The sequence below is a fragment of the Pristis pectinata genome, chromosome 24 (genome assembly GCF_009764475.1).
Source record: "Pristis pectinata isolate sPriPec2 chromosome 24, sPriPec2.1.pri, whole genome shotgun sequence".
Lineage (NCBI taxonomy): Eukaryota > Metazoa > Chordata > Chondrichthyes > Rhinopristiformes > Pristidae > Pristis > Pristis pectinata.
In genome coordinates, this window is record NC_067428.1 from 28,243,123 (window position 1) to 28,494,938 (window position 251,816).

At 40.3% G+C, this 251,816-nt stretch overlaps 3 protein-coding genes across 3 annotated transcripts; all 3 read left to right on the top strand.

The window, feature by feature from the left end:
* The first annotated feature begins 259 nt into the window (after positions 1 to 259).
* On the top strand, positions 260 to 70,649 carry LOC127582679 (nuclear receptor ROR-beta-like). Its single transcript, XM_052038221.1, is given in 14 exon segments — positions 260 to 402; positions 46,040 to 46,125; position 46,204; positions 50,962 to 50,985; positions 50,988 to 51,035; positions 51,038 to 51,100; positions 54,310 to 54,327; positions 54,330 to 54,722; positions 56,160 to 56,281; positions 57,378 to 57,510; positions 59,929 to 60,036; positions 60,834 to 60,944; positions 65,327 to 65,439; positions 67,411 to 70,649. Coding segments are annotated over 14 exon segments (1,389 nt in total). The 5' UTR covers positions 260 to 395; the 3' UTR covers positions 67,573 to 70,649.
* A 20,492-nt stretch (positions 70,650 to 91,141) lies between these two features.
* scamp4 (secretory carrier membrane protein 4) lies at positions 91,142 to 127,545 on the top strand. The gene is made up of 7 exons (XM_052037878.1): positions 91,142 to 91,230; positions 107,711 to 107,759; positions 113,744 to 113,872; positions 116,427 to 116,583; positions 116,681 to 116,782; positions 117,900 to 118,017; positions 120,128 to 127,545. Exons 2-7 carry the CDS (start codon positions 107,753 to 107,755, stop codon positions 120,302 to 120,304), a joined length of 690 nt encoding a protein of 229 aa, XP_051893838.1. The 5' UTR covers positions 91,142 to 91,230; positions 107,711 to 107,752; the 3' UTR covers positions 120,305 to 127,545.
* Positions 127,546 to 135,473: 7,928 nt separating this feature from the next.
* On the top strand, positions 135,474 to 235,590 carry LOC127582734 (casein kinase I). Its single transcript, XM_052038296.1, has 16 exons — positions 135,474 to 135,609; positions 136,859 to 136,974; positions 176,675 to 177,099; positions 185,391 to 185,431; positions 189,809 to 189,878; positions 197,125 to 197,273; positions 199,975 to 200,209; positions 205,611 to 205,696; positions 208,948 to 209,032; positions 210,525 to 210,673; positions 214,910 to 214,991; positions 216,197 to 216,346; positions 221,089 to 221,222; positions 221,704 to 221,808; positions 227,812 to 227,918; positions 232,368 to 235,590. Exons 3-16 carry the CDS (start codon positions 176,916 to 176,918, stop codon positions 232,420 to 232,422), a joined length of 1,632 nt encoding a protein of 543 aa, XP_051894256.1. The 5' UTR covers positions 135,474 to 135,609; positions 136,859 to 136,974; positions 176,675 to 176,915; the 3' UTR covers positions 232,423 to 235,590.
* The last annotated feature ends 16,226 nt before the right edge of the window (positions 235,591 to 251,816 follow it).

Here is a 251,816-nt window from a genome sequence, read left to right on the forward strand (position 1 = left end):
GAGAGAGAGAGAGAGAGAGAGAGGCCTCGGCAACAACCGCTCTGAGCATGCGCGGGAGGGGAGCCGGCACCCGGGAGCGCTCTCGGGTGCCGGCTCCCCTGCCGCGCATGCTCAGGTCGGGGAGGAGAAGGGAAGAGGGGGGGGCGTGGCCCCGGCACCAAGGGCAGCCAAGCCGGGAGAAGGCGGGGCCAGCGCGGCGGGGGCGGGGCCAGCGCGGCGGGGGCGACGCGTCACGTGAGGGCGGCACATGCCGCGCGCCGCCGCTGAAATCTGGGCTCGGATTCCACTGGCCACCGAGGCGGCGGGTCTGCAGACACCGAGCAGCGGCTGGTACCGGCGGCTCTCCCCCCCCCACCACCACCACCTTACATGCCAGCACCTTGCAGCCAGCAACCATGCGAGGTAAGTCAGCGATCGCAATTGCTTTTACTTTAAAATGTGGGCGCTTTTCGCACCTGTTATTTCCTGCAGGTTATGCTCCCAAGTTACAAAGGGGGGGGACTGATTCTAATGCAATGCCTCTGATTTTTTTTTAACATATCCAGCCACACCAACTTTAGTATTCCTCTGCAGCTTGGAGTGTTTCCTTCCTACTAGTCCGGGGTTCGGTGCAAGCTGTAAACTCAAGCGTTTGCCTCTTGCACACTCGTTTGCCCGAATTCCGTTTCCCCTGACAGCCGCGATGTATTTAATGTTCCATGGGTGCATAATCCTCTTGTGTTGCGCATTGCACTGGCCTGGATTTGCGTGCGAAAAAAGAGGGGATGAGCGAACTGTTCTTGCTCTTCCATCCTGTGGATTTGGACAGCGCGGATTATTTCAGCCGAGGGGAGTGGGTTGCGCAAAGTTCGCGTTGAAAATCCGCCGTTTGTAACTTTGTTTTATCTGCAAGAGCGTTGCAGTTTGCTGCTTTGAACAGGAACTTTGTTTAAAATGATTATTTCGGTGTATGTACTGCATCAGGGCAGGCAGTTCGCTGATCAACTATCTGCCAGACTGCCGGAGCGTCCCACTGACCTAGATCTGTCAGAGTGAATCAATCCGGAGGAGGGGGATGCGGGATGCGGGGGTGGCTTGGTCGCTAAGTGCTCCTGTGCATCTCAGTCCCTGTGTGTACTGAACAATAGCGTGCAGAAGCAGGACAGGCAGAGAAAATCATACACCTATGCACTGTAGCTACTGTATCCACTGCAGGCTCAAAATTTGCCCAACTATTTATTATGAATAGCATTGATTGGCGCTGAATATGTAGTCCTGGAAGATGCATTGTACTTAGTAATTAAATTACTCAGAAACTCTGCAACAAAAATCACCACAATGTATTGGCAGTCTGACTTTGATCTTTGCCCTCATCCAGGAGAGAAAAGTATTCCACAAATCTAATTTATCTATGTGGTATATACTTTCTCAGGACGTCGCTTAAGGTTAGCAGGGTTTTGCTGATACAGTTGAATACAGCCCACTTCGTTTTTTGAATTAAAACTGGATTAAGACAACATGGAAATCTAAAGAAAATCAGAAAATGTGGAAATGTCATTCGCAGGTGGAATTGTTAACTGGTTTCTGCTCAGGTGCTTTCTATCGGTAGTATCTACAGACTTAATAACTTTCAGTAGGAAATGTGTATACATTTTGAAAAATACATATAGGAAATTTCTAACTTGTACAATCTAAGTATCTCTCATGGGTGCACAATTTTAAGCTTATGGATTTCGGATGTAAAATGGAGGGATAGAAGATGGAGGGGTACAAAACAGTGAGAGCTGATTATAGGGACTGGTCCATTGCTGAATACCCTTTGTTGTTACGAATGCTCCATTGCTGGGATGGTTCTGGTTATTTTCCGATTTACACCAGTAACACAGACAAATATTGGATGGTTGCTGGTTTAGTAGAATGGTTCTTTACATCCTTTGCTTGGGAGGCAGATGGAGCCTGTTGGCTGAGATTTCAATCTGACGTGCAGTAGGTGTGAATAAAATCTAAATGCTACAGAAGGGAAAACTGTAATTAGATTTCCGGGAGTGCAGGCATCAAAACTACCTTGAGATAATTGTGATGTTTAAATGCTAGTTTTACTCCATTTTATGTGTAATCAAAACAATAAGTATATGAAGGCTATTTTTTCTGATTAAACTGCATGTCCAAAACATCTTCTGTTTTTCCGGCAGATGCAAGATAAAGGAATCTGAATAATTGGCATCTGTTTGCATTTTCAAAATTCATAGAATCTGTAAATTCATATTTTAACTTTTGGTCTCGATTAGACTATTTTTATCACAGTCGATTTTTGTTCCCTTCATACAAGGTGTCAATCATTCAGGAGAGAGGTTGGACCGGTTAAATTTCTCCAACACACCATGAACTTAAACCTCTTCTTCCCCATGTGTAATGATTGCATCACTGAATGACCCTTCACGTCATGCCCTGAAAGACACCTGGCAAGAGAAAGCAAGGCATGTACCAGCTTAGGAGAAATCAGTATCATTACCATCGTTGATGTGCATTTTCTGTACTACGTATTTGGATTTTTCATTAATATTGAAAATTCCTTTACTGCCAGAACATTTGGAAATGTAAGAGCAACTCATTCAATTCACTTTATCGATTAATGTATCTTGAAAAGCTAAGTCCATTATCAGTGGTGTGTGATTAAATAATAGTGGGTACTTGTGTGAAATACATTAGATTTTAGAATGGAGAAGTTGCCTTTGAAGAAATGGGATTAATGCAGGATCAGTGTAAATGAGTGGGCAGCATGGACTCGATGGGCCAAATGGTCTCAATGTCTCTTTGACTCTAAAGGACTGGTCATGGGAGCCTTGTACATAAGGTTTTGGAGTGCATTACCTAATTAAAATACTGATTCATTCTCCATAAGCATATTATAAAAATCACAGTACCAGGCTCCAGTCAGTGTTTGCTGTTCAAGTTTGTTCTGTTGTGGAGCTGTTCAAATTTCAAAGTTGACTGGAATGAGTGCAGATGATTGATGGCTGGCAGAACCAACGGATTGGGGAAAATACTTCAATGCCTTCCATTGGAGTTGGCTAGTGCCGAACTAAGGTGGAGTCAGATTCAGCAGGAGCACCAAAATTCCACAGTTGGATAAGAGGAAGATGGAGTATTGCCATTCATTTGTTACATAACTATACTGTTAGAACCTAGCCAAGGCTAGTCTGTTACTGATAAATTTAGTGTGGAGATATTTAACATTACACAGATAGATTCCATTGTGATGATGTACTGTACTTTTCCATTTTTAGTATTTTTGGTTTATAGCAGCCTGAATATTTTTACTCAATTTCTACCATCGTATGATAGCTAATTTAGTGTTTGAATGCTGAATCTGACAGCATATAACTTAAAAATTGTTACTTTTCAATATGCAGCAAGTAACATATGCCAGTGCTCACACTTTGGGACTTTAGTGCTCCTTTTTCTTGATTGATTTACTTTTTAAGGGAATCCAATGTTAACTCCCTGAAGCATTTGAGCTTGCTGTTGACAATGGGGAATTAGGTTGATTGACCTTGAGCAGTGACGTAATTTTTCAAGACCTTCACTCAGAGAGAATTCTGTTCTCTCATTTGTTAGTTCCACTTTCTGTGTACGACTTGGAAAAGGAGCTCACTTCTGCCGCAGTCACTGATGGTAAAATAGAAGCTGGAGCCATAAAAATGGAGGTTGTGTTGGAAAGATGCTCCCAGCAGCTCTCGATGGCAAAAAACTGGACACGTGCAGAGCTCGACACATTGCCCTTTCTAGTATGAGAGCTAAAATGAGAGCTTTATCTGACTGGAACTAAGTTTGTTTTGATAAGTCTTTGAACCATTGCTAAATAATTTTTTTAAAAAACCGAGGCTTTGATTCTGAGAATGTGTGTTCTTTTACACAATGACAAAAATATAAAAGAATGTACGTCATTCCTAATAGACATTTGCGAAAGTATTACAACAAGCATGATGTTTGTTCTCGTGTGAAGCTTGTTAGAAATGATAGAACTGTCTATTTTTTCCATGCAAATCCACTTGTGTTCCAATTATGTGTAGGTTACAAGACACCTTGCATGGAACCAGGGTGATTAAAGATTCCAAGCTGATTTCCAGGAATCCTGCAAGCTTCTTTTCCTTGGAATTGTTAACCCTTTTTTGATAAACCTGAGATTCAGGAGCATCTTCCACTGAACAGAAATGTATAATGCCCAATGGGGAAGAGATTAACACCATCGAAAGAACTGAATCTGTAAGGATCAGTGCAACACAATAAAACCATAAGGAAAATCAGGCTTGAATCAGAATCCACAAAAGCAGTCCCAATTCTTTCAAAAAGTAGTTTCATCTCTTTCAGCATGGACCTATCACATCAGATAACATCCCACATCTGGCCAAATGGTAGGTCCTTCCTATAACACCATTCAGATTAAGGGACCAGTTGTTAATCTCTGGAGGTATTTTACCAAGAAAATATATTTTGACAAATCCGCTTTATCACGAAGGAATGTCATTAGCTTTCAAAGTATACTTGAAATCTTTCTGGAAGTGTGAACTCAATAAAAAAAAAAATTCTATTTCATTTAACCATTCAAAACATTGCAGTTTTAATGAAGCCTCATTGGTGGGTAAAATACAAGCAAAAATTGGAACAGTTGTGTCAGTGAATGCATTGTAATATTTCAATTGCTTTTCCTCAATAAGGTCACTAACGATGCTTTCAGTTCTTAATGTGTGATTCCTTATTTTTGTTTTTACATTTAAATTTGAATTTACATGTTTTAGCAGAAGACCAGTATGTTTTTTTCATTCCTGGAAGAGTTTCTTGACTATTATATTAGTAGACATTAATAAGAAATGTTTGTTTTGAAAAGTCTCTGAGGGATTTTATCATCTGATGGAATGTGGTTTTACAAAGCTAAACTAATTTAAATTCCACATGTGTTATCATTTTGTCTATAATCTGAGTTATATTACCAAAGATGCATTCAATTTAAGAAATATTTAGGTTTCTTGACTCTGTACCTATGTTTCTTAATACTTCTGTTTATTAGCAATTTTTTTATTGCTATCATAATATCAAATTTACATAATAGGCAGATAAAAGTATTTTGGAATGGAAACAATGTAAAATCAGTGCAAATGTTCTGATCTACAAAGTAAGTTGTTACTTCTCAATAGCATCATACCTCTGGAAATATTTCAAGTATACATTTAAAAACTAATGACATTCGTTTCTCATAAAACCAGTTTGTCAAAATATTATTTTTGGATAATAATGCCTCTGGAGATTGACAGTGCGTCTCAGTAAAATAATATATTTTTGCGCTCCACGTCAATTAATCAGCCTTTCTCCTCAGAACTTCGTTGCATTGAATTACAATGACTTATTATCTCATCCCACAATGGTCCGTTTGTAAACCATCAAATCAAATCCTGCCTAAATATTTATTCCAAACTTTGCTTTTTCCAAGTACTGCTTGTGAGAGGTGACTGTTAGAGGTGTACAAGATGATAAGAGGCATAGATCGAATGGACAGTCAGAGACTTTTCCCAGGGTGACAATGGCTAACTTGAGGGGACATAATTTTAAGGTGATGGAGGAAAGTATAAGGGGAATGTCAGGGGTAAGTTTTTTCTTTAACACAGAGAGCGGGTGGTGCATGGAACGCACTGCCAGCAGAGGTTGTGGGGCAGATACATCAGGGACATTTAAGAGACTCTTAGATAGACACATGAATGACAGAGAAATGGGGGACATGCTGGGAGGGAAGGGTTAGATAGATCTTAGAGCAGGATAAAATGTCATCACAACATTGTGAGCCGAAGGGCCTGTACTGTGCTGTAATGTTCTATGCTTGAATTTGTTTTGGGTGGTGAGGGTCATGATCATATTTGCAAGATATCCATTGAGGCATTTAACCTAATCAGCTGGCTGCTGCCTCATATTTTTGGTGTGTCACTCCACAGGAGGTACCCTGATGCAAGTTGTCCATCTCCAGATGACCATTTGCACAAACATCTTCAATTAAGTCATGCAAACCCTCTGAAGCAAATTCTTGCCCATAGCGAGCACTTCAGTAGTTGGTCTTGTGAACATGCCGAAGTATTGGGGCAGCTTGTCCATCCAGCCTGTACCACACCATCAAAGTGTATTCTGCATTCATCAGGAGGCAAATAATCTCCTGGGAAGTGGGAATAAGCGATTAAAAATCCAAACTTAATGGTGGTGGGCATCTGAGAAATTCTCTCCTCCATAACCACCCCAGGCAACCAAATCTGGACTGGTGAATCACCAGCAGATCACATTGGCCATGATGCACATAGTTGCCTCCGGTCTCTTGCTTGACATCGCCTCTGTCCTACCAAGAACAGTCTGAGTTCTCTTCTGAAGTTGTGCATCATCTTCAGCACTCACTGCATAAGCTGGCAACTTGATGTACACGTAAAAAAAAATATTGGGAAGAGTCAAAGATTTATTGCCATAAGACATCAATCTATCCTGGTTAACATCAGCATGGCCCCTTCCAACTTAATGCATTAATTTGCTAATGAGGAAACTATCGACCATTTTTTTTAGATATCGTCAAATCACAAAGCAGTTAATTTTGCTGTAATGTAAAAGGCCACGCTGATGCAATCTATGTTGCTAAGGTACTTAAAACTTGGAATCGTATTAAGGCCTCTTCAAAGCTATCTCCAAAGCCTTACAATCCTTAACCATGTGCAGCTACCGAAAAAATACGCAGTGGATTAGTATCATCATGGACAATAATGCAAACGGGTGATATTGCACTGGGCACCTGCCTGTATATTTTTATCAGCGGTCTATTTCTGCTAATAATTCAACTGAACATACAGTGCAATGTAACCTATTTTGCTCTACCTTCCAGGACAAATTTCCACCTCACTCTTTTTAAAAGGGTTTCGTTTTATATGAATAGTTCTGAGAATACAGACACAAGCTCTAATTTCTCTAGGTATAGCTCCATGACTGTGGTGTGAACCTTCAGAGTTATTCATCATGATGCCAAGATCTGTTTCCTTGTCCACAAGCTTTAGCCCTGTCCTCTGTGTTTAAATATAATGCTAGTTCTGCCCATGTGTATAACAGTGCATTGTCTATCAAAAATTAATTCTACCATTCATGGACCCATTCAAACCATACAGAGTACGGTTACAACTTTAAAAGGGCATTCGGATAGGTACATGGATAGGAAAGGTATAGAAGGATATGGGCCAAACACAGGCAAGTGCAATTGGTGTAGGTGGGCACCTTGGTTAGCATGGACGAGTTGGACCGAAGGGCCTGTTTCCATACGTATAACTCTGAGTCTATCTATGAATCTGTTGCGGTAGTACTCCCACGGTCCTAACTCTCAAAAGACACCAGTGATAGATTTTGCAACAAGATACTATTATTACTTACACACTTACACCCAAGAGAAGTGTAAGAGAATGCTGTTAATCAGAAAAGAAATAACGTGTGGATTCAGGAGTAAGAGGATTGGAAGGGAGTGGGCTTGTTTTGTGGTATTCATCTCTGACACTGCAGTGGTGGATAGCGAGCATTGCGGTAAACCGTTTTCAGAATCCCCCTGTACTCAAACCCTCCTCCAAAAATAATACAAATTGATTTGCAATTTCTAGAACTTTAGTGAAAAAGTTTTGAAGTGCTGCACATTTTACTGGAAAGACTTTCTCTGTTTTAATTCACTGGAAAATATGAATAATGATTGAAAACGGCAAGTAGAAGTGTGATGGCCAAGAAAAATCTCTCTAAATAAATTGGTCCACAAGAACACTTCCATTTGAAGGCTGATGTGATTTTACTGTTGTCAAGAAGATGTCCTTTCCAATGGTATCTGCTTTACTCACCTTGACAGTTACTGAAAGCGAGATGTGCCCATTCTGGAATATTGGCTTAATTACTCCGAATGTTGCCAGACATTTCCATAATTATGTCATTTATATTGAAGTTCAGTTAAACAGTGTGGTAAAACCTTGGAAAATATCAGTTAACAGAATTCCACTTATGATTCCCACAACTCGCCACCACTTCTGCGGAAGTGAAATTTTCAAACCACAGATCCATGGTGACAGACCACTTTAACTTGTCCAAGCCTGGCTAATATAACCACAGTTTAAAATTTGGATTGCACACAGAAACTCATTCCCAACTACTGAACCTTTGTACCTTTGCTGATTTGCTTATGATACTTAGTGCAAAAGGATAATTTGTATTTAACCATTTAAAGGCCAAAGCTTTTCTAGATATATTCAACTATTGTTCTGTGTTATTCTGTTATTGCATAATTATATTCTTTTGGCCTTGAGTTCTAATGGAAGGAAAATTGGGCAGTTAGAATGAGCAGTTGGGATCTTTTATCGGTCTATTAAAGGTCCAGTCTTCATCGATTACAAACTAAAACTTCCTAAACTAAAACTTGCATCTTTTTCTGCCTCCCATAAATGCATGATAAATTTTATCTTAATGTTGCTATTTTTTGATAAAATGTCACTTTATAATTGGGGCTAGCCCATTGCCTTTCCATCCTCCCCCACAGTGGCCCCTGAGTTTTCATTGGTGAAGGAAAGAGCATTTTGCGCTTGTAAGTGTTAGCAGCTTTCTCCTCAGGAAGAGGGTGAGGAGATGTGAGTACACATTGCATGTGCTATTGTTACGGCCGTTTTCCACATGACCAGAATTGGTATTTTCCTCACCACCTAGTGTGCAATACTTAAATTGCACCTCACAACATAATAGAACATAGAAAAAATACAGCACAATTCAGGCCCTTCGGCCCACAAAGCTGTGCCGAACATGTCCCCTACCCTAGAAATTACTCAGCTTACCCATAGCCTCTATTTTACTCAGCTCCATGTACCTATCTAACAGTCTCTTGAAAGACCCTATGACCAACATTATTTCTCTTCCTAAAATGTTTTCAGTGGATTGCGGGATAAATGTGTGCTTTCATACAAAACCTCTCTAAGTCATTTTTGAAACTATTAGTGATATATTCTTTATTTGTAGCTGTCAAGTAGCATCTTCTTGCCATGTTATGCCTGAACACCTAGCTTATTCTTCACACGAGGAGAAGAGAAAAATTGGTTTATTATTGTCATATGTACTGAGGTACAGTGAAAAATTTGTCTTGCATACTGTTCATACAGATCAATTCATTACAACAATGCAGTGAGGTAGTTCAAGGGAAAACAACAGAATGCAGAATAAAGTGTTAGTGTTACAGAGAAAGTGCAGTACAGGTGGACAATAAGGTGCAAGGCTACAATGAGGAAGATTATGAGGTCAAGAGTCCATCTTATCATACTAAAGGATCGTTCAACAGTCTTATAACAGTGGGATAGAAGCTGTCCTTGAGCCTGGTGGTACGTGCCCTCAGGCTTTTATATCTTATGCCTGATGGGAGGGGGAGAAGAAAGAATGTTCAGGGCGGGTGGAGTCTTTGATTATGTTGGCTGCTTTACCGAGGCGGCGAGAAGTGTAGACAGAGTCCACAGAGGGGAGGCTGGTTTTCATGATGTGCTGAGCTGTGTCCACAACTTTCTGCAGTTTCTTGCGGTCACGGGCAGAGCAGTTGCCATACCAAGCCATGATGCTTCCGGATAGAAAACAAATAATGAGGTGCACTTCCTCTGTTTTGAATCACTGAATAGCCAAATCTGAAATCCTGTAGTGAATGCCCTTCATAGACAGTCAAACTGACTTCCTGTCCAATGGCCTTCAGTGATATTACTTTCTCTTACCGTCACTTGTTATTGGAAGATACCATTGACTTCCCATCTTTGTGCTGTTATCGCTGCAGACATTTTGACTCTTTTTTTCGCCTTTGTGTAACCCCATATTCAGCTCTGGATCCACAACAATGCAAACAATATGTTGGTCTGCAGTGCCTCTTTGGATACAAGTTAATGATACATAGCATTATGGATCAGTTGGAAAATAACAGAATTGTTTGATGGTTCCACTGATGTGATTCTGCCAACAGAGGTGGTTTGTAACATTGTGCTACATTCCAAGAATAGGTTGCCAGATTCAACAAAAGCTGCCTTCAACCTGTTAGTGATGATCTCCACTCCACTTCTTGTATTCTAACACCTGAGGGACTCAGAACCATTAAACCCAAGCAATTCCTTTCACTCTGTGCTTATTTCCACTGATTTGTCCTGTTTAAATCTTGGAAAAGGACATTCTTAGCGTAAGCAAAAATGCTCAGGCTCTCCTGTTTAATCTGCCTACGGGGTGACCCAGTTGACGATTGGACTGTTTTTGTCATTGTTAAGCTGATTTTCTTTTTCTTTTAATTTTTTTGGAGGAAATTCTTTTGCCTCCCTCAATGGCCACCCTAGAGTGACAATTCACCAATTAGGGTATTGAAGAGGCAAACTCCCCTTCCCAATGCCTGTGACCCGTAGAAAATGAGTGTCTTTTGCTTTGAAGTGTCGAGCCACATTCACACTCGTTAAGTGAATGCATCTTGGTGTGTTTCTGTTGACGTCTGTGGAGCAGTTGAAATATCAATGCATAAATTGTTAAATTATTAAAGTATAGTGACTCTATACAATCTTTTAGTAAATCATAAAATAAATTACTGCTTTTGGCACTTAATAGTCTGTTACAATTGCATTGTAGTTCATGTAATTTTAAAACCATCTTTTACATTTGAGTGCATTCATATATTAGTTATAATGTAATACCAGTCTAACTGAGCTGCATCGCCGCTATCAGGTTGTCTTTGGTACGGAGTTCAGCTTTCAAGAAAAAGTACAAAGAACCAGAAGTAATTATCTGCTTGTAGCAAGTGATGTGCCTCATCGCAGTGAACTGCATGGCTGCAAGAATTGGTTTCTTCTTGTGGCCATATTCGAAGAAGCAAAACAGACGGCTTGACATTTTAAAGAGCTATTTACTTCCTTTGCCACTTAGCTTTGAAAAGGCTGTGTGTGGTTTCTGTGCACGCCAAGTAATTCACATCTCCCTCTATGCCAATCAGCTACTTATCTCTTTGGTTTGTGGGTGCTGTCTGTGACAGTTTCAGATTGCTGTTCTCAGCATTGACATGGAAAATTGTTAAACTCAAGGGTTTATAATTAAAATAGAACAAAGGTCTTCTTGAATTACTGATGGTAGATTCACTGATGGGGAAAACATTGAGGCAGCAAGGGAGGAACACCTAGACTTCAGCACCAAACTAATACTGCAATGTACCTACAAAACCAACAGCTGTATTAAATATACTGAGTTTTTTTTCACTTATTACAGCTATGTGATATGGAGAGCATGTATCGACCATTTATTGCATTGGGCCTGTTGCAAGTTTAGATATAGAGTTATACAGCATGGAAACAGGCCCTTTGGCCCAACATGTCCATGCCGACCCAGGTGTCCACATTTGGCCCATGTCCCTCTAAACCCCTCCTATTCATTTACTTATCCAGATATGCATGGCATTGTTTGTTTTGCACGCCAAGACAAAAGTTAATGGCGAAGTGATAGGATCATGCAGCTGCTACTTCCATAGCGCCAGTGATCCAGGTTCAATCCTGACCTCCGTCACTGTCCGTGTGGAGTTTGCGTGTTCTCCCTGTGACCGTGTGGGTTTCTTCCAGGTGCTCCAGTTTTCTCCCACGTCCCAAAATTGAGTAGGTTGGGAGGTTAATTGGCTGCTATAAATTGCTCCTAGTGTGTAGAACCTGAGGGGAATGTGGGGAGAATAAAATGGGTTGGTATAGGATTTGTTTAAAAATGGGTGCTTGATGGTCACCATGGACTCAGTGGGCCAAAGGGCCTGTTTCCATGCTCTATCTCTTTGATTTGTGACTCTATTGGCATCCAGCGACTGAGGAACCTGTGAGTGTAAGAGAGGGTCATTGTTTAAAAATAAGGGGTTGTCCAGTTATGACAGAGATGAGATGAAATTTTTTGTCTCATAGGGTTGAGAGTCTTTTGAACTCTCTTCCTCAGAGAACAGAGGAAGCAGGGTCTTTGAAAACGTTTACGGCAGAGGCAGTCAGGTCCTTGATTATCCAGGCGCTGAAAGGTTATCACATGTTGTCAGGAATGTGAAACTGAGGTTTAATTCAGAGATCAGCCATGATGTCATTGAATGATGCAGCAAACTCGATGGGCTGAATGGCCTGGCCCTGCTCCTATTGTGAGATGATGGGGGCGTAAACTTGCCACAATTGTTGTGTCTGACTAATCTTCCTGAAACTGAAGTTGACCAACATTATAAAGATTACACACTTCACATTTACAATCTTAAGCCTCTCTAAATTTAGGAAACCCCACTCCTGGAAGTACGATATAATGTTTAAAAAGTGAGGAATAACTACAGACTTTACAACTAAAAGTCGTACAGAAGACAACAGAACTAGCTTGAAACGCCTAAGGAAATGGCACCGTCGACAACATTATAGATTTAGTAATGGGACTTGTATTTGTGATATGTCACAAACTTTTAAGTTAACCTTCTGCACAAAGGAATGTGGTAATATATCATGTGCACCAACTATATTATGATTGCTCAGTTTTTCTGACACATTTGATCTAAGTTGTTTTGACTTCAAGCAGTACAATTGGATAAACACTCACATGATAGCTATCAGTTTAGAGATTCATCAACATGATCTATCAGTGTTTGTGACAATGCTGCAGGTAGATGCAGTTCATTTCAAACCTTACAGCAAAATAATGCTGTTCTAGCTTCCTCTATTAAGAAGATAAGATACAATAGGCTGTAAATATAGAATACCCCAGGCAGACATTGGTCCCGTTAAGAGGCTGCATATAATGCATGTATATTCTCAGGGAAATCAGTTCCTTGGGAGTCATTGTGTTTCATTGTTCAAGGTGGACTTAATCAATGTTAAGATATTTATTAGATATTTATTTATTAGTCACATGTACATCGAAACGCACAGTGAAATGCATCTTTTTTGCCTTACTGAGAATGTATTGGGGGCAGCCCGCAAGTGTCGCCACCCTTCCGGTGCCAACATAGCGTGCCCACAGCTCCTAACCCGTACGTGGGAGGAAACTGAAGCACCCGGAGGAAACCCACGCAGACATGGGGAGAACGTACAACCTCCTCACAGATAGCGGCGGGAATTGAACCCGGGTTGCTGGCGCCGTCATGGCGTTACACTAACCGCTACACTACCATGCTGCCCGCAAGGAATAATGGATGTCAATGAAAATTATTAGTTTGATCTATAAAAGTATTTGTTTTCTACATTTGAAGTACTGGTTATTATAATTACATGATTTGTATAACTTATAAGTAGCTTATTAAATAACTTATAATTTGAAACTTTTATCTGAAGCTAATTTTCCAAGATGATGTGATGTGTTGGCTCTTTTATCTAAAAGTTAATTTTCTGAATTTACTGTCAATTGTGCAGATACATTTGCCGATGGGTATTAATTGCTGAACAAAGGTGACATAACCAAAATACTGGAAGACCCATTCAATGGTTATCATTGCAGACTACTTGTGCTTAACACAATGCTGTTTAAGGTGCCCTGCAAAGATGGTTCAATTGATTTGAGAAGAGCAGTGGCCCATGCAACACTGATGAATCCATTAAAGATCACACACGTGCTTTTCTAATCATGTCCTGTACCATTGTCAACAAGGACATTTTAGGCTATTAGATTTTTAAAAAGTTGCTTTAAAATAATTAAACACCCACTCTGTGAAATAATATGAAGAAGGATTAAATGTATAATAAACAATTCTAGAACAATACAGCACAGGAATGGGCTCCTTGGCCCACGATGTCTGTACCGAGCACGATGCTGAATTAAAGTAAATCTCTTCTGCCTACACCTGATCCATATCCCTCCATTCACTGCACATTCACATGTCTATCTAACTGCCTCTTAAGCACCCCTATCACGTATGCTTCCATACCACCCCTGGAAGCCGTTCCAGACACCCACGACTCTGTGTAAAACAAAAAAACATGCCCTGCACATCCCCTTTAAACTCCGCCCCCCCCCCCCCCCCCCCCCCCCCCCCCCCCCCCCCCCCCCCCACCTTAAATGCATATCCTCTAGTATTTGATATTTCTACCCTGGGGAACAAGATTCTTACTGTCTACCCTATCTATGCCTCTCATAATATTGTAACATGTCAGGTCTCCCCTCAGCCTCCGACCACTCCAGAGAAATCAACCCAAGTTTCTCCAACCTCACTTTGTAGCTCATACCCTTTTAATCTAGGCAGCATCTTGGCAAACCACTTCTGCATCCTCTCCAAAGCCTCGACATCCTTCCTGTAATGGGGCGACCAGAATTGCACACAATACTCCAAGTGTGGCCTAACCAAAGTTTTATGTGACTGTATACTCAACACGCCGACCAATGAAGGCAAACATGCCACACACCGCCTTTACCACTCTATCAACCTGCCTGGCCACTTTCAGTGAGCTATGGACCTGGACTCCAAGATACCTCTGCACATCAGTGCTGTTCAGAGTCCTGCCATTAACTATACACTTTCCCCTGACATATAGCAAAAGGCTATGTTTATGACTTTATGAAGCCTTTATGTAGTGTTCGAGATGATTTATGAAAAGAAACTTTGACATTAACAACAACCCTGTCAATATGTGAATTAGACATCGGCTTTGCAATTTCATTATCAGTAGTAGTTGTTTTCCTATCATGATGCACTTTCACCTGAGAGAATAATATGGAATAGTGAAATGATTTTAAGGTTGATTAACAAGCAGGCAGGCCATGATCTAAACACTCTTTCCTGATGCCATAATCGTCTTAATGCCAGCCGAAGGGATGGTTAGTTGTACGTAGCACCACAACACCGGGTTTTCCAGCCCTGCCTCCCAGTGAACCAGGAGGAGAACTTGGGGAACTCACCTAACTCGGAATTTCAAATGTAGTCTCCATTTATTTAGGCTGTCTAGAGCAGGTTTCGAACTCTCGATATTATAACTTGACAACTGCTCATATTTGTATGTGACCATCAAGCCAAGGTGAACAGCCCACTCAAAGTTGTACCACTCCAGATGTCTTGGGATTTAAAAAAAAAAGTAGGATTGGAAACACTGGACAGAAATGTTGGTGGTGGGAGGGGTGGTTTGGGGGCTGGATTTATTAGGTAAGGGATGACATGCTGGTACTGTTAAACTGTGCAAGCATCAAGTAAATAACATCCACTGCCCAGTAGCCTTCCACCATGTGCTTCTATGTATGTGAGCAAAGCTATTTTGTTTTGTTGTCATTCACAAGAGGGAGTTAAACAAAAGGATCACAATATCTCTTAAAGTCACCTTCAGCATATCACAAGATGTACAGGGTGGGACTGTCTTGGGATGGTAAATCAGAAGGTGGATGTCAGTTGATGTGTGACAGGGATGCTCTCAATATTCAGGTTCCTTATGCATTTCCAGTTGTAGTCAAACAACCCTGATAAAGTCTTAAACACAAGAAAAATGTTTCAGTCTAAGATATACAAGTGAATTCTGAAAACCTACTTTTTTGGAATGTGAAGGTCAGACTGGGCATCCTCTTTGCTGCCAGAATGAGTTAACTGTCTGGTTCACCCACCCAAGGGTTTATCACCTAAATGTCAAAACAATACCCACAATCTTTGGGTAGGTTGCTGCCGAAACAAACCTGAAGATCCAAAATGGTGCATGCCTCCTTGATGTATCCCTTGCCATTATTGTTGACAGGCTACTGGTGTTGAGCCTGGCCCATGTTTTGGGTCAGAGTCATGGAGTCATACAGCACAGAAACAGCCCTTCAGCCCAACTTGTCCATGCCAACAAAGATGCCCATCTGAGCCAGTCCCATTTGCCCAGGTTTGGCCTCTTGTCCCTCTAAACCTTTTCCTATCCATGTACCCATCCAAATGTCTTTTAAATGTTGTTAGTCTCAAATTCCTTTTAGCTGCCTTGTGCAATTGAAATTTGTGCAAAAGAAATTTGTCTCCTTTTGATCCTCAACAATTTTTACGAGGCACCTTTAGAAAGCATCCTATCCAGATGCATCACGGCTTAGTACGGCAACTGCTCTGCCCGAGACCGCAAGAAACTGCATGGAGTTGTGGGACACAGATCAGCACGTCATGGAAACCAGCCTTCCCTCTATGGACTCTGTCTATACCTCTCACTGCCTCGGTAAAGCAGCCAGCATAATCAAAGACCCCACCCACCCTGGACATTCTTTCTTCTCCCCCTTCCCTTTGGGCAGAAGATACAAAAGCCTGAAAGCATGTACCACCAAGTTCAAGGACAGCTTCTATCCTGCTGTTATAAGACTATTGAACAGTCCCTCTAGTACAATAAGATGGACTCTTGACCTCACAATCTACCTTGTTATGACCTTGTTTCCTTATTGTCTGCCTACACTGCACTTCCCTGTAACTGTGACACTTTTATTCTGCATTCTGTTATTATTTTCCATTCTACAACCTCAATGCACTATTGTAATGAAATTATCTATGTGGATGCATGCAAAACAAAGTTTTTCACTGTACCTCAGTACATGTGACAATAATAAACCAATTCACCAAACCATTGGAGTTTTGACCAAGGTGTAAAATGTTTGGGCAAGCAGACCAAAATTATTGTTTTCCAGGAGCTGTGTGGTTGTGATTATGCTAGGTAAAGCAGTTGTTTTCTTGCTGTACATAGTTTCCGTTCCTTTGATTCCACAACATTGTTGGATTTATGTATTTGCTGGTGTTCTTGATGTCGACAAGTTCACTGGTCAGTAGTGGTAAGCATGTTGTCTTGTAGCAGGTGTGAATTCTACCCCTTGGATTTCTAAATGGCTGCCAGATGTGCACTGCCCACTGCTTCTGAAATGCAAGCTGTGGGCAGTGCACATCTGGCACCCATTTCATGCTACTGACCGGGCAAACTTCCAGCTGTTTTTCAGATCCCTGAAATGCAGGTGTTAATTTTTTTCAATGTGCATGAATTTTTTTAGCAGTGGAAGAGGTTCAGTATTGTTGCCAACTGCGAGCATGTCAGAAAGTCGCCTCTACATCACTGCTGAGTAGAATCTTGTTAAGTAGAATTAATGGTAAATTTTGCACCTTGACAACCATTGCCACAATGTCAGTCGGTGAAGAATGCATTTGCATATTGAGCACCACGTGGTTTTGAATTGAAGACTTGCTACACAGAGTTTCAATAAACAGTCCTGAATTTGAGACGTATTTCTTTACCCGTGCTTTCCAATGATTTAATTGAAAGAAAGTATGAAGCTGAACCACATCAAGTTTAAAAACGATCATGTTTACATCAGTTGTATACAGCTATAGATTTGGGATTGTGAGCTAATGAGTTTAGTTGAATGGTGTTCCACCACACACAAGTGGACTACTGTTGAGCTACGTTTAAGGAACTAGATTGACATGTTTTGGAGCAGATTTTTCCCCTCCTCTATTCTTCTTGTGAAGATTGTGCTGCATTTCAGAGCTTTTATTCTCTTCTCTCATTGAAACCTACCGGATACTGAAAGGCCTGGATAGAGTGGATGTGGAAGAGGATGTGTCCATTAGTAGAAGAGTCCAGGATCTGAGGGCACATCCTCAGAATAAAGGGACATCCCTTTAGAACTGAGATGAGGAGGAATTTCTTCAGCCAGAAGGTGGTGAAGCAAGGGCTGTGGATTTAGTCATTGGGTGTATTTAAAGCAGAGATTGATAGTTCTTACTTGGTGAGGGGGTTAAGTGTTACAGGGAGAAGGCAGGAGAATGGGGTTGAGAAAAAAAATCAGCCGTGATTGAATGGCTAAGAGCAGACTCAATGGGCTGAATGGCCCTAATTCTGCTCCAATATCTTGTGTTTTTCATGGCAAGCTTACCATTTTCCCAGGGTTAGGGAATCAAGAAGTAGAGGTCATAGGTTAAGATGAGAGGGAAGAGATTTAATAGGAACTTGAGGGCGTAACTCTTTCACTAGAGGGTGGTCCATATATGAATGAGCTGCCAGAGAAAGTGGTTGAGGCAGGTACAATAATATTTAAAAGGTACTTGGACAGTTTCATGGAGCGGAAAGGTTTAGGGGGATCTGGGCCAAACCAGGGCAAATTGGACTAACTTAGATGGACATCTTGGTCGCATGGAGCAGTGGGACTGAAGAGCCTGTTCTGTGCTGTATGACACTATAACTATCTATTACATATCCTTAATTAGGTGGTGTGGACCATGCCTTTTTGGACACTCCAGTCACCGTAGTCAAGGTACACCCTATTAACTAAGATTTGAACAATGACAATATCGGAACATCCATTGTATTTCTCGTTTAGCTTGGCACGTGACATGGAGGGGAGCTTGCTGCCCACATTCCTCAAGGAGGCGGAGGTTGCAGGTTTAGGTGATGTTAGTGGAGCACAGGCAATGCTCGAATAGGTGGTACCACATTCCAGTCATAGTGGTGGTCGATAGGATACCAGTCAAGCAGGTATCTTTGTCCTGGCTGGTGTCAAGATCGTTGAATGTTTATCTCAGTCTTCAAAGTAGGAGTTATTGTCATGTGCACAAGTAAATGTTTGCACAGGTGCAATGAAAAACTTGCAGCAGCATCACAGGCACACAGCATCATGATACACAATACGTACAAGAAAAACATAAATTATACAAGAAAGAACACAATTAGAACAAAAACAAAACTGTTGTAGTGCAAAGTGGTCATAATGTTGCTCTACTGAGGTAGTGATTAGGGTTGTGCCGGTTGGTTCAAGAACAGAATGGTTGAAGGGAAGTAGTGTTCTGAACCTCTGGTGGTGTGGGACTTCAGGCTTCTTTACCTCCTGCCCGATGGTAGCTGTGAGAAGATGGCATGGTGGGGATCTTTGGTGATAGATGTGCCTTCTGAGGTGCTTCACCTGTACCTTGTGGATAGGTGCAAAAGATTTAGATATTTATTTATTAGTCACATGTACGTCAAAAGACACGGTGAATGTGTCTTTTTGCATTACTGGGAATGTGCTGGGGGCAGCCGCAAGTGTCACACTCGTCGGCGCCAACATAGCATGCCACAGCTCCTAACCCGTATGTCTTTGGAATGTGTGAGGAAACCGGAGGCGCTGTAATAGCGTGACGCTAACTTCTCCTCTACCATGCCGCTTCAGGAATGAGGAAATGCAACACTCATTGCAGCATCTGACCTATGGCATTAATAACAGCATTTATGTAGCAGGACCAGCTGAGGTTCCGATCAGTGATGGCACCCTAGAATGGTGGTGGTGGTGAACTCGGTGACGTTGACACCATTGTAGGTGGTTAGATTTCATGTTGGAGATTGTTCATTACTTGGCACCTAGGTGGCGATTTTGTTACTGGCTGTTTATCAGTCTAGGCTGAATGTTGTCCAGATCTGCTGCACAGACAGCTGCATACGTTGGAGATTGTGCATTGGAATTGGAATCTGGTAGTGCTTGAACCCCACCCAGATTTTCAGACTGCGAGTGTAAACGATGTGTGTGGTGTATTGTATCACACATCCTCTCCCAGGTTTCTGACCCTATCTGGTGCTCATCAGCACTAGGTCATTAGACAGTAGTCCAAACTCAGACAACCTTTATGCATGGAATCGTGTATGTGCCTCCACTGAGGTTTGACTACTTATTATCATTACCAGAGTTTGCATTTTAATCACTGCCTTAATATAGAATACCACCCCTGAGTGCTTTTACAGGTATATTCTGAAGAAATAATATGGTGTTTTCAGATGAGCAAGAGGTTGAGGGGAGATTTGATGGAGGTGCACAAGGTTGTAGAGAAAGTAGACGAGAATCTGTTCCCGTAGGCTGATGATACATGGGGATGGGGGTGGATGATGAGAAGTTTTTACACAGTGATTAGAATGAGCTGGATCTTGCTGCCTGTTGAGAGTGGCAAAAGATGAAATAGTTAATCATCTCCTAAAGGAACTTCGAGAGGGAAATAAACTTGCAGGAGTACATGGGACAAAACAGAAAGGGAGGGGTTTGATCTACAGACAGCTGGCACAGACTCGATGGGCCAAACAGTCTCCACCTCTCCTCTTATGACTAAGTGTCAGCACAGATTTGAGATTGTACCCAGCAGCTTGATGTGATTTAGATTATATCTTTTACCACCAACTAATTGAGAACTTGGTGCATTTCTGGACTTTTTTTTTGAAAAACACCTGCATTTTTATAACAAATTTTTCATATTCTCTGTTCTAGATGGAGAGGGCACCGGTATTATTTGTCCTTGGCTTTCTGCATTGAACCAGCAGCCAGAATGTAGACAGGATCTTACCTTTCCTTGCTTCCATACTGGCTGCATTGGTGTCTCGGAGTGTGGCATCATGCCAACTGTGGGCAGTTACCAGGCAAACCATTTCTTACCATTCAGTAGCACCACACAAAGATGAATAACAAATCCTTGTATCACAGGACTGCTCTGAGCTGCTGAATCTCAATCTTACACAGGAACAGGCCCTTCAGCCCACAATGTCTGTGCCAGCCATGATGCCAGTTGAAACTGATCCTCTCTGCCTGCACGTGATCTCTATCCCTCCATTCCCTGCATATTCATGTGCCTGTCTAAATGCCTCTTAAACACCTCTATCATGTCTGCTTCCACCACCAGCCCTGGCAGCGCGTTCCAGGCACCTACATCTCTCTGTTTAGAAAAAACTTGCCCTGCACATCTCCTCCCTTAAACGTTCCCCCTCTCACCTTAGAGCCACGATCTCTAGATTAAACCTTGAACTCTAGTTTATACATTTCCTCACACAGGTCTGCATTTTTCACTCAAGAATGTTTAAAAGCATTTCATTTTACTGGCAACTGATTCGCAAACCTCACTGGGAGGCTCCATGGACTGGGTTAGCTGGTATCTTTTTTGTGTAGTTGTTGAAGATGTGGGAAGCCACAGGAAGCACAGCACTTATTATCCATCTCCTAATTGGCTGAGCCATCCATCCATTTTGGGACATAGTGCAAGAGTAAAGAGAGGTGCATGAACTTTATCTTCAGAAATATTTTCAAAAAATATTAATGGAAGTATTTTCTCTTTCTTCTTCCTTGCACATATAACTGACATCTATTCAATTATAAAATAGTTCACTGAAATAAGTTGGCTAATCACATGGAATTTTGAGTAATACAGGTTTTATGTAAATGAAACTCTGTTGGGAAGGAAGGTTCAATGACATAGAAGAGGAATAAACAGGTAAAATAATTACATATGGAAGAGTAAAAGTTGCAGGTAACATGTTGAATCATAAAGAAGGACTTCATTTATATAGCACCTTGTGTGATGATGTCTTTCTGAAATCTACTAACTGTTGTAATGTCTGCATGCAAGGCAGCCAATTTTGCAATCGGGCTACAATAGGATTAGACATTTTGGTTGAGGGGAGTAGCCTTTTTAACCTCTCATCAAGTGAGATCAAGTCAAATGCAGTGTGCCAGTTGAGGACTTCTGTGAAAAGCTCCTTCCAGAGGGTGCTGATCGTGTCTGAATCATTGCTAAGCTGTCCTCCCCTCTTGGTTGTCAGTGTGGTGACCTGCAGGTGGTCCTGACACCACTGAAGAATCCACGCATATTGTGTTCATCTGCTGGTTGCTTGCTCTTTCCATTCACCATCTGTTCTTTAGAACACAACTTCTTGGTTAGCCTCAAGGTTCCTGCAGATCTACTTTCTTTTCTCTTGAGTCTGCAGGCCGAGAACGCGTTGTGCTTGCGATTAATTAGCATCTGGATCTGCTAGTAGACTTGTACCTTCTCTCTGGTGGAGAATCCATGGAGACATACAGTAGGGAAATGGGCCCTTCAACCCACTGAGTCTGTGCTGACCATCAAGCACCCAGTTACGTTAATTCCATTTAATTCTCCCCAGATTCTATCTCTCACCTACACAGTCTATAGTGGCCAATTAGTGTACCAACCTTCAGAACCTGGGCTGTCCCAGGGGAGAACATGCAAACTCCACACAGATAGTATCTGGGGTAAGGATTGAACCCAGGTCACTGGAAATGTGAGACCTCAGCTCTACCATTGTGTCTGCACAGGTGGTAAAAATGGTGCACCCCATGGCACACCAGGCAGTGGGGGCACCCAGCAGCCCTGTTGGTTGGGAGTCACCAGGACTGAGACAAACTTCCTTTTGCAAGTCACTGGTTTCCTTGCGGTAGGGTTTCTGTTGTTACCATTTAGGGGCCAGGATAAAGGAAACAGTTGGGTGCTGGCTGGTGCACTAGTTTTCAGTACCTATCTTGGCACAGGAGATATGGACACCCCAGCAGTCTCTCATTCAGGTGATGACAAAGTCTGTCAGACCCCAACACATGGTTTGCCGTGTTGCCATGAGATCTCTTACTTGCCTCTTGGATGGCACGTAGTGTTGGTAGTGATAAGGACCTGTTACAAGCATCTCATCAGGAAGAGGACTTGGTTGTCCCTCCCTCCAAGTCGATCACATCTTTCCATCTTTTCTGGCATTGAAGTCATCCAATGAGATCAGTTTATCGCACTTTGGGATTTGGGTCAGGGGTTGCTCTAGGTCAGAGAAGAATGCCCCCTTGGTCTAACCTCAGGGGTTGGGGCACTTGTGCTGGTCACTGTGCTCTGTGTTAAGGTGAGATGGAGGGTCCTGGGATGTTTGCTTATCCCAGATGGGGACTCCCTGAGGTGCCAGACAAGCTCTGTGTTGAGACTAAAACCCACCCCATCAGGACACAGTTTCCGTTCTGCTCTACCCTTCCAGTGTACTAACTGCCTTCTCAACATAGAACAGTACAGCATAGAAACAGGCTCTTCGACCCACAATGTCTGTGCCCATCATGCCAATTTTGACTAATCCCATCTGCCTGCACATGGTCTATATCCCTCCATTCCGTGTGTGTCTGAATGCCTCTTAAACATCATATCTGCTTCCAGCACCTCAGCTGATGATGTTTTCCAGGCACCTACCACTCTGAAAAAACAAAACTTGCCTCAAATCTCCTTTTAAACCATCCCCTCTCAACTTGAATCTGTGCCCTCTAATATTTGACATTTCCACCCTGGGAAGAGATCTCTGACTGGCTACCATATCTACGCCTCTCATGATGTTGTATACTTCGATCAGGTCGCCCCTCAGCCTCTGGCGCTCCCAGAGTAAACAACCCAAGTTTGTCTGACCTCTCCTTGTAGCTTATACTCTCCAATCCAGGTGACGTCCTGGTGAACCTCTTCTGCACCCTCTCCAAATGCTCAACATCCTTCGTGTAACGGGGTGACCAGAACTGCACACAATATTCCAAATGTGGCCTAACCAAAGTTTTACACAGCTGCAATATGACTTGCTGACTTTAACACCCAGCGCCCTGTCTGATGAAGGCAAGTATGCCATATGCATTCTTTACCACCCTATTGACTTGTGTTGCCATTTTCAGGGAGCTGTGGACTTGCACCCCAAGATTCCTCTATGCATCAAAGCTCCTAAGTGTCCTGCCATTTATTGTATACTCTGTTCTTGCATTCGATGTGAAATACCTCTTGACTGGATTAAGCTCCATCTGCCATTTCTTTGTCGCCATCTCCAACTAGTCTGTATCCTGCTGTATCCTTTGACAACGTTCCTCACTATCCACAATTCCACCAATTTTTGTGTCATCTGCAAACTTGCTGCAAATCGACCCATCCTCATCATAGTCCAAATCATTTATGTACATTAGAGACAACAGATGTCCCAGCATGGATCCTTGCAGACACCACTGGTCACAGACCTTCAGTCAGAACAACATCCCTCCATCACTACCCTGTCTTCTATTGCCAAGCCAATTTTGAATCCAGTCTGCCAAATCTCCATGGATTTCATGTGCCTTAATCTTCTGGGCAGGTCTTCTCCTGCATTTTGGGTCTCACACAAAACATCTGAGTTCTGATGCTGTGAAAGTGGAGCAATGTTTTGGTCTGTAGCTACTTGGGCTGAGTATGAAGGCCCCAGTGTTCCAGGTCGTGAACTTCATATTGAGGTGCCTGTGTGTGCATTCATTTAAAATGGTGGGGGGGGAGGGGGTGGGGGCACTGAACTCCAGCCACCACATCGTCATGACAGAGCAAGGTCTTGGCACACTAGCAAGTAGATCCAAGATAATTGAAGACCAGGGTCATTTACAAACTGTTGCCAAGAACACTGGTGAGAACTCCTTAGCTCATTGAGTGGTATCAAAAAATCTTTAATGCACCACTGACAAAGCATGTTTAATGTCTATTGAAAAGAAAACGCCCCAGACAATGCACAATTCCTTAAACTGCTCTGAGAAGTCCAGCTAAAATTATACCCGTATTTCTGAAGTGCATAATCTGCCAACTTGGAAATATGAGCACAGCCACTGAGCCAACCAGTAGACCATCCAGATATGAAACGGTCGAAGGAATGTCCTCCTAGCCACAAGAAATCCAGTAAATAACTTAGCTTGAACATTTAGTGAACCATTCTGTTTTCAGAAAGAGTTTCAGGAACCTTATCAGTTCAGTGGAACATATTTGGTTTCATTCCCTTAGGGAACGAAAACAAATTTAGAACGATGTTATGATGACATAAGGCATCGAGATCTTACATTTGTGTAACACCTTTTAATGTAAAATATTCCAAAACATTTTACCAGCAAGAGACAAATGGGCACCAAAGAAGAGAAGGGGCTGTTTCAGAACAGGGGATTTAACTGCAGATACTGATTAAAGCGGTATGAATTTCAGAGCACTGCGTCATGGAATGTACTACAATTATTGAGCGGGATACAGAGCAACTGGGCTGGAATTGTAAGTTTGAGCTAGATGGGATGACTGTGGGATTTCCCTTTGATCCTTGCTAGAAAATAAAGCCAAGATTGGTTGTACAGTATCTAATCCTCATAAAGGACTGAAGGTAATAATTTGAAAAATAGAAAGCTGCTAAATGGGTATAAATTGATGCAGAACGTTTCCCACATAATAATTGGAATAATTTATCCACTGTATTAAAACATAGCATGAATGATGTATAGAGATGGCTGAAAGGGGATTGAAACACAACATTCAGCACTTCAAAGACAAGACAAACCACCTCGCCTGCCTCCACATTCAGTGGATTATCTACCACTTTCAACGTGAGGTACCACCTGACATGCTTTCCTTCCCCCGTTCTTTCAGCATTCCAAAGCGATCGTTCCCTCTGCAACTCCCTGGTGCACTCTTCCTTCGTAGCTTCTTTCCTCGCAAAAGCAAGAGCTGCAACACCTGTAATTTACCCTCTTTCCACCAGCCAATGACGCAAACACTCCTTGTAGTTAAAACGCCAATTCACTTCTTCCACCTGAGATTACTGTATTCAGTGTTCACAGTGTTATCTCCTGTACATTGGGCACATGCAATTGCAGATGAGGTAACACTGTGCAGGATGCCAGTGTCCAGCCACTTCTCACTTTAAATCTCCAGTCTGGGGATGTGTAAGAACCCTACGTAAGCTGAAGGAATAGCGTCCCATCTTCCAGCTACACCCATCAGAGCCCTCAGGATTCAGCTTTGATTACAGCAATGTCGGAAAGCCAGCCTTTCCAGTTCTGATGACGGTTCACCAGGCTGTAACACGAACTATTTTGGTGTTTCTCTCAAGACTGGCTAGGTATTCCAACAGATCATTTTAATTCTGAGTTCCACCCACTGGGGTATTTTGTACCCCACAGTTCCAGCACTGTTTCTGTTTCTCCACTTCCCTCCTATCTACACCTGCAGATGGTTGGGATGTAATTGAGAACCCTTCACCAGCCTCCCTCAGCCACCACCACCAACCTTCTGTGTCTTTGTTTCCCTTCAGTCTCTTCTCCACAAGTGAAAGCTAACCCTGCGTGGGTCAGTTGAAAGGTCAGCTGCGTTAGACAATGTGGTTAACGTGAAGGATGAATTTAAAAGGGCATTCTTTCATTGTGATCTCCTGCAATAAACTTTACAGCATGTTGGACAATAGCAGGGCTAACTCACTGCAATGTACATTTTAAAAGTGAAAATGTTCGAAGTTGGAAAAACACTGCTTTTCTAACCATAGCTGCCTGACCTGTAGAGTGGTTCCAGCATTTTCTGTTTCACTTTTAACATTTCCTGGCCCGTTTACATGTCATTAATTCTGTGAGTGGACAGTGGAGTCATGAACTGTCACAGCATTTAAGAAGTCTCCAGACAAGCACGTGAATCATCAAGGCAGCTGTGCACCAAGTGCAGGTAAACGGGATTAGAATAGATGGGTTCTTAATGATCAGGATGGATGTGGTGGGCTGAAGGGCCTGTTTCTACACTGTATGACTCAATAGAAAAGGATTGGGAGAAGACCTTAGAACTGTTTTGTGATTTGCGACCAAAGCCTAATTGGCTCAGCTCAACTCCCCTCAAGTCAAATGCTGTGGGTTAAAGACCCACTCCATAAACTCAGCGCAGAACTGAGGGATTGAATCCCATTTCCTATATTGTGAACATTGGTGGCCTGTTGAACACATGAGGAACAGGAGTAGGCCACTCATCCCTGCAAGTCTGGCCCATCATTCAGTGCGATCATGGCTGATCTGCTCTTCCTCTGGGCCAGTTCCCAATAACCCTCCATTCCATGATCTTTCAAAAACTTATCCACCCTTTTAAATACCTCCAATGATCTAGCCTCTCCGACCCTCTGGGATAGAAAATTCCAGAGGTTCACCATTTGCAGAGAGTTGTGGACACATCCCAGCGCATCGCGAACACCAGCCTCCCCTCCTTGGACTCTGTCTTTACCTCTCGCTGCCTTGGCAAAGCAGCCAGCATAATCAAAGACCCCATCCACCTGGGTCATTCTCTCTTCTCTCCTCTTCCATCAGGTAGAAGATACAGGAGCCTGAGGGCACGTACCACCAAACTTAAGGACAGCTTCTACCCCACTGTGATAAGACTATTGAATGGTTTCCTTATACGATGAGCTGGACCATGACCTCAAAATCTACCTTGTTGTGACCTTGCACCTTATTGCACTGCACTTTCTCTGTAGCTGTGAGACTTTACTCTGTACTGTTATTGTTTTTACCTGTACTACATCAATGCACTCTGTACTAACTCAATGTAACTACACTGTGTAATGAATTGACCTGTACAATTGGTATGCAAGACAAGTTTTTCACTGTACCTCGGTACAAGTGACAATAATATACCAGTACCTCTGTGCGTAGTTCCTACAGACCCCAATTTCAAGTGATCACCTCCTTACCTTGGATCTGTGTCCCTTTATTCAAGACTATCCCACTAGTGGAAACATCCCCATATCTACCCTGCCATGTCCCCTCAGGATCTTGCATGTTTCAATAAGATCACCCATTAATGTTCTAAAGTCCAAAGAATACAGATCCAACTTCTCATGATGAGTCAGCCCTCTCATCCAGGAATTAGTTTCATGAAAAGGTTTGGCAAAAGTGAACTAAAGTTGCTGTTTGTGGTCACTGGACCCAAGCTTGAGGCTTTCCTTGGGCTCATTTCTCAAAAGCAATTTATAACCAACAGAGAAATTGTTATCACCTCATCTGTTGAGTTGCATTAAACCCAGAGGTGTGTACACACAGTGTGCAAGCCCACTATCTACCCTGCTCAATGCCATAATAGTTTGTGGCCAGATGGCTTCAGATCGTTGAGTAAGAAAAACGATACACCACATAACTGTGGTTCATCCATCTGGTCTGTAAACAAATGTTTGCTACTTATTGTTAAGTTGAAGGAAGTGCTTGCCACAGTATGCTTTTTGTATTTGCACTGTGGTTCTACACATCAAGGAAGGTGATAAAATTAAATGCATTGGAAGCACTTACTTTATTATAGCAGTTGTCCTCATGTAAGTTTATGATTTTTAGAAACAATTAATTTGCTTAACCCAACTTTGTTCCCTTATTAATATTTGTTTAGCTGTGTTTTCAAAGCATTGAAAACAGTGGAAACCAAGGACAGCAACTGCTGGATCTTCAGATCAAAGAGAGCTATAAAACCCAAAAATTGTATAGTTTAATCTTATGCCATAATGTGATATGTTAATCTCTCATAAGCGTTAGTGTTAGTGTAGTTAACATAAAGGATGAATTTGAAGAGCATTCTTGCTTCCATGTAACACTTTCATTTCCTACAATAAATTTCACAACATGCCGGTCACTGGCAGAGGTAATTTGCTGAACTATACATTTTAAAGAGTGAAAATGCTCTGAGTTGCATGATTTCTGAACATTAGTACTTTTGGTTGGGTCCATTTGTTCATGAAGCCGAAAGCAATGTTTGTGGTTTGTTCTCTTAGCAGCCAGCTTGGATTCTGCTACTGCTCAGTGCAGCCAGAGATGTGTAGCAAATGTTAGTTAGTCCGGTATTTCTCGGCTGATTTTGTTTTCATCAATTCGATTGCAATCCCTTCCCTTTTACAGAAAGCACAAAATAATGTTACTGAATAAAGTTAGAACTGTTGAAGGGGGATGTGAAGAAACTGGTAGTTTATTGAATATGCAAGACACTTTAGCTTGCACCAGTGTGAAAAAACTTGTGATAACCACAATTCTGACCTTTTTAATGTAATCATCATTTTTCTTCCTAAACTGCCGTTTTTCTTTTTCCAAAAGCTAAGGTTAGTTGAATTTTTTGTATGGGACCTCACCCAAGTTCTTACTTATTGTTTGTCAACCTGGGCAATCAGATTATTCAACAGTGGGGGCTATAGTGGAGGAACAAAGCCACGTTCCCACTTGATAACTTCAGACATAGCAATTGGATAACCACAAGCTCCATTGCAGAATTTTTTTCCACTTTAGCTTGGGAACACTGAAACCAAATAGAGCAACACATTGCCTCTTGTTTCAGAGCTGGTAGAACTAAACACAAACAGACATGAAGCCAGCACAGTCCTGTTCTGTACATCAGTGACCACCATATGACGCATTACCCACTAAACATCAGGGAAATCCAAAGGCTTTCATTTGAAATGGAGTATGTGTTGTGGCACTGTTTGTTCACACCGCATTGCTTGCTTAATTTGGCTTATCATGGGGTTCTGCTCACAGAAGGCCATCTGTTGTATTTTGTTTGTGTGTGTGTGTGTAGCTTTGTGATGGTGAACATTCTGCTGATAATGCTGCAATAGGCACAGTAACAGGAGGTGAACAACATTTCTCTTGGATGGAAAAAGCCTACGTGTGGGCTTCCCTTGCCTATTTTGTCTCGTTTGTAAAGCAGTCGATACACCATAAATGCTTCATCTTACGACTAGCATACTCTTCACTAAATTCTTAATTCTCCCTTTGAAAATTCGATCTCCGTAAACAAATAGACTGGCTTAATCATGGCACAGCCAAGGGTGTATTGTTTTTTATATTGTTCCGATAAAATAGGTTCATTGTACCAATTTTGTGTCTGAATTTTTTTTAGCTCAAAGGTTTGGGAGTTCTTGCAGCCAAGAATGTGAGCAACATCAGTGCTTAAAAACAGCCATCTTGATTCTGCCTGAAGCCGCAGTTAACTTCGAACTTTGAGGAGTTTTGTGCTCTGGGTGCGCAGTTTCTGCCTCAATTAGAGTCATTTAATGTGGAGCCCATTCAGTTGCCAGTGAGCAGCCCTTTCATCTCATCAGTCTGGGCTGAATTTGAGCCTGCAACTCAGTGGTAAAATGGCTCTGCAAGCTAGTTGCATGATCTTGCCATCATTTTGTGCTCAGTTTATGTTTTGTGACTTAGTGCCATGTACAAATTGGATTCCAAGTATTATACAGTTGGCAATTGGACTTAAAAATATTGGTGAAGCAGCCAGCATAATCAAAGACCCCACCCACCCGGGACATTCTCTCTTCTCTCCTCTTCCATCGGGTAGAAGATTCAGGAGCCTGAGGGCACGTACCACCAGACTTAAGGACAGCTTCTACCCCACTGTGATAAGACTATTGAATGGTTCCCTTATACGATGAGATGGACTATGACCTCACGATCTACCTTGTTGTGACCTTGCACCTTATTGCACTGCACTTTCTCTGTAACTGTGACACTTTACTCTGTACTGTTATTGTTTTTACCTGTACTACATCAATGCACTTTGTACTAACTCAATGTAACTGCACTGTGTAATGAATTGACCTCTACAACCGGTTTGTAAGAAAAGCTTTTCACTGTACCTGGGTACAAGTGACAATAATAAACCAATAGCAATACCTGTAGCCTTCATCAGATTATTGCCCCCTGTCTGATAATTGTTTATAAACTGGAAGAAAGTTATAAAGATGCATAAGATGTTTCTCATTTTTTTCACAGCATAGAAGGAGGCCATTTGCCATTGAATCTGTGCTATGTCAGAACAATCCCATCAATCCTATTCCCTCATTTACTTTCCTGTAACCCATTGTCTCTCAGGTGCCCATCAACTCTCCTCTGTTTCACCTACCACCCCCATACACTAGGGGTAGTTTCCAGCAGCCAATAAACCTACCAACCATGTGTGCATTGTAAAGTTTGACATTTGTTTTCTGAAACAATCTAGTGCATACATTTCTTCCTATTTTGTGAGGTACCTGTACATTGATTGCAATATGTATGTGGGAGAATACACTTGGTTTGTCAAAAATTATGAAAGCTGCAAAAAAAATTGAGGTGATGTTTAGTGGTGACCTCAAGTGTTCAGGGGGACTTGTTAATGAGTCTAACCAAATCCTTTTGGCTGGAATCAGCTTCGTTACCTGGGTTGGATTGTTGGCTGTACCTCAACAGACACAAGGTCAAAGGGTCTGACTGTATTATTGAGTTTGCAAATCTATAGTTTGGAGCCATAATCTCTTGTAAGATCCAGATACAGTAAATGAAAATAACTTCATCAACTAACTCACCAAAATAACTTCAAGGAAATTTGCAAATGCATCCGTTGGTGCAGACACCAGCATTTGGAACAGGATAATGAAATGACAGCAACACCAAACCTATTTTGCTGACACCATTAGCATTGAAGCTACACCACAAAGTTTCTTCAACACCCTTTTGAAAGCTATGATTTCGTTCTGACTGATTGACTGTTTATTAGCTGAAAATATTTCACAAATGCTTGCCTGAAAATGCAATTACATAACACTTCTTTTTCAATGTAATGTAATTGAAGATTGCGAAACACCGCAGAAGAAACATCAATATATCAGACGAGCACAGCTGATGTCATTACCTGTGCAGTGCTTGGTTGTTTTTGGAGCAGTGTAAGGGAGCACTTGTCATTGGACTGGTGTGGGGGGAGGGGGGAATGGTGGGGGGCAACCTGATCTTTACAATGCAGGTCTAGAATAGGACTGCATCGGGTAAATCAGTTATCAAGTTCAAGATTATTGTTAGGGGGATACATACCCAGAGAAAAAATGCCATGAAAATTAGTTTTTTGCTGCAGCAGCACAGTACATTACAGACATAAATTACATAAACTTAAATTATACATAACTTGTACACCACAATAAACAAAAAAGTAACATAACGACATTAGGGCAAGTTGTGGGAAATATAGCCGAGGTAGAATTGGGGTTTTTCAGGTCAGTTCAAGAACTTGATAGCAGTGGGGAAGAAGCTGTTGTTGAACCTTGAGGTGTGGGTCTTCAGGCTCCTGTACCTCCCTGCCTGATGGCAGCATCGAGAAGAGGGCATGGCCCGGATGGTGGGGGTCCCCAATGATGGATGTCGCCTTCCTGAGACATCACCTCTTGTAGATGCCCTCGATGGTGGGGAGAGCTGTATCCATGATGGAACTGGCTGAGTCCCCCACTCTCTGTAGCCTCTTGCATTCCTGTGCGCTGGAGTTCCCATACCAGGCCGTGATGCAACCGGTCAGAATGCTTCCCACTATACGTCTATAGAAGTTTGCCAGAGTCTTCAATGACATGCTGAATCTCCTTAAACTTCTAAGAAAGTAGAAATGCTAGCGCGCCTTCTTCATGGTTACATTTACGTGTTATACTCCTTTGGTTGTATTTAGACCCTGGGACTTTTGAAAGTTCCAGGTTAGGGTACACAAGAATTGGTATGCAGCGGTTTCTCTTGCTTTCAAAGGATCTGATTGAAGGCGGCCATATAGATCGCGCATAGACACTTCTCCACAGTACTTTGTTGCTCTGAGAGTTGTTACAAATTTAGTAGGTGGCTTTCTTTGATTCACAGATCAGAAAAATCTTCAGCTGTTTCAGCAAAGTTTAGTGGCAGTCTGCTGGAGTAGCTCAGAACCAAACTAAAACTTGGATATGAAAATCAAGAAAACTGCAGATGATAGACATGTGAAATGCACACAGAAAATGCAGGGAACGCTAAGCATCTGTGGAGAGAGATACAGTTAACATTTTGGGTTTGGGACCCTTCATCAGAAAGAGAGAAAGCAAGTTAGTTTTCAGTTGCAGAGGAGATGGGGGATGGTTAGGAAAAGGGAAATATCTCTGATAGAGTGAGACCAAATGTTGGATCCTGCGACTCCAGCACTATTGAACTTTGGAGGTCTATTGTGCTTCTTTGTGTTGGATTTTGCTGAAAGCAAGGTTGTGGGGCATGTCCAAACGGACAGCCTGTACAAGGAGAAAGAGGAAAAACTGATGACCATCAGAAATGGTCAGTTCTGATATAGAAAGAAAAAGTGAGCTACTTAAAGTTAGAGAATTTGATATTGGGCCCAAATATTGACTCTCCCTACCAGAGAGATTCCCGATTCCTTCCCCATCTTCTCTGCTATTAATGTGTTTTCTTTCTTTCCCAGTCCCAATGAAGGGACTAGGACCTGAAACACTAACTGCTTCCCTATCCACAAATGCTGCCTGACCTGCTGAGTGTTTCCAGCCCTGTTTTATTTTAAAACTTGGATATACTTGGTCTTGAGTTTATGTCCGGGTTTCTGGAATGTCTTTGTGAGAATGGAACTTCTGCCAGTTTGTCAGAAGGCAATTATCACAACAAGTGTGACCAGAAGTGGAGACAACAGTGTTTAAATTCATTTGTTTCCCCCCCCCCCCCTTTGTCCTTGAGGAACTCAGTAGAATCACTACAAGGACACCAAGTTGGGTGACATAGTGGTGCAGCAGTTAGTGCTGCTGCCTCACAGCTCCAAAGACCCAGGTTTGTCCCTGACCTTGTGTGTAGCCTGTGTGAAGTTCACCTGCAGTGGGATTGCTCCTCTGAAAGCCAGCAGGGACCTGATAGGCCAAATGGCCTCCTTCTGGATCATTATAAGAGGAGCCTCTCTGAGGACACATTTAGATGGTTTGAGGAAAGTGCCTGGTGCCTCTCTGAGGATGTTTTTCAATGGTTTGAGGAAGGTTCCTCAGAGGGAATGGTGAGTTCCCCAAATAAGCTGAGAGCACTTGCTTCATAGAATCTCCCATGTCATGTCACAGCACGAGACAGGCAGGTCGGTGTGGCATACAGCTCCATACATACACATAACGTACCGCCCTGAACATTACACACCAGGTTTTTTTGTAAGGACTCCAAAGAATACAGTAATTTGTCCAGTTGGACGATTGTATTTTTTTTTCATGCTTATAGTTCAGTTTCACTGGTAATTTTATTTGAATCTTAAAAATTCTTACTTATTCGGAGCTCAGTAGGAGCACATACAGTTGACAAAATAAAGAGATTTCAGACATTGCTCCCAATGATGGCTTTCTGCAAAGTAAAAGATGTTTTAACAAAATGGAAGTTCAATGACTGACAAGTTATTTTATCACCATCCACTGTAAATTGGCATGACAGATTTACTATTGCTCTGTCTGAAAGGAACATGTACCATCAGGCTCAAGAACAGCTTCTATCCCGCTGTTATAAGACTCTTGAATGGGCCTCTTGTATAATAAAGAACTCCTGAAATCTCTGTCTACCTCATCATGGCCCTTGCACCTTATTTGACTTACCTGCACTGCACTTTCTCTGTAACTGTACACTACATTCTGTATCGTTTGTCATTTTGTACCACCTCAATGTATGGAAACAAATGACATGCAAACAAAATGTTTTCACTGTCTCTTGACACGTTTCCGTTAGTTGGAGAGTCTAGGATCCGAGGGCACAGCCTCACAGTAAAGGGACATCCCTTTAGAACTGAGATGAGGAGGAATTTCTTCAGCCAGAGGGTGGTGAATATATGGAATTAGTTGCGACAGAGGGCTGTGGAGGTCAAGTCATTGGGTGTATTTAAGGCAGAGATTGATGGGTTCTTGTTTGGTAAGTTGGGGGGGGGAGGCGGTTAAAGGTTACAGGGAGAAGGCAGGAGAATGGGGTTGAAAAAAAATCAGCCATGATCGAATGGCGGAGCAGACTCGGTGGGCTGAATGGCCTAACTCTGCTCCTATGTCTTATGTGACAATGATAAACCAATTACCAATCGCTATAAAGAGAAACCGCAATACAAATATTAGTTAAGGAAAATCTAGGAACAATCTAGGTGGAGTACATTTAAAGAACTCAGTTGGGTATTTTCAAACAAAAAGGTCTTTTTCCACTCCGAGCCTCAGTGCCAGGTTAAGTGAGTCAGCTTTCAGGAACTGTTTCATTGTTGCTCATTTTTCAATGAGTGAGCAATCGGATCAGAAGGGGAAAATTATCATCAGAATCGCGTAGCAGACCAAGTGAGCAAGTAAGATAAAAGTAGGTGATTACAGGTGTACTTTGTGTTGTGGCTCCAGAGTCTGAAAGCTTCCAAACAAAACCCTGCTGTTGGGTTAGGGGATGATGATTAGATACATTTGTGGAACTGAAAACTGAGTAACGCAGTTTGAAGGAAGATTGATGGAACTTTCCATGTTAAATCCTATTAGTATGAGCACTGCTGTGCTCTTTACGGTGGGAAATAGAGGGTAGCAGGTAGTGGGTGCAAATTTGAAGAAAGGAATAGTTTAAAAAGAATATTGAGTGCAGTTTTGAAATGAAGACTCCTTCCCATTGTAAATCAGAACTTAGTCAAGTTACCAAAATGGGACACTTAAAACTTCATACTCAGTTTTTTCAGGGTTTTTTTTTCCAAGATACCAGCTGGACTTTTTAAAACGTACTCCACCCATGCGGTTTCTGGATTTTCCTTAGCTAATCTGTGTGTCACAATCTCTCTCTATGGTGCATTCAGACAGAGCGTTGGTAAATCTGACATGCCGATTAATTTGCAGTCCTTGACGTGCATTCCTGCAGAAAACAGGCAGAAAGTTCAATCACTTTGTGTTGAATATCTTCATCAAAGGTAGTTACAAATAGGGGGAAAATGAAGCTGGAAGAGCTTGTTGTATGACATGTAGAAAATGACAATATATTTGAAATTTTGATTAGATGCCAATTTTATATTTGTTAAAAGGCTGAAAAAATTATAGATGTAAATAAATGTTATTTTTAAATCTGTTGCATTTCCATCCTGATAACTGCAGGCACTCTGAGAAATGATTCTGGAGAATATGATTACTCCAAACTTTTTTTTTTGGGGTGAAATTCATCTTTGGTCATTAGTGCCGAGAGCTGCAAAGGTCTTGGCTGCTGAGTGCACTTGCTTACATAGAAGTCAGTGTTGAGTATTACTAGAGGCTGACATCCTTGCAGTGACAACTGAAAGTTTCACCTTCACAATTTTTCAACAGCGTTAAAAATATGGTAAGTGCTATCGATATGAAATAAAAAACAGATTTCCCTCCATGGATGCTGTCTGTTCTGCAAGGTATTATTAGCATTTTCCAGCATCTACAGCATTTTGATTTGGCCTTGCTGCATTGAGATTTTAAATGCGACTGCTTGTTTGTTGTCCCGCAAAATATTAATGCCTTGCAAACCTCACAGAAGGGCCTCTGTAATCCCAGCCAAGCAAGCTTAGCACTTTCCAGTAATACCATCAAATCTGTCTTGATCCCACAGTAAAATGTTCCAAATAGCAAAATGATTTTCAAGCTTGACTCTATAGATTTTATGCAGTGCCAGTAAATTCGATGACTTACACTGGTGTCTTGTTCACTGGTACCCATTAGCCAATTGTACACCACTATCTGTGATCCAGAAACTACTGATGTGCCTTCTCAGTATAGTGGCTGAAACTCTCACTGCGTACTACTTTAAATAACAAAAAAAAGCCCTTGTGCTATAGTTTCATTTTACTTAAACTGGCGTCAGCATGTACACATATTCTTTATCAATAAAGTGTAGACTGTTCCACTTCAAGAAACCTTTGCCATTTATAAAATTTGCTGTGTTCCTGTAAAATTGCAACTGCAGGGGAGCGATTCCAACTCTAAGTAATATAAAAGATTTGTGAAGCTTCATTCAGAAAAATCACAAGAAGTTCTTTATGTTGTAGGTAACTGACTGAAAGTTCTTACAGGAATTCATTCCTTCTGCTTTTTCAGCAGAATATAACCTGTGAAGTTTTTTTTTGAAAAACATGACCTAACTCCGAACAGGAAATGTTTTTGTTTCCTTTGAAGCTTCCTGTTATTTTTATTTACCCACTCACCTTGTTGAGAGTTAATTTTTCTTAGCAATTTTGTTTTGTGTTATCAAGAAGTCATTCTGTATGACATAACTTTTAAGACTTTATAACTGCAATCATAGAGAAACATGCAAAATTCTGGAGATAAGAGATGCTGTCAGTGAGTAAATAAAAACCATAAAGAGTGACTTGGGTGGATTTAAAGCAATGGACTTCTAAAGCAATGTCCTTTCTCAATAAAACTAAGTGGGAACTGTGGTGAGGTCACCAATGACCAGATACTCAACTAGACCAGATAGATAAATAATATGGCTGCACGATTAGGTCAGAGTTGGGATATCCTGTGGTGAATGACTTGCCTTCTGACCTCCTAAGGCCTTTCCACCATCTACAAAGGACAGATCAGGAACATGATGGACTACAACCTCGACACTAGTCAGGACAAAGTCGCCCCCTTGCTTGATTGATACCTCATCCACCATCCTCCACATTACTTTCCTCCACCACTAATATTATCACTGTGTACCACCTACAAAATATATTCCACTTACTCGCTGAGGTACATCTCCTCTACCTGTGATCTTTCACTGCCAAGAAGGGGAAGTGTTCAAGGCACATGGGACACCACCTACATTTTACACTTCAAGTTGCCCATCATTGGGAAATATATCGCCTTTGTTTTTTTTTATCATCGTTGGATCTAAATCCTGAAACTCCCTCCCCTACAGCCCTGTGGGAACATCAAGCACCTTGGAACATTTTACCATGTTAAAGGTGCCATGTAAATGCAAGTTGGTCTTATAAAATGAACCTGCTCTCTTCCTTTTCTTGACTCAAAAAGTCTCGAGTTTATGTTTCACAATAGGAACTAATTTGAAGCCTGAAGTGAAGAGTGGATATTTGTGGAGGGAATCTGACTATATTGAATAGTGGAGCTGGCAGAATATTCCAAGTTTTGTTTCATTTGCTTTTGGTAATTATCAACTGTTTAAATAAAACATGACTTCCAGAAAATCATTCAGTGGAGGTAAGAGTGTGTGAATGGATGGCACACTCTGCAGAAGGAGAAGGCTTGATGATTTCACACTAACTTATGTAATATTCTCTGGGTATTACAGTGCTAAATATAAGTCTTAATATGGAGGATTGAGCCAAAAGAAAACTTCATTAATATCAGCCTATTTTAGCTACAAGCTATGAATAAATGGTATTTATATAATAAATTAGGGAATAAAAACTTCCAACCTGTACACTTCCCAGTCTGATTTACAGATGGAGCTTATTACTGTTTGGACAGCAGCGTTGAACTTTCACTTTCTGGTTTGTGAGTATATTTTCTATTAATTTCACTGAAATGAAAATGTACCATTGCAGATATCGAGTTTGCAGCCTTTCCATTCATGACAGCCTAGAGGAAAATGTATTCTTTTGCATTCTAATCAATCCTCTAGAATTTATTCTTTTCCTCCTCATCTGTTCCGTCCCAAGATGAATTCAAATAAATCTTTACCAACTTAACAATTTCTGCTGAACAATAAACTTTTGAAGAGGTCTTTAAACAAGAAATATTTTGTTGAACTTAACTACTAAAGCTATATCCCACATGACTCCTGTCCAATCAGGATGCAGATAGGTGTGTAGATAACAGCTTGTTCACACTTAAGCATCCCCCACTTTTTTGAAAAAGAAAGCTAGTTTTGTGTATATCCCCACCTCACTTTCAGTAGAGAGTCAGAAGTAACTTGAATATATTTAATAAGTAATAAACATAAATCTAGTCTCACACTTTCCTTGCATCCCTATCGGTTTTAGTTTTATATCACCTTTTGGACTGTGTTTCTGGGTTTGAGCTCGGAGGAGCTGTTTGTCTTCTTGTTTTGATTTTGTTCTTTTCTTCGTGAAGTCTGCAGTGAATCCAACTCGGATACAACTTCATGACTGAGTGGTTCACCATCCAGAGCCAGTTCATCTCTATCAGAGGTCATTTGATCTACATGAACACCTCCGATTCTGTCACCAATTTTAACTAAATGTCTCTTGGTTCTTGGGACCTCCACTATGACTTCTATCTTGCACTTATAAGGGCTTCACTTGCTGGATGGGCTAACAAGACAAACAATTTAGCTTTGCTTAGAATTACATTCTTTCTGATAACAGGCAGTCCCCATGTTATGGCAGGGTTCTGTTCCTGAGAACTCTTCAGAAGTCGGAAATGAAGAAGAAACGTGTGGGGGAGGATCACAGAAACAGCTGTGATGGGAGACCGAGAAGGTGTGGGAAGAATGGCTGCCAGCTGGCCTCGCTGACTCAGTGAACGAGTGAGTCTGCTCGGCTCCACTCATCGTTGTGGCTCGGGTGGGGGGGGGGGGGGGGGGGGGGGGGTGTTGGAAGAAAAGGCAAGCAGAAAGCACACAGTAATGCCCCACTCCATTCCCATCTGGCAGAAGATGCCTGCGGCCCTGGCAAATCCATCCCACTGGTCTCCCAGACGCCCGTTCATATGTACGGGGTGACCATAAATCAGGTGTCCATATCCTGGGGAGGATGCGTAGTGTCACAGCGACATTTTTGCCACAACTGCTTCTTTTCTAGAAGCTGCATTCAGTGGAACAAGGCTCAAGCGTGTCTTGATCATCTCTTTGTGTGGAGTTATCCTGAATTTCAGCAAGTAGTTGCCCAAATGACGTTTCGTGCTGAAGGTTGAATGTTCCCGCAACACTTTGTTTCTCGAGAGTGGCTGAACTCTTGCCAGCTTCACTTCGTCAGATAATTTGAAGGAATAAGTTCACGTTTGATACTACTTCTTTTCATAAAGTCTGCAAGCAGAGTAAGTTGAAAGTGAGCTCCACTGTCAGAAATAAACTCTTCAGGTAAACAATGACATACAGACCTCACGACGTGCCCCTCACCCACACACTCCTCCCTCTGGTTCCCCCACCTTCCCTTTTTATTCCATCATCCACTGTCCTCTCCTATCAGATTCCATCTTCTTTCAGCCCTTTTGCCTCTTCCACCTATCACCTCCCAGGTTCTTGCATCATTCCCCCCCCCCTCCCACCTGGGGTCCCCTATCACCTGGCAGCCCTGTGTCCTCCCCCTCCCCCCCCCCCCCCACCCTTTTTATTCTGGTTTCTGTCCTCTTCCTTTCCAGTCCTGATGAAGGGTCTCGGCTCGAATGTTGACTGTTTATTTCCCTCCTTAGATGCAGCCTGACCCGCTGAGTTCCTCTGGCATTTTTTGTGTGTTGCTCCAGATTTTCAGCATCTGCAGTTTTCCTTTGTCAACAGACCTCAACTCTTCCGTAGCACATTCATACATATGCAATGTTGTTGTTCAAGTACGGCCTGACTATCTTGTCATTGAATTGTGAGTAGACATGGGTGAGGTCCCATTCTGTGAATATCTTTGATCCGGCTAACTCTGTGTGGTGGATAACTATATGTTCATCTTCTACAACTTGGTTTAGTAATTTAGTGTGACTTTGGTCTCCCGCACAGCCCCTCCATTTTGTTTACTTCGGCATAATGACTGTTGCCATGGACTTTCCACTCAATTCACAAGCACACCATTTTGTTCTCTCCAGGTTCATTCTTGACTTTGTACAGTGCATGGGACATCTGGAGTTGCATTGGTCCAGTTTACAAATGTGTGCACTGTCCCCTGTCATACAGTGTGGGTGTCTTCAAACATATCATAATAACTTTCTGACAATATGTCTAAGTGCAACAAAAGCAGAAAATGCTGGAAACATTCAGCAGGTCAGGCAGCCTCTGTGGAGGGGAAACCAAGTTAACATTTCATGTCCTTAGACCCTGTGTCAGAACTTTACTAATTCTGACAAACAGTCTTTTATCTGAAATATTAACTGTTTCCCTTTCCACAGATGCTGCCTGACTTGCTGAGTGTTTCAGTATTTTCTGTTTTTGGTTCAGAATTGCAGCAGCTGCAGTTTTTTAATGTTCATGCAAAGATCCAACCTGGTAGCAAAGTTGCAACTTCGATTCAGCCTTTTTGCAAGAAAGCTGGTCTGTTTTCATAGTTTGCTGTGATGATAATTGTATTCACTGTTCAGTAAGTTGCACTGAGCACTGCATTTCACTCTATGAAACCTCAGCAGAGTGGCTTTTCAATTTGGTAATGCTTTCTGTTTAACAGTCTCCCACACAATGTCAAATGGTTTGCAGCAGTATCAATTTGCACATCAGTTCCTTAGTTCTTACTCAGCGCAGTTACTCGGAAGCATGTCTGTTTGCTGCTGTTACTGTATGTGGCGAGATATTGCATAATCTGTTCATCATTGTATGAATGAAGTCCAAACTAAGTTTCCTTTCTGTTGTATTTTGAATTGTTATTGAATTTGTTTTCAGCTTCTTGTCTTGGCATCGGATCTGCAGTCTGTTTAAAATGTGATGTTTAGGTAATGAAAAACACTTTGCTCTATTAAACCGACAAGACTGAGGTGAGTGAGGGCCACTGCGCAGCACCTGACTGAATCGGTCTAAACTGTACTGCTTCGACACTTTGCTTTGTGGTGGTGAATTTGGTATGGCAACTGTACCGTTCGCTCATGGTGAACAGAAATTCTCGACTTCTTTGATGCCAGTTTCCATTGACACAGCCATTTTTGTTTTTGCAAGGTCAAATTTCCATGTCAGCTGATTTAGAGTCAGTCTTGTACAGCATGGAAACAGGCCCTTCAGCCCAACTGGTCCACGCTGACCAAGATGCCCATTTGGCCCCATATCCTTATAAACCTTTCCTATCCGTGTACCTGTCTAAGTGTCTTTAAATATCGTTAATGTACCCTGCCTCAACCACTTCCTCTGGCAGCTTGTTCCATATATTGACCACCCTCTGGCTGAAAGAGTTGCCCCTCAGGTTCCTATTAAATCTCTCCCTCTCGCTTTTAAACCTGTGCCCTCTAGTTCTCGATCCCCAACCCTGGGGGGGGGGGGGGGGGGAGGAATCTGTGTGCATTCATCCTATCTACACCCCTCATGGTTTTTGTATATCTTGCCTGTAAACAGGGTGACCAAAACTGAACACAGTATTCCAAAGTGGCCTCACCGACGTTTTGTACAACTGCAACATAACATCCCAATTTCTATAGTCAGTGCCCTGACTGATGAAGGCCAGTGTGCCAAAAGCCTTCCTTCCACCACGCTGTCTACCTGTGACTCTACTTTCAGGGAACCATCTACTTGTGCTCCTAGGTTCTTCTTTACAGAGCCAGCGACCCGGGTTCAACTCCCGCCGCTGGTCTGTAAGGAGTTTGTACGTTCTCCCCGTGTCTGCGTGGGTTTCCTCCAGGTGCTCCGGTTTCCTCCCACCTTCCAAAGACGTACGGGTTAGGAAGTTGTGGGCATGCTATGTTGGCGCCGGGAGCGTGGCGACACTTGCGGGCTGCCCCCAAGAAACTACACAAAAAAATACATTTCACTGTGTGTTTTGATGTACATGTGACTAATAAAGATCTTATCTTCTGTTCTACAACACTCCTCAGGGTCCTACCATTCCAACCTAACACATTCATTTAACAACCTACACACAAGGCTATTGCCTAAAAAGGCACCGTAAATTGCAGTGCAGGGATTAGCTATTTAATGAATGTATTCCCTAACAGTCTCATCCTAGTTCCTTTGTCCTAAATTTACAGATTTCAGCTAATCCTAAAGGTTTTGGATTAAGTAATCGTCCATCCTCAGCATGTCTTTAAATGAGAAGATTATCAACTTGCTAGTATACTGTGACCCATTTGCCATCATTTGTATTGTTATATTATGCATGATATTATGTTGCTTTGGCTCTCACAATACCAGCTTTTTTCTTCAATATTCACAGTACAGTTTGTTTTAAAGAACTTGTCGCTTTGTTTCACTATAAGAGCGCACTAGTTCCTGGGCTTGATCATACATACCACGGCACCCAATGTAGCTGGTCAAGGGAGCAATATAATTCCCATCTTATTCAACAGTGCCAAAGATAAACTTGGTACATACAATACATTCTCTCTTCTCCCCTCTCCCATTGGGCAGAAGATACAAAAGCCTGAAAGCACATACCATCAGGCTCAAGGACTGCTTCTGTTAAACGGTCCCCGAGTACAATAAGATGGACTCTTGACCTCATGTCTGCCTGCACTGCACTTTCTCTGTAACTGTAACACTATATCTGCATTCTGCTATTGCTTTCCCTTGTACTAGCTCAATGCACTGTTGTAAATGAAATGATCTGTATGGATGGCATGCAAAACCAATCTTTTGCTGTACTTTTGGTACATGTGACAATAATAAACCAATTTATTTCAATGTCACTAACATGCTGTGCTATAAACTCTCATCAACACAGTGTAAAGCCTTGTACAGTTACGATAATGAGGGGCATAGGTACTGCAAATGCAGTCAGTCTTTTTTCCCAGGGTTGGGGAATCGAGAACTAGAGAGCATAGGTTTAAGCTGAGAGGAGAAAGATTTAATGGGAACTTGGGCAATTTTTTTTTTAATACAGAGGGTAGTATGTATATGGAATGAACCGCCAGAGGAAGTGGTTAAGGCAGGTACCATAACAACTTTTAAAAGACAGTTGGAGAGATACATGGGTAGGAAAGCTTTAGAAGGACATGGGCCAAATGCGGGCAGATGGGATGCACTTGGATGGGAATCTTGGTCAGCGTGGACCAGTTGGGCTGAAGGGCCTGTTTCCATGCTGTAAGACTCCATGTGAAAGCTTCATCTGAATCTTTGTATACGGAGGATCATATGTGAATCTATTCACATTTTTATTTAATATTCACTAGTGCAGATCCAGTGAATCAGTTAAGTGGTAGAATTTTTTTAAGGAAGGACTTGTAACGTGATCAATTTTCCATAAAGGCTTCCAAATGCGTTCCCAGTTTTGTTTGTTTTTACTTCTAGATTTCTAATATCTTCAGCATTTAATTTGTGCTGTTAAACTCTCTTGACTACTATTTACTGATGACCTTAAGTTTGTTACATGCCAACAAAATCCATCAGGAAGTCTTGTTTACTACTAGAAAATGTATTTCATATTTGTGATCGTGTGGTCAGTTGCAAAATCACTGACGTACTTCAGAAGATAAACTTTTGGAATTACAGTAAATGGAGTGTGCAAAAGAAATAAAAAGAAGCATGTCAGGGGTAAACAAAGCAAAAAACATATGATCTGATGTCATGCATTGCTTCGCTAATTCACAAGGGATATTTGTATTCTCAGAACAAAACTTCCTCAGTTGAAAGTATATTTACTGTTGAAAAGTTGACTATTTTCTCACAAGCAACTACAGTAGTGATAAATTTACCTAAATCTGTAACATCTGAATGTAAGTAACCATGTTTGATATCTTTTGAGGCTCACAGTCTTCAGAAATGTTAAAAGAATTATCAGTGAGGTGCTTGTGTTGTGTCATGTTGTGTCTGGTTAAAGGGAGCATTTGTATATTTCAACCATTTTTACTTTCTACTTTCATAAAGCAAGTCATGTTTGCGCGACCTTTGAACATGAGCCACTCAGAACTCTGAAACCACTGAGCAAAACATGAGGTTTCTCTGAACAGGGAACAAGTGTTGGGCCCCTCTTCTTTCCATGGGTTACCGTGATCCAGACAGGCAGCATCAAGTGGTACCTTGGTTTGAGTTCCATTTGTAGACGGACTGTTAGGTGTAATCCTGTGGGAGGTATCATTTGTTCCCTACTCTTCCTCTCATTTAGGTCACTGGACATATTCCGGCAGTTAGAAGGAGTTAGTTCCCCCACTCTAGATTTTCACCTCTTGGGGAAAAGCATTGCTATCATCTTCGGATGTCACCTGATTTTATCTGAGTGCTTTGGAATATCAGCTATATGCCAACTTTGAAAAGCAAGAGACTCCCAGGATGGGTCCCTCTTAGATTCAGTGTTTCTATCCAGCTGCCCTGGGATGGTAAAGGTGTGGCAAAGCACCTCTGTGCGATTGCATTAATCTACAAGTATCCTCACTTTCTACATGTGAGCAGAGGGATACGGGTGCAAATAATGGGTCAGAATGCACTAATGGCTAACCAGTGGAGAAAACAAAGCGCATGTGCCGGTGCATTCATGACTTCGGCACCCATGCATTGCAGCGCAGAAGCATTGGAATGCTTTGGAGGTCAGCTGGCTGCCTGTCTTACCTACTGAAGCACAATCCAAGCACCAGTTCTGTGTGATATTGAGCAGCGTGTCCAGATACACATCGCATCTAGATCCTCAGCTTTCTGCCAGCGAGAGGTGGCACATCCACCACAGGTATTTGAGTGGGGCACCTCACTCTCTCAAATGGTAAATGAAAGAATGTCTTTATTTACTTAATAATTTTAATTTATTTGTTTCAGTATTTTCAATGATTTTTGTAATTTTATTTCAAATATTTCTAAATGTCTTTGATCCTGGACATGTAGAAATAAGGGGGAAAGCTTTGTGATGGCACAGTCTGCCAGAAGGTGAGACGAGTTGGTATTGGTTTATTATTGTCACTTGTACCGAGGTACAGTGAAAAACCTGTCTTGCATACCGATCATACAGGTCAATTCATTACACGGTGCAGTTACATTGAGTTAGTACAGAGTACATTGAGGTAGTACAGGTAAAAACAATAAAGTGTCACAGGTACAGAGAAAGTGCAGTGCAATAAGGTGCAAGGTCATACAAGGTAAATTGTGAAGTCATGGTCCATCTCATTGTGTAAGGGAACCATTCAATAGTCTTATCACAGTGGGATAGAAGCTGTCTTTAAGTCTGGTGGTATGTGCCCTCAGGCTCCTGTATCTTCAACCCGATGGAAGACAACTGGTCTATTGGCTGGGGTCTTCACTTCCACCTGATGCTCCCTGCACCCCACCACCTCACAGAGCTGTTGCAGCAGCAAAGCAGGCTGCACATCAGGAGTCATGCAGCTCCAATGGCTAAGTGTGGCTGCAGACACCCCAGGTGAGGCACAGACTGGGTCCAGTACAATCCAGCCCATTAGATTCATATCATTACAAGGTCTGTAGTCAAAGGAGCATCCACTCCAAAATTGGTTTCATAGCACACACATCTTTTAATACATGGTTCATTAATGTTCTTCAGGGAAGGAAGTCTACCATTCATACCTTAGTCTGGTCTACAAGTGATTCCAGACCCATCATGTGAGTGACTGTTAACTGCCTATTAAGGTAATTGGGGATGGACAATAAATGCTGGCATTGCCAGAAATGTCCACACACTGAACGAGCAAATTTAAAAAGGCATCCTTGTATACAATGGGATGTGCAGAGTAAGCTGATTTATTCAAGTGCAGGGTGATATTTTTTCCTAACCCATGGCAGCCTATGGAATATACCTACAACAGGTGAACTATAGCTGAGAATTGTTAACTAGGTAAGTTTTGGCTTGTTTTTTTTTGAATATGGGGAACATGAAGATAATATTAGTCTGTGGTTTGGTATGGTTCTACCAGGAATATCCGGAGACTAGGAGAAAAAAACCTGTGGAAAGGAATAAATTTTTTCTAGGTTTGGAACTCAATTGAACGTGACTGTGAAATCATTGTTTAATCTCTTTTTTTGTTTCCCTCCCCCCATATTACAGCCCAAATCGAAGTGATACCATGCAAAATCTGTGGAGATAAATCTTCAGGGATCCATTATGGAGTCATCACTTGTGAAGGATGTAAAGTAAGTGAGACCACAGAAACTACTTAATTCCTATTTTATCATCTCCCCTTCCCTCTGACTTCATTGTTCCTCCAGGAGGGTGGAGCCAACCTACTTAAAGTCTTAAAATAGGATCACAGAAGGCAATCATTGGACCTATACCAATTCTACTGAGCAGTTTTTAATTAAGGTCATTGCCCACATCCTTCTGAATGTGTCTTTCTCAAATTATTGTCATCTTCCCATTTACCAGCTACTATGGTTTCTCTTATGTGCAAATAAAATTCTCTTAACCTTGTGCTTTTTGTGATGATCTTCAATTTATGTTCTCAAGTTACAAATGACTAGAAAGTTATTTCTGATTTTTACCTTAACACTTCAAAATTAAAAGACATTCTGTTATTAGATTTTTTTTTCTTAATATTCCCTATTCTAATGTAAAGGTCCCCATTCATTTTCTCTCATCACTAATGCTTCTCATTCCTAATTTTACCATAGCGAATTCCTTTTGGACTCAAGGTTTTGATATCCTTCCTAAAATAGGTTGCTCAATGGAGCACAGTATTGGAATGGTGACCTAGATAAAGCCTTCTATCAAGTTAGCATTTGTATTCTATACCCATGTAATAAAGCTGGGTCCCCATCAGAATCAGGTTTATTATCACTGACATATCGTGAAATTTGTTGTTTTGCGGCAGCAGTGTAGGGCAAGACATAAAAATGACTATGTTACAAAAATAAATAGTGCAAAAGAGGAATAATGAGGTAGTGTTCATGGGATCATGATGAATCATCACGATCATGATGGAATCGTCCTGAGATTTGGCCAACAGCAATGGTGTCATCAGTGAATTTCATAGGTTATCCACTGTCTTTCACAATGAAACCTTTTTCTTCATCTGAATCCTGAGTCTCTCTGGATAAACCTCTTATGCTACGAGTTGACTAACATGCTGTTCATGCATACCACTGGGGAAAAAATAGAGATTACGGTACATCCTGAATGGAGACAGGGAAGTGGAAGGAGGATAGTGGGCCATCAACTGTGACATGGAACCAGAAGAATCACTTTGGCAGGTTGATCTTCTTAGAGATGTAAGCACCATCTTTTTCTGTTTATTGAGCGATCCAATACCAGAGGGCATGCATTTAAGGTGAGGGGGGGTAGGTTCAGAAGAGACGTGAGGGGTAAGTTTTTTTTACTGAGAGAGTGGTGGATGCCTGGAAAGTGTTGCCTGATAGGATGGTGGAGGCAAATTCATTGGGGGCTTTTAAGCGGGGCTTGGATGGGCACATGAATGAGAGGAAAATGAAGGGATATGGGCATCCTGTAGGTAGGAGGGATTAGCTATGTCGGCACAACGTTGTGGGCCGAAGGGCCTGTTCTGTGCTGTACCGTTCTATGTTCTATCCTTGCACAGTTTGGATAGTTAATGTTAAATTATTAGCAGTTTATGATAAGAAGTTAATTCTACCTGGGAATATGTTGCAGTTGTCTTAATGCATGGCCCCATCTTATCCTCAATAAAATACAAAGGAGATGTACATTATTATTATGACACAGAGTGAGGCCATTCAACCCATCTGGTCCATGCCAGCTCCCCCACTGAGCAACTTCATCAATCCTATTACCCTTTCTTTTCCCTGTACCCCTCAACTTATTCTCCTACCAGTCCACGCTCGTTTGATCCTCTGACCATTCCCTTACACTGAGGGATAATTTAGAGTGGCCTGGCGGAAACCCACTTGGTCACAGAGGGAATATGTAAACTCCATGCTTAAAGTGTGTGCAATTTGCACCTCCTCTCACTCCCAGTGACTGCGTGAGTCTCTTCAGTTGCTCTGGTTTCCTCCCACATTGCTAAGAGGTGCAGGTTGGTAGGTTAATTGGCAACTGTAAATTGCCCCTAGTGGGTAAGTGAGTGATAGGATCAAGGGGAATTGATGGGAATGTGGGGTGAATAAAATAGATTAGGGTTGGCTTAGCGGAAAATCGGGTGCTTGATGGTCGTCACAGACTCAGTGGGCCAAAGGGCCTGTTTCCATGGTATTTCTAATATTAAAATGTTTACTTTTCTGTGAGTTCTTAGCTATTACCTAGTCACCAAATGGGGCAAAATGGTGCAATAAAAATAGATCTACATTAACTGGAGTGTGATATGAAGCTTCTTGCCAAAGCTTGGTTCTGTGCAAGGTTTCAGATAAAGAAAGAAAGTGAGAGAGTGTCCTACAGAAGACAATAGCATGGGCAGTGGTCAACGGGACAGTCATCTTTCTCAGCTTCTCACTGTATCTAAAAGATTTCCACTAAATTGATATCGCAATGCTCTTCAGTATGTCGCCAGAGTAGCACTGGGAGTAACTGAGCAGGGCATGTCCCACAGCAATGCTATTAACTACACACAACATAGACAAAGAACATAATCTGCTTCTAACTACTACATTAACCCATTTGGTCACACCCTAGCAGAGATATTCCCTTTGTTCTATCCATCCCTCCCCAACCTTCTCTGCTAATGAAAACTAACCTGTTGTCTCTCTTTCCAAGTCCTGACAAAAGGTTTTCCAACCTGAAACCTTAACTTACTCTTTCCGCGGATGCTGCCTGATCTGCTTGGCCTTTATTTCAGATTTTCAGCATCTGCAGCTTTTTTTTAATTTTCATGACCAGTAACTCTGATAGCAGAGCTGGCACACATCATTAGCATTGAATAAGCTGAGACCATGACTTGAATTTAAGAAAAAAATATTTATTTTTAGCTGACATTTTTCATGCATGTAGTCATAGTTACAAAATTCCTCAATGGTTATGTAAGCTTTTGTTATTTTAAGCAGGCCAAAATAACAACCACCTTTCATAGTTGTCATTAACTATTCCAAGTGACCCATTTAGTATGCTATTCACCTCAGGCCCTCTGTAAACTTGGGTTCATTCAAAACTCTGCTGCCTTTACCTTAATGGGTCCCTTGTCCTGTTCACCAATAATCCTGGTACTCACTGAGTTATATTGGCACCAACTCTGGCAACATGTCACTTTCTCTTTGATCCAATCATAAATCACTTCCAGGACTTTGCAATTCCTCCTGCAACACTCTGAGGTTGCAGGTTAGGAGTGGCACTCTGGACTCCTGGACCAAGCTGTCCTGTTCTGTTAACTGCCAAACAATGCACAACACAAGCATTTCTGAGGAAGTGGAACAAGAGAAACGTACCTTTAAAAGTCCTTCCCAAAAAACATCAGAAATATAAAATGCTTTTTAGGTTTAAGAGAAATACCTGCATTTATATGGAAAAGCAAAATATAGCAGATTGCCAGAAATCTGGAATAAAAACCAAAAGTACTAAAGATACTCAACAGGTCATTCAGAAGCAATCAGGCTTGTTGAGTATTTCCAGCATATTGTTTGTTTCCATTTCTGCAATTTTTCTGTACTCATCAAGATGTCCCAAAGTGATCTTCAGCCTTATAGCAAAAGCAAAATCCGCATAAAGGGATTCATCTGAAAATGGATCGTTTATTGGTCCAAATAACTTAGCACAAATACCAACAGCATTCCTGAAATTACAGGCTAAGATTTCCAATGCACCAGGCTTTTTCCCCCAACTATAAGACACTGAATATGTCATTCAGGACGAAGGTGGTAGTGACTTCCATGGAAAGGGGAGCATTTTTTTAATCCAGCGCCAAGCAATGTAATTCAAAAATAATGTAATTCTGGATTTAAGTGCTTTTAGGGCTTATCGTAGGGAATGGTGGCTTCTCTATACCAGTAGTTGCTAAGCAAAGAATCCTCATTTTAAAAAATTTACTGAAATTGAAATATCTCTTTGTAAATTAGAACACCTGGAAAAATTCAGCAAGTCCATCAGGGAACATGATATGCAGGGTTCACTCTAGATTAGTAGATTATTATTTTTAGTAGTAGTGGTAGTAGATTATTATCACTCTAGATTATTATACAGGCAATTAGTCATTAGGTAGATATTGAACGCAGGAACATCACATTGTTATGAATCTGTTAACAGCTACAGGTTGAAACTCTCTAATTCGGCACCCTTGGGCCCCCAACAAGTGCTAGACCACAGGAAGTCCAGACTGCAGAAATTGCCCCCGATCATCTTCATCTGAGGAGGAGAACTGTCCTTGTTAAGAGGAGACATAGGAGACTGCAGATGCTGGAATCTGGAGCAGGAACAAAGCACTGGAGGAACACAGCGGGTCAGGCGGCATCTATGGAGGGAAGTGGACAGTTGATGTTTCAGGTTGAGACCCTTCATCAGAACTAAAAGCATAGAGGGGAGATAGCCAGTATATTATAGTGCTATATTATAGTATATTGGCTATCTCCCCTCTACTCTTGCAGTCCAGATGAAGGGTCTCGACCTAAAATAGATGCTGCCTGACCCTCCAAGTTCCTCCAGCACTTTGTTTTTTGCTTTTTTTTAAGTATAGACTTGCTAGATCATGCAAGGGTTCTAAGAAACTGTCCATACCTGAAGTTTCCATAAGTCAGAAAGCTATCGGCTGAGATTGCAAAAATTACACTGATAGGTTAATTAGCTGCAGCTTGGTACAGATTTTAGTTAATGTTAGATCTTGGTTAATGTTAGATCTTAGTTAGAATTAGTTACTAAGGAGAGAACTGTACTACAGATTCGAAACATGCCAGACCACGGGAGTTGTCCGACCACAGAATGTCAGACTGGAGAGTTTCAACCTGTGCTTCAAGCAGTGCCATTACTTGGCAATATCTAGGTCTTAAGCCAGAAGACAATGGAAGTGCTGTGTGCAATCCCAAATTGACACTCCAACTAACTGGCTTGTAAACTTTGTTAAATCCCATTATCTGAACCAGGGTTTTTTCAGAGGAGCCAACAAAATATGCCGCGTACTCCTGCCCGCGTCAGAGGAATTGTCTAATTGATCGAACCATCGGAATCGCTGCCAGCACTGTCGCTTGCAGAAGTGTCTTACTCTTGGAATGTCACGTGATGGTAAGGGAGAAAACTGGAACTCATTTAACAATCTGAATTTTTTGTCTTCGATCACCTAATGCTAAACAATTTTTCTGCTGACCTTGTGTGTGTGTGTGTGTGTGTGTGGTGCGCAGCGCACGCACGAGAAAGAGAGATGTGGCTGTGATGCAGTTCTGAGAACTAGCCGCGATTAGTTGTAAGTTGGCCTGACTTCAGATAGTCCTGCTGATTTCAAACCCAGAACTGACTCAAGGTCCAACAATGGATTCCCATTGTCAAAAAATACTGCAGCACTTAAGTGAAAATCTGGCTGATTTCTGGCACGTAGACTGGTTCGGGTTTAATTCATCTTGGGGGTGCCCTTGTCTCACTTTCAGTTCAGTATGTTAGACCTATATACAGATTCTTGGCCAAACTGTAAATTTTATTGGAGCATTTCATCCCAAAAAATGATGGCAAGTACCTCCTACTCTGGTTTCTGCACCTTGGTACAGACATGATGCATTTCCAATTATCTTTCCTTTAAGTACTCGCCACTTGAAGCCTCTTCTATCATCCAGCAGACTTCACTGCAGGTAGCAGGGACAATTAGAAGTTTGACCAGTCTGGCTTCCCAGTACTTTTGTTCAGATTCACTCAGTGGATTAGTGTGAGACTGAATGCAAAGCAGTCCAGAGATTTTCCAAATTGTTATTTTTATCTGCAGCTCACAGAAACTCTGCACATTATCCTGCTACAAGCCCTAATTCCTTGCCAAGAGGCAATGACATATTTATGAGGGTTTGACTAATGGAGCGTTTGTGATGGAACTAAAAAATAGGATATACATTAAGGGAAATTCTCAGTAATTTCTATGTTAAAATGTAATTTGATAAAACTTGGTTTTTAAAGTCTCAGCTTTTTATTCCAATGCTTTGCAGTTCAATTTCTTGCCTTAAATATCTGCAATGGAAGAAAGTTGAAGTTGTATATCTTTTGTGCTGCTTTTATAAACATAAGAGCAATTACTGTCATATTTTGATATGTTTTTAATCATTATCTGCAGAAGAGATGTGAGTATTTGAGAGAATAACTCTTTTTCTCTGACTCCTTTGCCTTGTGCATGGAATGAACGAGAATCAATGTGCTGCCAAGTGGAGCTGTTGCCTCACAGCTCTGCAACCTGGTTTCAATCTTGACTCTCTGTGTGGAGTTTACACGTTCTCCATGTGACTGCATGGTTTCCTCCAGGTGCCCTGGTTTCCTCCCACAACCCAAAGACGTACGTGTTGGTAGTTTAATTGGCTGCTGTAAATTGCCCCTAGTGTGTAGGTGGGTGGTGGATTCTGGGGGGAGTTGATGGGAATGTGGGGAGAATAAATTTTTCAAAAATAAAATTAATGTAAACAGGTGCTTGATGGTCCATGTGACTCGGACTGAAGGGCCTGTTTCCGTGCTGGTAAGGTTCTTTAAAAGTCCTTTTTAAGATTGGGCTTTTTCAAAAGAACAGCATATAAATGAAAAATGGTGATGTGCATACTATCTCCAAAAGAGGTACATAACTTTTTATTGTCTATTCTGGGTAACTGTCAAACATCTTTTCACTACTTTTACTGGGCTTGGGCTAACTGCTCTCTCTAACCGCATTGGTTCTTTCTCAGGCATGAAGCTCAGATTATTTTGGGGGAGTGGAGAGAAAAGGGGTAACTTTGCCAATCACTCATCACCTGCACTATACCGCTGGAGAGTGCCAATGTGAAAGAGTTACTTTCACCAAGATGTTGGCAAAAGTAACTCTTTTTCTCACTTTTTACAACATCCTTTTTCAGTGGTGGATAAAAGTGACCAATTTTCAAATTTTTCAAAGTAATAAGCAGAAATGGGGAATTTAAAGTTGGTTGAGTTTAGAAGAAAGGCTTAACTTTGTAAACAAAGATGTGTCGTTTTATTTAAGTACCAAGATACCTAAAAGATTAATACACACCAAGTTATGGCTACAAAGCTTGATGGATTAACACAAAATGATGAGGGGCATAGATCGGGGAGATTGGAAGAAACTTATCTCCATGGAAGTGATGTTTAAAACTAGAGGGCATAGGTTTAAAGCATGTACCACCAGGCTCAAGGAGAGCTTCTGTCCTGCTCTTATAAGACTATTGAACGGTTCCCTAGTACAGTAAGTTGGACTCGACCTCACAATCTAACTAGTTATGACCTTGCACCTTATTGTCTACCTGCACTGCACTTTCTCTATAACCATAACACCTCATTCTTTATTCTGTTATTGTTTTACCCTGTACTACTTCAATGCACTCTGTAATAAATTGATCTGTATGAACGGTATGCCAGACAAGTTTTTCACTGTACTTGGAGTATTGTGTTCAGTTCTGGTCACCTCATTATAGGAAGGATGTGGAAGCTTTAGAGTGGGTGCAGAGGAGGTTTACCAGGATGCTGCCTGGATTGGAGAGGGTAGGTTGAGTGAGCTATGGGCTTTTCTCTTTGGAGAGAAGGAGAATGAGAGGTGACTTGATAGAGGTGTACAAGATGATAAGAGGCATAGATCGAGTGGACAGTCAGAGACTTTTTCCCAGGGCGACAATGGCTAACATGAGGGGGCATAATTTTAAGGTGATTGGAGGAAAATATAAGGGGGATATCAGGGGTAAGTTTTTACACAGAGAGTGGTGGGTGCGTGGAACGTACTGCCTGCAGAGGTTGTGGGGGCAGATACATTCGGGACATTTAAGAGACTTAGATATCCACATTAATGATAGAGAAATGGGGGGCTTTGTGGGAGGGAAGATTTGGATAGATCTTAGAGCAAGATAAAATGTCAGCACAACGTTGTGGGCCGAAGGGCCTGTACTGTGCTATTATATTCTATGTAGGTATCTCAGTACATGTGACAATAATAAACCAATTAACAAATTTAGGGTAAGGAGTAAGACATTTAAGGGGATGTGAGGGAATATTTGTTTTCACTGAGAGGGCGGTCGCAATCTGGAACACACTATCTGTGTGGGTGATGGGAGAAGATGCTCTCAGAATATGTAAGGAGCACCTGGACAAGTACTTGAATGCCAGGGCACGAAAGGCTGTTAAATAGGATTAGTATAGACAGGGACTCCATGACTAGCCTAGGCACGGTAGGCCGAAGGGCCTGTTTCTGTGCTCTACAGTTCTATGACTTTATAATAGAGGTAATCGAAAGGTTATCAATAAGGGCTTTTCCTTGTTCTCTACAGCTGTGAAGTTTGGTCGGATGTCAAAAAGCAACGTGACAGTCTCTATGCCGAAGTTCAGAAGCATCAGCAGCACCAAGAGCAGCTGGCAACGAAGGAAGATTCCGAGGGACTTGCACGAGGCTACCCAAATAGTGTCAGTAGTGGACTCGCAGATCTGGATGATATCGGCAGCACCTTCTCAGAAGGGCTCCTGTTTGACTTTCCACTGACCCCCGAAGGAGGAAGCAGTTTTTATAATTTTGATATTTCAGCCTCTGCTGAGCCATCTCCGGATCAATCTGCCATGGATGTAAATGAAATTAAACATATAAAACAGGAGTCCATATATGAAATAATGCTGGAGCCCAGTTTGTTCTCGTATCCCTCTCCAGAGAATAGTCAACTGGCCACTGAAATTTCAATGGCAGAGATAGGTATGTATAGCCACTACGTATTAAGTAAGTAGGTAGAAGTGTGGGGTATCATAACACTTGCAGTCCACAAAGTTATAAATAAGGAGGCCATTGGGCCCAGTTTAGTTCCTCCATCCAATGATATCCCAAACCTTTTCTATTCTATCCATTTTGTAAAATAAGCATTTACGCACTTAGTGAACATAGAATAAACTGCACAGGAACAGGCCCTTCGACCACAGTGCCTGTACCAAATGATGCCAAATTAAACTCATCCCTTCTGCCTGCACGTGGTCCGTATCCCTCCCTTCCCTGCATGTTCATGTACCTGTCTAAAGCCTCCTGAACGCCACTATCGTATCTGCTTCCACCACAACCCTTGGCAGTGCATTGCAGGCACCATCACTCTCTGTAAGAATCAAATAAATAAATAACAAGAACTTCCTGCACATCACCTTTAAACTTTCCCCCTCACACCTTAAAGCTCTGCCCTCTAACATTCAATATTTCTACCCTGGGAATAAGATTCTGGCTATCTACCCTATCTATGCCTCTCATAATTTTATAAGCTTCAACGATGTCTCCCCTCAGCCTCTGGCACTCCAGAGAAAACAATTCACGTTTATCCACCCTCTCCTTATAGCTAATACCCTCTAATCCAGGTAGCATTCCCGATAACCTCTTCTGCACCCTCTCCAAGCCTCCACATCCTTCCGTAATGGGGCGACCAGAACGGTACACAATACTCCAAGCACAGCGTAATCAAAGTTTTATACAGCTGCATCCATGACTTCCTGACTCTTATATTCTCTGCCCAGTGATGAAGGAAGCATGCCTTCTTTTCTTGTGAGGTTTTTTTTGTTTGAATACGTGCATCCCTCAAATAATTTAAAAGAGGGGGCAAACTTATTTGCAGGCTATGGAGGTGAAATTTCATAACAGTGTGTTTTGATGTCTTTGGTGACCCAAAAGCAAAATGACCAAAATGCCATATTTGTGAAGTCCACAGCACAGAGGTACAACTATTGCATTTAACCACACATACACATTTTTTTTTCTTCCTCTCCTTCTATCTAACCTTTCTTTCCCTCTCTTTATTTCACTTTCTCTACATAATTAAATATGTAATTCTAAATCCTTTCTAAATCATCTTGGTTATGAGCTAGCCTCTTGGTTGTCCTTTTGGTTCAGGTCCTTGAAGGCCTGTTCCTTAACTCACTACTGACTTGGTGAATGATTTTGTTTTGAACATGAGAATGCAGGGGACAAGTCCAACAATTGATGCAGAATATGATCTATTTTGCAAGAAATAGAAACAAGAGCCTAGAGATTATCTTTGCTGGGTTTTTTTTCGGCCAAGGCAACAAGCTATGTGGATGAAGTTCCATCAATTTGGCAGCCTTGAACCCAGACCTTTGTACTGCCCCTTTAAATCCTGCTTCCTCTTCTCTCATCCAGATCGAATATCACAGAATGTGGTAGAATCCCACCTCGAGACTTGCCAGTACACTGTTGAGGAGTTGAAGCAGCTTGCCTGGCAGTTGTATACACAGGAGGAGATAAGGAACTTTCAAAATAAGGTACAATTTAAACCCATTAAGGAGACCTGTCAAAAAAAAATAAACTGAAACCAACTGGTTTATGGACAAGCTCTCCACCCTGGTTATTTCAATTTATCTTTGTACTTTAAAAATGTAATTAAAAACAACAATCTCATTTACACCAAACTAAATAGTTCCACTAAAACTTATGCCAGGATGAGAATGTTTAGATAGACAGATAGGTATTTATTAGTCACATGTATATCGAAACACACAGTGAAATGGATCTTTCTGCGTTACTGAGAATGTTCTGGGGGCGGCCCACAAGTGTCACCACGCTTCCGGCGCCAACATAGCATGCCCACAACTTCCTAACCTGTACATCTTTGGAATGTGGGAGGAAGCCAGAGCACCTGGAGGAAACCCATGAACGAAAACTCATTGAGATTTTATTCCTCATTTTAATCCTTGATTGCCAACGATACCTTTTCTACTTTCTCAGTCAACTTAGGGAATGACTTTGCCTCAGTCACTGCATTACTATAGTAGGTGTGGTGCCCGATATGTTTACTCGATACTGAAACCCAGGAAATCTAGAACTGGCTTATGAACACCCAACTTGTGTACTGCCTGTACATACGAAGGAGCATTTGGGAGACGGCAGGACAGATTTGCCGGCTGCTGCGGGCTGCAGGCACCTTGGACTGGGTCAGACTCGGTTCGCGACTGCACTTGCAATTTGCGAACTGTCCGCGCTACAAACAGTTCACAAAAACAGAACCCTGTTGTGACCTGCACACAATTCACTGCGCTGTGGATTGACAGCAGTATTGCAAGGACCATTGATAGATCTGCGCATATTGAGGGATATGGGATTAGTGAGGGAAAGTCAGCCATGATCGTATGGATGGTAGCGCGGACACAAGGGGCTGGATTGCCTGCTGCTGCTTCTGTTCCTTATGTTATGATAGCTTCTGAAAAGTCATTATGTTCATGGCATTCAAAGTGGTGCCGACCACTGAGGCTGATCATCCAGACCCAGTGTTACGTGATAGGTTTGTGAACTGTATATGCAGAATACAATCTGGTGATGTCTTTTGTGCCGTGCATTCACTCTGGTCCTTTGTTTGAACAGTCTTGTGAGGCCATGTGGCAGCAGTGTGCAATCCAAGTTACAGACGCAATCCAGTACGTAGTGGAGTTTGCCAAGCGGATCAGTGGATTCATGGATCTGTGTCAGAATGATCAGATCATACTCCTTAAAGCAGGTAGATATCAAACCCACTCCGTTATTGTAACAGTAGCCAGGCACTGATAACATTGGTCAAAGAAAATAACACATAAGCACCCCGGCAGAAATATTTCAGTGCCATTATAAGTGACGGATACTGACAAAGGAAACAGCAGTATATCTGAGGCTCTTGGTGAGTCTGGACACTCTAATGGCTATATTTCAACAACCTGAAATAAAGGGAATTTCCATCAGCAACTAATATTCAGTGGCATAAGATGAACTACCTTCTGATTCTTTGTAGCTTTTATCTGCAGACTAATTCCTAGAAATTTGTTTTCAGTGGTGGGGCCAAACACATAACACAGGAACATCAGCAAGTTATAGTCTGCCTCTGAAGTTCATCAACGTCAGTTTCATGCCCAGAGTTCTGCGTGCTGACCCTGCTATCTACCAGTTGAGGATACCTTTCCAGGCAGTAGTCACCAGTATGAAAATATTATTCCCTGGACATTCTTTACTTGGCTTTGTCTGTGGCTGTGCTTTCCCAAAAGTTTTAGTTATCATTGTTTATAGAGCAGTGGATGCAGACAAGTGCAGGTTATGTATCCACCCGATGGACACAGACAAGGTGGGTAAGTGCAGGTTGTGTATCCACTCGAGTTAACTGACCCTCAGTTGGAGTAAGATAAAGCTGCAGTATGACCCTACACTGAATAACATTCACTTTCAGTGGCTTTGGGAAATAAAATCTTCCAAGGATCTTTATAGGGACTTGGGAAGCCCCAAGGAATAAGGAGGAGGAAAGTTAAAAGAGAAGACTGTTCAGACATTTTAAGGAAGCTCATCAGCTTTGGAAGAGAGAGAGACACAGAATTAAATTGTGGGGATATGGTAGCTGAAGTTTTACTCCTGATATTGAAGTAGAGAGAAGAGATGTTCTATGCATCAAAGTTGGACGAGTGGACAATTCTGGCTGAGATGTAGCCATTCCAAGTAATATATTTGCTTAAATTTTCTGAAATAGTCTAAATATGTTGTCAATAAGTAGGATGTATGTTGAGAAATACCAATGTAACTGTATGACTCCTTTTGAAAAAATTGCATAATAACATTTGATTTTGAAATAATTTTAGTAACAGTATGTTACAGATTGTGGTTGTGTATGTCTAATGACTATATTTGATTTTTCCCAACACCCACATCTACCATTTCTGCACTACTGTTCAGCCAGTACCTATTTTAATTACAAAATAAATGGCATATGTGAATAGTGAATTATAAAGGGTGATCAGGCTCAACTTATTGCCTGGTTTGAAAATAGGTGGGCATGCTTTTTAAAGTGGCTGAGAGGAGCAAGTCAAATAACAGCAGTTTACAATCCAGGAGCATTCAAGCATCACCGGTCTTCCTCTTAAAATTTTAAATGATGTATTGATCTAAGGATTACAGCAGCGACAAAGCCCAATGAAGCCGCTGTGATTGTGCTAATCCTCACTCAAACAGAGCTATCAGTTTAAACATCATTGTTTCCCATTCCCCTGACTATTTTGTGCATTGAATTCATTTTCAAACAAGTCCCTGCTTCAACAGCCACATGTGCTTAAGCCAATCAAACATCCAATATGTGTAAATATCTCCTTTAACTTACCCTTTTGCTTGTCTACTTTCGTCTAGGCCTTCTTGTTAATTTTAGTCCTCTTCAACTTCTTGAATTTTCACTTGCTATTTCTGTGGAATATTTTTTATTGGTAGCTGTTTTGCATCCCCGTCACTCAATCCTGCCCTCCCTTTCCTCAAGGAAACCAGAAACCCGATTGGTCACCTTATTGAACCAGGCCCTTTGGCCCACCAGTCCATGCTATCTTTTGAGTACCATCTATACTAATCCTATTTTCCTGCACTTGCCTATCGCCTTCAAAGCCTTGGTTTTAATACCTGTCAGCCAGAAGGTTCTTGGGATCGAGAGGAAGAACAGTCTTGCATTCCACCCAGTATCAAAGGGGGGCTGGGTGTGAAACCAGTGTTGCTGATGATCTTTTGTTTCCCAGTGGGACAGGTTGGATTACAACTGCCCCCCAGTACATTTAGTAACCTTGTCTCCTAGTCCCTTGATTCTCCAGTACAAATGACAGGGCTCCTTTAAGTAATCTTTCACCTTTGTTGTAATGCCAGGGCACGCAATAATAGAAAAGTTGTATGTTGAGCTTTCTTAGATAACCACAGTGTAATCTTTACTTGAGCAGTGTTTGTAAATGCTGTCTTGCCCTTTTCCTATTGAAGTAAAGTAACTTTTGTTACACGTTTGTTTCTCAGTTTAGAGGTTCTGTTTGGTATGTTGGTGTTAATGCAGATATGAAACTTACAAATACCAGCTGTACATCAAAGATTTTGTTCGGAGTTGATCTACGCTAATTTTATGACATAGAGAAAGAATTTTGTCTTCTCGTTTTAGGTTGCCTTGAGGTTTTGTTGGTTCGAATGTGCCGAGCGTATAACCCTATGAACAATACGTTGTTTTTCGAAGGAAAGTATGGAAGCACACAGATCTTCAAGTCATTGGGTAAGATTCTGTTACCATGAAAATCAAGTGTCAGGAGGAAATGCAACTGGCCAAGAAATTTTGATGGCAACTAAGCAAAGAATATGGTGGGCAAGAAGTACAGTCCCAGCTTACAGCTGGTTTATCATGATGATAAAGGGTATCTCTGCTGTTCGGAATCTAATTGGTTTATTATTGTCACATGTACTGAGATACAGTGAAAAGCTTTTGTTTGCATGCCATCCAGACAGATCATTTCATACATGTACATCAGGGTAGTACAAAAGGGAAACAAACAATGCAGAATATGTTGCTACAGTTACAGAGAAGGTGAAGTGCAGACAGACAAAGTGCAAGGGCCATGACGACATAGATTGAGAGATCAAGAGTTCATCTTTATTGTATAAGAAGTCTGTTCAAGAGTCTGATAACAGTGGGACAGAAGCTGTCCTTGAGCCTGGTGGTACGTGCTCTCAGACTTTTGAATCTTCTGCCTGACAGGAGAGGGAAAGAAGAGAGAATGACCGGGGTGGGAGGGGTCTTTGATTATGTTGACTGCTTTCCCGAGGCAGCGGGAAGTGTAGACAGAGTCCATGGAGGGGAGGCTGGTTTTCCTGATGGACTGGGCTGTGTCCATGACTCTCTGCAATTTTTTGCGGTCTTGGGCAGAGCAGTTGCCACACCAAGCCGTGACGCAGCGGATAGGATGATTTCCCTGGTGCATCTGTAAAAATTGGTGAGGGTCATCTATTTTCAGTTTAATCTCTTTTTGTGTGTTCCTGCAACTGGATTTACAATGTTTCTAATTTCTTCTTCAGGTTGTGATGACTTTATCAGTGTTGTTTTTGAATTTGCTAAAAGCTTATGCTGCCTGCATTTGACGGAGGAAGAAATTGCATTGTTCACCGCCGGCATCTTATTGTCACCAGGTGTGTACACTAAATAATTGAGCACCAGTCTAGGAACTTCAATGAGTGTTGGTCAGATCCAGTTTTTATACTGTGTTGTGTGAACCCGACGATACAGACCATTAATGCCAAGAATAGGTTCCTAAACAGTTGAACCAAAGTACTTTATGAATGGGAGTTGGGTATTACTGAGTAGGGAAAAAAGACGAGCAGATGCTACTCAGTCAAATTTTGGCACTTCCCCATGGCCGTTCTACTTGTGGTTGGATAGTTCAAGCAGCTGATCACTGGACTCTGTAGTAAAAGAAGGTTGCATTGTTTTAAATGGAGAACTGAGTGGAAGCTATTGGTGGAAGCGGATATGATGGTGGCATTTAAGAGGCTGTTAGATAGACACGTGAATATGCAGGGAATGGAGAGATGTGGATCATGTACAGGCAGGTTAATTCAGCATTAGGTTCGGCACAGACATTGTTGGCCGAAGGGCCTGTTCCTGTGCTGTACTGTTCTATGAGTGCCACATCTTAGGATTGCAAGAAGGAAACTTTCAAAAGGTATTTGGACGAGTACATAGATGGGAAAGGTTTAGAGGCATATGGGCTAAATGCACGTAAATGGAACTAGCTCAGGAAGAAACCTTGGTCGACGTGGACGAGTTGGGCCAAAGGGCCTGTTTCCGTGCTGTATAACTGTAGGACTCAAGTGTCTGAGAAATGCTTGCCATGTTGTTGAAAATTCTCTTGGTGGATTGACTATGGGCCACAATTCCTGAATCCAATGATATTTCACTCCAGTGAAGTCTAGCCTCCATAAGTAATGCATTCTCTCCTCCTTCACTCCATCACTGTGCTGTCATACAGTTGTACAGCACAGAAACGGGCCTTAGGCACACTGTGTCTAATCCAACTGTTTTGCCCATCTATACTAATTCCGGTCAATAGGCCTTCTATGCCTTGCCTACTCAACCGTCTGTCCAATGCCTCTTGAACATAATTCTATCTGATTCCACCACCTCTAGAGAGTGTTCTAGACATCAACTAGTCTCTGAGGAAAATTTGCTGCTCAGATCCTCTTTAAAACCCCTTCCTTTCACTGTAAACTTAAGCACTCTGGTTTTTGATGCCCCAGCCATGCACACAAACATGTTTTTCTGCACATTTTTTTTTCTTTCTTCCCTTATCTCACTCATCCCTCCCTTAACAAGAACAGACTGGCAGATAATTTATTAAGTCCTACTAATTGCAGATATAAGCCAGTTGAGACCATGTTTATCAAAGGAATTATTAACTCATTCAGTCCTACACATAATAAACTTGTGGGACAGAGTTCCTTGATCTTGTACATCCTGAGCAACAGAAAATCCTGGAAACACTCAGAAAGCATCTGCGGAAAAAAGAAAAGTTAACGTTTCAGGTTCATGACGGAGGGTCTCAGACCTGAAACATTAACAGTTCCTCGCTCCACAGATGCTGCCTGACCTGCTGAGTGTTTCCAGCATTTTCAGTTTTTATTTCAGATTCAACTTCTTTGGAGATTCAACTACAGAAAGGCTCCAGTTCAATTTTTATTCAATTTAGTTGAACAGGAGGAATGTAAAAGTGTGACACAAGAGGTGAAACATTCTTCTTTAAACTTGAAAAGAAAACAAAATGTTCTCTCTTCAAAATAACAATTTATTCACCAGAATCACAAGAAACTGCAACCTAAAAAGTCCAGTTTCTAGAGATTTAATTTGCTCAGCACTAATTACAGTGAAGAATGGGTGTTCTCTCCTTTGGAATAGTTTTAAGATTTGAACGTTAAGATGTATAAAACCAGTATGTCCCGTTTGTGATTAAATATTTAAATTGAAAATAGTGAAAAAATTTACATAATCTCTTTGCATCCATTTTCATTCTGAATTGAGTTGCTGTTTTCATGTAGCAATTAATTTCCATGCAGCAAGGTCCTGCAGACAACAACATGACCATGGCCAAATAATGTTCTTGTGATTTTGAATGAGGAGCAGGTATTGGCAAGAACCTCAATGCATCTTTTATCTGTAAAGTAAAACGACATCTTTTAGATCAACCTGGGAGCTGGTAGGCTTTAGTTTATCATCTTGTTCAAAAGCAGACACCAGCGCAGTACCCCCTCAGTATTGCTGGGCAGTTTATAGTTTATAGTTTCCTGTTCGTATCACAAACTGTATCACAAAAGTGGACCTTCTTCTGTAGAGAGGTAAGTTTGCTGCCAATTGTGACGTCGCTGATTTAACCTTTTGCAAGAATTGTTTGTGGACAGCTATTACCTCGCAACCCATTTCCAGATCCAACGTCTGTGGGTCTGGAAGAATAATTTATTCACAAGCCACGTTTCTTTCTGTCCAACTTTGCCCAGGGAATGTCTTGTACGTATTGGTTTATTATTGTCACTTGTTCTGAGGTACAGTGGAAAAGCTTGTCTTGCATACCGATCGTACAGGTCAATTCATTACACAGTGCAGTTACATTGAGTTAGTACAGAGTGCATTGATGTAGTACAGGTAAAAACAATAACAGTACAGAGGAAAGTGTCACAGCTGTAGAGAAAGTACAGTGCAATAAGGTGCAAGGTCATAACAAGGTAGATCATGAGGTTAGAGTCCATCTCATCGTATAAGGGAACCATTCAGTAGTCTTATCACAGTGGGGTAGAAGCTGTCCTTAAGTCTGGTGGTACGTGCTCTCAGGCTTCTATATTTTCTACCTGATGGAAGAGGAGAGAAGAGAGAATGACCTGGGTGGGTGGGGTCTTTGATTATGCTGGCTGCTTCACCAAGACAGTGAGAGGTAAAGACAGAGTCCAAGGAGGGGAGGCTGGTGTCCGTGACACACTGGACTGTGTCCACAACTCTCTGCCATTTCTTGCGTTCCTGGGCAGAGCAGTTGCTGTACCAAGGCGTGATGCATCCAGATAGGATGCTTTCTATGGTGCATTGATAACAATTTCTTTAGCCTCCTGAGGAAGTAGAGGCACTCGTGAGCTTTCTTGGCCGTGGCATTTATGTGATTTGACCAGGACAGGCTGTTGGTGATGTTCACTCCCAGGAACTTGACGCTCTCAACCCTCTTGACCTCAGCACCATTGATGTAGACAGGTGCATGTACACTGCCCCCTTTCCTGAAGTCAATGACCAGCTCTTTTGTTGCAGCTTCATCCCAACAGTTATAGTCACCAAGTTAAAAGATAGGTTGCATTGAACTTGTTTTTTAATCCCTGTAATTCGGTGAGAGTTTAAGAATTAATACTCTACTCTATTTCCCAATATAAAGGGATTGTAGCTCTTCCTAGCTATTGCCCAATAATCACCTAGCAACCATCTCAATAACTGAGCAAAACACCTGGATGTAGGCAGGATTGACTGAAGTTGTAGGTCGGAGCCTGAAGCACACCTTACGGAGGTTGAGGGATGAGCCTTAGTTTATCACATTCTCTGGCTGTTTCTATATCCTTTGGAATTTTGAGATGCAGTCACAATTACATAAGCAAACATGGCTTATGTAACAAGAAATCTGTCTGCAAATAACAAGCTAGTTAACCTTTCCTAGTTATGCTGGTTCAGGGCTTGATTTAGCTAGGTAATTGGGAGATGTGTGTTATGGGGGAGTACAACCATTGGCTACTGGCACCAAATACACAAAGTTACCTTTAGTTGTACTCCCTTAATGTATTCAAACCTTTGGGCATGAGTACAACGAGCAGCTGATATCCGAGTATAGGATTAGGTCACGCATTCAGAACCACAACTGAATCCCGCCCCACCCTGTCCTCTGTACCAGAGGATAATTGCCAAAGGATTTGTTTAATGTCAAATCTAAAAAGGAAATACTTCTACAACGGAGTTATGAACTACAAAAATTGCTTATGTGGAATAGTGTTTAGTGTTTCTTAATAAAATGTGTAGATCTGTGTATTTAATTAGACATTGGATGAGTGACCATCAGAGATTACTAGAGGTAGGGCAACACCGTGGTACAGCCAGTAGAGCTGCTGCCTCGCAGCTCCAGTGACCCAGGTTGAGTACGGATCTCCAGTGCTGCCTTTGTTCTCCCTATGACTGTGTGGGTTTCCCCTGGGTGCTCGGGTTTCCCCCCACATCCTGATGATGCATGAGTTGGTACGTTAATCGGTTGCTGTAAATTGCCCCTAGTGGATAGGTGAGTGGTAGACTCTGGGGGGGAATTGATGGGAATGTGGGGAGAATAAAAAGGGGTCAGAGTAGGATTAATGGAAGCTTGATGTTCGGAGTGGACTCAGTAGGCTGAAGGGTCTGTTATTATTCTCTATGATACTTTAAGACGCTTCACTACCAGCCAATCTATCACTTTTCCAAGCACTATTTGTTTTATGGGTGTGGAATAACTTAAAACCTGTCTCTTCAGATCGACCATGGCTCACAGAAGCTAGAAAAGTTAAGAAGCTGCAGGACAAGATTTATGAGGCGTTGCAACATGTCATTCAAAAAAATCACCTGGATGATGACAAGTTATCGAAGGTAAACAATGAAGCGCCGGCTTGGGTGTAAAATCAAATGTTCCGCTTCAGGAATAGAAATGTAAACACAGAAATTGGTAGCACTGAGTGCAATCAACTGCAGGTAACCACATCGCACATGACAGTTGCAAAATGTTCCAAGGGGGAGCATGGACATCAACCCAAAAACCATCAGGGGAGCTGATGAGAGGCTTGAGCTGAGAACAGGACAAAAGGGAGCAAGAAGAGGCAGTTCGGACTAATTTCATCATTCAGTAAGATCAAGGCTGATCTTTTACCTCAATGCCACATTCCTGCACTGAGACCATATCCCTTGATTCCCTTATCGGTCTCTGTCTTGATTTACTCAGTGACTGAGCCTCAAGTGCCCTCTTGTGTAGAGAATTCCAAAGACACTCCACCCTTGAGGTGAAAGAATGGCCAAGCTCCGATTTGAAGAGCGTGATCTCTGGTCCCAGACATTCCAGCAGGGAAGTATTATCCTTGCATCTTCCCTGTCAAGCTCCATAAGGATTTTGAATGTTACATTGAGGGCACCTCTCATTTTGTAAACTCAAGGGAGTAAACTCCTGCTCTTGTTAACCTCTCCTCGTATGACAAACCCACCTTTCAAGGTGAACCTTCAGTGCGCTCCCTCTGTCACAAGCATATCCACCCTTGGGTAGAGAGCAGATGGGGACATATTATCTTAGATGCAGAGTCACCAGGGCCCCGTATAATGGAACAAGACATTTGTACCCTTGTGCTTAAATCTCCTTGCAGTAAAGGCCAAAATATGATTTGCATACCAAGTTGCTCGCTGTACCTTCATGTTAACTTTCAGTCTGTTGTGTACAAGGGCACCCAGGTCCCTCTTTACCAACACTTCAGCCATTTAGAAAATACCCTACACTTCTATTTCCACCAAAGTGGATGACCTCGTGTTTTTTTTTAACTCTTTTTATCTGCCTTGTCTTTGTCCCTTCACTTAACCTGTCTATATCCTCCTGAAACATTTTAACTGTTTCTCTTTCCACAGATGCTGCCTGACTTGCTGAGTCTTTCCAGCATTTACTGTTTTTATTTCAGATCTCCCGTATCTGAAACTTCTTTTTGCAATCCTTGAGACTTAATATTAAATTTAACAACTTCTGGAGGCCGCCCTTTTTCTTCTGACTCTCCACAGGTGTGGTTGTGCCTTCCTGCTTCATTGGTGCTTTGTTCTTCCACGTCCGACTGCGGAAGTTTGAAGTGACTGTTACCTTGACAATTTTGTTGTGCACTCAACCACAGCAATTCCCCTATCTCTGTCCACCCCTGCCTTTAACTCAAGTCACCTCAGTATTCTTGCTTCCAGTTCTGTTGAAGAATCATTGACTGTTTCTCTCCCCACAGATGCTGCCTGAGTGCTGTAGTATTTTTGGGGTTTTTAATGCTCATTGCAGCTTTGGGACCACAATTTGCCTTTTGATTCTTCCTACCCATCGCCACCTGACTCATCAGTCTTGCTCCCGATTGCCCCTTGCCTCCCACCCCAACTCTGTGATTGCTCCAAGTTTTTGACTCCCTCCCTTGCCTGAGACCCTTCCAATTCACCGATATTTCTCAGCTCCATCTCCGCACATCCCTCCCTGTCGTCCTCTACCTGCTCCTCATCCTTGCTGCAAGGACTTCCTCACTGAACACCACCCAGTGTTACAGGCCCCACCCAAGCACAGCACAAGTTCCAGCCAGGCCTGTGACCCCCTTTTCTACCCCCCCCCACCCCCAAAAACCCATCCTTGGTTGTGGGTGACGCATCTTCCTATCTTGTTCCTATGCCTTGGGTTTCATGTACAACTAATACTCCCAACAGACGCAGTGCTGTAATGCAAGTACTCTCGCTTGGATAATTTTTAGCTGTTATTATTCTGAAGTGATTCAGGGAAAAGGATTTTGGGGAAACTCTGTTGTCCCTCAACTCAGTGCCATCTTTTCTCTTCCTCCACAACAGCTGATCTCCAAGTTATCCATGCTGAAGTCTGTATGCAACCTTCATGTGGACAAGCTGCAGCTATTCAAGCTGCTACACCCACAAACCGTGCACAACTTTCCTCCACTCTACAAGGAAGTATTCAGCACAGAAATGCAGTATCCAGACTCCTCCAACAGCTAAACACGGCATTCCCAAAGTGAGAAATGAATGGGTTTAAATCCTCTATCACCAATTGCAATAGCACTAGAATGAATGTACTGCACTTCATGTTGTTTCACCGTCACAGTCAAAGAATGTAAATAATTGGATACTGAGTAGTGGAAAAACCCTTGTGCATGGCAATTAAAAGCAGCTCCATTGTAATCATGGACCAGAATCAAAACTGCAAGACTCTCCTTCCAAGGCTCTTTATATAAAACCTGTTTTTGTCAGTAAAAAGAACAGTGAATTAAGGGAGTATAGATAGTATTTTATCTGTAATGCAAACCTATATATTTTATTAAGGTTGTTTCTTTTTACACTGAATACTCAGTGATTTCAGAGTTGTTCTTGTGGTCCATCGTTTGAGGTTAGGTTTTCTTTTTCCTGAACGTTTCCTCAGCATTACTGCATCAAGAAGAGTGGGGCAAAATCCCTTGCAATGAATATTCAACAGTGCTGAAGACAGCGATTTTAAAAACTCTGAAATCCTATACAAGTAAATGTCTGTGTGTTTATATTATTACTATATATCTTTAGGCTATGGTCAATAAGATGCCTGCATGTAATAATAGCTAAAAGTTATGGTACCCATTAGCACTATAACTGTGTTAGTGGACAGTAGTCGTAGCTTGGCAATGCATTTAAATTTATCCTTAAGACAAAAATCTGGTGTTTAGCACAAAATGGCTCGATAGTCAGACAGGTGCAGAAGCACATGAGACATTTAAGGATTGCATTTTCTATATTTTACTACTAACAAGCCTGTTTTTTTCTAGGTTATGTGAACCTGGAGAGCCCAGAATAAAATGGGGAAACTAGACAGATGCAGTTGCTGAAAAACTTTTTCAGCACCTTATTGCAAAATGACTGCAATCAGCGGAAAATGACATCAGTTAACCAACGTATAATATTGAAGTGATATTTGCCCACAGACACTCAGAAAACTAATTTGTATAGCTAACTACTGGTTAAAGAGAAGAAACGTTAATAGTTGATTCACAGTCCACAGACGTCCCTAAAACTAGTAATGCACTTTTTCCCACCGGAGGTCCATATAATCCATTCCTACCAATAATATCCACATCCAGAAAAAGTTTCTGAAGGTCATTTACTCATTGTTTATTATGTTTCATGGAACTTTTCATCCCCTTCCGAATTTGCTTCTGACAAGTAACAGTAACTAGCATATTACAAATCAACACACTTCCACAAAAGTTGTGAGACCTCCACTCCTTGTACCCTGGAGTAGAAGCAGTTAAACATCCTTGCCATGTTTCAAAGAACAAGCTTTTACAAGTATAATATTTAATTTTGTGTAGTGAGTAATCTAATTTCTCCATTACTGGTGTCCTATAAGGGAATAATATATAACATACAAAAAAAATTATTTATTAACTTAATTGCGGTATGGAACTTTACACACAGTGGTGTCTTTTCATTTTAAATGTAATTTGAAAGTTTGACTGGGGAAGAATAATAAAAAAAACAATTCTAACGGAAAAGAAGTTGCAAACATGTTATGTAAGTGCAGTTTGAACATTGTGGTGGAGGTGCATAGAAAGTTATTTGTGTACTGGAAGTTAGATGAAATGGGAGGTATACTGTAAATCCCTAAACCTGATTGCTACACTAAGGCCCACCTCTCAGACAGTGAAGAAAGCACTCTGTGTAATTCACGTGGGGAACATTAGTGACTTATGATACGCTCTCTCAGTGGCTCTGTAAGTGAACACAGCAAATGAACAGTGTGTGACTGAGCCCAGACAGACTAGGGTTTGATTGTCTGTGGGCCCATGTCAGCCAGAGCAGAAGTAAGACTCACGACAATTGAAATCGATCCCCTGGGCCTTCAGGTGAATCACCAACAAGTTGACTGCTGTTTAATGAATGCCTTGGCATGTGGACAGTTTTAAAGCCCACTAGGACTTGGGGTCCAGGTTCAGACACAAAGAGTGCTCATTTTGGCAAAGTACTAGAGAACTTTTGGAGCCCCTGGAACTTTAGTCTGACAACAGAGCAAGCAATAAAGAGTAGTATAAGAGTTGAGAACAAAAGTGAAAAACTTGAGAAACTACAGAACAGTGAAGGAACATTTTATTGATTGCGATTCCTGAGATAGTAAGTGGTATTTTGTTAGGATTTCTGACCCTTTCTCTTATTCAGTGCAAGAACTAATTGGAAAATTAGAACATATTGGCAGATTATAGACATGGACACCCTGAGGCTGCTTTTGCCTTTAAAGTGGGTGCATTTTTTAAAAAAAAACTTCTGTACCAATGAAGTACAAAGTATTATTTTTCACAAAGTTGAGATGTTTGGACATGGGTAAGTGAAGGATCCGTTTGTTGAATTCCAGATTTTAAGCACTTTCTTCTTTGTTTTATATAAAAAAAAGAGATTTCTTTATGAAATATTCATTAGATATAGCTGTGCTTTAGATCTTCTGGCTCATTGATGTTTCTTATATATTCGTTTCAACAACTTCACCTGCAGCGCAGGATACAGCTTCTGCTTGGAAACAGAAGAATAATTAGCTTGTATTTTGCATATCTGCTTAGCAAAAAGTGTATTCAAAGATATTCTGCTGGGATTCAAAAGGCTGATCCGTTCCTTATAGGATATGTTTCAGCTCCTACAATAAAGTAGCATCTCACACCACTTAAAAATAAATTTAAACTTACACTGTGTGTATTATTCTTGTGAATGTTGTGGAAGATATGAAATGAAGGAACACCCAGCTTTGTTTCTCTTTCAATATGGTGAAATATGCTTTCTCTGGCACATTTATTGACAAAACAATATTTGTTATATAGTTTAGAAAGTCATTTTGATGTTTTTTTTGGTCTGTATCGTTAAACTGTAATTCTATTTTTTTTAAAAAAAAGAATGAAATACTTATATAAATGTAAGATGAGAAGAATAGAAAGATTTTTTAAAAAGCCTTATCTGGATTTCAATGACAAACAAATTCTTATTTTAATATATTGTGAATTTAACAATGATTGGGATAGCAATTAGTGACTCGATATAGATGCATAATGTAAAGGATGTGTATATGAACCACATTAAAATTATATATTATATGAATATGGGTAATTATTAGATGTTTTGTTCAGCTTTATCATCTAAGATGACAAGTATTACAATGTGGGTGATGTTGAGGGGTATAAATTGGCCACGGCGCCCAGAAGAATATCTTTTCACAAGTCAGTATAACTTCAATAATCTGACATCCCCAGGATTTGTGGATTTGCAGATTTTCCAGACTATTGGATGTTATTCATTATACACTAACACATTAATTTACTTTTTTTAAATGTTACACATTATTTTAATGAATTTTCCAGTGAACCCAGTAAGTTTAAAGGGAGCGAGGGAAATGGGATTGTGGACAGTTTCAAGAGAGCCTGGGAAATGGGACCCCAGTGAGTTATAGAGTCATACAGCAGGGAAACAGGCCCTTCGGCCCAACTGGTCCATACTGACTGAGGCGCCCATCTAAGCTGGTCCTATTTGGCCCATCTCCTTCTAAACCTTTCCCATCCATGTACCTGTCCCAAGTGTCTTTTTAAATGTTAATGTACCTGCCTCAACCACTTCCTCTGGCAGCTTGTTCCATAATACTGATCACACTCTGGGTGAAAAAGCTCCTTTCAGGTTCCCATTAAATCTCCCCCCTTAAACCTATGCCATCTGATTCCCCAAGCCAGGGAAATAGTGTGCATTCACCCTATCTGTGCCCCTCCTGACGTTATACACCTCTATAAGATTGCCCCTCATTTCTAATCCTACACTCAGTCCCAGCCTGCTCAACCTCTCTCCATCCCTCGTCCCTCCTCTGCACTCTTTCCAGCTTAATGGCATCTTTTCTATGGCAGGGTGACCAAAACTGAGCACAGTATTCCAAGTGGGAGTGAATTGGTGAGGCCGCAGTTGAATGGGAGTGGGGAACTGGTCCGCAGTGAGTGTAAGGGAGCACGGGAAATGAGGCCTTGGTGCGTGGATGGGACTGCGGAAGGAAGGGCTCCTGCAAGTCAGAGAGATCGTGGGAACCAGGGCCAAGGCAAGATGGAAGAGAGCATGGGAACCAGGGCTCCAGTAAGTTGGAAGGGAGCATGACAGACATTACCTGGTGAACCAGATGCCCAAACCATTGTGATTTTCGAATGGTCCGATAGCAGATTGTCAAGTAGTGCTGTGGGATCTTTAATGAGGGGATGGGGACGAGGTTTGACGTGCTATCCAAACTCAGCGCTTCTGGCAGTGTAGCACCCTCTCTGTATTATAATGAAATACCAGCTTGGGTTATGTGCACAACTCCTGGAACGGATGTTGAACACAGCCGTCTAGGTCAGTGAAAATCTAGCCTGTCCTCTGTAAATGCTACAGAAATAGGGCATTTACTAGGAGGAGATTCTTCTTGTGATCCACTGAACAACTTGTACTCAAGGGGTTTAAAAAATTTACCCATTCATAAAACATTTAAGGTAATAACAAGACACAAGAGACTGCAGATGCTGGAATCTGGAGCAACAAACAATCTACTGGAGGAACTCAGCAGGTCAGGCAGCATCTGTGGGGGGGGAAGGAATTATTGATGTTTCAGGTTGAAACCCTGCATCGTGAGTCCTGAAGCAGGGTTTTGACCCGAAACATTGCCAACTCCTTTCCTCCCACAGATGCTGCTCGACCTGCTGAGTTTCTCCAGCAGATTGTTGCTCAAGGTAACAAGTGAAGTCCATTGGGCAAGTGAATATGGTCAACGGTGACCTGCACTCTTGAAAAGCTAACAATGCAGACACATCCTAGTGCCTGAATACAGTGGATCAGAGTGCCTCTCTAATGCACTGTTTTCACAATGCAATGACCTTGACAGAGAGCAGTCCAGGCACGAGATGCATAAGACCATAAAATATAGAGCCAGAATTAGGCCATTCAGCCCATCGAGTCTTCACCATTCAATCATGGCTGTTTTTTGTTTTTCCCCTCCTCCCCAAAACCCTTAACCCCCTTACCAATCAAGAACCTATCAATCTCTGCCTTAAATACACCGAAAGACTTGACCGCCACAGCCCTTCATGGTAATCTACGGATTCACCACCCTCTGGCTGAAGAAAGTAAGATAATATTTCTTTATTAGTCACATGTACATCGAAACACACAGTGAAATGCATCTTTTGCGTAGAGTGTTCCGGGGGCAACCCGCAAGTGTCACCACGCTTCCGGCGCCAACGTGGCATGCCCACAACTTCCTAAACTGTAGGTCTTTGGAATGTGGGAGGAAACCGGAGTACCCAGAGGAAACCCAGGCAGACACAGGGAGAACATACAAACTCCTTACAGACAGCGGCTGGAATTGAACCCGGGTCGCTGGCGCTGTAATAGCATTACGCTAACTGCTACACTACCATGCCTCCTCATCTCAGTTTTAAAGAGCCATCCCTTTTATTCTGAGACTGTGCCCTCGGATCCTATACTCTCCTTTTGATGGAAACATCCTCTCCATGTCCATTCTATCCAGGTCTTTCAGTATTCGGTAGGTTTCAATGAGATCCCTTCCCCCACCACCCCACCCCCCCCCCCCCCATCCTTCTGAACTCCATTGAGTACAGCCCCAGAGACATGTAACGTTCCTACATGCAACTGTAGGTCCTCCTGCAGTAGGTCACACCTCAGTGACAACAGCAGTGTCTGCAAATAAGGTAAGGTCTTCTCTATTTTATCTCTGATATAATAGATTCTTCATCAGAGAGGTCCAGGTAATTTATCGTATCTCTAAAGATGCTGTGGGAGTAGTCTCTTCACTGATGAGCCTGCCGTTGTCTCCTGCTCTATGGTCCTCACCTGTGTGTCCTTTCATGCCCATAACAGTGATGGAGAACTGCAAGTGGTGTCACTGAGGCAGCAAAGAACAGCTGAGCAAGTACTTCCTGGTGCTTTTAGCACCTCCCGTGGACTTTGAAAGAAGTTTAAAAATCCTGCAATATTTATAAAGGTTCCCAATCAGATCTTAGGTTCCTAAATCAGATTGAGCAAGCTAGGGCTTTTCTCTTTGGAGAGAAGGAGGATGAGAGGGGACTTGATAGAGGTGTACAAGATGATAAGAGGCATAGATCGAGTGGACAGTCAGAGACTTTTTCCCAGGGCGACAATGGCTAACGCGAGGGGACATAATTTTAAGGTGATTGGAGGAAGGTATAAGGGGGATGTCAGGGGTAAGTTTTTCAAACAGAGAGTGGTGGGTGCGTGGAACGCAGTGCTGGCAGAGGTTGTGGGGGCAGATACATTAGGGACATTTAAGAGACTCTTAGATAGACACATGAATGATAGAAAAATAGGGGGCTATGTGGGAGGGAAGGATTAGATCGATCTTAGAGCAGGATAAAATGTCGGCATAACATTGTGGGCCGAAGGGCCTGTACTGTGCTGTAGTGTCCTGTGTTCTATCTCTCAACAGCAGGAAAAGCAACGGGAGCGACACACCCCTGTTCAGCTGAGACTGAACCACAATAATTGTAAGTGTGGAACTTCCTGGTCCAATTTATACATCAATGCAGACGGAGATGTGTGTCACTTGGATAAAATAGTGTGTGACTGATGTGGAGGAAACGGTCTCAGTTGAACATGAGCTGCAGAGACTTAAGATAGAGTCTAGAGCACATGGCTTTAGGTGAGAGGGGAAGGTTTAAAGGACAAGTGCCAGTTAAGTGTCTTACACAGAGAGTAGTACATAGAACAATAGAGCACAATACAGGCCCTTCGGCCCACCATGTTGTGCCGAAGGTGCTTGGAATATAGTAGGTATATTATAGGTAAATATAGTAGGTGCTTGGAACACATTGCCGGGGGTGGTGCTAGAAGCAGATACGATAGTGGTGTTTGAGAGGCATTTAGACAGGCACATGAACTTGCAGGGGCTGGAGGGATAGGGACCATGTTCAGGCAGATAGGTTTGGTTTAGAACCCGTGCCTGCTGACAATGACAACATTTCAAAGTTTCTTGAGGGAATTAGTCAGGGCCCCTAAAACTAGTTAGCATGTTCACTCTAGTTTGACTTTCACAACTGCACCGATTTAACCCTTTCCTGCTCAAATCATCCTGCCTTATCAAGTGAGAGGAGTGGGGATGCTAAAATTCATTTTCAATGTGCCAAAGCTATGCAGACTGGGAATATCAATGAAAGGCATAGTTGTAGTTTATAATGAAGAACTCAGGGATGGATTTATTACCTCAGGTGTTGCCACCTCCCAAGCGAGTATTGGTGTATTGTTTGCTTAGTCTATAAGTTTAGTTAATTACTGCTCAGGCCATTAAATGGAATGCCTTCTAACGACAAATCACGCAACCTCAAACAACAGTTTTGCTAATGTTGTCTACATTCTGCTGACAACAAGCACACACCCTCTATTAGCTGATCACAGAGATCAGGATGGCATTCCACAGCACAGTTTAATTGAAAGCAGCCTGCTTCCCAACCAATGAGCTTTGGAGCCACCTTGTGGCTTCCAGGAAAATGGCAATGGAGAGGCCAAAATGAGGGAAACAATTTTTAAAGGAGGATCAGGTTGGCTAAACTATTCATTATTATTGTTTCACCTGAAGCCTTATAAAAATATAGTATTTCTGCTGAAAGCAAAACTTTGTTTCCAATTGTTTGCTGCTGAATAACAGGACACACCGATCGTAAGGTGTGGGAAGAAGCTGACCCACTATGCTCTGGAGATGCTGGGGGGGCTGAGTAGTCCACTCATGTTCCTGTGTTGAAAGCTCTTGGCTAGTCTTAATATCTGTGTCCCGTGTTTGGTTTTCAATTGTTTTCTGTGGGTTAAGCTGGAAAGGGTGCGGAAAAGATTTACAAGAATGTTACGGGGAATGGAGAGCTTGAGTTATAAGGAGAGACTGGAAATGTTGGGGCTGTTTCCCTTGGAGCGTAGGAGGCTGCAGGGTGACCTTGTAGAGGTATATAAAATCATGGGGGGGGCATAGATAAGGTGCATGGTCACGGTCTTTTCCCCAGGGTAGGGGAGTCTAAAACTAGAGGGTATAGGTTTAAGGTGAAAAGGGAGCGACTTAAAGGTGACTTGAGGGGTAAGCTTTTCACATAGAGGGTGGTGGATATAATGGAACGAGCTGTCAGAGGAAGTGGTAGAGGTGAGTATAATTACAATGGTTAAAAGACATTTGGACAGGAACATGGATAGGAACAGTTTAGATGGATATGGGCCAAACGCAGACAAATGGGACCAGCTCAGGTAGACATACTAGTCGGCATGGATGAGTTGGGCCAAAAGGCTCGTTTCTGTGCTGTATAGCTCTATGACCTTAATACAGGAAATATATACAGTGATAAGCACATCAAAACCTTTGTTCCAAAAGCATTGTAACCTTTCCATTGCTGCAAGTGATTTGGTCTCTGCAGGTGGTCAGTTCCAAGGGTGAGTACGTTAGCCTGCACATATTCTCACGAACATTAGCAAATAAAAATGTGCCGAAGATTGCATCGCTGGTTTGAGCATCGCGAACGCCAGCATCTGTTCTGAGATATCAGTCCAAGATTGGCTGGAGGAGACAGCAGAAAATGTAAAAGCAAATTAAATTTAACTTGTCAGAGGAAAAACTTGTGCAAGAAATAGAAATGGTTAGATTAGGTAGAAACAATATCTGATTGAAATGGGAGAATCAGCAGTGACAAAGAAAAAAATTATAGACCTAGAAATCACTTTATTACACATTAAGCTGTGTTCTGTTACCCTAACACTGTTTTAGATGTTCCATAATTATCACAATCTTCATTTACGAGGTTCCTGAGACAGTGTTACATGGTTACCCTGTAACATGTGCTGTGTCAGTTTCAGCACGCTTCTCTCTGTCGATTTATTGCAAGTTCTCACAGCTGCTAGCACTTGCCCTCACAGCTGCCACCATGGAAGCCAGCCTTTAAAGGTGACATACACACGGTACAACGTGACCATCATCCAGCTACTGGGGAGTGTTACTGGTTAAAGAATGGATGCAGCGATATGGGAAGGGTGGTTGGACACTGCTCCTTGAGTGACATGAGGCCTGGACAGCTGGTGCAGAAAAGTAATGTATTCATTGTTCAATAGAGCCACTAAATGCAAGATGTTGCACTTTGGGAAGTCAAACCAGGGTAGGACTTTCACAGTGAATGGTAGGGCCCTGGGGAATGTTGTAGAACAGAGCGATCTAGGAGGACAAGAACATGGTATTGGTATTGGTATTGGTTTATTATTGTTACTTGTATCAAGGTACAGTGAAAAGCTTGTCTTACAAACCAATCATACAGGTCAATTCATTACACAGTGAAGTTTCATTGAGTTAGTACAGAGTGCATTGATGTAATACAGGTAAAAACAATAACAGTACAAAGTGTCACAGCTACAGAGAAAGTGCAGTGCATAAGGTGCAAGATCACAGCAAGGTAGATCATGAGGTCATAGCCCATCTCATTGTATAAGGGAACTGTTCAGTAGTCTTATCACAGTGGCGTAGAAGCTGTCCTTAAGTTTGGTGGTACGTGCCCTCAGGCTCCTGTATCTCCTACCCAATGGAAGAGGAGAGAAGAGAGAATGTCCCGGGGGGGTGGGGTCTTTGATTATGACATGGTTCCTTGACAGTGGCATCAGAGGTAGACAGGGTGGTGAAGAAGGTGTTTGCACACTGACCTTCATCAGTTAGGGCATTGAGTATAGGAGATGGACATTATGTTGCAGTTGTTCAAGGAATTTGTGAGGCTGCACTTAGAATATTGTGTTCAGTTTGGGTCACCCTGTTATCGGAAAGAGCGTATTTAAGCTGGAAGGAGTGCAAAGGAGATTTATGAGAAATGTTGCCAGGATTTGAGGCCATGAATTACAGGGAGAAGTTGAGCAGGACTTTATACCTTTGAGCGTAGGAGATTGAGGGGTAACCTTATAGAGGTGATTAAAATCACAAGGGGCATAGTTAGGGCAAATGCACAGTCTTTTTCCCAGGGAAAGGGAATCAAAAGCTAAAGGACATAAGTTTAACGTGAGAGGGTAAAAATTTAAAAGGCACCTGACGGGCAACTTCTTCATGCAGAGGGTGGTACATATATGCAACGAGCTGCCAGAGGAATGGTTGAGGCAGGTACAATAACAACTTTTAAAAGACACTTGGACAGGTACATGGATAGGAAAGGTTTAGAGGGATATGGATCAAACACAAGCAAATGGGACTGGCTTAGACAGGCGTCTTGGTTGGCATGGACGAGTTGGGCCAAAGGCCTGATTCTGTGCTGTGTTACTCTGTGGCTCTATGACACAGGCACTGCTGATGGCAGTTTCCCAAGAGGTCTCTGTAAACAACAATACTACATGAGTGCAATCTATGAATGCCAGCACTTTAACTGCAACACAGGCAAATCCCTGTGCCCATTCTTCCTGCTCCTGTGGACTGAATTGGTAATTGTTTTATTACTGTCACACGTACCAAGATACAATGAAAAACCTTTTTTGCATACCATCCAGACAGATCATTTCAAAACATAAGTGCATTGATACAAACAGAACAAAGGGAAGAGCGACAACAGAATGGAGAATCTAGGGCAGGCACGGTAGTGCAGCGGTTAGCATAACACTATTACAGCGCCAGTGACCAGGGTTCAATTTCCCACTGCTGTCCGTAAGGAGTTTGTACGTTCTCCCTGTGTCTGCGTGGGTTTCCTCCGGGTGCTCCGGTTTCCTCCCACATTCCAAAAGACGTACAGGTTAGGAAGTTGTGGGCATGCTATGTTGGCGCCGGAAGCGTGGCGACACTTGCGGGCTGCCCCCAGAACACTCTACACAAAAGATTCATTTCACTGTGTGTTTCGATGTACCTGTGACTAATAAAGAAATCTTAATATAGTGTTGCACTTACACGGAAGGTGCAGTGCAAGTAGACAATAAGGTGCGAGGGCCATGACAAGGTAGATTGTGAAGTCAAGAGTTCACGTAGGTGAAACCTTCTCTCCTCAAGTATGAAGCATGGGTGACCTCTGTAGTGCAGCTGGGAATGGCAAACTGTGAGTTGTGGCAGAGATCAGCAGCTGTAGTCTGCAATGGCCCTGAGGCTAGGATACTGAGAGTGACCATGACCTTCACCTCTGTGGACAGAGCAGACCAGGCATGTGGGTTAAGCTGTATTTGAGGTGACAGGTGACCACAGAAGGTAAAAGAATGCATTTTGAGTATTAGTCCTTCGAACAGCATGGTTTGAGGGGAAACAGAGTTAGTCAAAGCTAGTTGCTTAGTGAGTAAATAAGAACAGTCATTTCTCAGAGCAGTGGGGTTGAAAACCATGCTGGAAATGTATCTTGAACATTGTATCATTGTTGAGATCATTTGGGGTGTTTTACACCAGAAAAAAATTGCGAGGAAGCTCTCTTTAGAAGGGAATACTTCGTGAGTGCAATCCATGAATTCAAACCCTTCGGGGAAGCCTGCAAAATGGAAAAATTCCAAGGTCTCCTGATAAAAATCCCACCAAAACAATCAGGAGTTGAATTCCCCGATTGGCTTGAAGAAACCCACAAATGGGCAACATTGCTGTACTCCATTTTACACCAATTTTCTGCTGCATGGTGTTGTTCGTTTTGAGTTGCACACAGAAATTACTAAGCCATTGTTTTAAAATTTAAGTTGCCTTGTGAATGTTTTAATTTAATGCACCATTTAGCAGCTGTAAGTTATAATTGGGAGTAGAGAAAGAAAGGTTTGTACTTGTAAAACATTTTTCAAAATCTCTTGACACCCCAAGCACTCTGTAGCAAAGGAAGTATTTCTGAAGTACCATCATTGCTGCAATATCACAAGACCAGAATTTCAGAGGTAAGGTGAGCATGAATGCGCTTGACATCAAAGCAGCAACCAATTGAATGTGAGTGCTGGTAAAATTGGAATCTGACCTCATATCTCTTGAATGAATTGAAAATGAAAAGCAAAAGCATTCAGTTAATGGCTCAGATGTACTGGGGGATGGCCATTCTGTGGATGCAAGTAACAGGGCAGATTCTCAATTTGCTACTTGGGTATAAAAGTGAAAATGGAGATTGGCCAGTCCTTATAGATACGATGACAGGTGCTTGGAGCATGGAGTACTTTGCTGTGGATGAATCCATTATAAAAATCAGGGTGTCAATTAATTGCAGCTATTACACAGGATTAATATATAAAGTGATTGTGAATAATCATTGTTACTTTAAGGCTACCGCCCCTTTAAGTATTTTGTCATGTAACTAACTGCTCTCTGGTTTGCAATAATGTTTGTCAGAAGAACCTGAGCCATTCAGTCTGTGAAGAGCCTTTAAATAAACTATACTAACTTTGCTTGAGCTCCTCATGAATTGAGTGGAAATGTCTGCAGATTCTGCAATGGGTTTCTTTGTAGGTTAAGAATCCACTGAGCACACATCCTTTACAAATAGGATTGCACATGAATGCATTAATCTTTTAATGAGTTAGTCAAAGAAAAGCAGTACAGTAATTTAACAATATAAGTTTTTGTGCAATCCCTCCCATGAACCAAATCTAGCCTGCCATATTTGCTTGGAATCCCAGCCACCAGGCCCACCCCTGTCACTGCACCTTCCTCCCCACCCCAGCCCCTCTTCCCTGCCACCCTCAGCCAACAACTTGTCATGGATTCACTTGTGCCATCACCCTCCAGTGACAAATTTGCCATGGGCATCCCAGCCCACTCCACGGTAACCATCTTGAACACCACACTGTCTCCAGCCTGAGTGAGGCAGAGGTAGATTGTTCAAAAAGAACATTTTACTAATGCCTCAAATAGGCCAAATCCAGGCTGCCATGGTTCCTCACAGCCCTGATCGTCAAACTGACTGGGCCATTGACTTGCCTGTGCCTGGACCCCTGTACGTGACGTCTCATGATTTATTTACCAGACTATTGAAGAAAGCCCAAGAGCTTTCCCATTTAATTTAAGTGGAGTATTAAAGGCAAAGGACAAACCATTGGGATTAATGAGTGATTTTTTTAAAATCATGAATTGTAATTAATTATTTCCAATCACATAACAGCCATAGTAAAAGTACTCAAAGCTCAACCTCAACCGCCAATCTATGAAGTCAACCCTAAAGGCCAGACCAGCCAAACAAGTGTGCCCATGGACCAAATTCCAAGTTCTCAGCTGAAATGGGACTGGTCAACACGAGAACAAAGCATTGTGATATTTGCACATATTCCTCTTCCAGTGTCATTGATTCCAGGTGTAGTTCAAGGCAATGACAGATGAATTTTTTTTCAACCTTTGATGGAAAATAAGAAAAAACGTGCTTGAAAAACAGTAAACCCCAGGGTAACTTCGTGCCCTGAAATCTACATGCAGAAAGAGAATGTTACTGACTTTCTCCTAGCTCATAGAATGGCTCAAAGTCAAGTCAAGTTGAGTTTATTGTCACATGCACAAGTCCATGTGTGCACAGGTGCAATGATAAACTTCCTTGCAGCAGCATCACAGGCACACAGCATCAGATAAGCAGCATTCACAAGAAAAGCATAAATTAAACATAAATTATGCACAATTTTTACAAGAAAGAACACAATTAGAACAAAAAAAGTCCATTTTAGTGCAAAATGATCAAGGTGATTATAGTATTGCTAAGCTGTAGTGGTTAGGGTCTTGACTGTAAAGGCTCTTAAGATAATGGAGCAATGGAGCTACTAACCAACTACCATTGTCCCATGGGATTACTTCCCGCATGGCAACTATTCAAGACTTAAAAACTAAACTGAATGCCACAGTTGATTCTTTTGGTTGGTCCACATTGGACACCAAAATTATCTTTTTCAAATATCTGACCTTTCCTCCTACCTCAAGATCCAAAGCTAACATTATAATGTCCATGGACCCATTTTAAATAATCAAACAGGCAAATGCATTACTACGCTGTATGAACGGGTTACTAACTGTGTATAAAATAAATATGAGCTTTGGACTTTCACCAAAGAAAGATTGTTGCAGTGCACATAACATGAATTATCAATGCAATGTTCTGATGTCTACTACTTAGAAAATAGAACACTACAGCACAGTACAGGCCCTTCGGCCCACAATGTGTGCCGACATTTTATCCTGCTCTAAAATCTATCTAACTCTTCCCTCCCACATAGCCCCCTATTTTTCTATCATTCATGTGTCTTCTACTTGTGGGTAATGATTTGTGTTAGAGATAGGCAAATGGAAAATTCAGGTGAATAAGTTCATTTTGGAGAATGAGGTAAAGATATATCACAGTATATATTAGTTCTTATATGTTAATTTGATTGACACTTATGAAGAAATATTTTTTTACAAACTGTTATATTTTTTGTCTGTTAATATGTGATTAAGGCTGCTGAGCAACACTTAAAAATGAATCACAATTAATTTCATGATTAAAGATTAATCATGAGTTTTAATCATGTTGTTGAACAATCGTGAGTAACAGCGTTTTTGAATGGACCAAAAGAAAACAATTTTCCTTAACAATCTCTAGTGTTATCATTTAAAACAGTCCATGGGTACAAATCCTTTGGAGACACAAGAGACTGCAGATGCTGGAATCTGGAGCAACAAACAATCTGCTGGGGCAGATCTTATCCTGATGCAGGGTTTCAATGCAAAACGTTGACAATTCCTTACCTCCTGCAGATGCTGCTTGACCCATTGAGTTCCTCCAGCAGATCATTGGTACGTCCTCTGAGGACTTCTCCCTTTCTCTGTAACCTATGCCTGTCCTATAGCTCCCAGATCTCAGCATTCCTCCAATTCTGGCTTCCTGTGCATCCCCAGTTTCATTCACCCCAACAATGATGATGGGTAGTCCATTACCAAGTGGTTTGGCTATACCCACTACTAAACAAACAGTAGTTTTCTTGAATGAGATACTGAAGGGGGAAAGGAGGGGAGATAAATAGAGAGAGAGGAGGGAGGGGGAGAGCAGGAGAAGCAAAAAGAAAGTGTGGAGAGTGGGGGGGGGGGGGTGAGGAAGCTCGTGGTGGAGCGAGCACATAGAGAGTGGGGAGAAATGGACACCAGATACCCTAAGCTGGGCCTTGGATAGTTGTTATGATAAGTTCTACTCAAAATAACTGTCACAGAACACAGGAAATCCAACAGTGATTACAAGGAGCGAGGAACTCAGTACATGTGGAGCTTGCGTTTTCTACATTCTCTGACAACACGACATAAATATATACAGATACACTACAACAGAGAGACAGTGAGAGTGGGAGGGGGAAAGAGGGAGTATGAGGCAGAGAGAAAGGGAGAAGATGATTGCAAGAAGGGGGGGGGGGGTGAGAGGAAAATAGTCTTTTTCCCAGGGCAGAGGAGTCTAAAACTAGAGGGCATAGGTTCAAGGTGAGAGGGAAAAGATTTAAAGGGATCTGAGGAGAACATTTTTCACGCAGATGGTTGTGTGTATATGGAACAAGCTGTCAGAGGAGGTGCCAGAGGTGGGTACAATTACAGCATTTAAAAGACATTTGGACAGGTACATGGATAAGAGAGGTTTAGAGGGATATGGGCCAAATGGGATTAGTATAGGTAGGCACCTTGGTTGGCATGGACGAGATTCCTGGCTGTATATCTCCAAGGATCTATGAAATCTATAAATTGGGCAAAGAAATAATGGAAGCCAGATTGGGAGGAACACAAAATGGGGGTGAGAGTCCATTTGTTGCTGTTTGTTCCTTTCATTCCATACTCTGCTGTGAAAAGACTATTACAGGTTCTCCCCAGGTTAGGGCAGGCTTCTGATCCTGTGAACTGTCCGAGACAAGAACAGTTCGCCAATCAGAAATGCGGCCACGAACCGAGTTCCCACATGACAGAAGATGCCTGCAGCTTCACAGCAGCCGGCAAATCCATCTGACTGGTTTCCCAAACACTCACTTGTAACTACGGGCTGTACACAAGTCGGGCATTCATAACCTGTATATACATTACAGCTAACTTTCTGAGGCAATTCTTAGTCTGCTATGGATTTTCCTTCAGTTACAAGGGTGTAGAAAACTGTCTACCTCACACTCCTGCTTTCCACTTGAACATTACTGAAGCACTTTACTATTGTAATGGACTATTTCTCGTGTTCTGACTAATGGGTCCAGCGAAAATCAGGTTTTCTGAAGGGGTCCTTAGTGCTTGCCTCCTTCAGCTTGCAAAGTGACTGGACAAATTACTTACGAGGGAAAATGGCCTTTATGTGGAGCAGCCTTCAGTTGAAAACTGCCCACACAATTGAAAGTGTGCTCTGTGAGGTATGTGATGTTGTGACATTTGATTAGTCCTGTAAGCGGTGAATATCCGGACTTATATCTGCAAGCAACTCTTCTCAGTAAATTTTAGTATTAAAATAAAGACATTCACAGAGCCAAATAACACGTTAAAATTAATGTTTCCTTTTACAGTACATTAGGTTTGTTTTTTTCCCCTTTTGGTTGGTTCCTATTCACATCCAATTCCCAGCCATCCTGCTGAAATTCCGCTCCCCAGAAATCCTTGACAGCCAAAAAGACAAACAGGAAAAGAACAGGAAAACATCCCAAAAGGTTTCCACCACAGCTCTTGAGTAAACAGTTTGGAGCTCAGTTTCTAATTTTGCTTCTTTCTCTGGACACAAGATAGGATCAGAATTTTTCAGCAAAAGAAAATTTATCCCTCCACAGCTACACTGGTTCTCTGATGGAGCTACCCTGCTTGAATCACTGTTGTTAGCCACACCCTTGTAAAAACAATTGAGAACTCTGCCTCCACTATTTTTATTGCCAAGGATTTCATGTTCTAGCAAACATCAATGCAATTTTCCCCCATCCTCTCAGAATATTCTTTTAGTAATAAACTTAAAATATGCCTCTGGTTGCCAATTTGTTAACATTCTCAATACCTTGACACATAGGATCGTAATTAGGCCATTTGTTGCTCCACATCTGTATCTAAGTCCTGCCTTGGCTTCGTATCCTTTGATAAGTTTATCTTAAAAAAATCTAATGACCTCAGATTTAAATTACCAAGTTGAATCGAGCTGAATTCCCTCTGCCACCGTGACGTGCGACATGAAATCCCTGCCCTCCCACATTCATCTGGTCCAGGGGTAATAAATCTGACCCCCTGAACATGGGAGGCATCACAGGACCTCGGTGCTGATTAGGCTAGAGGTGGCATCCTGCTGAAATTCCACCCCGCAGAAGTCCTTGACAGCTTTCGACGAGAGGTAAGACAGAGGCAAAACATTGTCTCCTGCCAAAGCTGTCAAACTTTCAGAGATAATTAAATACTCCTAACATTTATTGAAATAATTTAAAATAAATGATTTGGGGAAATTTTAAAAAAATGAAAATTGATTAAAATACATTTGAAATATTATTAAATCATATATAACATTAAAATTAAGCAAAAAATAAACTTTAAAAAAATTATCCTACTAATTTCCAGGGTGGTGTTCCCCAAGCCTGACTGATGTAGACTCACAGAGTCAGGTTTCCAGCTGTATGAAGTCCACTGAAGGAGCAGAGACTGGAATCTATTGATTGGAATCTACCCATTTGACTGGAATCTATCTCCCAACTTGTCCAGGATTTATGGTAGGTCTACATGAGTATGGTATGACTTTATCTAGGAGGGTGAATGTCAAAGGTTGTCTTTGGAACCTCCAGCCAAGTCTAGCACAATTCTGCTCATTAACTGAGTTATTATCAGCTGCTTACTATGAAAGATGACTCCACACTCCTACAACTTTTCATAATGGAGCATTCCCCACGTCTCTTCAATGGCCTGGCTCTGGTTTGAAGTTCACATCCCTTTTGTCCTAGACTCCCCCATCAGCAGAGAAAGTCATCTCTACCTACTTTATCAATTCCTTTCAAAATCCCAATAACCTCCATTAAGTGACATCTTAACTTTTTTAAATTCCAAAGAGTGAAAGCCTGCTTCATGTAATCTCTTCTCAAATGTTTGTATGATTTGTGTTATACTTCTTCCAAAACCAATTTATTTCCTCACAGAGTGTGGTGCACAGAATTATACAAAGTAAAACAGTTGTGATCTAACAACTTTAGAAAAACGTCCTTCCTGTTTTATTCTAACCTTCTTTATAGAAAGGCTAATAATCCATCTGTATTTTTAATAATCTTTTGTTCTTACTCATTACAGGTTACTAAGCAGCTTACCTAGATCCTGAATCCTTTTCGACCTAGCTAGTTCCCACCTTTCTACTTTTAAAATACACAGGTTTATACTTTTCTAACCATGTGACCCTCTTTCATCCTCAAATAATATCAAATACTTGTGAGCAAATCCTTTTATGTATATGAATTCATTGAGGGGTCAGCGATGGAAAGGGTGAGCAGCTTCAAGTTCCTGGACGTCAACATCTTGGAGGATCTATCTTGAGCCCAACACACTGATGCAATCACGAAGAAGGCATGCCAGTGGCTCTACTTTGTTAGGAGTTTGAGGAGATTTGGTAGGTCACCAAAGACTCTTACAAATTTCTACAGTAATACAGTGGAGAGCATTCCAACTTGTTGCATCAAAGCCTGGTATGGAGGCTCCAATGCACAGGATTATAAGAGGCTGCAGAGGGTTGTAGACTCAGCTCCATCACGGGCACAAGACTCCCCACCATCGAGGACATCCTCAGGAAGGCAGCATCCATCATTAAGGATCCTCACCATCTGGGACATGCCCTCTTCTCATTACTACCATCAGGGAGGAGGTACAGGAGCCTGAAGACCCACACTCAACGTTTCAGGAACAGCTTCTTCCCCTCCACCATCAGATTTCTGAACGATCCATGAACCCATGAACACTACCTTGCTATTCTTCTTATGCACTATTTATTTATTTTTGTAACTTACAGTAATTTTCATATTTTTATATCTTGCACTGTACTGCTGCCACAAAACAACAAATTTCATGACATATGTCAGTGATAATAAATCTGATTCTGATTTTGGAGTTTGTCATGGTTAATATCATTGTTAGCAAACGTTAAAGATGTGGTTAGTCTTCCTCGTAATGCACAATTACATCTTCATCATATACAGTACTATTAGTTCATCTCACACAGAGAACATTATTATAAAATGATAATCATCAAGCCAACAGCTTTGGCTGAGAAAGTCCCTATATCTTGCCAAAATTTTGCAGCAAGGCTAATCTCTCAGTAAAATCATTGCAGGTTTAGATGTGCAATATGGTAAATGTTTTCTGAGAAACGCACAGGATTAGTGCTAACAAGCAAATTGAGATAATTAATACCTGGTGTTATCTTAAACATTATTGTGGGCCTGAGGAAATCATTGAATTTGTACCTACATTTAAGCTAAAACTAATACCTTAATATGTTAACTCAGTTGGAACTTAGAACCATACACAGTATTTAACATAGTTTATTGCAAATGCTGAACTAAGGGTACTTCATATATTCTTACTGAATCACAAAAAATTTATTCAGTAATTTGTTGATGATACCTAGATGTGTTGATTCCCACTTTTAGCTTTCTGTCCAGGAACCAATTCTCAATCCATCTCTGTATATTAACTCAAATTCCATGTGCTCTAATCTTGTTGGCCAAACCTCCTGTATAGGATGTTATTGAAAGCCTTCCAAAAAGCCAAATACACCATGTCCATTGGTCTCCCCCTTAACTATTCTACTGGTTGCATCCACAAAGAACTTCAGCAGATTAGCCAAACATGATATTCCTTTTATAAATCCAAGTTGCTTCTGCTCAATCCTATTATCCTTTTCAAGGTTTTCCATTATTATATCCTTCATTATAGATTCCAGCATTTTCCCTACCACATTAGGCTAACAGGTTGGTAGTTGCCTGATTTTTTTCTCTGACTCTTGTCTTAAATTCTGGGGTCACATTTGCTCCCTGTAATCCACAGGAAGAATTTCAGAATCTCTAGAATTTGGGAAGATGAAAAGCAGAGCATCCATGATCTCTAAAGATACCTGCTTCAAGACTCTGGGGACACAGACCACCACTTCCTGAGGATTTATCAGCATTCAAGCTTATCAACTACACCAATATGTGAAATAGAAATCAAAAAAATTAAGAATGTAAAAACCTGGGGAAAAAAAATCCCAGAAAATTCTGGAAACGCACAGCAGGTCAGGCAGCATCTATAGAAGGAGAAACTGAGTTGATCTTTGGTTGGTTTTTCAGTATGAATTTTTTGCTGCTCACTGCTCACTGGTGCGGTCTGAGGTTCCCACCTGCTTCAAAAGGGCAGCAATTATACCAGTGCCAAAGAAGAGCAGGGTAAGCTGCCTCAATGACTATCACCCGGGTAGCACTCACATCTACCATAATGAAGTGCTTCGAGAGGTTGGTTATGGCCAGAATTAACTCCTGCCTAAGCAAGGACCTGGACCCGCTGCAATATGTTCACCGCCGCAACTGGTCTACAGCGGACGTAATCTCACTGGCTCTCCAATCGGCTTTGAAGCACCTAGACAACAGCAAAACATGCATCAGGTTGCTGTTTATCGATGACAGCTCGACGTTCAACATCATCACCCCCTCAGTATTAGTCACCAAGCTTCAAAACCTGGGCCTCATAACCTCCCTCTGTAACTGGATCCTCGACTTCCTTACTGGAGACCACAGTCAGTACAGATGCTTAGCCCATTGCTCTACTCTCTCTACACTCATGACTGTGTGGCTAAGCACAGCTCAAACACCATCTATAAATTCACAGATGACACCACTGTTGTTGGTAAAATCTCAGATGGTAACGAGGAGGTGCTCGGAGTGAGATAGATTGGCTGGTTGAGTGGTGTCATAACAACAATCTTATACTCGTCAGCAAGACCAAGGAATTGATTGTGGAGTTCCACAAGACCAAGGAAGGGGAAGTTGGAAGAACACACACTCATTGAGGGGTCAGCAGTGGAAAGGGTGAGCAGCTTCAAGTTCCTGGGGATCAACATCTTGGAGGATCTATCCTGGGCCAAACACATTGATGCAATCACAAAGAAGGCATGCCAGTGGCTCTATTTCATTAGGAGTTTGAGGAGATTTGGTATGTCATCAAAGACTCTTGCAAATTTCTACAGATGTACAGTGGAGAGCATTCTGACTGGTTGCATCACAGCCTGGTATGGAGGCTCCAATGCACAGGATTATAAGAGACTGCAGAGGGTTGTAGACTCAGCCAGCTCCATCATGGGCACAACCCTCCCCGCCATCGAGGACATCATCAACAGGCAGTTCCTCAAGAAGGTGGCATCCATCACTAAGGATCCTCACCATCCGGGACATGCCCTCTTATCGTTCCTACCATCAGGGAGGAGGTACAGGAGCCTGAAGACCCACACTCAACGATTTAATAACGGGTTCTTCCCCTCCACCATCAGATTTCTAAACGGTCATGAACCCATGAACACTACCTCGTTATTGCTTTATTTCGCACTATTTATTTATTTTGTAATTTATGGGAATTATATGCCTTTGCACTGTACTGCTGCCGCAAAACAACAAATTTCACATCATATAAGTCAGTGAAAATAAACCTGATTTTGATTCTAATACTTGGTTCCTTCGATTCCTCATTCTCGCTCCTTGAATCTATAATGTGTCCGGCAGGTTTCGTGTGTTATGTTCCATGACGACAGATGCAAAGTAATTGTTTAAATCCTCTGCCAATTCTTTATTCCCCATTATAAATTCTCCTGCTTCTGTCTTTATTGGGTCCATATTTTCCCTTACTAGTCCTTTCTACATATCTATAAAGGCTGTTACAACCTGTTTTTATATTTCTCACCACTCTACTCTCAATACTATCCAACCTTCTTTTATCCATTTCTTGGTCCTCCTTTGTTGAGTTGTAAAATACCCTCAATCCTCATGCCTACTAGAATTTCTGTCAAGCTTCTTCCTATGATTTAATGTTTTCTTTAATTTCTCAAAACAGCCACAGATAAATCACTTTTCCTTTTGTTTTTTTTGTGCCTTATAGGAATATATCTTTGAAATTTATACATTATTTATTTAAATGCAAACCAGTGCCTGTCTGCCATCATCCCTTTCAATGTATTCTTCCAATCAACCGCAGACAACTCTCCTCTCATACTTTCATAGTTAACTTTGTTTAGATTTAAGACCCTGGTTTTGTATTGAACTATAACACTTTCACACTCAAAGTCAAATTCTATCATATCACGCTACCTCTCTCCAAAGACATCTTAACATCTGGATGGCAAGATATCAATTGACCCTTTCTAATGGTGCAAAGCAGCATCCAAAGTAGCCTATTCCCTAGCTGGTTCCTGGACATTGATCTAGAATAGCATCTTATATATATTGCATAAATTCATTTTCCATCTTATTACAGCAAATTAGATTTGTCCAATTAAAGTCTCTCATTATTACAGTATTAATTATTACAGTTACCCTCAACTCTAACTTCCTGATTTACACCATTCTAATTCTACATCATGGTCAGTCAAGAATGTTTCTCACCACTGCACTGATCTCTTATTAAAAGCTCTGCACCATCACCTTTTCCTTTTTTGCCTGTCCTTCCTAGATGCTAAAAATCCTGGAATATTCACCTTACAGCCACACTTCTGTCCAAGTCTTCCCCAGGTTACAAATGCCTGACTTATGGACATCCCGTCCTTACAAACGAGTGTTTGGAAGACTGGTGGGATGGATCTGGATGGATTTGCTGGCTGCTGTGTGGCTGCAGGCATCTTCTGCCGGTGTGTGAATGGTGCATTTTCGCATGCCTTCCCTCCCCAGCCCCATCAAGCTGCAACAATTGGGAGCTGGGGAAACCCGAGCAAATTTGGGACCACTGAGCAGACTCACTCACTGAGACAGTGAGGCTGGCTGGCGACTACCTTTCCCATGCCTGCTCGCTCTCCTGTCACAGCTGTTTCTGTGATCCTCTCCCATACACTGTTTGGGTTACGAACAGTTCTTAAGAACGGAACCCTGTTAATAATCTGGGGACTCCCTGTAATGATAATGAGATCATACCCATTTGCTTCCATTTGTACCATTAATTCATTTGTATTGTTGCAAATGCTGTCTTCAGATACAGAGCCTTTAATTTTGTCATTTTAAACATTTTCCCTTACTCTTTGCTGCTTGAGTTTGATTTTGCCATCTATTTATTTTGCACACTACTGTTCCAATTTTCCTTTCCCACTGTGTTTCCCTCCTTTCTGTACACCCAAGCCAAGCTTGCTCAAACCATCCCCAATTGCAATGGCATTTCCTTTTCCCTTGTTCTGTTAATTTCCCTGCAATTTATCCGCATTTGAATACGTCAAAAATACCGATGAAAGAAAAATCACCACTAATTTGAGATGTTTGGCCTTCTCATTAACTTTAAACTGTCTTAATACAGTTTGGGTGAGAGCCTCCAAATCTTTTGCACTGGAGCAAATGGTCCCATGGCGCGGGGCCTTATGGGAGTTGTAGTTCAGGGCCGTTTCTCCCGACGAGGTTAGAGCCTGGAGTGAACGACATCTCCCGCCGTGCGCTGCGCCGCGCGCTTGCGCAGTCGGGCGGTCCCGTGAGTTTGCGCGGCTGCCGGAAGGAGGCTGCAGTCCGCTGTGCTAAACTTTGAGCGGCTAACGGTCTGAGGTGAGTGACCCGGTTAATAAATCTTACTGCTTGAGGTAAAGTGTGTGAGCAAACCCCCGGGGACCGACCCCCTCCGTTCAACTGCTTCGCGGCCGGCGGTATGAAGGGGTCCACTGACAGTCCTGGCTCCCGCCCAGCAGAACATGACACACCGAGGGGTTGCACAGGGACTGGCCGCGGGGCACAGTCTGAAGTAAAGAAAACCCTGCGTTTATATACCAACTTTACCAGGGCCCAGAGCAATTTGCAGCCAATAAAGTATTTTGAACGCTAGTCCGGTTGCAGTGAGAAGGCGGCAGCCGGTTTGTGCACAGCAAGCTCCCACAAATAGTATTGCACTCGTGACCTGGTGTTGTGATGAGGGATGTGGGCCACCCTGTGGATGTGGGCAGGGCAATGACTTCCCCACTCTTGAATAAAAATGTGCTGTGGGATTGTTAATATTTTCCCAAGAGGACAGATTGTATGTCTGTCACTGTGGATGCTGTCTGACTGGTTGAGTATTTTATGTATTTGGAAAAGATCTCTGTTTAAAGTCTCATCTGTAAGATTGCACTGCAGACAATGGTATGTTGGTGTTTTCACCAGAGTCTCAATGCAGATTTTTGTGCTCAAATTTCTGGGGTGGGGGCTTGAACCATTTAACTTGGGTGAGAAGTAATGCCAACTAAGGTGTAGTTATTTGCCTTTAAATGATTGGATTTCCATAGATAGAGTGGGAGTTGTTTGGCCCTCAATTCATCTCCATGGAAGTCCAATCAATCATAGGGGAACTAGGGGGTGATTCTTATTGTGAGAGTGCACAGTACATCTTTATTTATAAAAGCAGCGCATAACATTTTAATGTTTTCATGTTTGGGCAAGTTTAGGGCATGCCTTTTCTAATTACTTTAGTTATCCCATGCTGGCAAATGAAATAAAGGAGAAAGGGGATGTTTTTCAGTTAATAGTTTACTATGACAAATAATTTCATAATACACAGTATTTTTTGTCAACTAAACTCCATTTTCCACATCTAATGTGTGGAAAATCACATTTACCTAATGTTCAACTGCTAATTGGGCATTGTTGGCTTTTAATAGTTTTGCAGTGGTCTAATCGAGTTTGTATAAGGACAGTAGTTAACAATTTGCAGTTTGTACAGAATGCAATCAAATTATGTGTGGATCATAAAGCAATACAGGTCTGAGATATGATATGATATGGAATGGAACCAGATGTGAGTGATGTTATGTAGTAAAGGTGGTCCTTGTGTGACTTTTAAAACTCAGTTCAGGATCCAGTAGTACTACTGTTGGGTAGAGGTTAATATGGCAGGGAAAGATAATTCAACAGCTAAGTGCAGATTTTCCATCTTAGATTAAAATGCAGTTGTTTGGGCGTTGCTGAGAAACACCTAACACAGCTACAATTTAGAGCAATCAGACGATGTGGTAAAAGTTTTTGAGAATAAATTTGAATACCATTTACATAGGGGCTAATTGTTGGCTAAGAGAGCGGCAATTGCTTGCACGTGGAAATCCCCAAAACAGCAGTCTCTGGCTTTCAGCATAAAGCAGTCAGAAACAATAAATAATGTTGGGCAAGTCTGTATTAAAAAGAAAGTACTGCAGAAGCTGGAAATCAAAAATAAAAACAACTGTTAGAAATATTCAACAGGTTACACAGCAGTTGTGAAGAGAGAAACAGAGTTAATATCTCAGGTTGTGGACTTTATCCACCTGAACTACTGGAAGGTGTTGGAGATGAATTGTTTTTAAGATGTGGAAAAAGTGGGAGAGGTGGGGCAGTGAGCTGGAGGGTATTAAGGGTGGGGGGAGGGGTATGACAATGTGGAAAGCAGGAGAGATCAAATAATATGCAAGGCAAAAGAACAATAGAAAATGTAAACAAAAAGGGATGTGTCTCGAAAAAAAGTGTAAATAGGAGGGTCACAGCCTTAAGTTTTTGAGCTTGATACTAAGACTAGATATAACATGCATAGTGGAAAGATGAAGTGCTGTTCTTCAAGTTCATTGGGACAGCTTAGATATCTCAGGACAGAAATCGCAGTGAGATGCGGTTGGAAAATTAAAGTGACAAGCGAGCAGAGGTTCACTGTCATTCTTGTGAATGGAAAGAAAGTGTGGAAGGAAATTGTGAAACCAAAGTGGTCTACTGATATTTGACTTTCCCAGGTAGTATTGTGATAACTGGTTAGCTCTTGCAAAACTAATTCAATGAGCTGTAAAACTGAGGTTTTCCAGCTCCTCTTTGACCTAGGCATCACGTGTTGGTCCTGCAGTGCTTTTGGTTTATCTTGGCATATGTGGCTGCATACCCAGGTACTATGTATGGCTTGATGCAGCTACTCACAAAGACAGCCTTCACACATTGGATACAATTCCCTCCCTGCCGCAGAAAGACAATTAATTTGTATGCACAGTTCTGTAAACACAATCCATTATTTAATCTCAAGGTAAAATGGAGGACAGTTTGGCTGACAGCAGCAGGTCAGGAGTTCCTGATGATTTACCAAAACTCTCTGGATTCTGGACAGATCCTGGCGGATTGGAAGACAGTGAATGTCACACCACTGTTCTTAAAAAAAAAAGTGTTGTAGGCAAAAGACAGGTAACAGGGCAGGCACGGTAGTGTAGCGGTTAGTGTAACGCTTTACAGCGCCAGCGACTCGGGTTCAAATCCGGCCGCTGTCTGTAAGGAGTTTGTACGTTCTCCCCGTGTCTGCGTGGGTTTCCTCTGGGTGCTCCGGTTTCCTCCCATATTCCAAAGATCTACAGGTTAGGAAGTTGTGGGCATGCTGTGTTGGCGCCAGAAGCGTGGTGACACTTGCGGGCTGCCCCCAGAACACTATGCAGAGATGTATTTCACTGTGTGTTTCGATGTACGTGTGACTAATAAAGATAGCTTATAGATCAGTTAGCTTAATGTCTGTAGTTGAGAAAATGCTTGAAGCTATCATTAGGGAGGAAATAGCAAGACATCTGAATGGTGGTTCCATCAGGCAGACACAGCATGGATTCAGGGAACACAGGTACTGTTTGACAAACCTAGTGGCGTTCTTTGGGGATCTAACGAGCACAGTGGATAGAAGGGAGCAGGTGAATGGTGTATTCTTGGATTTCCAGAAAGTTTTCAATAAGATGCCTCATAAAAGACTTATCCATACGATAAGGATGCATGCAGTTGGGGGTAACGCATGAGCATGGATAGAGGATTGGTTAACCAATATGGAAATTTAAGGGTTAATAATGTACAGCTGTTATTGCTTCAACCATGGTGTAACTATAGTTGTGACTGCAAGATGTGCAAATGCTTGAGTGAAACAAAGAAGTGCTTAAGGCATATCTTGTTTTGCTAAAGTTTGCTGTAAGCAACTGCCCAAGTTTGTGCAACTCCGCACATAAGCATCTTTAGATTAAGTGTAAAAGGAGGGACACAAACATGTAAATCTCTCAGTGGGGATCAGTACAGTGCACGGGTTACACTGTTTACTCTTTCTCTGTATCCCTCACTCCTGCTAGCATTAAATAATAAAGCACTAATTGTACAATCCTTGGTTCTGCAGTTGTCTACCTTATTACAGCGCAGATTGATTTTCACAAATAGAAGGCAGAGAGTTGGGATAAATGGGTGTTTCTCTGGTTGGCAATCAGTGGTGAGTAAGATGCCGCAGGGGTCAGTGCTGGGCCTGCAACTGTTCACAATATACATTAACGATTTGGAAGAGGGGACTGAGCGTAGCGTGTCTAAGTTTGCTGATGACACTATACCGAGTGGCAAAGCAAATTGCGCAGAGGATGCAGAGAGACTGCAGAGAGAGATAGGTAGGTTAGGGGAATGGGCAGGGGTCTGGCAGATGGAGTACAATGTTGGTAAATGCGAGGTCATCCACTTTGGAAGGAAAAATAGAAGATCAGATTATTATTTAAATGGTGAAAGATTCCAGCATGTTGTTGTGCAGAGGGACTTGAGAGTGCTTGTGCATGAATTGCAAAAGGTTGGTTTGCAGGTGCAACAGCCTATCAAGAAGGCAAATGGAATGTTGGCCTTCGTGTATAGAGGGACTGAATTTAAGAGCAGGGAGGTAATGCTGCAACCGTACAGGGTACTGGTGAGGCTGCACTTGCAGTGCTGCGTGCAGTTCTGATCTCCTTATTGGAGAAAAGATATACTGGCTTTGGAGGCAGTGCAGAGGAGGTTCACCAGATTGATTCGGGAGATGAGGGGTTTAGCCTTTGAGGAGAAATTGAGTCACCTGGGTCTATACTCGCTGGAATTCAGAAGAATGAGAGGGGATCTTATTAGAAAGATATAAAATTATGAAAGGGATAGACAAGATATAGTCAGGAAGGTTGTTTCCACTGGTAGGTGAGACTAGTACTAGGGGACATAGCCTCAAGATTCAGTGGAGTAGATTTAGGATGGAGATGAGGAGGAACTGCTTTGCCTAGGGAGTAGTGAACCTGTGGAATTCTCTGCCCAAGGAAGCAATAGAGACTACCTCATTAAATATATTTAAGACACAGTTAGATAGATTTTTACATAATAGGGGAATTAAGGGTTAAGGGGAAATGGGAGGTAGGTGGAGCTGAGTCCATGGCCAGATCAGCCATGATCTTATTGAATGGTGGAGCAGGCTCGATGGGCCAGATGGCCTAGTGCTGCTTCTATTTCTTATGTTCTTATGTTGGGATTTGGCCCACAGCCACACCACATACAGCAACATCAAGAGTATCTGATGACCAGCTTCTTTCCCACAATGAAGATAGTGCACCACTCTCATTACCTAGTTTTTGCTTCACCCAGACTTTGCACTCTACCCTGTTCTTGGCGCGTACCTTGCCACCTTTGCATAATTGGACCTGATGTTGGATGGAATAAAATATCAGATGGACTAGTTGGCAAAGAACATAGCATCACTTTTGCCATGATTTACTATGATGAGTTTCCACCAGGACCTGTATTTTCTCTTTTAATTAAGCAGATCTATTTTAAGCAAATATAAAAGGTGTGGAGAGTATTCTTCTTGATCAGTTGATGCAGATTATTTTTGATTTTCAAGACTTCTGCAAACAGAGGTGTTTGATTGTTAAGGCATTTCAGCTATTGAATTTTGTTTACTTCCCCATTCTGATTGTTACAATCCAGAACCTACGAATAAAGGAACCATTTCCTTCAATACTATAATTCCAGGCAAACTCATCACCAAACTCTGAGACCAGGGACTCAACATCTTCCTTTGCAAATGGATCCTTGACTTCCTGACCAACAGACTGCAATCAGTGAGGATAGGAAGCAACACCTCCACCACAATTATTCTCAACACTGGTGCCCCACAAGGCTGCGTCCTTGGCCCCCTACTCTACTCCCTGTACACTCATGACTGCGTGGCCAGATTCTGCTCAAACTCCATCTACAAGTTTGTAGATGATACCACCGTAGTGGGCCATATCTCAAATAACAATGAGTCGGAGTACAGGGAGGAGATAGAGAGCTTAGTGACATGGTGTCATGACGACAACCTTTCCCTCAATATCAGCAAAACGAAAGAGCTGGTCGTTGACTTCAGGAAGAGGGGTGGTGCACATGCTCCTGTCTCCTGTCTACATCAATGGTGCTGAGGTCGAGAGGGTTGAAAGCTTCAGGTTCTTAGGAGTGAACAGGAGAATAGCCTGTCCTGGTCCAACCACGTAGACGCCATGGCCAAGAAAGCTCACCAGCACCTCTACTTCCTCAGGAGGCTAAAGAAATTTTGCATGTCCCCATCGATCCTCACTAATTTTATCAATGCACCATAGCAAGCATCCTAAATGGATGCATCATGGTTTGGTATGGCAACTGCTCTTCCCGTGACTGCAAGAAACTGCAAGAGTTGCGGACATGGCTCAGCACATCATGGAAACCAGCCTCCCTTGCATGGACTCTGTCTACACTTCTTGCTGCCTTGGTAAGGCAGCCAGCGTAATCAAAGACCCCACCCACCCCAGACGTTCTTTCTTCTCTCCTCTCCCATTGGGCAGAAGATACAAAATCTTGAAAGTGTGTACCACCAGGTTGAAGGACAGCTTCTATCCTGCTGTTATAAGACTTTTGAACGGTTCCCTTGTGTGATAAAATGGACTCTAGACCTCGTAATCTACCTCGTTATGACCTTGCACCTTATTGTCCACCTGCACTGCACTTTCTCTGTAGCTGTTACACTTTATTCTGCATTGTTATTGTTTTACCTTGTACTACCTCAGTGCACCGTGTGATGAATTGATCTGTATGAATGGTATGCAAGATAAATTTTTCACTGTACCTCGGTATATGTGACAATAATAAACCAATTCCAATGACAACAGCACAGTGGATGAGTTTTTGATTAAATAACCCCCTGCAATTTGTAGCCTATTTAATTCTGTTTTTTAAATTTGAAAGATTTTTCTTTCATTCTTGAATTTAGTTATATACAATAAATATGCTTCAGAAATATCCATGTTAAATCTTAAAATACTACAATCTTGAAATTTAGTCATATAATGCTGTTTTTTTTGTGCATTGTGTGATTTAAAATTGACTTTACTGTAAATCTGGATTGAGATCCGTAAGTGGTGAGTCCCTTACTTGCTTTTGATTTTTTTTTTGCCATCTCAATCCTTTCATTTATTTGCAAGGCTTTTGATTGCTTTTTATCTGCTGCCATTTCCAACTGTATTCCTCCCCTAAAGTCCTATGGATGGGACCCAAACCAATGACCCTCCAAAGGTTCTATTGGAGTTATTGATCCCTTTTAAAGAGCACCCTCCCACCTGTGAACTTTCTTGAAGATGACTCCTCTCTTCGTCATTTGCCTGTATCTGTGACCTGAATCCTGGCCCTCTTTTGTTTGCCCCCGACCAGTTCCATTTCATTCCTCCAACCCCCAACATCTCAGACTTCATTTCTAATGGCCCTTTTTCCATCAATGGAAGGAGTACTACTCTTTCAGTAACAGCTGATGCCTTAATGCTACTAAAATTTGTAGGAGGAGCCCAACACCCAAATGGCCAATATTGTTCATTTGCAAAGCCCATCTTATTACCTCGTATTTCCTTGCAATATAGAAGGAGGCATCTAGTGCACACATCTGAGTTCACTAAAAGTTGTCGACCTAAACCTGTCTTGCCATGCTATGCTTCTTTGATCCCCATGACTTGTCCATTTCTATGGCGTTGCCTTCAATGCTCTTATAGTTTCAGTTTGCTGCACATTACTTTCAGTGCTTCCATCTCCATTGTTCTGGTAGGTTCACTACATTTGGCAGTTTGCAAAGAAAAGAGAAATTACCTGTTTATTGTTAACTGTTTATTGATCAGTTATGTTTGCAGCAGTGATGCTGCCAAAAAGCAGGCCTTCCCAGTTCCCTCAATACACACTTGCTCTATAATGGCTGTGGATATAATTTTTAGACTTCCAAAACCCCAATAGAGTTGACATCTTGTCTTTAATTTCCTTGCAAGTTGAGAGTGTAGAACACTAGCTGCAGACACTAAATTGATCAATCATCACATTTGACTGTGGAATAACAAGACTTGCAGTTATAATAAACAGAAATTGCAGGAAATAGGCAGCATCTATAGAGAGGGAAGCAGAGTTTTATTTTTTTATGATTTCAAGTTGTTTCAAAATACTTTTCAGCCAAATAAATTATTTTGTGGTCTAGTTGCTATAGGAAATGCAACAGCCAGCTTCTGCAAACTGCAATGCACTGAAGGCCAGTTAATCTATCTTTGAAGTTGATTGAAGGATAAATATTGACTGGAACACTGGATTAACTACCCTACGTTATTTAACAAATACTGCCGTGAGATCTTTTCACGTACCTGAAAGAGTAGGCTGATACTTGGTTTAATGTTTCATTTGATAGTGCAGTAAAACTCCAATAATCCAACACTCCTGAAAGTGCCGGGCTTGCATATTTTTCTGGACTATTGGATGTTATTCTGATTAATACTCAACACACTTTTAATTTGCTTTTTTTTGAGTTGTTCAATTTTCCAGAGGACCTCATGAGTTTAAAAGGAGCCCAGGAATAGGGCCCTGGTGTTTAAAGATAGTGAGAAATGGGGCCCCAATGAGTTTTTAGGGAGCACAGGAAACAGCAACCAGTGAGTTAATGCTGAACCACTGGCATTTCTGAACAATGGGATAGCAGATTATTTGAGTTTTACTGCACAATGTTGCCTTGATACTGCAATGGACTGTCAGCCTCATCACTTGTGCTTAAAGTTTCTAGAATGCAACAGTGTCTAACTCAGAGGCGTGAGTGCCACTCACTGAGCTGTGGCTGACAGATGTGCAAAGGATATTTCAGAATCTGACTGTTCGTGTTGATGAGGACAGTTATCTATATTACCACACATTATCCTATAATCAGTGAGCAATGACTAGACCAGCAACATGATTAAATCTAATTCATTAAGTTTTGTGCCATTTGCAACTTATTTGTTAGGTTGTGGTGATGTCTCATCTATTATTTAATGCAGTTGATACAATAGTATAATACCATTGGCGATTTAATGTATCTGTTCTCCTTTTCGTATTCTTCCTGTAGTTTGACCCAGGGAGAACTATAAGGGACATTTGAAACAATTACCTAATGTAGGCTGCAAGTTTTACTGAGAGATGGCTGGTGCCATGGACTTTGTATGATATTCCTTTCTCATTGCATTACTGAGTTATTAAGAATGTTTGTAAATGTGTAATGTAACATTTAAATTTTTTTTCATTTTGTAGTGTAGCTTTGTACAATTAGTGCTTGCTGGGGTATATGTAATTATGGACGTGATTTTAAGTTTTTAATACAAAGGTATGAATTTTAGGGTTTGATATTAAGACCAAAGTACTACTTGATAACAAGATCTGTAGGTCTTTTTTTAAATGTCAACTTATCTTTTTAAAAAAAGGAATTGATCTGATAACCTGACAGACAAATGCTAGTTGGAAGCAATTTGCAAAAGTCTGAATATGTGGCTGCAATATGATGCTAGAGTGTAGATAATGTGTATTAGCTTTGGAACGTGTGCACAGATCCATTATCTGTCTAACCACAGAACAATATTTGATGGTCTTTGTCAATTTCAACATCTGTTTTGAAATCTGAACCTCCAAGATAGGTGGAAGCATCAGAAAACAGCATTTTTTCTATAGTGCTATTAGGTTAGAAAAACATCTCGAGGCATAGAACAAAGGCAAAATCAGACAAAATTTGATGGTGACCAAAGTCTTGGTCAAAGTAGTGTGCTTTTGAGGAAAGGATATAGACACAGAATTTAGAGAGGACTACATGAAGTTAAAGAAGTTGCATGGGACAAGCCATGAAGGGATTCAAGCATAGTAGAGTGCTCTGACTTGATGATACAAATGACAAATTGATAGATGGTTTTAAAACTGTATTTATTACTCCTTTGTAATGTAGGAAAAAAAGTCAGAGAGAAAAACCTTTCTATGTAATGCTTGAGTGGAAATAAATTTATCACTTGATCATTTGCTATCTAAAAAGAAATGCCTTCTCGGTTAATCAAAAGTTCATTAAGTTTCTTTTGTGTGTCATCCACTTGTATTTATTGATAACTTTACAACCTGTATCAATGAACCAGATGATTAGTCAGGATACTGCAGCTGCTGATTTCAAAGAAAAGTAGTTGGGTTCTGTAAAGGTCCTGATATTACTATCGAAGAACAGCATGAAATTGCCTTGCCAGGCTTATATCAGAACCTGTTTCTACCAAATAAGTGATTCCTTTAAATGTATTGATGTGCTAGGATCAATATTACAGACTGGAAAGGACAGAAGAGTCACATAGTTGCATAGTGTACAGACAGGCCCTTTGGTCCACTGCGTCAAATGTCGACCTTCACGTTATCTATACTAATCTTGATTGCCTGCATTAATTCCATATCCTTCTGTTTCTTGCTCATTGAAGTCCCTATCCAGATGCCTCTTAAATATTGCTAGTTCCTGCCTCCACTACCACCTCTGGCAGCTCATTCCAGATACCAACTGCTCTTTTGTGTGGAAAATAATTTTTCTCCTCAGATTCCCTTTAAACCTCCTCCCTCGCACCTTAAATCTATGCCCTCTAGTATTAGACATATAATTTCATCCCATGTCACCTCTCAGCCTCATTTGCACCAGGGAAAACAGACCCAGCCTATCTAATCTATTTTATAACTCAGCCACCATAATCAAAGACCCCACACACCCCAAACATTCTCTCTTCCCCCCCCCCCCCCCCCCCCCCGAACCGCCATCAGGCAGAAGATACAAAAGTCTGAAAGCACGCACCACCAGGCTCAAGGACAGCTTCTGTCCTGCTGTTGTAAGACTATTGAATGGTCCCCTAGTACAATAAGATGGACTCTTGACCTCACAATCTACTTCATTATGGCCTTACACCTTATTGTCTGAGTTTTTTTTTACTGTACCTCGATACATGTGACAATAATAAACCAATTTACCAACCAAAGCCCTTCAATCTAGGCAACATCTTTATGAATCTTTTCTGTACCCTCTCTAGCTTAATTCCATTGTTCCTGTAGTGTGATGACCAGAACTGTACACAGTACTCCAAGTGCAATCTAACTGACGTTTTGTCCAATTGTACTGTGACGTCCCAACTCTTGTACTCAATGCATCGGCTGATGAAGACAAGCATGCCATACACCACCTTCACCACCCTGTCTACCTGTGTTGCCACTTTCAGGGAACTGTGTTCTTGTATTCCTAGGTCTCTCTGTTCAACAACTCTGTGTCTCCTGCCCTCATTTACCTTTTCAAAGTGCATCATTTTGCACTTGGCTGAGTTAAATTCCATCTGCCTTTTCTTTGCCCAATTTCCCAATTGATCAATATCCAGTTGTAACCTTAGATAAGCTTCTTCACTGTCTATTATACCACCAATTTTGATGTCATCTGCAAATGTACTAATCATGCCACCTACATTCTCATCCAAATCATTAATATATATGACAAACAACAGAGGATCCAGCACCGATCCCTGTGGCATACCACAGGTCACGGGCCTCTAATCTGAAAAGCAATCCTCCACTCAAACCCTTTGCCTCCTACCACCAAGACAATTTTGTATCCAGTTGGCTAGCTCACCCTGGATCTACCAGACCAGCAGGACCTTGTCAATGGTCTTGCTAAAATCTACGTAGACAACATATACTGCTCTGCCCTCATCAATCCTCTTGGTTACCTTTTCAGAAAACTCAATCAAATTTGTGAGATGTGATTTGCCACGCATATGTTGTGGGAAATTTCCCACACAAAAATTCCCACATTCCCACACGTACATTTCCCACATTCCATGCTGACTATCCCTAATCAGTCTTTGCCTTTCCAACTGCAAATAAATCCTGTCCCTCCAAATCCCTTCCAATAACTTTCCCACCACTGATGTAAGGCTACCTGGCCTGCAGTTCACTGGCTAATCCTTGCTGCCTTTCTTAAACGAGGGTACAGCATTAGCCATCCTCCAGTCCAGTCTTCTAATACCTCACCTGTGGCTAATGAAGTGACAAAAATCTTTGCTAAGGATCCAGCAATCTCTTCTCCTCTTTGCTTCCCATAACATCATAGGATACACTTGATCAGGCCCTGGGGATTTATCCACCTTCATTCGTTTCAGAACCTCCAACATTTCCTCCTTCATAATGATGATGTGTTTCAAGATATCGCTGTTCCCTCCCCTGAAATGACTAGCTTCCATGCCCTTTCCATGATAAATACAGATGAGAAGTATTCATTTAACACCTTGTTTAGATTTTCCTTTATCTTAACTGCCAAGGATATGTCATGGTTTCTTTTTGCCCTTCTGATTTCCTCCAGTGCATTCTACAGTCCTTGTACTCACTTGATCCCAGCTGCCTGTACCTGCCTCATGCCTCCTTTTTCCTGACCAGAACTTCAATATCCCTCGTCAACCAAGACTCCCTAATCTTGCCAGCATTGCCCTTCACTCCAACAGGAACATGCTGGCTATAAACTCTTCTCTTGAAAGCCTCCTACTTGCCAGATGTCCCTTTACCTGCAAACAGCCTCTCCCAATCAACTTTTGAGAGCTCCTGTCTGATGTCATCAAAATTACCCTTCACCCAATTCAAGACTTTAACTTGAGGGCCAGTCCTACCTTTTTCCATGACTACCTTGAAACTAATAGAATTGTGGTCACTGGTCACAAAGTGTTCCCTCGACTAATACATCAACCACTTACACAGTCTCATTTCCTAAGAGGCGGCACGGTAGCGTAGCAGTTAGTGCGACACTATTACAGCGCCAGCGATCGGGGTTCAATTCCCGTCGCTGTCTGTAAGGAGTTTATACGTTCTCCTGTGTCTGCGTGGGTTTCCTCCAGGTGCTCCGGTTTCCTCCCACATTGCAAAGGTGTACGGGTAGGTTAATTGGGTTTAAAATGGGTGGCGCGGACTCGTTGGGCCAGAAGGGCCTGTTACCATGCTGTAAATAAAATTTTTAAAAAGAGTTTATACCCTTCTCTCCCCTCAATTTGAAGTGTTGCTGTGGAATCCTTGAAGAGTAATCCAAGGTGAACTCGGGATTGGGAATTTCCCATGTGGTTTTTTGATGTACAACAGTGTAAATGCTGACAGAGAGATGTTGAAAGAGGAGATTTTTTTTCTCTCCCCACTGGCTTTAGGTGGCACTTGTACTTGGTATGCAAAGTACTCAATTTTTCTTTGCTTCCCTCCAAGGTTTCTCTGGCCTTATTTTGGGATGTAAGTGTGGTAGTGCAGGTACTGGAGTGATCTGCTTTAAATTTTATTCCTTCATTACTTAAAAGTTATAATCTACATTAATGCAATTGGTATTATGTACACACTGCTGTTATGAATGAGCACAGTAGATGCAAATGGAAAGTGACAGACCAGGCCAGCTTGCAACGTACATTCTGAGGAGGAGCAGATAGCATAGTAGTTATATGAATTCCTCGTGTTTCAACTATTAATGAGGCACCAAAGTTTTATTCCAAAATTTTTAACATAGAAATGAAGACTGCAGTGCAGTTGTCCAGATCACTTTGATACACATGCTTTGTACTTTCAAAATTGATAACAACAAATACAAATAAATTGAATTGTTCTCTGTACTTGTTTTTTTGGTTGCCCTGGAAGTTCTCTCTACTACAGTTTAGTATTAGAACAGAATGGAGGGGAAATATTGGTTTTACTGTATTCAGAACATTACTATGTCTTTAAGAATTTCTTCCTTCACTATCTGGGTATTGTCATGAAGGAGAGCAAATTTTATTCCTGTGTTTAAAATTGATCCAGAATATTGCCGATATAAAATAAAAATGTAGTGCATGGAAGTATCCTAGTATGGAAGCTTGTAATGTTATTTAAAAGGCTTAATTTTAAATAGTGTGGATTAGAAGGCTTTGTGAATTGTGATCTTGTACATCCAAACTGAGGATATATATGACATGCAATGTTTTGCTTATTCGGTTTGAAATATAGCATGAAAGATGAACAGATGGTTTATCTGACTGATGAGCCACATTCTGCAGGCACCACTCTGATCACAGCAGATTGCAAGAGCACATATCTTAAAATTAGATTAATTTTGTGATTACTGGAAAAAATGTTGCTTAAGATAAAGAATAACGTCCTTTGAAGCCAATATATAGCGGTATCATTTGAATTATGCATCATCTGGGTTTGCTTGTATGAGAGCTGACCATACCTTTAATCGTGATTAATCTAGAAATTAGGGAAATTATCATGAAGTTATTTATTTGTGTGAATATTGCTTGTCCATTTATCTTTGAACTCTTCGCCTTCTGTGTTGTGGAACTGTGGAGAATTTTAGTTATAATAGAAGCATCTTGAGTCAAAATTTAAAAGTGAGACAACTTCCTTTTTAAGATTTGGAATGTTTTCAACATGTTGCAAATACCTTGAATATAAATAGAGAACCATTTGTTATGTATTATAAAAATTGGCAGTTTGTTATTAAACTTTTGTAGTCTTCAAACAAATGTTTCCATTAATTCATAGAATCATAGAACAGTACAGCACAATACAGGCCCTTCGGCCCATAATGTTGTGCTGACCTTTAAACCTCACCTAAGTCTATCTAACCCCTTCCTCCCACATATCCCTCTGTTTTGAACTCCTCCATATGCTTATTGAGCAACCTCTTGAATTTGATCAACGTATCTGCCTCCACCACCACCCCAAGCAGCACAGTCCATGCCCCAACCACTCTCTGGGTAAAAAAAACCTTCCTCTGATATCTCCCTTGAACTTCCCACCCATTACCTTAAAGCCATGCCCTCTTGTATTGAGCATTAGTGCCCTGGGAAAGAGGTGCTGGCTGTCCACTCTATCTATTCCTCTTAATATTTTGTATACCTCTATCATGTCTCCCCTCATCCTCCTCCTCTCCAATGAGTAAAGCCCTAGCTCCCTTAGTCTCTCTTCATAATGCATACCCTCCAAACGAGGCAGCATCCTGGTAAATCTCTTCTGCACCCTTTCCAACGCCTCCACATCCTTCCTATAATGAGGCGACCAGAACTGGACACAGTACTCTAAGTGTGGCCTAACCAGAGTTTTGTAGAGCTGCATCATTACCTTGCGGCTCCTAAACTCAATCCCACGACTTATGAAAGCTAACATCCCATAAGCTTTCTTAACTACCCTATCCACCTGTGAGGCAACTTTCAGTGATCTGTGGATATGAACCCTCAGATCCCTCTGCTCTTCCACACTACCCAGAATCCTACCATTAACCTTCTACTCTGCCTTGGAGTTTGTCCTTCCAAAATGTACCACCTCACACTTCTCCGGATTGAACTCCATCTGCCACTTCTCAGCCCAGCTCTGCATCCTATCAATGTCCCTCTGCAATCTTCAACAATCCTCCACACTATCCACAACACCACCAACCTTTGTGTCGTCTGCAAACTTGCCAATCCACCCTTCTACCCCCTCATCCAAGTGATTAATAAAAATCACGAAAAGCAGAGGTCCCAGAACCAATCCTTTTGGGACACCGCTAGTCACAGCCCTCCAATCTGAATGCACTCCTTCCACCACAACCCTCTGCTTTCTACAGGCAAGCCAATTCTGAATCCATACAGCCAAGCTTCCCTGGATCCCATGCCCCCTGACCTGAAGAAGTCTACCATGTTGAACCTTGTCAAATGCCTTACTAAAATCCATGTAGACCATGTCTACTGCACTACCCTTATCAATCTGCCTGGTCACCTCCTCAAAGAACCCTCATTTTAATTAGAAAATATCAGAAACTTCATACACTGGTAGGATTTCCTATGTGTAAATGTTTGACTTCATTGAAAGGGACTGGGAAGCTTAAAAATATAATCAACTGTGCTGCTCAGTTTTCCATCTTTTGCCCAGACCTGTACTAACTTTGATTGTTCTGGATCTCTACTTCTGTGAATTGGCTACTGAAAGGCTCACCATGATATTTTTCACAGAGGGCATATTAGTCTCTGCCTCTATTCCAGAAATGAAACTGAGATGAGAAACCTGGCTGTATTAAAGTCATTAATACAGGCTTTTCCATCATGTGATGATGCAAGTGGTACTGCAGCACAGGTGGTGATGAGTCAGCGTACAGATATACTGTTGAAAGTATCCTGACTGGTTGCATCATGATCTGATATCGCAATTCAAATATGCAGGAGCAGAAGAAGCTGTAGAATAGTGGACTCAGCCCAACACATCCCAGGCACATCCCTCTCCACCATCAGTAGTATCCACATGAGGCGCTGCCTCAAGAAGGCAATATCTTTCATTAAAGGTCCCCACCATCACGGCCATGCCATCTTGCAGCTACCATCAGGCAGGAGGTACAGAAGCCTGAAGTCCCACACCACCAGGTTCAAGAACCACTACTTCCCCTTAACCATTTGGTTCTTGAACCAATCAGCACAACCCTAATCACTACCTCAGTAGAGTAACACTATGACCACTTTGCACTAAGATGGAGTTTTTTTTTGTTCTAGTTGTGTTCTTGCTTGTAAAAATTGTGCAAAAATTTATGCTTAATTTATGTTTTTCTTGTGGGTGTAGCATATCTGATGCTATGTTCCTGTAATGCTGCTGCAAGTAAGTTTTTTTTCATTGCGCCCGTGCACACATGTACTTGTGCATATGACAATAAACTTGACTTTGACTTTAGTGCAAATGTGTTGCCTTGACCAGCTGTTGGAAGTAGCAGGAGAGTGGTGAAGGTTCACTGATTTTCTTTCTTTGATCTAAGATCAAGAATTCATTCTTTTCCTAAATCTTAAGCAAATTGTACTATTTAATTTCAGCATTAAGTCACAACCACCTTTGAAAATGTATATTTTAAATAATTTGTGTATTCAGATATTTTGATGGTAAAAATACTGTGGTGTTGTTTACCTTTGCTTTCCAAATGTTGTTTTCAATTTTTAATAGAGATATTGTTTTCCAGAATTGACAAAAAAAGTAACCAAGACTACATACATCCGAAGAGATGACTGGTAGGTTGCAGTCTGTCCAAAATGTTCTCCCTCTGATTATGTAAATTAGTCAACTGTACTAATGCCTAGTCATTTACAGAACATGGGCCAAAACAAAATAATTACTTTTCCAACCAGAAAATTTCTGTTTTAAGTTAGAGAGGCTTAACTTGTTAGTAGTTATAATGGTCTTTCTGTTAGATGGAAGGAAAAGTTGGGTTGCTCTATCATTCTTTGTGCACCTTACACTTTTGCTGAGAGCAGATTTACCTGACCTTTAACTCAATGGTTTAGAAAAGCAAAAGTATGGATGGAATTTTTTTAAATAAGTAATTTGGAGATGGAAGTAAATTTTAATTTAAAAGGATCTTCAAAAAACATCGATCAATCTTTAATTCTCTTTTGTTCTCACTCTTACTTTGTTCCTAGCCTTATCTTTACCCTTCTATGTTTTTCTTTCTCCTTTGCATTCAGTGTTCATCACTAGACCTCTGGATATAACTGACTGCTTTGCTAGGGCAAATTGGAGGTCATTTTAGGGTGAACTATGTTGATATGGAACGGGTAAAACCAGGTCAAGATACAGGTCAAACCAGGCAAAGACACTGGATTTCCTAAATGCCCACCAGAGAGTTAGTTGAGATTTTATGACACTTTGGTTACATATTCAATCATCTTTTAAATGGCTAGGCAGACAAGGGGAGAAAAAGTTGTGATTTGATAAACAATCGATATGTGGATTGATTGAGCCGTTTGCTTCAGCCACTCCATAATGCTCGGAGTCAAGCCCGGAGCAGGCAATTTGACTCGTTGATGGCACTTTCCAGCATACACATTTTATGTCCATATTATGAGACCCTGATGTTTCATGTGTTCAATAATGTACATGCTATGCGTATTGCTTAAAAATGTGATGTAATATTTGCACTGCAAGAACAAACCTGGAAGTTCTTTAGCCAATGCATCTGCAAAGTCTCAAGCTGTTGAATGGTGTAGATTAAGGAGGCATGCATACAATATTAAGGGAAATTGAGAATTATGACTACTGCCTTGCGGTAGATGAACACCAGTATTGTCTATTTTCATTTTTTAATGTCTATGTCATTTTTGTACAAATGAACAATAATTGCACAGGTTTCAAATGCCAGTCCATTAAACTTGATTAAAATCAACTAACACACACAAAATGCTGGAGGAACTCAGTAGGTCAGACAGCATCTATGGAGGGAAAACAGTCGATGTTTTGGGTCAAGACCCTTCATCAGGACTGGTAAGGAAGAGGGCAGAAGCCAGAATAAAAAGGTAGGGAGAGGGGAGGAGCACGTGCTAGCAGGTGATAAGTGAGTCTAGGTGAGAGGGGGAAGATGTAGGGGAAGGGGGGATGAAAGGGAACGATGTAAGAAGCTGAGGGGTAATAGATGGAAGAGGCAAAGGGCTGAAGAAGGAATCTGGTAGGAAAGGACAGTAGACCATGGAATAAAGGGAAAGAGGTGGGGAATAGGAGGGTGGTAGTGGGCATGTCATTAGGGAGGGGGAAGGAAAAGAAGGGGTGAGGGGGCTGCAGGAATGAGGGAAAACAAAGGGGGGAGAAAAGGGGGGAGAAACAGAGGGGAGGGATTACCGGAAGTTCTAGAAATCAATGTTGATGCCATCAGGTTGGAGACTACCAAGGCGGAATAAGAGGTGTTGCTTCTCTAACCTGCGTCTGGCCTCAACGTGGCAGTAGAGGGGGCCGTGGATAGACGTGTCAGTGTGGGAATGGGAAGTGGAATTGAAATGGCTGGCCACTGGGTGATCCTGGCTGTTGCGGTGGATGGAGTGAAGATACTCGATGAAGTGGTCACCCAGTCTGCGTCGAGTCTCACCGATGTAGAGGAGGCCACACCAGATGCAATAAATGATACCCTTGGATTCACAGGTGAAGCGGTGCCTCACCTGGAAGGACTGTCTAGGGCCCTGAATGGTGGTGAGGGGGGAGGGGAAGATGTGCCTGTTGGTGGGATCCCGGTGGAGGTCGCAGAAGTTGCGGAGAATGATGTGTTGGATGGGGAGGCTCGTGGGGTGGTGGGTGAGGACAAGGGGGACCCTGTCCCTGTTATGTCAGGATGGGGAGATGGGGTGAGGGCAGACATACGGGAAATGGAGGAGAGGCGGGTGAGGGCTGCATAGATATTGGTGGAAGGGAAACCCCAGTTACTGAAAGCAGAACAAATCTGATGTCCTGGAATGGAAAGCCTCATCATGGGAACAGATGAGGCAGAGGAACTGAGAGAAGGGGACAGCGTGCTACAAGTGACGGTGGGAAGAGGTGTAATCAAGGTAACTGTGGGAGTTGGTGGATTTCTAGAAGATGTCGGTGGATAATCTGTCTCTAGAGATGGAGACAGATCAAGAAAAGGGAGAGAGGTGTCGGAGATGGACCAAGTAAATTTGAGGGCAGGGTGAAAGTTGGAGACAAAGCTGATGAAATTGAGGAGCTCAGCATGAGTGCAGGAAGCAGCACCAATGCAGTCATCAATGTAGCAGAGAAAGAGTAGGGGAGCATTACTGGTGTAGGCTTGGAACATGGACTGTTCCAAGTGACTGACGAAAAGGCAGGCATAGCTGGGGCCTGTGGTTACACCTTTGGAGAAAGTGGGAGGAGCCAAAAGAGAAGTTGTTGGGTGTGAATACCAGTTCTGTCAGATGGAGGAGGGTGGCAGTGGAGGGGAACTGGTTGGGTCTGTTGTTGAGAAAGAAGCGGAGAGCCTTCAGGCCTTCCTGATGGGGGATGGAGGTGTACAGGACTCGACGACCATAGTGAAAATGAGGCTGTCGGGGCCGGGAAACTGAAAGTTGTTGAAGTGATGGAGAGCATGCAAAGTGTCATGGATGTAGATGAGGAGGGACTGGACCAAAGGGGACAAAATGGAGTTGAGACATGAGTTCAGTGGGCCAGGAGCAGGCAGAAGCAATGGGCCTACCAGGGCAGTTAAGTTTGTGGATCTTAGGTAAGAGGTAGAAACAGGCAGTATGGGATAGGGGAACTATAGGGTTGGAGGCTGTGGAGCGGAGATCTCAACTGGTTAGCCATTTCAATAACATTGTAACCTACCAAGTGAGCTTATTCATAAACCTATGCAGAAAGAGCATGTCTATAACTTCAGCCGAAATACAGCAGCTTTGAATACAGCAGCTAAGCTCTTCACTAACCTTGCATTGTTGTTTCAAGGTAACAAAATATCTTAAACTCCACAAATCTCTAAGATCAAGCATTTTAGTTTGAAGCTGTCTCTGTGATGCAAAGCTGAAATCAGAAACTGATATGTATTTGCAATATTCCTAGTTTGGCAGCTGCCTGGCAGAAAGGAAATTACCTCTGGGCCTGGACAATCTTTATGTTGAAATGCAAATGCATCACAGGGATCTTTTATAATTAAATTGTCAATTGAAATTAGAATTCAAAGACAAGGAAATGACCTTGTATTTGTGCCCTCCAACAAAACGGGAAATTCTGAAACAAAACTGATTACTTCTCATTGAGCTGTGTTGCTAAATGAGGGTTGATGTAATAACTTTTCAACGTTGACTCGTTCCCTCTTTGAAGTGGTGGCTGTGCATGAGTCAAGGTATATTTTAAATTTATCACCAATCTGCAAATCTGGTAATAAAATTAAAAATTAGAGTTTGAAATTAAATTGCTAAATATAATCTACCAAGATCGCCATTGTTTTAGAACTATCTCTTTAGAGTGGAAAATTTTGCCTGCCTGCCTTGTTGTTAAAGAAAGATGAGAGAGGGAACCAGACAGTTATAATTTGTCAGCTTAACATCTATTGTTGGGGTAATTATTGGAGATTATAATTAAGGACAAAATGGCTGAACAAGGTGAAAGAACAAGCATGGATTTACAATGAGTAGGTCAGACCTGACAAACTCGATTGAACATTTTCAAGAGACTACTGAAGTAATAGATGGGAATGTCTATGAATGTTATTTATACGGACTTCCAGATCACACTTTGAAGTCCCTCGAGATTGCTGCCTGAAGATGGAAGTTCAATGGAGTCAAAAGCAAATTTAAAAAAAACCTGCAGCTGCTGGAAATCTGAAATAAAAACAGAAAATGCAGGATATAGCAGGTCAGGCTGCATCTGTGGGAAGAGAAACAGAGTTGCATTTTGGGTAGAAGACTCTTATAAGCAAGTTATTGATTTGGCTAGGAAACTGGCTGAGAAGCTGAAGATGGACATTAGGCAGGTACTACAAGAAATTGACAGAATTTGACTTATGCTGCAGGAATCTGGCTGTAATTACTCACTGTAACTATAAATGATTTGGATGATTGGATAGAGAGCCATACAGTAACACTCTGATAACCCTGCACCCTTGACCCTTGGGCACCAAACTGGCAGATGTTCTGGACCATTTATCATTATTCCTATTAATACTGCAACTGACTTTTAATTCATTTGTTTTTTAAGTTGCTACACAGTAGTGTAATAAATTTTCCAGTGAAACCGGTGAGTTTAAAGGGAATGTGGGAAACAGGCCACAGTGAGTTTCAAGAGAGCACATGAAACAGGACCCTGGTGTGTTAAAGGGAGCGTGGGAAACGCTCCCAGTGAATTTCAAAGGGAGCATGGAAAATGCAGCCCAGTGAGCTAGGTGCCAAATCACTGCGATTTCCGAATAGTGGAATATCAAAGTATATCCATGTTTGCCAAAAAGAGGTGGTGTTGTTTAAAAAAAAGTAGATGTAATCATTAAATTACAAAATGCTATTTATGGATTAATTTAATGGACAGAATTATGGCAAATAGATTACAATGTAGGCAAATGTAAAATCATCTACTCTGAAGCTAAGAATGACACTATAGACGCTGGAAAGTTTAAAACCACTGGAGATCCAGAGAGCCATAGGGGTCCATGCTTTCCTTATATGATTGAGACATAAGGAGATAGAGGTTATTCTTAGCTGCACTCAGCAATGGTTAGACAGCACTGGGAGTGCTGTGAGCCTTTGTGGGAACCACATCTATGAAAGTTTGTATTGGCCTTGGAGAGAGTACATGGTGATATACTGGAGTGATACCTGAACCACAAGGGTAAATTATGAGGAGAGATTACATACACATGGAAGACGTTCCCTTGAATTTGCGTGATAGAGGGGTAGTTTGATGAGACTGGGGGAAGCTTTTAGGGTAGAGGGAGGCTATTTCTACTGGTTAGGCATACAAGATGGGAGTCCCAGTATAAAACTTACAAGCAGGCCTTTCAGGGATGAAATAAGGAAACCTATTTACATTGCAGAGAGTGTCTTTGCAGTTGGTAGTTATTCTAGGTCAATTGTTAATTTCACTTCTAGCTTTGATAGATGGCTAACCAAAATTATTAAGAGTTATGAGATAAAGGCAAGAATATGGAGTCGGATCACATAGAAGAAGGCCATTTTGGTCCACTGTCAATGCTGGCTCACAGAGCGATCCCATTCCTGCATTAATATTCTCTGTAACCTCATCCCCTGTTCCCATCAACTCCACCAGATTCTACAGGTCACTTACACATGCCAACCCACACATCTTTTGAATGTGGGAGAAAGCTGGAGCGTCTTGGGAAAACCCATATGGTCACAGGGAGAACATACAAACTCCTCACAGTCAGCACTGAAGGTTAGGATCAAATCCAGGGCACTGGAGCTGTGAGGTAGCAGCTCTACTGGCTGCGCCACTAGGCCACCCAGATCTCACTGGGAGATGAGGAGGTTGAATGTATTCCTGTGTTCAAACAGTAGGTAACCTGTCATAAACATGTTTTTGTTGGTTCTTTTTCTCTCTCCACATCACTACTGATCCTGCTGATTATTTGCGTTATTTCTGTTCTTATTTCGAATTTCCACTGTGCACAACATTTTTCTTCTTGCTGTTTTCCATAACACAATAAGATTTAATGCTAGACGGAAACTAAATTTGAAGAATGGTAAATACCCTTAGTACTATCAAATTACCAAGTCTTTTTTGTTTTCAGAAAGAGCAAACAATTTTCCACCACTACCAAAGTTTATTCATTTGAAGCCTTGCTTCTATCAAAACTTTGAAGAGGAAATCCCACCGGAGCACTGCCATCTTGTCAAGAGAATTTATCATTTATGGATCTGTGAGTTGAGCCATTTTGTTTCTAAACTGTATATTCGTGCTTCTGGGGTAATCTATAACCAATGCAATGAACACAAAATCTTACTAGCAGGGTTCTTTCAGCTCTATTTTTTGTATCTGGAATCAGTTTTAATAGAATTCATTAATTATTCTTACCTTTTGAGCTTGATTATTGTTTCCCATTGAAAAAGAGGGAAGGGATACAGGAATCAACTTCTAGGCACTTGTATGTGAATAAATCTATTTATTGCTATAGGTAGAATAAGCATGTATTTGTTAATGTATCTCTTGACTGATATACATGCCTATTGTGTATGACAATGAGATTCTTTAATCACCTTTACTGGTTTCTAATATGGGAGAGTAACTTGCTGCAGAGGAGTTAGAGTTGAGCATTCGCACATACTAATGAAAAAACAAACATGCAATGCTAAAGTTACTGTATAAATGTAAAATTACTTGATAGAAATGTTATGGAAACAAAATTGGACACCAAGTTATAGAGGACAGATGACCAAAAACTTGAACAAACTATTGCATTTTAAGAAGTTTTTTTTTAGGAGGAGAAAGAGGTGGAGAAGTCTAGAGAGTGATTACCAGAGTTTAGGAATAGGGTAGCTGGGAAAAAAACAGATGCTATTGGTGGAGCTATTAAAATAGAAAATATTTAGCAAGTCAGTATTGCAGGAGAAGTGAAATCTCAGAGACTTGTATGAATAGAGCAATTTACAAAGAGAGGCCACAGAGGGATTTGGAAAAGATGAGAATTTTTAATAATGAAACAAACTTGTTAATTTTGAGCCTTTCTAAATTTCAGCTAACCTCACTCATCAGGAAGCTGCTTTTACCAATGTCAGTTTTGGAGTACTTGATATCGTATTTAGATACTGATGAAGAGAGAGCAATGCTAAAGTCAGTGAAGCCTGCAAAGTAAACATTGTGGCAACCTGCACTTTTATTAATGCCTCAGTTTTTACCTGTGAGATGCGATAAAAGTCGGGATGAAGCTTAAATGTTTTGTCTGTGGTCATTCATTATCTTTTGGGTAGAAACCATATTGGCAAAAAAAAATCCTTTCCCTTTCTAAATTTTCTTTGTTGAAAATACTTGTGCCCATTCAGATGAAAGAAAGTAATACTTTAAGATTATGAAAGGCTTTGGAGAGTGTGTTTTCGGTTGTAAGGAATAGCAAAACTAAAGCCATCAAAATAAGAAAGCTGCCAAAAAAAATTTAAGTAGGCATTGATGAGAAACCTTTTACAATGAGAGAGCTGGAAGTGTGGCAGTCAGAGAGTGGGTTGAGGCAAATAATATCAGGGCACTTAAGGGGTAGCTAGATTAGAATATAAGAGGGTTGATGGCTATACTGATAGTGTTGGATAAGGAAAGTTGGGAGGAAGCCCAAATGGTCCGATATCAGCAGAATGGATGTTGGTTGGGTTGAACTGCCTGCTTGTTCTTTGTATGTTTTATTAGTCACATTTGAATTTCTTGTTTGATTAAAGACATTTATTTAGGCTCCTATGTAGAGAAGCTGGAGAAGAGATTCCACCCCTGCCTTAATGTTATTGACAGAAATCAACCCCACCACACCTGGCCAGAAGCAGTGTTGGGGAAATAGAACTCCATTTGTCACTCAACTTCACGTACTTCAATTACCTTGATTTTGCTGTTGGGAAGGATGTTGGGGTTTAACAGTTTTAGAGCGCTCTTAGCATTTTGATTTGCACTCCTGCTCCCCCTTCCATGTGGCATGGATGTGTTTGTATCTCCTTTGCTCATTGCCCTGCCCTGAGGAACACTAGAGTGGCTTGCTGGTAGTCCACTAAAATAAAAATTACTTTTGCTAACTTGTTCTTTTAAAAAAAAATGTAATAGTTTTGTTAGTTACTTGAACCTGAAAAATGTGTACACGTCGTACAAATTATTAAGTCTATAATTGTCTTTAGGCATTAAGTTTGCTCTTTGTAATACCAAATGAATTAGAACCAATTGCTGATAAATGCTATTATGATTATTATTTAATGTGTAGACTGGTCATATACTTCCAGACATTTTAGAACACTTATTATAACCAGCTCACAAACTGGTTAGATGAGCAGGTAGTTGGTGGGCACAATTCAAAACAAACAGAACCTGGATTGTATTTGACTGCAAGGATATTTGTTGTATAACCAAGTTCCTCATTGCTGAAGATCAGAGATGAACTGTCCCTGCCCAATTTGAACATGAAATATGGTGGGTTTATGATCTATAATTGAACACAATGTGGCTGACACAAAATATACAATTACACAGTTAAGAATCAACCAAGTTAGTGTGCAGTGAACAAGCATAAGTGGGAGCACAGTATTTTGCAATCAAGTAGCAGAGCACAAGAGAAAATGCATGTAATATGGTGCTGTTTTCTCCCTAGGCAGTAGCTACATGTTTAGCAAATAAGTCATTTGGATATTGACATCCTTTGTTTCCATTAAGTGAGTTTTGCTCTACAGAAAATCCATTGTACTTATTGATCACAGTACAGTCCTAACAAAACTTTTCTTTGTTTTTAGTTTACAGCATGACCCTGGCAGTGAATTTGGTGGGTTGCTTAGCTTGGTTGATAGCTGGAGGTGGTGCCATCAACTTTGGCCTGGCCATCCTCTGGCTTGTTCTTTTCAGTCCCAGTTCGTATGTCTGCTGGCTTCGTCCAGTTTATAAAGCATTTAGGTAAATACTTGAGTAAAGATAAAAATAATTTTAGTGGATTAACGTGGTTTCCCCTAATTTATATTTCAAGCTTGTAATTATCTTTTTCCACCAACAGATCTGATAGCTCCTTTAACTTCATGGCATTTTTCTTCATTTTTGCTGCTCATATTGTATTGGTAACTTTACAAGCGATTGGTTTCAAAGGATGGGGGGCCTGGTGAGTATAACAACAATGGAAGAGACAGCATTAGAAACCATTTTCCACTTGTATAACATTTTAGTTTATCCTTCTTTATCTTAATATGTTGGATTTATAGATCTGCACTTTGTTCATGTAATACTACCTACCTGTCACATGATGGCAAAATCGCATAACACAATGCTCTGATAGGGAAAACAAATCTTTGTTTATTCCGAACAGAAAGTAACTTGCATTTAAAACTTTCAGTCTGTTGTGAAGGATATTATTTGACTTGGTAACATTGTGGTTAAATGAGATGTTTTATGCTCGCTTCTCTGAAGAAAAAGACAACGGTACCAACGAGTGCAAACTGATTAGTAAAATATCCACCAGCAATCATCGAAGTTATTATGTTAAATTGACTAAATGAGATGTTGCAGCATATAATCTAAACCACTAAAAGAGAACTGTAATACAGTGTGTTAAAGTTCTGCATAGAGATAGTGAATGAGAAAGTGGTACTAATGTTTAGTCAAGAAAAGTAAAAGATAATTAAGTTGCACATTATTTAAACCAGTATCTGGCCAAATTCAGTCGTAACATTGAGTCAAAAGGTCTTGGTTTTAAGACACCTCCAGTAATATGACCACATAATTTAAGCTGATAACTAATGCTGCTGATGTTGTCTTCTGCATGAGAAAAGTGGCTGTCCTCTTTGGGATTAATAAGGTCCCAAGGCATGTATTAAAGCAAAGCAGGTGGATTATACTTTTTGTCATACTCAATACTTGTCCTTTAGCCAGAATCATCAAGATTGTTGATTTGACCATTATCTTGATGGAGATTAGCAAGTTTTCATTGGCTGCTGCCTTTGCCTACTTTCTAATGGTGTTAATGTTTCAAACATACTTAACTGTGAGGTAATTTGGGAATTCCAGGGGACATGAAGGATGTACACAAGGTTGTTTGTTGATTAAATTATTTAAAAGCAAGATCAGTTTAGACAAATTTTAGGTTCCTCTCCCCTTGATTTTTCTGTTTCTGGGTGACAGTAATAGAAAAAGCCAAAAAAAATCACATGTTTTTATGTCAGCATTAAGGGCTAATGATAAAGGTCATCAGTTATAATGAAACTATTGCTTTCTTATTTCAGTGGATGGATAGCTGCCATTGGGTTCTTCTCTGTTAATGTTGGTGCCGGAGTGGTCATGCTGTTTCCTGCAATTATGTTCACAGCAGTGGCAATTCTGAGTGTCCTTGTACTTCTCCGTGTAAGTATTTTCCCTCTCCACTTAACAGAAAATTTTCTTTACATGTTCTTCAGGAAAAAAATTGCAACCTTCAATAAGAACTTGACACCAGAATATTGCTTGAATTATGAACAAATTATTCTGCACTACTCAGTTTACAGATGAAACTGCACAGCATACTGCTTGTTGATGCTGAAAACATTCTGCAGAATACTCCCAGTTATAATGATGGATTTTAATTGGATTGTCAAGTTAACTACTTAAAAGAAGTGGTTGATTTTATTGCCGATTAGGAATTTGAATACCATTGAAAGTAGACGAGAGTTCATCCAAAGTGATAACTGAATTCCATTGTTCAGGCTCTTTTCCTTTCAAGAAAATTACTTGCAGAATTAAAGAATTTGCAGAAGTCAATTTCAGTAATATGGTGCTCTGATTTATTCTGTATGTGCTTGATATTCCTTCTATGCTATATATAAAAAAAACTTTCCCTTATCTAGGAGGCATTAAAAGTATTTGCAGGATCAAGGTTAATAGTGGTGCAATTTATAACTAAGTTATGATGCATCTTTTTTATACACTTTGAAACATTTTGTCCCATGTGTTGAAGGCCAGTTAAAATTTTTGTCCTATTCATTTTATACTTGTGAAGGTGTCAGTTTCAATCTGGGATCTTGCAAATGTCATGTATTGACAAATTGGTGCAGTGTGGCTTAATACAAAGTAAAGCCCTTTTTACTTTGCTCAGAAGGCCTGACTTCAGAGGAATGTGATTTACTTTTCACAGAGCAGCCAGAATTTATTGTCAGTTTCCATTGTTATGGAACGTTTTGTGTTTAGGGCTTGGGGCAAATAGGAAGTTGTTGGTGATTGCTCAGTGTAGTGGTAAAATTGACCTCTGCTCCAGAATAACATGGTGTTTCAATTTATGGTGTGCAGTTTTGAGTTTTTATCATCATGGAGAAGGTTAAATTAATGACCAGTTATCTTCTGCGTAGGGAATCACTTGAATTATTCTGGTTCAGTTTTATTAAGCTTGCTTTCTGATTTTAACTTAACCTCTCAATGAGGAATATAAGATGTACAAAGAAAATAGGAGAGATGAAAGTTGCAACATAAATCTTTTAAAAAAAAGACTCTTTATAAACTGCTTTGATTAGAAGTCTTGAAACTAACCAGTAAGAAACTTTCGTATCACGAGTCTCTGAGCTTTTAATCCTGATGTTTATAAATATTGTTCAGTTCACAGCTGTATTCACTCCTTCCTTTCTTGCTCCTTGCTTTCCCATTCTGCTGTCTTTTACCTTCCTCCCACATCATTCTGCCTTCCTTTGGTTCTTCCCACTTCTTTCCTCTTCACTATTCTTATAATTGTCTATCTGCCCTATGTGACAAAACACTCTAATGATTTGGTTGTCTCCTGAGGTGAATATATCAGTGCCCACCCAGCAGGCCATCTTCAAAGATTTGAAATCTACTCTAACCTCTGTCCTTGCATCTTTCTGTTTTAATTATCTGCTATGTGCACTCTGACCTATATAGGCTCCAATTCTCTCTGCATAAAACCTACCTCTTTGACAAAGCATTTGATCACCTCTTAATACTGCCTTTACTACAGTATCTTTTGTCTGATTGTACTCCATTGAGGTGCATTGAGATATTTTATAATGTTTATGTAAATGCAAACAGCTGTCATTGCTTTTCACCCCCTACTGAGTTTTTAAAAAATTCTTGTGTTTGTCCAGACTGATGGTGTTTTTGTTTGTAAATTAAATATTTTGCAGATTTTTGGTAAATACTAAGTGAAAGTAGTGAATTGGACAGTTGACAATATAAAATACTGGGCTGTAATACTGTGGATTGATTGGAAGGAGGTTTCAGGCCTTAATCTGCTACGTAATTACTGATGGAAGCGATTGGGAAATTTGAATTTTGTCAACTAGACAGGCAATAAGTAGAGAGGGTGTTAATTCGGTGAATATTTGACCCTGTTTTGAAGATGATAGTTGTTGCAGGAATACATGGAGAAATTCTAAAGTTTTTCATACATTGCAAAATAGGAAGAGGAGAGAAGGAATATCAAATAGATTTAAAATGTTTTTATATTTATCACTATAATTTACTCTGTTAGGTGCACAGAATCTACCGGGGTGGTGGTGGAAGCTTCCAAAAGGCCCAAGAAGAATGGAGTGCAGGCACATGGCAAAATCCCCCACCTAATCAATTAGCATTTCAAACGGTTACTGGTAATACCCTGCCACAGTACCCCACAGTGCCAAGATACCCTGGTGAAAATGACTGGTCCTAGGATGTGAACCTTCGGACACAAAGTTTACTTTATATTTTTATGATGTCATTTAACATTTAAATTGCAAATTAATGATCTTCATTGTAAATGCCTTATATAATGCTACATGTTGAAAATGTTAAGGCATCTCTCATTGGAACTTGTTGCATCACTAAGACTTCAAAATCATGAACATTAGCATCGGAAAGTCTTACTTGTGTATTATGTTTTTATTACATTTGTTTGCTTTCAGGACTGAGGTTTCTAATCAGCACTAACTGCCATTATCTCAGACTTCCAAAGTGTATCAAATTGAAATTAGTTCCAAAATTTAGTCTGTGACTTTTAAATGTTGATTCTCTTTTTAATCTGATCATGTCCAGAGTTAAAGTACTTCATCCATTCTCATCAGCAAAATCTGACCTAAATTCAGAACCTTGAAATGTTCCGCTAAATGGACCTATTTCCATACCTTTCTGTACTTGCTTTATCAAAGGAACCTTCATTATCTTTGGATCTCACTGTAACATCCATGATTGCAGCAACTCGACTGCTTTTTAAAAATAATATTGGGGATCCAGCAACTGCCATCTTCAATGACAAAGTTTGACTCCTTAAAAACTGACCAATCATCCTGCATTGCCTTGTTACACAGCAGGACAATGATTCAGTTACGCCTCTTAATGCATGATTACTTGACCACAGGATAGTGACTAGATGTGTGTCCCAAAGTCTTGTTACTCAGGCAAAAATGCCTGCAAGATCAGTTTTGCTGTAGCCAAACTACATTTAACAGGATAGATATTAGTTGTTAATAATAGATAAAGTTCAACTCAGAAAACACATCAAACCTCTTAATCCAACCATTGGAACCTGGATTGCCCTTGAAATAGGCCACACCAATACCTTGCATTGGGAGACTGGCCCATTGGAAGAACTCCTCCCTCCAAGTGATATTAACACCTATACTATTATTGTCAGCATCGTCCACAGGTACACTAAAGGTCCTACCCCTGTGATACTTAAGACATTTAAGTTCTCGGAATCTAAGTATAGTATCTTCCAAGTCAATCCCTGCAAATATGTCCCACACCCTCCTAAAACAGTAACTTTCTAATAATCGCAATGGGAATCTGGGTAGCCAATCTTGGAATACCTTATTAATATTGATTGGGAGATGTAGAATCTTTTTGATAAACTTTCTAATAACCTCATCCATACCTTACAACATATTTTGCAATACCTTGTTTAAAATTAAGGAATAGTAAAAATTAGATATTACAAAAATCTTAGCCAGTTCAAGTTTTTGAGTAGGCTTTAGTCTGGCCTTATTGACTTTATCCAACCAATTAGTTAATTTCAAAACTAAATCCTTGCCGAAGCTACCAATCCAAGGATCAGTCCTTGCCCTGAGATATTTCTCTAATGAGCCTGGATTGATAAAATGTAAGTCCATCTTGTTAATTGTTCATCGGCTGGCCTTATTATAAATAAAGCTTTTGTTTCTGGCAGACATATAGAATTCAGCAGGTTTACCAACATTTCTGAGGACCCATTTTTACACAGAAACCTTCCACAATCCTGAGGATGTGTCCTGTGCCTTTGAACGAATCGCTGATGACAGCAACGTGATCAGCTAAGGCAAATGCCATATAGGACATATCACAGTCAATCAGATTAAAACCACTTCCATCCCTTTCCAAGAACATAATAAAATGTCCATTATACAGTTAAATAAAGGGGAGAGCAGGAATGGGAGTGGTCTTCTCCTCCTTTCCCTCAATAGCCGTAAAAGATCTAAAACAAAATCATTAAAAACTCTACACACACCGAGTATATCCAGGGCCCTACTGATAACAGTATGTCCAACAGAATCAAAAGCTTTGGCCAAATCTATATTTAACAAAAACAACTACAATGTCCTTAACAACACACACAAAGTGCTGGAGGAACTCAGCAGGTCAGGCAGCATCAATCAGGCAGGACTCAGTCCTGATGAAGGGTCTCGACCCAAGACATCGACTGTTTATTTCCCTCCACAGATGCTGCCTGATTTGCTGATCCAGCATCTGCAAAATCTCTTGTGTTTTCGCAATGTACTTAAAATTTCTTTTGGCTCCCAGTAACAAATTAACAAGAGTTGAGACGATGGGTATTTCCCAGAAATCTATTTCAGGTTACCAACTGATAAACTTTGATTGCATCTTAATTATTTCTTCAACTTGTACAGTCTCCCACTTTAAATAGAACAAATTTATGGTCTATTTGATCAGTTTTACTGTGTGTCATCAAATCAAAACACACAATATGCCCTTACTAAATCAATCTTAAAGTTCTATAAAACAAAACTCTGAATGCTTGAAGAAGACAAAACCAATTAACCAAGTTTACATTAGTTAAACGAAAGTGTCTAATTATGCTTGTGCTTGAGTGGTCCAATGAGAGGCAATATGCATTTACCCAGAATGTTGGACCCTTTAAGTTGGTTTATGAATCGACTTAATGTCAGCAAGGGACATGATAATTGCAAGTACTGGGTTAACATAGTGGTGGAAGATACTAATATTTTTATATTGCATCCAACTTGTCAGATCAAAACGACAAGAAAATATTTCAGACATTAAAGATGCCAACAATTACTTGGAAAATTAAAATTTTGTATGTGGGGAGATGTATGCTGTTTGAAACATGGCTTCCTGAATATTGCATTACACTAAATAAGTTTTTTAGTACAGATCTCAACTGTTTGTACAAAATCTCAGATTTTTAAAGATGCTGCTTACTATGCCTTTATTTCTGTAAAATGTATCTACTAAATTGTTTTCCTCCTTCAATAGTGCATTTTGGCCTTAAAGTCAAAGTCGAGTTTATTGTCATATACACAAGTACATGTGTGCACAGGTGCAATGAAAACCTTACTTGCAGCAGCATCACAGGCACAGAGCATCATATAAGCAGCATTCACAAAATAAACATAAATTAAACAAATTTTACAAGAAAAAACACAATTAGAACAAAAGAAACAAACTCCATTTTACTGCAAAGTGGTCAAACTTGGTGAATGGCACCTGAATCTCTAAGTTACTGTCCATGCATTAATTTCAAAAAACAATTTTGTCTGTCCTTTGGAAAAACTTGGTTAATTATATATTTTCTTTACTAAATAATAGCCTAAATAACAGGTGACTAAATGCTGTATGATGAATACATGCATATCTGAAAATTTTGATGCATTACTCTAGTTATTGTCCCGTTTAAAGATGTAGTTATCTAAATCCATTCCAAATGCTCACACGCTACTGAAATTCAAGGCTGCTGTCTTCATTAAATAATAGAAATGAAGATTTTTCAAAATATCTAATTCAAACATAACACATATTCCAAACCTTTGAGTGTGTAATTTTTCTTTTCTGAAAACAATTTCAGAATATTGTTCAATTTTCTGATACTGACCTCTGAAGTGTGATTTGATGATTATTAATAAAAACAAATTGCCATAAGGCAATAACACACATTCCATATTCCAAATAACTGCATAATTGGAGGAGAATGTAATTTTTTTACATATAACAGTGAAAATCTTTTACATTTCAGATGACAAATAAAGTCTTAATAATTTTTCAGTAATTAGTTAGAATTTTGTGGACACTCCGTTTTATATTTGGCTTGTCACTTGTTGACCTTGAAATAAGTGCAGCTTTTTTCAGGATATCTAGTAGGTACTAAGAACAAACTATATTGTCAAATTGTCACCAGCTTCATGATGTTGACAGCAGTGAGTACAGCCAACTGATGCTTTTAATGGAGGAAGATTGTCCTTGCTAGTTAATCCAATCATTTGGGATGATCACCTTTCTACGATAATATATAGAAGTGAGGGAGAAAGAAACAAATGGACTAATATGAAAGCAGTATTGCTTCTAAGCTGTATCGCTTTTTTTATGATGCATACTTCCTTCTGACATTGTAAAGGAATGGGTTCATTTGCTTTCCTTGCAGATAGAAAACAATTAAGAGACCAACGAAATGCTCAGCAGCAACCAGTCATGTGCTTTGAACGTTTTATTTAAATACATTGTGCCCATTTTCCTAAGTGCACTTACCTATTCTGTCATTATTGTTATAGCTGCCAAAGCCTAATGGGTGGAAGTGCCTTCTAATGGTGTTTCTAGCTGAAACTGTGCTGTAGAATGAATACATTTTAACACTAGAAACAGTGTTGTAGTCAGAAAATGGCTGCTATTAAACAATTTCATCGCAGAAGTTTTACTGTATAAAAATAATGAAATTTCTGTATAATAAGCATGAGGTCGCTAACATTCTAATCCCAGTGAATCACTCAGAAAATTACGGAAACACTTGCCTTTGGATAGTTTTCCAAATGTATTTTTTTGTTGGGAGAAGGTTTAAAAATGAAATACTTATTTGCATTATATCAGAAAATAAACGTTCAAGAAATTAGATTTAAATACTTTGTCAACACAAATATATTTGTACTCCTTTGGTACATTAGTGTAAATTTGAAGAGAGAGTTATGAGCTTTATACTTATTAATGCTTTTGAACAGTTGGTTAATTGCAGGATTTGAGCTGAAATGTTATATGACATGAATAATTTAAGTGTTATACACCAAGGATGCATGGAGAATTCAGTAAACAGCATATGGAAGCTTAAGTTATCAAAAATTCTTTTTTAGATGTTAATTGCTATAGATGCATTACAGGATTCCTTTCTATATTAATGCGTTTGCTTGGGTGTCTGATATAGCTTGCGTGGAAATAACACGAACAATTATATAAGTATAGTTTGCTAATTGCTGTGTGAGCTTTGATACTATAATGGGGCATGGCTATACAATTACTGCATATGAATTTATATTTTGCTCATGTGGTCATGCAAAACTGCTCGGCAGTTGTCCCATTTTTCAGTATTTAGTGTTCAATCTTATAAGCAGAGATGCGGAACTGTTTGGAGATGAGATGAGGGGGAAAGGGCTTGAGAAAAAGCTGTGGATCATACACTGATTCCATGGAGAAGGGAGATATACACACACACATATATATATATATATATATACACACACACAAAATAGTACACTTTCCAAGCTGCTTGTGACCAGATTTTAAATCTTAAAACACAGCTGTCAGGGAGAATTCACAGCCTTTTTTTGTTTGAAGCATCGTGATTTTTATGGAGGATATTATTCAATTTAGGGTACTATAAGCAAACCTTCTCAGTAACATTGTTTTTTGGTGTGATTTTCAAATATAGTGAAAATTAGTAGAGAATGATGAAGAGAGTCCTCATATTACAAAACCATTCCTTCTCACGAAAACTTTCATTTACAGAAATGTAAATATATATTACTTTCACAAACCTACTTGTTAAAATTGAAGCCTGTGAGCAAACCTTTTGAAATCTATTGGGAATGTATAGAATAGCCATAACAGTTTTGGAATATTCAAATTATAATTGATTTGAAGTAGGTCATCAAATACGAGCAAGTGTGAGGAGGAGCTTTGAACTTGAATCAATTTCTGACTAACACTCTTTATTAGCAATGCCCTCAGTATAACTTCATATTAAAGGAAGGGTTTTTCTTTATTAAGTGTCATATGTCATTGGTTTCGTTTAGAAGCAACAGAGTTTTAGTTAGATACAAACTTGGAGTTTTGTTAATATTAATCTAATTTCATGCTCTTAAAATTAGACTTCTAACATTCCATATTAGAGTGCAACTTACATTAAACAGATGCTTTTGGTGATTATTCCATTTGTTATATCTTAAATTCCACTTTAATTGAGAGCACTTCTGCAGTTATGTATTATTTAATGTAGTTTCTTAAGGCTTCTATAACTTGGATGATTTGTATTTGGTAGTCAGAACAGAATGCACAAAAGAATATTTTAGTTTTTATGCTTCGTCTGAAAAAGCAAGATTGCAGTGTTCTGCTTCCAGGTTTTTGAACCTAAGGTGACACATTTCATGTGTTTGTGTAATTTTTTTTTGTCTATTGTAATAACTTTTTATATTCCTTTTGTGGATAAAAGTAGTTTCTTCAAACGTTTCTACACAAGGTATTTATAATGTATCTATAATTCCTTTAATTTAGTCTCCCTGTTCTGACTTGGGTGTTGATAGAAAATCCACAATGTATGGAAAAGCTAACTTAAGATTTTCTATGAACATTTGAAAGTTTACCATTTATTTTCATCAGTAAGGAACACTATTGATTCTTTCAAGATTCCCCATTGTTCCCCTTTAAGGCCATATCAGTCTTTTTTTTTCATTTTGAGTGACATTTTTAATCTCAATATTTTACACTGAATAATACTTCCTGCAAAATTAAGTGTTAGAATTCTGATTTCCTCTGTATTGCCATATTGACATTCTTGCAGTTACCATTGTTTATCTGATTATAGTTACAAAAATTGGGGTATGACATTTGTGTTGTTATAAATCAATTGAAGTACTGTTTGGATTTCACAATGTTTATAATTGCTGCTTGGCAGAAGATTTTTTTTTAAACTATTTCTTGTTTAGAATGCAGTAATGTGTCAATTACGAATAAAGAAAATATGCCAGTAAAGTGGTTGGCTGATCAGGTAACCTCCCATCTTCAGGCAGTATCTCTTTCTGATTGGTGGTGTGGACTGAGTAATATGATTCTGCCTACTTTCCATTTATGCTCTGTTTGACACTTTAACTGGGTGCAGACAGAAACTCATATGGCAAAAATTAATTGGCTAACTTCCAGAACACTTTGAATGGTCTGTAAAGTTTTGAAGCTAATGAATTAATTTACAAGGGGTTTTTGTGAATATTTTATTTCTAATGTACGTGGCGGACAATTTCATAGCAGATAATTGATTCATGTAAGTATACTAAAGTTAGTTGCTTGTCAAAATTAGAAGCAATGTGCCCTTTTTTTGTTAAACTTTGTTCTCTCATGAAATGTAATCATCTAATAATTGAAACTGAAAAGAAGTTGCTAAAACTTCCTTCTGGATGTGCTATTTTTCTGAACTGACAGCTTTACTCATTTGAATATATTTTAACATGCCTGTTATGTATTTTGCCTGTTTTGAAATTTGTTGTGTACGGAAAGTTAAATGTGAAATATATTGTTTCTTATTTAAGGGAAATGTATTGTTTTATTTAAAAAAAACCTGGTGATTGCAGGGCCAAGAACTTTGTGGGAAGAATACTTTATTGTAAAATTATAACCTTGCAGTACTAATAAACTGCCTGTGATAAGTGATATGGACCACTGAATTTACTTCATAACAATTTGCACTTCACTCGGTGGAAGCTGATGGAAAGCTCATACCGGTACAACAACAACAAAAAATGCTGGATGAACTCAGCAGGATAGTGCTGATGAAGGGACTTGACCTGAAAGGTCGACTATTTCCCTCCATAGATGCTGCCCGACCTGCTGAGTTCCTCCAGCATTTTGTGTGTGTGTTGCTCCAGGTTCCAGCATCTGCAGTCTGAGATTTTGCAGCAGTATGATACAAATCTGCTGCTGAACTAGACTTTGCATCCTTGGCTTCCTATTTTATCTTGTATTGAGTTGTGTCTGTCTGTCACAAACACTTCCTATGTCCTCTTTGTTGCAATGTTTGTCCACTTCTGCTCTATAACTATGCCCAACTTGTCCCCTGTCTCAGCTCATCTAAAACCTCATCCATACTTTTGCAACCTTTCTAATTTATCTATTCCAATAATTTCCTCGCTGATTCTCATCCCTACATAACCTAAAGCTCTTCCAAACAAAAATGGGAAAAATGTTATATTTTTGGACAAGCAAGAAAAAGTTGTCAGGTGATTTTTGCTTTGAGGGTTCTAGGAATTAACAAACAATAAAAGTTATTATCTCTCCATTATAGATAAGTGGCTAAATAGAGGATCCTTTAATGGGTCAAACGCCACCTAAAGTCAGCCAGATGCAGGAATGCAGAAAGAGAATGGTCACAAGGATATTAAAACAGTGAAAGTGGAGAAAGCCTGAGCAGGAAATGTCAGCACAACATTGTGGGCCGAAAGGCCTGTGCTGTACTGTTCTATGTTCTATTAATTGTTCAAAAAAATATTGGAAGAGAATGGAGTAATAAACAGAAATGGTGCACCACCAGCAAAGGCAAAGTGAGAGGAAAGTAATTAAACCAGAATCAGATTTATTATCACTGACCTAGGACGTGAAATTCGTTGTTTGCAGCAGCAGTACAGTGCAAAGACATAAAATTACCATAAATTACAAAAACAAATAGTGCAAAAAAAAGGAATAACAAGGTAATGTTCATGGACCATTCAGAAACCTGATGGCAGTGGGGAAGAAGCTGTTCCTAAATCATTGAGTGTCAGTCTTCAGGCTCCTGTACCTCCTCCCCAATGGTAATAATAAGAGGGCGTATCCTGGATGGTGAGGGTCCTTAGTGATGGATGCCGCCTTCTCGAGGCGCCGCCTTCTCGAGGCACCGCCTCTTGAAGATGTCCTCAATGGCGGGGAGGGTTGTGCCCATGATGGAGCTGGCTGAGTCTACAACCCTCTGTAGCCTCTTGTGATCCTGTCCATTGGAGCCTCCATACCAGGCTGTGATGCAACCAGTCAGAATGCCTTCCGCAGTACATCTATAGAAATTTGTAAGAGTGTTTGGTGACATGCCAAATCTCCTCAATATAAGAAATGTATAAACATACTGAGCATTAGGAACAAATTGAATGGATTGCATGCATACTTTTGAATTGGAGGGTCTGATGATAATAATAGCTTTTTGATGAGACGTGGCTGCAGGATGGTCAGAACTGGGAACTAAGTATGCCAGGTTATAAGATCTGCAGAAATGAAAAGAAAATTACGGATGAAATCATTTCAGTGATGAGAAAGGTTACAATGAGGCTCTGGAGGTGCTATGGGCAGATTTAAGGAATAGAAAAGGATTTAGTCCAAGTGGGATTGAGCATTGCTGACTGAGATAACATACATACAAAGAGGTAGAATGCACGGGGTTTAACTAAGCATGTAGCAAAAGCAGAATGGTTTTATCAAGGGGATTTCAAGTCTGAAATAGATTGTGGCATGCAGACTAACACATGCCAGAAAGAGGGAAGATCTTGAGTATATTCAGGATAATTTCAAGTAATGTGCTCCAAAGAACCAGAAAGAGGCAATTTAAGCAACAATGCCATTGACAACTAAAGCAAACAGGTATAAAACTAAATTAAAATGGCAAAAAGTAGCACTATTTTAGGAACAGAAACAAACAAACAAGCAACTTAATAATTATTTTTTTAAAAACGCACATGCCACTTGGTCCATTGAACCCCTTGTAGAACAATCCTGTCAGTCCCATTGTCACTATCTCTCCCCAAGGCACTGCAATTTATTTCCTCTCAAGTGCCTATCCAGTTCCCTTTTGAAGGCATTGATTGATTGTGTCCAGAGGCCTGAAATGCAGTGAATTCCAGATCATAGCTTTTTATACGCAGTAGTTTTATTTTTGCCACATTTTGTTTGTATATTTTTACTAGAATTTTAAATCTGTGCCCCCTAGACATTGAACCATTCAGACAGGAACGGTTTCGCTCTATCTAAAAAAGTCAAGAATATTTACAGATTTGTCATTTATGTCCATCTTCTTTGCTCCAAGGGGGAGAGGAACCTGCAAGGGATATCAAACTTAGTACAACTTACAATGTGGGAGAAGAGGTTGATCGGGAGTAACGTAGTAACATGGACCTCTTGAAAACTGATTACAGTGATAATGCATGTTGAAATATATCATTTTTTCATTCAAGAAAGGAATTAACAGGCTGTCCATCTCAAGGAAACTGGGAATGAATAAGGGAGAAGGACTTTTTTTAAAAAAAAATTAAAATAAGCAAAATATAACAGTCATGGAGAAAATATTCTCTTAGACTAGGTTTTCAAATCCAGTGTTTTAAACAAAGTAGAATGTTAGAGGTGCCATAACCATAATATTCTAAAGTTTTCTTGATTAGGGAAGTACTCCCTTGGAAAATTAAACATCCCACCCCTCTCAACTGTTTTTAAAAGGAGTAAGGAATCTATAAACCAGTTAACCTAAGTATCTGTTCATGTGAAAGTATCAATGTCTGAAATTAAGAGGGTAACTTAAAACTTTAAACCACTGTGAGTTTCTGGTGGGTTGGCCATTTCTGATGAACACATGTAACTGAAGCAGGGGATGGAGAACGTTGTGCTCTTTCCAGAAAGCATTTTTAGCTAAAGTTGAAGTCCTTGGAAATGAAAGCAACTTGTTTTGGAAACTTGCTGGGTTACAGCACAGTGATTGTGGACAGGTAGACACATTAGTAGGATGTGGTGAGGAGTGTCGCCAGGAATCTATTGTAATAATTAACTATTTTAGTTACTTGGCCATAGGATTTTTCTCACTCTCGATCTTGCACTAGTGTCAGTATGTTTGTTTTCTTGTTTATTTTGCACATGTCTAAGTTATGTATAATTTATGTTTGTTAACTTGTGTTTGTCCTCGTCTTGTAATTTACAGTGCTGCTGCTGGTGCAAAAAGCTAATTCTCATGGCATTTATACCATGTATGTATGTCTATACCAACAATAAACTTGAAAGCACGTGCCAAAGATGGGCAGCATTATGATCATGGTTGATTGAAGTATTAAAATACAAAAAGGATTAAATGAATGGGAAAATGGGTATTGATGATGATCAAGGCTAATGGAACACTGGCCTTTATAGCTAATGGATAGAGTTTCAAGGTGTAGAGATAATGCTGTACTTTTCTAAAGCCTTGGTTGAACCACTGCTGGACTTTTTAAGAGTAGTTCTGGCCACCACACCCTAAGTAAAAAGGATATATTTGGCTTTGCCAGGAGTGCTAGCTGGACTACAAGGGTTAAGTATTGTATTCTCTGAATTTTATAAGGTTACTGAGTGCATAAGGTCTTTATAAGGTCTTGATTGCAGTTTTTGAGATAGTAAGAGGAATTGAGGATAAATAGAGAAACTATATCAGTTAATTCTGTTTAGCTGTCATTGTTGAAAAAGTTAGAGCCAGGAATAAAATTAGGAAACACTTTTACACATGAAGGTTGGTAGAATTTTGGAAACAGCATCAGCTGTTGACTGCAGAAGATACGTCAATTGTTAACTTTAAATCTGAGATGGATCTTGTTAATTGAAGTTGAGGGATAGAGGACAAAGGTTAATAAACAGTCACAAACCAACATGATCTCACTAAATCAGGCAGCAATGTAGGGCAGCTAGTAGAGGCGCTGCCTCACAGAGCAAAAGGTCTGTTTCTGTGCTGTGTCTATGACTCTAAATGACAGTGGAATCTGCAATAATTGGCATTGAAAGTAGGAAGCTACTGGCAGGGCTGACAAAATGCTGTGCCAAAGATTGGTTCAATATGGGTCTTAAAGGAGGAAGGAGATGCATACTTGCTTTGGGCATCTTGAAACTCCATCAGCCTTGATCATCATTAGTACCCATTTTCCCCATTTGTTCAATCCTTTAATTCTTTGTATTTTAATACTTCAATCAACCATGATTATAATGCTGCCTATCTTTGGCACATTTACATAGCACCTTCAAGTCTCAGCCCGAAACGTCTACTGTTTATTTCCCTGCATAGATGCTGCTTGACCTGCTGTGTTCTTCCAGCATTTTGTGTGTGTTGCTCCAGATTCCAGCATCTGCAGAATCTCGTCTTGGGTATCTATAAGCCTTGATTCTAGAAGTTAGGACCCTGAATGCCTGAAGCAATCACTACTGATAATAGATAAAAGAAATCTAGGATGCACAAGAGTTGAATAAACCTGTAGCTTTTGCTGGTTCTAGGACTGGAGGAGGCCATTGGAAGATTTGAGCACAAGTAAGAGTTTGACCTGCAAGGCTACAAATCTGTTATTGGAAGGTGGGGTTAGGCTGGTTAGGTCTTTTTCCAACTAGCACAAATGTAGTGGGCTGAATGGCCTCCTATATTGCAACATTTCTTTGATTCTATGAAAATCGAGGCTTGGGGGAACCAGTAGCAAGTAAAGTTCAATGAACACAGTTGTAAAGCAGAACAAGGATTTGGATACAGCAAAGGTTTATGGTGACGGGAGGCTAGTAATGAATTCTAGCAATAGTCACAGGTCAAGGAGTATCTGTGGAGGGAAAAAAATAGTAAACTTTTCACATTCAAGACCTTTCATCAGAATCATCACCACGTGTGTTTTGATAAAGCAGCATTTCCTCAGTGCAACAGATTTTGTGTGCAAGTTTCAGGTCATGAAGTAGGATTCCTAAATTTATTTTCAACTGTCTCACAAAGAGTATGGAGACTGTGCAGTTTCCTGTCAAGAGACTAGTATTCCTCTTAGAATATTAGTTTGCAAAGGCATGCATCAGATCTTTGATGTGCAGTGTCTTCTGTTTAATGCTATCAGCTGCTAGAGTTTATAAAATGAGCAATAAGTTTCCATATACTGTAGCAGCAAATAAGTGAACAGTGAGTCAAATTGCTGGTTCAACAAACTGCAGAGGAGGTACAAATGAAAACCTGCCAAATTAAATGATCGAGTTAAGAGAATAGACTTGAGCCTGCAACAATAGAATGTCCCAGTGCAAGAAATTTGCAAAAAAGATGCTGAAAGCAAATGTAGTAAACTGATGACATGGCATGGTTATAGAGTAAAGCCATATTATGGGTTATCAAGGCACCTGTAGCAAATTGCATGAGAATGATATTTTTAGGTATAATGGTGCTTTTCACTAGTTGTTGATGGTGCCTTGTATCCACCTTTTACTTCCTGTGCTTGAATCTGTTTGTTTTTCATGCACCAAGCCCTCCATCTTTGTAAACCTTAACTGCTCATTAATACTTTTGTTTGTCTGATGCATAAGTACTACCATCAAGCTGCCTTTGGTCCTCAGTATGGCTGTGTACACTTCACCCATTTTAACAATTTGAAGGTGTAATTTTTTTTCTTAGTGGATCCTTATTCTGAAATTTGATGTATAGGAACACCAGCAACACAATCCTGTCACAGTGGATCTTAATGTTTGACTGAACAAAGATTGTTACTACTAATCTCATTCAAATAGTCTCAGCTCTGTGATGTACCTAACTGCTGGTGCATAAAATTAAATTAGGATGATAACAGACAGATCGATATCACTGACTGACCAACTTTTGGCAAAGTCCTTGGTTAACTCTTATTACCTCCTTGGGTGCAATGTCAACTTTTGTAAGATATGTCCATGTTTACAACACAATGACTATTTAAGGCTGCTGCTTTTTTGTCCCTTTTGAATGGCTGACAGAAATGTGCAAGCTAGAATCTGATTTTTAAGGAATACTTAGATGTTGACAGCAACTGCACAAAAATAATTTCACAAAAAAGCAAATTATGCCACTGTTGCTTAATTCAAGCTGTAAAACTAAATATCTTAAGGCCAAAACATTAATTCCTAAAACACAGAGTGGAAAAAAACAACTTGAATTAAGATTAGAATTCCAATCTGGTATGTTGCATTATTACCTGATGTCCTCTAAACTGGGGAAAGCAAATAAAGACTTGGTGACCACTTTGCAGAAAACCTCTGTCCAGGATGCAAGGTAAACTTACACTTGCCTGTTACTAATTCTCTAACCCACTCCACTCTACACCATTGCAATGAATCTCAGCACAAGCTTCGACTTGGTACACGGTAGTATTCAGGACTCAATGTCAACAGTTTAAGATATCTTTATTGGTCACATGTACATCGAAACACAGTGAAGTGCATCTTTTGCGTGGAGTGTTCTGGGGGCAGCCCGTAAGTGTCGCCACACTTCTGGCGCCAACATAGCATGCCCACAACTTCCTAACCCGTACGTCTTTGGAATGTGGGAGGAAACCAGAGAACCGGTCTTGTGTATCACATTTACATTTTTCTCCTCCTTTCTCTTCTGGTACAGATTTCATTCATCATTTCCATCTCCAGACATACATTTACTACCATCCTTCAACCAGTAGCATCACTTGTGTCTATCAATTTCTCCTCATCTCCACCCTACAGACTTTTTTTGTTTTCCTCCTCTTCTCTCTCCTCCAACTTGTTTCACATCTAACTTACAGTGTCATACATCATCGAAACAGGCCCTTTAGCCCAGTTGGTCCTAGCTGACCAAGATACCCATCCAAGCTAGTCCTATTTGCCCGTGTTTGGCCCATAACCTTCTATATCTTTCCTGTCCATGTACCTGTCATTTAAAAGTTGTCTCAACCACTTCCGTATACGTACTATCTTCAATGTGTAAATAAAAGTTGCCCCTCAAGTTCCTATTAAATCTTTCCCCTCTCCCCTTAAACCTATGCCCTCTATTTCTTGATTCTCCAAGCCTGGGAAAAAGAGTGCATTCAACTTCCCTCAGTTCTGATGAAAGGCCCCTTGACTTAAACCTGATTCTACCTGAGTATTTCCAACATTCATTTAAAAGCAGAATAGTTCCGATCCGCATCTCCTGCTACCCTCTAAGCATTTCCCCCCCACCCCACTGCAACTCCTCGGCAAGCCGCCACGCTTTCGAAAAAAAATGGCTGTGGTCCCACTACCTGCTCTGGGTGGTGAAAGTACTCAGCTGCAAGATAAACAGCTAGGCAGGAGACAACCAAAAGTAACAAACGGACCAATTATTATTTGCAGCGACTCACACCATCACACCTCTGCTTTTACCCTTTTGCAAACAAAAACACTTAAGTTTTCCCTTGGAAACTTAGCCGGAAATTAAACTGGGCTGGCTGGCTGACTGCATGAGAAGATCTGACGTCAGAGGCTGCCTTCCACCGCCTACTTATATATTTTATTTAATGCTCAACCTTTGGCTGAGAGCCTTGATGGATCGGCCGGACCCTTTGCATTGCAAAGCATCCGATGCAAGCCAGGAGTCTGCGCCGCCGACTACTCCCCCCCCCCCCCCCAAAACCAGGAGCCTCCAACTTTCCCCCCTCAACTTTCCTCTGCCTGGCTGCTGCGGGCCAGCCGAACTTCAGCCGCCAGTGGCACCAGGCTTGAGTGACGGGTCGCCGCAGCCAATGGCAGGCGCCGTCGCCGCTAGCAACGTTCCAAATCAAAGGCCCGGCCGCGGCAGCCCGTCCAATCGCGGGGCGCGGGCGACCCTGGCACCGCAGCCAGCAAGTTCGGTGGCGGCCGGCGGGGAGGGCGCATGCGCGAAGGAGTTGCCCTGGTGCTGGATTGGAAATAGGCTTTAAAAAAAATCCCAGCAGCGAAAAAAACCAGCAAGAGAGGGAAATGAGGGGAGAGTCTTCTGCAAACCTGACGTAGGAGAAGGTACTGAGTGTTCTTTACCTCTCAGCAGTGGCTGGGGAGCAGAGGGTGATAAAGGAGAGGCTGGGTTTAGTCTGGGCTTGTGTGTTTTGCTACTGAGAAGCACTTAGGGTTAGGCTCGGCTGTGTGTGGCTAGGCCTGCCTCGACTCCAGCGCCTTTAAATGAACCAAATCCTCTTCCTCCTGCCTCCACTGCCCTCCCCTCTCCTGCTGCAGCTTTTGGCTTTCTGCTTTTGCTGGGATGATGAGCCTTTGCATGTATTCTTACTTGTAACCCTTCCCCAGACACTACCAGGAGGGACTTTTTGTGTGTGTGTGTTTCATTTTTCTAAACTAATTTTTTTTTAGTTGACTTTTTTTTGTTGCAAGTTGTTTAAAGTCCAAGGATTGCAGGTTTTTTTTTGTCAGCAGTGAGGGAATCCGATGGCACTAGTTTATTCCAGAGGTGGCTGTGTTATAAATTCTGGTGGTGGGAGGGGTGGAACCTTGGCACAAAACCACCAGATGAATGAATTAACTGTTCAACTAAAGAGACAAATGTTTGGGGAATATGAGGCTGTTGTCTTTAAAATCTAGCGTTGTCTTGATGGTCATTGTTGAAGTGAGTGGATGTTGTGGATCTAACAACATTTTTTTAAAAAAACAGGAGGATGGATTATGGCAATGTGGTCAGTGGATGGGATGCTCAGCATTTTAGGACCTCTCATGATACTTGAACGTTTGCATGTATCTTCATTTTGTCTTCTCTTCCAGTTCTCTGTTCCCCATTCCCTCCCTCCCTCATTAACTTTCTTTCCAATTAAAATTTTAAATACAAAGCACGTAAAAGTGATAGAAGTAATATGTTGTTGAAGCCTTTCAGTTGATAATTTCATGTTTAAATAATTTTATGAAGCATGTGTTTCAGATGGACACACAAATGGCTTTAACACTTGGTGTTTTGGGCAATGTTGAAAGGAAGTGTAAATACACCATCAAATTTGTTTTATAATTGGACCCCTATTCTACAGTAGGTAAACAGTCTAAAGGGGAGCATTACCCTAAATGTTTGTTGGGTGGCATTACTGTTTTTTCAAATTTATTTAATTCCAGTGATTAGTTTCAAACTTGAGGAGGAGGGCCCTGTTTGGAAAGTTTCCCAGGGCGCATAAAAAAAAGCAATGAAATAGTATATTTGAAAAAACAAATTCTAAATCACCTACCAAAATATTTGATAGAATTTTTTTTTTATTTTTAAAAATGTGTCTACAAGGTGGAAGATAGTGTACAAGGCAGCCATTATTGGAGAAGACCTGTTTGGGTAGTCATTTGGATGCTATCCAGTTATGTTCAGTGATATGTGATGGAACATTTTGAATGAAACAAACAGTAAGTAACAAGTTACGTTAGTTACAAAATAGTTGCATTCTTCATTCTTTAGCATGCAACTTTATTTAAATATTCCTGCAGATTGCATTGAATATATATAACATGCTAATGTTGATACATTTTTTTGGGAACCCAATTTGAAATATAGCTACAGGAATAATGATGGTGATAAAAATTTATATCCTAGGAAGATACAATGCTACAAATTTTCTAATGCTACATAGTTAGGACAGATACTTGATACAAAAGTATCCTTTAAATGAATGTAAATAGGAAGAATGGAGGTTGAAGCAAAATGAATATTACAAAATCTAACCCTAGGAAGTACTTTTGTAGTTTTGTCCTGAAAAAGTACAGTTGTATTGCACACTAGTTTTCAAAATATAATCAATTGATGAATTTGAAGTGACACCATTATGTCATCTGTGATTTGCTTTTGCGAGTTTTTATTTATCACCAAATGAAACCGATTCTTTGGAATTGCAAGCACTATTTCATCGACTATCCAGTTGATGATTAACATTTCAAATCAGTGTTTGCATGATAATAATTATGCTGTTGAATTTTTAATGTTTCTTCATGATCCTAGAATATCTGTACACCAGTGTATCTAAGACTCAGCATCTCACATGTCTGGTTTGACTCTGGGAACCAGTTATAGACATCTGAATGAATCATATTTCCAGAATTTTGAAGCTAAATTTTAGTATTGTTTCTTAAAGCGAGTTCTCCCTTTTCATGTATTAATGCCAATTGAATGGCTTTTTATGACCATCTTCCATATAGTTACTAACCAGGTTTCTTGAAGATTTGCAAGTTTTGAAAGTTGATTGGTTTCCTCATCCGAAGCAAACCCCTCCCACCTTAAGGCTTGCATTGCCTGCTGCAGATTCGTTCATTGTGTAATTGTACATTTCGTCATTGGGCCTTTTATTTCACACGATGGTCCTGTTTGAATACTGATGTCAAAGTTTACAATGGCATAATGTTTAGAGATGATTGGAAATTTATGACATTTGATACAATTTGTCATTCTGTTGTTGATGGAAAAACCTGCCTTATATGGACGTGGCTGAGTTTGTATGGGTAGTAGAATCCATCCTGGTTTGGTTGTGCTTTATAATTTAATGTATTGGATCAAATAATTTTGAAGCAGGAAGGCATTGTTGAAGTTAATTCAAGTATTTTTGCTGCCCCAGATCCCATCTTCTAAAGAACATAATTTTGTGCTCACAATAAAATAGACTTTGTATGTATTATTTATCATTGGTGGTTCTTGCCCCTCAAGTTATGTCAGTTATTTTGAACAAAGAAACTCTAGGAACCAAAGATTCTGTCAAACGTGTCAGCATTCAAAAAGATAACTAACCTAGTATGGAGGATCTTGTGTTCCTCAAATCCCCACAATTCAACTTTTTGATGCAGGAAGTACTTAATGCAAATAGAGGCATGGGAAAAGATTCTGAAGAGTAATTTCCCATTACTATCTTTTGACAGTCTCTTATAGATAGAAATCACTAATTCTAAAGGGAGATAAAGTCCAAATAATGATTAAGGGAGTTAGTTTTGTGCACGGAAGAATTATGGGTGGAAGGTTTCTTGGACTTTGCATCATTAGAAAATGTGTTTTGAAATTATCCTAACTGGTTCATTTAGTTTGGTGAAAGATGCAAAATGCAATGAAATTAATTCTTGGGTAAGTGCAAAATCTGAAACCGATGTGATAATACAGCAGAACAGAATTTAATTACAGGGAGTGGCAGTGGAAAGATTAATGGGTAGAAGTAGGACGTTTAATTAGTTCAGCAGGTGCAAATCTCAGTGTTGTGAATCTGCAGAACTTGGTCCTTGTGCTGTGCCAGAATTTGTTATATTTGTATAAATCTTGGTTAGGTGGTTCACTTATTTTACTACGTTGGGATTCAGCACAATAGTTCTTGACAGATCACCTGGGCACTTCTATTATGACAATTTCACTGTCGATCACATCTGTTGCACAAACGCTCTATGTGCTGTCAAGTCTCCCAGCACTTAAATTTCCTCACGGAATCGGTGGTTACGCTACAAACCTGAGACAAGTAACCGAGTTGCATCGAGGAAGATTGGTGTTATGTGTTAACGATTTGCGGCCAGTGTTTAGTTACGTGTATGTGTGGAGCCGTGCTCACCTGACAGCTTTTTATAAGCTGTCTGCATTCTTGAAATGTTAACAAGATTTAGTACGAGTTTACAAGTACAAGTATGTGCTCACATTTAAATGTGCAAGTTTACAAGTGCAAGTAGATGGTCACATTTAAATGTGCATAGCAGAGTGGTTTAAATAGTGTGACTTGAATGTATGGAGCGTGTTAAAGTAGTTTGCAGAGACAAAAAGTGGCTATTTGGTTGAAAGGGAGTGGGAAAACTTTAGACTTTGGGAAGATACAAATGACCCGGTCAGTTAGGTAGAAAAGTGACAAATGGGATTTAATCCAAAGAAATGCAAGGTAATACATTTGGGGAGGTGCAGCCAAACAAAGAAATACACAGAGGCGCAGAATCATGCAGCACGGAAACAGGCCCTTCGGCCCACCAAGTCCGTGCTGGTCATCAACTGCCTACTTGTGGTAACTCTACACTAATCTCACTTTATGCTCCCCACGTTCCCTCAACTTCTCCCAGATTCTACCACTCTGCCACACAATAGGAACAATTTAGAGCAACCAATCAACCTACTAGCCTACACAGTCCTTGTATACAGTAGATGGGAGAAAGTGGATAAGAGGGACCTTGCATTATGTCCACAGATCCTTAAGGGTAGCAGCATAGATAGATGAGGTGATTTAAAAAGGCAGATGAGGTGGTTTCCTTTATTAGCTGAGGCATAGAATATGAGCCAGGAGGTTGTGCTGGAATTGCATATAATTGGGCCACAGTTTGAGTACTGAATATTATTCTGCTCATCACATTACAAGAAAAAATGATGTTGTACTGGAGACGGTGCAGAGAAGAGGTACGAGTATGTTGCCAGGACTGGGAAATCAGCATGAAATAATATTGGATAGAATAAGAATAGAGAATGTTGAGGTGAGAATTAATTCAGATGAATAAATACAGAGTGGTCCATTTCCCTTAGCTGGAGGATTAGCAACTGGGGAGAATAAATTTTAAAGTAATTGATAGCAGGAAAATTTTATTTAGCCCAGAGGACAGTATGATTCTGGAACTTTCTACCTGAAAGGTGGCAGAGGCAGAAAGTCTCGAGTACCTGGATGTGTACTTGGAAGACCCATGACATGCAGGGTTACAGATTGTAGCACAGAAATGATGGGTCATATCAGCTCTTTGTGCACTGTAATTACTGAAATAATTCTAAGATGGCTTTGCCACAAAGCAGGGAAGCATTATCAAGAATTCTAGTTTTCTGAAAAGCCATTTTAAAAGGAAAGGAGGACTTGCATTTATAGAGCCATACAGCATGGAAGTGGGCCCTTTGGCCCAACTTGTCCATGCTGACTATGTTGCCCAGTGAGCTAGTCCCATCTGCCTCTGTTTGGCCCATTGCCCTCTAAACCTCTCCTACCCATGGACTTATCTAGATGGCTTTTAAATGTTGCTAATGTGCCCACCTCAACTACTATTCCTGGCAGCTCATTCCAAATACGCACCTCCCTTTGTGTGAAGAAGCTGCCCCTGATGTCCATTTTAAATCTCTTGCCTCTGAACTTAAACCTATGCCCTCTTGTTTTTAGCAACACCCACCCCCCCCCTCCCCTGGGGCAAAAGACTATGTGCTTTCACCCTGTCTATGCCCCTGATGGTCTTGTATACCTCTATGACGTCACCTCTCAATCTCCTACGTTTCAGGGAATAAAGTCCTAGTCCATGCATATTTTGTGACTTCACAGCCAATTCACTGTTGCAAGATAGAAGAAGTGGTGGCCCATCTGGAAATAGTCATGTGGTAATGATCAAATAGTGTGATCGGGGATACCTTATTAGCCAGGTAAACCATGGATGATTCGCGTGTTCATCTTTGAAATATTGCCAAGAGATCTTCTGTGTGCCTTTGAGAGCAAATAGATGAGGTGTTAAAGTGAGGCCTAAAAGGTGTTTGCTTCCAGACTCTTGGTACTATCCTGTGTATCATCCTAGATTTTGTACTTTGGGCTTTGAGGCAAAATTTTATTGGGGAAAAAACAACTTTGTTATTTTGCTCAGGATATATGTCTATGAAATTTTATACAGGAATCATTACTTGTAAAAATTTGCCTCTGCACCTGTAAATGTTGGAAGAATAAATCCCTTGTCTTTTTATAATTGGGTTGCCCAGGCTTCTGCAGGAAAAAAAGATTTCCTGAACAAAACAATTTTCTTCTATACAGAGTACAAAAATACCCTGTGAATATTTTTTTCTGCTGCTATGGTTTAGTGTTTGTGCAAAAGTCTGCCATAGATCTTGCATCCAATGTACAAAAATAGACTAATGTAACTGAAATAAATGCTTTTTTTTGTCCTGCTTAATTAAGGACATTTTAATTGTCTGCAGTGAAAATTATAATTCCACTCGATGTGCATGCATCTGTGGAACAGTAACCTGTTTTACACCCGTTTGCAAAATATAAATGTGTAGATATGTGAGTGGTGAGATCATGTTTGCTCGAATTGTGAGGCATTAGCTGAGCAATTTGGTAACGGGAGAAAATAGAAGTTGCATTTGTCAAAGTAGAGGTGAAATCCTCCATTAGTCTTGAACGTTCAAATAAATTTAATTTTTCCATGAATGTCTCACTTGCTGTATAAGATAAAATCATGCCTTTTTACAAAAATATTCCTTAGATCATTGAGTAGACATTTACAGCTGACCTTGTTGTTTGTATGATGAAACCTCTTGAATGTAAAGCTGAATAATTTTCTCATGTACATAAACATCACCCTGGCTCTATAATTGTGAAGAGAAGTGTTGGCATTCTGGTGAATTTTAGTGTAAGTTTACTTCTTGACTGTTGAGCATTAAATATGTATTATTAATCAGGATTTTGTGCACTCTTGCACTATATTTTATCTTCATATCATTAATCAACATTAAACATTTTTGTAGTTGGGCTTTGGTTTAAAAGTTCAAGATGCCCTAAATTCCTCTAATAGGCGACAATGAAATTAAAGGGTAGGCCCACGTAGTGGTTGCTGTTTAACAAAACAGATGCATTTTTAGTGTTTATAACTGGGAGGAAATTAGATTGAAAAATTAAATCACTTCCAAATAAAGGCTGATGTTTCACTGCAGTTTTTTATGGAAATAAACAGCACGGAACCAAGACATTTGACCCATCATACCTGTGTTGACTCTTGTTTTGCTTTGTCCCTGCATTTTTGTCCTTAACATTGTAATTTTTAAATTTTTCAGCTTCCTCCACTTTTTAAGTAGACTGTACTCCAGCTGAGGCCTGACCAGTGACTAATGAAATCGGGTAAATTATGCTATAGCTTTACAGTGTTATTGATAGTATAGACCTCCCCAAAGTATATCACTTCAACAAATCGAACACCAGTTGTTATGCTTCGGTCCCTTTCACAATCCAGTCTCTCATCTTGAAACAGGATGACAATTCTCTTCATTGTCTGCTATTGTAGGTTATCTGAAATTTGGCAAACTTAGTTATGCTGGTCCCTACACCTGAGTGTAGGCCATACACGTGTGTGTTGTTTATTAATGAAGGACCAACCACAGATTCCAGGCAAACCACCCAGTCTGAGAAAGCATCCATCCTCCATCGTGCTTTGCTCCCTGTTACTTGGCAAATTTCACATCTATAATAGCCACAATTTCAGGGGTTTCCATCATCTTTTTTTTAAAAAAACTTCCTGTATTGCACGTTGGTCTTTCAGAAGGCATTCAGCAGATACAAAACAACAATTAACTTTCTTACACATGATTTGCCTTTTGCCTTGCGGTCTTCCCATGATTAACAGGAATAAAATTTTATTTCATCACAATAATGGTTTTCATTGTCTGCCGTGCCATCAACGTAAGGCTGACTGGGGCTGGCCTGCAGTTTCCTGGTTTACCCCTCTTTGCTTTCTTGAAAAGTGACATAATGTTTGCAACCCTAAAGTGCTCTGCCGTTACTCTTCCAACTTGCCAAAGACTGCCTGTGTAATTTCATTTTCTTTCGGCAGTTATGACGCACTCTATGTGGACCAGTTCAGGTTACTACTGCATGAAATATTTTAATAATTACAGTGAAAAGAAATTAAACCATTTCACAAAGAACCATTCAGAACTGAAAACAAGGCTAGTAAAATCAAGTGTACTTCTTGACCTAAACAGATTGAATATTTGAGCAGTTTTATATTTCATAAAATAATCCACAAATCTTTAGAATTTGTACAATTTATATTGCCAGTTATATATCACTTTGTTGTTTGGAAAATTTGTATTACAGAATAAAACTTGCATTAAATGGTGTTTTTTTTTAACTGGAAAACCGTGCCTGGTGACTAAGGAAGACTGAGCCTGAAGGCCCACAATGAATGTTTCAGGAACAGTTTCTTCCCCTCCGTCATCAGATTTTTGATAAATCCATGAACTCTACCTCATTATTCCTCTTTTGCACAATACGTATGTATTTATTTATTGGTAACTTGTAGTAATTTTTGTCTTATACTGTATTGCTGCCGCAAAACAACGAATTTCACAATGCATGTCAGTGATAATAAATCTGATTCTGACCACTTAATGTGTTGTGCTAAAGGACAAGGAATTTTGTATTTAGTTTTCCTTAATGTATCAATGTATAAAACAATTTCGCCACGTTCAAAGCTTTTGTGACGAAACTTTGTTCTCTAGAGCTTTTTTTTGTAGTTACTATGTCAATATTCTCCAGGTGACCGTTTAGGCTGAACAATATCTGACAATGTGATGGCTTAGAATGACAAAATATTTCTAGTTTTGCTGTCGCAAATTCTACTTGTCAATGCAGATTAATTTCGGGGCTTCACTTTTTGATAATGGGAATAATAATGCCCTCAATAAAATATATACACTATCTGGTTTGCTCTGAAATTTGGAACTCTAATTTAATCCTACTCAAAATCTGCTAACATTTTGATTGTTTTGAAAATTACAACTTCACAGAGCTCCACAACCAACCATACAGATCTAATTTTTGACCATATCAAACTTGGGATGCATATGAAGTGAGACATTTTTAGAAATTAAATTTATTTTTCTATTTTATAGAGTAAAAGTCTATTAGAATGTGACTTTTTTTTAGTTAATATTAACTGATTTCTAAATGGAGAATCAAGCAGTTGTAAAGATTATATTATACAGTTTCGATTTGGTTCGAGAAGCCTGTGTTGAAAGAAGAAAATGATTTGGCCTAAAGGTTACACTATCTGTATAATGTCATTTGTTACAATCAATATAAGAATTGAATGGATCTGCAACGTTAGCTTCTGATTTTCTCCATGTCGGGACTTGCTGATGAAACTAAGCTTTGGTTTCGATGTAGATACTTACACGTTTAATAATGTTCGCATCATGTATTTCTGTTTGATTCCCTTCTTTGCTAAAGCAGCTGATCTTATTTTTGTAACACTTTTTCCTCTTTCCCTACCTTTTCCCTTCCCCCACCCTACTACTCAGTTTCCTGCTTTGGTGACTCATCTGAGATTGGTATTGTATTGAACATTGAGTACGTTGACACAAATTGTTCTGTGTTTTCTAAATGGAATTTTCAGTGTGAATTTGAACTGCAGCATCTTTTGTCAGGATGGCCTGTATGTAGAGAACAGGATCAATTGACATTTGAAACCTTCATTCAAGCTTGCAAGGTTAAAGTAGTTCATTGGAAAATTTTATTTACAGTGTGGTAACAGGCCCTTCCGGCCCAACGAGTCCGCGCCGCCCATTTTAAACCCAATTAACCTGCCCATACGTCTTTGCAATGTGGGAGGAAACCGGAGCACCTGGAGGAAACCCACGCAGACACGGGAGAACGTACAAACTCCTTACAGACGGCGACGGGAATCGAACCCCGATCGCTGGCACTGTAATAGCATCGCGCTAACCGCTACACTACCGTACCGCCCTATACTTCTATTACATTAATTTTCTTAAGGTTATTAGCTGTACTTTAATAGTATGGAGACTGTTGGTTACGGTAAACTTGCAACTTTGTTGGTCAAGCTGAGATTCAGCTTGGGGTATTGAGATGGTAGTCTTTTTGGCAGTGTGGTTGTCAAAGGTGGTTTCGATAATGTTTCAACACAAAATTCTCCTGTATTGGACTGTAAGCGCCATATTTCTTAACATAAAATTCTGTGGATGCTTGTTTAGGAAATGGAAGTATACTGCAGCTATCACATTTAAGAGAAATGGTAGATTCTCAGTCAGTGCTAAAGGCTCTCCATCTAAAATGATGTTAATAGACCTTGCATCTAGATTTCAAAAGAAAATTAAGAAATGGACAGGTAAAGTTGGAATATCATTCTGATCTGGAGATTATAGAGGGACCTTCTCAAGATGGAATTAATATTTTACTGTCTACTGATGCTAAATGTTGTTCCATTTTCCGATATTGAAATTGCTCATCATGATGGATGAAAATAAAATTCTATTTTTCATAGAATTTTTCATGATAGCTGGAAAAAAAATATTTCTTGCCATACATTTTCAGGCACTTTATGACCTGAGTTATAAATATTCAACTTTGACTGAACTCTGCAGCTTTGCCCACTTTCCACACCTTGTGGATATCTGATCAGCAGTTTGCTCATTAGTAAGTACAGCTCTGAAACATTCTTTTATCCTGAATTATTCATAAATGTAGATAAGCCTCGGCTTGGACCTTTTCTTTTAAAAACAACTTTTCTTTAAGAATGAAGGAATTAAGTTGCTATAGATTTTTATCAAACAAATTGGGAACAGGACTGCTTTAAAGTTGATAAGTTACACTGCAGTGGAATGTGAATAGAAGATGTCTTATTTCTCTTTCTGTAAAGCTATTAAGCTGGAATTGTGAACATTTTTTAAATAGCTGGAATCTGGTGCTGTAACATCTCGCATGCATGGTTCCATTTATTATTATTGGTTTATTCTCGTCACATGTTGTGAGGTACAGTGAAAAACTTTGTTTTGCATGCCATCCATACAGATCATTTCATCACATCAGTACATCGAGTCAATACAAGGGCAAAGCAATAACAGAATGCAGAATATAGTGTTACAGTTATAGAGAAAATGCAGTGCTGGCAGACAATAAGGTGCAAGGCCATGACAGGGTAGACTGTGAGGTCAAGAGTCCATCTTAAGTACAGACATTGTCTCCTGTGGTGTTTTTTTTGGAATGTCACAGAACCATTCAGATCAGCAAGGTACAGGTCCAGTTCCTGATCTCATTGGGCAGAAATTAATTTGCTAAAGCAGGCTTTGTCATCTCTTTATTAGATTGGGAAAATATTATTAGGTCATGCAAGAAATGTTGCTTGTAGGCGGCATGTCTGGATTGTTGATGAGGACAGATTATCCCCAGCTAACCTGTCAGAGCTCATGCCTATATCTGTGCATAAAGAATAGTCTCCTGGATAAAGGGTTAGGGGACTGGTCAATGCTGCAGATATGAAAAAAAAATTGCAGATGTCTGAAATAAAAACAGAAAATACTTGAAAAACTCAGCAGGTCAGGCAGCATCTGTAGAAAGAAAAATCAGTTCTGATTATCTTTTTCAGTTTCTCCCCACTATCAGTATCTCTTTCCATAGATGCAGTTTGACCTGCTGGGTTTTTCCATCATTTTCTGTTTTTATTGTTGTGGATATGTTTCCTGAAGATGAGCATTGCTTCTGGTGGTGAAGGGAAGAAAACAATTGACTAAATATAATCAGTTTGCAGGGATTTATAAGAACATAGAAACCAGGTCATTTGGCCCATTGTGCCTAGTGTACAAATCAATAAGGTCATGGCTGATCCTTCACCTCGGCACCAGCACTTCCTTGCCGTAAATATGTATGTCTTTTTTTTTCCCCTTGATGTCTAGGAATATGTCAATCTCTGTCTTGTACATATTTAGCAAGTCTCCACAGCATCACCCAGTGGGTGAACAAATTTCTTATCCACTCTGACCAGCTACGTCCTTGTCTTGCGACTGTCCCTTGGTTCTGGACACAGTTGGCAAGGAAAGTATCCACTCAGCAGCTCGTAGTGAACTTTGTACATGGTAAAATTCTTTGACATAAGACCTGGCAATTATTAGCAGAAGAATGGAAGCGATACTGCAATTAAACGATTGAGAAATCGTAGAAAATAATCTAGAAAGTGTTTCAAAAGTAAACCTGACATAATCTCACAATGGTAATTTGATTATCCTCAATCTTTTCATAAAACTGGGGTTAGCAGTTGAATCAATATATTCCATCCCTTGAATCCAATGTAACTAGTGATGTAATGTTATTATCTCTCAATTGATCACCAGTAATCTGAAAACCTTGTTCTGTTTCCATTGCATTATCTATTTATGTAGCATACATGGAGAATGAAATTCTTACTGCATTTTGTGATTTCATTTGGTAAACACATTTTGGAGAAGTTTCTCTTTGTACTTTCCTACACTATGCATATTTTTTTGTCCAAGATTTTATTTTAGCAACTATGCACGGTAGAATCATTTTTTAAATTACTTTAATGGGCTAGAACTTGCTGTCAGCTGCAAGACACTTGAACTTGCCACTAGCTCAAAGGTTGCATTTCCCAGATTCCCCCAAGGTTGACTTGCTGGCCCAAATTGCCCCAATCCTAATCGTAAGACTGCACATAGTAACAGGGCTTTGTCCAACATAATGCTACTGAAGGTGGGGCAGCCAGAAACCTTTGACAGCATGCTAAGCTGGTAGTCAAACCAGCCGAAGGCCTGTGAATGATTTGAAATCTCCACAACATACAACATCATTAAAAAAAAATCAAGAACTATTAAAGTTGATACAGTCATTCCTCTCTTTACAAAAGGGATGCATTCCTGGAAAACATTTCATGGTGTGAAATTTTGTGAATGGAAATGCATTGTAGGTATTTTGGTATAGTGTATTTCTTTGAGCAGGGAATGGTGCACTTAGTTATAGTGAAGGATCATTTGTAAATCAAAGATGTATCCTAATGAGTCAATGATGTTTACAGTCTCTCAAGATTGCCCCACCATTCAAGATGACCATGGTTGCTCTACCCCAGGTCTTGTCTCCTCTTCTGTGTTAGGTCCTCACAGTTTTTAATTCCCTGATCTTTCTTTCAAAAATTTATCTACTTCCTCTTCAAATACCCCCAATGGTCTAGCCTTCACGACACTCCACAGTAGAGAATTTCAGCAATTCATCATCTGCGAGGAAAAAATTCCTGAGCAGCTCAGTTGTATATGACCACCTCTTAATCTTGCAACTATGTCTCTTGTTGGAGGTTCTCCCACTAGTGAGAATATCTCGATATCCATCCTTTCATGTTGTCTCAGATCTTTTACTTCAATGAGGTCACCCCTCATTCTTCTAAACTCCAAAGAATATGGATCTAATTTCTTCAGTTACAACTGATAAGATGACTCGCACATCCCAGGAATTAGCCTAGTGATTCTCTCTCTCTCAAATAAAGGGACCAAAATTGTGTACTGTATTCCAGATGTGGCCGTACCAGTATCATGTACAATGCTCCTTGCAATAGAAAGCCAATATGCTATTTGCCTTCCGAACCACCTGCGTCTGCCTGCTAACCTTTTGCGATTTGTGCACAAGAACACCTAGATCCACTGAACTTTGCTCATCTGTGATCCTTCTCCATTACATTAATAGTCTGCCTTTAGATTACCCTTACTGAGTTGCACTTTCCCAAATTAAACTCAATTTTTAAGGTTTTATCCATTCGCTCGACCTATCTATAGGTTGCAGAGCTAAATTCTCTCAATACAACTTGCCCTCCCATCTACTTTTGTGGCATTGGCAACTTTGCACACCTTGCATTCTGCCCCTCCCTCCAGGTCATCAATATACATTGTAAATGCTTTTGGGACCTAAAACTGATCCGTGGGACACTCCACTAAACATATCCTTTCAGTCTTTTAAAAAAAAAGGCCTTGTTTATTCTGACTCTGTCTTCTCTGTGATAACCGACCTTCAATCCATGCTGATGCACTTCCCTAATACCATGAACTGTTATCTTGTGCACCAGCTTGTTAGGTGGCACTTTGTCAAATGCTTTCTGAAAATTCAAATACACTATATTTACCAATTTTCCCCTCTAGCAACTTTGCTTGTTACAAGCTCAAAGAACTCCAGCAAGTTTGTCAAACAAAATTTACCTTAAAACCTCATTGATTTGGTTTGATTACATGTAAAATTCTCTAAATGACTAGCTATTTCTTGATTGTACACTCCAGCATCTTGCTAACAACAAATGTTAAGCTAACTGGCCAATTGTTACCATTTTGTCATTTTTCTTGAACAATGGAGTCACATTTGTGGTTTTCCAATCTGGTACTTTGGTGAAAATGTAATTATTAAAGATAAACACTATATATAAACAAATTCAGAGACTTCAAGAAAGTAATTCAAAATATTTCTGCCTTTTCCATATATATGGGTGTGTCATTTGGACAGTGAGCATTGGAAGATTATGGTGCTACTAAAATTGGGGTCAATGTGCACTTGCCCATTGTGCCGACATTCAAGTCTTCCATTAATTAGCTTTTTGTTGCCACTGGTACTCTAGACAAATTGCACAGAGCAAATGTTGGGCAAGGAATGGTAACAAGTTCACATTCTTCCACAGGACTTCACTAGGAGTACAGGTGGAAAAGTCTCTGGAGTGAGCAAGTTTGTGACTTCCATGTTGGTGTAGAAATCCTGCACCTCCCAATATTTAAAAGGGTTAATGACAGTAGTTCAATTATGGCAACCCCATGTAGGTCTGACTTATTCTCTGAATCTAGTTTTCCAGTTTTGCTTCTTGTGGGATGTTATTAGGCTTTAGATTTGTAGATGGCTTAACTGAGGTCAGTCATTCTTCTTCTTTTGTTTTGTGACTGTACCTCATCTAGAACAATACAGCATAGTAGACTATTGTACATAGTACTGAGTCTTTGGCAGTGTTATCCAATTACTCTTGATCTTTTTCCCACAGCCTCAAATATTTACCCTTTTGAGTGTTGCTATCAAAACCTGTTCCAACTGCTTATTGAGCAGTGCATTTCAGTTTCTGACAAGCTGCTTTCTTTATCCCCAGATGAAAATTTCTTTGCTAATTATAAAAACCTTTTTGTTTGCTGACTATATTGCTATAAGGTTTCTCTGTCAAATTATGCATGACTTCAAACACCATTAATAAATTTAACTTGTTTTTTTTTGCAAATAGTGAAGGACCCCACCTCATCTATTCTCTTGACATAGCTGAAGTCCCTGTTTCTGCAGAGCATTCGAGTATATCTCACTCCAAAGCCTTGCCAGCTTACTTAAAGCTTGGTGTCCAGGTTGGAAATCGGTACACCAAATGTTGAATATCAAATATTTTTATAAAGTACAAAGAACCTTTACTGCTCTCTTAATAAAGGTGAGGATACTGTTTATTTTTCTCTCGCCTTCAAAGATTCGAATGCAAATTTCTCCTCTCTCTCATTATGCACCCTTAAAATTTTCATTTAGTTCATAATTTTTATATGAACATGTATTGATTTTATAGTTTATTGAAAATTTTGTCTGAATAATTTACCCATTTTACTAGCCATCTTCTGAACCTTGCTATCCTTTTTTCGTTACATTTCCAATGTTTGTTACTTGCAACATTTCAAAATTATGGCCAGTATTCTTGAGTCCAGATCCACTAGTATACATCAAAATGAGTAATTGTCGTAATACCACACTCTAGTAGTAGATTGTATGGCCAGAATATCCTCTATCTAACTTTTTTCTCAGTAAGTTGAGGTTTTAATCAGATCAGCCATGATCTTACTAAATGGTGAAGCAGACTTAAGGGGCTGAACAGCCTACTCTTCAAATTTGTATGACCTGTATTTGTGGATTGTAATGGTTAATAATGGGATGAGCTGAGTCCAGGTGGTCCTCCTGGTTATGACGGTTCTGTTCCTGAAAACTGTTCATAACCCAGAACAGTTCACAAGTTGGAAATGCAGCTGCCCAGCAATATATTTAGCTAGGGCAACCAAGGGCAACATGGAGTTAAACCAGGGCAATTAATTCAACCATTTTAGATATTGCCGCAAACAGAGTTGCAGCACAACAGAAGATGCCTGCAGCAGCTGGCAAATCCATCCCACTACTCTCCCAAATGCTTGTCTGTATGCATAGGTTGTACATAAGTTGGGCGTTTTCTTTTAACCTGGGGAGGACCTGTATTTACCTTCCCCCACCCCCAAGTATAAAAATATTGGAAAGTAAATGTCCAAGTTCCTCAGAGGATCTGATGGGCAGTCTGGGCACTGAAAATGTACCTGATACTGGACTGAGGCTACGGCCTAAACTGAAACTGGTACTAGATGTCCTTTCTGGTGTCTTGCACTAGGATGCGCTCAGAAGTTTGACCAAGTCCCTGCATTATAATGCTTCGCAACAGATACACTACATCGGGGCAAACATCGCAGTGTTATCATATATTAAATTTGACATGTTGATTGAGTCCCTTTATGGTCAAAAGAGAGAGACGGGAACAATTTGAAGAACTCCTCGCACTTGACTCTGTCTTTGACTCCTGGTACTACAGAAGATAATTCATTAATGAGCATGGGAGGTTGTACTAATATGTCAATAACATGTATGGAAGTGAGCAAACCCACGTTTTCTGTCTTTCCTAGTTCTGATGAAGTGTCTCTTGGACCTGGAACAATGACGCTGTTCCTTTTTCCACAGGTGTTTTCAGCACTTTGTTTTTATTTCAAATTTCCAACATCTGCGTTTTGTTTTGATATTACAAAATCAACTGTGTGTTTTTCAAGTAGCAAGAAAAATAAACTACCACTTTTTTTTAATGTTTTCTGCGATTATGGGGTTAATTATGTGGCCCTGACCATGTGTTCTATAATCCTCAAATGACAGAGAATTATCTTTTGGGGTACAGTTCAAAAGATGTTTGTTGCCTCCTAATATTGGCAAGTGTACATGTGCATCCTGTGAGATCAGAAATCTAACAAGAAGCTTGATGAGCTTTTCTGCCTCATAGTTTCGAAATGCCATCCTGATGACATTGGTGCTCAGTACTCCTCTGATCTTTGTTGCAAATGTTAAATAAACTGACCTAATCAGCCTGTGACTTGATTGATTTACACATTATAGGTGCATATTAACTGTAAGAATAATGATCTAGTCCCGCACATGTCTTATTAGCCCAGATATGGGAAGATAATGAAGGTTTGAAATTAAAACAGAAAACACTCAGTGTATCTCTGGAAAGAGAAATGGACCTAACATTTCAGGTCAAAAACCCTTCACCAGTTCTGATGAAGGGTCTTCAACCCAAAACACACAATATTTCAGGTCAAAACAGAATTGTTCCATTTCTCTTTCCAGAGATACTGCCCAGTCTGCTGAGAATTTCCAGCATTTTCTATTTTTATTATTGGTAATATTCTGTCTTGCATGATTGGGGTGGTAGACCCTGGGATTGACTAGTATCTTCGACCATTTGGTTGGTTGAAGGAACTTTGTCTCTGAACAGTAGCAACATTTTTTTGGCTATGTTGTTGCTCCCGTCAATTTCTTATATTGATTTTTCTGTCACAACATAGTGAGAATGCAAAAGCAGGAGCATGTTTCCATTGTAGGAAATGTCTCTGCTATCTTCAAAATTCATCAAGAACTTTTGTCAGCTACTTTGGAGAGTAATATCTGGAAGAGCAAAGAAATTTAATACTCTCCTTCATTCCCCTGATCTCCATTTATGAACTGGAAGGATGCCTGACTGCTTCTCAGTCTATCTCATGCAGTGACTGCATAATCTTGTTATTTTGGTTGATTTCTTTTCTCTTCCTGGGATGGAGCACTTGTCATAGCTGGGTGCAAGGTGGTCTAATTTCCCAAAAATAACAGGAGAGTTCAAGCTCCAATTAAAAAGGGGTGTGTTGTGTTTTTGGAACAGGCTTAAATTCTCAAATGGAATTCCATTGATAAAAGTCCACCGTATTACATATTTTTATGCTAAAGTAAGTCTGGGTGTAGCAATTGTTGTAACTTTTGAAATGAAATAATGCAATTAATCATGCACTTGTATTGTTAATAAATTTATTTGAAGGAAGGGGTATTTGACATCCTATCACTTGTTTATTTTGACTACCGTTTTACAAACCTGACATGGTCTTAGAAGGTGTTTTAATCAGATTGTTGTACTGTTTAATTGCTTAAAGAGCGATTTGAAATATGGAGTTTTCTGAATAACTGGTTCACCATCAAAGCATTTCTGCACTGTATTCTGTACAATGGAAATGTGTATTGTGTCTGTAAGATGTATAATGCATGATTGATGGTTAAATACTGTAGTTTCATTTGTAACTCAAGCTGATGTGTATTTAATTGGTATTCTTCAGCAGCCCCTCAGGATTGGGGGTGACTTGCTTCCATTCTAGTTTTGTGGGATCTGTGGAAGAACTGGCTGACAGGACTGAGTGGATAGTTTGAGGTGGTGTGCTCCTTCCACTGGTTATGCAGGACTTCTTGCATTGAAAACACAGGCCTCGAAGATCTCATTACCATCCCAAATGCTCCTCCTCCACTTTGAACTGTCGTGGATTCGAGGTTCCCAGGAGATAGTAGGGTTGTTGCACTTCAAGGAAACTTTAAGCACATTCTTGAATCTTTTTCTGTCTGCTTAGTAATCTCTTCCCAAGAGATAACTTGGAAGGAGTGTGTGTTTCGGGAGTGTGATGGGCATACATATGATGTGGCCTGACTAAGTGTAACTAGAGCCTTTTCGTTCTGATGGTGTTGGCCTGGGAGAAGACACTGATGTTAATTTGGAGGTACACATGCATTAAATTGTGTTCATATGGCCCACTAAGCCTCCTGTTCCCACAATGTGTAAACTGCTTGATGGCTGTCTGAGGCCCTTCCATAGAATTTAAGAGGCTCTATGTAAGTATTTTTGGTGGCTGAAAGTATTGGAATGATAGTCCAGGTATTAACCATTCTTAAACTATTGAACTCTATCTCGCCATTTACATTAGATCTTGCCCTGGGTCTTGCAGCAAAGTTGCATCCTTTGCAGTATTTGATTATCTGTGTTTATATTTATACTTGCAATGTAATCCTCTGTGCCAAAGTATTCCCTTATGAAAGTAATGGTTCATGCTGGGGTAATGTTCCATAGAACCATGTGGCTATAAGTGCCATGTAGCCCTGGGCATGTCAGCAGGCTTTCCAATGCTGTTATTGGTATTGCTTTATTATTGTCACTTGTACTGAGGTACCATGAAAAACTTGTCTTGCATACCATTCGTACAGATCAATTCATTACACAGTGCATTGAGGTAGTATAGGGCAAAAACAATAACAAAGTGTCACAGCTGCAGAGGAAGTACATTGCAGGTATACAATGAGGTGCAAGGTCTTAACAAGGTAGATTGTGAGATCAAGAGTCCATCTCATCGTATAAGGGAACCAACCGTTCAATAGTTTTATAACAGTGGGATAGAAGCTGTCCTTGAGCCTGGTGGTATGTGCCCTCATGCTCCTGTATCTTCTGCCTGATGGGAGAAGAGAGAATGACACGGGTGGGGTTTTTAATTATGCCGGCTGTTTCACCAGCATTGGCATTAAACATTAAGTTCTATTCGGTTCTATTGATGCTGCCCATATTTGAATAACTTTCTAGCAAAATAATGAGGTAGTAAGTCAAAAAGTGAAAATCCTTGCTTTCATTAAACTGCTCACAGTTCTCCTCTGTTCTAGGAGAACAATCTCAGCCTTTCCAGTCTATCCGCATAACTAAAGTTTGGGATAACTTTGGGGGGAAAGGATATCTTCTGTATACTCTCCAAAGCCTTGCATCTTTCCTAAGCTGTGGCATTCAGAACTACATAAATAAAAATTCAGATATTGGATTCAGAAGATTTTGAAGGTTAAAGTTTAAAGACTATTAATTTATTCCATATCTGCATTGCATTTTCACAATGTATTCTAAGGATTAATTACATTTTCTGCTGGAGATTTGGAATCTAATCATACAATTTGCTTGGTGGGTATTGGCACTATTGACATCTAATCAGTCTAATTCTCATCTCCTATTGCAGAAAGAATAAGTAAAGACTGACAATCAGGAGCACTTATGTGCAGATATTCACAATGTCCAAAAGAGGTCAGTCCTTAAAATTCAATGGTCAGCAGTGAAATTTTCATAGGGCACCGAAGTTTTGAAGGGATCTCGGAAATGTCCAGGGCAAGTGAGTCGACGTTCTGTCTGGGATGTCGGCCACAATGGGAAACAATACTCCTGGAATAGTTTTGTAGAAATACAGTCAAAGAATTCATTTGGCTAATGATTTGAAAATACTTCTAAAATTCCTAGCTGGCAGGGTAAATGTAAAAGCAGAAGCCAATTAACTGCATTGCAGTAACTCGCCTGAGCACAGTTCCAACTATTTTAATTTTTTTTATTTTAAACTTGTTTCCTTTCCTTTTTATGCATTGTGTTTTTGTTCTTATTCTCCACAGATTTGCAGCTCCCAGGTGTTTTATTATTACCTGTTGAATTCTGCTATAATTGCATTGATTGGTCTTTTTGCGCATACTGTTATTACCAACAATAACTGATGTCAGTGCACAGCTTTACCCAAATTTTCTAGTTGGTGTTTATGCTAGAGTTTTTTATCTTAACAAGTGCTTTACGTTCTTGTATGGTTTTTTATTGATTCAAGGAACGTGGGCTTAGCAGGCTGTTCCTGCATTTAATTGCCCATGTCTAATTGCACTTGAGAAGCTGCCTTCTTGAACTGCTGCACTCCTTGAGGTGTGGTTGTATTCACAATACTGTTAGGGAGGGAGTTCCAGGATTTTGACCTAATGGTGGCGAAGGAACGTCTTTTGATGAGCTACCCCATAATAGACTAATGAGTGATATCGGAGAGTGGAATCAAGACAAGTAGCTGATTGGCTTCAGGGTGGAAAGTAAAGAGTGGGAGTAAAGGTAGCTATTGACAGTGGAAGAAGGTGGATAGTGAAAGGATCAACGTTAGGACCACTGCAGTTTACATTTGAGTTAATAATTTGGTCCCTGGAGTCGAAAATAACTTCTAAATGAGGGGCGGGGGGTATAGTCAGTATTAAGGAGCACTGCATCAAATTACAGAAGGATGCTAATAAATGTAGACCATACAAATAAATGACAAATGAAATTCAACACTGATAAATACCAGTGGGGTACATTTTGGTGGGAAGAATAGGGAAGTTTGAGACTTGATGGGGCAGAGGAATAAAAGGATCCTGGAGTGCAAATATACCAGTCACCAAAAGATGCACCGCAGGTTAGCAAGATTTAAAAAAAAGAGCAAACCCAAGCCAAGGATCTATTTCCGGGGGATAGAACTGAACAATAAGGAAGTTTACTAAACCTGTGTTGGGCATTAGTAGACCACACTGAGTACCATGAACAGTTTCAGTTGCCATATTGTGGAAAGGATGTAGTGGCACTGACAAGGGTGCAGAGAACATTTTCAAGGATACGAGAGGAAAGTTTGAACATGCTGGGTTTTTTTAAAGGTGACTGAGGGCTGATTAAATAGAGATCTTTTAAAATGAGGAAGGATTTTGATACTGAATACAGAGAAAATATTTTCGCGTGGGAAGCAGCATAACCAGAGGACATGAATATAATATAGTTACCCAAAAAATCCAATAGGGAATTCCGAAGAAACTTCTTTACACAAAAATTGGTGAGAAGATGGAATTTGCTACCACAGAGTAGTTGAAGTGAATAGCAAAGATGCACTTAAGGGAGGATGGATAAGTGTAGGGGAAAGAAGTAAATGGTTATATGGATAGATATACATGTGGAAAATGGGAGGAGGCTCAAGTGAAGCTTAAGGACATGGTATGTTTCACTGATTGGCCTGTTACTGTGCTACATACATATCCCTTATAATCCCATGTAAAGGCAGTCTTCTGATTTTAAAAATGATTAAATATTATAGTAACGTTCTTGAAACATGATCCAAACACTGGTTAGTAGTAAAGAAATTCAGGAAGAATGTCAATTCTTTAATGTGGTGGTGGTGGTGGTGGTGGTCCTGCCATAAATGCAGATAAAATCCCACTTCCTGCAGTTTGGAGAAGTTGGTTCCTGTTGCCAGTGCTTCTCTTTTATCTCTCTCTTGTCTTCTAATCTCAAAAGAAAATCAGCAAAGATAGAAAATCCTTCAGACAAGGGCCATTTCTCTGATCTGTGAGTCACAGTAAAGATTGAGACATAAGGTTAATGCCTCAGACTTCTGTGTATATCTGTCTATAATGCATTAAAATGAATTACTGTGGACATACTGCCTTGGTAATGTTTTTGAGTAACACTTTAAAATCTAAAAATTAAACTTCAAATAGAAAAATAGTTTTCTATTATTTCGGAAAAGAGTTGACGTTTAAAATGCAGGCCCTTCTATCACGACAGCTTAGTGAAAGGTTTATACCTGAAATATGATCTCTGATCTCACCACTATTGCTGTCTGACCTGCATTTTCTTTGTTTATTTTAGCATCTGTCACATTTTGTTCACACGGTAATCATAGGCCTTCGGTAAGTGGGAGTGCAACTCTGATTATCTAGTTCTATTACCAATTGCTACTAGAATGGTTCTTCATACCATTTCAGTATTAATTCCTACGTTATTCTTAAGGTCTGCTGACCATCTTAAACATTGTTCCAGAGGCTCAGATCCAGATGATCGAACCAGAGAAGAAAAAGGTTTGGAGCCTTGCAAACACAGCAAGTACAGGATTAGTAAGTCCAGGTATGATTCCATTGATAGTTACCTCTCCAGGTGTGGGGAATCTCATGCCTTGGGCCTCATTGATGCTTTAGGCCTTTCTTGCTTCCTAAAACAACAGTGTTCTTGTAGGCAAGCTGTAAAGGGAGAGAAGTTGAGAATATCTATAGAGATTTGTAAGCAAGATGAGCAAAGGATATTGGAAGATGAAAGAGCAGGGAAGGCTTGTAGCTGTTTGCATCAGAGCAAAACTATAGTACAGGATACAGAGAGTGAGCAGGTCCACAGGGCATTTTATGTGAAAGCAATGTATGGGTGAATTTGTGTGTAACCAGGCTAGGTAGGATGTGCCATTTATCAATATTGATCTCACCTTGCTCTCGCAGATTGACGAAAACAATATTCCCATCATTTAATAATTAGAATTTGTTAGTAAATCAACCATCAGAGAAAACTTAAAATGAAAGAGGCAGTCTCTTGCTTTTTCTCATTGATATTACATATCTACAAAAGGAACACCATTTAAAGAAGGTCGTATCCATGTTATTGATTTTTTGCAAATTTACTTTGATAGATTATTATATAGAACTTTTTAATGGTATACTGTCATAAATGTTCTCCCTTGTTTTATGCACCCCTGAAAATTTAAATCAATAAAATTGAAATAAATGCCTGATAATAAACATTTGATGTTAATTTTCAAAATTATTTAAAAATGACTTCTGCCAAGCCTGTGTGTACCATGCCACAGGAATTAATGTAAAGTGAATCAAAGTGCACTGAAAACACATTGTCAGGCAAGGATTCAATAGCAAGTAAATTCAATACAACGTGAACATCAGGTGGGAATGCTTACAGCAAAAGATATATTTGTCAAGCTATGAAGGAACATGGTGAAAATGAGAGCATATTGTGAACGTTGTGGTGAAACAGCAGGAGTTGCAATGGTAGTAATATGTTATATAGAAATAAGAAGGTCAGGGTGAAGGGAAATGATGCAATAGGAGCTGTTTAAAAACTGAACCACAATTTCCTCATGGACATTGCTGAGAAATGAGGTCTCCACACCTCAATAACTCCTTTCCTCGGCATTTAATGCTACCAACTTCCTTCTACCTGAAAGACACGTAGTAAATAAAAGACTATGAAAAGAGCAGAGGAGTTATAAGCATGGCTAGGAGCATTAGCTCTTCTCCGATTTGTTGTGACAAATATTGCTTGAGACTTGCACATGATATCTTGGGGGAAAAAATATATTTAAATATAGATGAAGGAATAGAAAATGTTGAAACGGCATATTTGAAGTTAAATTGGTGTAGGGCACTGAGGTGAAGGAAGCTTTTTTGTGGAATCTGAAGCAAACTGTATTTTGTCATGCTTGTGAGAAAGGATATCAAGTTAGTAGAGGTTATGATTCACCAAAAAATGATGCTGAAGATGTGATTAAATCACTGGGATCTTGTTCTACATCTAAAGGTCAAGGAAAAAAGTAACTGAATTTTGAAACTGGTTACAAATCCATGCTTTGACTTTCATTTTCCAGATTTTTAGTGAAAATAAACATTTTGTCAAAGAGTGATAAATGTAACTTTAATCTTCACGTTGTAACATTTTCTTATGATATGCATGAGGATGAGTATAAATTTAAGACCTCTTGCTTCAATTATATGGGGCACAGGTGAGACCATATCTTGTATATCATGTACAGGCTTGGCCTCCCTATCCAAGGAAGGAGATCCTTGTGATCGAGCACCAGATTGATTCCTGGGATGGTGAATTTGGCTTGAAGTAAGATTAAGCAAATTGAGCCTATATTTGGTCCATTGAGTCTGTTCTGAGTCTCAGAGCAATTCTGTCAACCTCATTCTCTCTTGCATGTCTATTAACTCCATTCTGATTCCCCTACCACCTAGCTACACTGGGGTAACCTACCAACCAGCAGCCTTTTGAATGGAGGAACCCATTGCACCTGGGGAAAATCCGCACAGTCATTGGGGGAATGTGCAAGCTCCACACACAAGCACCAGAGATCAGCATCCAACCCATATCACTGAAGCCACAAGAAAGCAGCACTACGTTGTGCCACTGTGCCACCTGAGAAGAAAGCCAAATAAAGAAATTATTGGTATTTCAGGTTGTCTTCATGGGAACTTGAGAAATGGATCAGGATTAGTCTGTTCAGCCCCTCGTACCTGCTCCACCATTCACAAAGATCACAGCTGATCCTCTACCTTAGCGCCACTTTCCTGCATCAACCCCACATCCCTTTATTCCTTTTAGTAACTAAAAACCTATTGATCCCTGCTTTGAAAGTTGAGTCACTGAATAGTCACAGCCAACTTGGGTCAAGAAGTTCAAAAATTCACTACCTTCTGGGTAAAAGAATTCTTTTCTCATCTCAGTATTAAATAGTCAACGCCTAATTTCGAGACTGACCTCTGGTTCTGTATACGGGAAACGTCAACCCCACTTGCATCCTGTCAAGTCGTGTAACAATTTTGCTTCTAAACTTGAGAGTATAGGCCCAATCTGTTTAATCTTTCAAGAAAAATCCAGCATCTCAGGAATTAATCTGGTGAATCTTTGCTCTATCACAAGGATCTCCTTCCTTGGATAGGGAGACCAAGCCTGTATATGATATCCCAGATGTGGTCTCGCCTGTGCCCCATGTAATTAAAGCAAGATATCTTAAACTTGCAAGGAAGACCACTGTACTGTCTGATCTTTGGAAAAGGAACATCAAAAGTTGGACATTTAACATTATTGGGGGTGGTTGAACACACAACTGGTTCAGGCTGGTGGTTACAAATGCAACTGGGTTAATGAACAATCTTGGCTGGGAGTGTGAGTGAAGTCCAAGCAAAGTTTTCCAAACAGGTCTTGTCTGTTTTAGATCAATATCCTTGGCCTCCTAAATTCCTGTGGTTGATCTCCTTTAACACAGGAGGTGGCTCAACTCTGTAGTTGAGCACTGCTTCTGAAAGGCCCAACTCCATTTTTGGGCTTCAGCTTCAAATTAATTTTGAGGGAGGGCAATTGAAACGATTTGGTATTACTACGTGTACTCTGCTTCCTTTATGAATATTAAGCTTCATGTTTACAAAAGGCCTTGTATGATCTGAGCACAAATGACCCAAGCCTGTTTAGTGATTTGGGTTTCAGGTTAAATTCTTTGGTGCAGTTGTGTTTCTTGGAAGAGCATCTAGTCTATGCGAGTACTAAGGCAAGCATTTGGTGAAGAAATTGGGTGAAATGTATACTGATTTTTTTTTATTATATAAGCATTGATTAACTGGGCTGATCGTCTTTCTGCTCTAAACTCCTAAGTGTGCTTAATTGTAATTATTTATCCAGATAACATCTTGAATATCAATGATATAGCTTTACATTTTATGTCCTTTTTATAATTGGGTGCTCAAGACTGAGCCATAGTACCATAAATAACTATAACCTTGTCCAGATTCATTGTTACTGCTTTGGGTTGCTTGTCTTTGCTTCTAAATATAAGATTGACTTGCGTTTTATGTAGTGCCTTTCATGTCCTTTTTCAGGACATCCCAAAGCTCTTAATGGCCAATGAAGTACTTCAGAAATATAAACACTGTTGTAATGTAGGGATTGGGTAGTCACTTTGTGCACAGAGGTTCCTAGAATAGCCGCATGATAACCATCCAAATAATCTGTTTTTGTTATGTCAGTTGAGTGATGAATATTAACCAGAGCTCCTGGGGATAACTCCGTTGTTCTTTAAAATAGTGGCATGGGACCTTTTATGTCCACCTTGGGGAATATACAAATCTGATGTAAAACTCTCTATTTTTGTAAAGAAAAAGCTGTATTCCTTCAATTTTTACAGGCCTTCAGTAACAGTATCTGCGTGCAGATAAAAAATCCTCTTTCTGATTTCTCAAAATAAAAAATGAAATTGATGTATCACCAGATATAAGTAGGTATATGGTACATTTGCTCCACTGGAGTGAAGAAAACTTGTTCTGAGAAGGGAATAGTGAGAAACTGCCTCCAGCTCCAGACTTCCCATGAGCAATGCCATCGAGCCTTAGTAATGCTTTACCTGCAATGATATTCTCTCTGCCTTGTCGTTAATGGAGTTGGACTGGATTTTACATCATAATTCTTGTTATAAAACTGCAATTTTCTAGGTAGTAATTTTAAGCTATTCAAATAATGCAGCTGTCTATTGGAATTAGTAAGTATTGTAAACATTTGAGTAGTTGCTATCTGAATTTATGAAAGCAATTTGTTATAAAACTATCCTGAGGATCATTAGAGCACAGACATGATGTATTAATTGCTTCAAGCTCTAGTAAGGTTTTGCACTTTCTTTTTGCAAGTTTGCAACATTCCATAAAACATAGATTTACAGTAATAGCATCTGTGTCTTGGTTAAAATACCATTGAATGTAGCAAGCTGATTTTCTTATTAAAAGAAAATTAATGATGCTTCACCACTTCAACAATGGGGCTAGTATCTAGCATTAGGAAATCCAATTTGCAGTTTTGAATAAAAGGTTAACTGTGCATGTGGCTATTTTGCAGCTATTTATACTGGTTGCTTAGCTTACAATATAGTTTTTGTCAAGTAACCCAATTAAATTTTATGATCTTTTGCTAAGCATTAGAAAAATGGACTGTTTCAGTTTGATTTTAGTTTGTCTAGCTAAACTAACATTAGTATAGAGCATCTGAGTGGGAAGTTTCTTAACAGACTTAATCACACTGTAACTTCTGAGTGCTTATTTGTATTGGCATATGAAACAGTAATATTGAAGTTTTGCAGCTAAATGCACAGTCACTGAAAGATGGTGAGTTCTTCTGTGTTATACAGTCCCTCCTGGAAAAAGATCCCAGTTCATAAGCCCTACTGCTGATGATAATTCCATCAATCAGAGTTAGAGTTGAGAAAATTTTGCTGTGGGGGCGGGGGAACAAACAGATATTAAACATTAGTTGGAAATACTCAGCCAATCAGGTAGCATCTGTGGGAGAGGAACAGAGTTAACATTTCAGGACCTGTGGCATCGACTCTGTTTCTCTCTCCATAGATGCTGCCTCATCTAAGACTTCCTGTTTATGTTTCAGACTATTGGCATCTGCAGAATTTTGTTGCTGCTTCACTTACAGATATTTAATTTGCAGTACAAGTCAATGTGACCTGTTCTTCCTCAGTACTCGAGTACATTGCTTCTGGGCCATTATGAGCATGCAGTCTCCCTATTTATCCCTCTTTATTGGTGTAATCAGCCTTTTTGTATGGTACAAATTCATGGGTTATATATCATTTTTGTAAAGTTTGGCATCTACTAGTAATGCATCTTATTTTACCAGGAATATCATTGCACCAATTTGGCAGAATATTTCTTGAACTATTGAGATCAAGTAACAAACTGAATATTTTTCACCAGGGTTTTCAGTTTGTGCATATGAAACCCAATGGAAATTTAGCAAAGTGATTTATATTATTTGTAACTCCAGATTCTACAGTTCCTACTTCTACAGGAGCTTTCTTTCAACAAGAATCTCACCCTCATGCATGAATACTGGTAACAGGCTGGTTTTCAGCAGTGCTGAATAAACTAAAAAGTTTCGAAAAAGAAAATTTTGTTAGTCAACATTTTAAGCTGCAGTTTATTGAATTTTTGATCCAAGCACAAGGTTTCCTGAGTATGCTGATGTTTTGGTGATGATATCAACCTGCCATTATCTGGTGCCTATAAAGAACATTCCAAGGAGCCAAAAAGGGAACATTAAATGTTTGAGAAGAATATGGGCAGAGAATGGCAGATGGAGTTTAATCTGGGTAAGTGTGAGGTGTTGCACTTTGGGAGGTCAAATGAAAGGAGAAAGTATACAATTAATGGTAGGCCCCTTAATTGTCCTGAAGTACAGAGGGATCTTGGTGTCCAAGTCCATAGTGGACCCCAAAGTGGATAAGCTGGTAAAGAAGGTGTATGGCATGCTTGCCTTCATTGGTAGGGGTGTTGAGTATAAGAGCAAGGAAAGCACGCTGCAGCTATAAAAAACTTTAGTCTGACAGTACCTGGAGTATTGTGTGCAGTTCTAGTCACCCCATTATAGAAAGGATGTGGAGACTCTGGAAATGGTCCAGAAGAGGTTTACCGGATGCTGTCTGGATTAGAGGTTATGAGTTATAAGGAAGGGTTGGACAAACTTGGGTTGTTCTCCCTAGAGCATCAGAGGCTGAGGGGAGACCTGATAGAGGTTTTTAAAATTATGAGAGGCAAAGATGGGGTAGACAATCAGAACCTTTTCCTCAGGGTAGAAATGTCAAATACCAGAGGATGTGCTTTTAAGGTTGGAGGAGGGAAGTTTAAAGGTGATGCAAGGGGCAGGTTTTTTATGCAGAGAGTGGTAGGTGCCTGGAATGGGTTACCAGGGGCAGTAGTGGAGCAGGCAGTTTGGTGGAGTTTGAGGTTTTTACACAGACACATGAATATGAAGGGAATGGAGGGATACGGATGATACACAGGAGGAGAACACTTGGTATAAATTGGCGTCAAGATTGGCACAACATCATGAGCTGAATGGCCTGTACAGCGCTGCACTGTTCTATGTTCTAATAGAAAAGGTGCTGAAAGCTATATGTTTCTTGGAGGAAAATATATGCAGAACCCCTGTTTTGTAAAGCTTGTCATGATGGTTTTATCCTACATTCTTTAAAGAAAAACAGAATTGAGTTCTATAGCAAAATGTTGGTTAGATTAGTAGGGAATTTAGGTGTGAAGAAACACAATTAACCATGTGTAATTTATAATACTGAAGACAGCTTTTGAATAATGGTGAGGTGCAGGTGTTTGCAACACCACAGTTAAATGCATTAACCTAAAAAAAAGACACTTAATACATTACTTCCTGTGGTTAAAAATACAAGAGTACTGTTACCATATCTGGCAATACCTTTTGTGGATCGATACTGGCCAGCCAAAAATGGAAAAGATTTTATTTTGATGTTTCTTAATTCCCATACAGTTACTAATTTACTTCTATGTTTGTAGTATTTGAGCAATTAACACAAATGCAAGGGGTTCTCCAAAGCAAATTAGTTTTCTGTAGAAATATTTTTGGAAAATTAATTTTTTTGGCAGTCGGTGTTAATTGGTACAAAATCTCATGTCCTGCAGGCTGCAGTGTGCCCAGATAAGAGATGAGGTGTTGTTCCTTAAGCTTGCGTTGGGTCTCCTTGTAACAGTGCATGAGGCTAGAGACAGATTTCAGTGAGAGTGGTACAGTGAATCGAAGTGGCAGGTAATCCAAAGTTCAAGCTCGCTCCTGCAGACTGAGTGTAGGTGCTCCACAAACCAGTCACCCAATCTGTAGACACTGAGACTGCAGATGCTGGAATCTGGAGCATCAAGCAATCTGCTGGAAGAACTCAGTGGGTTGAGCAGAATCTGTGGGTGGAAGGAATTGCCGACACTCTGACCCAAATCAACCCTTTGCATTCCTCCAGCAGCTTGTTTGTTATTGCCCATTCTCTGTTTGGTTTTGCCAATGTAGAGGAGGTCATATTTTGAACCCCGTGCAGTACACTAGTAGTGTATGTGAATCTCTTGCTGCCTTAACTGAAAAGACTGTTATGGCTCCTGGATGGTAGGAAGAGAAGAGTTGAAAGCACAGGTACTGCACCTCCTGTGGTTGCATGGGAAACTGCTAGACAACTGGGAGTGGTGGGCAGGGACAGGAAAGCAGACTGGGGTGTCGTGAAGGGAGCAATCCCTTTTTGAAATGCTGGAAATGGAAGAGAATATATGTCTGGTGGTCAAATCATGTTGAAGCTGATTGAAATTGAGAACCTTGATAGTGCTGCACAAAGGAAGGCTATTCAGCCCAGGGAAGCGGCACCTCCTTTGAAGAGCAATCTAGTTTGTCACATTCTGCTTTTTTTTCTCTAGTGTTTTCACAACATAGGTGCTACTGGGAAACCTGTGGCTACTGCAACCAGAGTACCCAACCTGACCCGATATGTTGACCGTCTGTTTTTCTCCATGGATGCTGCCTGGCCTGCTGAGTTCCTCCAGCGTCTTGTTTTTTTTCCATCTTAATTGCAGCATCTGCAGCCCTTTTTTTTTCTCCAACCAGGGTTTCTTGTCCATTGATACGTTTTTTATACGCACACCAATTCCACAAAATTTTCTTTTCAACTAGCTATCTGCCCCAGCCCTGATATTAAATATCTTCAAATTATTTTTTTTAAGACTTTCCATCCACCTCCAAAATGTGTGCTGAATTACAGAGTGCATTTTTACCATCTTTTCAAACACTTCACTTCCTGTATTTTAAGCTTTTTCGTTGTGTCACTTCTGGTTCATTTGCTAATTATCTTGCATCAGTCTTCTGTAGGTATTAATTCTTCAGACACTGCAAGTGTTGTTTCTTTGTTTAATTAAATCCTTCATGATCTAAAATGCATTATCAAATCTCTTAACTTTTTGTGTTTTAAGGAAAATCTATTTAACTTCTCCAGGTCCCTTTTTCACCCCTTCTGCCCTCTCCAAAGTAATTCTCAAAATGTGATCCCAGACCTAGGTACTTCTCCAGCTGGGGCTAAAGCTTGCAAAAATTCTGCATCAAGCATTGTTCAACATTTGATATTTTGTTTGACCCATGTGTCTTGGCAAATGAAATTTATTAGCATTTAATATGCTGCTGTTTTTGGTTTTTGTTCCGTTTATTCTGCTCCCTTCTCAAAATTGGCACACGCTTGTGAGTAAAATTCAATAGCTTTTAATTTGTTGTAGCTTTTTGTTGCACCATTTCCCCTTTTTAAAAGTTCATTGTATGATCCATCAGCTTTTGCCAGAATGTCATGCAGCTTTGCAGTTTGAGACTTTATTTAAATAATCAGCTGCTATGGAGTTGCTTTGCCAATGGGTGCCTGACTTGGTGGACTCTTATAATTTTCAGTCCATCATAAGGACTAAAAATAGTAAATGGTTTTGTTACTTCTCAGCTTTATGCAAAATATATTAATAAAAATAGCTAATATGTGGCTGTGTTGCTCTGTCCAATGAGTACTCTTCTGAGGCAGTACATCACCTTGGCATCATGATGAAGTTGGAAATCTTCTGACTCTCTTAAATACTTTAATGTATTGATATCCTCTGGGACCTTGTAAAATAATTCTTCAACTGTTCCAGGAAGAAAATGAAGAATCCTAAATCCATCAGTCAAAAATTCTACATGCTGCTTCTGAAAATTATAACATAAGAAATAGAAATATTTTGAAACTTCCTCCTCTTATGTCCTGTACTAAAGTGATTAGTTCCTATGTTGGTGCTTCAGCAGTCCGGTCTTGACCTGGTGGACATTCTTTTCTTGTCCATCAGTAGGAAATATTTATTATAGCTTTTCAGTTTTAAGCACAAAAAAGTTACAGGTAGAAATTTGCATTACTGGGTATTGGTGATGTATTTGGAGTTTGTTTTTAATGTTAATAAAATGCTATAGCTTTTGTAAGGCAATTATAGAACCATAAAGAATCCCTGAAAGGACACAGATGCTCAAGAGTTGTATCATATTGTCTGCCTTGATGTTTGCAGATCCAAAAGTAAGAAAGACTTCAATGTATATCATGCCCTTGACAGCTGAAAGGCTCTTTTACACTCATTGATGTACTTTTTTGAAAAATATCACTGTGCAATGAAAATGTGGCACGCAATTTGCGTAACACCATCCCACAAGTAATCATGGGATGACAATTAAATTTTGTGATGTTAGTTGAGGGGAAAAATATTCCCCAGGACTCCTGCAGTCATCTGTGAAATTTTGCGATGAGATCTTTTGGGTCCACTTGACAGCAGGTTGCCTCTCCATTTTAATGTCTCATCTGAAGATTTAACGTCTGTATCTAAGAGCCAGGCTGTTGATGCAATCAAAAAGGATCCCTGACTTGCACGATGCACCTAATGCTCCATCTTGAAGATCAGGTATCATCCTGATGTCAACCACTAGTTTAAGGACTGAAGTTCAATATTCAGAGGTGCTTTGTCTCCTTCTACAGATTTAGCAATGACTTTCAGTTATATTACTTAAGTAGGCATAAAGAAGAACAATCATTTAAACTGAGGCATAATGGCAAGATATTTGATTTTTCATGAATTGTCCATTATTCAATAAATTTGTCTGGGTATGAAAGTCTATGTATGTAGTTTAGGTATTGCACATTTAGCTGATCAGTTTACTGTGTAGTGTGAAGAATTTGTAAATTTAAGAAAAGTGAATGCTGCTGTCTTTATATTTGCACTAACAGTTATGGACTATTTGCTACTTTAGCTTCATCAGATTTCTGAACGATCCATGAACACATTTTGTGATTTATAGATTTTGTGTCTTTGCACTGTACTGTTGTCGCAAAACAACAATTTTCATGTCACGTGTCAGTGATGATAAATCTGATTCTGAGTCCCCTTTTCCATAAAGATTGACTCTGGTCAACCAGTTTGACAGACATAAATTAGCCTTCTGATTATTTGGAGAGTATACATTTCAAAACAACTTTTTATTCAACAAGATGCATTTTCAAAATAATGCTTCCATCTGCAAAACACATGTTGGAAATAGGGAAATCAGAGATTAGAAACAAGGAAAACAGAATGTGGAAAACAAAAAAAAACTACAGATGCTGGAAACCTGAAATAAAACCAGAATGTTGGAAATGCTTGGCAGGTCAAAGAGCATCTGGAAAGAGAAACCGTTAACATCCCAGGTTTAGGACCGTGCATCAGAATATACGATGATGCTCCTGGACTTGAAATGTTTTATTTCTCTTACTCCACCAGTGCTGCCTGAATTGAGTTTTTCCAGCACTTTCTGTTTTTAAAACAGGATCTGGGTTTATATTCATCTGGTTGCGGGGGAATGATGATCCTTCCTACTGTAAAGACTTTTGGAAAATCTCAGTACAGTTCCCACTCCCTTAATTCAGCACTAATTATTTCACTTGGGATTCCAGTATCAGAAATGTACGGATTGAGATTTTGGAACATCACGTTGATTCTGTAGAGATGATTTGTAAAGGAGATAGGGCATCGCTTTGGATGTAACAACTATATCTGAACCTGGAGTTTCTATTCTATTCCCAGCACTAACATTGTATATTTTAATTATACATTGCTCTTAAATGTCTAGCAATTTCAAGATGGACATTTCTGGTGTTGCTTTGTTAATGTAATAATTGCTGTCAAGATTACAAACTTAAAAACTGGTACAACCAGTTGGCCAGGGAAGTGGGAGTTCCCTTAAAAAGTCTGCTCTTTGAGGATCAATTGTATTTGTCTCTCCTGGTACCATTTTTTTTGTAAAAACAAATGTTTGTGCTTCCAGATCATTGGAATTTGTTCAATTGTATTCTTAAATGTTGGATTTAGTTTGAATGCTATAGTTGTGAAAGGTGGGATGGAATTGCTTGGAAAAACTGCAGGCTCCCTTCCCCCAACTTGATGACCTGCCCATCTCCTCCCCTCCCCCATCCTTTATTCCATGGTCCACTGCCCTCTCCTTCAGCCCTTTGCCTCTTCTACCTATCACCTCTCAGCTTATTACATCTTCTCCCCCTCCCCACCCACCTGCCTTCCCCCTCTCACCTGGGCTCACCTATCCCCTGTCTGCGTATGCTCCTCCCCTCCCCCACCTTCTTATTCTGGCTTCTGCCCTCTTCCTTTCTAGTCCTGATGAATACATAAGGCTTAGTGATCAGAAATAGCCTAAATTGTAATGTTGCAGATGTTCTTCAGGCTCTTTAGGAAGATAATGTTGTAATTTTTAAGGAAAGTAGAAGTAGTTTTTGCTCAAGGACAACAACATTTTGGTCATCAGTGGTGTCAGACTATGAGTGTTTCCAGCATTTTCTGTTTTGTCTTCAAAACATGTCCATTGCCTTATATTTCTCTTCTAAGCTTCTTTGGATCACTGGTGTTTCTTCCTTGATATCAGATTGTAATGATTGGTGACATTGTCATCTACCCTTTCAAAAATACAATTGTCATCAACCTAAAAGGTGGTAGACCTGCCACGAGGACAGGTGAGTAGTTCTGAAGACTTCCTATAAACTCATTTCTTCCTCTTGGGTATGACCTATGATCATGCACTTCCCACACAGGTAGGTCTACATGTTTCCATCAATGCAAATTGGTTATAATGTGATTAATGGACTAAGGAACACTATTTGCATTACGCGAGCCACATTGGTTAACTTGTGATCAGGAAAACCTCTTTAAATCTGTGGCTTGAAGGCAACTACAGCCTGTTCTGCTATAATGTGAGGTTTCTTAGGAACATAACTATCACTGTATAGCAGAGCTACCTGTATAAGGGAAAAAGTATGAATCACATTTGGTATGATATTTATGGTTTGCTCCAGTGACCATATTCCAAAGGTGACTGTTGCTATACCAAGTCCCTGATATTTTGACATATAAGACAAGGTATTTATTAATCACATGTACATTGAAACACACAGTGAAATGCACCTTTTTGCATTACTGAGAATGTGCTGGGGCAGCCTGCAAGTGTCGCCACGCTTCTGGTGCCACCATAGCATGCCCACAACTTCTAACTTATATGTTTTTAAAATATGGGAGGAAACCAGAGCACCCGGAGGAAACCCACACAGAGACAGGGAGAACATACAAACTCCTGACAGACAGCAGTGGAAATGGAATCCAGGTCACTGGCGCTGTAATAGCGTAATGCTAACCGCTACAATTTTACTGGCAACTGTTCCTTTACGTGTGTATGTTGTGAAAAAATTGAACACCTGAGGCTACCCTTTACCTGGCCACTTTCCCTTAAACCAACCACATCTTCTCAATTGAAAGGTAAAAAATTCAGCAGATGCTGGAATCTGAAGTCATCAGGTTGGAGACTCCCAAGGCAGAATATGAGGTGTTGTTCCTCCAACCTGCGTCTGGCCTCAACGTGGCAGTTGAGGAGGCCGTTGATAGACATGTCAGTGTGGGAATGGGATGTGGAATTGAAGTGGGTGGCCACTGGGAGGTGATCTTCTCAATTAAATTTTTCATTATTGTGGAAAGGTAAGTAGTAGATCGGTCTTAACAAAAATTGCTGGAGGAACTCAGCAGGTCAGGCAGCATCCATAGAGGGAAACAGTCGACGTTTCAGGCAGAGACCTTTCATCAGGACTGGAAAGGAAGAGGGCAGAAGCCAGAATAAGAAGATGGGGGGAGGGGGAGGAGCACACACAGGCAGGGGATAGGTGAGTCCAGGTGAGAGGAAGAAGGTAGATGGGTGGGGGAGGGGGAGAAGATGTAATAAGCTGAGAGGTGATAGAAGAGGCAAAGGGCTGAAGGAGGAGGAATCCGGTAGGAGAGGGCAGTGGACCATGGAATAAAGGATGGGGGAAGGGAGGGCAGGAGATGGGCAGGTCATCAAGGTGGGGGAAGGGAGCCACAGGAATAAGGGAAGACAAAGGAGTGGGGGGGGTGGTGGAAGAAAAAGAACGGGTGGGGTTAGAACCGTAGAACCATACAGCACAAAACAGGCCCTTCGGCCCACCATATTGTGCACCATGTTACCGGTAGTTAGAGAAATCGATGTTGAGGCCGTCAGGTTGGAGACTCCCAAGGCGGAATATGAGGTGTTGTTCCTCCAACCTGCGCCTGGCCTCAACGTTGCAGTAGAGGAGGCCGTCGATAGACATGTCAGTATGGGAATGGGATGTGGAATTGAAGCGGCCACCAGGAGGTGATCTTCTCAATTAAATTTTTCATTATTGTGGAAAGGTAAGTAGTAGATCGGTCTTAACTTTCAGTATTAATACTAACCATTTTAAGGTGGAGCTCTGACTGTCCTCCAGAGTGAAACATTCCCATGTAGCACTGTGAAAAGTATGTAATGACTTGTTTCCATAACTTATGACATTGAAAGAGAACATTTTGCCCATCATCTATGCTAGCTTTCAGATCAGTTCCATTTCCCCATGTAATCTATTCTCATTAACTCTCCTCTGATTCCACTACCACCCACCTATCCTGAGGTTAGATTATAGTAGCTAATTAACCTACCAACCCCCCATGTCTTTGGAATGTGGGAGGAAACCCATGTGAGTCATGGAAGAACGTACAAGTTCCACAGACAGATCAGAGGTCAGAATTGAACTTGGGTTACTGGAATTGTGAGGTGGCAGCAACACTATCTGTTGTATCACCATGCCATTTCTTTGGCACCTAATACCATCCTGTGGCTTAAAATATAGACTTTTGTGTAGTTGACTTGGCACAATTATAAGTCCAGTTCAAAGTTGATTAAGTAATCCACTTTTTAATATTAGTAAGTACGTTTTTAATGGCACTATTAAAATTTGTAAGGAGGGGAGAGTATTGTCCATAGTTTTATCAGGATTGGCATGGTCACATTCTGCAGAACTCATGATATACTGCGTGTGATTCAAGTAATTATTATCATCGAGCCCAGCTACAGATTCCCATCCAATGATCAGGGTTGTCATTCATGTGGATGGGCAATATTACCCTGCAGTACTGACCATTAAATTGGTAGAGATTTCAGTTTACAAACCACAGAGCTCACAAAGGACTCCAAATAGTGTTCTTGCCTGAACTCTGGCATTTAAGCAAGCAATTATGCCTCTTACATCATCAATAAAAATTTGTATGTGCCAGTGACCTGGTAATAACCTCACAAACAGAGATTGAAGATGAGCTGACATCAGACCCATCATCAGTTCGTGCTTTTGAAAATTAGTATTGATTTGATTAAATTCTATCCAATAGATATAGAAAATAATAGGTTAAGATGGTGGGCTTTGGAAGAAATGTAAGCCCTGGTTCAAACTATTTGGAACTTAAAAAAAACATCTAGAAGAGAAGTCTTTTCCTCTTTTGGAAACAACCTTCATTCTCCATTCTTGACCAGCTATTGATCACAGGATCAGTAGTTAGGAGAAGTGAAAATTATGGGGCACCTCAGCAGGTCAGACAGCATCTGTGGACAGAGAAGCCAAGTTAATGCTTTGTGTCAGTAAATTTTCATCAGAGTTGGAAAAAGTTAGTTTTCAAGCAAACAGAGAGGGGAATGAGGATCAAGTTAGTTGGTGGTGCTGGGAGAAGCAAAGGAGTTTCGGGAGCCGGAAGCAATCAAGTGAGAGAGAATGTCCATTTTGACGTGGATAATAATCTCACAAATCACAAGCATAAGATAGGTGGAACTGAGTATAGAAGAATCCTTACCCCTATTTTCTGTCGGGGAAACTTGGAGTTGGTTGTTATGATCTGAAATTGTTGAATTGTCAAGTCCAGAGGTGGTAAAGTTGCTGGCACGGTAGTGTAGTGTAGCGGTTAGCGTAACGCTTTACAGCACCAGCGACCCGGGTTCAATTCCCGCCGCTCTCTGTACGTTCTCCCTGTGTCTGCGTGGGTTTCCTCCAGGTGCTGCAGTTTCCTCCCACTTTCCAAAGACGTACAGGTTAGGAAGTTGTGGGCATGCTATGTTGGCGCCGGAAGAGTGGCGACACTTGCGGGCTGCCCCCAGAACACTCTACGCAAAAGATGCATTTCACTGTGTGTTTCGATGTACATGTGACTAATAAAGATATCTTATCTTATCCGTTTGGAAGCTCGGGTGTTTCATTGGCACAGTGCAGGAGACTGAGGACCAAGATCAGTGAGAGCAAAACAAAGAATGAACTGGCAGGTGACTGAAAGCTCTGACCACACTCATGGGTTCAGTTGGGTTTTCTGCAAAACAGCCACACCATCTTCATTTGGCTTCCCTACCACAGAGGAAAGCACACCTTTTTAGTAGAAATTACAGTACCTTTGGGAGAACTGTTTGTTGACAATCTAACCCTATCTTTGATGCTCATGGTAGAGCTGTGGTGCTCACACAGGACAACCTTTGGAACTTAAAATGCCCAAGTTTTGAGCAGTCTGGGAGAATTTTATTCTAGAATTGCGTTATGTCTGGTCAGGGTAATTTTGTCAACTATCAGAAATTGATCCCGAGTACTCAGTCAGAGATGAATCGCAAACCTCTTAAACTGGCAGCTAAGATTGGCAGGATAAATATTGAAGAGGGATTGTGCAAATTTTGAGTTGTTCTATTAGTGCCACAGAATCTTTAATGCCCAACCTGTTATCTTATTTGCACTCAAATCCTGTGGTTTAATTTATCAGCCCAAATTTACTGTTAGGGGATATATTTTTCTGTCTCTCCTGAAGACTATGTAAATGTTTTCGCTCTTCTGAATGTGTCAAATAAAAGAGCTTAATCAAGAGTCGAGCGTCACTGAAACGTTATATTAGGGATGTGTTATGCAGAATTCATTCTATTACTGTTCCTTTATTTGAGGAAACCAAACATAAGCAAACAGCTTACAAGTTATAAACAGGAATATTGGGCAACAGTTAACAGTCCAGGGCTTTAAGCTTAATATTTTCAGAATATTACCCAAAAAAAATGATGTATATTAATTTTCACAAGATGGTGTTGGTGTGCATTTTCAGCACTATGACTACATGTTTGGTGCTGGAACGGAAATAGCTGGAATCACTAAGTGTGCTGCCACCAACTGAAATGATAATATCACTGGATGAAGCCTTACTTGCAGAGTATTTCCAGCAATTTAATTTCAGAATTCCAGCATCTGTCATATCTTTTTGCTTTTTTATGTAGCTATTTATTATTTGTAGAGTAAACTAGGTGCTTGGGTCACTTGGCAGCACAAGCAGATGGGTCAGCATGCGAGCTGTCCTTTTACACAAGTTTACTCTTTGTGAGAACTCTCGTGAGGTGCTTAGTCACAGATTTTGTTTATGTCCAATTTACTAAGGTGTGCAATTTTTTAAATTGTACATGCATTTACATTAAAGCATATCCTTTTATCTTGGCAAAATTCTCAAGGGATCCTCACTGCAAAGAGGTTCCATCACATCGCTGAACTGCCAAGTTGGCCATTCCTTCTCCACTTTCCGCACTGATTTTTTTTCTCCTTCCCCCCCCACCCCCTCTCTTTTTGCCCCAACCCCCACCCACATGTGCATGATATTCATGTACACATACAGGAATGTACACACATTAAGGTCATTACATCCTTTTCTCAACAAGTCTTGCTGAAAGTTGCACTGTTCGTGAAACTTAGTTTTATCATCACTTACAAGGAACCTTGAGTAAATCACAGAAGCATTGTATGAGTTTTGTTGAAACATTAAACTTTCAAGTTTTGTGAGGTTTTATGTTCATTTAATTCCTAACTTCAGCCAGGTCATCAGTGGCAAATGCAGCATGCTAATGAGGTCTCAATTTTGTGAGCAATACTGCACATTTAATTCTGATGCACAAGATAAAGGCTGGTGCTTCTTCCGTATCGAGTGTCAGTAACATGAAGTGTTAACTCTGTTCGCAGTCACCAGATTCCTGACCACCTGAATATTTCCATCATTTTCCATTGCTTTGCTGATTTCCAGCATCTGCATTCTTTTGCTTTTAGATTGCTAATGTGAATCCTGCTCCAAACATTAAAGGGGATTTATGGAACTGCCTTGTTCAATAACATTACCTGGTGACGAAAGAATTCTAACCCATGAAGGATCCATGAAAATCTACTTAAAAGCAGAAATACAGGTTTAAATAGGGATTTGAGTCAAGAACTTTCTAAACTGCATTAACCGGGAAGTATTCAGCAATGATTAATAGGGCTAGTGTGAAGAATGTTGACAGCCTCCAGGACTTGAAATTTTATTCAGTATTATGTGCAGCCTTGTTTATTTTTTGGTGTTCTTGAATTGACTCTGTACTTGTGCAATATTGTTTCTGAGCAAGTGACTAAAATATCTTTTTACCAGTGCCTGAGCATTTTCCCCACTGCCAACAGTATCATCTAAACCAATCTGTCTTGCACTGAATTCTGATTCTGATAATGTACGATATCCATCTTAATGCAGATCTTTCCACTGTTTGTCATTTTCAATTATGGGTGCATCCGGAGATCACTGGCACTGACATCGATATAAGCTAAAAAAAACTGAGGAAGGTAATGTTACACAGCCCTCATGGATCCATTCTGCTGATAATTCAAATGTCTTTGTGCTGAAAAAAAACATATATCCAGTAAATTGAATTAATCGATATAAATTGCACAGGAAAATGGGAACTTCATGCCAAAAATTAATTATGGAATCATTTGAATAGAGCAGCTTTGGATTACAAGAAATATGTTGTATCTTCTGAACATTGAAGTACTAATACTTGGAGATGCGGAGTACAAGCAAATGGAGTTGATCCCATCTTCTCTCTTGCACATGCCAAGAAAGAAGACATCCAGGAGCATCCATGACACATTTTCCCACGGATGAAATAGTAAAAAAGTAAATTGCTCATGATGGTACCCAGTAATTCTTAATGGCCCTCCTTATGGGGAAGGAACTGTTGGTTCATTTCTATAGAAGAGTTAGGCTGGCTTGTAAGAAACATTGAAAAATGATAATGAGGCTTTTAAGGTTTCAAATTGCAAGAATTCGCAGGATTTTAAAAATCCTTCTTCTCAAGTACCAGAATATGTAGTACGTTGCAGGCTTGGTATTGATTTAAATAATTTCATCCACCCTTCTGTATCAAAATCTCCTGTAACATTTAACATGCCTGTACAGCAAGGAGCAGGAAAGACTTTGGTCCTTTTCTTTAGTAATGCTGAGGTTTATTCTTAATTCTGTGCTGTTAGGAACAAATATAAAGTCATTGATTTTAATTTGTTTTGCAGGTCTACAACAAAAAAGGAAGCTGGCTGTTCCATCTCTAATTCCGACTTGACCTGAGGATGCTTTGTCTCTTAAAAAATGTACAAGAGAAGACAAAAATGGAAGATTTGTCGAGACCTTTGGTGGTGCTAAATGTGCAGTAGCCCATTGTTTTAACCGTGATGATATACTAAAATTCCAAGTTTTGGCGTTGTGGGTTTGCATGGCAAAGTAACCGTGGAGAAGCCAGGCTATCACAAACTTATGGATTTTGATAAGAGAGGGGGGAGGGGGGAAGCAGAAGAAACAAAGAGAATGTCAAAGTCTGGTGGACGGGGAACCAACTGCGGCCGGAGTACGGGGACCAGTTCTGGAGTCTTAATGGTGGGTCCCAACTTCCGAGTGGGAAAGAAGATTGGATGTGGGAATTTTGGAGAGCTTCGTTTAGGTGAGAGTCATCAGAATTGCTGATTCCCTCAATTTACTCTTTTTCATATCTGTGATCAAATGAGTTTAATTTACATGGTTAACTTTTACAAGCTGCCTGTCTAGCTTATAGGCTTACAAAAATCTGTCATTTAGACAATTAATGAAAGTATTGTATACAGGTTATAAATACACTCATTGCAGTGTTTTGTGTTTGTGTACCCAATGCCCCTGTTGCTAACTATAGCTTCATTGATTCACTGTTCTGGCCTTCTGTGGCTGAACATGTTATACATCTTATGACATGCACTTGATTTCCCTATATTTGTATTCTGTCTCTTCAGCCTATTGTATCTTTTGTACTGACATATGTCAAACACAATGATTGTGCTGTTTCTTGCATCCCTTCTGTGAAATTATCTTTCTTGGTGACTACATTATCACCAGGAGATCCATTCTCTTGTACTAATCAGATCAGTTTTGATGTTAAATCCTTCAAATGCCCTTGAACTGCTTGTTCAGACCAAATGGGTAACAATTCCTCTTAACCTCTTTTCTAAAGAGTCTCAAATTCTCTTATCTTTCCTCATAATATAGATGAGAGTTTTAATTATCATACTAAATCTCTTCTGCAAATTGAAACCTATTTTTAACCACAGTTTTTTTTAAGAAAGCTTTGGCAAGCAGTCTTTTGAATTCTCAAGCATTCATTAAAAGTAAAAATCCACGATTCCTCATTGCAAACACTTATGCAGACGCAAAAGCCTGCAGATGCTGGAATGTGGAGTAAAAAATCAAACTGGAGGAACTGCTGAGTTAGTCATATTAAATATGCAGCTTGAGAAAGGTATATAATGCGTCTGATATTCCAACTTGTAGTACAGGTCTGTCCTTATTGCTTTTGCCTTTTAAAATCTATAGAAGGGAACTATTCAAATAAAAATAAGGATTCTTGCCATGGTTCCTGCAGAACTAACCTCTTGCTCAAAAAATCTAAAGAAACTGCACCACTCTTATGGAAAATGAACTAGATTAAGGCAAAGATTTAACTTTAGGCTTAAGTTTTTATATATTTTAACTGTCATTTTGTAGCATTGAACAATTTGGTGTGCAGACAATATGTTTGGTATTTTTGGGAATACTTTTGAAGGAACGAGAGTTGAGCTTTTCTGCACGTGGATGTAAAGTGATTCCTTAATAATGACTTGAATTCTATGATTTTATCTTCTGATCAAAAAAAATCATTAATATGATGAGCCCTGATGAAGGGTCTCGACCTGAAACATCGACTGTCTATTTCCCTCCACAGATGCTGCCTGACCCACTGAGTTCGTCCACCTTTTTGTGTATTGCTCCAGATTTCCAGCATCTGCAGTCTCTCTTGTGACATCATTAATATGAAATAGTTAATGAACTTTTCAGTGATATAAGTATATAATTAAATAGATTTTTGAAAATCTCCAGAGAGAAATTGTACACAATTAAATAGGCTGTTGTCCGTAGATAGGTACGTGATATTTGCTGGAATCTGTATCATCACCTAATTTTCCTGTAATGTGCAATCTTGCAAGTATTGTTCTGCACTCACCTGAATACAGAAATGACGAAGTGTCTAAATGAGGATGATGTAAAGATGAATACTTGAATGATGTTGATGTGGGGAAAAATTAGAAGACTTGCTTAATGTGCTTTTTGTTTTCAAATGCATATAAAGATAACAAAAACTGTTAAAGTTGCTGCAGATATGCTTCATAGTTACTGTTTGTTAAAACTATCTTCTCTGACGGAAAGAGTGGCATGTTTGCCAAATTAGTTATGATCTTTGGAGCTGTATTCATCCTTACATATTCACTAGTTTGATATAATGTACGTCAGTGGCCTTCTGAACTATTGACATATGGCTCATTACTAATATTCTTAGACATTCTGGGACTTTATCCCAAATAATCCCAATTAAACAAGGTTACATTTTAAAGACTTTTTTCCCAGGGTGACAATGGCTAACACGAGGGGACATAATTTTAAGGTGATTGGAGGAAGGTATAAGGGGCATGTCAGGGGTAAGTTTTTTTTTACACAGAGAGTGGTGGGTGCGTGGAACGCACTGCCTGCAGAGCTTGTGGGGGCAGATACATCAGGGACATTTAAGAGACTCTTAGGCACATCAGTGATAGAGAAATGGAGGGCTATGTGGGAGGGGAGGGTTAAATAGATCTTAGAGCAGGATAAAATGTCGGCACAACATTGTGGGCCGAAGGGCCTGTACTGTGCTGTAGTGTTCTATGTCAATTGACAGATCACCTGGCACTGAATAGGCATCTCCAAAGCCAAACTCTGAAATGAACTTTAGTACATCAATTCACACACTTTGGTTAAACATCTGACTTGATCCAAGTTGCTGGTGTTTTCAATTCCATTCATTTTTAATAAGCAGATGCTCACCAAGCCTTTGATCCTGTGTGAAAGATGTTGCCTCACCTCCTTGTAACAACCCAGCCTCTGCTTCCCCCCCCCCCCCCCCCCCCCCCCACCGAAATCAGTGGCAGTCTGGGGTGATCAGAGATTAACTGCTTTCTTGCAGCCACCCCCTTTGTCCCCAAAAAATATATGTCCCCAAAAAACAAATGTGTGTATAACACAGAACATTCATGTTGTCATTTTCATTGGGTGTTATTCCCATTTACAAACGTTAGCACGTTATCAGTTACCATTTCTATAGAGCTCCTGAGCAAATCGGTCATGGGGTGCTCTTCCCTATTAGTGACCGTACAAAACTTCAGTGTGCTCCTTCAACACAGTCCTGGACCTTTTTAAGAGTGCACCAGTTTGCATCATTTGGATATGGACAATATCTTGCTCTGGAATGCCAGTTAAATGTGGGCACAGCAGTGTGTGTCTTTCACCACAATATTGGTTTTCTAGCAGCATTTGATATTTGTTTCATTGTGTGTCCCTGGGAACAGCCCACATAGCACAAAGCCCTCTGTTCTGCAGCTATTTGTGATAAGCCTCAACAAAGACCTCTTCATCTCATCTCAGACTTTCCTGGCAAAGGGGAGTCTGGAAGGTGTTGGGCAATGGTCTCATTTCTCGCACATCTGTCACAAGGGCAGCATGTAGCAAGACCAATACTCCAACCCTACCTTAAAGATCTGGCAGTGAAGGCTTTCCTCACCATCAGCCAGGCAAGCTCTTGGTATCTGTTTGATTTGTTGATGAGGCATTTGGCCAAATGACCTCGACTACCCAATAGGATGCACAACATCCTTTTCAAGCAGGACTCTGATACTTTGTTCAGACTGGTCAAGGGTGTTCTTCTGGATAAAGTGTCCTATGAGGAAGGGTGTTGTGAACAGTCCAGCTAGAAAAAACATTCGGAAGCAACATGACCAGTCCCATCCATTGCAACACTGGAAGTGGATCAAGCCTCAACACGTAGTGACAGTTGGTGTTTATATACTTGGGGTCTATGTACAGCTTGATGCAGCCACACCCAAATGTGGTTTTCAGAATAAGGGCATATTGGGTACATTTATGCCACCCTTTTCTGGAAGTTTATAGGTGAAGGTTGTGCAAACTTTTTTAGCTTCAGATAAAATAGAAAAGATCTTGGATAATAGTGCTAGAGCACAGTTGAGAGTACGGGCCTCACCTGTGCCAGTACAACGACACTGAGACCACCTTGCACCATGTTCTTTTCCACAATTGAGTGCAAGCACAGTGCAGGTATACAAGTTTTTCTTTTCATGTCGTCTATACACTCCATCCAGTTCCATCCACCTCAAACCCAAACTCTGCTTATGTGCACGATGTGTTAGTAGACAATAGACAATAGGAGCAGAAGTAGACCATTCGGCCCTTCAAGTCTGCACTGGCATTTTGAGATCATGGCTGATCCTCAACAATCAATATCCTGTTCCTGCCTTGTCCCCATATCCCTTGATTCCCCTATCTATAAGAAACCTATCTAGCTCCTTCTTGAAAGTGCCCAGAGAATTGGCCTCCACTGCCCTCTGAGGCAGTGCATTCCACAAATTCACAACCCTCTGGGAGAAGAAGTTTTTCCTCCCCTCTGTCCTAAATGGCCTAGCCCTTATTCTTAAATCATGCCCCCGGTCCTGGACTTCCCCAACATCTGGAACATATTTCCTGTCTCTATCTTGTCCAATCCCTTAATAATCCTGTATGTTTCAATCAGATCCCCTCTCAATCTTCTCAATTCCAGCGTGTACAATCCTAGTCTCTCCAACCTCTCAGCATAAGACAGTCCCGACATCCCCGGAATTAACCTCGTAAACCTACGCTGCACGCCCTCTATAGCCAGGATATCCTTCCTTAACCCTGGAGACCAAAACTGTACACAATACTCCAGGAGTGGTCTCACCAGGGCCCTGTACAAATGCAAAAGAATCTCTTTGCTTTTGTACTCAATTCCCCTTGTAATACAGGCCAACATTTCATTAGCCTTAATCACTGCCTGCTGCACTTGCTCATTCACTTTCAGTGACTGATGAACAAAGACTCCTAGATCCCTTTGTATTTCCCCCTTACCTAACTCCACACCATTCAGATAATAATCCGCCTTCCTGTTCCTGCTCCCAAAGTGGATAACCTCACACTTATCCACATTAAACTTCATCTGCCAAGTATCTGCCCACTTACCCAACCTATCCAAATCACCTTGAATTCTCCTAACTTCCTCTTCACATGTCGCTCTGCCACCCAACTTTGTATCATCAGCAAACTTGCTAATGTTATTCACAATGCCTTCATCTAAATCATCAACATAGATCCTAAACAGCTGCGGTCCCAGCACCGAGCCCTGTGGCACCCCACTAGTCACGGCCTGCCATTCTGAGAAACATCCATTCACCCCTACCCTTTGTTTCCTATCCGCCAACCAGTTTTCTATCCATGTTAATACCCGCCCCCCAATTCCATGAGCCCTAATTTTACCCACCAATCTCCTGTGCGGCACTTTATCAAATGCCTTCTGAAAGTCGAGGTATACAACATCCACTGAATATCCCTCGTCTATTTTCCTGGTTACATCCTCAAAAAAACTCCAGTAGATTAGTCAAGCATGATTTGCCCTTGGTAAATCCATGTTGACTCGACCCAATCCTATCATTGCTATCCAAATATGCCGCTATTTCATCCTTAATAATGGACTCTAGCATCTTCCCCACCACAGATGTTAGGCTAACTGGACGATAGTTCCCCGTTTTCTCCCTCCCTCCTTTCTTAAAAAGTGGGATAACATTAGCCATTCTCCAATCCTCAGGAACTGACCCCGAATATAAGGAACATCGGAAAATGATCACCAATGCATCCACAATTTCTAGAGCCACCTCCTTTAGTACCCTGGGATGCAGACCATCTGGACCTGGGGATTTGTCAGTCTTCAGCCCCATTAGTCTACCCATCACCATTTCTTTCCTAATGTCAATCCACTTCAGTTCCTCTGTCACCCTCTGCCTTTTGTCCATCCTTACCTCTGGGAGATTTCTTACGTCTTCCCCCGTGAAGACAGATCCAAAGTTCTTATTAAATTCGACTGCCATCTCCGTTTCCCGTAATAATTTCATCCGATTCGGTCTTCAAGGGCCCAACATTGTTCCTAACTAACTTCTTTCCCTTCACATACCTAAAAAAGCTTTTGCTATCCTCCTTAATATTCCTGGCTAGCTTGCCTTCATATCTCATTTTTTCTTCCCGAATTACCTTTTCAGTTAAATTCTGCTGCACCTTAAAAATTTCCCAATCTTCTGTCTTCCCACTCAGCTTGGCTCTGCCATACTTCTTCCTTTTTAACACAATGCTATCTCTGACTTCCTTTGTCAGCCACGGTGGCCCCTTTCCCCTCTTTGAGTCTTTCCTTCTCTGGGGAATAAACTGATCCTGCACCTTGTGTATTATTCCCAAGAATACCTGCCATTGCTGTTCACTGACAATTCTGCTAGGATGCCCGCCCAGTCAACTTTAGCCAGCTCCTCCCTCATGGCTCCATAGTCTCCTTTGTTCAACTGCAAAATTGACTCTTCTGATTTGCCCTTTTCTCTCTCCATTTGCAGATAAAAACTTATCATGTTATGGTCACTACCTCCCAATGGCTCCTTTACTTCGAGTTCTCTTATCAAATCCTGCTCATTACACAGCACTAAATCCAGAATAGCCCTCTCCCTGGTCGGCTCTCGTACCAGCTGCTCCAAGAATGCATCCCGGAGGCACTCTATAAACTCCCTTTCCTGGGGTCCAGTACCAGCCTGATTTTCCCAGTCCACTTGCATATTGAAATCCCCCATAACTACTGTGATATTACCCTTGCTACATGCCAATATCAACTCACTATTCAGCTTGCACCCAATATCCATGCCACCGTTCGGAGGCCTGTAGTTAACACCCATTAGGGTCTTTTTGCCCTTACAGTTCCTCAGTTCTATCCACACTGACTCCTCCTGATTCAATGTCCCCCCTTGCAAGGGACTGAATCTCATTCCTCACCAACAGGGCCACCCCACCTCCTCTGCCCACCTTCCTGTCCTTACGATAGCACGTATACCCTTGAAAATTCATTTCCCAGGTCTGATCTCCCTGCAGCCATGTCTCCGTTATCCCAACAACATCATACTTACCCATTCGTATCTGAGCTTCAAGCTCGCCTACCTTATTCCTGACACTCCGTGCATTCAGATATAGGATTTTTAACCCATTTCTCCTCTCTCCATTCGTATTAATGTTCCGAAATTGTGGTCACTTGCAGATTGACCCATCTTTGGGTGAACAGGATGTTGGTGTACATATGGCTGTGCCTTGTCTTTAAATTGAAAGTTTTCAGCTGTCTTTTCATTATGGTACTTCTCACTATTTAGAGTGTGTTGAAAGGGTAAAATGAAAAACATTAGAAATCCAAATAAGTATTTGAATACTGTATAAATATTCAAATATTTATATCTTCCATCAGTTCAGTGTGACAGCAATTAAAAATTTCAGTGGGTAATTGAACTTTTTAAAAAAAAGTGTAAACTATTTGGTCTCTAACTCAAATGGAGAATTTCAACATTGGACTTGAGCGTTCATTGCTCTCCCACTATTGCACACTAATTAGTTGGAATCTCTGTTAAAACCTCTCGAACCATTTGCTCAAAGGTTGTATGTAAATGTTAACCAATGACATGCTAATTGTAAGGTGAGGTCAGGAGTAGCAGCAGGCCCCCTATTGATACCTGCTCTGCCATTTCATAATATCGTGGCTGATCTGACTGTAACCTCAACTCTACATTCCTCTCCAACTGTGGTAACGTTTCACCCCCTTTCTTATCAACTATCTACCTTTCTATCTACCTTTGCCTTGAAAATATTAGAGACTCTGCCCTATACAGCCAAAGTATAATCTCCTATTTTTGTATTCAATTTCCCTTGCAATAAATGCTAACATTCTGTTAGCTTTCCTAATTACTTGTCCCACCGTATAATTATGCAGGTATTGCACCAAAATCCTTTCGCATCTCGGAGAATTGACGATGTGTTAGCCTAGACACCGAAGAGAATTCGCCTGCCCTTCAACAAAAAAGTGCGATTTTTTTTTTTTTTTGTTTTGTTTTCTCTCTGCACGATTTGACAAATTCATTTGTGTTCTGCCAAAAGGAGAATCTACCATGGACCAATGCACTGCATATCTAGTCCATCATATTTGAATAACTATTTTAAACAAATTAAAATTACTTTTAAAGCAAAGAGGCATCATTTTACTGGTAGTTTCTTAGCAAAGTAAAGGAATTGTATATCAAAGCTTTCAAAATGCTGAAACTCCACTTTATTATAATAAATCAAAGCCTGTAGCATACGGTGACTATAAACAACCTTTAAACCCCTTCACTAAACAAAAATAAAAATACTTCAATTATACAAGATTAAAATGAATAATAATTCTGTGTTTTATTGTTGTTCTTGTGACTGTGAAAGAGGTTAATTTTGAGCTGTTCTGCAAAGGACTGCAAACTGGAGCAATTGACTCAAACTTTCAGGTGCAATGAATTTAATCTGAGGGTGTAACTAGTTTTGTGCTGATGTCATTTTCCAGTGCAATGCTTTCAAACTAGTGCAAACAAATATAGAAACTCAAGTTTGCACTGAACCACATTTGCATTTAAAATTCACCTTTTGGCCAATTTCTGAGAAATGATTCATTCCTGACTTTTTCTAGAACTAGTGGATTAATATTAAAGAGTATACATCCATGTAAACTACAATAATGTATTAGTGATGCACTATTTGCTGTTTTTAAGAGCTTGTAATTTCTTTTGCATGCAGGAAAGAATTTGTACACGAATGAATATGTGGCCATCAAACTGGTAAGTTGTATTTATTTTTCCATAAATAGATGTAGTACAGAACTGGCTAGCTGTTTATGAGTCGTAGAAATGATCCTGAATCTTCTCCAGCAATTTGATAAGTGAATGTATGTACCATTGTAGTTGCAAATTGTTCACCAATGTATGCAACCTAGAAACTAGTTAAATATACACACCTTTAGAAGCAAATCCAAGTGTTCTGAGCAGTTAGTGTCATCACACAACAAAGTATTATCAATTATTACAACAAAATAGCACAAATTGATTGCCTGCATCTGTTATTTCCCAAAACAAATTAAACTTTCTCATAGATTTTGCCTATTTCAAAGAAGAACTTTTGGTAAGAATGTCTTCTCAATGTCAAGCACTTCCAAATTTGGATGTGTTGATTACCCAAACTCTCAGGTTTTACCTTGTAATCTGAATATTATATTACAATTTAACTTGCAATATTACTTTTTATTTTGAAATAGTATATTTTATGCCTTGGTAAATATTACAGCCAACTTTTGTAATCACTACGTTGAAATGCAGCCAAGTTATTCTATCCACTGGGAAAATGTATTCTGAGCAATAATAAAATTGATTTTTTAAAATTGTGGATATGCAAAGATATGCCCATTTTTAATTTTAAGAGATGATCCACTTGGGATTTTCAGAATTGTGTTATTTGTTCATTACTGAATAAATAAGCAATCCAAAGAGTATGAATTAAAACTTACCCATGTTGGGTTGTGAAGTCAATATGAATGTAATAAATGTGGTAATTTGTTAGTTAGTGACAAAGGGAAAAGAAGCAACCATAAAGGTCATTCAAAAGCCTAACTACTTCAGGGAAAGAAACCTATCACTCCTATTTTATTCAGCTTTTGTTATTCTAATCCCTTGTTATGTAAAGGCTCTTCATGGGACTGCCAAGAGCGTTCTTCCATCTGCAGCAGTTAAAGCAATAAGTGGAACCTTGTACATTTTACCCACTGCCCAAGACCTTTTTTGAAATTGCTAGTTTTCAGTCTAGCTTTCCACAAAGTGGCAAAATGCATTTAACAGTCACTGTTATTGATTTTGTTCTTTTACTGACTCATTAAAACAAACATTGTATTGACTTGTGCAGTTGACTGTACATTATTTTAAAAAATAAATGCTCAGCAGTGAGGGAAATACTAAAGCAGAAGTCTGGAGACTTGGGAGTTTTGCCTCCAGCCACACTACGTCATGGGACAAAAAAAAATGAGTTTGAATGTTGCCTATGCCCCCTGGTGATCAGTACATACATGCTATTTCCATCTAATTTTTAAAATTTGCTTTTAAAGAGAATTTGTTGACCTGTTTAACAGATCCTGGGATTTAATTTTCAGACCTAACTTGAATCCATAGTTCAGCGAGATTCAATAGCTTTGTAGCACACCCAACTTTTTGCAATTCTTCTTCAATGGCAACTGGTTTGCTCGCAACAAACAATCTGCTGGAGGAACTTGGTGGGTCGAGCAGCATCTGTGTGGGGGAAATGAATCGGTTGACATTTTGGGTTGAAAACCTCTTTTCCACCCCTCCCCCCCCCCAACCCCCAGCAGATACAGCTCGACCTGCCGAGTTCCTCCAGCAGATTGTAGATACTGGAATATGGAGCATAAAACAGTCTCTTGTGCCTGGGTTTCTAGCAGGACCTCACCAAGTTACGACAGAGTTCCGTTCCTGAGAACTGTTTGTAACCTAAACTGTTCATAAATCGAAAACCATGTGTAGGAGAGGATCACAGTAACAGGAGAGCAAGCAGGCACAGGAAAAGAGGCTGCCTGCCAGCCGGCCTCACTGACTCATTCTGCTCAACCCCCGATTGTTGTAGGTCAGGGGATGGGTGCAGTGAGGAGAGAAGGCATGCAGAATTGTCACGTTCCCACCCTGCAGAAGATGCCCCACAGCAGCTGGCAAATCCATCCTGCTGGTCTTCCAGATGCTCGCTTGTATGTACAGGATGTCCATAAGTTGGGCGTTCATAACCTGGGGAGCACCTGTATGTTAGAGAAGCAGGCATTAATTGAGTGCTATTGAGCTGGATCATGCTAATGGCCAGCCAACCATTTCACAGCAAGGTTATGTGACCTCTTGCTCAGCACCTGAATCTACCATTGAGTGCAGGGATACTATTTACTGGGCTGAGGAGCTGGATGCATTTCATATCCAGTACCTAACTTTATGCCAGTAAAATATGTTGCAATGGGATCCTCTATCTTTATTTAAAAAGTAAGTTTAGTTAATTATTTTCTTTCTGTTCTTTACTGTATATTCATTAATTATTACAAGGTTACTAGATTTTCATTTTTAATTTAATTAAATCAATTTCAACAGTTTCGAGTTTTCTGAAGCATTTAAGAACAACGATGCAGGACTTTGACAGCACGTGTGTCCAGAAAGTCATCAGGTTTATGTTGGGCTGGGGGCATTGGGTGCATCATCCAGAGATCTGGTCAGCACTTGTGGCCTGCTGTACACCGAGACATCATCCAAAGAAGTGAAATCTATGTTGTTGAGGACTGCAAATGGTTGGTGTGGTTGTGGGGGCAGCCTAAGAAATGAGCGCAGATGGTGGGTTGGATTGAGAACCATCTGGCCCAAAGCTTTGTCCGTTTGTGACTTTAAAAATGTCCTGATTTTGTTTACCATTCTAGAGACTTGTATGACTGACAGCAAAATGTTAATTGTTACGGTTTAGCATTGTAAATGTTGGTTATGGATTAAAAAATGGTAACTTTAATCCCTGATGGGCATAACTATTTAACATTGTACATAAATTTAGAAAAAATAATATTGTATATTTGTACATTTTTCACTGAAGTAATATAGCAATGCTGAATCATTTTCTAAATTGCAAAATTAACTTGTTCAGTATGTGGCTGCAGGAATAAAGAAAAATGCCTTTTGCTCTTTTAAAAGGAATGCTGATGGCAGATTTCTACTACCTACTACTGTAGCATAAGTGGCTTAATAAACCTTTATTCTGGTAACAATCATTTGTCAAAACAACTGAGAACTCTGATTTTCTCAGATGCCTAATCAAAACGTAAATAGCCTGAGAGTAGCGATAGGAACCCAATTTGGATTCACTTTTTGAAAATGTAAACAGTGAAGTTAAAAGCTACAGGAGCAGTCAAGTGGCAGATTCCTGTGTAGTTTAAAATGTGTTGTAACCTTGGCTATTCTGGATATAAAATAGAGATCATTTAATGCTGTGTCCAGCTAATTGCTTCTGAATGACGTTTTTCAGTCCTTTCCATATTACTTTGTTCAGACTACTGTAAAAGGAGGACAAATTCCATTAGTTATGATAACAACATGTGAAATCAGTACTAGATACTGCCCTGTCTGGACTAGAATGTATCGTCTCTGACTTCAACTGCTGACTTAATTTTTGGCCAGTGGCGATCATGTATTCCCACTGCATTCTTTTACAATGTGGAACCACCACAACGCCAGACTAATGTCCATAGACTGTTCAGCAAATCGGGAGGCGTCCATGGAGACAAAATCATGATTCAAAATTTCAGGATGATGTCCTTTCATAAAAACTGGAATAAGTTGCAGTAAAACAAGACTGAGTGGGTTGGGGATGAAGCAACTCAGATTGAGAGATTGGAAAACTCTAATCTGTCTGAAAGCTTCATTGCCTTCAGTCTTCCTCACTGTTCCAGAGATCTGTAGGATGTGGAATTAGTGGCAGTGGAAATTTCCAAAGCACCAGAGAATTCAGTTCATTCAGAACCAAAGTCTTCACAAGTTTATTCCAATCCATCCCATAATTAGTTGATATTTGGCATGTTTGGAAAGAGAAACAGAGTTCGCATTTCAGGTTCGAACTGACAAAGGGTCTTCCACTTGAAAGATTAACTCTTTTTGTTTTCTTGTTTCAGTTTCTAATTTCCAACATCTACTTTCTTTTATTTTCAAAGCTCAATAATTTTGGTTCTGACTGAAGAACTGAACTCTGGTGTACTGCTATTTTAACAACAAATTAGTAGGGCATTTTCCATGTCATTTTAATTAACAGGTTCTCGTACTGCTAATGGTTTGGCTGTGTATGTTTTTAATTGGCATGAAGAACAGAAGTAGTGAATCCTAATTCTCAAATCAGTCATCTTGGACTATTCCCCTGAACAGATGAGTTCTAGCATTTTGCATTTTTGGTGGAAAACTGCAGCTCCTAGTTTACTGGAAGAGGCTAAATATGAAACCTATTTTATCCAAGTTGCTATTGAATGAGTTTTGATATCAAGGCAAATTTGGCTAGCAAAGGAATTTATTTTCATCACTTTATTTTTAGTGTTCATGGATTATTCAACAAATGCTAATGGTACCAATCTTATTCTATACATGTCCTAGGAACCTATAAAATCCAGGGCTCCACAACTTCATTTGGAGTATAGATTCTACAAACAACTGGGAAATGCAGGTAGGAAATGAGATCAAAAATAAATAATTGTATAATAATTGAAAATTCAGATATACTGTCTTCACTAGTTTCCTCTTTCTGCATATTCTAACCTCTCCATTTTTTAAAAAAATGCTAAATAATTTGTTTTGTAGAATTTTGTGTAATGTTACCCAATGAAGAGGTTGCTTGGGAGTGCTTTAATAATTGATTTGTAAAATTTAATTTTTTTTAATGTGTTAAAAGATGTTTATTTTGAGCATTTGGTTTAATTCAAGAGTTTATCTTTATTCTTTGGTTAGGAAAACACAAATAATCTCATGGTAATTGCTATTGTAATCCTGCTTTGCATCTACAGTTTCATGGATTGAGTTTTCTGCCTTTTGTTCCTTTTCTGTCTGTGTCAGAATTTTCATTTGACTTTTATGATCTCCCTCTGCGATGTTGGGGGGGAGGGGTGGGACTCTTTTAAGTCCTCATGTACTGCATCTATTTCTTTCCCTTTTTTAATCTTGAACTTTTTTCCTTTCTACAAATCTATTTACAGAAATCTATGTTCTTACCAGGTTTTTAATATCAAAATTAACCTACTTAATTACTAAAGCTCCAAATGTTGTATTCCTTCAACCTAACTTATTGTTTCTTCAGTATATATGCTTATCAGTTCTACAGCAGATTTTAATGTTACAAGAGTCATCAAGTTAATTTCTTGAATTAATACTCATTCTTTTCCATCATTGGAGTTTACATTCATTTGCTTTCATTTTTAATGTAAAATTTAATGTAAGGTTAAGACATTATCTACAGGCAAGCCACTATGATGTGAAAATAAAAGTAGTTTACAAGTGTAACTCCTAGAGTACTTTTGACGTTCTCTCTATTTGTGTTGTCTTGCATTGCCAAGCAAGATATTGTTTTGTAATTTTAAACTGCCATCTTGGTGAGGACAACCTATTGTGAAATGTTCTCCATAGCTAGGTGCAAAGATTTCATCATCTAGGGCTTAAATGACAATGCATTTGTGATGTAAGGATTTTATTTTGAATGTTGGCTTTCAAAATAATTTTAAAAAAAAACAAAACATTTAATTTTTAACACCTGTACCAAGAGTTTGCTGAAAAGCTAATATTCAGGAATTCTTGAGCACACTGTAGAGCTTCCTGTTTCATAGAATTCCAATTTTGACTTTAAGTAGACACAAGAGTTTCTGCAGATGCTGGAATGTGAAGCAACACACACAAAATGCTGGAGGAACTCAGCAGGATGAAGGGTCTCGACCGGAAAAGTCAACTGTTTATTCCCCTCCACAAATGCTGCCTGACCTGCTGAATTCTTCCAGCATTTTGTGTGCTTTTGACTTACATTATTCCTTTTGGCTTGGTATCAGATTTGTGAGATTATACTCCGATAAAATGATTTGAGAAATCTAGTGATGAATAAATATAACTGTTGTTGATTGGTGATTAGATCTTCAATTTGATTTTAAATTAAGGTTACTTAATCATACTGTTTTAATGCAGAAAACATTTAATTATTTTCTTCCCCTCATTAAACCTTTGACACATGGTAAGCTTCAAACTTAAACTCAACACTAGTGTCATTGTGCATTATGTTTATTGAGCTAGTGTTATGATGATATTGAGTGTACCATCCAAAAGTTCTAAAACTGAAGTCGAGACTTTAAGTTCTATCCTGCTTAAGTATCTACGAGTACCCTCACTATAGGGGGATTATACTGTATCAACATACACTTCAAGTGACTAGTTTACTCCACTACTTTAGTCTCTACGGAAAGGTCTAGCTGTCAATAATCACTATTTCAAGGTGGTGGGTCCCTCCTCCCAACCAAGGAGAAGATACTTCCAGCTAACAAAGCAGTTTAAAACACAAATTTTTTAAATTTTAAGTAAGACTCATTTAGTTCTAATAAATAGTCATACCAACAAGTTGCAGATGAACAAGTCATCCGTCACAAAAACCAAAGGCTGAGGAATGAATTCTAGGTCTTCTTTCTGTAACTCCTTCTCTCTGTCATTCCCCGACCCTGACTGCTTTCTAACATTCATACTGCTTTTTCACTCAGTTGGCATCATTGGCATGTGATGTTTTTTCAACCACATTTTCAGGCCAGGTGACTGGACTGTTTAGTTAACGTGGATCCCATTGTTCTCTTGTTTAAGAGGCTGAGCAGGGAATATTGGTTAGAAGTTTAACTTAGTAAACTACAAACATCTTGAGCCTTGGACAATTTCTGCTGTCTTTGCAAAAGGGATTTTAGCTTAATGAGCAACCACTTCTTGACGGTCAGGCAGGTCATGCTGCCGTGCTAAAAAGCTGAGGTTTGCAATAAGCCTTTTTGGGGCCCGGAAAATGAATATCCATCACAGTGTGTGCAGGTTTAATTATTAACACTGAATTGTGATGGATAGATTACCTAGAATGCCTACTAATTTTTCCCAGACTCTTACCAAAAAGATGGTGGGGATCCTTGATGAGATGTGCCACCTTCTTGAGGCAGTGCCTCCTATAGATACTGTCAGTGGTGTTGGCAAGGCTGTGAACGGTCTGATAAAAGCTCAGTCAGTGGCTAGGGAGAGAAATGTAATTGGTGGCTAGGGAACTGAAGACTATGACTTTGTCCTCCCTGCATTGAAATACAGCTTTTTCAATACTGATTGGAAAATCAGCATGAGAAGTCATTGGCCATGGAAAGTTTGTCGTTCCTCAGACTTTGCATGAGCAAAGCCAAGAAATCTGAAAGTTATTAGAAAATGATGATTGCTTCTATTTGGAGTAAAAGCCCTTCTGTTGCATTAAATTACTTTGAAGCTTTGGTGAATCAGATGAACTTCAATCATATTATTGGATGTTAGCAAAACTTGCTTAAAAAATCATTCATAGGAAGATTAGTGGAAAATTTTGTTTCACTATAAACTTCCTTTTTCTTCCTCCACTTTTGATCTGGACACAATACTTCCAGTGAAATATGGTTCCACATGCTCCAGGGATGATATAAGTGTGAACTTATGACAGAAAATGTCAAATAGCTAGTAACCACAGGAGGCCTCTCTGTTTCCCCATATGGAGCCTTCCTTAATCATTTGTCACATGGGTTAGAAGAATGTTGCATAACATATATGAATCATGCAATTTCGCGTTTTAAGAAGTAAGTCTCTAAATAACTGTTAAACTGTTTTATGGCAGCATCCTGTGATTCTGCGTTTAGAAAGCTATTTATGTAGTTTCAGACAGTTTTAATCAAGATTAGGAAAATGCGGTAGTATAATTCTTTTGAAAGTTTCAGATGTTTTTAACTTGGTTATTATATAATTAAATCCAAAACTTTTGATATCTTCTGAATTGTTTGTTATTTGTTTAAATAGCTAACCTAGAATTTGCTGCACTAAAATTGGTCATTTGGCCCAAAAAGTATATGCCTGTGTCCATGCTGTACTTGTGCCTTCATCCATATTTCATCTAACGCTATTGTCATATCATTCCATTCCATTGCTTCCTTTATTCTTTACCTAGCACTCCTTTAGTCACCTCTGTGGTGCTTTGTGGTGTGTATTCCACATTTTGATAACTTTTGGGTAAATTGGATCTGTTAGTGACATCTTGAAGTTATGCTGTTTCTGGTCAGCTCTCATGGTGAAAGCATCTTCTGCTATGCTGTCATACCTTTTCGTAATTTTAAAGACCTCCATCAGGTCATTACTTTTCCAGTAAATCTTCCAACATAGTCTTTTTTAATTATTGATCTGTTATTATGGAAACAACTTCTGTTATGCAAAGCAGTTATATAATTGGGGTGAGATAAAGTGTATTGATCTTTTCAATATATATATATCACACTGCCAATGACAGCTGAAGAATGATTTCAGCTGGTTGAATTCGGGTGTTGGGTACATGGAAGTAAGTACACAGATTTTATCTTCACTGGTTATGTTGGTCTCTGAGTCGTCGACAAAGATAGATAGGTAAGCAAGTTGTAAGGAGGATAGAGCCTGCAAACAGATTAAAAATATATTAATGGGCAATGGTGTCTGATGGACTGTCATGTGAGGAAATATGAAGTTATTCACTTCAGTTGCAAGAATAGAAAAATATTGTTTAAATAGAGAGACTACAGTACAGAGGGATTGGAGTGTCCTTGTCCATGAAGCACAGGATTAACATAAAAAATACAGCAAGTAATTAGGAAAGTAAATGGAAAGTTGGCCTTTATTGCAAGTGAGATGGAGCATAAAAGTAGGCAAGCCTTGCTGCAAATGTTGTAGGGCTTTGGTGAGACCACATCTGGAATTCAGTTTTGGATACCTCATTAAAAAGGGCTATAATCGCATTAAAGGCGGATCAGGAAAAGTTTGCTCGGTTGATTCTGCAGATGAAGGGTCTGTTTTATGAGGAAAGGTTAAAGTAGGTTGGGACTAAACTCACTGAAGTTTAGAAGAATAAGAGGTGATCTTATTGAATGTAAGATACTTAGAATTGCCAGAGTGAGGCAATGATCCCCTAGTGAAGGGGAATAATTTCAGAATAAGGAGTCATCCATTTAAGATGAGATTTCTTCTCTACTCCAGGTTACCTGGAGCTGAGTTATTGAATGTATTCAGAGATGAGATCGAATTTTCTGACCTTTGGGGAATAGAGGGTCATGGAGGACATGCAGCACAGTGGAAATGAGGCTGAGATGGGATCTACTGTAACATAACAGACAGACTAGTGGAGAAGACTTGAGGGGCAAAACAGCCCAACATTCTTATTTCTTCTGTTCCTTTGTTTTGCTGCTGCTTCTCGTGTAACTTAAACAAAAAAATCATTTTTGCATTGTTGATTCTAACCAGACCGCACCCATACTGAAACTTGGTATACATTAAAATTTGGTATTACATCTTCATACAAGCACATTTTAAGTGCTGCATGTATTTACAATATCTCCTGTACCACTAATACTATTTTTCTGAGAGTTTTCTGTCATGTAAGATAACACAGAGCATCCTTAATCGCGCTGCTCCGCCACCTCAAACCTCGTCATCAGTTGGGGCCCATTGGATAGTGAATAAGAGTAATTTTCTGGCTGAATATTCTTGAGACAGTATATGGTTCAAATAAATTAACTTCATAGAAAGTAGCCAAATCCATCTATGTGATCAAATTGTACAGTGCAGTTATTCTACAAAATAGAAAGAAAGTTCTAAACTTAAAACTTTTTGTCATGTAAAACAATCGTTTATTCTTCATTATTAACAAATTATTGAGGTTCTGTTGAAAATAGACCCATAGATACTGAAATCTGTAAGTTTTAATTAAATGATCAGAGCATTTCTAATACATGGGTGAAACGTTAAGTTGGTGGGATGATAACATTTACTGTAATTGCAGTTTATTGAGATTTGTTTTGCCAGTACATTCTACATATACTTTCTAAGTTATATGTTCAGTTGTTTTATACAATGATTTCTGTAGAAGTTCCTTGTATGCTTCTTTACTTAACTTTCATCTTTCATTTTGTCTGTATTTGAGAAATCAATAGCTTGTGAAAATTAGCTTGCAATGGCATTCTGCTTATGAAAATATATCCAAAGGATTAGAACCTCAGTCCCTGCAAGAGAAGCTTTTCTCTTAGCCATGTGAATGTGTATCAGTCAGTGTTTTAGCCAGTTGTCAACAGTTGGTCTTTTCTCTAATTAAAACATATTTAAGTACTGTATATTCTTCTCAAAATCCTCCAAATCCACTGGCTGGATATGTGAACCAATATGAGCATCTTCTCTTGGTTACGTTGATGGCCAGGTTGCATTGTTTGCACACCTGAGACCAGCCATCTGAAACAGGCATTCACAATCCATCATGGCAATGATTACCAGGACAGAGGGGTTGATTCAAGGATATTCTCGCTCTCTCCTTGGAAGAAAGTCCTTGACCATTACTGCTTAAAATGGCAAAAGGAGCATCTGTGATGATGCTGAGAGCCTCAGAGTTGTTCAGCAGGAGCATACAGAAGCCCAGCATACACAGTAGAAGGAGTACACCATCTTCCATACGACCATTCTCCTACCTACAATTTGCAGTCCCCACACTAACCTTGTTAGCTCCTCAGAGCCCACAGAATTAAAGTGGAAGAAAGTCATTCTCAACCATCATGAAACTGCCTCAGAAAGTGATAATTCTCAGATGATGGGGTAGTACTTTGCTCACTTAGTAAAGAAATTCCACTTGAAAAGTTCTGTCCTGAACAGTGGAAGTGATTTCTCTGCACTGTGTTTGATGAGTTTGAAGTGTTAGGTTTGCCTTTGATAATTCAGTTTCTAATATAATACTGAAAGAAATGCAGCACGCCTCGCTGATAATCTTGCAAGGTATGAAACTCTGAGATACCCCTGAGTTTTGCTTTCATAAAATGATTATTTGTGCCAAGTTCATTGTTTTACTTCTCTAATCATTTTTTAACCTTCTTTCCATATTAAAAATTTAAATAGGGCTCAAAGTTCCTGGGATTCTGATCCTTCATCATGGTGTAACTCTTGCTCAAATCCAGGGGTTGGAGCTGTACACACCACACAACCCACCTGTGCCTGCGAGGGTGCATCAGTAATGAAATCTCCGAACGTGCCAATAGCAGTGCTGGAGCAGTATCGTGCCGTGCCACTATGGTGTTCTGAAGATCTATTGGTGAATAATTTGATTAATTTCCCCCCCCCCCCCCCCCCCAGTGTAACAATGAACCTCATAGGGCACAATTGGGTTTTCTTTCTCTCAAAAGTTATGGGGCCCTATTTTATTTCTGGGCCTTAAAGAGATTCCCATTTTCCCTTGCCTCTCGTGGCTTCCACTTAAGGTTTACCAAGGGATGAAGAGCCACAAGAATATCACACACGCACCTGCTTAAGAATGCAAACAAAATATCCAAATTGTAGAATTTAAAAACTGACTAGAATCTAGTGGTAATCTGTTTTAAACTACATTTTCTGATTCCCTGGCTGGACTAGAATCTATAAGTCCAGTAAAATGAATTAGGAGTAATCTGCATTTTCGTTGTGCCTCCACTTGTAGTCAAATCAAAAGGAAAATTTAATTTCAAGATGTTTCCCAGAAGCTGGATCTTCCTTTTTTTTAATACTGAATACTCTATACTTTTCCAAATCATGCACATTCTTGGTCAATTGTTTCCTGTCTGCTACCGTAATGAAATCACAGTAACAAATAATGTCAAGTAGAATTTTTCTTAAATTGTTCATTAAAGCTTTCCTCTTTTTTTTTACAGAGGGAATACCTCAGGTTTACTATTTTGGGCCTTGTGGAAAGTACAATGCCATGGTACTAGAATTGCTGGGACCTAGCTTGGAGGATTTATTTGATCTTTGTGATCGAACATTTTCCATTAAAACTGTATTAATGATAGCTATACAGCTGGTAAGTGGAATGAATAAAATGTGTGTTATTTGTTGGTTGTAAGTGATAATAAGGAAGCAAAAGAAAAACAAAACATGATAATAGAATCAAAAATGATTAAAGATAAGGAATTCCTTGCTATATTCTGATATTCAAATTATGTGCATGTTCACAGATGTCTTTTGTCACTATCTCCTTTTGGTGTATTTAGTAACTAGTGCAAGGCAGCTTGGAAGCAGGCATTTTGTACAGAGTAATCTTGTGCAGTATCATGAAAGAAGAGAAGAATTTCTTGTTTATAATATTGCATGGGTTGGATGTGGTTTCAAGAAAAATACATAAACATTTTCAAAGTGTATTAAAGCCCTAAATTAAATGCAGCTAGGATAACCAATGGTGATTAAAAGTCATGGTATCTGATTTTGTGGAGCTTTTCTGTGTATTACTTTTCTTCTCACTAGAGATCCTACGGCAATGTTGGTTTCCCAAATTTTTTAAAGACTATTGAGCAGTCCCCTAGTATGATAAGATGGGTTCTTGACCTCGCAATCTACCTCGTTACGGCCTTGCAATTTATTGTCCGCCTGCACTGCACTTTCTCTGTGACACTTTATTCTGTTATTGTTTTCCCTTGTACTACCTCAAAGCACTGATGTAATGAAATGACCTGTATGCATGGCATGCTGAACAAAGTTTTCCACTGTACCTCAGTACATGTGACAATAATAAACCAATTCAATTCTAAGAATTTAAAATCATGGTGAAATTCAAATATATAGAATTTGCACTCAAATCTATACAGTTGTTTAATATCAGGTTTATTTCTTCGATGGTGTTTCAACAGCCTTCCTGTTGGAATGCAAGCCTTGAGAGGTTAAAGCCCAGTGCCTAAACGACTGCTGTCCTGTCCCCCCAATACAAATTTGAACAATTTTTGGAGAGTTTTCAGCATGGGTCTCAGATTGGTCACATGGCTCTGATTACACTGTTGAGGCGATCTGTCTCACTGCAGGGTCACTGAGGGTTTCAAAAACCTGGGACAAGTGTGGGAAAAGGTATTAAAATGCTAATGCTAGTCATATAAATCATGTCCAATATGTCTGTGAGCACTAGGATAATGCTTATTTTAATGATCTGCATTTTCCATCTTACATTTGTGATATTAGCTTTGTAGGTTGGGAGTTATATAGGCAGAGGCCTTCTCTACAATTGAATTATGTATGACAGGGTAGTTAGAGATGAAGGGGTTTTGTAAAGTTGGTTTTTAAAAAAAACTCATGACATATTATTGGTTAAGACTAACATCAGTATTTGATCTTGAAAATTTTATTAGCATATTCATAGGCATGGGAATGATTACAGTTATATCTATAATGAAAGGCTCTGTGGCTGATGAATATATAGAAATTTCATAATTGCAAAGAATCATAGGTATGACTATATGATATCAGAATCCAGAAGCAAGCTGTTAGTTCATGTTTAACAGTTAATTTTTGTATGAGCTGAAATATGTTGAAGAATTTCCATTCTCATTGTAAATCCTTGGAGTGAAATTTTTACAAATGACACCTAAAAACTTGCTTTTCCCCTTTGTTCATGAGAAGAAATATTAAACAAATGCAAACAACATGCTCAACTTGGAACCTTTTCCTTGTGACGACAGAGGTGCCACCAGTGTTTTGTGCTCAGTAGCTGTATTCTAAGAATTCCAATGTCTAATGTGATTTTAAGCAATATAGATTTTGGAATGCAGCTTAAAATCTGACATTATTTCAGATGCAGCTCTAAATAAGTCAAAACTCCTCTGTGTCATCTGAGAGCATGTGACCGATCTCAAGCTTGTGTAGAAAAGTCTCCAATCTGGGGGGAAGAAAAATGTTTAAACTTGGGCGGCGCAGTGGTAGAGCCGCTGCCTGGCAGCGCCAGAGTCCTGGGTTCAATCCTGACCTCGGCTGCTGTCTGTGTGGAATTTGCACGTCCTCCCTCCGACTACGTTGGTTTGCGCCAGGTCCTCTGACTTCCTCCCACATCCCAAAGACGTGCAAGTTGGTAAATTAATTGCCCACTGTAAATCGCCCCTAATGTGTAGATGAGGTATAATCTGTGTGGTGGGGGTGGGTTGTTAGACGAGAATTTGGAGAGATTAAAAAATGGGATTAATGCAGGATTGGTGCCAGGAGGTTGTTGATGGTTAATGAGGACTCTGTGAGCCAGAGGACCTGTTTCCATGTTCTATCTCACTGTGACTCTGACTTCTGTTGTTGGAATGGGTCAGCAGAATTGTTCAGACGTTGGGCTTCAAGCTCTGAAGGCCAATATTCCAATCGAACTCTGAGTAAAGATAATCCATCTGTTATATTGAAGGATTCAATGTAAAATGTGTTGGACGATCTTAATCAAGATGCAGTGAATGATTATTTATTTGGATGGGATTGTTGGACTTGCATAGTGAGAATTTTATTCTGCATCTAAAGTGAAAGCTTGGTATGGGGAGGGAATTTGACATTAATACAAGTGTCCACAACTAAAAGAGACTCGGAGAAAGTGTAGAGAAAATAAAAGTTGAGACAATTTTTTAGTTGTAATCTTACTAGTATTTTAAAGCTCTTCTGATTTAAGGTCAAGATGGGAATAGTTGAAGTTGAAATTACTGTACAGTTTTGATTTAAACTTGTAATTTTGAAGCAGTCTTTTAATCCAGATTGTTACTTTGTCTTTTCAGATTACGCGAATGGAATTTGTACACAGTAAAAGTTTGATATACAGAGATGTTAAACCAGAGAATTTCTTAGTGGGCCGACCAGGGAGCAAGCGACAACATACCATTCACATCATAGACTTTGGCCTCGCCAAAGAATACATAGATCCAGAGACCAAAAAGCACATCCCATACCGAGAGCACAAGAGTTTAACTGGGACAGCACGATATATGAGCATTAACACGCACCTAGGCAAAGGTAATTTCTTACTGATGGGATTGGAAAGGAGATGTATATTTTTGAAGAAGCTTCCTTCTGTGTGCCTGCTAAGAAATGAAGTTCACGTGAAAAATTTGTCCTGAAGGCTCTACTTAGCTGCTTCAAAATCTAAATTACTGAAATTGTTAGTTGCTTCTGTGATTCTCTGGTATGTTTTGGTGATTATTTTAAGCCCCTTGGCAGTTGCATTCCAATTAATGTGTGTTTAATGGGTTCAAATTTTTTCTTAAGCTCAGGATGAAGAATCTGTTAGCTATAACACCACTTATGTCACAACTCTTGTTAATTCTACAATAATGTTTGAATCTAACTTGTCTGATGATGACAGGATTGCAACAGACTCTAAAATTTACGATGTGAGAAATAGAACGTGAAAATAATTAATTAAAACAAACTGAGAATCAACCCCATGGTAAAGTTCCTGTTTGTGGGATGCAGTAAAACGCAGACCTGAAATCAAGTTTATGTTCCATTGTATGCTGGGTTAGCTGTTGAACTGCTCTAGTTACTCCAACCCAGTCTCTGGTGAGGAAAATCATCCCAAGTTCCTGTTGCTGATTGCTATCTGATTACGTGCAGATGCATTGAAGTTTAACTAAGAGCCAGATCAGGCTTGGTAGAGTTTCTCTCAATGTTTCATTATCCTGTTGGTATCTGGCTGGCACATACAGTGGAGACATCAAAGCCTATTCCAGTAAGATCTTAAAGACATAATTTGGTCAAGGGAGTGACAAAAAATGCTGCACATTTTTTGTTATGACCACAGACCACAATGGCACCTTGTTTGCATATTGTTTTTGTTTCTGATTTGTAGTAATAAATCTCCCTTTTGACAAGCGCCCAGTCTTTATACCTTATTAGGATTCACTTGCAATAGTTGGTGAGAAAAGGTCAGTTGATCATCACACGTTATCTTGCAGAGTGCTTATTCAGCTCATATCTCATGGGTGGAATTGCACGGTAGGGTAATAAATACTGCCTCTATAATAACTTTGCCCTGTACACTTGTGATTTACCTGATCCTGTTGATTATACTACATTGTACTTTGGGCCTCAATTGAAATCACTTTCTCCTCTTTTCCCCCTTGCCCCCCCCCCCCCCCCCCCGACGTACCATCACATCCCTCAATCTCTCTTAACAACAACAACAATAATTTTTCAAAGTATGGAATGGTACTGCTGAAAAGTCAGTTTAAATTTTGCACTGGCACTGTCAACAGCACTTGTCTGACAGCTTGCTGCATTTTGGGATTGCCATTCTCAAGTTAGACCTGGTTTTATTCCTCCAAACTGAACAGGTAATGGCCTCCTTGATCTTGACACCAGCTTCTGTCATGACTCATTTTAGTTCAGAGACCCATCTGAAGAAACTGCCCTAGCCACAATACTCCCATTTCATGTTGGTAAGGTAACACAAGGCACACTTTTCTGGTCTGTCTTCTCCAGGATCATACACTCAGTTCTCAAGTGTTGGTTTTAATGTTATTTTTGAAAAACGTTCTATGGTATTTCCGCCAGTGGAAACAAGTTTATTTTTAGTATTAGTGGTAGCGTTATTATTTTTTATTATCATCACCCTTCACCATTAAGTAAAGGACTTCAGCTGAAAACCTGTTAACTGATTTGGGAACATTGGGGGGAGAAAAAAGAGAGAAGATATGCTTGCAAGACCACCAAATAATAAAGGACTCTGTCAAATCTTTCATTTGATCCTAAATACTAATATCAATGCTTGCATTTGGAATATAATATCCTAACTAGTAAAACAATTTTTGTTTCATTTTAATGAGGCTCATAAGTTTTTGTCTACCTCATACTTTCCCAGTTTTCTGTCACTTCTCTCAGCATGTCTGGCACAGGAATTTCTATATTGGTTCATTCTGTAGTTAAATTCAAAATGCACATGGAAAAAAGATAATTTCCCAAACAAACTGTTCTGGATAAGATGAAGAGTGGAAACCAGATGACTCTTCCTGCATTGTTTGCCATCTAGCCATGATTCATGACCCCAGAGATTTGGTGCTAATGGTACAAAGTACTACTGTAAAGTTTTGTGTTCTACTGGTGTATTCAAGTGGCTGCCGGTAGTGCAATGTTTCTATAAATGGAAAGGTCAATCCAGTTGCAGTAGTTCTGCACTTAAACCAAAGTGCTGAGCTCCCTCTTCAGTTTAGATACTGAATCTTTGGGGTCCAGATATGTTTTTTTAAAAGAGGGATTATACTGCCAGCGCCCACACTGATGTAGATGATTTATATTTACATCTTTTGTACAACATTTATACAAGTCAGTCCATAATCACCAGCCAAAATTATGAAAGAATTATTTCAGCAGCTTCCCGTATGAATTGATTTGAACTTTGAGCCTTCCAGGAATGATAAGATGCAGAATTCTTTCGTCATTATCATTATTATGTTTTCTTACTTTGTGTAGAGAAAGATAATTAGCACAAATTTGACAGAATGATGCTTCCAGGCTGACAACTTATAACAATGCATAAGTAGTCAGGATTAACTTTGGCTGATTTAACTTGATCAGCATAACAGACTTGTGGCATTGGGTCAGTTCAAGTTGATGTTTAGTTTTATAATTACAGCCTAAGTATGTTTAGTTCTATAGACAAACTTGGCCAGTGGCAGCTGTACATCGTCTGTGTAAGTTTTACCAGAAATTTCAAGACTGGTTCAGAAATGGCTGAATGTTAAATCCTATTCTACATCAATCTGGTAGCTTCTTTCCATAACAAGAGATTGTTAAACAAGATATTAAACAAAAGATTATGAAACAAAATCTGTGCACAGGTATTGGGGTAATATATCAGCATGGATTGAGGATTGGTTAATGTACAGAAAACAGAATAGGAACAAATGGGTCATGTTTTGTATTGGGAGGTTGTGAATAGTCCGGTGTGACAAAGGTTGGTACTGGGACCCTTGCTATTCACAATTTATGTCAATGATGTGGATGAAGGGATCGAGTTTAATAGATCCAAGCTAGTGGTGATAATAAAGCTGATTGGCAGTGAGGGCTGGGCGGGGATGCACAGAAGCTTTGGTATGAAGTGAACGGGCAAGGATGTGGTAGATGGAATGGAATGTGGAAAGTTGAGAGGTCATCCATTCTGGTAGAGAAAATAGAAAAGCTGAATATGGTAAGGGACTGAAAAGTGTACATCTCCAAAGGGACCTGAAGGTTCCTGTTCATGAATCACTGAAAATTAGAATGCAGATACAGCAGACAGTTGGGATGGCAGACCATACATTGGCTTGTATTTCAGGAGGATTTGAATATGAGTAGCAATGTCTTGTTCCAATTGTATAGGACCCTAATAAATCACATCTGGAATAATGTCTATAGGTTTGGATTTCCAGTGTCAGAGGACAGTTGAGATAGGAGTGCAGCAAAGGTTTGTCACATCATTTTCTGGGATTATATGTTTGTTATTTTATTGAATGGACAGAATTTTTCCAAGGCTTGATAGGATAGATGCAGAGTTGAATCTTCCTTTGCCAGGGATGTCTAGAACCAGGGGACACAGTGGCAAAATATGGGGTTGGCCATTCAGGACTGAAATGTGAAGAAATTTCTTCCTCCAGAACATGGTGAAACTAGGGAATTCTCTACCCATGAGGACTTGTGGAGGATCGATCACTGACTATGTACAAAATGGAGACCAAGTTAACAATAACATGGAGTGACCATAACATTGAGTTCATCATTAATATGGGAGGTGAAGTACTTCAACCTGAAACTGTGGTCCTAACTCTAAATACAAACTATGAGGAGTGAGTTAGTCATGAAAGATCCAGGGAGTTTCATTGAAAGACATGATGATGGGAAAACAATGGCTAACATTTGTGGGGAAAAAAGAAATACAGGAACTGCAACAGATATATATTTCTTTCTGGCACAAAATCACCAAAGGAAAAGTGATGCAAGCATGGATAACAAAAGAAGTTGAGGCTGGCTTTAGATCCAAAGAGAAGTAATAAAATTGCCAGAAAAAAAGGCAGCCCTGAGGGTGCAAGCAGTTTAGAATTCAGCAAAATCAGGCCAGGAGATTGATTCAGAGAACAAAAACAGAGTTTGAGAATAAACCTACAAGAACATAAGTGGTCTATAAAAACTTCTACAGTATGTAAAAAGGAAACTATTGAAAACAGTTGTACGTCCTGTACATTCAGAAAAGGAAGAAATTGTAAAAGGGAACAAAGAAATGGAGGAGCTATTAAATGCATACTTCGGTTCTGTCTTCATGGGAAAGGAAATGAGTAACTTCCAAGAAATGCTGAAGAATTAAGAGTCTCATGAATACATGGAATTAAAGTATTAAGTGCTCAAAGATATGTAAATTGAATCATGATGATTATCAACTATGTTTACTTGTGTATCCTATCTATATGTAAAAATAACTCTAAGTGAAAGAGGCAACAAATTTCTCAATCCATTAAGGATCATTATTTACTGCAGCCTTTGTAGAGTGAATATTTAATGTCTCCTTGGAGTTGACTTGAGTTTGAGTTTTGTTCTGTTGATGGGATTGGGGGGGGGGTGCTTTTCACATGATCAGAGAATGATTGCTGCACAGAAGGAGACCATTCAGTCCATCGAGTCTACACTAGCTTCAAGTAGAACAATCTCATCATTGCCATCCCTCTGCTCTTTCCATGCCCCTCTCAAGTTCCTAACCCAATTACCCTTTTGAAAGCTCTAATTCTATTTTCTTGGCTTCACACTAAGTGGGTTCCAGATCAGATCAATTTTCCTGTCCTTCACATATCTCACATGTTTTGCTCCTGATGTTAAATTTGTGCCTCCAGACCCTTGCACTATCCACTGATGGGGCAAGTAGAAGGAAGCTGTTCCTATCAAAGCCATCACCTTTGCTCTGTTTTGGTCAATTTTCTTTGTTAACTTCAAGTAAACTAAATGCTTTGGATAGTCGTGGAATAAACACAATCAGAGAGAGGTAATACATATGAGGAGCTGTTATTTTGAATAAACAAACTCTATTAATACAGATTACATTGGTTGATCCTACACAGTGCCACACCTACCTAATGCTGTTAGTTAGAAAACTCAAATGAGCAGAATCGAGGATCCTTGTGTTCAAATTCCTAACATTTCGATAGGGAAAATAGTTTTGCGCACCACCAAAAAATGCTAAGTGAAGTTTTGCTAAACACTTGCAACTGGTTACCCCTTTACCCCCTTTACTTTCTCTTATCCCAGCAAAAAAAAAATTATGTAATGTGCAAAAATGCAAAGGGTGCTAAAATGACCAAATTGCACCAGTTCTAGAATTTGCCAGTGCAGAAGGGAATTTTATTGAGGTGATTGAATTGTATCAAAGTAAGTAAATTTTCTATTTTCCTTATAGAACAAAGTCGGAGGGATGACCTTGAAGCATTAGGTCACATGTTTATGTACTTCCTGCGTGGTAGTTTGCCTTGGCAAGGTCTAAAGGTGAGCAGTACTTTGATGCAGCAGATTGTGATTTCCATATCTGTCCATTATCTACCCCAGCTATATTTCTTAAATTCAAAAGCAGGGTTTATAAATGATGTATGTGAAAATGTTGCTTCCAATCCAATTTTTGCATTCATCCTGTATTTGATATTTTTAAACACGCATGCTTTATGATGTAATTGTAAAGGCATAATTATAATAATGAAGGATAACTAAAAATGTCAGCAAACTATCAGAGTTTTAACTTCCAATGGGGGGAAAAAAGAGAACTTTTAAAGAGTGCTCAATTTACAAAATGTTTTTCACTTTTCTTTTGATCGCATTACTCTGCTAGTATAGCTGAGAAGAAAACCTGGTGACCTTTTAAATTACTATTATGAGTTACCTTCCAGTTTCTTCCTGTAAATGGTGAAACGACTAGTTTTCTACGCAGTATACCCTAGTAATAACAATCTAGATTGAAGCCTCAATCTGAGGGAGTTCCAAGAATAAGATTCAATTCTCAATCTATTGACTCTAATATTACAATCTTACTGTGATGATATTTTTTCTTTATTGTGTTTGATTTAGATTTTGTCATTTGAACTTTAAGACCTAGAATTAAATATAGTTGCTATTTCACTGTTAAAACTGATGTAGATGCTCTTTTTCTCTGATCGTATTAATCTTTGTATTAAATGATGGTCTTTTGTGTTGAAAGATTGATAATGCCAAATGAGTTATAAATCCTTTAATCCAATTGCATTTACTACTTTGATTTGTACATTGCTAAATTACTTTTTATGGGATTCCACTGAGCAGGCCAGCGAACAATTTATTTTTAAAGCATGAATGATATTAGGGAGGAATTATTTGAGTAATTAAATTGATGGCATTTCCTTGCCAGTTTTGTTTTTTTTTTAATTTATTGACTATTTTTGAAGGTGTCATCTATAATGAATTTGTTTAATTTTGTCAATATATAATTATTGCAGCTGTGCTCAGTCATTATTATCACATTTTCTGCCTCGTGAAGTTTCTCCTGTCATCTTGCACATGAGTAATTCCTGCTCCTACAATTAAAGTTCCCTGTACTACTCATCCAATAACATTGCTACAAAACTATTGTGCAATTTAGCCCGCAAGTGGCAAGTAACATTTATACAACATAATTGTAAGGCAATCTCCAGCATAAAAGAGCACACCCACCTGAGATTCAAAAGCCAAAGCATCACTTATCTCCCATCAAGGTTTTTGGGGTTGCCATTAACCAGCAGTTTAATTGCACCAGCCACACAAACACCATAGCTATAGGAAGAGTTTGGAAGCTCCTTGTGGCTGATGCTTTTCAAAGGAACAATCAGATTTCTGGTAGAATACTTGCAAGGCCCTGGGGTGTTTTATCTGTAATTCTTTTTAAATCAACAATATCAAGGAGACTGCAGCCGATTTAATTGGCATTCCACTATTTCCAGTATCTATCGAGTCCATTTAGCTACTTGGGAATCATTACAGTAATTTGCCAATTTGCCTTTTAATTTTGAAAAATTATAGGGAAGGAAAATCCCAGCAATGGAGTATGTTTATGTCCAAGATGCACCCCTTTCTTGCTTTTACTTCCTCAGTTTTTATCAATGAATCCCAGGAATCGCATTTGCACAGCTCTTTTGCATCTATTTCAGAACATCTCAAAGCACTTTGGACTACTGAGTTACTTTTATTCATTTATGCAATATAGGCAATGCAGCATCCAGTTTGCACGCAGCCAGATCATGCAAGCTCCAAAGTCATAATGACAGGAAAATTTCTTTAGTGATTATGTTTAAAGGAAAATATTAGTCAGAACAACAGAATAACTCCTCTGCTGTTCCTCCAAATAGGGATGTTCAGTTTCCATCTGAGAAAACAAATGGAGCTTTAGTTTAAAGTCTCCTTTAAAGATGGCATCTCCAGTAATGTTGCGTGCAGTGGAATGTCAATCTCATGGGTTTTTTTTGTGTATTCAAGTGTCTGGATTGGGACTTGAACCTGCAGCCTGCTGACTGGATGCAAATCTTGGTATTCCCCACTATCCCAGGCACATTATCACTCTATGCTGTTTGGAAATTCAAGTGTAGTGTCCATCATTCTCTTTCTGACAACCCAGAATGGGCAATAATTTCAAATCTTGGAAGTACTTGAAAGACTTGAAAATTTGTTGACAGCACAATCTCTTGGATTCTGCTTCCTGTAGTCGTGTAGAAGGAGTTTGTTTTGCCGTCTGCACTAGCAATTATGCTCAAAAATCATCTCATTGACCAATTATCATCTTTTCTTGCAGGTTTCTGAAGTAAGTTGGGTGGATCTCCTGTTTCCCAAAGTTAAAACCTGTCCCATGGTTATCCACCACATCTACTTAACACATTTAGTTCACATTCTAGATTTTGGCAAATAAATTTATGCTATTCTGCAGTGCATTAAATTCCTTTCTCATTCTCTTCTGATACTACTTACAGTGTACCTTGGTACTATTTGATGTTCCATTAACCATGTTTGCTACTGCCCAGTTTGTAAATGCTTTTTTATTTGCATTTTTGCATTAACATTTTATTAAGAAAAACAAACCAACAGATTGATTTCCTAACTTCCAAGACTGCATTAATGCATGCTTAGGATTAATTTAAAACAGAAGTGAATATACACTGCATTTACTTCACTGATGTAGAATGATTTAAGTGGTAACCCAGGAAAAACAGGTACATTGTTCATTTTCATTCCCAAATATAATTAATAGACTATACCTTAAAAATTATTGTTTGGCAATATAACTGTGCTGTGTCTCAATAAGAACCATTCATATTTGGCAATCTACCTCATTGCAATCCATTAATTCCTCATTTCAGTCTTTCTCCACAGAGATATTGAATTAAATGTTAATACATTTTACACAAATTAGTGACCCTTTGTAAATACTCATGCAGTGTTTCTCCCTCCTTTTAATGCCAAAAATAACTTCTGGTTTTGTGCAAGAAAGACCTAATAAAGCTACGTATCTAACGTATATCTGCCATGTAAAGTCCTGTGTACAGTGTATCCTTCCTATAAGTTCCATACTGCTTCCAGTCGCACTTTAGCCATCACAAAACACACACAGTCTTTTGGAACATTCCAATGGAACATGTCCCAGGAAACCTGCTTGTATAATCTTGCGTATTATAAAGTGTCTAAGTGTTCTATTAATTGTTTTAGGAATGTTTTATTTAAGTGTACCTATTTACTTTCTGTTATAGGCCGACACTTTAAAAGAAAGATATCAGAAAATAGGCGACACCAAACGAGCTACCCCAATTGAAGTCTTATGTGACAATTTCCCAGGTTTGAATCCTTTCTTCTTAAATCTAATTTGATGAGGGGCAACCTCCCATTAACATGGCACCTTTTTATTGTCTCTCTCGGTGCTTCACAGTCAATGAATGACTTTGATGTTGTGGTTATTAGGATATCTTATGTAAAATAAAATCTGACATAAAGACGATTTAATCCATTTTGTTTTTTTTTAATCCATTTTGTTTTGGTTAAGAGAGGCCATTAGAGAAAGTTTTTTTTTATCTTTTACCACACAACTTTAACATCTACAAATGAGAGACATGTCTTTGATTTGATATCTCTTTCAAATGTTAACATCTCAGTTCCAGGGGTCACTTGAACCTTATCATCCACTCAACTAAATCACAAATGATTTGTATTTCAGCTTTGTTTACCTGCTTTAGTTCTGTAAACCTTTATGTACTTGGGTAACAAAAATCTAACAGTTACGATGTTTGCATTTGGTCTAGTTTCAGTGGCATTTCAGGAAAATATTCGGTCACAAAGTGGATGACCAGTTGCAGCTTTGTTCATTCACTTAATTTAATATATCCCTCTGCAATTTATGCTTCCATCTACACCATTTGTCAGCAAACCAGGATGTTCTTTCACCTGTTTACTTTGCAGTGAAAAGCTGAAATCTCAGGGTAGATCACAATTTGAGTACAATTAGTCCTATCCTGCCAATTAAAGTACTTATTATTACCCCTGTTTTCTGACACCCCCACTCTAATGAAGTTCCCAATTTGGTCAGTATATTGTTTCCGATTGTCTACTCTGAATTTTGCTAATGGTTTCTTGTTTGGAACCATATTGAAAGCCCAAAGGCAATTCATGTAAATAACTTACGTTATCACTCCCTTATATCTGCTTTCTAAGTAACATCCTCAAAAGAAAATTCAGCTAAGTTGGTTAGAACTGGCTTGCGCATTACAAATCCACATTGGCTCCCTCTGAGCAAATTGCATACGTCTGAGTCGTCATTCATTTGGTCAGCCTAGATTATCTTTAGGTCCTAGATTGGGACTTGGGCTGTCAAATTCTGACTGACATGAGAGGACAGGCATTGTGAACCCAAGTGACAATGTAAATATCACTTTTTGTCAAGTCTGCTTATTTGTTTCTTTATGAGATCATTTTCTCTCCCTTTTTATAGCTTCAGTTCTAGCTAAGCATGAAAAATTGTTCCTGCTGGGTATAACTTAAGATGCAAATTCAATGTGTCCTTTGAGAAATTCAAAAAGAAAAAGATGGGTTGCAATTATACCCAAGCAGGCTTGGTTATATTAACTCCTGGAATAGGATGTGCACCATAAGGGATCAATATACTACATCTTCACTATTTACTTGTTGAAATAGATGTGGATAGGGAAAAATAAAAAGCAGATAAGATGCATCATAAGCCAATATGATCTATTTGTTGTATATACTTGTACAGTGCTTAAAGTTACTTATAAATATTTTGAAGTATAAAATTTGATTTAATTTCTTTTTTTTGTAGAAGAAATGGCAACGTACCTCCGCTATGTACGAAGGCTTGATTTTTTTGAAAAACCAGACTATGAATACCTGAGAAAACTCTTCACAGATCTGTTCGATAAAAATGGCTTTGTGTTTGATTATGAATATGATTGGGTTGGCAAGCCATTAGTAAGTATTTTGAATAGCCCTTCAAAAATTTTAAACCATCTCTTGTGCTCTGAATCTTTTAAAAACAGCAAGAAAATATGCAGTCATTTAATGATGGGCCTTGGAAAAATAACTCGTGACCACTAGTTGCAATCTATAATTGATTTGAACTTTATACTTCACTTGGGGCTCAGCTAATTAAATGGCAAGAAGCTGAGACATATAGAACGGGGTGTTACCAAATATAACACCTGGTATTTGCTGAGCTAATTTTAGCACAGGAATGGATCTACAATTGATTATATTTGATTAATGAATACTGGTCTTTGATCATTGTGGAACAGCCCTCCCTACTAATGAGTTTGTGCATATCAAGTTCAAACTGAAGAGTTTGGTGTTTGTATTTGAATAGTGCACCATCCTGTTGTCGAGGCTCATGCATAATTGCGATTGTGGCAATATACAGAGAACAATCAACGTATGATGAATGTAATCCAGGAAAGGTTGGTGCATCAAACCATTTTTAGTTTAACAAATAAAAATGGGCATTGCACCCCCGATATAAAGGGCGGCAGGTTTGATGGTGTGAATGTTTCCCCACAGAGAGGTAAAATCTTTGCTAATAGCTTTAAATCAAGACTGGCATTGGCAACCCAATTTAACAATTGACCTGCAAGTTTCCTAAATGGCAGGAATTGCAACCCCAAAGGTAGTGGCTGCCAGTTGAAGAATCACCCTAAATATTCATTTCCTTCACCAGTGCATTGTGGCTGCAGTGTGTACCATCTGCAAAACACACTGCTGGCCACTCCAGCAGCATCTGCCAAATATGCAGTCTCTACCACCCAGGAAGGACAATAAGTGCATGGGAACCCTCCAACACGCACACAGTCTTGGATGTATATCACCAGTCCTTCATCGTTGCTGCGTCTAAATCCTGGAACTCCTCACCAGTTAGTACAGTAGGAGAACTTCCATCAAGACTACAACAATTTAAGAAGGGAGCTCACCATCAGCTTCTCATGGGCAATTAGGAATGGACACCAAATGGACGCCAGCAATGCCCAGATCCTGAAACTGAACTAAAACATCAATAGCAATGTCATTTGCAATCTTTCTGGGCAAGAAGCAGCAGGTGCTTCTCCACCAATGCTCCCTCTGTTTCTCCTACTATCTTCCCCTGCAGACACAGGCACACACAAAAGAGACTGCAGGTGCTGGAATCTGGATCAGGGTTTCAACAATTCCATTTCTCCACAGATGCTGCTCAGTCCCCTGAGTTCCTCTGGTCAATTGTTTGTTGAACAAGCACACAAACAATTAGGGTCCCCCAACATAGTCTTTGGCACTCCCCTACCAATTATAAGTTTTGCTAACTGATCACCTTTAGGTTTCCAAGCCAGCATCAAACCAGTTTGTTAGTGGATGCAAAACAAGTTTTATAATCTGGTCCTGCTGGTAAATTGGACACCATTTGCCGAATCCTGCCTGTTTCTTGGCAATTTTTTTCTTTCCACACCTCACTACAGATTGGAGTCCATGAGTTTGTTAAGAATTCTTTGGTGTGGACTCCAGATTTCAGATTGTTAGTGATAAAAGATGTTTTCCCTTTTACTTTAACTCTCTCATAAGTTAGTTTTCAATCCAAATATTTTGTCTTCTCCAAGGTATTTTGATTGAGTGGCACAAAGAGACATTTCTGAAGGTGTACCCTGTAGATTAAAATGCTGAGGCTAATGCCTCACAGCTTGTGCAGTCAATAGTGGACGTCCACTTGATCTTTGTAGCTTATCCTTCCATTGAAGTAGAAACCTATAAAAAGCATAAGAAGTTGAAGGAAGGGGAGTTGGCCTTTTCAGCCCCTCATGCCTACTTTGCTGTTCAATAGATCATGGCTAATCTTTTCACCTCAATGTCACTATCTTGCACTAGTTCCCTCAAAGACTAAAAATCTATCTGTCTTTGTCTTCAATATACTCAGAAAATGAGTCGCTACAGTCCTCTCGAGTTAAGAATTCCAAAGTTACCTGAATTTCTTCTCATCTCAGTCCTCAATGCCCACTCCTTAATTTTAAGACTGTGACCCCGGCAGCCTAATCAAGGGCGACAACTCCACATCTAACCTGTTAAGCCCCAATAGATTTTTGTACATTTCAGTAAGATCACCTGCCATTCTTCATGAGAGTGCAGGTCCAGTCTGCTTAATGTCTCCACATAAGCTGCCATTGCAAGAATCAGTGTGGTGAACCTTTGTTCACCCTATCACATACAGAAGAGGAGATCTGGGTGCAGTCTCACCAGGGCTCTGTATAATGAGAGCAAGCTGTGATCACTCTTGTACTTGAATCTTGTGCCACATTGCTCCTGTGACTCGGGTTCAATCCTGACCTTTAGTGCTGTCTGTGTAGGGTTTGAACGTTCTCCCTATGATCATGTCGGCTCCCCCTAGGTGCTTTAGTTTCTTCCCTCATCACAAAATACATGCTGGTGGGTTAATTAGCTACTGTAATTTGTTCTTAGTGTTGGTGGGTGGTGGGGGAGTTGATGTCTATCTGAGAGAGAATATGTTACAAGGAAATAAATGGGGGAACAGGATTGCTTCAAGAGCCAGTATAGACTTGGTGGGCTGAATGACCTTCCCCTGTGTTGTAAGGAGATATAATATGAAAACCTCTTGCAATAAAGGCCAACATACCATTTGTTTTCATAATTACCCAAAAGAGTATCAAGCTGTCTCTTGGATGTCTCAAGAATCTTTATCTCTACTCGCAACATCTGTTTCGAGATTATTTTTTTGTTTGAACCAGGGATTCCTGATGTAGCAATGTGAAAAAATTGATGAGCAGAAAATAATAAGCTGGTCTATTGAGGCTGGTTCCTGCCATGATGGGTAGAGCAGCATCGTAACTAAGCACTTCTGTCACTCCCAACATCATAATCTCCTGTGAGGATGCAAAATAAAACTGCCCAAGGACAAGTAAAAAAAACTACTCTGGTGTGGGGAGAGTGAAATTACTCTGACCCAAAGGTGACCAATCCTAATCCAGGAGATCATGTAGATCAAGTATTAGCCATAAAGACACTTGCCTTCACTTAAATCTTTGCCCGCAGCTTCCTCCTGAAGTCTGCAATACATACCATCTTCTCCGAGGATAAAGCTGCCCAGCAACTAACCTGTTTATCCCTTCAGAGTTTAAACTCCTGTTCCTGATCCTCCCTATTTCAGATCTTAATAAGAATTTTGTACAGCTCTTATAGACTTCTGTCGAATCTTCTCTATATCTGGGCTGTTGGAGTAAATAGACTGAGGTCATTCAGTCCCTCTGAAAAGCTGAGGTTCTTTCAAGCTACAATTCATTCATGTAATTCCTCTTTGAACCTTTTGCAAGGTTACTGCCTACTCACAAATTCCTGCTTGCCGGTGTGTTTTACTTTATAAGCCTGCTTTACATGAAGCTAAGAATTTAAACCATTGTTTTACCTCATTCGTTGTATTCTTTCTGGGCCCAGTCTTGTACTTTCCTTTTGAAGGCTTGGTCCAAGTTTTTCTAACCCTTCCTCATGACCTCTAAATCTTGCTGCCTGAGACATTCTTGAACTTCTCATGCTTTGGTCATGGGGTCAGTGTAGCATTCATGATGTGGTCTGACCAGTGCATTATGCAGCCAACATAATGGATGCAGGCTTTTGATTTGGGAATGTAGCTCAGTGCTGTTGTCCTGTGATGAGTGGGCATAAGCAGGTTAGAACATACTCTTATTCCTAGCTAGGTGGCATTGGCATTCTCAACTCCTACTAGTCCACTTTTCTTTCTGTGCTTAATATCTTGTTTATCTTTTAATTTATTCTACATTCTCCTGTTTTCATGGATATTTGCACCCCATGGTATGATACTGATTAATACAAGCCAGCTGGATCTCCAGTTGTTCAATAGTCTGACGAGAGAAAGCTGGTTTAAGCCAATTGTTTTCAGTGTCCCCACATAAAAGGATATTGAGCAAAATATTCCATCTTATTTGCTATCTTATGAATTTTTCTAAACGGTATTCATTGTGGAAGGTCTCATGGACTTGGCTGCGATTCAGTGCATCAGCAAGTTATCACAGCCAACCATGACCACCTGTGTGGGTTTCAGAGAGCTTGGGTTGCTAACTTACAAGAGGAGTGCTTGGGAAGTGGTTTGAGGAAACAATGGGAGCATTCTGTAATGTGATTTTTTTTTTTTCCCTCCCAACCCCCTACCCACACTGACTTCAGCCAACTCCAATTGGTTCAATCCACGCTGACATACCACTCTCACCACCCAATCGAGATAAAGCACCGCAACAAACCAAAACAGGTAAGGACTTGAATAATTTAATCACAACCAGGCATGGGAATTCTGTGAAATAATTGTAACGTTCGGGAAATGTGAAATTTACCAAATATGTCATGCATCTAGATAGATGCAATTTAATTAGCGGCCAGCAAATGTTTTAAGTATAATCTTAAAACACCAGTTTGAAATCTGCACCCTTTGTGAACCTTGCATACTATAAAGTAAAATACTTGTAAAACAAAATTCCAAATGTTGCCAGTTTTATTCTTGTGATACTTTCATAATTATACAACACTGTTATATGGTAGTTTAGTGACCTAAAATCATGACAGATTACAAAGCAGAAGGAAGCTGTTTGGCCCACTATGTATGTGCCATCCTCCAAAAATGTCATTCTTTTCCTAGCCTGGTTATGGCACATCAAGGATTCCTCTGGTACTTTTTAAATGGTGTCGTTGGTTTTGTCTTTACCACACTTTTCAGGTGGCGTTTAGGGTGGAAAAAAAACTTCCCTCTGTTTCTTTTAATCTATCACGTTTAGTTATTAACCAGTCTGCTAAAGGAAACCTGTCGTAGTTTTTAAAATATCAATTAAGTCTGTGTTCCAAAGGGGAAGCATCCTCAATTCAGCCAATCTTTTCAGATAAAACTTCTCCAGCTCTGGGAACATCCTCCTGAATTTCCCCAATGCCTCCTTTTGTCTCATCAATTGTACAATGTAATGCGATGAATAGAATTCTCCACAGTGTTCCATTGGTGAGCTGAGCTCTGTGATCTAGTTTTCTGGCAGAATACTAGTGCCTTAATAGTAGATATATGTGCTTGAAGAAATGTACTTCATTACCGTTGCTATATCTGCATCAAATTCCAACAAACAAACTGGATAACTTTAATTGTCACAGATGTAGTGAGACTCTGCAACAATGTAATGGGTAAAATTAAGGCAGTGTTGCTTACACAAGGAGCAAAGTAAAATACTGTTGATGCTGGAAATCAAATAAAAGCAAAAGCAGTGGAAATAACTGTGTCAAGCAGCATCAGTGGAGAAAGAAACATTAATATTTCAGGCTGAAGATCTTGTATCAAAACTGGAAAAAGACCAAGACAAGTGTTAGCAAGTACAGAAGCAGGGACCAGTGAAAGGGAAAAATGGAGCATAAAGGAAGCTCGGTCAAGGTGGGAAGGCAAGAGAGATTAAATAATAAATCCTATATTAACAACAAAAGAAATGATTGAGAGCCCTGTTAATTACGATGGAGGCATGATGAAGGACAAACAAAAATACCTTGGAAGCGCTGGTGCAGAAGATGTCTTCAGAACAAATACTATGGAGCTGAAGAAACAGAGAATGAAATACAGTCTGTACAGGAAGCAGGGTAATGGGAGGTGTAGCCACAATTGCTGTTGGAGTCAGTAGGCTTTTAGTGAATATTTGTCACCTAATCTGTACCCTGAGATCGAGGATTTGAAAAGGGGAAAGGAAGATTCCGAGATGGACCAGGTGAAAATGAATGCAGAGTTCACAAGATCACAAGACAAGGGAGCAGAAAGCAGGCCATTCGGCCCATCGAGTCTGCTCCAAGGAAAGGGAAATAGAAATGGGGAATGGGGGAAGAAGAAAAAAAACTATTCTAATCCCAATTTCCGGCCTTATCCCCATATCCCTTGATATCCTGACTATTTAGATATCTATCTATCTCCTCCTTGAACGCCCCCACTGATCTGGCTTCCACTGCTGTACGTGGCAAGGAGTTCCACAAATTCACCACCCTCTGGCTAAAGAAATTTTTCCTCATCTCTGTTTTGAAACTGTACCCTCTAATTCTAAGATTGTGCCCTCTGGTCCTGGACTCACCCACCAAGAGTTGACACCTCCATGTCTTGTACAGGAGCAGGAAATAGCACTGATGGTCATCAAAGTGAAGGGGGGTGGAGGGAGGGAGGTAGAGGGTCAGGAACCTGAATCAAGGACTGTGCCTGGGAAGTTGAGGATAAAGCAGTTTTAGAGTGACTGATGAATAAACTGGAGTCTCTACAGAAGGCTGAAGTTGAAGAGGAAGATGTTCTTATGGTAGCATCTCGCTAGAGTGTTTAGATAGATATTGGTTGATATCCCATCCCCTGAAATGGAGGTGGTGAAGTTCAGGAAGGGAAAGGAGAGTCAGTTATTACATGATCATGACAACACATCGTGGACCTGCCTCTTAGTTTGTAACTGTTATCATCATCTTTTTCTTTTAATACTAATTCATAATGCTTCAGACTGCTTTGTTTTGAATAATGTTGCTAACCTACCTTGTCTTTGAGCAGTGGTATCTGCCGCAACACTATTTCTCTCTCTTAGTGAATTTATAGAGTGAAATAATTATTCACAAGTATATGCCTCTGGAAACTTGTGAAGAGAGACAATTCAATGTATCATAATTGAACATTAACAAATGCAAAGCTCGTTTTAATATTTTCATTGGATCACTTATTTTTTTAATGAGAGATTACTTATTACACAGGTCTGTAGCACACATCCTGTGATGCTTCACTCATTCATGAAAGAGAGGCTCCCATTGTATCGCTTTTGTATTTGAGCATTGCTGTGCTTTTTACTTGCATTCAAAGTGAGTTTCAAAACAAAATGACCTGCATGCATTTAAGGTGAGAGGAGTAAGTTCAAAGGAGATGTGCAGAGCAAAAGTTTTGTTTTACACAGATAGTGTGGGTGCCTGGACTGCACTCACTGCCAGGGTGGTAGTGGAGGCAAATATTAAAGAGGCGTTTAAGAGGTTCTTAGATAGGCAGAGAATGGGGGGATATGGGCATTTTGTAGGCAGAAGGGTTTAGTTTAGTTAGACACTTATTTACTAGTTTAATTAGTTCGGCACAACATTGTGGGCTGAAGGGCCTGTTCTTGTGCTGTACTGTTCTATGACAGCTTCAGAATAAACTGCCTAGTTTTACCTTATTGATATGTTGGGTACAATTTGGTTTGTGTGAACTTTACTGCAGAATACATCAAGAATTGAAAGTATCTGCACTGCATGCTGCACTCTGAATTAAATTTTCTTTTGATTTCAGATGGGGCTGAACAAAAATAATGGCTTGTACACAGCTCTAACATTAATCTTGGTTGCTATATTACAGCAATGATTATACTTAAAAAGTTGGTCATCATCGAAATTGCTTTGCAATGTCCTGGAAGGAACAATAATGGTGCCAAATAATTGCAAATCTCCTTTAAATGTTTCAATACAAATATCTTCCTTTCAGTCTTTTAGTCAGTAAATAGAATTTCACTGAATGAGTTCATCACCCTAGTTGCTAAGTGGTTCCTGGGATGGTGGGATGCCACGAGAGATTGGGTTGAGTTCAGAAGAATGAGGGGGGATTGCAGTGCAGGGAGGCACGGCAGGTAGAGCTGCTGCCTCAGCACCAGAGACTCAGGTTCTATCCTGGCCCCTGGTGCTGTCAGTTTGGCACTTACATGTTCTCCTTGTGATCACAAGAGTTTCCTCTGGGTGCTCTGGTTCCTTCCACATCCAAAGACATGTAATTACTGTAATTGCCCCTAGTGTACAGCTAGGAATTTGGGTGGAGCCGATAGGAATGTTGGGAGAATAAAATGTGATGGGTGATTTGATGGTCAGTGATGAGTCAGTGGGCTGAGGGCCTGGTTCCTGTGTTGTGATTTTGTGAATCAGATTTATTGTCTTATGACGCAAAATACATTGTTTTGCGGCAGCAATACAGTGCAAAGACACAAAATTACTATAAATTACAAAATTAAATAGTGCACAGTAAAAGTGTACAAAGTTCTGACCGGGATAGACAGACTGGATGCAGGAGGATGTTGGGGTCTAGATGAGGTGTCACAATCTCAGGCTATTGGGCAAGATACTTAGTCCTAAAATGGGGGAGATGTTTCTTCACTCAGAGTTATAAACCTTGATTATTCTGAACAACAAATGGATTGGAGGCTGAATTACCAAATATGTTTACAGAGGAGGCAGATAAATTTATATACACAAAAGGTACCAATGGGTATGGAGAGAAAGCGGGAATATGGTATTGAGACAGGATCAGCCACAATCGTATTGAATGGCACAGCAGGCTGGAAGGGCCAAATGGCCTGTGCCTTCTCTTTTCTATTTTTCCAAGGGCACTAGTATTGTCAGCAATATTGCTTACATGGGATGAGATGATGAGATACTTTATTAGTCACATGTACCTCAAAACACACAGTGAAATACATCTTTTTGCGTAGTGTTCTGGGGGCAGCCCGCAAGCGTCACCACACGACACAAAGGGAGACAGAGAAGATTTCCCAAACTTGTAGCTTGTGAAGGGGGTCAGCTGAAATTATCTCCTTTTTGCATGGGTGTAACTTAAGTGGCAATTCATACCCTATCTCTTTATTCTAATTTGTAATGCACTTTACGTGGCAGTTAGACATGTCGTAGTTTCAACAGTATACAATTCTCATTCATGCTTTTGGGTGTTTGCGGCTGAGAAACAGTCTTCAGCATAAGTATGGGCTAGAAAAGCTGAACTTCTATATAGAACAGCGCGCTCAAAACGAAAGGCGCCTGGAAGATGCTCATCTTTTGCCAGTAGTTCAGAAGAGAACAGCAGGCGAATTCTGCTATGGGTCAGCAGTAGCACATTGCAGTGCAAAAGCCAGGAAGAGTTGGACATCAGAAGCAGGTACTTCTGAGCTCCTACTCCATTAAACTGCAGGACTCCGCACCAAGTCCAGAAACGTAACTCAGATTGGTGTGCTGATTCTGCTGTGCTGAGCTGAGTAGCTAATTACATTTTGTATCTGGTGTCTGAACTTGTACTGCTACCCCATTTATTTGAATGGAGGTGCTGAGCTGGATGGGAAATGCAAGTGAAGGCCAGTTGTTTTTTTTTAAAATCTTTATATAATGCTTTTAATTTAATGCCAATTGAATGTTTCCAAATCATTTTTTTAAATTTTAAAACAATTTCAACTGTTTTTAAATGTCTCTGATTATCAAAGACATTTGTAAAGAATTAAAAAGACCTGAGACACAAGTGGATTATAGAATCTGGGGCCTGGGGCTGAGTTGTAGTTTATTGAATCAGTGTCTTTGGTCATGGGCCTTTTATTCAGTGTATTTTGTTGCTGTATACACATTTGTCAACTTCTGTGAGTTCTTTAGGTTTGTACACATGCAAGATAGCTGTACTGATTTATATCCAGGAATATATTAGCAGAGAAGATAATCGTTGGGCCAGATCTCACAGGCTGTTGTTCACATTTCTGAACATGACAGCTGACCTTCAGCTATTTAAACAGCAGTAGATCCTGGACTTCAACATATAGCTTTAAATGCAGAAGTCCAAGGCTTATTGATGGATTGGGAAGGCCAATTCTCTCAAGTCCTGTAGAGTCCAGCAGGCTACAAAATAATGCTGGAGAATTGCTTCCAGGTTTGCACTAGGTTACCCCACTGATTTCAGTGGGAATTGTAGGGCTTTGAAGCAGGATGCAAAAAGGGAAGAGGGTTTTATTAATTACTTCATATTACTTTAATGTTTTAATTGTTTCTGGTTTTAAGAGTTTTAATTTTATATTTCAAATCATTTTAAAATTAAAATTGAAATGTCTGAATGTAAGAGACAGGCATATTGAAATAATGTCACAGAAGTGAGGAATGGGGCTTTTCCAGTTGTTAAGGCTTTCAAATCCATTCTGGGATTCCCACACTTTGCTGCCACTCAGGCCATGGGAGTTTGGGTGCTCCAGGCCAATTAGTTTGACCCTCTGCATCCGGACCAGATATGTAGGAGCATAGTGGGGTGTTACTTGGAGCAGGTGAGGAAGACCAGACCAGCAAGATTGGTCCCACTTGTAATGAGATGTGATTTTTAAAATGGGTGGAGGTGAGGGTGGGTTAGCTTAAAAAAATATTTTCAAGTTGAAACATATTGACACCTTTTATAAAATTTCAAATTAAGAAGAAGCTTATTGGCCTCCTTAGAACTTCAAGTAATTTTAGTCCACAGCAGAAGCAACTATAAATGTTAGTTTCATCTTTAGATCAGATCTGCATTGAACATGTTGCTTCTAATTAAAACATTAAATGTATTTTTTCTAAAGCTTTCAGTGGCTATTATCTAAATTTTATTTTTTTGAATCCATTCAAAATGCATTGGAAATTCCTGCTGATCCAGTTCTGTTTCCAGTTGATCCTAAGTGGCTATTACTATCAAAGGTTGTTTCTTCCTTGCTCTGTAAGAATGAGACCTAATCACGTGGTGTTACTCCAGCTGTCCTCCGCTCCTTACAAACTTTGCCTGTTTAACTACCTGCACAAATGGAAAGTGCTGCATAATTATTTGCTGCTTTGTATAAAGGATAATCACGCAAGCGTAATTCAATTTCTTAAAAAATTTGAAACTTAAATCTTAAAGCAGGTTGGAAATAAAAAGATGCATTGCTTTTGTGGAAGTTGACCGTTTCTTTTCCTTTTGAATGCTCTTGCACCTTAACTTTGTTTCTGCTTGCTTATAGAAATTGCCTCTTCACTGACATTTGTTACTTTTAATGCATTCTGTGATTTTGATTTTTGGCAGATTTACTAATTTGCTTTGTTTACAATTGCTATATCTGCTTGCTTTTAGCATGACTTTTCCCTCACTTTTGTGTTTTTTGGGTTTTTTTTTCCTTTGTTTCACCCCCCCCCCCCACCCCCCTCTTTTTAAACATTGGCAGTTGGCAGATCGAAATGGAGCATGGGAACCTCATACCAGCTGCCAGCCCAGTGCTCATCATTTGGGAACACATCTAGCATCAGACAGGCTTGGCGGTTCTGTACAGGTACTTTCTGCATGAGTTGCACAACCATTCCTTGGTGTATTACTTAAAAAGCTGATGTGCCACCCCTGCAAACTAAAACCTGCAGTAATTAATATTTGCATTCTCAACCTTTATTTCTACATTGTGACTGGATTTCAAGTGATGTTTTATGATGTGAAGTTGTGATATTCATTCTATTTATAGATGGTAATAAATTATTGTCTTGCTAGATGAAACCAGAAGTTGGTGCTTAAGTGTTACCAGTTCATAGACTTCTAAAACTTTGGAGAAATGGAGACAAATATACTACAATTTCTGCATTGTTAATAATATTTTGGATTCTCTCTTGGTAAAGGCTTGAATATGAGCCATTTGCAAGATACCCAATTAGTCATTGTCTGGTTTATTATTAGATGGAATATGGAGATGAACACTGAACTCTGTTAATCAACTTGGCAAGGGAAGAATCAGCCAGCGTTGCTCTTGTTGCAGGAAACAAGATTAGAGCATTCAGCTCCTGGGGTATATTCTGTCATTTAATTAGATCTTGATAGATCTGTACCTCTGTTTCTTTAAATGTTTGTTAGAATTCCACAAAGCTCAGACTTGTGACAAGAATATTTACTGGAGTTCAAGGAGTCCTGAATGCCACCAGTTGCTTTGTTCCACAGCACTGACTGTTTTCAGGCAAAGTGAATAGAAGAGGAAGTCAACTTCAGGGACAAACGTTCCTTGAGAGGTGGAGGGGTTTGTTTGTTAGTTTCTCGAGTATTGCTGGTATGAAGGAATGTTAGATTTGATTGGATCTTTGTTGCAGTTGTCTTCTACCATTTGGTTCTATTCCACATTTGTTACAGGACATATCTACTTTAGTTGAGTGGTTTATGTGCATTATCGTAGAATAGTCTATATCAGAATATGCATTTTGCAACTAATCCTTTGTATCTATGTGTGTTGAAAACCGCAAGTGGGGACTATTGCACATTGAAGCTAAGATTTCCTTCTAACGGTCAGAAAATTTACCATCTGGCCAGATAACAAAGGAAATACCAAAAAGAGAGAAACATTACTGTAGTAGCTTGCATCAAAGCATTTGAAGTCTAGTTCTGAGCCAGCTTGTACAAAGTAATATGACAGAAATAACAGAGATAAATTACAGCTTAAACTGCTGTAATTTAGTGATAAATATAGGTCAGGATAGAGCAAATGCATCAAATAATGCTAAGGAACCTTTTTACATTGATGTGAGAGAGTAGATGGACTTGTGGTTTGCAGCTAAATGATAGCACCTTGAACAGTGCAGTATTCCCTAGTACTGCAATGAAGCATCTTTCCACATTGCATCCTTCAATGTGAGGCAAGTGTATTGTCATTGAGCAATGGTTGGTCTGCTCACAAGTTGCAGTTTCCATCATCTGTGGGTTGTCCGTCTGGTACACATTGATGCTGATCTACATTTCTAATTTTGGTGCTTTGCTCGATATGGAAAGACTTGCTTGATTTGTGGGGAAACTTTCTTAACTTTTTCTTCCAGATTCAATTCCTAATTTAGCAATGGTGTTGCTGAGTAATTACCCCAAGATTCAATTTGTGATACCAAGTAAAGCAACAGCAAAAGCAGAAACATATTTTTCTTTAGGGAAAAATAGATAATTTGTGTTTAGAATGTGCCTGATTTGTTGAATTGACAAAAAGTACAAGGTGACAAAACAAGGAATTTTTTCAAGGAGACACCTTTCCTATTTCTGCCTTTTAATTTTACCAGAACGTTAATTTAATTGCTTGCTTCTATCACACTACAAACATTTTTGTGAACTCTTGTATAAGAGTGGCATTAAAATAAAGCAGATTAAATTGTCCTATAAATTTTGCATACAAAATGATATAGGCAAGCTAAGTGACTGGGCAAGAATGTGGTCAGTAAAATATAATGCAGGAGATGGAATATAATATGGAGAAATGGGAAGTAATCAACTCCTTGCTCTACTTAAGAGTTTCAGAATTAAACTATTAAAGTTTCTTCTTGCAGATAGAGAAACAAACTAACCAGCTTCAGAAAATAATGAAATCTTGAGTATGTTAGCAAAAGTTGAAGTTTAAACTGCACAAAGTCCGCTAGAATCTAACAGTACAAACTCTCTGCAGATTAATCAGCCAGGAGCAAGATATATGATGAGCAACAAACAATCTTCTGGAGGAACTCAGCAGGTCAAGCAGCGTGTGTGTGTATGTGGTAGGGGCAGGATGAGAGGAGGAGCTGTTGTTTTAGATCGGACCCTGCATCAGGACAATTGCTTCCCCCACCCCCAAACCACAGACACACACAGCTGCAGCTCGACTCACTGAGTTCTTTCAGCAAACTATTTATTGCTCCAGCTTCCAGCATTTGCAGTCTCTTGTGTCTCTATATGATGAGAAATTGGATTGCCAGATTACCTACAAACAAATAAATTAGGAATAAGAGTATGGCTTTTGAGCCTGCTCCATCATTTAATAAGGACCTGAATAATCTGATTGTAACCTTATCCACATTCCAGTCAAGTTATGGTGACTTTACTCCCTTGCTTATCAAAAAATCTATCTACCACTAATTCTTCTAAACTCTAATAGCTACAAGTCAATACATTCCAGGTATTGGTCTAGTAAACCTCCTCTGACCTGCTTCCAATGCATTAACCTCCTTTCCTAACTGAGGAAACCAATACTGTGCACAGTTCTTCAGATGTGGTGTCACCAATGTCTTTATAACTGAAGAACACCCTGTCTACTTTTGCATTCAGTTTCCCTAGCAATAAATGATAAAGTTCTGTTAGCTTTCCTACTTACTTGCTGTACCTCCATACTAGCTTTTTGCAAATTGTGCACTAAGGCACCCAGAGATGTCTCCATTGTGGAGCACTGCTGCTCCTCACCATTTCAGAATCAGAATTGGATTTATTATCACTGAGGTATAATGTAAAATTTGTTGTTTTGTGACAGCAGTATAGTGCAAAGACATAAATAGTGCAAAAATAAAGGAATAATGAGGTGGTGCTCATAAGTTCATGGACCATTCAGAAATCTGATGGCGGAGGGGAAGAAGCTATTCCTGAATCATTAAGTGTGGGTCTTCAGGCTCCTGTACCTCCTCTCCGATAGTAGTAACAAGAAGAGGGCATGTCCCGGATGGTGAGGGTCCTTAGTGATGGATGGCGCCACCTTGAGGCACCGCCTCTTGAAGCTGTCCTCAACAGTGTGGAGGGTTGTGTCTGTGATGGAGCTGGCTGAGTCTACAACCCTCTGCAGCCTCTTGTGATCCTGTGCATTGGAGCTTCCATACCAGGCTGTGATGCAACCAGTCAGAATGCTCTCCACCGTATACCTATAAAAATTTATAAGCGTCTTTGGTGACATACCGAATCTCCTCAAGCTCCTAACAAAGTAGAGATGCTGGTGTGCTTTCTTCATGATTGCATCAATGTGTTGGGCCCATTTCTCATTATTCGTGCCAAAATGAATAATTTTACATTTTCCCACACTATGCTTCATTTGCCAGATCGCTTCCCAATTATAATTCCTTTATAGCCACTTTTTCTCTTCACAACATTCCTCCCTATTTATGTGCCTTCAGAAAATTTAGCAATCATACCCTTGGTGCCTTCATCCAAATCATCTAGATAAATTGTAAAGGAAAAATTGACACCCCAGCACCAGTCCCTGTGGCATTACCACTCATTTATAAGTTGACAGCCAGAAAAAGACCCATTTAAACCTACTGCTTATTAACCAGCATGCTTCCATCCATACCAATATATTATCTCCTACACCATGAGCTTCTATTTTCCACAATAATTTTTGATGTGGCATCTTATCAAATGCCTTCTGGAAATGGGTTATCTGGATCTAAGTGGGAAACAACTGGTGACTTAGTTCACCCAGAGATTAGCTTCACCCTTCTGGCTCATATACAACTGAATTGGGCTTAATGGTCAGTTCATACAGGTTAAGGCAGGGTTCTGTTCCTATGAACTGTTTGTAAGTCAGAAATGTGGCCATGAACTGAGTTCCAACAAAGTTAATGGCCACAGCAGCCGGCAAAGCCATTCTGCTAGTCACCCAAAATGCTCGTTTGTATGTATGGGTTGTACATAAGTCAGTAACTTGGAGAGGACGTGTAATTGTTAGATTTAAGAGTACATTATTTTTATTTGAATTTGTTATTGCCAGTTTTATCAAATTATTGCAAACTCTATCCTAAAAAATGTCTCTGTCCTATGCAGTATTCATAGGAAGTTGGTAGATCCAGGTTTGTGCCTCTGCAGGGTTGAGCTGGCTACAGACAACAGTGACAGCACTTCAAAAAGTAATCCCTTGACTAAAGCATTTTAAAACCTGGAAGTAGTTTTCCCTGCTCCTTGTGAAGCTTGGATTTTTATTTTTGAAGTTCTGCATTTGTCACATAATCCAAGTGTGAAGGGCAATGACTATATAAAAATGTGCTACAATTCTCCAGTCTAGCACAGTGTTTTACTAGCTTAGGAGTGAGCCAAGATGCATTTTGAGGCAGTTCAGCTCTAGTATTAGGAAGAGATGCACAAGTATTTGGAGAAAAAAAACATTCTACTCAACAAAAATGAAATCAATGACTTGCAAGTGGCTGAATGAGAAGTTAATTTACCTTTGGGTGATGCTGATTCAAGTGATCACGGGGAATTTTCTGCATTTATCCAAGTGGGAGTTAAGTTTTATCTATTGGAGTAAACTTGCCGGCAGTGAACTACTCTCTTAGTACTGTCTTGGAGTCTCAACCTAGGTTAAGTACTTCTGTGGCCGTCTAGTGATGGTGAAGCAATTGAGTTAATGAGCTAGTAATCCAGAGGCCTAGACTAACAGTGCAGAGATCTGAGTTAAAGTCCCACCATGGCCACTGAAATTTTAATTTGGTTAACGATCTAAAATTTGGAAAGAAAATATGACAATTAGTCTTTGTAATAATGAATGCAAAAACTACTGGATTTTTGTTTTTAAAAAACTCATCTGGTTCACTATGACTATGACTTCTGTGACATTGCACCTTACTGCACTTTCTCTGTAGCTGTGACACTTTACTCTGTACTGTTATTGTTTTTACCTGTACTACATCAATGCACTCTGTACTAACTCAATGTAATTGCACTGTGTAATGAATTGACCTGTACGATCGGTATGCAAGATAAGTTTTTCACTGTACCTCGGTACAAGTGACAATAATAAACCAATACCAATCCTTATCCGTTCTTCTTTGTACGTGACTTCAGACCTATCCCTTATGGTTGTTTCTTAATTGCCTTCAGAAATGACCGAGTAAGCTTCTGAGTTCAAGGGCAATTAACCAGTGACACCCAGATCCAGAATAAATGAACTGGAAAAGGAACAAACTTCCAACCCAGTTCACAAGAAAACTACCAACCAAGCTACTGATATTTTCATGCTCACATCTGCCGATCTTGGTGTTCCTGTTCCTTTGGTTTAAAGTTTTTTCACTCTGCTAAGTGATGTTTCCACAACAAAGTGGATGAGATCAGGAGTTCGATGCATGACAAATTTTCAGGCATGAACCATATTGCAGTTCCATGTCACATGGAACTTTTTAATCATGGCGTGAAATACTATGACATTTTAAAAATTCCTTTTAAATGCGTCTGTCTCACTTCAATGAAGGCACAGACTATTACTGTAGATAGGCATCTATCTGTGGAATTGTCATGCTTCCTGTATAGTTTTAAGTGATCGTTGAAGGGCAGAATTTTTGTTTAACTTGTGTTTTTAACGTTGATAAGTTAGCGGCATTACCATTACCACTGTTATCTCATTGTCATTGCAATGGTTAGTAAGCATCAAATAGTTATAGAATATTTTGATTAGAATTGTATTCTTTTTGTCTTTCTTTGTCCTGTTCCTTGAATTAAACTATGAGAGTGATTTTTTTTAAAATTGTCATTTGTAGGTTTTTTTTCTAGTTGTTCAACAAGAAATCTACTTAATTATTTTGTGCATTTTTTTTAGGTTGTGAGCTCAACAAATGGAGAGCTTAACACAGATGACCCCACGGCAGGACACTCCAATGCGCCCATCACAGCTCCAGCAGAGATTGAAGTGGCAGATGATACCAAGTAGGAATTTCTCTTGAGCATAATATCTTTGCACAGATGCATTAAGCAAAATTAAGTCTGAATAACTGTTTACTTTTAAATAACACACATACAATATCTCTTTGATATAAGCTAAAGATATTTATGTCTGTACTTAATCATGACATTCAATGATAAAGCGATTATCTTTAAATATTAGATTACAACAGATATGTTTTGAAAGTTGCAGTGTACATTTCACAGACAAAACTATCTTTGTTTAATTTATTCAGTTTTATGAATACTCCATTAACAGTTATGATTGTGATAGTCTACACAGGAACGTAGTATAAGATAGTCTTTTGCAGAAGAGTTCAAAAGATTCTTTGCATTCAAATTTCATGGATTCATTGGGGGGGGGGGGGCGGGAAATAGCAGGAGCAAAACCACATATCTAGGATATTCCAGAAGGTTGAGCTCTAAATGGCTTACAAGCAAATCATCTTTTAGCTCTGCATTTTTACTAGTCAAGTGATATTGGAAGTGTAAAATTGTATGTCTCAGTTGATGTCAGTTATTCAGGCATGAGCTTCAAACCATTTATCATCACCTTCCTTGGTTTTTTACAGTTAAAGTGGTTAAAGTATGTGGCTCATTCCTGAAGTTCCTAAAAAAAAGTGTTGGATTCACTTCAACAACAAATACGGGCAGTTTCAGCTCTCACTGCACTTCAAGCACAGAAAAAAGGCACTCACGATGACTTCACATCTTGGTACTGAAGTGCATTGAGTTAGAGTAAAATCCAAATACTTTCACATTTCTTACCATAATAATTGAGCAAGAATCACCTTTTAGTAAAACTACTAATTTAGAATATCTTTCCTTGACATCTTAAAGATTGATTTTAAGAATTAACAATGTATTTAACTTATGCCATGATGTGCATTCTTCCTTGGTTGTGAATGTGCAACCATGGGATAAATCTTCAAAAAGCAGATGTTGGAAATCTGAAATAGAATGCTGGAGATGTTCAGCAAGTCACGCAGCATCTGTGGAGAAATAGTTAACATTTTAGAGTGATGATCTTTCATTAGAAATGGGCAAAGCTAACATATTTTAAGTTGCAAAGAATGGGGAGGGATGAATTTTCCATTGGTGTCCACTGGGAGATTGTTGACCATCTCATAGGTGTAGCCACAAAAAGACATTGTAGTGGTGAAGTGAAGCAGCAATACAACTGAATGTAGGGGAATGGGGATCATGGCTTGATTCTCTGTGGCAAAAAAAAGTGACCACTCAGCCCATATCTCAGCTCTTGGTCCATAACCCTCAAGTTATGTCTCTTGAAGTTTTCAAAATGTAGCAAGTGTTTCTTTCTCCACCACACTCTCAGGCGGTGCCCTCATAAAGATTCTGTGGGTGAAAACTTCACCACTATTAGAATAGGGTGAGAGGTGGCTACTCATCAGCTACACACAGCAGTTTTAACAAGTGCCTGATTGTAGGGGACATTTGTTGAGCAGAGAGCTGCCTTTTGTATGAGGGAGATGGTTTTTTATTTGTCAGAGACAAAATTATTGGCAATACAACCAACTTAGTAGCCCAGAACAAATCTAACCATAACACCATTATTATCCAAAATAACTGTCATCCTCTACCATTACTTCTGTTTCATTTTTAGTACTGCTTGCAGCTATTGAGTGGATATTGGTTGACATCCAAATTTCTAGGTTTGAATTTTATCAAATTGTGATTTTATTTTTTAATTATTATTACTGTTGATACAGAGCAGAGTTTTGTAACTCATTAAGTTGGATAGTACATTCTCCTTTAACCACTAAAATTCTGATACTTTCCAGTGTTGTATGAATCCTAGGTAAATTGAACAGTGAGTTTTTAAGCACAGCTGGTGGTCATATTTAGAGACCTAGGGTTATACAGCACAGAAACAGGCCCCCTGGTCCAACTAGTCCACCCTGACCAAGGTGCTTTCCTAAGCTAGTCCCATGTCCCTCTAAACCTTTCCTATCCATGTACCAGTCCAAATGTCTTTTAAATGATGTAGTTGTACCTGCCTCTACCACTTTCTCTAGCAGCTAGTTCCATATTTTTAGACTTCTCTATCCTGGGGAAAGACTGTGACCATCCACCTTATCTCTGCCCTTCATGATATTATAAACCTCCTAGAAGGTCGTCCCTCAGCCGCCTCGTCTCCAGGCAAAACAGTCCAAACCTATCCAATCTCTCCTTGTAACTCGAGCCCTCTGGTCCTGGCAACATTCTTGTCAATCTTTTGTGCACCCCCTGAAGCTTAATCACATCTTTCCCATAGTATGGCAAACATAACCGCACACAATATTCCAGGTGCGGTCTCACTAATGTCTTGTACAGCTGTAACATGATGTCTCAATTCTTGTAGTCATTGCCCTGTCCAATGAAGACAAGCATGCCTTATTCCTCCTTCACTATCTTAGCTACCTGTGTCGCCACTTAGAGGAAACTATTTACTTGCACACCTAGGCGTCTCTGCTCTACAAGCTCCAGAGCCCTGTCATTCACCGTGTATGTCCTGCCCTGGTTTAACTTCCCAAAACACATCACTTCACACTTGTTCAAGTTAAATTCAGTCTGCCATTCCTTTAACCACTTTCCCAGTTGATCTAGATCCTCTTGGACAGCACCAATCTTGGTGTCTTCTGCAAACTCACTGACCAAGTCACCTAAATTCTCATCCAAATCATTAATACAGATGACAAACAGCAGTGGACCCATCACTGCGGCACACCACTGGTCACAGGGTCCAATCTGAAGAACAGCCCTCCGCTGCCACCCTTTGTCTCCTTCCACCAAGCCAATTTTGTATCCAATTGGCTTGCTCACCCGGATCTCGTGTTTTCTAACCTTCTGGACCAGCCAACCATGCGAGACCTTATGAAAATCCTTGCTGAAGTCCATGTAGACCACGTCTACTGCCTTGCCCTCATCAGTCCTCTCGGTCAAAAACAAAACTCAGTCAAGTTCGTGAGACACTATTTCTTATGCACAAAGCCACACTGACTGTCCCTAATCAGTCCTTGCCTTCCCAATCGCAGATAGTATTGCTTTATTATTGTCACTTGTACAGTGAAATAATAAACAGATCAATTCATTACACACTGCGTTGAGGTAGTACAGAGTGCATTGAGGTAAAAACAATAACAGAGTAAAGTGTCACAGCTACAGGGAAGTGCATTGCAGGTAGACAATAAGGTGCAAGGTCAAACAAAGTAGATTGTGAGGTCAAGAGTCCATCTCATCATATAAGGGAACCGTTCAATAGTCTTATCACCGTGGGATAGAAGCTGTCCTTGATCCTGGTGGTACGTGCCCTCAGGCTCCTGTATCTTCTGCCTGATGGGAGAGGAGAGAAGAGAGGATGACCCGGGTGGGTGGATCCTGTCTCACAGAATCCCCTCACTATCTTTCCCACCACTGACGTTAGGCTCACTGGTCTGTCATTCCCTGGCTTGTTCTTGCAGCCCATCTTAAATAAAGTCACATCAGTCACCCTTCAGTCTTCTGGTACTTCACCCTTGTCTGAGGATGATACAAAAATCTCTGCCAGGACCCCAGCACTTTCTTGCCTTACTCCCACGATGTCCTTGGAGGCACTTAGTCAGGCCCTAGAATTTATACACCTCGCAACTGCCAGCACCTCCTCTTAATGTCAATATGTTTCTAGCCATCACTGTTCTCTTCCCTGAATTCCCTAGCTTCCGTGACCTTCTCCACTGTAAATACGTATAAGAGGTATTCATTCGGACAAAATCTGCTGACAAATCAATATAATCCACAGAATTGCTATGAGGGTGGCACATTCAGTCAGGGATGTTGAGGTCATTATGACTGTACATTTTAACAGCAGAGGAGGAGGAGTTATATTGCATCTGACTCATGAAGCAGTACAGCACAGGAACAGGCCCTCCAGCCCACCATGTTGTGCTGAACTAATTAAACTAGTAATTAAATGCCTAATTAAACTAATCCCTTCTGCCTACACGATGTCCATATCCCTCCATTCCCTGCACATTCATGTGCCTATCTAAGAGCCTCTTAAACACCTCCCTCATATCTGCTTCCACCCCCACCCCTGGCGGCACATTCCAAGCACCCATCACTCTCTGTGTAAACAAAACACTGACCATTAAGACCATTTGATGCTAATAGTTAGGTTCAAAGAAGAAATGTTTCCACCCTGTATATAGCACCTCAATCGAATATCTTTTGGATTCACAAACTTGCTTTCCCACTGCTTGTGCGGCAGTAAATTTATCATCTGTAAACATTTCACCCCCCAACAATATTTTTGTTTGATCGGAAACAAAATATGTAGTGGATATTTTGTTTTCCTTTGGTCATTACCAGGTACCTTTATGTCGTCTTCACTCCGGACTGTTACAAGAAAAGAGCAAATTTTTCAACTGTGTAATATTTCTTCTCTTTGTTTTTAAGGTGCTGTTGTTTCTTCAAGAGACGGAAGAGGAAAACTATTCAACGCCATAAGTGACTCTGGAAACTGCTGTGAGATTTACACGTGTGCTCTGCAACTTTCCAATCATAGATTCAGAAATCCATCCTTTTGTGGCAGGCTGTTGTCTAAGATCATGACTATTTTGCCCAGCATTTTGGGCTTCTGACATTGGCACTCTCTTCTGCTGTGAAATTCATACTGGTGGACTTACAAATACACCATGCAAAGTTTTTACTTCCTTTTCTGTGGGAATCCACAAAAACATTGTCTTTGAAATAAACACCTGAAATCTGCATTAAGTAGGATTATTTCTCTGTGGGAACAAGGCAAAATTCAGTTGAAGTTTTAAAGTTTCAGAAAGGAAGAGAAAAGATAGCAGTTACTTCAAGTCTTGTGAGGCTGTTGATGTACTCTGAAACTCGGCTCAAGACATCCATCATCCATCTCCAGTGTTATGTAATTGCAAGTCATACAGTTCTGTTTTCCTTTATTTTCCACCTTTTTTTTGTTCAGCGTGAATGCGTGGTGTAGTCACTGTTGTTGGGTACTGTTGGGGTGAGGAAATGCACAGAATGCTTTCCACATCCTTAATTGCACTTTCGATATCAGTATGTAAGAGCTTTTGGGTCTGATTGTGCAAAAACTGTTTCTACATACCTTTTTTTTTAAGGGAATACAAAAGCGGTAGGAAACTTAGCATGTTTTTAATTGTAATAATGACAGTATAACGTTCGCAAAATGTAAACTGGGTAGAAGTAGTACCTGGTAACTCACAGAAGAAAAATTTTGTTCAAATTCAGACCTGGTTAGTTTATGATTCAGGTAGCAGAGGGCTGTATAAATGAACAGGAGGTGGTCAGCGACAGAATTTCAGCAGCCGTACTATTTCCATAGCATGTGATGAAAGGCCACACCAGGCACAGTGAAGTGAATGGGCCTTGCTGCAAAGGCATCAATTACGTTCGGTTTAGGCAAAGCAACCAAGTTAATAGGGGATTTTTTTTTTGTCTAATTGAAGGCTTTTTCATTGTCCTGTCAGATAAGACATCAGCACTCAAATTTTGTTATTTGAATTAAAAGGACGTATGGTGAATTTTTGGAAAGACCTCAAATCAAATCATTTTGGCATTTACAAGGCTGCTGCAACACATTTTGAAAGGCTTCTTGACAAAAATCTCAAGTTAGTTCAGATTGTTAAGCAAACAGTAGGTAAAAGGTGCTGAGAGTTGGTAAAATTTTTATTCTGAGCAACAGCAATGCAGAAGAGGAGTAGGTTTCTGTAAGTCATTGATTCCATCAGGCTTTTCGGACACCAAGGAAAGTTCTTCAGGTTTCATAAACTGTGTTGGAAAGCCAACGATATAATCAGTGAGAAAGTACCTCAATTTCTGAATTAGAAGCCACAGCTCTTAGGGTCTCATTTGGGACAGAAATTAATTTGAAGTAAATTTTGATTTCAGAGGCAACTCCTTGCGTTATCGATTGCTTTTATTGTGCTGTAAGCTATTCATTTAGCCACAATTTTTTTGGTGTTGAACCACAATGATTTTATGCACAATTTTATTTAGAAAATCAATTGTTTTTACTTCGAAGTAGATTTCGTTTAAATCTTGTATCATTTTAGAAGCCTCTTTCTCCCTTTTTATTCTATGGCTGCCGGTTTTTCCTCAGGAAATTAGGGTACTTAAAATGGACCCCTGACAAGATTGTTGTTACCAATTATCCATCCCAATAGATTCTTGACATCAAAAAGTATAAGGAAAACTTGGATTATAAACCTCTACCTAGAGCGAACCACTTGTATCCTGCACGTAACTAAGCCTATAGGTTAAGTCCTTTTGAAGTTGCTTCTGTTGGTGCAGTACCTAGCAAGAGGTCCACTTCTGGTGCGCACAAACACTGATCCACAACCATGTTCAACATTTTCTTTGTGTAACCTTCAATTTTTAGTTGGTTAATTTTTTTGAATGCTTAAGTATTGTTGTGGATAGTGTCCATTTGCCTATGAGCTCTCAGGAGGGGCAACACCAGAACAGAAGGGTGAAAATGTTTCCTCTGAGCCTTAGTTACCAGATCTGCAAGGTAAACATTTTGATAAACATGCTTCCTAATATATTAATCAGGAACTACAGTACTGTATGTTATGGTTTATGTATGGACTTAAAAAAAAAAGTAATTTTTTTTTCATTTAAGGTTCTTTTTGAGGTATCTTTGACTGTTCAGAGGGTTAGTTTGGCCAGTGTGGTTACAGGAGTGCCTAGTCTTTTTCACATGTAATAACACAAAGATATTTGTGTGGAAATCATGGTTATTGTACTTTAAATGTTAGGCTTTGTGTTCACAAATCTTGTGGACTACAGCATTTTTGTTTCCAGAAATTTGAGAATTCAATACATCAGAGGTATGTAGGATTGCCCTAGGTGAGGTTAGTATTGCACATTTGTACTTTCAATAAGTGATCACTCCTGAAGTTTTTAAAAACTAGTTTCACAGATGGATTTATAGACCTGTCCTGAGAGAAGGTAGAACTGATTTTGCAACTGCCTAAAACGTGCACTTTTCCTATTGGTGATTGTGGTTCAGCATGGCCAAAATTTTAATTTCCTTTGGACAGAAAATGATGGAATCAAGCACTGAATCCAGACTATCTTTAAAAAAAAAATCCGAATGCTTGGTGGGCTGTTGACAGTCATACCTTATTTTAATACTTATTGCTGTAAATAGACTTTCAGAAATTTATGTGAGCAGATTAAACTGCTAGAAATGACCGATAGTTTGACTGTGAATCATCTCTATTTCCACAAATAGAAGGAGGAGTCGCAAGACGTCACAGTAGTGCAGTGGTAAGACCAACATGCTGAGCAATGTTTTGCAAAGTTCATCTGCTGCCTTTTCTGATAGGATGGGTCTGTCCTTGGCTGGAAAGCAATTATGATAAATGCGATTATTGTGATGATTAAAATGTATATTGATGTTTAGGTTCTGATTTTTTTTTGTTACCTTTTTGTGCTAAACATTCACTCAGAATGACACCGTACATGAAAATGTTGAACTATGCATTCTGAAACCTGTCCAATAATTTAACACTTGACACAAAATGGTCCCTATCCACAACAAGCACATGAGCAATTTTATTATGCTGTCATTAATTCTGGTGACTGTAATACGTGAAAAGAACCAAATAAAGGGAGTACAAGCAATTCACATTTCTGTCCTTGCAATTTAATTATCCCTTGTTTTCAATCCCTCTGAAATCCCCTGTATCCCCTGGAGTGTAGATGAATGAGAGATGATCTCATTGAAGCAAACAGGGGACTGACAGAAGTGTTGTGGGCGTTTCCTTTTGCTGGAGAACCTGGAACCAGAGCCCAGTCTCGGTGTGATTGAAGCAAAATCTCAGTCTGCAAAGGGTTGTAAATCTTTGTAATTCCTTGCATTGGAAGGCAGTGGATAACATCACTGAATTTATTCAAGACCGAGATCAATAGGTTTCAGGGTATTGTAGGAGTTGGAGGCTACTGGGATTAAGAGGAGGAGATACAGAATGAACCAGGAGTGTGTTGAAAATCGGAACCAGCAATGAGGTGAGAGAGGGAAAGAAAGGAATTGCAAATCAGCTACCCTGACATCTTTTTATCGAGGAAATTGCTTGAGTTTGTAACTAAAGATAAATACCTTGAATTTACATTTGAGCAGGGAGCCAGTATGGATTTATAAAGGGTAGGTCACGCTTAGGGAAGAAGTCTAAGTTAAAATCAGGGACTTAAAGACAATTGACCCGCCTCGAGTATTGCTGAGCAGCAGAAGAAAGGCAGGGTGCACTGAAATGACAAGTGACCATTGTTGAGTTTGTTACCATAGTGCAACTGGTCAATGAGAGGGGAAGACGATGGCTTCCACCACATCCAAGAAGTGGTGGGGTGAGAGACTGGAGGATGTGTGTGGTTTGTCAACACAAGGAGCGAGTGCTGCCGGTGCCCAGGAACAGTCGTCATTCACAGTCCGCCCCTCGGGCATTGCTGCACTGCCTGCCCTTTGTGGAAGGGTTCTTCCAAGTAAACACCTTCGACCACAAGTCCATCAGACAGTGGTCAGCGTGGAATGTACTTCAGACACTGCGGGACGGGGATGCTATGGATTCTGTGGGTTTGTTCCCAGAGCAAGTGGTCCAAACTATCTGGCAGAACATCTCATTGCCAGATCTGACCAACAAGCACAAAGACCTCGCTTGGCTGGCGGTGAGAGGTGCCCTCCCAGTCAGCCTTCCTCTACAGACGACGTACATGCTGCCCTTGGACGGCTTGCGGTGGGAGGAGATGGTCACCCGCCTCTTTGCAGACTGTGGTTCGCTAAGAGGGTGCGGAGAAGGATGCGAGGGTCCATGTCCCAGTCATCCCCAGCAGCTGCGTGACGGAGGACTCTCTGATCTACAGGTTGTTCCCGGGGACACACACTGAGACAGACATCAAGTGCTGCTGGAAGGTCACCAGCTCGGTGAAGGACACTCTTTGGTCTGCCTGAAACTTGTTGGTCTCCCAGCACAGCGACATGTCCGTAGGGGAATGCTGCCGGCTGGCACATTCCAGGCTGCAGGAGTACGTGCTGAGGGACATACTGAAGCTGGGTGCAGCCAATGCTAAGGCTCTGTGGGGAAGGACCACAGTCTGGGCTCCTTCCGCTACTGCACATTGGAGGGGTAGAGGTGGGTTGGGAAGCCCCTTGAACAATGGAAGGGGTATCACCTCCGGGAGCCACATAAGTGGCAATAGTGCTATGTTTGTTTGTGTGTCTTTCTCTTTAAAGTTTACACTGAATGTAACAACTATGAATGTTAAGGTTTTGTTCTTGCACTGTTTCTTCCTTTGTATATTTTATGAATAAAGTTTATGTTTGAAATTTAAAAAAAAATTCACTCCCAGGTAGCGTGCAGCCCTGAGCAGTCGCACTCTGGCCCCAGCCTACCCAACACATTCCCTCCCAGGCAGCCTCTCTGCTCCGAGCTGTGACCGATCATTGCTGGGAGAGTTCCAGTGGAGGGTTGGGGTTCACAAACCGGTTTCTAGCACGGCAGCACACAGCCCAACAGAATGTTTCATTAAAGTAGAAGGGGTTCATACCTGAGTGGTCTTTAGACTGGGGACCAAGAATGCTACAATGAATCTGCTCTGAGGGTGGTGGTAAGTAGGGTACCAGTGTAACTAAGTATGACAGCCTACATTTCCCTATGGCACAGCTTATTTTCCAGGTTTCTGACAAATATACAAACAAAATGTAGCAGTGGCTCAGTGTTAACCCCCAAATCCCATAAGAGATTTCAGCACATAATCTAGCAAGACATTTCATCGCAGCACTATAGAAGTGATCAACTGTCCAAGGTTTTTGTTCTGTGATGGGATGTTAACACAAGCTTGATGAACTGGGGAATTTTTCAAATGGCTTAGTTGACATCTGTTTCTCAACCAACAATAACAGAAGGATTGTGTGCTCATCAAATGAGCTGGATGATGCTCCAGCCTGGGCTGTGTTTTGAGATTGGCCCTCCCTTTGGTGCCGTGCTCACATTTTCTGTTCTGCAGAAGCACAGCACTCAATATTCTGGAGACCTCGACAGTGAATGTCGCATGCAATGCAGTGGTCTGCAAGTGGCAACTTGGCCTCATAACCGCAGACTGCCTTGATGGTCTTCAGACAGCTCATGTTGACAATGGCCTCTTCCATGATCATTGGAGACATTTAGAAACAGTTGAAAATACATGCACAAAAAATTAAAACTTCAAAAAAAATTTTGTCAAACTTAAGAAAAAAATCAGAAAACTTAGTTTCATTTCCCTTTTTAATGAAGGTCAGCCAACCCATTCATACAAGTGGGTCCAAGCTACCATCACCAGTCAAAGCTGGCATAAAGCCGAAGGTCTCTGGTCCTTTATCTTGGTGCTGAGTCCAGTGGGATGTTGGATGCACTGGGAGCTCGCCTGCAGAGCTGCAATGAACCATAGAACACTCATGCCAAAAAGGCTATATAACATAGCAATGCTATTCCAAAACAGGAGTAGGGATTATTGGGTAATTCCACTCTTAATCAAACCAAGTGACAAAGGTTGAATTGAAGTACCTGAGCATCTTTTGATCACTCAATGCATTCCTCTTGCAAAATTACCATGTTTTTATATGCGAAGCTGCATCAGCTTCTCTCAAGTTCTGTTTCCTCTACACTTTGAGCAGACTATTTTCTAAAGGTGCTGGAAACACTTAGCAGGTCAGGTAGCATCAGTAGGAGGAAAGACAGTTCAGAGAAGGGTTAAAGTCTCAGGTTGAAGACCCTTCCATCAGATGTTGCCTGGCCTATTGAGTGTTTCCAGCATTTTGTTTTCATTTCAAGATTGAGCATCTGCTTTTTTTTAAATTTTCATTTCCTGGGCAAATTGACTTTGTTTGCTGACGACCAAAACATATAACTTGTCTCAATGCACTGTAGAAGTGCATGTGGATGTGTGCAGTGCAGCTTGTTGGCAGTGTGGCTTGTGTCTTTGTGCTTGTGGGAGATTTCTGGGTGTAAATTGACTGCTGCATTTCTCTCGCTTTCTGCAGTTGAAAATTACTTATTACCTACTAGGACACAGAAGTGAACTCTTTGCAGGATCCAACAGTAAACCCATCAGTCCCGTTTCCTCTACTTGTTTCCCTGTCCTTCTGCAACAATGTCCAACTCCTTTCTGATTCTTTTTCCCACCTGCCTACATTAAGGGTTAACTTACAGAAGCCAATTCACCTCCCAATTCATCTTTGAGGAGGGGAGGAAATGAGAGCACCTGGTCAGCATAGAACCTGGAGCTGTGTGGCAGCAACACTGACCACTGCACCACCATTCTTCCTAGTATTCTGCAACAAGAAATAAGTGCCAAAGTTCTTGGATAACAGCAAAAGGTTTGTTGTGGTGTGTCTTCTCTGCAACTGATAAACTGAGAATTTCTAATATCTCTGAAGACCACATCAAACTGAATACATGTCCCTCATTATTTTGCAAAGTGGCTAAAGAGGGAAATGGAAACTCAATTAGATGTGGTTAAGCATTTCTTGTTCAACATCAAACATGTCACAATAGAACAATGTCTTTATAGAATGATGGTAAAATGTTCTGTTTATCATTTAACCCAATTTGGGCAATGTTGCTTAAATAGGGATTAGCACAGCTGAGAAATTAGCTACAGGTGACAGTTGTTTCTATATGATTATCTCGGAACTATGTTTAAAATTGCCATGTGTTCAGTACAAAATTCCAAGAAACCGAATGATTGAGAAATGCTATGGATGAATACTTTTGATGGATTGTTCATTCTGAAATAATGTGCATCTTAGTAGGAATATGTCAAAGTTGAGTTTATTGTCATATGCACAAGTACATGTGTGCACAGGTTCAATGAAAAACTTACTTGCAGCAGCATCACAGGCACAGAGTATCACATAAGCAGCATTCACAAGAAAAATATAAATTAAACGCAATTTTTACAAGAGAAAGCACAATTAGAACAAAAAATAACAAAGTCTATTTTAGTGTAAAGTCATAAAAGTGCTGCTAAACCATAGTGATTCGGGCTGTGCAGATTTGATTCAAACCCAAATGGTTGAAGGGAAGTAGCTGTTCTTGAACCTGGTGGTGTGGGACTTCAGGCTTCTGTACCTCCTGCCCGATGGGAGCTGCGAGTAGGTGGCATGGCCCGATTGGTGGGGACCTTTGTACGAGATGTTTAGTCAGCACCATTTTTGCAACACGAAGCACAAGGAGGAACATCACTGACAAATATCTGTCTCCTAAACACAACAATTTATGTGAGCAGGAACCAGCGTTAGCTCACTGGAGATGAAATTAGTCAGTGCAGCTTGTCCTTCAATCATTCCTTCTGCAAAAGGAGAGGATTTTCCCAGAAGAAAATAGGGAAAACTGAGAAAACAGTTCACTGAAGCAATTTGGATGCTTTTCCCAAAAAATGTCATTGAGAAATGGCTGGATGAAGCTGTCCAGACAAACTTCAATTTGTTACATTTACAGGTTGAAAAATAGGAAGAACCAAAATTTTAACTATTGAGGAACACAAACTTTCTTGCCCCTTCATGCTATATGTTGAGTAGACTTGAAGCTCAAAGAGGGTTAAACCTCCAAGCAAGCCCCACTTGTTTAGGCTTCATGGAATCCATGGATAATGCAATGAAGATATCAGATGTGGCTTGACGTACCCTTCTTACCCCTGAGTCATAAGTCATATGATTTCATGAGGGATTTTAATCTACATTGGTGCTAAAAAATCAGTTTCTTAGAACAACATATTCTGAAACCAAGCAGTGGGCAGATTATACTAGACCTGGTATTGTGCCATGAGATTAATTATGACTTCACTGCTGCCACTTAAGATGTCTTCACAATCAGAATATGACTGAATTTTACAGAGAGGAAAGAAAGAGTCCATGGCTGGTATTTTAACTGTTAACAGGGGTAACCATAGCGGTGTGAAAGCAGAGCTGGCTAAAGTGAACTGGTACATTAGGTTAAAGGATTAGTCAGTCCAGATGCAATGGCAGATACTTAAGGGGATCTTTCAGAATGGGTGCAGACAGTGGCACAACCAGTGAAGCTGCTACCTCACAGCTCCAGTGACCCAGGTTCAATCCTGACCTCTGCTGCTGCCGATGTGGAAGTTTGTGACTGTGGGGGCTTCTCCTGGATGCTCCAAAGTGAGCATTAGAGGCCTACGTCAATTGGGAACTGAAAATGGAAAACGAGGAGATGGCAAGTGAATTAAATGGACTGTTTGGAAAAAAATTTTACAGAACTTTACAGAAAATACATGGGATAAGGCATTTGCGATCCATGAAGGCTTGGTAGATTGGATTCAAAATTGGCTCCACCCCTCTCAGAGGTCAACCATGCTTTGGGTGAAAAGGTGCTTCATCAGATCCACTCTATAGCTTCTACTCTCACATTAAAACTACGTCCTTTGGTTTTATACTCCCCTGCAATGGGGAAAAGTTTTTTTTACGATATACCCTATCTATGGGTGTCAGGTTACCCCATCAGTCTCCTCCACATGAAGGAAAACAGACCCAGATTATCCAGGCTCTCCTCATAGCTCAAGTGTTCCATTCCAGGCAACATCTTGGTGAATCTGCTCTGCACCCTCTCCAGTGCCATCATGTGGGGTACCTCCCAAAATTTCTGAAACAAAGCTTGCCTTGGTGAGAGCGCTCGTAGTCCAGTTGTGTGGGTTTGATTCATTGCAGCACGGCAGAGAGCAGGTGACAGCCTAGAAGCACCTGTAAACCAGCTCCTGCTTCATGGAAGATTCACGAGAGGCAGTGCAGGGCTCACCCATGACTCAGTGCGAATCTTGTCCAGGAAGCATGAGGTTATGGTTTCTAGTGTTGGATACTTGTGCTGAGTACCTAGCCTGACACTCCATTCCAACGTTGGGGGAGAACTGCTCTGAGAAAGTCTTGTCATTGAGATTGAAGACCAAGGTTCTTGTTTGTTTTCTCGGATCGAAGTAGGTCCCAGTAGACTTGGAGAGTTCCAGGGTATCAACGTTTATCCTCACACACCTAAAACAAGTTACTTGGATTTCACCAAACTGCTGTTTGTGGGACACTTGCAGTGTGCAAAATGACTGCTATATTTTCCACATTTTACAATAATTATTCAAAAACTTTTGGAACATCCTGAGATTCTGAACTACACTCTATAGATGTATAGGAGGTGTTGTCTCAAGAATGTAACACTCTCCCTGGGCATTAGGGGGCATTGTTTTCCTCCAAAGTGGATTCTCTTACGGTCACTGCGAAGCAACATTCTGTTCCCGAAACCTGAGTATGTACCATAGTATGTACTGAGGCTGCTTCGCCAAACATCAGCAATGCAGTCAAAAACCTTCATCTTCATAGGACCAAGCTGACACCAATAAAGAGTCAACCCATTGTGTCCTTCCCGAGTCTTAGACACTGTTGGATTCGACTGTTTTAAGTAGTTTTTTTTAACATGTATCGTGTTTAATACACCTCAAGTGGCTGCGCAAGGTATAACCGTTCCTTAGAGCTTATTGGTTCGTCCATCAGGTGAATACATGTTTTCTCATTGGTTGATTTTGCCACAGGTATCTAATAGGTTTCCTGATTGGACTATTGTTATCTAAGGAGCATCTCTTATCTCAGGTATAAAAGGCGTCATTTTTTGTTAATCTCTCTCTTGCACACTCCCCCACCGGCCCGAGCTCATTTTAGTTCCTTTGTCTCGGTTTACCTCCTAGTAGTGAAGCTAGTGCCGTGTGCTCTGTGACTGTTTCTTTGCTTTAAACTTTTCCAATAAAACTTTGTGAAGCACCAAGTTGTTTTCAACCCATTCTTGGGCTCCTGAAAGAACCTACAGATTCAAAAATAACCGGATCCGACAACACCCTTAGAGAAATGCAGTTTCTATTGCCAAGAGGTTCCTAATATTTTATATCTTGGACTTCAGGCCCTTTGGCGACACATATAAAAAGTGTTAGAATAGAGCAGAGCAACATGTAAATGGACATTGGGAATGTGTAGCTACTTTCTGTTTGTGGGCTGAAGTGACATCCACAAGGGTCTGTGATAACCCCCAGGAAATCTCCAATTAACCCTTTCCCCCCATTCAGTTGTGAACACACACAACATTCTGTTACATAGAACATAGAACATTACAGCACAGTACAGGCCCTTCAGCTCACAATGTTGTGCCGACATTTTATCCTGCTCTAAGATTTATCTAACCCTTCCCTCCCACATAGCCCTCCATTTTTCTATCATTCATGTGTCTAAGAGTCTCTTAAATGTCCCTAATGTATCTGCCCCCAAAACCTCTGCTGGCAGTGCGTTCCACGCACCCACCACTCTCTGTGTGAAAAAACTTACCCCTGACATCCCCCTTATATCTTCCTCCAATCACCTTAAAATTGTGTCGCCTTGTGTTAGCCATTGTCGCCCTGGGAAAAAGTCTCTGACTGTCCACTTGATCTATGCCTCTTATCAACTTGTACACCTCTATCAAGTCACCTCTCATTCTCCTCTCCAAAGAGAAAAGCCCATAGCTCACTCAACCTATCCTCGTAAGACATGCTCTCTGATCCAGGCAACATCCTGGTAAATCTCCTCTGCACCCTCTCTAAAGCTTCCACATCCTTCCTATACTGAGGTGACCAGAACTGAACACAATACTCCAAGTGTGGTCAGACCAGAGTTTTATAGAGCTGCAACATCACCTCGCGGCTCTTGAACTCAATACCCCGACTAATGAAGGCCAACACACCATATGCCTTCTTAACAACCCTATTGACCTGCGCAGCAACCTTGAGGGATCTATGGACGTGGACCCCAAGGTCCCTCTGTTCCTTCACACTGCTAAGAGTCCTGCCATTAACCTTGTATTCTACCTTCAAATTCGATCTTCCGAAGTGTATCACTTCACACTTATCTGGGTTGAACTCCATCTGCCACTTCTCAGCCCAGCTCTGCATTCTATCAATATCCTGTTGTAATCTGCAGCAACCTTCTACACTTTCTTCTACAATTTGTGTTTTGCACAAATCACCTGACGTTGCTGGACTTTTAAGCATACCAGTGGCTTGCTCAATTTTTTACTGATGTTTGTGTACACTTTATAACACAGTGATGCAGGGGCAGTACAGTGTCGCATCTACTACAGCTGCTGTTTCATGGCTCCAGCAACCCGGGTTCAGTCCTGACCTCCAGTGCTGTCTGTGTGGTGTTTGCATGTGACTGCACAGCCTTCCTTCCACATCCCAAAGATGTGCAGATTGGTAAGTTACTTGGACACTGTAAATTGCATCCAATGTGTAGGTGAGTGGCAGAATCTGGGGGGAGCTGATGGGGATATGGCGAGAATAAAATGGGATCAATGTAAATGGGTGCTTGATGGTCAGTATGGTCTCATTGGGCTGAAGGGCCTGTTTCCATGCCGTATGTCTCTAGGACTCTAACAATGCAACATTGTTGGTCCGATGAAAAGGTATCATGGTCTGGGAAGCAGTGGGAGTCTCTTGTCAGCCACAGCCAGGCTTTTCCCATGCAAGTGAAATGAAGCCAAAATAATAGCAGCTCGTGAATTTGAGAGAAGATAAGATATTTATTTATTAGTCACATGTACATCGAAACACACAGTGAAATGCATCTTTTTGTGTTATTGAGAATGTGCTGGGGGCAGCCCGCAAGTGTCGCCACGCTTCCGGTGCCAACATAGCATGCCCACAACTTCCTAACCCGTACGTCTTTGCAATGTGGGAGGAAACCGGAGCACCCGGAGGAAACCCACGCAGACACGGGGAGAATGTACAAACTCCTTACAGACAGCGGCCGGAATTGAACCCGAGTCGTTGGCACTGTAATAGCATTACGCTAAAAAGTGGAACTTAACAGCGCAACTAACATTCCATGCAGAGAATGAAAGCTCATATTTCCCATGTATGACAGAGGAGGCCGTTCAGCCCATTGAGTCTATGTCAGCTCTCAGAACAAACCCATCCACTTACTTCTTTGCCACAAAAGATTCTGCAGACGCTGGAATCTGGAGCAACACACAAAATGCTGGAGGAACTCAACAGGTCAGGCAGCATCCATGGAGGGAAATAAACAGTTGATGTTTTGGGTCGAGACCCTTCATCAGGGCTGGAAAGGGAAGAAGCCAGAATATAAAGGTAGGGGGAGGAGAATGAGCTGGGGGGTGATTGAGCATGTGGTTGAAGAGCTGGAGAGCAGCAGAGAACAGAGAGGGGGAGCAGTGAGAGAGCATCTCACAGAACTCCTGTCGAAGAGAGGAGGAAAACCTATTCAGGGTAGGTGTAGCTGGAAGAGACCGCAGTGGAGCAGCCAAACAAGAGACTGCTCCCCCTCTGTGATCTCTGCTGCTCTCCAGCTCTTCGACCATGTGCTCCATCACCTGCCAGCTCGTGTTTCTCCCTCTATCTTTTTATTCCGGTTTCTGCCCTCTTCCTTTCCAGTCCTGATGAAGAGTGTCGACCCGAAACGTCGACTGTTCATTTCCCTCCACGAATGCTGCCTGAGTTCCTTTGCCACCCGTTTTTCTCTCGTCCCCATCAACGTTGTTGTGACCTTGCACCTTATTGTCTACCTGCACTGCACTTCCCTGCAGCTGTGACACTTTGCCCTGTACTGTTATTGTTTTTACCTATACTACATTAATGCACTCTGTACTAACCCAGTGTGACTGCACTGTTTATTGAATTGACCTGTACGATCAGTATGCAAGACAAGTTTTTCACTGGACCTCGGTACAAGTGACAATAATAAACCAATACCAATACCAACTTCACCTCCCGACCAGCGCATCTTTGGGATGTGGGAGGAAACTGGAGCACTGGACAGAAACCATCCCGGAACAAACTCCACACAGCTGGGAGCAAAGGTCAGAATCAAACCAGGGTCTCTGAAGCTGAGGCAGCAGCGTTACCTGCAGCTTTGAACGATGTGGGGGAGGCTTTGAATTGTGTAACGGACACAATCAGTAACAGAGAGAACCTTTGAAAAGTTGCCGTTTCTGATGATCATCGCATCACCTGCATTGGAGCACAGTCTAAATACCTTCACTTGTCTAGAGGCTTCTGTGGCTTCCTGGGATTAACCTGAGGTATAGAAGTGAAAGCTGCGGTCATCTCGTGTGCTGCTGCAGGTACTGTGGGTCTGGCTGCAGTGAGGAAGAGAGCTCTACAAAGCAATGCACCACATCCTGTGACAGCTCAGAATTGTGCTGGTGCCTTTAGCCCCTGTTCCATGAGCATTGACAGAGCTGCTCCACTGCTGTCTAATTAAACTGTTTTCCCTTATCCTGCAGACTCCCTTCCTCCTCCTGATAACATATCGGGCTGGACTCTGCAATTAGCAGCACAGAGATGGTGCTCAATTGAGACACTGACCTTGACTGAAGCTCACAGCATCAACCTCCACGTTAACCAGATACAAGAGACTGCAGATGCTGGAATCTGAGACAACACACAAAATGCTGGAGGAACTCAGCGGGTCAGGCAGCATCTGTGGAGGGAAATGGGCAGTCGATGTTTCGGGTTGAGACCCTTCATCTGGAGTGAAGGGTCTCGACTCGAAACATCGACTGTCCATTTCCCTCCATGGATGCTGCCCGACCTGCTGAGTTCCTCCAGCATTTTGTGTGTTGTTCAGAGTTAACCAGCCTGGTAAAAGGCCATCTAGGGGTTAAAAACTTTAAGGTCTCTGAAATCTTTGCTAAAGTACTAATGTACGGTGGTAAAATAATTCTGGCACAAATCCGTGACCTTGTCCCCCTCGTGTGGGAAGAAGAGAGTCTTCAATGGGATGTTGAAACCATGATCATCTTCAAGGAAGGGGACTTCCGACTGCATTAATTGTACAACAGCCTCCCTGCTTCCTGCCCTTGAGAGAGTCATCCCAACAATCCTTCCTTGCTCCCACCTCCCAATGACTGGAGAGTTCATCCCTTAGTCACAAGGTGGTTTCTACCCATCACAAGGTTCAATGGACGTGAGGAATGGTGTTTGAAGATCAACACTTCAAATCTAGCACCAAACTTATTGTTCATGAAGCAACGGTGGTCCTTGCCAACTTGTAGGCTTCTTGGACATGATCTACTTACAATAGGCACCCCAATTCATTGCTTGCTCCACAAAATCCTCCAAATCGTTTGGCAGGAAACATCAGTGAACTCTTTCAAGCCAACATCCCCAGCTTCTGATCACATTCCATCAGTTCTGAGTTGCCGCCGCGGAGTCCTGAGACCAGATTTCCACTGAGCTCCACCATGGCAAGAGATCTTTAGGAGGACAGACAAAACACTTTAAGATAAGATAAGATTTCTTTATTAGTCACATGTACATCGAGACACACAGTGAAATGCAACTTTTGCGTAGTGTTCTGGGGAGCAGCCCACAATTGTCGCCACATTTCCGGCGCCAACATAGCACGCCCACAACTTCCTAACCCGTACGTCTTTGGAATGTGGGAGGAAACCGGAGCACCCGGAGGAAACCCACGCAGACACGGGGAGAACGTACAAACTCCTTACAGACAGCGGCGGGAATTGAACCTGGGTTGCTGGTGCTTTAATAGTGTTACACTAACCACTGCTCTACTGACACTCTCAAAGTCTCTCTCTTTCTATTTTGTTATTTTCACATTTCTCTGGTTTAATTTGGAGCCTGTAGCAAGCAGCCAGCAAAGTAATAGCTCCTCAGCACTCTTTCATTCATTCTTTGAGTACTTTAGCAAGTCAAGCCTCTGTGGGACTGTAATATTATCCTTGATCAATACTATTTTTCCTCTCTGCCTCCCTTCCCTGTCCCCCCTAAATACCTTGTAGCCTTATTTCAAGGAGGCCCCTGATATAGCTATTATATCATAAGTTTACATGAAATTTGTAGCTGATCAGCTATATCTGCAACAATCATTGCATAAACGGACATGTATCCCAACACGATGTTAGCTGACTTTTTTTGCAGAACAATACAGCACAGCACAATACAGGCCCTTCGGCCCACCATGTTGTGCTGACCTTTAAACCATGCCTAAGACTAACCCCTTCCTCCCACATATCCCCTTATTTTAAATTCCTCCATATGCTTATCTAGTAATCTCTTGAATCTAACCAATCTACCTGCCTCCACCACCACCCCAGGCAGCGCATTCCCTGCACCAACCACTTTCTGGGTGAAAAACCTCCCTCTGATATCTCCCTTGAACTTCCCACCCATTACTTTAAAGCCATGGCCTCTTGTATTGAGCATTGGTGCCCTGGGAAAGAGGTGCTGGCTGTCCACTCTATCTATTCCTCTTAATATTTTGTATACCTCTATCATGTCTCCCCTCATCCTCCTCCTCTCCAATGAGTAAAGCCCCAGCTCCCTTAGTCTCTCCTCATAATCCATAATCTCCAATCCAGGCAGCTCCTGGTAAATCTCCTCTGCACCCTCTCCAACGCCTCCACATCCTTCCTATAATGAGGCGACCAGAATTGGACACAGTACTCTAAGTGTGGCCTAACCAAAGTTTTGTAGAGCTGCATCATTACCTCACGGCTCTTAAACTCGATCCCACGACTTATGAAAGCTAACATCCCATAAGCTTTCTTAACTACCCTATCCACCTGTGAGGCAACTTTCAGTGATCTGTGGATATGAACCCCCAGTTCCCTCTGCTCCTCCAACTCCCCAGAATCCTGCCACTAACCTTTTACTCCGCCTTGGAGTTTGTCCTTCCAAAGTGCACCACCTCACACTTCTCTGGATTGAACTCCATTTGCCACTTGTCAGCCCAGCTCTGCATCCTACCAATATCCCTCTGTAAGCTTTGACAGCCCTCCACACTATCCACAACACCACCGACCTTTGTGTCGTCTGCAAACTTGCTAACCCACCCTTCTACCCCCTCATCTAAGTCATTAATAAATATTATGAAAAGTAGATGTCCCAGAACCGATCCCTCTGGGACACCACTAGTCACAGCCCTCCAATCTGAATGCACTCCCTCCACCACTACCCTCTGCTTTCTACAGGCAAGCCAATTCTGAATCCACATGGCCAAGCCTCCCTGGATCCCTTGCCCTCTGACCTTCTGAAGAAGCCTACCATGCGGAACCTTGTCAAACGCCTTACTAAAATCCATGTAGACCACATCTACTACACTACCCTTATCAATCTTCCTGGTCACCTCCTCAAAGAACCCTATCAGGCTTATGAGGCAAGATCTTCCCTTCACAAAGCCATGTTGGCTGTCCCTAATCAGTCCATGATTCTCTAAATGCTCATAGATCCTGTCTCTTAGAATCCTTTCCAACAGCTTGCCCACCACAGACGTAAGGCTCACTGGTCTGTAGTTCCCTGGACTGCCCCTACTAACTTTTTTGAACAAGGGGACAACATTTGCCACCCTCCAATCCTCCGGTACCATTCCCATGGACAACGAGGACTCAAAGACCCTAGCCAACGGTTCAGCATCTCTCCTTCGCCTCACGAAGCAGCCTGGGGAATATTCCGTCAGGCCCCGGGGACTTATCTGTCCTAATATTTTCTAACAGCTCCAACACGTCCTCCCTCCACCGAATTCCTCCTGTTCGTCGTGCTGCTGTGCGTTGTTGTTTACCCCTTTTGCTGATAATTGCAGAAAGATTCTCCTTTCTGCTGCTATATCCCGGTTTTACCTGCCCCCCAGCCAGCAATTTAACCCACTACCAGAGGGCTTATGGAAACTTCCCTTTAGGTCCCAGCTCCACTCAATCTGGATCCCTCCCACCCAGAACTGGGGCCAACGTTCTCCCCCTGCATCACCGCCTCTCCGTTTCGCCTCTCACCAGAGGTTAACGTCTTGAGGTCCTAGTTAATCTTATCCACCAGTCCACCCCCATCACCCCACCTCTACCCACGCCATCTGCCCATCGCCACACCACTCCTCTCACTGGGTCCCCTCTCCCATTGTTCTCAACCTGTTGTCCCCACCTCCCTTCATTCCACGCTCCTCCTCCCTCTCCTATCAGATTGCATCATCTGCAGCCCTCTGTCACCTCCACCTATCACCTCCCAACCTCTGACGCCATTCCCACCCTCCCCTCCTCCGTCTGCCTATCACCCTCCCTCACCTGGATCCACCTATCACCTGCCAGCTCTTGCTCCCCCCCCCCCCCCATTCCCCTCCACCTCTTTATACTGGCTGGTTCCCTTCTGTCTTTCAGTCAGAGGAAGGGTCTCGACCCGAAACGTCGACTGCCCCTTTCCCTCCACAGGTGCCGCCTGAGCCGCGGAGTTCCTCCAGCTTTTTGTTTACCCAAACAGACGCTTTACCGCAAAGCCGACAATGTTTCGTAAGGGAAACCAAATAAATCCGCAGATGCTGGAATCTGAAACAAAGAGAGAAATGCTGGAAGAACTCAGCCAGTCGAGCAGCATCCGTGGAGAGGGAAACCAGTTAATGTTTCTGTTCAGGGACCTTTCCTGAGAACTAAAGTTTAGACAGATTTCTTTATTAGTCACATGTACATCGAAACACACAGTGAAATGCATCTTTCGCGTAGAGTGTTCTGGGGGCAGCCCGCAAGTGTCGCCACACTTCCGCTGCCAACATTGCACGCCCACAACTTCCTAACCCGTACGTCTTTGGAATGTGGGAGGAAACCGGAGCACCTGGAGGAAACCCACAATGGCATGGGGAGAACATACAAACTCCTTACAGATGGCACTACCGTGCCTGCCCCTACACTACCGTGCCTGGGGATCTTGAACCAAGGCATAGAAAGCTGCAGACCAAGTGTTGGTAACTGGGATTAGAACAGGTGGGTACAATGGTCAGCACAGACACAGTGGGCTGAAGGGCCTGTCCAGGTTCTCCCAGGTCACGAACACCTGATGTATAGACACCTGTACATTGGTATTGCTTTATTATTGTCACTTGTACCGAGGTACAGTGAAAAACTTGTCTTGCATACTGATTGTACAGGTCAATTCATTACACAGTGCAGTTACATTGAGTTAATACAGAGTGCATTGAGGTAGTACAGGTAAAAACAATAACAGTACAGAGTAAAGTGTCACAGCTACAGAGAAAGTGCAGCGCAATAAGATGCAAGGTCACAACAAGGTAGACCGTGAGGTCAGAGTCCATCTCATCATATAAGGGAACCATTCAATAGTCTTATCACAGTGGGGTAGAAGCTGTCCTTAAGCCCGGTGGTACGTGCACTCAGGCTCCTGTATCTTCTACTGATGAAGAGGAGAGAAAGAAGAAATGACCAAGTTCCCACAATATTACTAAATTCAGAAGTCCGATGTACATACATACTTCTGTTCCTATGAACAGCAGAACTAGTTTATTTTTTCTCCCTCCACTTTTAGTAACTGGAAGGTACAAGATATCTTCATAGCAGCACAATCATTCTCAAAGTCCTGGCCAATATTCAACACTAATAACGAAAACAGATTACTTGATTGCTTTGACAGCGCTATTTGTAGGAGGTTATTGTATGCAAATTAGCTGCTGTATTTGCCCACATTTTGGCTGAACTTCAGAGATACGTCATTCAGTGCAAACATCCTCATTGATCTGCATGAGGTACTGTATAAATGGAGGCCTTTCTGCTTGTCCCAGCACCATTTGTGGAGCCAGGTCCCCATCCCCAATGGATCCATCCTTGGTATTGGTATTGGTTTATTATTGTCACTTGTACCGAGGTCCAGTGAAAAAACTTGTCTTGCATACTGATTGTACAGGTCAATTCATTACACAGTGCAGTTACATTGAGTTAGTACAGGTAAAAACAATAACAGTACAGAGTAAAGTGTCAAGGCTATAGAGGAAGTGCAGTGCAATAAGGTGCAAGGTCCCAACAAGGTAGATCGTGAGGTCAGAGTCCG

Excerpts from the sequence above, each read along its gene's own strand:
- scamp4 (XM_052037878.1), top strand. Across the intron at positions 116,584-116,680 it reads CCAGTTTATAAAGCATTTAG|ATCTGATAGCTCCTTTAACT; the intron begins GTAAATACTTGA and ends TTCCACCAACAG. Across the intron at positions 116,783-117,899 it reads TTCAAAGGATGGGGGGCCTG|TGGATGGATAGCTGCCATTG; the intron begins GTGAGTATAACA and ends TTCTTATTTCAG.
- LOC127582734 (XM_052038296.1), top strand. The coding sequence starts at position 176,916 with ATGGATTTTGATAAGAGAGGGGGGAGGGGGGAAGCAGAAGAAACAAAG. Across the intron at positions 197,274-199,974 it reads TAATGATAGCTATACAGCTG|ATTACGCGAATGGAATTTGT; the intron begins GTAAGTGGAATG and ends TTGTCTTTTCAG. Across the intron at positions 221,223-221,703 it reads GGTTGTTTCTTCCTTGCTCT|TTGGCAGATCGAAATGGAGC; the intron begins GTAAGAATGAGA and ends AAACATTGGCAG.